Source organism: Scyliorhinus canicula, chromosome 14, assembly GCF_902713615.1.
Source record: "Scyliorhinus canicula chromosome 14, sScyCan1.1, whole genome shotgun sequence".
In the NCBI taxonomy this organism is placed as follows: Eukaryota; Metazoa; Chordata; class Chondrichthyes; order Carcharhiniformes; family Scyliorhinidae; genus Scyliorhinus; species Scyliorhinus canicula.
In genome coordinates this window covers 105,232,106-105,520,463 of record NC_052159.1, presented here as the reverse complement: position 1 = coordinate 105,520,463, position 288,358 = coordinate 105,232,106, and positions in this window count along the sequence as shown.

Sequence of the window (288,358 nt, the reverse complement as noted above, 5' to 3'; positions counted from 1 at the left end):
TTCTAGGCCGTTGCCTACAGCAGACAATCGGGGCTTTAAAACAGTGACTGAAAGATGGCTGCAGCTGGGTCAGGATTGGCAATTTAAAGTCTTTATATGAAAAGGACAGGTAAATCATAATACTGTTTTCACTTTTCGGTGGCATGGTGGCGCAGTGGTTAGCACTGCTGCATCACGCGCTGAGGACCTGGCCCAGGTTCAATGTCCATGTGGAATTTACACATTTTCCCCTGTCTGTGTGGATCTCACCTCCACAATCCAAAGATGTGCAGGGTAGGTGGATTGGCCACGCTAAATTGCCCCTTAATTGGAAAAATTGAATTGGGTACTCTAAATTTAGGAAAATACTGGGTGGGATTCTCCGTTGCCCAATGCTAATATCATAATAGGCGATCGGGCGAAGAATCCATTCTGATGACCAGCCACGGTCCATAATGCTCCAGCCCCGATGGGCCGAATTCCCGACGGTGCGGTTGCCGTTTTCTCTGAGTGGTCTAAAACCTGGCGTGGCGGCTACGGACTGTGTCCAGAGCTGCCACATTCAGCTGGGAGCCGTGCCGGGTGGGGGGTTGGGGGCTTCTGCGAGGGCTAGGGGGACTGGTGGAGGGGTGGCCAGGGGGTGGCCTGTGGGGTCGCGGATGGTGGGTCAGGTCCGCGTACTGACGGCACCATGTTGTACAGCACGACCACCATGTGCATGCGCAGCCAAAATTAAACAGTGAGTCAGGGAGAAGCAAAGACACGTGGATTTATTGTGGAGTGGTCACATTGATACGGAGACAATTAAAAAGTGATAATCAAGGGGCTGAGTTAAAAAACGAGCTTCTACGTGTGCAAAGAGCAATTACAGGAGTGAGTTAAGGATAGTCTAAGCCAATTTATACATAAATCAATTGCCCTGAGAGATTGAGGGAACAGTTCTGAAATTTGTTGAAGTCACTAAATTGATGATGTGAAATATTATTATAACTGTGAAACACTATGCAAAGACATGGCGAAGATCACAAGACAGGCTGAGAGGAAGCAAATGCATATCAATGTGGAAAAACGTGAACGAATCATTTTAAAACAAAGATTAGGGTGGAAATACACTTCCTAATGGTAAAACTTTCACGCTTTATGGGGCCCATAGGACCTTGCTTTATTGATGGATAGGTCATTAATTCTGATGGCACAAGTCGATAAAGCCATCAAATAGTCTTACTGAATCTTTGGTTTTATATCCAGTGGCATTAAATCCAGGAGAACAGAGGTCATGTTGGACAGCATTGTTCCATAAAAGCTCAGACAAAGAAGAAGCCATTTCGACCATTGCACTGATGCCGGGTGTTTGCAGGAGCTAATTAGTCCCATCGCCGTGACCCTTTCACATAGCCCGACAAATTGTTCATTTTCAATTATGTACACAATTCTCTTTTGAAAATTATTTACCTGCCAGCGGAAGCAGTTTTTTCCTGCTTGTTCTATGGGTGGAATTGTCCACTCTGGCACTAAGTCTGGTAATGAGAGCAGGAAGTCTGTGTGATTTTGGCTGGACAATGGGGCAGGTGAATATGTTGAATCTTTTGATGTTCAGCCAATTGATTATGTAGCCATGAGGTTCACCTTGAATCGCGTTGTGGGGCAGGCAGGAAATCACTTACCTTGCCGTCATGTCCGAGTGGGCACCATATTTAAAAGGTACCCCGGCAGCCATGCAATCACTGTGCAAGAACTCTCGAATTCTGGGAGAGAATGTCTATGAAAAGGCAGAAAACTGGCCCCACAGTGCCGTGATGTCTCCCTGGAAAATCTCCTTGAGATGGTCGAGGAAAGGAGGGTGGTCCTCCTTTCAAGTGAAGGGTGCAGGAGGCTCTCCTGTCTGAGCACAGTGGCCTACAAGGATGTCGCCAGGGTGGCACAGTTGTTAGCATTGCTGCCTCACAGCCCCAGGGTCCTGGGTTCGATTCCAGCCTTGGATGGCTGTGTGGAGTTTGCATGTTCCCACCGTGTCTGCGTGGGTTTCCTCCGGGTGTGCCAGTTTCTTCCTACAGTCCAAAGGGTTAGGTGGATTGGCTGTGCTAAATTACCCATTAGTGTTCAAAGGTTAAGTAGGGTTCCGGGAATAGGGTGGGGAGTGGACCTGAGTAATGGTGCTCTTTCAGAGGGTCAGTTTAGACCAAATGGGGCTGGTTTAGCACACTGGGCTAAATCGCTGGCTTTTAAAGCAGACCAAGGCAGGCCAGCAGCACGGTTCAATTCCCGTACCAGCCTCCCCGAACAGGTGCCAGAATGCGGCGACTAGGGGCTTTTCACAGTAACTTCATTGAACCCTACTCGTGACAATGAGCGATTTTCATTTTCATTTCATTTTCAAATGGGCACTGTAGGGATTCTATACTTCTATGGTCAGCACTCGTTGGGTCCAAAGGAGGACAGTCCTGCAGTGCTAGGATATGCAAACCTCAACAAACTGCCAACTCGCACTCTCATAACTCTAAGCGCTAGAGTCCATAAAGACATTGCATACTATTGGTCAGCAGATGGGATATTGGTGCGGTTTGTTTTGCATTTTTCCATGGGACATGGACATTGCTGGCGAGACCAATATTTTTGTTGCACATCCCTAATTTTTCTTTAAAAAGTGCTGGGAATCTGCCTTCTTGAACCCCTACAGTCCCTGTGGTATGCCCACAGTGTTGTTAGGGAGAGGCTTTTGGATTATCACTCAACAACAGTAGAGGGAAATCGTTGCAGTTCCAAGTCAGGATGGGGTATGGCTTGAAGGAGAACATTCAGGTGGTGGTATTACCATGCACCTTTTCTTTCTAGGTGGTAGAGTAGGTTTGGAAGGTGGCATTGAAAGAGGCTTGGTGTGTTTCTGTACAAACTGCTGCTACTGTGCATCCGTGGTAGAGGGAGTGAATGTTGAAGGTGGTGGATTGGTTGCCAAACACGCAGGCTGCCCGATCTTGGGATGGTGTTGAGCTTCTTAAGTGTGTTGGTGCTACACTCATCCCGGCCAATGGAGAGTATTCACACCACACTCCGAACTTCTGCTTTGTAGATAGTGGGTAGGCTTTGGGGATCAGATGATAAGTTACTCGCCACATAATTAATAGGCTCTGACCTGCTCTTTCATCCAAATTGCATCTCTCTTGCAGGAGAAGATGGCCCACAACAGAGGGAGAGGGGGAAGATGGGAAGTGGACTGCCGTAGCTAAGAAACTTGACACAATTTGAGCAGTAGGCTGTAGAGCTGGCAGGGAAGTCAAGGGTCATACCTGTGCTGAAGTGAAGTTGGCCTCTCCCAAGAACTCTGTGAGGAAGCATCCGTCATACAGCAAACTGCAGAAAATGAATATGAACGATGTGAGTGATGTTTGAACCAGCCTAGGCAGTTACACATTCTCTCCTTTCTCTATTTGAGGTGTCAACAGGAAGATATGGAGGTCAGCGTCCTCCTAAGAAAACCCCAACCCCAGACCACCTTGGAGGAGGAAGAAGAGGATTTGACACTTTCAGAACCATCACAGCATTCCTCTGCAGAGATACACACACATCAGTGGGTCATAGTTCTAGAGGAAGTTCAAGAACACACATTGGTGGTCACTTCATTGACATGTGTCCACAGCAGACAGAGGCAGCGACAGCTGAAATATCTGACACTCAGAGGACTGCTAAAGACCAGGCCCCTATTAAGCCTGAAACAGATGATCAACCTTTGCAGTTGGCCCTGGGACACATGCTGGAATTGCAGAGACACTGGAACATCAGGCAGAGATGCCAGGGGCCCTCAACAGCACGACACAGGGGACATTCATGTGATGTCTGGTGTCTTGGCCTCGGAGTGCAAGAGCATTGAAGTTTCTAAGGAAGGGTGGCAGCCACCTTAGAGACCCAGGTTCAGCAGTTTCTACTGGCATTGCACTCGGAGCTCCAGCCATACATGGTGTGTTTAAGTAGTGGCTAGGCGAGAGGCGGGGGGGGGGAAGGGAAACCTCAACCTCCCTCCAGGTGACCCTTCAGCTTGAGGAGTCAGGGAGGGCCCTCTGTATTATGCTCTAGTACAGAAAGAATGACTGAGTCAGCGTACCAAAGAACATCTAGTTCTAGAAGAGTCAAATTTATTTTTGTATAACAAACTGTGGGGTGAAAACTAATGCTAACAAACTGGGAGACTCACAAACACAACAAACCACGACAAATTCGCCTACAGACTCCCCCTAGACTACCATGTCACATGGCATTACTTGCCTGCCACCTAGTGGTCGGAGGTCAAACATATTTACATGTACAATTGCTTATGCATATCACTACACTAGGGCAGCACGGTAGCATAGTGGTTAACACACTTGCTTCACAGCTCCAGGGTCCCAGGTTCGATTCTGGGCTTGGGTCACTATCTGTGCGGAGTCTGCACATTCTCCCCATGTGTGTGTGGGTTTCCTCCGGGTGCTGCGGTTTCCTGCCACAGTCCAAAGATGTGCAGGTTAGATGGATTGGCCATGATAAATTGCTCTGAGTGTCCAAAATTGCCCTTAATGTTGGGTGGAGTCACTGGGTTATGGGGATGGGGTAGAGGTGTGGGCTTGGTTAGGGTGCTCTTTCCAAGAGCTGGTGCAAACTCGATGGGCTAAATGGCCTCTTTCTGCACTGTAAATTCTATGATTCTATGATACACCTGCGGCACCCGACGAGAGGATGAGCGTCAACTAGAAATCCTGGGACCATCCATCTAGGACACTCCGAAGGAGCCATGATACTCCAAATGCCCTCTCCCTCTGGCCAATTGACTTTGCTGGTCAGGCTGAGGAGGGCACACCACATTTGCCATTCACTAGCAAGCCCCTTTTAGCTATCCATCCCCCTCTCTCCTTGGACCCCGAACTCTGATTGCAACTGATGGCAAATGGTTCAGAACGAACAGCTGCTCAACACCTTGCTGCGATCTCGTTGTTATGAGAAGCCGCTAGCTGCTTTGTGGGTGCACCAGACAGCGAAAATTTCAAATGACCATACCCACCATCCAGTTTCCACATGTTTATTAGGGTGCCCCCTCCAGTTGTCCAGTTTTGCTGATCTTGTGCTCCACCCACCTGAGAAGACCCTGCTGCAAACCTCGATGTATCGCAGTTGGACATCGAGCAATGGTCAATGTTTCCTGCCAAACCCACTCCACCATCTTTTACCCTCCTCCTGTCACCCACCAACTTCCTTCCATCACCATTGGCCCATCCAATGTGACCTCTACTCTGCCCTTTGTAACCCTAAAACCGCTATCATCCTGGACCCTATAACGATCAAACTCCACATCCTTCCTGCCCATCAGAGCTCACACCAGTTACCATGCCCGTACCCACCTGACCCTGCCACTCCCATTATCTGTGTCACCTTGCCTGTCCCCCTCAGTAACCCTTCTGATGAACGACACTTGCCAAATATTCACTCTGACCCACCAACTTTACTGCATCCCACTTTTTCCCCTTCAATGTGGCCATTCCTTCATAACATCAGTACTATCCATTTTACCCTCACCATCAATTCTACAGACTCTGCCATATAATACATTTTGACCAGCTGCCCCCGCCTATCGGGACACTGCAACCCCTGACAACCTTCCACAGCCCTTTGAGCCTTTCACCCCTACTTCATGCCTTCCCATGTACATCATCTCATGTTGGCATCTCCTGACCCCCCCGGTCATTTTGAATGGAGACGGCAGTCGAGTGCCCGCTGAATCCTGGAATGCCCCCCGCTGGGTGCACGTCACACATGTTGAGCCATGAAACAGAATGGGCCAAATTCCCACTGGCAGGGCGGAAGATTTCATGGACAAATAAGATTTTGGTATGTTGGCCTGGTAATGAGCATTCGTGAGATGCAAAACAGATTCCCAGTGTTCATCAGCGGGAAAGTTGACCCGCCATTCACCCGCCGTGAAAGTCCAGGTTGTAAACTGTTTTTTTTTAACTCTTGCCCACCACCATTCCCTTGCTGATGGAAGGGGACGATTCTGCCCAGTGAAGCTCCTCATAATTTTCAACATCTCTTTGAAATTTCCCCTTAACCTTCTTTGCCTCAAGGAGGACAATACCGGCTTCTCTAGTCTCATCACATGACTGAAATTCCTCATTGCTGGTATAATTCTAGAAAATCACCAATGCACCTTATCAAAGCTCGACATCCTTTTTGAAGTGTGTTGCCGAGAATTGGACTGCCGCTCAAGTTGAGTCTGAGCCAGTGACTTATAAAGGATTAGCACTATTTGCTTGCTTTTCCACTCAGTACCTCAGTTTATAAAAGCTTAGATTCTGTAACAGCTTGTGCAGGATCTTAGATCTTAGTTCAGTAGCATACTGTGTGCTCTGCGAGATAATAACTTGCAGTTATGAAGAGAGCCGAGAGAAATTAGAGCCTTTTTTACACAGAGCTGGGAAGGTTCAGAGAAATAACTGAATGAATCACTGAAATTGCAGCTGGAATTCAGAAAGACTCAGAGTCAGAATTCCGTGGAGGAGTCAAGAAGGTTGAGTTGGGGAACACCCTGACCGGACGGACATACCCAGCTTAAAAGAAGGTGCAACAGAGGCCGTCAAGATAGAATGCCTGTCTCCATTTACTGGGATACAGGCCACTTCTTAAAAATTAACGTCAGGTGCTAAAACCGCATCCCTCAATCCCTCACCCACCCAGATGTCCTTCAATGGCCCCCCATGATGCACATAATGACCAGGCCCGTCTATGCTCCCTCATGAGTCCCTTGCCCCCTTGATGCTCCACCATATCACCATTCTCCCTCCATGCCCCTAATGCTTCCTCATACCCCCATTCATCTTCCATGCCCATTTCATATCCTCCCCCATTATGTCCCTATAGCCCTCCATGCTTCCACATAATTATTACGCCCCTCATGCTCACTAATCTCTCCTGGGCCCCTTCATGGTCTCCGTTATGCCCATACCCCCTCAAACCACTCTATGCCAATACTGCCCTGCCCTCTCCCCATGTACCCACTGTAGCCACTAACCCAGTATCCACTATGGGAAGATCTCAGCAGCCATGAACTTGAAATTTGTTTTATTCGTTCATGGGATGTGGGCAGGACCAACATTTATTGACCATCCTGAGGGCATTTAAGAGTAAACCACATTGCTGTCGACCTGGAGTCACGTAGCAATATAGAAACACAGAAACATAAAAAATAGAAGCCGGTGGAGGCCAATTGGCCCTTCGAGCTCTGCCATTCATTATAATCACGGCTGATCATCAAGTTCAATACCCTGATCCAGCCTTCCCCCATATCCCTTGATTCTTTTAGCCCCAAGAGCTATACCTAATTCCTTCTTGAAATTACATAACGTTTTGGCCTCAACTACTTTCTGTGGAAGCGAATTCCACAGATTCACCACTCTCTGGGGGAAGAAATTTCTCCTCACCTCAATTCTAAAAGATTTACCCCTTATCTTCAAACTATGACCCCTAGTTCTGGACTCCTCAAAATCAGGAACATTCTTTCTGAATCTACCTTGCCAATCCTGTTGGAATTTTGTAAGTTTCTAGGAGATCCCCTCTCACTGTTCTAAACTCCAATTAATATAATCCTAATCGACTTAGTCTCTCCTCATATGACAGTCCCGCCATCCCAGGAATCAGCCTGGTAAACCTTCGCTGCACTCACTCCATAGCAAGAACACCCTTCCTCAGAAAAGGACACCAAAATTGCACACACTACTCCAGTTGTGTCCACACCAATGCCCCATACAACTTCAGTGAACCATCTCTATTCCTATACTCAATCCTCTCACTATGAAGGCCAACAAATGATTTGCCCTTTTTTCCTGCCTGCTGTACCTGCACGCTTACTTTCAGCAAGAGGACACTAAGCTAAGGTCTCGCTGACTATCCACTTCTCTCAATTTACACCCATTCAAATAATAGCCTGCCTTCTTACTTTTGGTACCGAAGCAGATAACCTCAGATTTATCCACATTATACTGCATCTGCCATGCATGTGCCCACTCATCCAGCCTGTCCAAATCCCACTGCAGCATCTCTACAACCTTCTCACAGCTCACCCGACCAACCAACTTTGTATCATCTGCAAATTGGGAGATAATACATTTAGTTCCTGTGGTGATATGCATCACTGTAAATACACAAGGGGTTAATGTAAGTACACGTAGACCAGCTAGACACCAGAGGGAGCACCAGAGACATGACACACAGACACTCAACCAATAGGTCAGTTAGATAGGACATGACCAATGGGCATTCACGATACACACAGAGGTGACACTACCACAGGGGGGAATTACACCAACGCATATATAAAGGATCCAGCACACAGTGGAGACACTCAGTGAATACAGACACAGGGTTGATTCAATATCACACACACCACGTGGATTGTAGCAGACTGGTTAGTCAGTCTGAGTAGCTATAGAAGGATTAACAGTAGTGGTGAACCCGAGTAGGAGAATTGTAAATAGTTCAATAAAATGTGTTGAAGTTATCTCCACGTCTCAACCTTCCTTTGTCAGAGTGCACATCAAGGAAGCCGCATATGCTACGCCTAGAGCAAAACAAGACAGTTCCCTTGTCCAAATCATTAATATATAATGTAAACAGTTGGGGTCCGAGTACACATTCCTCGGTACCTCACCAATCACTGCCTGCCAAACAGCAAAATACCCATTTATTCCAACCTTTTGCTTCCTGTTTGCGAACTAGTTTTCCATCCATTTCAAGACACTACCCGTAACCCCATGCGCATTAACTTTACACATAGATTTGTCGAGCATGACTTTCCCTTTGTAAATCTATGCTGACTTTGTCTGATTATACCACTGATTTCCAAATGCGGTGCTATAAAATCCTTGATAATGGACTCCAGCAACGTCCCTAATACCGACGTTAGGTTCACTGGTCTATAGTTCCATGTTTTTGCTCTACCTCCCTTTTTGAATAACATTCGTTACCCTTCAATCTGTTGGAACCATTTCAGAGTTCAAAGAGTTTTGGAAAATGACCACCAATGGATCTATTATTTCTCGGGCCATTTCCTTAAATACGCTGGGATGAAGATTATCAGGCTCTGGGGATTTGTCTGCCTTCAACCCCATTAATTTCCCCAAAACAATTTCTTTACTCATACTAATTTTATTCAGTTCCTCATTATAACCTGTGCTTCTCAGAACTTCTGGTACATTATTCATGTCTTCCTTTGTGAAGACAGAAGCAAAGTACAAATTTAGTTCCTCAGCCATTTCTTTTTTCCCTATTATCAATTCCCCTAATTCTGACTGTAAGGGGCCGACATTAGTTTTTACCAATCTTTTTCTCTTTACATACCTATATAAATCTTTGCAGTCAGTTTTTATTTTCCCCTTCTTAACCAATCCCTTGGTTTGCCTTTGCTGAATTTTAAACTGTTCCCAATCCTCAGGTCTATTGCTTTTTCTTGCTAATTTGTATGCCTCTTCTTTGAATCTATTGCGATCTCTAGTTTCACTTGTAAGTTATGGTTTGGCCACAGTTACCTTTCTATTCTTGTATCAAATAGGAATAAACAACTTTTGGAGTTCACCTATTCGTTCCTTGAATGCCTACCATTACCCGTCCGCTGTTCTTCCTTTCAGTAATGTTTCCTATTCGGTAATAGCCAGCTCATGACTCATATCTTCATAGTTACCATTATTGAGGTTCAGGACCTTGGTCTCAGAATCAACTATCTCACTATTCACCTCGATAAAGATTTCTACCGTAATATAGTCATTCATCCCCAAGGATCCTCTCACAACTAGATTGCTAACTAATCATTTCTCAGCACCCAGTCTAAGATAGTCTATTTCCTTGTTGGTTCCCCAACATACAGGGTCAGAAAACCATCCCGTACACACTCCTGAAATTCCTCCTCCATTGCACTGTGACTAATTTGACGCACCCCATCTATATGCAGATTAAAGTCACCCATAATCACAGATGTTCCTTTATCACATGCATCTCTAATTTCCTGCCGGCCAGACCAGTAAGGATGATGGACTCAATTCCCTAAAGGACATTAGTGAACCAGAAGAGTTTTTACGATGATCATCAATGGTTTTGTGGTCACATGGTCATCATTAGACGTGTAGACTACCCAGGGACTATAATGGCATCCGAGCCCCATGGTGTGGCCATTATGCCTGGTCCCCATTTGTGGAGACCAGTACCAATCCCGCTTGTGTGAGGCCTCATTGGTGCGGTCGGTGACTCCCAGAAGTTGGAAAATACGGCCTCAAATGGGCCGTGCATATTTGGATGAGCCTAATGGCTCAATTAAATATGATTATTTGGATCACGCCCAGCGAGGGCATGATCCAGATCATGCTGGATGTAGCGAGTTGGGTGACCCGTGATCGGTTCGCCGGCCAGCATGACATCAGTTTTGGGCCTCTCCCACAATGCAAGCGGCACAATGGGGTCAGTGCCTGTTGTAATAAAGTGGGAAAATCACACCCTCAGACCTTTATATTTGAAAATATTGGGGATTTAAATCATTTCATTGACACTTAAAGTTTCCCAGCCGTGTTTTTTTCAGGTTTGAATATGTCATAGAACTTCTCCCAATGCATCTCAACGGGCACATAATGCTGGCGAATGTAATGGGTCAATTTATGTTTGCAGGAGGGAGCCCTGTAATCAATTGTGGTAAAAACATATCTAGCTTTCAATACAGTGGGTCAGATTCTCCATTTGGTGAGGAATAAGTGAGATTCCCAGTGGAATCCACTATTGGGCCACTATTTTGAGTGGGCGGCCTGATAGCAAATTCCCACAGCCTTCCACAACCCCCGCCACCCCTTCCTCCAAGTACAGGGGTGCCCAACCTGCCCACGACCCCCAGGGACTCTATAACTAGGGAGAACCCCCACAGGGACCCTTAGCAGACAACCCCCCCCCCCCCCACAGAGATCCCCTAACTAAAGCACAGAGACCCCCTAAATAAAGAAACCCCACACAGAGACCCCCTAACTAAAGGAACCCCCTAACTAGAGGAACCCCCCACAGGGACCCCCTAAAACGAGGCCCCTCATAGGGACCCCGCATAGACCACTTAACTAAAGGAAACTTCCATAGAGACCCCACCCCCCAACTAAAGGAACACCCCACAGGGACCCCCTAAAATGAGGGACCCTCATAGGGACCCCCACATAGACCACTTAACGAAAGGAAACTTCCAAAGAGACCACCCCCCCCCAACTAAAGGAATACCCACAGAGACCCCCTCACTAAAGGAACCCTGCTCTAGGACCCCCTAACTAGACTGACCCCCAGAGGAACCGCCAAACTGGAGGGAACCCCCCATGGACACGCTAAATAAAGGGACCTCCCACAGATCCCCAGAAAAAACCCTATCTGGGAGCTCGAGTAAGAAGTGTTACAACACTAGGTTAATGTCCCACAGGTTTGTTTTGAATCACTACCTTTCAGAGCACTGCTCCTTCCTCAGGTGAATCGCCTGCGGAAGAAGCTGCGCTTCGAAAGCTGGTGATTCGAAACAAACTTGTTGGACTTTAACCTGGTGTTGTAAGACTTTTACTGTGCCTACCCCAGTCCAACGCCGGCATCTTCACATCACGGGAGCTAGAGAGCAGGTCAGATAGGGGCAGTGACAGAAATTAAAGTTGTGACACCTACCTGGAGGCACCACGTGTCTGTTACTGGAAAGAGAACAACTGTGACTTGCATTTAAACCACTCTGATCCATTTGCTGCAAGCCAATCATTCATTTCTAGTAATGGGCTGTGATTGATAGCTCCCACAAAACAGCTGCAGCCTTGATTCATTCATCTCCCTTCATGGGTGTGTGACTCCAAGTGCTGAAACCCCAATGTTTACAAACATCAACCACATCAAAGAGAAGTAGGTGCATCCCAATCTTTCAAGCCTGTTATTATGGCACAGTAGCAGTGTGAAACAGGCAGTTTCACCTGTTACTTAAACTCCCTTAAAGAGCTACCCCCTTGGCCTACCATGAGGACTATCATTTGACAAAGCTTTGATGAGCTTTGACAAAGAGTCATCAGACTTGAAACATTAGCTTTTTTTCTCTCCCTACAGATGTTTCCAGACTGCTTTTGTTTCAGATTCCAGCATCCGCAGTAATTTGCTTTTATTTATGAGTACTAGCATGTCAGACACACGCTTGGTGAGACCTGTAGTGGTACCTGCTCATGTGATTTCCGGCCCAGGGGATCGGAGAATCACAGACAACCATTAAGACCCATATGCATTCATTCACAGCCCCCGCACTGGCGTAGGGGTGCAAACCGCGATCCTGCCGCCAGCAGGAGGTCAGAGCATCGTGATCAGACCGGCTCACAGTGACAATGCCAATTTTCCGATTCTCTGCCACATCGGGGACCCCGCTACCGACGGCAATCAGCGGAGAATCCAGGCCAGCACCTAACAATTGAGACTGAAAGAGATTTGATTTTGTATTTCAAAGCTTGTCAATGAAGGAGTTCAAGGAGCAGGTAGCTTTTTTTTTTCTTTTTAGATTCCCACTTAAGATTACGGTTCCCCTGACTCCTATGAACCATGTTTACTTTTAGAAGCGGCCCGGCTGCACATAAATTATACAGAGGTTTAAACTGCCCACCACTCAATGAAACCAGCAAGGGCGGGAGTGCTACGTGTGGGATGGCTGCCCACAACCTTATCCCACACCAGCAAAGATTGCCGGAAACAGGAATGTTGCGGGAATCCCAGGATTGATTTCTGCCCGCCATTTTTAAAAGGCTCTTGAGTAGGCCCAGCTTGGTGAAAATCTGGGCCTCAGCATTGAAAAGGATCCACAAGTGGACATTAAATGGTTAGATATAATTTGACCAGTGCACGGATAAGGAACTGAAAATATTCCACAATCAGTGTAATGATTTGTTATGTGAACAGGGCTCCATCAAGTGGGCCACAGAATGGCAGTAGTTAGTTCTTTGAGGGATAGGGCTCTGACAGAATTCAATATTGAACAAATAGTCAGTGTCAAATCCATAGCAAAAGGTTTTATTTACTGGCTTAGTCAGGACAGTGATCTAGAATTAATGGCATGTAAATGTACAATTTACTTAATTTATACATGTAAGTCACCAAAATCTCCTTTGCAACCATGATCATGTAAATATCTCCATTACAAGAAGATTTTGTAGACCTTCGTGAAGAGGTAAACAAAAGATTGCAACTGGAATTGAACCAAGGAGAGGAGGAAGATTTAAACGACATGAAAGCTAATTATGAAAAGTAATTAACCAGGAACTGTGCACTCAAAACACAGGCTGTTAATAAACTTGATGAGATTATGAACTGCACAGACATAAAAGTGGATCGAAAAAGAGCAATTACAGCAGATGTCCAAAAGAAAAGAAAGAGGATATTCTCTGAGTCCTGAGCTACAGCCAAACAGTCCAAAACGCGACTCTGCAGCAAAACCTGGAGGGAGATCAACAGCTCTTTGTAAACCTCATACTGCATTTGATTTTACAGATGTAAAGAAAAAAAGAATTGTAATCGCGCCAAGTGTGTATATTCGCAAAGATTTGGTTTTCAGTGTTGAACTTGCATTGATAGTGAAATTGGAAATGTTTTTTTTTTACGCAGAATGTAGTATAATGTATGCATCTGTTGAGAACATGCAGAGTGAGCAGTGACATAATTAAACATGTGAACTGACCACCTTCGTGCCTGTCTTTCTTTGTAAATGCCTCTCTATATGTACCACCATCTGTACAAAGGGGAGTAGAAATAAAGCAAAGTGGCCACCTTTCACTTCATACGGACATATTTTTCAGAGGCCTGATTATATCAGAAGTGTAAGTATTGGTGATAAAGGAGACATGCTGTTGAAGCTTTTCACCTTGCACTCATCCAGACCAGATTCACAAGAATATCAAGTCTCAAAGGGAGCAACAATTTATGCTGCATGAAAGAGGGTGCTGATTGGTTGGCCAGTAGATGTGTTACCATGGAGATAGAGATAGAGATAGAGAAATACAGCACAGAACAGGCCCTTCGGCCCACGATGTTGCGCCGAACTTTTGTCCTAGGTTAATCATAGAATTTTGGACAATTTGTCATGGCCAATCCACCCAACCTGCACATCTTTGGAGAATGCTGACCTCAGATTACTTTGGAAGGATCAAGTGTCTCAAAAATTTAATTAACAGGTGAAACTACCTGTTTCACACCGCGACTGTACAGTAATCACACAAGTGATATTCACCACTAATAGAATGTGGCCGTTCAGTCTGCCTACCATGCAAATGAATATTTGGCATCTAGTTTTCAGTGCCAGAGTGATGGCAAGTTTGAATGTTGCAATGACTGGTAAATCATACCAAGCAGCGCATCCCTTAGGCTTACAGCAGGGAAAATATTGACTCAACTAGTCTGTGTTTGCAAAACTCTTAACATAGTTACCAACATTAGCTGTGATTCCGAAATTAGACACTTGCTGAACAATCCAGATTATGCTAAGAATTGCACTGACAACCAATTTAAGATTTCCAGCCAAGTTCACAGTGTGGCTCACCTAAGCAGGCTATAAACTACATATATTTGCGAACAGAAAGGACATGTCCACCATTGGGCCTTTTTCAACTAAACAAAAAATTTGGGGACAGCCATTCCCAGGTTCATTCACCATGGCAATGCTTTGAGCAATCAAATCCGATCTGCCAGGTTTGCATTTAAACAAAAACTTGGCAGTGAACTATTCTTGGAGCATTCACCGTGGCAATGCCTCGGCCAATCAAAGTTTGCTTGCCAACAAATCAGCCCTTTCTTCCCATTGTTGTTCCCTTTGAGATTCCTGCGTATGGGTCTTGAGTGCAATCATGTCTCCTTTTTTTCGACAATACTCATATTCTGTTCTACTAAGTGGCTAGAAGTGTAAGTATTTGGACACTCACAACATAGCGACTGTACATTAATCTCCTGTGCAAGGGGTTTTACTGGAGTCCACTGGGGTCAATATTGATTTTGGGCAGTTGACAGATGAACTGTGTCACCATTAATGTCAAGTCCGATCTGTATCCCAATGTTTACACCGGTCTTGGTCCCATATCTCATAATATACATAGCTGGCAAAACTCCATCACTGGCAAAACTCTATCGATCTTAGACTTAAAATTATTAATTAGACGAGAACTTATTCCTTTTTGTGGAACAAAGATCCACACTTCTACCGCTCCTTGTGTAAGAAAATATTTCCCAACTTCTCTCCCAAATGACCTGGCTCTCATTTTAAGGCTATTTCCCTGGTCCCAAAATTCCACTGGCAGAAGGAAAATCCATCTAACCTTTTAAATCCTTTAAAAATTCTAAATGCCTCAATCAAATCGTCCCTTAACTTCCTAGATTTCGGAAAATACAAGCTTAGTTTATATAATTTCGATTGGTTTATATAAAATCTTGGAGGCCTTACATTCTGGTGAATTTGTGTCACATTCCTTTCAAGGCGAATGTATCCTTTCTTAAGAGCCATGTCCAGGTGTTGTGTTTGATCTTCTATACCTTGCAAAGGAATCCACCAAACACCTTGACTTGTCCAAACCAGGATCTTTATTTAATCACACGTGGTAAGATAGCGATCTGTTACAGAGCAAGTTATCATGGAGTTTCCTTGTACTCCTCTGGAACTACACCTAACGTGACTGTTCACCTGTATGTATTACTACCATCTCCTACAACCATCTGGTGATGGCCGGATGTGTCTCCACTTATATCGGAGTCCCCGGTCACATGCCCACAGTCTTGAGACTGCATGGTGTTTCTGCACCGCCACCTATTGGTTGGAAGTTGCGCAGCATCCATCTATTATATTGCTTACAGGCATATCACCACACCCAGTACTCCAGATTTGCTCTAAGCAGCACTTTTTATAACTGTAGCAAAACCTCTTTATCATATGTTCTGCCCTGTAATATTCCATTTGCCTTTTTGATTATTCTTGTACCTGACTACTCGATCTTAGTGATTTTATTAAAAGATCCTTAAATCCCTTTGGCTCTCAATCTTCCTAGCTTTTAACCAGTAAAAAAATCAATTGTTGATCAACATGGATAACCTTATACTTAGGCGTTTAAATATTTCTGCCATTGGCTTGCTCTATTGCTGTCTCTTTTTAATTTCATGGTTCCGTCACTACTCCTATTACACCACCGATTTTTATTTAATTGGCAGACACGGATGTATGGATCTCTATTGTGTTACCTGTATCTTAATAATTAGAGGGAGCAGTTGAGGCCCCAGCAGAGATCCTTATGGGACATCACTGATTGTATAATAGAGGTAATATGGTAAGGCTCCTGTACTACAGGTACGGAGGTAGACCTCTGCCTGCTGGCTCCGCCCAGTAGGTGGAGTATAGATGTGTGTGCACACCGAGCTACTCCCATTCTGGTGGCAGCTGCAGGAGGCCACACATCTCTGCTTAACCTCGATTACCCTCTACTCTCGTCTCATCGTATTTCTTGTGCATCACCCATTTTAGTAAACAATCTAATTCCTACTCTCTGTCATCCAAGGCCAAAGCAACCTGCTAACCAGGCCAACAACGTTCCTCCAACTCCATAAAATTTAATGATTGTTAACCATCTGGAACCTTATTGCGCGGCTCCTAGAATTCCATATAGATATATCCATATGTTACGAAAATGTCAGACTATTATGACCCACGCCATTGGTTATCATGCAAAGATACTATTTTAACATGGCTGAATGAATCCCGGGGGACTCTGTAACCAGTTTTTTGACATGTCTAAGGAAACTGGCTGAGTTTTGTGAGTATGGCCCTTCGCTATCCAAACTCCTATGGGACAGATTAGTCTGTGGGGTGAATAATAGGTTGACTCAATGGAGTTGCTCGCCGAGCCACTGCTGGACTTACAAAAGGCCGTGGAAATCTCTATGTCAGGAGAGATTGCAGAGAAGGGAGAACAACTGGTGGAGGGGGTGGAAGTCAATAGTGTGGGGCAAGCCCCTTCCCGGCTTCTGGCGTCCCTTAAAATGGAAACCCCAGGAACCCCACCCTGGACAGAACACGAGAACAAGATAAGGGCTGAAGGTCCAGTACCTAGTCAACCAGGCAGGACATGTCCCCCAAAACTAAGTTGAAGCCCCTAGGCGATTGGACATGCAGCTGGAGAAGCAGCAATGAGAGAAAACCACAGGGAAAACAGTCAGCCCGCCGCTCCACTAGACACTTCCCCAAGAGTGTCCAAAATGAAAATACTCACTTACAGCTATGTCTGATGGCCAAGCCTGGATGCGGAGACAGAGTGACTGGCTTAAAAATGTGATGTGTACCTGGAACTGCATCAGCTTCCACCCGCTGCACCTCTTTGTCCCCGGGAATGGACAGTATGACTTTGGATATGGCTTCATGCCGACCTTGTCGGCCTCTTTCAAGGCTCCAGGTTCCTGATCATAATCTATGTGTATTGAAAATGGCTGGAGGTCTGCAGGCTGTTGTCCATGGCTTTGAGGCCCACTATAGAGAAATTTCACCCCTCGTTTAGAACACACGGCATCCCAGAAGTGTTAGCCACTGATGATGGATCATCATTGTGTGGAGTGAGGAATTTGGGAGGGGGGGGGGGAGGGGTTCATGCAAACTAATGAGGCATGACACATTCGCACAGCCATGTGTCACTTGACTTCAAATGGGCTAGCCAAAAGAGCGATGCAAGCGTTCAAGGTAGGAATGAAAAAGCAGACCATAGGGTGCCTCGAAACACACCTCACAGATTTTTATTTTGTTATCGAACCACTCTACATGCCACAAATGGCATAGCACCGGAAGGTCTTCTGATGGACTACAGACTTCGCACCCGCCTCAGTCTTGCTTTTCCAGATATTGGCTGGAAAATACACGATAGTCAAGAGCAACAATAGCGTTGCGCAGACAAGTGTACACAGACCTGACAGTTCATACCAGGTGATGCAGTTTATGTTAGAAACTTGGGTGACGATGCCAAGTGGATGTAGGCACAGTAGTTCGACAAACAGGATATCGTACCAGGGTCCAGGTACAGGACCACAAAATGATGAGGCACCAGGAGACCAGCAATATGCAAATTAATCCAGAGGAATCAGCTTCGGCTCAGACAGTCTCGGCACCAGCAGCTTCGACAGTGTTGCTCCAAGGGGGACACGATGCAGAAACGAAGGAGGCTGAGGGTTCCAACTCTGACATGGAGACCTAGGCATTGGATGTTTCTGACGGTGAATAGACCAAAGAGCAATCATCAGAGGTTTTCTGACCATGGAAATCAGCAAGGAAATTATGCAAGGTAAGGTTTAAGAGTCTGGTGAAAAGTGATGAAGCGGTAGGAGGTGTAGCCACCTAAGATGGACACTGGGCTAACAAGATGGAGAACTGCTAAGACTGCAGGGAAAAAGCAGTTTAGCCAAGACAAGCAGTCTGCAAAGACTGATTAGCATTTTGCACGCAGCAAAACTAGTTTCTGGCCAGGTGGAAGATCTCAACCAAAGGTGTTAATAGCAAAACGCTTTGCATATTAATGAGGCAATCCAGATCTGGGCACACACAATGGCAACATTTGGGTTTGAATAGATACTTTAAGTGGATGTCCAGACAGAGCGGCACCAAAGGTATCCACCACAAAAGACCATAGAGACCGCCCCCTCCATCGAGGAGAGACCCTCACATTGGGGGATTCGAAAGATATCGATTGGGAGCTGATCCAATCGATACCTGAAGGTAAAAGCCCGCCCCAAAAAAGGCACGGACATTGGGGGCCCTATAAAAGATAGACCCCCACACATGGTCCGGTCTGTTTTTGTGCTCCGGCTTTGACTTCGACCCAGAACTTCGACTTGTATCCTGACTCCAGCCGTTGAGCACCAGCCGCCGAACCGTAAGTGACAATACGATGCTCGCTACGCGAACCAGCCCCACTAGACCCCCAGCGACCAGCACACTCTCTGAAGGTTACAGACCAAGATCGAAACGAAGGCCTCGCTCCCTGACATTGCCTGTTCCTGTTTAGTTAAGTATTCTGTTCGCTTAGTTTAGTTGTAGCTTAGTCCCTTAGCGTGTGCATGCGTATTTATTATATTTGTAATAATAAATACTAATCGTTTGGAACTTACTAATCGGTGTATAGTTTTATTACTTTGAACCTGACCTTGGAATATTTGTGAGGTGTTTATACGACACCTGGCGACTCCCGAGCTGAAAATACACATATAGAGCCTAGCAGTGTTAAGCACACGGCCTTTAAACGGAGGCGTGTTAATACACTCCAATAAACGCGAATTACACTCAAGTAAAACGTGCAACAGAGGAGTATTAGAAAAATTACCTTTTTCAGGAGTAGAACTCATCCGAGGTGATGATATAGCTGTATCACAGGTGGGAGTGCAGCCTACTATGGTTAAAAAGCAGAGGAAATTCAACCAGTTTAATGTTGCAAGAAGTATATCTGGGAGTGTTTCCTGACTGTGGTAACCAGATCACAAATCCACAAGCAGAACAGGAGGAAGAGAACTTGAGGAGTGCCAAAGGGAGGCTGAGGTCCAGTTGTCAGAAACTAAATTTGATCAGATGCTTGGTAAAGAACAAGAGCAGGTGGTGGGTGAAGTGGATATCTTTAGTTCAAGAAAGTTGGTGGAGTTCTAATGGAAGGATTCAGAGATAAAGCAGTTGTATCAGAAAGCATATACGGAAATAGAATCTGAGTGCATACCAGGCTAATCATGGGCGGGATTTTCCGGTTTCCCAGCTGCGTATTTCTCAGCAGTATAGCATTTGCTAGTGGAGGGATTCTCTCTTCCCACCGCTTGTCAATGGCATTTCCCATTGAAACCACCCCATGCTGCCGGAAAACTCACGGATTGGGGTGCGCTGCCAGCGGGAATAGAGACTCGAACAGCTGGAGAATTCTATCCCCAGATTCATAGAATTTACAGTGCAGAAGGAGCTAATTCAGCCCATTGAGTCTGCACTAGCCCTTGGAAAGAGCGCCCTAACTAAGCCCACACCTCCACCCTGATAGACGTTTAGCTGCTGTTGTATAAAGAGTCAAAGTTTCTGCTCCTTTTCACAAACACCTTTATTTCATTTCAACAGACTCTGAACAAAACTCTATCATCACATCACCTGACACAAAAGGTCACCTAAAGCTTCTTTACATATCAGTGTCAATTATTGGAAACGTAACATAAATGAGACAACTAATTGGAATGTCTCTGAACCCATTACTTAACAGTCTCCCCTTCCTTGGAGTAAAACAAATAATTACGTGAAAACAAAATTACAAGAAACTCAAAAACACACATGCAATTTCCCATCTTCTCATTTTTTCATTTTTGGAAAAAAAACAGTCACAGTAATAGGCAATTCACAATTAACAATACCCAAAAGTTTCTGTGATCTAGCCCCTCTTTTTGTAAAACAGTCTGACAATTGGTAGCTACTGTTGACCCATTTAATTTTTGCTATCACCCCTCTGTCCAACATCTGCTTCAAACTTGCGATGTCTATCCTTTTTTTTCTTATTGACACTTTTTGTAGAGTGCACATTTTCCCACAGTGATTTATTGTCAATGTGAGATTCAACAGGTATATAACCCAAATCCTCTAATCCCGAAATTTCTGTCAATATCTGAGATATATAAAAGGCCATATCCACCGCCTCTACAAGGCTTAACGTCTCAGAACCAAAGTGCTTTTGACCACTCTCCTTATTTTCTTTGTTTCCCACACAAGTGGGCAACATTTACCATTGTTCCCCAAAAGGTAAATTATAAAACCTCCTGCGCTTGAAACCCCATCACATAAATTTGCATAGCACGCATCACTAAAAACTATGAGTTTCAAGTGCCTAAGGTCACCTAAAACCGGGAACCTCAAAACACACTCCTGCATTTTTAGTTTGACCAACGCTTTATTTGCTTTTATTATGTCTTCCACTTTGGGATCATTCATTTTTGTACTCAACTCTAAGACACCAAAACTCACGTTCAGTCTAGTCTGTCCACCTAACCAATTAAGTTGCCAAAATAAACTTTGCAGTTGCTCTTTTTCCATCTTTGAAACCATTGTCTCTTTTTGTGAAACCCGGCCACGATTAATTGCTATTGGGCTGATGCATTCTAAATAAGATTGCTGACGTAAAGTTGCCCCTAACTTAGTCTGTCCGATTTACAGTCCAATATATTTAAATACAAGCAAATTACTGTGGATGCTGGAATCTGAAACGAAAGGGAAAATGCTGGAAAATCTCAGCAAGTCTGGCAGCATCTGTAGGGAGAGAAAAGAGCTAACGTTTCGAGTCCGATGACTCTTTGTCAAAGCTAACAGACAGAGAGAGAGGGAAATATTTATACTGTGGAGTGAGAATGAAAGATGAGTCATAGCCACAGAAACCCAGGGAAACCGGGTGCTAATGGCCACAGATACCAAGGTGAAAGAGTGTTAATGGCAGTTCCCAGAGAGGACAAAAGATGTGAAAGGTCAAACAGCAGGGAAACTAACATCAGAGGATGAACTGTAGGTGTGGGGGGAGGGGAAGGGGGAGCAAAGAGGAGAAAGGTGCAGGTAAAGTGCAGGAAAGAAAGAAATGGTAAAAGACAGTTAAAATGAAATGAAAACAAATGGGTCGACGTGGGGCTGATCATCTGAAGTTGTTGAATTCGATGTGCAGGCCGGAAGGCTGTAGTGTGCCTAACCGGAAGATGAGATGTTGTTCCTCCAGTTTGCGTTGCGCTTCACTGGAACATTGCAGCAGGCCAAGAACAGGCATGTGGGCATGGGAGCAGGGTCTATTGTTAAAATGGCAAGCAACAGGAAGGTCAGGATCCTGAATGCGCACAGACCGAAGATGCTCAGCAAAGCGATCACCCAGTCTGTGTTTGGTCTCTCCGATATAGAGGAGACCACATTGGGAGCAGCGAATGCAATAGACCAGATTGAAAGAGGTGCAAGTGAAACGCTGCTTAACCTGGAATGAGTGTTTTGGGCCTGGAATGTTAAGCATGGAAGAGGTAAAGGGGCAGGTGTTACACCTTCTGCGATTACATGGGAAGGTGCCATGGGTGATGGGAGAGGTACTGGGTATGGTGGAGGAGTAGACTAGATTGTCTCGGAGGGAACGGTCTCTGCGGAATGCTGACAGGGGGAGTGAAGGGAAGATGTGTTTGGTGGTGACATGGTGTTCATCCTCTGATGTTAGTTTCCCTGCTGTTTGACCTTTCACATCTTTTGTCCTCTCTGGGGACTGCCATTAGTACTCTTTCCTCTTGGTATCTGTGGCCATTAGCACCCAGTTTCCCTGGATTTCGCCGGGGGGCCCACCGACGAATCTCTAGTAGCGGAAAATTCGGGACACGGCGGGGGCGGGATTGACACCGGCCCCTGGCGATTCTCCGGCCCGGCGGGGGTCGGAGAATCCCGCCCCATGTCTATATCAGTTAACTGGTCCTCATAATTCAGTAACACATGCGTACCAGATGACCCTGGTTCCTCGTCATGTCTGTCTGCTCTGTCTAAATTTGAAAATTTGTAATTGTTACCCATTATCCTTGATTATCCATAATTTGATTGCCATGTTGCAAAATAATTGTTTTGCCACCTATGCCTATAATCTTGCCTGGGCCTTTCCATTCATTAAAATTATCTCTCTTATATAGTATACTATCTTGTATAATACGTCTCCTTGCTGAAAAACGGTATCTGATGGTCGTACATTGGGCAGGATTCTCCGACCTCCCGCAGGATCAGAGAACCGCCGCTCCGACGCCGGCTGCCGAATTCTGCGGCGCTGGTTTTCAGGCGGGGGCGAGGATCACTCCGCACCAGTCGGGGACCATTGGCAGCGCCCCCCCCCCCCCCCCCCCCCCCCCCCCGGCAATTCTCCGGGCCACAATCGGCCTAGCGGCCGCCCGTTAGTTCTGCCACCGTGAAATGGACATGGTCCATTACGGCGGGACCTGTCTTGTCGGCTGTCTACCGGAGTCGTCGGGGGGGGGGGGGGGGGGCGTGGGGATCGGGGGGCCCTCAAGGTGACCTGGCCCCTCAATCGGAGCCCACTGATCTGCAGGCGGGCCTGTGCCGTGGGGGCTCTCTTTCCCTCTGCGCCAGCCTCTGGAGGACTCCTCCATGGCTGGCGCGGAGAAGAAACCCCCTGAGCATGTTCTGCGCATGCGCCAACTTGCACCGGCCCACGGCGGCCCTTCAGCACCAGTTGGCGCAGCGCCAACCCCTCCACCGCCGGCCTAGCCCCCGGATGTGCGGAGGATTCCGCAACTTCCGAGTATCCCGCGCTGAGTCATTCACGCCACTCTTACCGCCGCCGTCGGGCTATCAAGAAAGTCCACATAACTACTGCATTTCTCCATTGGTCGTCTGATCCCCTTTCAGAAAATAACGCGGGGGGGGGGGGGGGGGGGGGGGGGGGGGGGGGGTAGACATATCCAGCCATCTTTATCCTAGGTTCAGCCATATATTTTTTTTTTCTTCTCACTCACTCCTTGGTTTGTTCTGGACAAGTTGTATCTTTCAACCCTTCACATTTGCACAGAAACCATCCTCTGCTCCCATCTTATAGACATTTAGCTGCTGTTGTGTAAAGAGTTAAAGGTTCTTCTCCTTTTCACAAACATCTTTATTTCACTTTAACAGGCTCTGCACAAAACTCTATCTTCACATCACCTGACACAAAGGCCACCTGAAGCCCCTTTACATATCAGTGTCAATTATTGGATTCTTAACATAAATGAGACAACTAATTTGAATGTCTCTTAACCCATTACTTAACACACCTGATCACCATACATCCACCCTATCCCTGAACCCCACCTAACCTATTTTGGATACTGAGGGCAATTTAGCATGGCCAATTCACCTAACTTGCACACCTTTGGATTGTGGGAGGAAACCGGAGCACCCTGAAAAAACTCACGCAGACACGGGGAGAACGTGCAGACTCCGCATAGACAGTGACCCAAGCCAGGAATCGAACCTGGGACCCTGAAGTTGTGAAGCAACTGTGCTAACCACTGTGCTACCATGCTGCCCTAATTTTGACCTTTCATTTCAGATACCTTCAACACATTTCAAGATGATAGAAACCAACAAGAGATGCGATTATTTTATCCTCCTCGTGGGCTTTTGTGTAATTGTTGAGTGTATCTTGTTCGTTAGCAGCTCCCATTATCTTAACAAAATTGCCATTGGTTCAGCACTCTGCATTTTAATGCCTTCCATTCAAGAATCCCTGTCTGAGGTGGACCTTGACATCCCAGCTCTGAAATGAATGCAATATGTCACGTCACACCTGCAGCGCAATCCATATAGGAACTTTACAGAGAAGCGGTCAACTTGCAATACCATACAACAGATGAATAGAGGTAAGCATCTTAGTCAGTGTCTTTTCTTGTATTTTTTGAAACAGTTCAATATGTTTTTGGTTAGCCAGTGAAGTTTGAGGTAGATCCTTTGCAGTCACTATTTCCTGTCCTCGTGACAATGCACAGAAAATAAGTCATGAATCTGACATGCTGACATCAGTGACTAATTGTCCAGTTTCACTCCTGTCAAGTAGAATTAGAACATAGAACATAGAACAGTACAGCACAGAACAGGCCCTTCGGCCTTCGATGTGGTGCCGAGCAATGATCAACCTACTCAAACCCACGTATCCAACCTATACCCGTAACCCAACAACTCCCCCCCCTTCACCTTACTATTAGGACACTACGGGCAATTTAGCATGGCCAATCCAACTAACCCGCACATCTTTGGACTGTGGGAGGAAACCGGAGCACCCGGAGAAAACCCACGCGCACACGGGGAGGACGTGCAGACTCTACACAGACAGTGACCCAGCCGGGAATCGAACCTGGGACCCTGGAGCTGTGAAGCATTTTTGCTAACCACCATGCTACCGTGCTGCCCCTAATTGTTTATGAAGAATGATGCATGGTGTATACTTGAAAGGAATGATGTTTCAGGCCAGGATATGGAAATGGTTGGTATTTTTCCTGCATGCTGGTGAGATTCATCCCAGTGGCAAGGAGCCTGATTTTACTTTTGACATTGGGAGTGACACCTCGTCTGTTTCCCGATCCTGATACTGCTTGGCATGGGGATTCGAGAGGATGGTTCTTCGTGAGGGAAGAAGTCACAAGCTCATTTTTTCACAGGTCTGGCCAGTTAATTGGTTGAAGGATGTATTGGAAAGCCAATTGGACAATTTCAGGAGCCAGGATAAAGGTGAAATCGAGCGAGTGCAGGCCTAATTTAAACAGGTTTTGGTAGCCATTATTGTGGTTGCCATTTTACTCATTAACTCACCTCTTGACCCCCCCCCCCCCCCCCCCCCAAAGCCTGTCCACTACACCCCATGAATGAATTTTAATTTTAAAAATGTAGTTGTAGAAGCAGACGTAAAGCAGGTTAGGCACAGGATTGCAACCAGAGACAGGGCTGCCCCTAACTTCAGAGATGTGGGTATGGAGGTCTTTTTTAAGCAGTCAGGGAGAATGGGGTGGTCCTCTTTGAAGACGGTGACAGGAGAAGGCTGCATACCCTCTCAACCCAAGCATGTCGGGATAGGGGTGACTGAGAATATGAGCAGATGGCATGTGGTGAGGAGCAACTGGGTACTGTGGAGGGGATGGTTTAATGTTGTGCACTCTGTGCACTCAGATCCTCAGGACAGGCCTCTGGGTATTCAACCTCCAACAGATACTTCAGCTGAGCAGCTGGTGGGTGCATGCTGCTCCTAAACATGGTAGGAATGTGTGGCACTTACTGACCCGACAACATGGCTCAGAGCTGCTGAGAACCTGCTTGTGAAGCTGAGACTCCAGTGGATTCAGAATCTGCTAAGAAAATTAGAAGATACAAAGTCCATATTCAACCCCACTGTAAAAGCAGAAAAGATTATCAACAGTGTCAGCAACATCACTAACCAGTCAGAGAACATCAACAGCATCATCAATAAACAATGCAACATCAAAATGGGGGGAGCACGGTAGCATGGTGGTTAGCATCAATGCTTCACAGCTCCAGGGTCCCAGGTTCGATTCCCGGCTGGATCACTGTCTGTGTGGAGTCTGCACGTCCTCCCCGTGTGTGCGTGGGTTTCCTCCGGGTGCTCCGGTTTCCTCCCACAGTCCAAAGATGTGCGGGTTAGGTGGATTGGCCATGCTAAATTGCCCGTAGTGTCCCAAAAAAAGTAAGGTTAAGGGGGGGTTGTTGGGTTACGGGTATAGGGTGGATACGTGGGTTTGAGTAGGGTGATCATTGCTCGGCACAACATTGAGGGCCGAAGGGCCTGTTCTGTGCTGTAAAAAAAAAAAAAAAATCACTCTCAGACGACACAACATTGGGAGCAGCAAGCATGATGTCTTCAACACCAGCAGCAACATGTCAAACATCAGTTTTGTGGCGTACCAACTCAGCACTGGGAGCGATGCATGCCAAGTCTACAAGATAGAGGCACAACGTCCAAATACCTAAGCAATATGCTGTGAATATTGACCCAGATCCTCCATGGCGCAGCAATCACAATCAAATTGCCACTCCATTCAAACATTGCCATGTCTGGACCATGCTCCACCACTCCTGCTGAGTCTTCCAAACTCCAGATATATATGAGGCACAGTATCCATCAAGGAGTTTCATTGCAGTGCTGTAGAGTTGGGGGGGGAAGATTGGATGTGTACCCTTTTCATGGCACTAACTTATCTATGGTAAGTTTGAAGGTCCAATTTAATGAATGGGTAGATGAATGAGTGAACGGATAGGGTGGTAGGTGGGTGAGGTAAGTGGGTAAGTGGATAGGTAGATAAGGTGACAGCCGGGTAGGGTGGCAGCTGGAGGAGGTGCTAAGTGCAGAGGGTGATACATGGGTAGATTGACAGGTGAGTAGGGTGGCAGCCAGGGTGGTTAGCAGACATACATTGTGGCACCAGGGTATGGTGACAGGTGGGTGAGGTGGATGTTGCGTAGGGTGACTGGCGCATGAGGTCAGTGAGATGTGCAGGTGGATGAGGTGAATGAGGTGGGTAGGTGAGCGAGTGGTTAAGTGGATCGGTGGGGTAGTCCGGTCAGGTCAGAATGGTGAGTCAAGTCTCGGATGAGTCAGGTCAGGTTGGGGTGGGGGGAGCAGCGGTGGTCAGGCGTTAGCGTGGTCAGGAAGGGTAAGGGGATATTAGGGGAGAGTCAGGGGTCAAGTGAGGAATTGGTGAGGGGGGGGATCAGTGTGAGTGATTGGAAAGTTAGTGCCGAAGTTACCCAGGATTTTGATTAGGATTTTTCTATCTACCATTTCCTGGGTAAGTGCGCTGGTAAATCTGATGCAACTGTTCAAAGCTACAAACACTAACTCAGAGTTGGAGACTTTAGCAGAGGGGGCTTGGGAGCAGCGGAATTACCAGTTGGAAGATCAGACTTCCAAAGCCTTTCCTACAGAGATCAGAACATCATGACTCCGCAAGGTCCCGATGCACATCTTGCGTAGCATATTCGGTCTCTGATGATTCTGAAACCGAGAGATCTGGGCCAAGATCTTCAGGCGACACGGTGGCATAGTAGTTAGCACTGCTGCCTCACAGTGCCAGGGTCCCGGGTTCAATTCTTATCTTGGGTGACTGTTTGTTTGGAGTTTGCACTTCCTCCCGTGTCTGCGTGGGTTTCCTCCTGCTGCTCCGGTTTCCGCCCACAGCCTAAATATGTGCAGGTTAGAAGCATTGGCCTTGCTAAATTTCCCCGGCATGTCCAAAAAGGTTAGGTGGGGTTACTGGGTTACGGGGATAGGGTGGAGGCTCTTTCCAAGGGCCGGTGCAGACTCGATGGGCCAAATGGCCTCCTTCTGCATTGTAAATTCTATGATTCTATGAACTATAAAAGACTTTAAAGTTGTTCAGTTTTTTAATGATAAATGTTGATTTTAGTGTGCTTTAATTTGTTTTTAAGAAGTACAGGATTGGAACAGTTATATTGATTTGGAGGCATTATTGGCTGGATAATTGCGAGAAGGCTAAAGTCGCGTTTTACGTCGGCATGAAAGATTGCCACCAATGTCCATTACCCCCATCAGTGTCAGGTTGTGTTTCCCTTTCTTCAACGTTGGAACCTTATTTGAATACATCTGCAACTCATTATTGGACCCATATGCTGGAATCATGCGCACCCCCTGCATCAAAAAATCCATCCATGGCAGTGTGATGTCAGAACGGTGCAAATCCCAGCTGGCTTCAAAAGGCGTACACCTGGCGAGCGCCCTTCCAATCAGAGCCCAGAGGTGAGCACAGCCCTCGGGGAGCAACCTTAAACAAGGGGGACCAGCCTTTGTCTCAAGGGGGAACTGGGTAACACTGGAGTGAGACCAGGGTAACAATGGAAGGGTACTGGAGACCTAGTCAAAGACTGGCGGTGGAGGAAGACTCCAAGGTGGGGAAAGGCTACAAGGTAGCAGGAAACTAGTTGGGGGAAGCTCAGGGTGGCAGACTTGGGAAGACCAGGGGATTAACTTGGGAGAGAGGTGCTGGGGCGAAGACAGTCACATGTGGAAAGCACCGTTCCAGATGTTGCCTTCTGCTGGTGTGCCAAGGGCTTCTTGGAAGGGCAGCACACAGAGAATAGAAGCCTCAAGCAGTGTGGTGGGTGGTTAGGAACATTGCATAAAGCATATGGAAGAACCCCTGGACGGAGGACTCTGCTATTTCTGGTGCAGGAATTTAGTTTTCAGGTCAGGACTACAAGAACGCAGTTCATCAGGACAAGGAGCCATAGAAAGGGTAAAATTAGTCAGAGTTTATTTACTGAGGTGCAACCAGAGTGTCTTGACCTTTCCAACTCTGCTATGTTTGTTGCGTCCTCAACATCACAGCACAGGTGGAGGCAGCCCGCCGTTTGCCACGCCCTGTTGTCTGTGATGACCTTGGCAGGGGTTCTCTGGAAAACCAAGATTTGGAGGGCTCCAACCTGATTTTGGGGTCCTGCTATGTGGCAGTGCCACCCTCTTCGTCCTGTGTAGCTGGTGCTGAAGCGGTCACAGGGAGAGGGGATTCAGATGGGTGGGATTCTCTCAAAGTTATTGGGTGGATGGCCCCAGGCTGTGCACCAGCTGACCCTCCTCCCTATAGGTGCCTGAGGGCCCCTGGCTTCTTCCTTGGGGTAGATGTGCTACTGGAGTGAGCTCAAAACCCTGCCACCCTCTGGCATTGGCACGCATGGAACTCAGTAAGTGCCTATACCATGGATTGCATGTCCTGCACCATGGATTGCATGTCCTGCAGCAGTGCAGGTCAAAGGTCTTGCACTATGCCTCCACGGTGGACACCATCCTAGCTATGACTACCTCATTCCTTTGCAGTGCCAGAACAATCACCTCTGACATAAAGTGGATGAACTCTGCCAAGCAGCTTTCAATCCAAGGAATGTACCAGACATCCATTCCATATTCCAAATTTTCCTTTGGTGCTCCAGCAACTAAGGAATGACTGAGCCCAGTGGCTTGCCATCTGACTGGGACTAAGCAGATTCCTGGCCTCCAGCAATCCTTTGAGTGCCGGCACCCTGGGATGTCCCTGCCTCTGCCTGCTCTGGTTCTGAGAGTGTGATGTGCTCACCAGATTGTCACCCCAAGGCTGCTCTAAAACTAGGTCTAAACGAGGTGTGTGTCTCTGAAAGTGTGGGCGAGCCCTGTGATGGGTCTTCAATATCGGACTCTGTAAATTCTTCTTCTGTACTGCTCTCTGGGCCGCAGTTGAGGAACTGGCTGGTGGTCTCCCTGAGCTGCTTCCCAGATGTGCCTGCGACAGAAAGGAGACATCATGAGTGCATGACAGGGGCCTTTAGAAACAAGAGACATGACTCACAGCATTGTTGTCTGATGCATGATGCAGTGCTGGATCCTCAGTTGGTTTATCACAGCCAACCTCACCATCAGCAAAGGAGTTGTCAACATCCATCTGTCCAGCTGGATGGCTCCATCTTCAAAATCCATGAGGACCTTCAGTTCTGGCATCCCTCCACCTGTCTTGGATCTCTCCATCTTGTGAGCCAACTTTTCACGCATGGAAACAGGTGGCGAGAGTACAAGCAGACATGTGCTGGGGTAGATGACGTGGATGCCTGGTATGTGTGCATGGCGAGTGGCACCAGTGAGGTGATGAGGGCTTGACCCACAGGGGAGATGAAGATGTGTGTGGGAGAGCGAGTGGTGGCGTTCCTTGAACTGGCAGTGAGTGAGATCCTTGTGAATGTGCAAACGGTGTGTGAGTTATAAGTAATTTGAACAGTGACTTGCCCTGGCAGAACAGAGAAGATCATTAATTCTCTTCCTGCACAGGATGGCTGCCTCCTGCTGCAGGGCATTATTTCTGACCACTGGTGCCACAGCCTACAATGCTGGGTTGGTGACCTTGCTGGTTGGTTATCTTCCTGTGCACGGGTAGAGGACGTCATGTCAGGTCTCTACTGCATCGAGCATTCTCTCCAAGGAGGTTTCCGAAAACATGTGTCCGGATTTCTTAGCGACTATCACTCTCCGGCGACCTACAATGTGTGGCTGATGTGCCCTGGGGTGGCCTGTCAGTGTGGCACCCAATGAGGTGATGGTGTTGAGGTGATGGTGGGGTGGGCAATTAAACATGGAACCTGTGCATGAAAATCTTTGCCACTAAGTGCCACACAATACATCAGGAAAAACCGCCATTGCTGTCAGCAGGCTCAACACCGCTTCTCCCACGTCAGCCTTTTCCGATTTCTGGGAAAAACTTGCCTATATATATTTTAAGGAAGAGAGATGTTACTTTTTGTTATTTATCTGTAAAAGAGCAAGGAACTAATTGTGTGGATATTCTTCCAGAGTGCCATATTTACTGGTGTACTACAATAAGGTGCCGAGCAACAATGCATCCGCCTCATCGAGAGCTGGGAGAAAAACACCCCACTGTAGTATTATCATAACTATCAGCTTTGCAAGGGTTAATCTAGTGTCGAGAATATCCACTGGAGGGAGCTACGGATACAACTATATAAGGCAGTGATGCTAGACCTTAGGGGAGGAGTGTATGCAGGAGACAGCTAGTGAAGGTCATAGAGCAAATTGTGTGAGCAAGGTTAGATTATAGTTTCTACAAGTAGTGAGATTAGCAGTAGATGAGTCTAATGAGATGTTATTGATCAGTTCCACATTCTTAAGGACTAAGTGTTGAATCCCAGTTTAATAGTGTAAATAACATCATAGCTTTGTTTCAGCAAAAGCTATACTGTGGTCTTTGTGAACACTACGCCAACCATCCTGAAATAAGCAGCACAAAGAACACCACACAATGAAGCTTCAGCTTTTTCAGTCTAAAAATGTGACTATTTTGAAACTCTGGGAACTGGAAGACACAACAGTTTCTATCCTTCAAACATAGGGCGTGATTCTCCGCTCCCCACGGTGGGTGGGAGAATCGCGGGAGGGCCGGGCAACTCATTTCACGCCCCCCTGGCGTCCCCCGTGATTCTCCCACCCCCCGCTCGGAAGAATTGCCGCTCGCCGTTTTTCACGGCGACCGGCGATTCTCCGACCCGGATGGGCCGAGCGGCCTGCCGTTCGCGACCGTTTAACGACAGCAGCAACCACACCTGGTCGCTGCCGTCGTGAACATGGGTGCCAAAGGCCCGTTTGAAGCTTGTGGGGGGCGGAGAGGGGAGTGAGCACCACGGCCGTGCTCGGGCGGGAACTGGCCCGCGATCGGTGCCCACCGATCGTCGGGCCGGCGTCTCAAAGCGACACACTCTTTCCCCTCCGCCGCCCCGCAAGATCAAGCTGCCACGTCTTCCGGGGCAGCAGAGGGGAAGACAGCCACCGAGCATGCGCACCTGTGCATGCACGGCTGACGTCACTTAGGCACGCCGGCCGCGTCATTCTTGGCGCAAGCGTCAAGGCCCGGCTGCCAAGAATAACGGAGCGCCGCTCCTAGCCCCCCGGGTGGAGGTGAATACGGTGAGAGGAGCGGCCTCCGAGGCCGTCATGAAACTCGGCCGAGTTCACGACGGCCTTCCCGATTTTTCCCGGGAGCGGAGAATTCCGCCCATACTCTTTCGTTAACTTTCAACCACGAGGTGCAGGTAACCTGTATCAACTATGCACAGATTTCAATTACTTTGCACAAAGGTTCATAATGCTGTTGCAAAACATATACACAAAGTATAGGGAAAGGAATAGTTCAGAACCACAGTGAGATCATTTAATTTTATCATTGATTGCCCAATGTGCTTGATTTGATGATGGCAGTGCGGCATCAATGACAGTGACCGTGTTCAAATTCAGGATTCAGTGACCTTGCAGTGGGTATACAAACTGAGATCTGCCTGCTTGCTTGAAGCAAAACTCAGAGCTAAAAGCTTTTAATATAATGTGCACCATGTAATAAATAAAATAAAACTTACTCCATAAGTTATGAAGTGATGTGACAGATTGGTGTTTCATAAGTTAATCACATGAAAAATCCTTCTGCATTTTTTACATCAATTATAAAGAGACTCAGTTTCTTTGGATATGGACACCCATTTGCTTGAATATATTTATCATCCGGATCTCACTCAATCTATGTGAGCCGGGAGGGCAGTCACCCTTCGTTCTTCAGAATGACATGGCTCATCTGCAGCATAAAGCAAATGGAGGCTTATGTAACACCTCCAGAGAGAAAATTGCTGTTAAGTGGTGCATCCCATTGTACTTAGAATCATTGATTTCTCTTTATAAAGTACACTTATCTTTCAAAGGGCTGACATTCCTCTCCAGGCTCCAGCTGGGCACTAGATAAGTGGTGTATGCATTCAAAATTAATTTTTAACATTAAAAAAAGACCACGGCTACCATAGCACCGTATCGGTGCAGGTGGACTCATGATCAGGTAAAGACAAAGCTGCAATAATCCCTGATGACTATAAACTACTTTCCCCTTTGAGGGGGAGAGCTGTCCGGTGGTCATTTAACCTGAGGATCATCACACCTCAAGCGAGGGGCAAGGTTGAGAAGGTGGACTTTCATGAATAACCTCATGATAGGGTTATGCACATAGGTTAGGAAATAGGGCAGTAGTGGGAACACCATCACATTTAAGTTCCCCTCCAAGTGAATCAGATCCAGACTTGGATATCTATCATTATTCCTTCATGGTGGCTGGGTCAAACTTCGAACTTCAATAGTTGTCAGACCAACTGTTCAAGAAGAAGATCCAGGACCACTTCTCAAAGGCAACACGAGATGGGTAATAGATACCTGCCCTTCCAGCACTGACCGCATGTCAAGGTGGAAATTTCTGCAGAGAAGCAGACAAGTAGATGTATGATATGCTCCTGAATCCAGTCTGTTGAGATCAAGTAGCCTGAAAATAATTCAAGTTAAGTTGCAGGGAGAGGTGGGGGCTGCATTAGTAACAGAAAAATCAAAGTATTTGGTGCAGAGCTGGTCAGGTAGAATTGAAGTTGAGGTTTGAGGGGCTGAATGGGCTGCTCCTGTTCTTATATTAAAGTGAAGATACCTTGATATTTCTTTCTTTGCAGAAATCTCAGGGAACTTCCTGAAACCACGGCAGATTCTCTATTTAACAGAGGTTCCAGGTATAAGCAAACAATGTAAAGGGGCTACAGGAGGATTTGGACAGACTTAGTGAATGGACAAGAACATGGCAGATGGAATATAATGTGGAAAAATGTGAGGTAATCCACTTTGGTGATCCGGATGTATGGAGTATTTCCTAAATGGTAAGAAACTAGAAAGTGTAGATGTACAAAGGGACCTGGGTGTCCTGTCCATAGTCACTGAAAGCTAGCATGCAGGTGCAGCAAGTATAAGGAAGGCTAATACCTAGTCCGAATCCAACACCCAATCCCCATAACCCCACTCAACCGTTGGACTTTGGTGCAATTTAGCATGGCCAATCCATCTAACCTGCACATTTTTGGACTTCGAACCAAGGTGAGGAGAAATTTCTTGACACAGAGGGTTGTAAACCTTTGAAATTCTCTACCCCAGAGGGCTGTGGAAGCTCAGTCATTGTGTATGTTTAAGGTGGAGGTTCATAAATTTCTGAAAGGTTATGGGGATAATGTGTGTAAAAGACATTGACATGTCTGACGAGCCATGATCATATTGAAGTCGGAGCAGGCTTGATGGGCCAAATGGCCTACTTCTGTTCCTATGTTTCTCATAATAAGGTGGGAATTAAGGAACGCTCCCTCTCCTCCGCTTCATTTGCATCCTGAAACTGACCTTGTGCTAAATGGAAGTGCAGGTCCAATTACATTGAGTTGGTGAATGTCTGGAAACTCTGTGAAATCTGCTTCAGCCCCAATCTCCTCTTTCCTTCACCCAGGAAGTGAAAGTTTTCCCAGGCACAAGAAAGTGGAAAATTTGTTTCATTTAACTGGCCGGGATTTTCTGAGCCCACGCCAGCTCGGAGAATCGGAGTTGACTCCGAGATGGCTCGCAGCGCCGGTCCAACGCCGAGACAAGATTATCCGGCGACCGGAGAATCGCCGCCAGCTGCGCGCGCGCGGTCGTCGGTGCGCCGGTCGGGGGCCATTGAAAGAGCATGACCGGCTGAGTTCCCGCCAGCGTGGTTCTAACATGGTTCCACCCAGCGTGCACTCGGATCGGCTGTGGCTGTCCTGTTGGGAGGGGGGGGGGGGGGATCAGCCTCCAGGGGGGGCTTGCAAGACAGACAGGCCTGTGGATCGGGGGCCACCGATTGGCAGGCGCGCACGATCCGGGGGGGGGGGGGGGGGGGGTGCCTGTGTGGCTCCGTCATGTTGGGCGGGCCCAGCGCAGAAGCAGCCGCTGCGCGCATGCACGGACCCACAGCCGGCATTGCAGGGCCGCGTATCGGTACCGGCGCTGCATGCAGCACTCCGGTGTCATGCTGGCCCCCTGTGGGCCATGGAATTGCTGGGCCAGGAGGCCTGTTGACACCGGCATGAGACACTCTGGTGTTTACGCCAGCGTCAACTCATAACCGCGATTTTAGAGAATCCCGGCCATTATTTTTTTCTTCCATGTTCACATACACTGCAATTTTTCAGAATAGACGTCAATGGCTTCTCTTCTCACTCCCCCCATTGTCTGTTTCTAATGTCCCCCAAGGACCTATCCTTGGAACCCTGTTATTTTCCATCTACATAACACCTCTTGATAATATCCTCCTTAATCACATCAATTTCCACATGCACACTGACAACACCCAGCTCTGCCTCATCACTGCCTCTCTCGACTCCTCCACTGTCTTTAGATCAGAAATGAGCTGCAATTTCCTCCAATTACATATTGGGAAGAATAAAGCCATTGGGTGTGATTCTCCGTTTCTGAGACTAAGTGCTGACGTCAACTCAGGATTTGAGGAATTCCACGACAGCAAACCGGCGCCGCACCTGGACCGATTCAGCTACTGTTAAGGGCTGGCACCGGCGCCATGTGGAACACAATCGATTCTTGTGAGAATTTGCTGGTTTCACGATTGGCACTCAGGAGGCTGACGAGCTGCAGCCACATATACACACTTCAGTCCCCACACACACCATCCCAGCCAACAAGATGGCAGTAGGAAGCGTGGCCCCACGTTTCACAAACGCAGAACTTGACACCCTCCTGGACGCCATGGAGGAGAGGTGGATGACCCTGTACCCCGACCCGGGAAGGAGGCTGCCAGCCGCCGCCAATCACCGTTCCTGAGCAGAGGCCATGAGCGCCATCGGCAACACCGTCAAGACCAACCAGCAGTGTCGCAAAAAACTGCACGACCTCCTCAGGTCGGCCAGGGTGAGTTGGCAGCGCAGTGCCCCTGGCACCAACCCCTGTCCCAGGGGCTGGTTTAGCACAGGGCTAAATAGCTGGCTTTTAAAGCAGACCAAGGCAGGCCAACAGTGCGGGTTCAATTCTCATACCAGCCTCCCTGAACAGGCGCCGAAATGTGGCGACTAGGGGCTTTTCACAGTAACTACATTTGAAGCCTACTTGTGACAATAAGCAATTTTCATTTCATTTCATTTCACATGCCCATAACCTCACCCCCCCACCAGGAGGGTGGCTGAACCCCCACCCTTCACCACATGCTGGCATTCTTACCGGTTGCCATGGCTGGCTGCCCTGGCCACTGAGGCCACCAGCTACCCACCCCCTGGGCTGCATGCGCCAGACTCTCTAACACTGTGTGTTTTCTGTTTCCCCCCCAGAAAATGGGCGAACCAGATGGCTGACCACAACCGCCGAGAGCGGGAGAAGGCAGCAGAGAGACTGCCAGATCTGCAGCCCCTGACCATGAAAGAGTAGAGGGCCCTGGACATGGTCAGCAGCCAAGAGGAAAGGGAGGTCACTGAGGTGGAGCTCAGCCACGGGTGAGGAAGTCAGACCCTGCTAAGCTGCAGTTCCCCGTGACATGTGTGTTAACCCCCCCCCCCACCCCCCACACCACCGTCACACCCACACCACCCTCACCCCTACACTACCTGACCCACACTCTCACCCCTACACTACCTCACCCATACCCTCACCCCCCAACAACTCTCACCCCTGCAGTGCCCTCACCCTCATCACCACCACCCACAAGCTCACCCCCACCATCCCCCACCACATGGTCTAATCATGCATCTGGTCTTGTGTCTTGAAGGACCTGCCGGAGATGGGGCGGGTCCATCTGGTGCCCCCAGCCAGTGCCACACTCGGACTCCCCTGTGTGCCTAGCACTGATGCTGAGAGCAACTCGGATAGCAGCCCTCTATCTGAGACTGAGGAGACCCCAGAGCTCGATTTGAAGGATGACATTATTTTCCGTCTGTCACAGGTGTCCCCAACATCCTCCACCATCCCAGAGACACTCACCTTGGTTGGTCACTTTAGTGAAGAGGCTCCTGGGACAATCTATGGTGCTCACCACACAGCTGATGCGGTGCAGCAGGTGGAGGTAGGAACTGCCGAGGGCCGAAAGGTCGGAGGGCAGGCCATCCCAGGGACTAGCTGCCGTCCAGATGGGTTTCGGGCTCCTGGAACGGACAGTCCCATCGATTGTAGAGACGCAGCAGAGCCAGGGACTACATGAGGGGTTGTCGGTGAGCAACCAGGACCTGCAGGTAAGTTGGAGGAGTCCAAACGCGCGCATGAGCAGGAGGTGGTGACGACCATGCGTGCCACCTAGGCCAAATACACACGGTGGTGTCTGCAGTGGAAGCATTGGGGGCGACGGTTTGGCTATGGATCAGCATGTCCAAGACCTGGGGCATTCTGTGTAGGCACTGAACAAGGACCAGGACAGGGCTACTGCCTCACAGGTAACCATGTGCCAGAACCACCTGCAAATCGCAGAAGTGCATCTGTTTGTGGCCCAGTCAAAGCAGGCCATGGCTGGGAACGTCGGCAGCATTGCCCAGGCACTGGATGCAGAGGGAGGTGGGACAGACGCAGATGGAGGTGGCCCAGCCCCAGAGGGAGATGCCACAGTCACTGGCCGATGTGACACAAACCCAAAAGGTGGTGGCACTGTCAATGGGTGATGTGGCACAGCCCCAGATGGAGATGGTCCACTCCCTGTGCTCCATGGCCGCAAGCATGCAGATCCTGGTCCAGGCCAGAGCGGGCCTCCAGGACAAGCAGCGACAAGTGGCAGGGTTGTCTCCACTCGCACCCCATCCCATGGAGCAGACGGGGGCCATCGGGAACCCCAAGGGAGGAGAAGGTGGTGGGGCCCATGCCGGTGACTCCCACAGAGGAGGTGCCAGAACATCGTAGCACATTGGACTCCCCACTCCCCCCTTCCTGTCCCTGCTGCATCGGATGGGCAGCGGGCAACACCACGGCAGCTGGGATGCCGTCACAGCAGCTGGGCCCATCCAGGCCCGGTTGCCCCAAAAGACGCCCGACAAAGGGGACCCAGGTCACAGGGCGGGAATCACAGTCGGTCACCTCCACTCCTGTTGTACTGCCTGGGGACCCACCTAGTTGTAGCATTAGGGCCTGTAAGTCCTGAAAGTTGAACACTAGTTAAGTTGGCACTGGTGCAGGGCACAGTTTAGTTATAGGGGCTAGGGCACAAAACTGAAAACATGTTGTCACTGTAAACATCTGTTACCACGATTACAACCTGTCTTGGTGCTCTGTCACATGAGTGTGATGGGTGGGCTGACCTGGATTGGCAAGAGAGCGGATGCGGGGAGGGAATGGGTGGATATTGTGGCTGGCCTGGGCTCCCTGTCCTCCCCCCACCTCCCGACTGTCCCCACCACCATCGCCTCAGGGGTTTTGATGGGAATGAGTGTAGTTAAACATGGACCCACAGCCTGCTACCAGAATCAACAAAGGGTTGGACCTTTGGCTGCCAATTTCTCAGCAATGGCCAACATACCAGTTTGTCAGCATGCTCCCACTTCCAGGCCATTTTAATTCCAAGAAAATTGGGGTGCAAGGTGATAATGACAGCTACCCACCGATAAGCAGTGGTTGTCTATTTGTTAAAGTCGTATTGAGGCCATTCCCTACATACTAAATGCCCTCTACTGAACCAAAAACATGGCTGAGATGTTGGGATGGACTCCTGGTGGCAGACAGAAGGGGAACAGTACTCCATCCACCTATGGGACACCCCTCGCACTCGTCTTAGCAGTTGATGCTGCAGCTGTGGCCTCTGGCGACCCTATGGCGGGTTGCCCCAGCTGATGGTTGTGGCATTTTCTAATGTTAAAAATGTTGATACTCTCTCCGGAGAACTTCCATCTTGAGGTGGCATCCCTCTCTCTCTCTCTCTTAACGGCATCATCATATTGGCCCTCCATCCTTATGAGCCTATCTAACTGAATGGCGAGTGTGCACCCTGCCCAATATTTGGCCTGCCAATCAAACGTTTTGTGGGGCATTAGGCACGGACATGGCATTGGGTCAGTTCCCAGAGATTTACATGACATTGGGATTCTAACCCCAAAACAAAAATTCAGTCTAAGGTTATCTTGTCAGATTCCTGGCTGACACACTGAAGGTCACTGTCATGATATTACAGTATGTGCTGAGTGTAGCATTTTATAGCACTAATCCAACATGATTGGAGTGCTTTAAGAGTCTTCTCTTTGTCCAAATGTATATCAATAAACAACTATTTATGGGCAGAAAGAAAAGCCTCAAACAATTTGCATCGCTATTGCCACGGTGATGTAATGCACAGGTTTTGTTCTGGATCATCTGATGCTGCAGTCAGTTTTCAACAGGTAATTGATGTGTTGGGTACGCTGGATCTGTGGAGACTGCATTTACCTCAGCAGTAACACATACAGACTGCCAACTCTTGAAATAGTACAATACTATTTTATTAAGCTAGGAACTGTTGAACATACTTTCACTGTGGGTCGACACTATGTTAGATTAAACTGAAGACCTATGCCTATCCTAACCAGTCTATACTATCAGCACATGGTAAAGATCTGTGCTACAAGCTGTGAGCTCTTTCCTTCTTAGGAGCTGCATCCCGAATGAGCGGGAAAACTAGTGCCCTCTGTCTTTATAGTGAGTGTGCTCTAACTGGTGATTGGCTGCTGTGTTGTATGTGTTGATTGGTCTTGCAGTGTGTCAGTCAGTGTGTGTCTGCACCATGATATACTGATATGTATATTATGACATCCCCCTTTTATAAAAAAAATGTGTGGTTGTGGCAATGAATAATGTGTGGTGAGAATGTTCCTAACTACGTGTCGAGTATGAAGGCATATTTACAAGAATATGTACATAAAAACTAAGCTATTTACATGGGAAGGTGTCCAGTGCAGATGAACAGTATGCAACAAAATAATAACGAGAGCAACATTATATACAAACCAGTGAATCGATTAAACAAAGCAACAAAATAATTCAGAGTCCATGAACTCAAAAAGTTCATAAATCTAGGGGGCGATTCTCCGCACTCACGACGGGGCAGAGAATAGCGGGCGGCGCAAATTTTTACGGCGATGCTGGTCCGACGCCCTCCCGCTATTCTCCCCCCACGCCCGCCCCCGACACAAATTGCTGCTCGCCGTTTTTTTACGGTGAGCAGCGATTCTCCCCTGGCCAACGGGCCGATTTCCAAGGCCTTTACGGCCATTTTCACAATTTTTAATACACCTGCTATACCAGTTCGTGAAAACGGCCGCAAAGTCCCGTTCTGCACAACCATGCCACCGATTGGCACGACCGCACCATGGTGCCCACCGATCGCGGGCAGCGGGTCCGATTCCCGCGCACTCTTTCTCCCTCTGCCGCCCCGCAGGGCGGCTGAGGGGCATTACGGACCGCGCATGCGCGGGTCTGATGCATATGCGCGGATGATGTCATCCGCGCATGCACGGGTTGGAGTCGTCCAATCCGCGCATGTGCGGCTGACGTCATCATATGTGTCAGCCGTCGCTAACTTTGGCGCGCAGGCTTAGCGAAATTCGTTAAGCCCGCGATGCCGTAGTTCACGGGGCCGCGATGCTAGCCTCGACCGGGGAGCAGAATCGGGTCCCGGGATGGGGTGCGGAGGCTGCCGTGAAACACGGCCGGTTTCGTGGCAGCCTTCACGACTCTCCGCCTTTGCGGAGAATCGCGCCCCTAGTCTCTGAGGTGGGTGACAAATTCTGGTTGACCGCCTCAAGGGTGGGTCAAGAGCCGCCGGTTCAGGAACGGGCTGGACTGTGACCGAGTCAGAGGGTGGCAGAGTGACAGGGAGCTCTGCAAAGTCCATGGCGGGGTCATCATGATGACGAGGCAGGAACTGAGGATCACGTGGCGAGCGCGGGATGAGACGAAGTGCACGCTGATTGCGTCGCAGAAGAGAGCTGTCCGGTAGACAAACCAGGAACGAACGGGGGGCCACTTGTCGGAGGACGACAGCGGTGGCAGACCAGCCACCATCTGGAAGATGGACGGGGACGTTGTCATCAGGAGCCAGAGCAGGGAGATCAGTTGCAATGGAGTCATAGGCCGCCTTGTGTTGGGCACGAGACAGCTGCATCCGGCGGAGGACCGGAACGTCCTCGAGGTCTGGGACATGGATGGACAGCACTGTCGTCCACAGCATGTGATTCATGAGTAGTTGATCTGGTGACAGGCCAGTGGACAAGCGGGCGGATGCGGTAGGCAAGCAAGGCAAGGTAAAAATCAGAACCAGCATCGGCTGCCTTGTATAGGAGCCGTTTGACGATATGTACTCCCTTCTCTGCTTTGCCGTTGGATTGGGGGTACAGGGGACTGGACATGACATGTGCAAAATTGTACCACCTGGCAAAGTTGGACCACTCTTGACTGGTGAAGCAGGGGCCATTGTCGGACATGACCATGAGTGGGATGCCGTGTCGAGCAAAGGTTTCTTTACATGCACAAATGACTGCAGCTGAGGTGAGGTCGTGCAACCGTACCACCTCCGAGTAATTCGAGAAGTAGTCCACGATGAGGATGTAGTCTCGGCCAAGCACATGGAACAGGTCGATGCCCACCTTGATTCAGGGCGACGTGACGAACTGATGGGGTTGCAGGGTTTCACGTGGTTGCGCAGGCTGGAATCGCTGACAAATTGGGCAGTTGAGCACGGTGTTAGCTATGTCCTTGTTAATCCCAGGCGGGTACACTGCCTCTCGGGCCCGTCGGCGGCACTTCTCCACTCCCAGGTGGCCCTCATGGAGCTGTTCGAGGACAAGCTGGTGCATGCTGTGCGGGATGACAATGCGGTCCAGTTTGAGAAGAATCCCGTCTACTACCGCCAGATCATCTCTGACATTATAGAATTGAGGGCATTGGCCCGTGAGCCACCCGTCCGTTAGGTGGCGCATGACACGCTGGAGCAAGGGGACGGCAGCCGTCTCGCGATGAATTTGGGCGAGGTGTTCATCCGTGGCAGGCAGATTGGAGGCAGCGAATGCCACATGGGCATCAACCTGGCAGACAAATCCCGCTGGGTCACATGGAGTGGTGACAGACCGGGAGAGAGCGTCAGCAACGATGAGCTCCTTGCCCAGGTGTATACAAGCTGGAAGTCGTAGCGCCTGAGCTTGAGAAGAATACGCTGGAGGTGAGGTGTCATGTCGTTAAGGTCTTTTTGTATGATATAGACCAGCGGTCTATGGTCTGTCTCGATGGTGAACTGAGGGAGTCTGTAGACATAATCATGGAATTTAACGACTGCAGTAAGAAGGCCCAGGCACTCCTTTTCGATCTGCACATAACGCTGTTTGGTGGGGGGCATCGCACGCGACGCGTATGCAATGGGAGCCCATGATGAGGCCTCATCACGTTGAAGGAGCACTGCTGCAATGCCGGATTGACTGGCATCTCGAGAAATTTTGGTCTCCTTGGCTGGGTCAAAAAATGCAAAGACCGGGGCCATGGTCAGCTTCGCCCTGAGTTCCCGCCCTTCGTGTTCGTGGGCAGGGAGCCATTGGAAGTCTGTCGTCTTCCTTTTTTAAAATAAATTTAGAGTACCCAATTATTTTTTCCAATTAAGGGGCAATTTAGCGTGGCCAATTCACCTAACATGCACATCTTTGGGTTGTGGGGGCGAAACCCACGCAGACACGGGGAGAATGTGCAAAGTCCACACGGACAGTGACCCAGGGCCGGGATTCGAACCCGGGTCCTCAGCGCCGTAGGCAGCAATGCTGCCCTGTCTGTCATCTTCCTGATCAGGTTCCTGAGAGCCATGGTGTGAAAGGCGAGGTTAGGGATGAATTTCCCTAAGAGTTGACCATGCCCAGGAAGCGGAGGACCGCCTTCTTGTCCTCCGGTGTCTTCATGGCCGTAATGACAGCTACCTTGTCCGCATCCGGCTGCACACCCAACTGGGAAATGTGGTCTCCAAGGAACTTAATTTCTGTTCAACCAAAGGAGCATTTGGCCATATTGAGGCGGAGGCCATGCTCATGTATCCGTCTGAAGACGCGCTGGAGGCGATTAACGTGCTCCTGCGGGGTGGTGGACCAGATGATTATGTCGTCCACATAGACGCGAATGCCTTCAATACCTTCCATCATCTGTTCCATAATCCTATGGAACACTTCTGATGCAGAGATAATCCCAAACGGCATCCAAAGGGGGTATTAAACATGCAGAGTTTCCTGCTGGATTCGTCGAGCTGGATCAGCCAGAACCCCTTTGATGCGTCTAGCTTGGTAAAGAACTTGGCGCGAGCCATCTCACAGGTGAGTTCTTCACGCTTTGGAATGGGATAGTGCCCTCTCATAATATTGCGGTTGAGGTCCTTGGGATCAATGCATATTCTCAATTCGCCGGTAGGTTTTTTCACGCATACCATGGAGCTGACCCAGACGGTCGGTTCCGTGGCTCTGGAGATCACTCCTTGGTCCTGGAGGTCCTGCAGCTGCTGCTTGAGGCGGTCCTTGAGGGGGGCTGGGAACCTGCGAGGTGCGTGCACCACAGGCATGGGATTCAGTTTCAATAAGATCTTGTAGGTGTACGGGAGCGTGCCCATGCCCTCAAAACGTTGTGGTATTGGTTAATAATGGCTTCGAGCTGAGCCCTAAAATCAGTGTCCTGAGAGGCAGATGCGTCAGCAGGAGACAGGGAGTGAACCCTCTGGACCAGGTTCAACAGCTTGCACGCCTGCGCACCAAGCAGGGAGGCTTTAGAGGATCTCACTATTTCAAAGGGAAGGATGGCTTTAAGTGACCTGTGAGCCACTTCAAGTTGGCATGACCAACTGGCAGCAATAGCATTGCCATTACAATCTAACAGCTGGCAGGCTGATGGCAGGATGGTTGGCTTGAGGCTGTCGAGGTCAAACCGCGCAATGAGATTGGCGGAGGCGCCGATGTCCAGGCAGAATCGGATTCGGGATCGGTTGACTGTGAGGGTGGCACACCACTCGTCGTCCGGATCAATGCTGTATACCGGTAGAGGCTGGACCTTTTGCTTCGGGGGCACCCTGTGTTTGGTAATGTTACCAACTCGAAATGGTGCCTTTGGGTCCTCGGTGTCAATGTCAGGCAGCAGGTCAGAATCACGTTCGCTGACTGTGGGTTGGATGGCACGGACATCCCTGCGTAGCTGGTTGGAGCGACGAGAGTTGGCAGGCTGAGCTCACCTGCATAAAGCAGCATAGTGGCCAAGTTTGCCACATTGTAGGGATTTTGCAGGACATTGCCGCTTTAAGTGGGTGGAGCCGCAGTTGCCTCACATTGTAGCGTCAGTACGCTCGTTGCGCCACCGCGCATGCGCGGTGCGGTCATACGTGGTGCGCGCCTGCACAGTGCGATCGTCGGCGTCGCCGTCCCCTCGTTCAGTGCGCGCATGCGCGGGAGGCCGTGAAAAGCGCACAAAATGGCCGCCCTCATCCAGGCTGAGGCCCTGGAGTTGCTTGATTGCTTGTACCCGTTCTGCCTCGTGGGGACCTTGCCACCCCATTTCAGCCGCTTGGATGTGTGAGTATCGATTAGTGGCGTGTTCATGCAGCAGGTAGGTCTCGATGGCAATTGCAAGGGTGAGCTGCTTAGGGGGTCCGACTGGCGTAGGGGGTCCGACTGTAAACCGAAAACGATCTGGTCGCGTATCATGGAGTTGGAGGTGGACCCGTAATTACAGGACTGCGCAAGGATGCAGAGGTGGGTGAGAAAGGATTGGAAAGGTTCATCCTTACCCTGCAAATGCTGTTGGAAGACATAGCGCTCGAAACTTTCATTTACCTCGATGTCGCAGTGACTGTCAAATTTGAGGAGGACCATCTTGAATTTTGATTTGTCTTCACCATCAGCAAAAGTGAGAGAGTTGAAGATGTGGATAGCATGGTCCCCGGCCGTGGAGAGGAAGAGAGCGATCTTCCTGGCATCTGAAGCAGCTTCCAGGTCTGTGGCTTCAAGGTAGAGCTGGAAGCGTGTTTGAATACTTTCCAGTTGACCCCGAGGTTACCAGTGATGCGAAGCAGCGGTGGCGGACGGACGCTGTCCATTTTGAAGGGTGGCTGTATGCTGGTCGAAGGCAGATCACCTGAAGGTAGGTATAATACGTTCTAACATCACGTACTGGTACCATGATGTGTTGGGTATTCTGGATCTGTGGAGACTGCGTTTACCTCAGCAGTAACACATACAGGCTACTAACACTTGAAATAGTACAATACTATTTTATTAAGCTAGGAACTGTTAAACATACTTTCACTGTGGGTCGACACTATGTTAGATTAAACTGAAGACCTATGCCTATCCTAACCAGTCTATACTATCAGCACATGGTAAAGATCTGTGCTACAAGTTGTGAGCTCTGTCCTTCTCAGAGGCTGCATCCCGAATGAGCAGGAAAACTAGTGCTCTCTGTCTTTATAGTGAGTGTGCTCTAACTGGTGATTGGCTGCTGTGTTGTGTGTGTTGATTGGTCTTGCAGTGTGTCAGTCAGTGTGTGTCTGCTCCATGATATACTGATGTGTATATTATGACAGTAATTACCCATCTAAAGATGATCATAAGGGTGCTCGGAATGCTTCCAAAATGTTATTGTGGTTTCACTGTTCCTCCCTGGAAGTTGGCTCAACAGAACTTTGGGTCCTGTCTCTTGTTAGCTGCCCAATGCATCAGCCTGAAACCATGACATTGAAGTATCAATTTAATATAAGCAAATGAGATTTCTGCAATTGTTTCAGAACCATTTTGAACAATGAGCCCACAAATAACAGATGTGAACAGTGCAACATTACCATTGGTATTTGAAGAGATTAGCCACTGTTCTCAGGCTAATTTTCTCATTTTGATGGCTTCTGTGCTGCTGTATGCCTGTATGTACAGCAAAAATAATGATCGAGCACAATGCAGCTAAAGACATTCGATAAAGATTGATCCAGCGCATCTAAGGGCTTTCCATAAATTCCATCCATACCTTTCTCAAAGTCCATGGAAGAAACAACAAAGGCAGGCTCCAAATGTCAGGCTATGTCGATCAAGCTTATACACCCATGAGCATTCTCAAAGTTTGTTGTCCTTTCACAAACAGTGCATCAATTTTCAAGCAGCTTTTTTCAGATGTAAGTGGATTTTTAATATTAGATACCAGGAAGCATTTCAGCAGCCATTAAAAGAAATACTGCAAAGTACTTCAACAAAAGGCTTCCAGTTAGAATCACTCATATAGATTCTGACATCGATTCATGTTGTACCAGCCATGCAAAGGCACGTTGGTATTTTAGTCTGAAGAGATCTGATCGAAGAACAAAAGGATTCACAAATATCTTATGTCCATAGTGGTGGCGTTAATTAAGATTAATGTGCATTATGTATATGTTCCAGGGTTTTCAGAAATTCATTATTGTCATACAATTTTCCTCGTGATGCCACTTAATCTTAGGGCTGTTTGGAACACATTTGAATATCTAACCTGAAGTTTAAATGTCAACAGCAGACACTTTTTAAATTCAATTATATTCTTATCTCTTGCATTATACAATGAAATGAGTGGGTTATAAACTACAATGGCAGTGACGGCAGAGTTGACAATTTGCAATTTCATCACGGAATATAAACTCTCGCAGTTCAATGGTGGTAAACTGCCAGTATCACTGGGTGGACTGATGAAATCCTTTTAGTCTTGCACGCTACTGCTGAGGCACTACTCTTACCACCGTGGCCAACCTATTCCGTAATGTGTTGATATGCCAACATGCTGTGATGTAAAGCTGGGAGGACAATACATTTCAACACACTGCAACTTCCTGATCATTATGGGGTGTTACTGAGCATTCCCCCTCAGAGATCTGGTCAATGATCTTATGAATTTGTATGTGACTTGTTACAAAGTGGAAAGGTATATAGTGCAGAAGATTTGAAGTTACATTTAAACTGGAGAAAAAACGTTTCTAAAATGACGAAGCAGTGGCGTAGTAGTATTGTCACTGGACGTTTGAATCCCACAAGGCAGATGGTGGAATTTGATCAATAAAAATCTGGAATTAAAAGTCTACTAATGACCATGAAACCATTGTTGATTGTTGTAAAAACCCATCTGGTTCACTCATGTCCTTTAGCGAATTAAATCTATCATCCTTACCTGGTCTGGTCGAAATGTGACTCCAGGCGCACAGCAGTGTGGTTGACTGTTAAATGCTCTGAGGGATTGGCAACAAATGCTGACCCAGCCAGCGATGCCCACATCCCACAAAACACATTTTTAAAAAATTAACAAGAGTGTTGCAAAGGTAGGAGATCTTGTGGTACAGTGATAGCATCGTTGATGGTCAGGAAAAGTATACATAACGTGGCCAAACAGGTTGAGTATACAACTTGTAAATCCTTCCAAAGGGCAGCATGGTAGCATAGTGGTTAGCACAAACGCTTCACAGCTCCAGGGTCCCAGGTTCGAATCCTGGCTTGGGTCACTGTCTGTGTGGAGTCTGCACCTTCTCCCCGTGTGTGCATGGGTTTCCTCCGGGTGCTCCGGTTTCCTCCCACAGTCCAAAGATGTGCAGGTTAGGTGAATTGGCCTGGCTAAATTGCCCTCATGGTCCAAATTGCCCTTAGTGTTAAGTGGGGTTATTGGGTTATGGGGATAGGGTGGAGGTATGGGCTTGAGTAGGGTGCTCATGACAAGAGCCGGTGCAGACTCGATGGGCCGAATGGCCTCCTTCTGCACTGTAAATTCTATGAAATCTACCAATGGTAGGTGGTAATCAAGCTGGTGACTCAACACAACTGAAATGCAATTGAACATCAAGGGGAAGTGGTTTGATTCCTTGTTGGAGTCATTGTCTGACTCTTGTGTGGAATGAATGTTGCTTGCCAGATTTCAGGCAAAGCTTGCATTAAGTCACAAATTGTTTCATTTCACATGCAATCGAGATTTGAAACATTTGCCATTACAACTTTCCTTTGATGGACAATAGATTAAAATGATAGCTACAATTTCTACTTTGATATTATTTGTTTTTATCCAGTGGCTAGTGGACATGAATTAATGGCCGTGCTGCTATGATGCCCCTCAATGTTAATGAGTAACCATTAATGTTTTGAATACTATCCTATACCAGAACAAAGTGTGCAAGATTCCTCGGTCTCTGTACTTGTGTTCTGTGATTCTAGATTTCTGTGATCTATCTCTGTAAGCCTCACCGTTCAACGTGTGTACCAGGAATGGAAAACCCTAACTAGGTTGTGTCAGGCTACATGACCTCTTAATAATCTGCCACCTACTTAGAAGTAATAGCTGTTGAATTCATTAGCACCAAAAACAGAGCATGCAAATAAGGTGTTTCAGAATGCACATGCCTAAGGACTATGCTCCCAGGTCTCATAATTATAACTGTGATGAGTTGTGGGTACCAATCAGTCCGTGCTCTTCGAATTTTAAGTTTATAATGTTGGCTGATTGGAATGCCGCCCTGCGGTGATTTAAAAAAAAAAAATTTTGAGTACCCAATTATTTTTATCCAATTGGCAATTTAGCATGGCCAATCCATCTACCCTGCACATCTTTTGGGTTGTGGGGGTGAGACCCACGTAGAAACGGGGAGACTGTGCAAACACCACACAGACAGTGACCCGGAGTCGGGATCGAACCTAGGTCCTCAGCGCCGTGAGGTAGCAGTGCTAACCACTGCGCCACCATGCCACCCTCACCCCTGCAGTGATGTTAACCAGCTTCACTCTCCAGTGGAGAGCGTTAAAGTCACCTCTTATATCATAGGCAGCTAACACCAAAGCACCATTTTTAATGGCCGGTTGCATAGCACAATAGAATTTGAAATATCTTGGGCTGGATTCTCTGGTCCTGAGGCTAAGTGTTGACGCCATCGTAAACACCGTCGCATTTCCCAGCGGCGTCAACATGGCCTCAAAATCAACACTTCTGGCCCCTACAGGGGGCCAGCACGGCACTGAAGCATGTGCGGTGCGCCCGGCGCGACTTCCGCGCATGCGCGGTGTCTTCCTTCTCCGTGCCGGCCCGAACGCAACATGGCGTAGGGCTATAGGGGTCGGCGCGGAACAAAGGTGGCCCCCAGCCCGAGACGCCGGCCCACCGATTGGTGGGCCCCGATCGTGGGCCAGGCCACAGCGGAGGCCCCCTGGGGGTCGGATCCCCCTCCCCTCCCACAGGCCGACCCCGATCCTACAACGCTGAGGTCCCGCCGGGTAAGGCCAGGTTAGAATGGCACCGGCGGGACTTGGGTTTTTTGGTACGGCCGCTCGCCCCATCCTGGGTGGAGATCGGGAGATCACTAGGTGAGAGCTCTGTAGAGCGGCGGCCAATGGCTCCGATTCTCATCGCGTCCCGGCATCGGGGCGGCGTGGCGTGATTCGCGCCAGTCATGGCAATTCTCCGGCCCGGCCCCTGGCTGAGGGAATCCCGCCCCATGGCAGAAGAAGTGCTAATCGCTGACTGAGACGAGTTGGATTTGCAGACATGCAGAATGATGCTCAGTTCCACGGACATCTCCCGCCCTAACTCGCTTCAGTCTTGTTTGTCTCCATTTGTCTTCCACTAACATTCAACATTCCGTAATCCACAACTGATTTGTTTCTTATTCTGCACTTCTGGCACCAGATAAATGGCAATTTGGTCAGTTATTGAATCAGAAGATAGCATTGTTACAAGGACTAACTGGCTGCTTAACAGTGTTACATACAACACCTTCAGTCCCACTGAAGGCAATTGTATATTCTGAATGTTTTAAGAAAATCTGAATAAATTAACCATCATTTATTTAACTTTTAATTAATGAATTAAAATGAATTCCTGATTCTTGACTTTACATGATCTGATACAATCTCTGTTCCTAGAGTTTTATAATCCTATTGAATGTCTAAACCAAAAGGGCCTCAGCCCCAAATTTTTCTCCCTATTGACACTGACAGCTCAACTGTTAATTCCAACATTTTGTGAATTTTGTCATGATTGCAACATTTATATGTTTTTCTTGCCTTGATGTTTATTGTACTGCCTGTACTTAGAACAATTTTCCCCTCACTAAGGCCCTGTTATTGACTGGCTGACTGCACTTATCCTGAATACAAATAATAGTTTGCACAGGCATGAGCTCTTGTATCCATGGCACAGCTTCAGAGTTAACATGCTGCATATAAATCAGAAACTAAAGCAACCTGGACATGGCATTTTCAATTAAAGCAGCCAATCTGTTTCTTTTTGCATGTGCACTGAACTGTACTAACTCCAGATAATGCAATTGAATTTTTCAGATCGTACAGTTGAGTTTACTATAAAGAATGACAAGCAAGCACCATTGTCTGCTATGTTACATTACATTACACCAACTTAGAGTTGCACAAATACTCTGTTGTGTTGTGTTACGGAGGTAACCTAATCAGGTCAAATAGATGGTCACATTTTTGTTGGAAACCCAGTTTTAACACAAGTCATGTTTTTTGAGTTTAATAGTATAATGCCTGTCGAAAAATCCATTGGTGCTTTGGGGTTGGTGATGTTCTTTCTGTGTAGTGTCAGGACCAATGTCCTTAAGGTTGGGTTTGGGATGGACAATATTTCATGCAACTGTACACCAGTTAAGTGAGACTTTATTGATCCTAGTAATAGGAGTTCACTGGTACTGTAAATATTGCTATTATACTTGTGTGCATTTAATATGGACTCCGTAATGTAGTTTTCCAGATTCAGATATTCAGGAAATATGTCAATTTTAACTGTTGCTTGTACCTTCATCACCAAAGTATCAATCCAGATCAGAGATCATAGAATTTCTCCAGGGCAGAAGAAGGCCATTCTGCCCATGGGTCTACGCTGGTCTTTGCTCCAACAGAGCACTTTATCGAGGCCCAAACCCCTGCTCCTAAACCCGTAATCCTACATAACGTTTTGGCCAATATTAGCATGGCCAATCCACCTAACCTGTATATCTTAAGACTATGGGAGGAAACCGGAGCACCTGGAGGAAACACATGCAGATACAGGGAGGAAGTGCAAACCCCACACAGATAGTCATCCAAGGTTGGAATCGAACCCGGATTCCTGCCGCTGTGAGGTAGAGTGCTAACCACTGTGCCAACATGCCGCCCATGCCATACCTCTTCTTACCTGTGTACATGTTACAAATTTTGAGCAACAAACCTGTTACAATTTACTTTGAGAGTAAAAGTCATTGCAAAAAAATCCAAGGTCGACCATAAGGCGGCAAAAACAAAGCAATACTCCACAGTTTGAATTAATTCTTTGGAAGAATCTCCTTCGAAGTGTGAAATCAGGAAGGAAGCACAAACTATGAATAAAGAAAAAAAAGCAGTTGGGCCTTGCGAAGCAAACTGAAAGTATGATCACCTTGGCAGCGAACACGAGATTCTCAGAAAATGGGGCTATGGCCCCACACTGGCAGGAAACCCGGCACCAACAACTCCGACGTCAATGGCCCCCCTCTGGTGAGGAATTCTCACCTTTCTAGGGGGCTAGGTTGCCACTGGAGTGATCATCCACAGCTCCAGCCGGTGCCGAAGGGCCGCCGCGAGTTTGCGCATGCGCGGAACAGCCGGCCTGATCTCGCGCATGCGCGGACCGGCCGGCATATTTTCGTGCATGCACGGGGGTTCTCTTCTCCATACAGGCCCCCGGGTAATATGGCAGAGCCCAACAGGGGCCCGGCACAGAAGGAAGAAGATCCACCACGGAACAAACCCACCTGCAGATCAGTGGGTCCCGATCGTGGACCAGGTCACCGTGGGCTTGTCCACAGGGGATGGCTTCTTTAATGTGTTTAGGGTAGAAGCTGGAGAAGTGGAGCATTGTGAGGTTATCCGTGGGCTTGCAGTAAAGCGAAGTGCTGAGATGACCGTCCTTAATGGAGATGAGTGTGTCCAAGAATGCAACCGATTCTGGAGACTAGTCCATGGTGAGTGGGATGGAACGTATTGACGTCATCATGTAGTCGTTTCAGTGATTCTTTGCCGAAGAATCTGTGCGGTGAATCTGAAGGTCCTGTGCGGTGAGGAGGTCTTGTTCAAACATGTGCATGACTTGTTCAACCGTCAACCGATGTTATACACCAGATACATTGATGATATTTTTTTCCTATGGACCCAAGGCGAAGAATCACTGAAACAACAACACGATGTCATCAATAAGTTCCAACCCACCATCAGACTACTTTCCAGAATCAGTTGCCATTTTGGACATACTCATCTCCATCAAGCACGGTCACCTCAGCACTTTGCTTTACCGCATGCCCATGGGTAACCTCACAATGGTTCTCCAGCTTCCACCCTAAACACAATAAAGAAGCCATCCCCTATGGACAAGCCCTCCATATACACAGGATCTGCTCAGACGAGGAGGAGCGTAACAGATATCTACAGACACTGAAAGATGCCCTCGTATGAACAGGATATGGCGCTCGACTCATCGATTGACAGTTCCAACGTGCCACAGCAAAAAACCGCACCGACCTCCTCAGAAGACAAGCATGGGACACAACCGACAGAATACCCTTCGTCGTCCAGTACTTCCCCGGAGCGGAGAAACTGAGATCTTCTTTGCAGCCTTCATCGATGAAGATGAGCATCTTGCCAAGGTCATCCCCACATCCTGACTACTTGCCTTCAAACAACCACGCAATCTCAAACAAACCATTGTTTGCAGCAAACTACCCAACCTTCAGAACAGCGACCACAACACCACACAACCCTGCCATAGAAATCTCTGCAAGACGTGCCAGATCATCGACATGGGTACCACCATTACACATGACAACACCACCGACCAGGTATGGGTACATACTCGTGTGACTCGACCAACGTTGCCATACGCTGCAGGAAAGGATGTCCCAAAGCACGGTAGCATTGTGGATAGCACAATCACTTCACAGCTCCAGGGTCCCTGGTTCGATTCCGGCTTGGGTCACTGTCTGTACGGAGTCTGCACATCCTCCCTGTGTGTGCGTGGGTTTCCTTCGGGTCCTCCGGTTTCCTCCCACAGTCCAAAGATGTGCAGGTTAGGTAGATTGGACATGATAAATTGCTCTTAGTGTCCAAAATTGCTCTTAGTGTTGGGTGGGGTTACTGGGTTATGGGGATAGGGTGGAGGTGTTAACCTTGGGTAGGGTGCTCTTTCCAGGAGCTGGTGCAGACTCGATGGGCTGAATGGCCTCCTTCTGCACTGTAAATTCTATGATTCTATGATACATTGGAGAGACCATGCAGGCGCTGCGATAACGGATGAACAAATATCGCGCTAAAATCGGCAGGCAGGAATGATCCCTTCCAGTCGAGGAACACTTCAGCAGTCAAAGGCATTCAGCCTCTGATCTTCGGGTATGCGTTCTCCCAGCGGCCTTCAGGACACGCGACAACACCAAATCGCCGAGGAGAAATTTATAGCCAAGTTCCGCACACATGAGTACGGCCTGAACCAGGACCTTGGATTCATGTCGCATTACATTCACCCCCCCACCATCTGGCCTGAGCTTGCGAAATCCTACCAACTGTTTTGGCTTGAGACAATTCACACTTCTTTAACGTGTGATTATCCCTCTCTCCAGTTGCTCTGTTTTGACCTGTAAAGACTTAATTACCTGCAAAGACTCGCATTCAAAGTATCGTCTTGCATCTTTGACTTTGTCTATATATATGTTTCCGGAAGCTACTTCTTCACTCGCCCGAGGAAGGAGTAGTGCTCCGAAAGCTAGTGATTCGAAACAAACCTGTTGGACTTTAACTTGGTGTTGTCAGACTTCTTATTGTTCTCAGCCAAAAACCCTTAAAACAGCAGTTGTTAAAAGCGCCAGAGGTTTCCTAGAAAGCCTGCAACAGTTGAAAAAGCTTCAAACCCCCTAACAGCCTTTGAAATACAAAACATCCATTAAATTTCACAGAACAATACCTCACTAGCCTGCGATTGACAGTTTAATTGTTCAGACACAGCTGCCAGGTTGATTGTTTATTTATTTTCCCTTCACGCTTGAATACATCTCAAATACCTTCTTTGATGCTAACCACAATGTTCATAAACACCCTTGTTATGATTGATACCCCTTTTATCACATTAAAAGAAGCAAAGTGCTTTCTGCTGTGAGAAAAGAGGAAGCAAAACCACTGAGCTCTTTTGATGTGGTGAAACAGCCAGTGTGGTTCTGACCACAATCTTCCCACACTCGGTCATTTTGCTTGAAACATACGGGACCCATAGACGCTGGTAAGGCCGGATTCTCAGTGATCAGTGCACCATTTTTGAAGGCCGTCCCAATCTCAGGATAACACATCAGAATCCTCCTCCCTTCTCACTGGCAAAACCCCCTCTCCAATCACCGGAAATGACCATTCGCCATTATCAGGCACCTCCCAATCAGCAGCATCAGGTTACCCCCTGCATTACTGGTACCAGCTGATGCCAGGATAGCATTGCCAGAGTGCCTGCACTGTCCTGGGATATCCCTGGACACACAGGAGCTACATTAGCCAACGAGCCCCCCCCCCCCCCCCCCCCCCAGTGTATTCATCGCATCTGCTCTCCGTTTATGGAGACCAGTAGTGATTCATGTCAGTTTCACATTGCGCCAATTCTGAATATTTAACTTGGAATTTTTAATATGCTAATCTGGTTCATGCCCAAGGAGGGTGTGAACAAGATTATGTCAGCTGGAAAAGCCTTGGGACATCACGCATTGCTTGACACCCTGCACAAATCGCGTTTCAGGGCTCTTGTGGTATTTTCCCAACATAATGGGATTTGTGCTGGGAATAACCCCTCCATTTGGCCAAAGAGGTTGATTTAAAGAAGTGCCTTAAAGGAGGAAGGTGAGAGGAGAAGTGGTGGAGCGAGGACATCTCAGAGCTTAGATCCGAAGTAACTGACGATTTGGCCAACAAAAGTGGAGCAATTATGATTGAGAATTAACAAGAGGCCTGAATTAGAGGAGTAGAAACATCTCGGAAGGTTGTATGTTGGAGCAGATTACAGAGATAGGGAGGGGTAAGGCTATGGAGGGTGTTCAAAATATGGATGAGAATTATGATATCACGTTTTTCCTTGACTGTAAGTCAATGAGCACAGTGGGGTGATTGGGGAACAGAGCTTTGTGTGAATTCAGACACGGTTAGAAGAGTTATGGATGACCTCAAGGTTATGGAGAGAAAAATATGGGAAACCAAGAGTACATTGCAATAGTTGAGTGTAATGGTATGAGGGCATGGATGAGGGTTTTGTCAGCAGGTGAGCTGTAACAGGGAGAAAGCCGAACAGTTTGGAGTGAAAACCAAAAGCAATGGCCGGAATTTTCCAACCCCTCCTGCTGGTGGCATCTTCTGGTCCCGTACAACTCAAGGAATGTTTGAATCCTAAGGGTATCCCATCGTGGCGGCCCTGGAAAATTCCGGCCACTGGTTATAGTCTTCCCAAAATCTAATTGGAGGAGAATGGTGTGGTCAGCTGTTGAAAAGCAAAAGACAGGTCAAGAAAAATGAGGAGGAAAAATGTACCTTTGTCCCAATTGCGTAGGAACTCATTATGACTTAGATTTGGATTTGTTTTATCGTCACATGTCCCAAGGTACAGTGAAAAATATTGCTCTACATACAGTCCAGGCAGATCATTCCATACATGAAAAAAAAAACATAGGACACACATAAATACACAACGTAAATACATTGGCACAGGTAACGATGAGCAGACAGAGTGCAGTACTATTCAGTCAGAAGATGTTTGGCGAGATCAGTTCAGTCCATAAGAGAGCCATTCAGCACTCTGGTAACAGTGGGAAGAAGCTGTTTTTGAATCTCAGACTTTTGTATCTCTTGCCATTTGGAAGAAGTTGGAAGAACGAATAACCTGGGTGAGAGGGGTCTTTGATTATGCTGCCCACTTTCCCAAGGCAGTGGGAGGTGCAGACAGAGTCAATGGATGGGAGGTGGGTTCGCGTAATGGACTGGGCTGTGTTAAAAGTCAATTCAGTACTGTGGGAAGGGCAGAAACCTGAAGGAAATGAAACGTGGAATTCTGGAAAGATGGGAAGAGATTTGGGAGGTGAAAGCAAATTCAAGAACTTTAGTGAGGAAATGGAGGTTGGAGATGGGATGATGGTTTTCAAGCATGGAGGGATAAAGGATTGGCTTTTTGAGGCGACAGGTGATGGCCACAGAATTACAGGAGAGAGGGTCAACACTGAGGAGAGAGAGCCATTAATCACATCTGTCAACATGGGAGCCAGGAAGGGAAGTTATATGGGGGAGGGGGGATACGGGGGTATATGGGGAGGGGGATATGGGGAGGGGGGATATGGGGTGGGGGGATATGTGAGGATATGGAGGAGGGGGGATATTGGGGAGGGGGATACGGGGGAATATGGGGGAGGGGCGGATATGGGGGGAATGGGGACAGACCGTGGGGGGTCACACCTTGGTGGCGCGTCCCCGACCTCTGCATCGGCAACCTCCCGGTCCTTTGATCCGTCTGCAGTTCCAGGGCCCTCTCATAAACAGTGAGTGGTCTCCCATCAGCTGTGCCCCCTCCGGTCCTCTCACGCTCCCTGTTGTTGTGTGCGCGCTTCTCCTGTGTGGGGGGAGGGGGCGGACGGGTGGGTGGCCGGGATAAAGAGCAACAGTGTTAGGCAGAGATATACATGCAGGCCAGCGGTTGTGCGTATATTGGCATAGGTATGCAGCATATTAGGGTGAGGGCTAGGGTTGGTTGCACCTGGGGGTGTGCTGCACATCGGGGGGGATGGGGGGGGTGGTACTCACCCTGGCTGCCCTGACGAGGTCGTTCACCTTCTTGTGGCATTGTGCGCCTGTCCTTGGTGTTACAGCCAGAGCGCTGACGGCCTCTGCAACCTCACTCTACAGGCGCCGGCTGAGGCATGGGGCAAACCTGCGGCCGTGTCCAGGGTACCGGGCCTCCCTCCTCTGCTCTACTGCATCCAGGAGTGCCTCGATATCGTGCTCTTGGAACCTCGGGGCTGTGTGGCGGGCGGCCACCTTGTCAGATTTCCAGTGAGTCTTTTGTGCTGTGACGCCGTCTGGCGTCAATGACGCGGCGCATCTGAGGCGGGTGGGCACTATCGCGAGTGGCGTCACGCCGTTACTAGCCCATTCCGGCCCGGAGAATTTGCGCCGTTTGCGGGCACCGAACGCCAGAGTGATCAGCACCATTTTTGACGCCGGGACCCGGCCATCGCGCCAATTATCGGAGAATCCCTCCCCATGTCTCTGGACACAGAAAAGGCCTTTGACAGAGTTGAGTGGAAGTATCTCATAGAGGTACTGGAATGGTTTGGGTTTGGGCCAGGGTTCACCTCACAGGCGAAACTACTGTACAGTGCTCCCAGGGTGAATGTGCGGACAAATACCACCATCTCTGAATACTTCCAGTTGCACGGAGGCAGGAGGCAGGGACGTCTGCTGTCCCTGCTGTTTGTTTTGCAATCCAGCAACTGCCAATCGCCCTCAGAAGGGGTGGGGAGGTATCCAGAGGGGCGGGGGGGGGGGGGGGGGGGGGGGGGACAGGGAACATAGAGTTTCACTCCACGCTGATGATCTGCTCCTCTACATCTTGAACGCCCAGGCCTGCATGGAAGGGATGAGGAAACTTCTAAAGGAGTTCAGAGCCTTCTCGGGCTGCAAACTAAACCTGAGCAAAAGTGAGACCTTCCCAGTGAACCGGCAGGGGAGACAGACAGAGCTAGCGAGCTAGCGAGACTACCATTCAAACAAGCCCAGACCAAAAACTGTTGGAAGAGGCTCTCCCCCCCGCCCCGGATGAGAAAAGGTAAAAATGGGAGTAAGAAGTAGAAGTAGAAAGAGGATTCCGGATTGAAGCACTACACACCACCACCTCCACATGCGCAGGGCTGAGCCTAACGCAGCTAAAGGTGGTGAGCACACCTAACCCAAACCCGAATAAACAGGTCTTTCTGGAGGTGAAGGGCAAATGCAGATGGCGCCAGGGAGGTCCGGCCAACCACACCCACTTGTTCTGGACTTTCCCCAGACTTGTTGGGCTCTGGACTACCTTCTTTGAAACAATGTCCAAGGTTGTGGGAGTGAGGGTGGAGCCACCCATAGTTGGTGGTCTTCAGGGTATTAGATCAGCCACAACTCTTAATGGGGAGGGGGGGGGGGTGACGCCCTAGCCTTTGGCTCCCTGATCGCCCACCAGAGGGTGGGGGAAGACACAAAAGAGCAACTGGACAAAGAGGAAAAGGAGAGAGAGAGAGATAGAGAGAGAGGGAGCGAAGGCATGCAAAAAGAACGAGGGAGACAATGGTCAAAGTCACAGGGGACTGGTCCAAGGGCAAGCTGAAGTCCAAATTAAACTGTAAATAGACACCTGTAAATAGGTGCTCTGGCCCCACTCGGGGTTATAACAGATATATGCCAACTAAAGGGGGGCCATTGCCACAACAGGAGGGAAGATAATTGCCTGTAAATATATGTGCTGATTTCTGATTGTCTTATTTATTTTACCCTTCAGCGCAGTTATGCAATATGTAACTTTTGAATTGTGAAAGTTAAGATCTGAAAATCCAATAAAAGCACTTAATTTTTAAAAAATAAATTATGCATTTTACCAGAAACATTTTCATTTTTTCCCTTTCCCACTGAGACTAGTGGTTGTATATATTGACCAATCAAATTGTGTATAGTGTATTGCAAGGCCTTGAAATGCAATAAACCAGGTTTTACTAGTTTCCATTGTCAGTTGTACCTGAATCTGAACCAAAAATGTTTCCCAATCTGCTGATTGTGACATTATGATAAATGTACAGAACTGTAAGGGTTAATGTTATGTCCAAATCAACCACTAGAGGGAGCTAGATGCAGAACTCTCCTTCTGGGAGAGAGGTTGAGGAGAAAACCGAATGTAGGAAAGAGAGTGAGTGAGGACAGAGAGTGAGTGAGGACAGATCATAGTTATTGTATTAGTGTAGAGATTAGTAGTAGTAGGGTGTAGATTGTATGTTTTCTAGCAATTGTTTATTATATAGGAGTTAGTGTTGAATCAAATTAAATAGTGTAATAAATCTTTCGCTTTGTTCAATATAAAAGCCAGTTGTGGTCTTTGTGAACACTACGTCAACCATCCTAGGATTAGTATCACAAAGAACACCACACTGATGTTTTCTGACAGCTGGAATTTTTATACATTTGCTTTGTTTGTGTCTTTGATTGAATTATCTAGAACAGGGAAATTGATAATATTTTAAATATTTTTTTTCTCCAAGGAATTACCTGGAGCATGTTCTGAAGTTGCTATATTTCAATATTAGACAGAATGATTCTGCTTTCAGACGAGAAGGTTGTTCTGCTTTTTTGAGCATGCCTGTCACTTGCAGAATTGCCATGGTTTGAAATTAAAATACAGAATGGAGTTGGACTGGCGATGAACTTCAATCCTCCTTGTGTCACAGGTCACATTCTTACAATACACCAGAGAGTGAAGCTGTCAACATTTACTCAGGAAAGGTGCAGTGTAGTACTAATCAATCAAGATAGCAGTTTGCAAATTGCAGTCAATTTGGGTCAGTCAGACACACCTGCGAGACAGAAGTTACCCTTTATCCTCACTGTAGCAAACTATGCAATTTACCTTTTTTAAGTGATTGCCATATGCAGTGAATTTTATATTCAGGACAAGATAATAAACCTCCGTGATCAGGCCAAAAGATTAATGTAGGCCATAAATGAAGATAATGTAAAATGTATCCTTGCAAATGATCCTAACCCTCCTCCGTCCATTGCGTTGTGAAGGATCGATTTATTTTTAATTGATTAACCCCTCTGTTCATAAAGCTCATAAGAGCATAACAAATAAGAGCAGGCGTAGGCTATTAGGCCCATCGTGCCCCTGCCATTCAATATCACCATGGCGAATGTAATTTTGACCTGAACTCCACTTTCCTGCCTGTCCCTCATAATGCGTCAGTCCCTTGTCAAACTAAAATCTGTCTAACTCAGCCTTGAATGTATTTAATGACGCCGCCTCCACTGCTTGCTGGCAGACAATTCCGAAGACCAACAAACCTCTGAGAGAAGAAATTTCTCCTCATCTCAGTTTTAAATGGGAGACTCCTTGGGCGGGATTTTTCGCCGGCGGGATTCTCCGTTCCGTCGGCAGCGCACCCACGTTTGCGGGTTTGTTGATGGTGTGGGGTGGCCATGTTGGGAAATTCCATTGGCAGGGTGTGGGAACGTAGAATCCCGCTGCCGTCGAGGGCGCGTCATCGATGAACATGCGGCTGGCGGACTGGAGCATCCCGTCCCTATTTTCAAACGGTGCACCTAGTTCTAGCTTCCACCGAGAGGAAAGGTTCTCTCAGCACCGACCTTCACAAGCTCGTCAGATCATCTCTCATTCGTCTAAGCCCCATTCATCCGACATACCGACCTCTTTTATTTTTGCTTCCAATGCATGCAAGGCATCACAATGGCTAGCACAGTTGCTTCACAGCTCCAGAGTCCCAGGTTCGATTCCGGCTTGGGTCACTGTCTGTGCGTTCTCCACGTGTCTGCGTGGGTTTCCTCCGGGTGCTCCGGTTTCCTCCCACAGTCCAAAGATGTGCAAGTTAGGTGGATTGGCCATGATAAATTGCCCTTAGTGTCCAAAAAGGTTAGGTGGGGTTACTGGGTTACGGGGATAGGATGGAGGCTTGGGCTTAAGTGGGGTGCTTTTTCCAATGGCTGGTGCAGAACCGGTGGGCTGAATGGCCTCCTTCTGCATTGTAAATTCTATGATTCTAAGCTTACCCTTCCTTAAGGAAAGAGGCCAAAACTTTACACAAAAATCCAGGTATGGTCTCAGCAATGTACTGTACAGTGTTACTTTTTTACTTCATTACCCTTGCATCAAAGGCCAACATTCCATTTTTCTTCCAAATGACATGCTTTACATGCACGCGGACCTTTTGCGATTCATGTATTAGGACACCCAATCTCTCTCTGATTGAAAAATATTCTGCTTTTCTATTCTTCTACTATAGTAGACAACCTCACAGTTTCTCACATTATACGCCATCTGCCAACTTTCTGCCCATTCATTTAACCTATCTATATCCCTTTGCAGATTACTTGTATCCTCTTCACATGTTTTTCTATGTATATTTGTATCATTTGCAAATTTGGCTCCTACAGTTGGTCCTTTCATCCAAGTCATTAATATAGATGGTAAATAGTTGGGGCCATGCACTGATCCCTGTGGCCCTCCACGCGTTACATCTTGCCAACCTGAAAATTACCCATTTATCTTGACTCTCTGCTCTCTGTATGTTTGCCAATTCTTTATCCATGTTAATATATCACCCTAACAACATGAGCTTCTGCAATAACCTTTTGCTGTATCACTTTATCAAATGCCTTTTGGAAATACAAATTCAATACATCCACTGGGTCCCCTTTATCAAGCGTTTGCTACATCCTCAAAGAACTCGACTAAATTTGTCAAACATTATTTCCCTTTCACAAAACCAAGTTGCTTCTGCCTGATTGTACCATGAATTTCTAAATGCCCTGCTAATACTGCCTGAATGGACCTGTGCATTTCCCATCGACAGAGGGGAGATTAACTGGCCTATAGTTACTTGCTTTCTATTTCCCCCTTTTCTTGAATAATGGTGTTATATTTGTAGCTTTCCAATCTACGGGGATCTTTCCAGAATCTAAGGAATTTTGGAAGACAACAGACAAGCCATCCATCATACCTGCAGCCACTTCCTTTAAGACCCAGCATGCAGACTATCAGACCCACTTTTTCTCTCTTGATCCTGATTTGTTTTATGTTCCTCTATGTCTTTTGACCCCTGTTTTTCTACTATTCTTGGGATGTTTTATGTGTCTTCTATTGTGATAACAGATGCAAAATATTTGTTGAAAATCTCTGCCATTTCCTGTTATTAACTCCCCAATCTGGGCACTGCACGGTGGCACAGTAGTTAGCGCTGTTGTCTCACAGCACCGGGTGCTGGGTTCAATCTGAGTCACTGTCCGTGTGGAGTTTGCACATTCTCTCTGTGTCTGCATGGGTATCACCCCCACATCCAAGAGGGTAGGTGGATTAGCTATGCTAAATTGCGGCTTAATTGGAAAAAAAAAATAATAATTCATCAATCTTATTTTCTGAGGGACCAATGCTCAAGTCACTGTCACTTTTTCTTCTCATTTTATATACTTGTTGAAGCGTTACTGCATGTTTTTATATTTCCTCAGGTTATCTCTCATGCACCAATTTGAACCTTTTTATTTGTTCTTGCCATCCTTTGCCGGTTTCTTCCATTTACCCATCTTCTGGCCCACCACTAATCTTCACAAGATTGATCATCTTTTTCTTTCAATTTGATTCCCTCCTTGACTGACTTGGTTAGCCATGCTTCCTTTTTGATGAGTTTTTTTCTCTAAATGGAATATACTTTTGTTCTTTTGCTGAAGATTATGAAATACCTTCTTGAATTTCTGCCACTGGTTCTCTCTGGGTGCAATCCAATGGCCATGCTGCACCCAAAAAGCAGCTCGCCGCGGCATAGCATGGCCGATAGAAGCCAGAAGACCACGGTCCTGGGATCTGCTTGCTCGCAATGCCTCATGAGATCAAACGCAATCTCACGAGACGTTGCGATGTAAATGGGCGGATCACCTTTTTAGCAAATCTCAATATTAAAGCAAGACAGTTAGACTCACTTTAATGTGCAGATTCCCAAGGTACCTGAGTCATGAGATCTATCTCCTTTGCCTTTGAGACCTCTGCCGAGCGCTATTCAGCACTCATCTTGACAAATGATGACCAGACGGAACGGCATTCGTGGGATTCTCCCAGGGGATCTGAGGACCTCAGCTGCATACCCTTTAGTGTCAGCTTGACACTGAAAAGGAGCTTCTGTGGTGATGCCAACTAGAAGTGTCACTCCCAGGGTGCCAGGTTGGCACGACAAATGTTCCAAGCTGGTATTTTCTGTGCGCTCGCGATCGGGGTAGATGTGTCCTGCGTGGTTGTTGGGGGGCTGGCGACCCTCCTATTGTGCGTTGGGGCTTGGGCGGGTCGGCGGTCACATTGAGGGCCTCGGAGAGCGGGACGGCATTTATAAATGGCATCCTGATCTCTCGCTGCACTGCGGTATTCCAATGAGCAGAGCTCCTCAGTGTACAAACGGGGCTAAATGCGATCTCGGCCGCACTTTCCCCACTGAGGTTGCATTATCTAATGCCGGTGGCGTTTTATAGCCATGTGTTTGTCGGCGCTGCGGGCACTGGGAAACATGTGGCTAAATGCCCTAGCAATGGGACTTTGCTTTAGTTCAAACATGCTCTATGTTTTTACCTTTTAATCTGTTTTCCCAGTCCATTATAGCTTACTTTGTCTTTATATCTTTGTAATTGTCTTTATTTTAAAACACTGGTTTCAGACAAAATTTCTCATTCTCAAACTAACCGTGATATATATTACGATCACACTTTCCAAGAGATTCTTTACTCTGCCATCGTTTCATAATCCCATCTCATTGCCAGGTTTAAATTAACTTGGTTCCATAACCTCCTGTACCAAGAAACTGCCCGACTACACTGTATGAACTCATCCTCCAGACTACTTTTGCCAATTTGACTAATTCAATCTTTATGTGTATTAAAATTGCCAACGACTACTATAGTATCTTTCTTACTAGCCCCATTATTTCTTGATTCATATGCGATCCTACAGTGGAGTTACTGTCAGGAGGCCCATCTCTTTTTCCTTTCTGTGATTCTTAGAATTGAAGCTGACATAACAGGTTTAATGTTCAGTTCCCCAACCAGCCCAAAGCCCTGCTGGACAATAATTGTAGCGCTGGGATCTAACCCTCAAACTTGGGTCAGAGCGCAATATTATTATATGCTCCATAATTTGGTCATGGTTTCCACAGTTGCAGCCAGGCGAGGTTTTGAGCTGCCTCTAATACAACAGATGGCCACATCGGCCATGTCCAGTTAGTATATTGTTGCAGTTTGTCCACACGCTCTGGGGGAGAATTAATCCTGGTTGTTGAAATGTCAGGTTGGAGACAATGGCCTGGATTTTCATCCTCAAAGTGGGTTATGGGACTCAGAAAAATCTCCGGCATGACTCAGCTGCCTTGGGAGAAAGTGTATAAAAAGGTGGGATCGACATTACCAGAGATGGCTTCAGGCTGCATTCAGGCTAGCCAACTGAGGAAAAGGTTTGGGAGCAACCATGGGGTGGCTGGTGCAGTGACAGGGGCTGGATTCTCCAAAAATGGGGCTATGTCCCCACGCTGGTGTAAAAACGCTGGTGTTTCACACCAGACTTTCCTTCAAAAAATTAAGAGCTATTCACCTCGCTGCAGGGGGCTGGCAGGGCCCTAAGTGCTTCTCGCAGCTTTCGCTGTGCGAACGGGCCTCCGCACTTCCGATTCTGAGTCTGCGCATGCGCACATTGGCGGCCTCCAGCAGCTGTGCTAAACGTGATGGCGGACTCAGCCGGCAGACCTAGACCAACAAAGAAGGTCCCAACGATCTTCCCCATGCCACTCCATCTAACCTGCCCAATCGCAGCCCCAGCCACCTATAAGGCCCCCCCAGTACTTGATCCCCTCCGCTCCCCATGAAGAAGAGTCGAGCGAGAATCCCGACCGGCCAGACGTGGTTAGGACCATGCCGTCAGGAATTTGGCCAATCGGCACTGGAGCATCGTTGGGAGGGCCTTCGGCAATGGCCCCCAGCTGCACCGCATGAACCGCGCGAGCCATTCTCCGGGAACCGGAGAATCATGGGAGCATTGCCAGGCCCGATTCAGGCGTAAAAGTGTATTCTCCGCCCCCACGCCAAAATTGATTTTGGCGCAGGGCTGCGGAGAATATAGCCTAGGCTGTTTAAAAAGCCCATCTCGGTGCCCTAGGACTTTGTCCAGTTCAAATATGAACACAAAGGCCCTTCAGCTCTCACTCTTCACACCCCTTCGCACTACAAATACTCACCATGCCCCAGTCACACTGCCTCATGCCCCACCCACACCCCATGGTCCCTCATGTCAAGTTCTGCCATTTGACACACCCCCATGACTCCTCATGTCATCTATGCCAAGCTATGACACTTCCATGACCAGTGACTCACTATACCAGAACCAGTGAATAGGGTTTAATGGAATGTGTAAAGAAAAAGCTTGAAAAAGTAAATCATTCATAACATTTCTCCAGTATTAAAAGTAAAGTCTTTCCATTACAAGCTAATAAAAGTGTTAATCGTCCAGATTCTTTAACGTGTCAAAAAAACCTGCAAACCCTTGAAACCACCTAACATGTATAAACAAACATTATGAAATGGCAACAGAGATCGGAGAACCTGCACTGTCAATAAAACACTCTTTTCTCACAGACACAGCTGTTTCACCAAGCTTAATTGAAGAAGGGCTGAGCTTGGTTGAGAGCCCAGACATCCATTAGAGTACTAAAACACCTGGGTGGGTAGAATGGCTGAGCTTGACTCAGGAGGCATGAGGAGGAACTTTTGAACTTGCCATTTCAGAGGTCACCACATGTACACACAGATTCATAACTTCTCTGAGGAGCTGTGAACCACAACCCTTTAAAAACCAGGCCCGACTCCATGAAAATTTCAGAGTATGACATGCCTATATCTGCAATGGAGCTGGCGAGTTGGTAGTGCCAGATGTGGGCTTTTGACAGGAACCAGTCAGTACCCTTTAAAGACACTCCCAAAAGTCAGACAGCCCATGAATGAGGGTCGGAATCCCAGAAAGAAGAACTGCCCGCCATTTCTCGAGGGCGCCTGAGTCATCCTGACTCATTGCAAATCCAGGCCAATGTGTTTTTGGGAGGATGTTTTCTGACAAACTTTCCTCAGGTTTTATCAGTGTCATAGAGTCAGAGATGTTCGATTTGTTTCCAGAGGGGATTGCACAGAGCCGGATGATGGCGTGGAGGGAGGACAATGAACCACTTCCACAGGTGACTTTATTTGCCCTTACTATTCTTTCTCACCAACCAAACTGATTCCACATAATGATCATTTGAACTAAGATAATTGCTCACGCCTGCATTGATTTCATCCTTTATTTGTGAATGAAGGAATTTAAATGAGCTGTTAAACATCTGTCTTGCAGTAACAGTATTGCCTCGTCTTCTTTCAGAAAATATTTCAAATGTTTAGGAGGTTGATGATCCTATCAATATTTGAATATGACCCTTCATCCAAACTCGGTTTCAGTGAAGTTTTGGTTTGATGGTAGTGACTTATCCCAATTCTACCAGCATATATTAAGAAGGATTTCAAAATGTACCGGGAGATTTATTGGAATGATTAGGAATGACAGTTATGTGGCGCACAATTTTCCCACCATGTTGCGCCTGGCCTTGATCTGGGTGTGCAGGAGAGGCCCATATCGAGATTTGCGCTGGGGGCAAACCTCTTTGCAATGAATCTGGCCCGCTCCCAATGGCGAGATCCGGTTCTTGCCCAAAAATGGTGAGAAGCTCTCGTAGCCTAATTTGCATTAATTTCAATTCCGTGAGCGAGATTGCCGTCGTATGCAGCGGCCTCCTGGGAGTATAGTGTTTCTTTCTTAAAAATGGGAACCTGGCACAATGGCGACCAGGGAAGTAAGAAGGTGAGTAGCCCTCTCCATTTACCGGCATGCAGCTCAAGGGCATCGGATGCTTCCAGGTCAGTGTTATAACTATCACTTTATTCACTGTCTCTGTCTGGACTGCTCTCTAGCTTCCGGACAGGCGTCTCTTTTCTTGGGGGAGGGGGGGTTCATTTCCTTTGGGGCATCCCATTAGCTAAGGGGACTCAGTGGGGTCTACCTATTTAGGGGGTCCCTGTGAGGGATTCCTTTCGTTCAGATTCCTGGGGGGCCTCCAGTTTTAAGGGATCTCCAGGGGGAGAGAGGATGCAGTGGGCAGGGGATCTGGTGTGTGTGTGTGGGGGGGGGGGGGGGGGGGGCTGGTAGTGAATTGTGGGGGATGGGAACTGGATCTCAGTTGGACTTTGGGGGAACTCCCTGAAGGTGTTATTCCCTTGGCTCACAGTGAGGTCTACCACGTCAGGTTCATGATTGGTGATACCTGTAGTGAATCCCTCCGGCCTGGAGGTCCGGAGAATCGTGAGGCCCCCAGAGACTTTGATGCTAAGTGGATGCAAATGGGACTGGAGAACCTCACTTTTGGCCGGACGCCCAATTCTGCGCCCGATCACGATCCGCATTGCTGACGTCACAGAGCAGAGAATCCAGGTCAACATTTCAAAGGTTTTAGGTTCAAATCCCACAACAACAATTGGGAAGTTGAATTCAGTAAGCGCTGTTAATTGAGGGCTGGCATAAAATAAAAACAACACAAAAACTGCTGTACTGTCATAAACATCACTTATGTCCGTCAGAGAAATTAACTTGCCACTGATCCAATCTTTCTGTGACAACAGTTCCATATGACATGCTTGAATTTTAATGTCCTGAGAGCAACTAGGGATGGGAAATTAATGCAAACTGGCCAGCAAGGCCCAAGTCCTGAGAAAAATATAATTGTGAGCCAATGTGCATGTAGAAGTCACTGTGTGTCGTGAAACAGTTTGGTTTAAAGGGAGTATCTTCCAATAGATTTATTGTACCATGCAAAGTTATACTGAAGTTCCTTTCCCTTTCATCTCTATAATATTTGCAACAAGTAAAATAAGTTTTGGCTTTGAAGCCAGAATTACAGTTAACTCCAAGATGACAGAAAATATACCATTAAATTGGAAAAATCGCAATTATCTGTCAGCATCCTAAGGTTTCTTACAAACTAATTCTCATCCACCGGCAACGCACCCCCACCCATGGGTTTCTTGACGGCATGGGGTGGATACAATGGGAAACCCCATCAGCCGGCTGCGGGAACGCAGAATCCCGCTGCTGGTGGGGGCGCGCTGCGCTGGAAAACACTTGTGACGGACAATCCCGCTCCATATCTTTGGTGTTGTTATCTTCTTCTGCTAAATTCAAAATCCATCACTGCTGCAAACTGAATTTATATTTTTAGATTTTATTCTCCAATAAAACAGTAGAATGTCGGGGTATGCTTGTAATTAAGGTTATGAAAATGCCAATCATCGGTCAAATTTTACTGGGATGGATCTGCATTCAGAGTGAAGGATTTTAGATGACACCAGCAGCCATGTGACCTGTTTGGAGTTCTTCCCCATCTCCTTCGTTTTAATCTCATTTCTGCCATTATCACTTTCGACAGTGCAGCCAAAATGTGTGACAACAGCAATTATTCAGCAGTTCTTCTTTGGTCTCTACTGTGATTGAACTTTTGTGAAATTCATTCATTGAAAATACTTCTTTTAAAGTTCCAAGTTTACACTTGAATTGAATATTTCATCGTGTTGTGCGTGTATTCGAGGTAAAAGATTAGCCCCCCCCTAATCATGTCAGCTTCAAGACCAGAACATTGATGGCCTGAAAAATGAGAAAATTACATTTAACATACAAACTCAAATATGTGCACATACATCATGAAGTTTATCCTTAGCAATTTATCATCCATTGGTAAAATCTCCAATGCCAGATTTCTATTCTGAAGCATTTTTCTCGGGGAATGATTAAATTGTGTCCGATGAAAGGAAAATGTTCTCTGGTTCTAAATGTATGCTCACACTCTGGAAATCTGCAAACATACATATAGCTAATCCCTCATAGAAAGCTGGGATAGGCTAGAGAAACATGCGCAGACTCTCCTTTGAAAAGGAAAGGCATAAAATAAAGAATTGTATTTATGTAGCACAGTAGTGGCCCGAGTTACACTGGAACCTTCCAGTAGAAAACAATAGGGTTTGTTGAAGAATGGCAAAGGCAGTTAGATGACAGGCACAGAACCAATATACCCACCAATGCTGTTGCAACAGAGCGCGCAACGCGATTATGCCATTTCTGAGTGGGCGGAGCATGGCTGACCAGCGTCAAAGCAGCGCCGGTCACAATTTGGGTCTCGGAGTCGATTCTCTGCCCGATCGCCGATTACAGTCGTCATTGGGCAACGGAGAATCCAGCCCAGGGTTTCTTTGGGTCCAACTGCGAATGTGCCCCACGAACACCAGCAGGGTGTCAAGGGTGTTCAGGGCTAGAATGATCTGTAATATGTGGGGGCCTCACGGTAGCATGGTGGTTAGCATCAATGCTTCACAGCTCCAGGGTCCCAGGTTCGATTCCCGGCTGGGTCACTGTCTGTGTGGAGTCTGCACGTCCTCCCCGTGTGTGCGTGGGTTTCCTCCGGGTGCTCCGGTTTCCTCCCACAGTCCAAAGATGTGCGGGTTAGGTGGATTGGCCATGCTAAATTGCCCGTAGTGTAAGGTTAATGGGGGGTTTGTTGGGTTACGGGTATACGGGTTACGTGGGTTTAAGTAGGGTGATCATTGCTCGGCACAACATCGAGGGCCGAAGGGCCTGTTCTGTGCTGTACTGTTCTATTCTATGTGGGAGTGGAATGATCTTGGTTCGGGACAGGCAACTTAATGCATCTGCACTTTACATACCAGGTCGGTGCTGAAAGCATAATTGTAGGCCACGAACTGCAGGGCCTAACGCCGAGGCTCTGGGTGGTATGGGCTTATCTCCCATTAACAGGTCCAGCAATAGATTGTGGCCAGTCACTATGTTGAACCATCGACCGTACACATTCTGGTGGAATTTCTTCACATCAAATATGACTGCTAAGTCCTCCTTCTCAATCTGGGTGTAGTTCCGTTCTGCTTTAGAAAGGGTCCCTGAGGCAAAGGTGACAGGGCATTCCGAGCCATCTTCCATTTTGTGTGAAAAAAAGCCCTTCTATTATAAAGGGGCATGTCACGTATCAGTGTGATTGTTTTCCACGCTCAAAATGCACCAAGTGGTATGAAGACTGTAATTCTTGCGTCACAACTCAAAAGGCTTCCATTTGAGGCTCCCTCCATTCCACTGCTGATTCTTCCTTGAGAGCTGGTATAATGGTGTCAAAGCTGTGACTAGATTCAGAATAAACCTTCCATAATAACTGACCAAAACAAGGAAAGACCTAAGCTTGCAGGCATTTTTGGATGCAGGGACGTCACTTACGGCCTTGATTTTTTCTTTCAATGAGTGCAACCCTGTCATGCCAACGCAAAATCCTACTTACGTCACTAATGAGGCCTGAAAAGTACATTTTCTGCATTTTGGGATGATCCCTGCATCACAAAGCCTCTTAAATACATCCTCTCGACTGGCCATGTGTTCTTCTGGTGTAGTGCCGGTGACTAGTACGTCAACAAGATAAACCACCACCTTGGGAATCCTCTGGAGATTTTCCATCATGCACTGGAAGATAGCACAGGCTGAAGCAATGCCTGGTATACTGGAAGAGGCCTTATGGGGATTGATTATAATAAACTACTGAGACTCCCTATCCAACTCTACATTTGGCTGATATCCAATTTTGAATCAGTGAGGACCCCCGTCAGCTTGAAGTAGAGGTCTTCAATTTAGAGGATCGGATTTAGAGGATCAGTTGACCTGGGTAGCTTGATTTATTGTCAGGTTATAGTCCCCATAAAGCCTTATCAACCGATCAGGTTTAAGGACAGAGACTTTTGACACCGCTCACTCTGAAAACTGAACTGGCTTGATTATGCCCAGATCTTTCGCTTTGCTGCAACCTTCTGATGCCATGTTTGAGACATTGGTTTGACTCTGAAGAACTTGGGTGTCGAATCCAGATTGACAGAAATCTTGGGCAGGATTCTCCCCAACCCGGCGAGTCGGGCCGTACCGGCTCCGAAGAGTGGCGTTAAACACTCTGGCGTCGGGTCGCCCAGAAGGTGCAGAATCCTTCGCGCCTTTAGGGGCTAAGCCGGCGCTGGCGGGGCTGGCACCACGGCAGCCGGCGCTGAAGGGCTTGGCACCGTGCCAACTGGTGCCGAAGGGCCAGCGCGAGTTGGCGTATGTGCAGGAGCACCAGCATGTGCTGGCGTCATCCCAGAGCACGGGCAGGGTGGTTCTTCTCCGCGCCAGCTATGGCAGACTGTTACACCGGCCGAAATGGAGGGAAAGAGTGCCCCCACGGCACAGTCCGGCCCACGGATCGGTGGGCCCCGATCACGGGCCAGGCCACCGGGGGGGCCCCCCTCGGGGCCAGATCCCCCCGCGCTGCCCAGAGGACTCCGCAGGCCGCCCGCAGAGCCAGGTCCCACCGGTACGGACCTGGTGTATTTTACGCTGGCAGGACCCGCCGAAAACGAGCGGTCACTCGGCCCATCGCTGGCCAGAGAATCGCCGGGGGGGCTGCTGCCAACGGCCCCCGATCGGAACGACACGATTACCGCCCTCGCCGAAAAACCGGCGGCGGAGAATCCGGCGGGATTCACGCTGCTCCCCAGCGATTCCCCGGCCCGGCGAGGGGTCAGAGAATCCCGCCCCATGTTTTTTAGGCCTTTAATCTGACCCAATTCTTTGTGGATGTCTTCGTACCTCCTGAAGACATCTTTGAGGACGCCGTCAGATATCGTAAACATTTACAGCCAGTTTAGCCTAATTTTCTGTAACCTGTTGCTTCCCAACAGATTGGATCTATGTCCTTCCATGCAACCAAAGACAGATTGATCGCATGCCCTCTGGAAGCCACTGGGGCCTTAGCTGTTCTGAAGATCTTCAAAATCTCCCCAGAAATGTCGAAAGCCTGGCTGTAATACTCTTTAAGCTTAAAGACTGTGTGCCTTCGCACAGATATACATGCTCTTCTTCAAAACTCTTCACCACTCCATTCAATGGTGCTGTGAACTGCTGTTACTGCTTCTGTTGTTTTTTCATTGGCATGCTCTTTTGACTCACAAGACAACATGCTTGAATGTGGCTCCTTTGGTTGCAACAGAAGCACACAAAATCCAAAACATGACATGTCTCCTGGGGTTGCCCTTCAGTAAGTGGTGGTGAGCAGCCTGTTGAGCCACCGTAGTCCATGAGGTGTAGGTACACCCACAGTGCTGTTAGGGAGGGAGTTCCAGGATTTTCATCCAGTAACAGTGAAGGAGCAGCAATATAATTCCAACTCAGGATGGCATGTGGCTTTGAGGGTAAGGTGCAGGTGGTGGTGCTCCATCAAAATGATATCGATGATCACAGCAGCTCGGAGCTGAGAAGTACCTGGGACAGAGAAGGCGTGTGTTCTATTCAACCTCACTGGCTCCGACAGGAGGTAATTCACTGGTATATGACACTCCAAATTTCATTTAATTCCTCGTGGAGGTTGCACGGTGTCTGCTAATTAACTTTAAACCTATACCAATACGTACCCTACCAGTCTAAAAATGTAACATTTGCCTACAAATCCTCAGGGAATAGTGTCCCACTTTTGTAAATTCTGTGTCATGCTAGACAGAAGCATTCAGTCATTTGGGGTTTTCCAGATACTTGTTGTGACAGCTGGAATTTAAATCCAGCACCATTGATTAAGACTGCTAAAAAAAAGTCCCTTTAATAATAGCACAGAAGACAAATTATTACAATATCTTAATTGATTCACGCTGTGTGTTCAACACACTACATATAATCTCAGCTGTCTCGGTACAGACGTAGAAGGAAAGTACACTTTATCTGTTGTTTTTCAGCAGATTCTGCAAAATACTGGTGCTTACAACTGACAGAAACTAATCTAAATGCTTTACACAACATGCAGCATTAGTATATAGTTCACCTAATTTTGCCGTATATCTGATTGTAAATCCTCTCCCTCTTCCAAATCTGTGTAACATCATCTCACCATATTTATGTAACTAACCTGAGAGAAGACAGCAGACATTATTATTTTTGTACTTTTGAGGTTTGCTGGAAACATGTCATAATGAGAATTCCGTGGTGTTTAACGCTAAACAGAGCTTGTTTGCAGACGGTACAGAGCGAGTATATTGATTCATGGAGGCTGAATCTGTGCACAGGTATTTGCACAGACTCTCCTTTGAAATCTGGGGATATGTTCTCGCCTTCAAGGGCTGGGCAGTAATGAAAGGAATGGAAATCAGTCTGATTTTCTAACCGGTGGGCAATCAGCCAACCAAACTTGAGGGGAAAGTGAAAATGTATCCATCAGAAAAAGGAGCTGTCAATCATACAATGTCACACACAATCCAAACATATATTTAAAGATATACACAGCCATGACGTTGACAGCAGGTTACTGACTATATTTCTTCAGCAGAATACAGAGAAATCACTGTGGGCCTTGGCATTCCTTTGTTCAGTAAATTGAATCAAGAACGGTACAAATGAGCAAAGGTCAGTGTACTTTTGATGTAAAATCATACCACTAAAGAATTTACTACTTTGAACAATGTTACTCGTCAAAACTAGATTGATAAATATTGAAGAAACATGTTGTCATAGACGATTTAAATTGTTAAGACCTTAAGGTCTAGTAGAACATAGAACATACAGTGCAGAAGGAGGCCATTCGGCCCATCAAGTCTGCATTGACCCACTTAAGCCCTCACTTCCACCCAAACCCCCTAACCCAATAACCCTTCCCAATCTTTTTTGGACACTAAGGGCAATTTTGCATGGTCAATGCACCTAACCTACATGTCTTTGGACTGTGGGAGGAAACCAGAGCACCCGGAGGAAACCCACGCAGACACAGGGAGAACGTGCAGACTCCACCCAGTCACCCCAGGCCAGAATCGAACCCAGGGTGGCTGACGCTGTGAGGTAGCAGTGATAGTCACTGTGCCACACCGTGTTAGACAGTGACCCAGCAGGGAATCGAACCTGTGACCCTGGCGCCGTGAAACCACAGTGCTAGCCACTGTGCTACCATGCTGCCCCAAAATTGTGCGACTCCCATGTAGAATTCTAAACAGAGGAAGATTGTTTGAGAAGTGAGCATTCAGCATCATAGCTGCCTGCAGTTAGTATCGCTAGCATAGCAGATGATTTCCCCACATCAGCACAGACATGATGGGCTGAATGGCCTTCTCCTTCTGCGCCAGATAAATTCTGCGATTCCGTGACAGGGTTAGGATGGAAATTTAACGGTTAAAATGTGGGATTGTTTGTTGGGATATGGAACTAGTGGTTAAAATGCTCAAGTCACGACCACAAGAGCTAAATTTAAGATGAGCACACAGCAGAAAAAGCAATAGAAGGAATTATGCCCACAAGGTTAGATGAAGAGGATGGGAGGACTTCCTCATGTGGAGCAGAAACACCAGTAAAGACCATCTGGGTCAAAGAACAAAGAACAATACAGCACAGGAATAGGCCTTGTGGCCCTCCAAACCTATACCAGTCATTAAAACAACCTTGGCCAAAACCCTAAAGAACAAAGAAAAATACAGCACAAGAACAGGCACTTTGGCCCTGCAAGCCTGTCCCGGTCACGATACCAAACTTGGTCAAAATCCTAAAGAATAAAGAACAATACAGCACAGGAAAAGGCTCTTCGGCCCTCCAAGCCTGTACCAGTCATGATACAAACTTTGGGCAAAACCCAAATGAACTGTGTTTGTGCTGTACTTTCCATCTTCATGTAAAGAGTTATTGCCCGGAGAGAATGGGAATAGTGGCTATTGGTATGTGGTGATGGTGATGGAGGACCCACTAAGTACTACACACTTGATTTCATATCCTTGAACTGTGACCTGCAGAAGCAATTTCTTCGAATAATTGATTTTGCTAAGGTCAAGGACAGCATCAATGTCATTAGCCATTTGTATGACCACTAATTCTTATATAGTTTACTTGAATGGGGTGGGATACAATTTTAATGATTGCACCAGAAAAGCATTCCGAGCCAACAACAAAATCTTGTATTTATGTAGCACTGTTAATGCAGTGAAACATAATGCTTCACGCAAGCATCAAGTGTTATCAAATAAAATTTGACATTGAAACGCAGCGTGATTTAGCTGGGCAAAAGCAGAGTACTGGTTTGGGGGCGTTTAGCAGTGTCAAGGAAGACATCGCTATTTAATGGGATTATGCCGGTCTTTTTGGCCTAAGCAAGGAATGCGCCGGCGAGGCCACAGTTAGCTCACTTCCTACACTGACAAGCTCAGCATGGAATCCCAAAAGCGCAGAAGGAGGCCATTCAGCCCATCGAGTCTGCACCGGCCCTTGCTCCGACAACGCACTCTACCTGACGGCAATCCCTTGCACCTATCCCCGTAACCCCACCCAACCTTTGGGCAATATTAGTATGGCCAGTTCAACCAACCTGCACATCTTTGAACTGTGGGAGGAAACCGGAGCACCCAGAGGCAATGCACACAGACACGGGGAGAACATTCCAGTGCAGGAAGAGTATTTGGGAATTGGGGCACTATTTTTAAATTTCGCCTTATTCTTTCAAATCCTCTCAGCCATCCCACTGAACCCAACATACCTCTTTGGCGTTCTACAAACCCTTCCTTACCCCACCTACTAAGGACAAGGCACCCTGGGGCCTGAGCCCTGGCTTGGCCAATCTGGCACCTGGGCACCTTGGCACTACCAGCCTAGCATCCTGGCAGTGCCCCTGCCAGCCTGGCAGTGCAGCCCGAGCTCCCGGGAAGCACCAGGCTGGTACGACCAGGGTACCTGTGTGGCAGTGCCAGGTTGCCAGGATGGCAGTTCCAAGTGGCCCAGGTGCCAATGGGAGTGCCATGGTGCCATCCTGGCCAGAGCCCGACCACCCAGGGGTCCCTAATGACTTGGGCGACTCCCCAACACACACCCAGGTGCCATTACCATTGGTCCATGTTTGTGTGGATCAGTGCTAAACAGCGCCATGGCGAATTCTCCCAGGTGAGGTCGTTAGTTCCCGGGCCCTGGGAGAATATGGCGCAGACAAATTTCTATGAACCCAATGGCTCCTTTAAATATGTTAATCTGGTTCTCGCCTAGCAAGGACAAGATCCAAATCGCGATGTCCCGTGAGATCTCATTAAATCTTACAATGATGTGGAGATGCCGGCGTTGGACTGGGGTGAGCACAGTAAGAAGTCTTACAACACCAGGTTAAAGTCCAACAGGCTTGTTTCAAACACGAGCTTTCGGAGCGCAGCTCCCTCCTCAGGTGAATGGCGAGGTATGTTCCAGAAACATTTATATAGACATCTCTGACTTTGTCTATATAAATGTTTCTGGAACATACCTCGCCATTCAACTGAGGAAGGAGCTGCGCTCCGAAAGCTCGTGTTTGAAAAAAACCTGTTGGACTTTAACCTGGTGTTGTAAGACTTCTTACTAAATCTTACGAGGCATTTTGATCGTTTTGAATCTCGTGAGAGGCCTCTCATGAGATTCAATGGCCTCATCATATCACCAAGTCGGGCGCGACGAGGCCAGTAAATCACATCCATAAGAAAATATTAGGCCAAGTGTCCAAATTGATCAAAGGTAAATTTAAAGGATCGCCTGAAAAGGGCAGGAGAGGTTATAAGGCAGAGATTTAGAGAAGGAATTTTAGACGTTTAGGCCTCGACAGCTAAAGGCATGGCTATCAGTTGCGCAGTGATAAAAACAGGGATACGCAGAAGGGCAGATTTGGAGGAATACAGATATCTCAGAGGTTTGGAGGCCTGGAGGAGATGGGGTGAGACTTTGGAGAGATTTGAAATCAAGGACAAGGATGTTAATATCGAACCATTGGTTAACTTTGAACCAATGTATGTTAGTGGGTATGAGGGCTATCAAATGAATTGGACATGATGCCAGTGGCGATAAGATCAGTAGAAAGTTTTTGATGAGCTTAAAATTCTGGGGGTCTGGAGATGGGAGGCTGGCTAGTAGTGCATTGGAATAGTCAAGACGAAAGGCTGCAAGTGGAGTTTTATATTAAGGATGAAATTACCTTGTCCAGTTAAAATGTAACCAGAAAAGATTTGAAAGGGAAAACCATGCTTGACCATGCCTAGTGTGGATGGACGTCAGATGAGCCTTTAATAAGGGACATATGGGGAATTGCCAAAGAAGATGAAAAGGTATGGCAAAGTGGGTCAAAAGATTAGAAAGAGGAAACAGTAGAAATTCAATACAGTTTGCTTGGAAATGGGTAGTGATGCCAAAGCAATTCTGTTCTGGGGTCACTTCTGTTTATGGTATGCACCAATAATTTGAATGTAGGTCTTGGGATCAGAGTTGTGGCAAAATTTTCAGATGATACTGAAATAGGAACTATAATCAAGTGTTTGGAAGGCTGAATGCAGCTGCAAAGAATTCTTAATGAGTTGGACAATTATATTCAAAAAGTGGGAGATAGGATTCAATGTCTGTAAGTGAGAAATCTTAGGTGGGATTCTCCATCCCTCTGTACCAGATTTGTGCGGTGCGCCCCTGGGAATCTCCGTCCCGCCAGCTGACCAATGGGGTTTCCCATTGTGGACAGCCACATGCCATCGGTTAATCCCCGGGTAGCTGCCACAACGGAGAATCCGATAGTGGAGAATGCAGCCTTGTGTTTTGGCTTGAAAATATAGGGGGAGGGATTCTCTGACCCTGGGCCGAGTGGGAGAATCACCGGTGGGGGTGGGGGGGGACGATTCACGCGCCCCCCCCCCTTCCTCCCCCCGGGAGATTCTCTGCACGGGAAGGGCCAAATGGCCGCCGAGATAGGCCGAGTCCCGCCGGCGCCGTTCACATGTGGTCCTACCCAGCGGGACCTCAGCGTCCATAATGCGGGGGGGGGGGGGGGGGAGTGGCCTAGTGGTGGGGAGGGGGGTCCGACCCCTGGCGGGGGCCAGCACCATGGCCTGGCCCACGATCGGGGCCTACCAATCGGCGGGCCGGCTTCTGCTGGTGGGGGCCTCTTTTACTCCACGCCGGGCCCCTGTAGCTCTATGCCATGTTGCATCGCGGCCGCCGCGGAGAAGGAAACTAGTGCGCATGCGCGGGTTCGTGCCGGTCGCAGCGCACATGCGCAGACCCGCGCCGCCCGTTTGATGCCGGTATCGGCAGCTGGAGCTGCATGAGTCGCTCCAGTGCCGTGTTGGCCCCCTGTAGGGCACAGGATGACTGATCCTGGGGGACTGTTGACACCGTTGTAAAACACAACGGCGTTTATGACGGCGTCAACACTTAGCCTCAGGATCAGAGAATCGCGTCCCAGGGCTGGATTCTCCGATCCTTTGGCTATGTTCACAGGATCCGTCTTAAGACCAGAAAGTCGGCACCGTCCCAGCACCAATCCTCCGTCTGATGGGGGGCTAGCAGCAGCGCAGTGTAACCCCCCTGACTTTATCTGCGGATACGGCTGGAGAATGGCTGGGCCCGTGGACCCACATACGCATGGCGGCGGCCTGTGGCGGCCGCGCCGTGCAACGTGGTGGCAGCCGTGCACAGACCTGGCCTGCCAAAAACTGCCCCCCCTGGAACCAGCCTCGCCACCCCCGCACCAGCCCCCACCGGTAACCCCAGCTCCTGCTGAAGCCCACCCTGCAGCGGCACAGCCCCTCCCACCTACCGTACCCCCCCCCCCCCCCCACCCCCGCCAATGACTGTGGCAGTGCTGGATATAGTCCGCAGCCACCATGAGAGGTCCCCGAACTGTGTGAGCACACGTGTCCCACGCCGATGAGGACTTGGCTGATTGGGGTGGGTGCATGGGGGGAGAGGTTCAGGTGATGTCCTAAAGCCGTCCATATGGCGTGCACCGTACTCCACGAGTACGTTGTTTTTGAGGGGGCAGAGCATCGCAAACACAGCGCCACCCCCATTTCAGGCATAAACGGGGATTCTCCGGCCGATTGCCGAAAGCGATATCGCCAGCTGGGATCAGAGAATCCTGCCCAGATACCCTGAGTCTACAGTGCCATGGAAGATAGAGATATTGGAGGGGACAGTTTTACAGGATATTAAGTAGAGCACCTCACATTGATAAAGCAGGAAAATAAGTGAATTAATTCTAGAGTTTATCCCATTGTATTGGAGGTGAAATTGGTCTTCACCAGTAACATAACCCACTCGTATAAATCTACAGGGTGTTTATCCCACTGCTAATTCTTATTTCAATGGGCAAACAGTTTCATCCACATGGAATATAAGAGGAAGAGGTAATGTTGACTCTGATAAAACCTTAATAAGCCTTCAGTTAGATTACTGGGTGCAGTATTGGGCTGCGTACTAAGGGAAGGTATTGAGTCTTTGCAAAGTATATTGCAAAGATTCATTAGGATTCTCTCTATGTGGAAATACACATGGAAGAAAGACTTGGAAAAATGACCATTTCTTTTAGAAGAACATGGATTATAAAGTGGTGTGATACAAGTGTTTAAAACTATAAAAGAAATATCAGTATATCCCATGTTTAAGGGATTTAGAATGAGGGGCCATAAGTAAGAGATTCAGAATACAAAGGAAGTGAAATAGCATGTTGAATTTTAGTATGATGGGGTGAAGGAGGCCTTGTTTCTAGTTGCGGGTGGAGGATTCAATCTGACAAAATTATTGGTATGCAGGAAGCAAGTCCAATAACCCACCGGCTCCCTCATTTGACTGGATTGCATTAAGATGTGTGAGATCAATTCCTTTGGGGCAGGCAGTTTGTCAATCTTCATATAGTAAGCACTCAATTAGAGTGACATTGACAGATGGTACAGAATGCTTTGTTGTTGCCTCCCGTTGGAAAGTCAGATAAGAGCCTGCTTCTGCAGGGCTGGGAGGCCAGAGAGGATTTTAGGGTCATCAAATTGTTCAGTGGCTCTGGTCATGGCATCCACCCCCATGTGGGAGGAGATAATCCCTACAATGCAGAAGGAGGCCATTCGGCCTATCGAATCTACACCGACCCTCTGGAAGAGCACCCTAACTAGGCCCAATCCTCCGCCCTATCCCTATAATCCCATCTAACCTTTGGACACGTAGGGACAATTTAGTATGGCCAATCATTGGACTGTGGGACGAAACCAGAGCACCCAGCGGAAACCCACGAAGACACGGGGAGAAGGTGCAAACTCCACATAGACCGTCTCCCGAGCTCAAATTGAACCCCTGGTTCTGCACGTTGTGTGGCAGTAGGGCTACCATGCCGCAGGATGTTCTGCCTTGAAGAGCTGCTGGACTATATGGGAAGGATAACTATCTGTTATGTTCCCTAAGTGCCGCAAGGAAAAACGGGATGGAGGTGCCACACACTTGGATTTCTTACAAACACAATGCAAGGTTTATGAGGAGATGCTGTTCATACAGACTAAGATAGAGAACTGAAGCCCACGCAAAACCCTCTGCTGGCATCACGACTGATCACGTGACCTTCCACCAGCAAGCATGTGCTCCTTTTACATTACACCCCTCCCCCTTTACTTATTCGGTAGATCAAAAACTTTCCTTAAGTTTAACAACAAACTCAACTATACATCAGATACATTACTTAACATTATTATCTTCTGACGTACATACAGCTTAACAACTCTGTCAGGAGGGCGACTATTCCTTTTGGGGTGTACTCGACATTCTGGAACATGGCTGCTCAAGACTTCTTTTTCTTCAGTAGGTGGCACTTCCTGTGAAGTTACTCCATAGGTATCAAAAACAGAATCTGAATTTGTCTCTGGCTTTGGGTCTGTTCAGAAGTGTCACTGCTTAGATTTTTCATTGAAAATGCTTCTTGAGACCTTTTAGTGATTTCACATTGTGAAGCCAGTAGTTGGTCAGTACAACGTTGACAAATACTTTCAACACCCGTCCACATGGTCTTTGATATTGGACCTATTTTTGCTAGAATAACAGCAGGTACCTATTTCTCACACAATCACGAGGAATCCCTCAATTGGCCATTCTCTGCCATGGTTTGTCGGCCATTCCCACGGACGCAAGGGTTGCAGCGGTGCAATGTTTCTTAGTTTTGCACAGGATTGTCATTGCCCCACTTTCTCTTCGATTTGACCAAATAATCCTGGCCACCAGTTACTTCATCCTCACCACACCATGATGTCCTTCATATACTTGAGCAAGTATTTTCTTACATAAGCGCGGAGGAATAATTACTTGGATTCCCCATAATAAAACTCCACTCGAACTATCATCTCAAGTCTTCTTATGATGTAGGATTTGAGGTCTGGATTTCTATGATGTACATCAGTCAACGTGCCTTTAAGACCATTTCCATAACTTTTTCCATCACTGGATCTTCTTGTATGTATATCTGTACTTCAGATGAAGTCACAGGTATATTATCCACGTGTGAGAAATATAGGATGTTGATGAAATTTTCTTAAGAATCTTCCTTGGTCTGTAATGGTAATCTTGATTCAGCATTTGTTGTTCCAATTTGTGATATTGTATATCATAAGTATGTGTCGATAATTTAAAAGACCATCTATATAATGTACTAGCTGCTGAAGAAGGAATACCAAAGATTGCCATCAAGGATCAATGTCCGTCAAGAGCGCAAAATGACATCCATAATGGTAGTGGTGAACCTTCTTATTCCAAATATGATGCTCAAAGCATCCTGGGTGGGATTCTCTCAGCCCACGCGGGGTTGGAGAATCACCGGGCCGGGCGTGAATTGCACGACGCTGCCCCGACGCCGGTCCGCTGATTCTCCGGAAAGCAGAGAATAGGCGCCATTGGCGCCGGTGCAGTCAGTGCGGTGCCGGTCGGGGGCCGCTCAATGTGGCACCCCCTGCCGGTTCTCCGCCCACGATGGGCCGAGTGGCCGCAAAAAAATCACGTCTGGTCTTACTCGGTGGGACCTCGATGTGCATCCTTCCGGCGGCAGCCTGGTGGGGGGGGTGGGAGGATCCGACCCTGGAGGGGTGGGGGGATCCTCCGTTATCGCCTGGCCCGCGATCGGGGCCTACCGATCGGCAGGCCAGCTTCTCGGGCTGGGGGCCTTGTTTGCTCCGCGCCGGCCCCATAACTCCACGCATGTTGCGAGAAGGAAGCCAACGCACATGCGCGCAATCGTGCCGGTCACAGTATTCGCACCAGTTGCAGCACGCATGTGCCGACCCACGGTGCACATTTGGGGCTGGTATAGGCAGCTGCAGTGCCGTGGGTCGCTCCAGTGCCGTGCTGGCCTTCTGAAAGGCTCGGAATCGCTGCTCTTGGGGGCCTGTTGATGCCGTCGTGAAATGTGATGGTGCTTACGACAGCGTCAACACTTAGCACCAGGATCAGAGTATCCCACCCCCATTCTAGCTGAGCATAATTTATTTCTGTGCCTGTAAAAGTTTGTGAATAAAATGCTGTTGGTCGCACCTGTGCTGAAGGCATTATTTGCAAGACAACTGCACCAACCCCATAGGGTGAGACATCACAAGCCAGTTGTAACTTCAGCTTGGGATTGAAGTGAACCAATAGCTCTGACTTCTTTAAGGCTTCTTTTACTTCTTTATACACATTTTCGCGTTCTTCAGTCCAGTGCTGTGCCTGTTTGGTACAGTGCTTCCTTGACTTTTGGCCTGATCGTATGGTTCTGGCTATGGGACATTTAGGTGTACTGTTTGGATTAATTTTGAGTTGGACTTCGACTCCTGTCATTGAGCCCAATGAATCTGCGAACACATTTTTATACTTTCCCAGGCATTATTGCAGGACAGCCTTTGAATTGATCAGAAAATTCACCACGCGACAGTTGAGTTTGATTTTTCCCAGACGTGCTCTACCAAAGCAGGAAAGTTTCCAATAACAACGTGGAGAGGGAACTCCATTCATTCTTTCACTTCTACTTTTATCATAATGTATCCTTTTAGTGGTACAATCTTTTCTGTGTAAATCTTTAGGATAACATTCCATGGTTTTTACAGCAGGTGCTTTATCTTTGGACTATAAATTGTCTCGGGCATCAATGATACAGCTGCACTCCTATCCACTTCCATTTTGACTTGGTTATCATCAAATTTAGGAATATCCAGAAACTGTATTGAGTGCCCTGTACCGACAAGATCCCTAGTTTCATCTCTTGAAGCTCTTGTCCAGGTATATCGTCTCATGAGGGATCTTGAGCTTCGACTTTTATCTGCCAGACTTGACTAGTATGCTTGGATGTGTTTTTTTCTCAAACATTGTGGTGTTTGTGAAGTTTTCTATGCCCAGCATGCTTCGGCAATATGGCTTCTTTTGCCACAGTTCTTGCACTTATTTTTTCTATTCCAGCATTCCACGGCTGAGGGTCCAACTTGTGTACAGTGATGAGATGGTTCTGCCATGCAGACCTGTTTCTGGCAGCCTACATCTTGTGGATCTTCGCTCCAGCTCCTACCTGTAAAGCCTCTTTCGTTGCTCACTCCATTGAAATGGCAATTTCTAAGCAGATTCAAGAGTGAAGTTGAATACAGTAAGCAGGTTCCCCTGAATAGCTTCATTATGGAGTCCACATAACAGCCTATCATGAAGGGTGTTGTCTACTGTTGCACCAAACCTGCAATACTTTGCCAACCTTCTTCAGGTTGAATTGTAAGATGCTTTAACCTTCTTCCTGATTATGGTGGTGGAACCGAAATCTTTCTGCAATTATAAGTAGTCTTGATGAGAATGCCCTTCTAGAATCTTCACCCATTCATTGTAGGTTTTAGCTCCCAGCTTTTTTGGATGGGCTAAGTTTTGCGTATCATAGAAGTATTCCACCCGACTGAGTTGAGAAATGTTACAACCTTTAGGTGTTTGATCCGCTGTGATTTAAAGATGAATCCCTGTTCATACTAGTGCACGTCTCATCAAATACGTCTGTGGCACCAGTTTTTCCACCATTCCAGATACCAGCTCCCAGGGTCTATACTTCAATCAACCTCCATCCCTTCCATTTCTTCATTATGTATGAAAACAAGAGGTCTCCTGATCCACAATGCAAAACAAATAGTTCTTCTTTTGCCTGGACTGTGGTTTATCTTATTTGGGTAGTAGCTTGCATAGAATTAGAAAGAATTTTGAATACCTGCAGTCCACTTCATTTCAACACATGCATGAGCCCTGCAGCCTGGAGTCTAGCCACTCCCAACACAAATGAATCTTCTTTAAACTACTGTTCTATTTTATCATGGTTGTGCTTCATTTATTTATTTTTAAACATTTGACATTGGCAGCTTTTCCTGCGTCAGCATTGTTTTCTTGCCTCAGTCCTCGTCACCAGTTTTCATTTTTGTTATATGCTCTAAGTGTCGCAAAGAGAAAAGGCTTGGAGGTGCCACACCCTTGGATTTCGTACAAACTCAATGTGAGGTTTATTGGGAGATGTTGCTCATGCAGACTAAGATAGAGAACAGAAGCCCGTGCAAACACCCTGCTGACGGCACTACAGATCACGTGACACCCCCCCCCCCCCCCCCCCCCCCCCCCCAGCAAGAATGCATTAGCTAATACATAACATGTACTCTCGGAGCATCAGCACATTGGCGGCAGCTGCCAACAATCAAACATTAAGGAGCAGAGTTTTACCACTGAGGATATTCTCGCGGCCATAGGGTAAGTGTGCGGATGAGTGGAAGGCAGCTGAGCACGGCCTCCCACATGTTCCCAGCAGAGGTCGGGGGTCTAGAGTCTCGGGTCTCCTGATGTGGCCAGGAGTGAGTGGGCCGACCAGCATCATTGACTCACTGGATGGCAGTCTGCGAGAAGGTGAGTCAGTCATAGTAAGCACAGTAAGAAGTCTCACAACACCAGGTTAAAGTCCAACACGTTTGTTTCAAATCACTAGCTTTCGGAGCACTGCTTGTTCCTCAGGTGAATGGAGAGGAATGTTCCAGAAACATATATATGGACAAAGTCAAAGATGCAAAACGATACTTCGAATGCGAGCGTTTGCAGTAATTAAGTATTTACCGATCCAGAGAGAGGGGGGTAATCCCAGGTTGAAGAGGTGTGAATTGTCTCAAGCCAGGACAGTTGGTAGGATTTCGCAAGCCCAGGCCAGATGGTGGGGGGGTGAATGTAATGCGATATGAATCCCAGGTCCCGGTTGAGGCCGCACTGATGTGTGCAGAACTTGGCTATAAGTTTCTGCTCGGCCACTCTGCATTGTCGAGCGTCCTGAAGGCTCACCCCAGTCCAACGCCGGCATCCCCATGTCATGGTAAGGGTGGAGGAGGCTTGGGGATTTTAAGGTCCCAGAATGGAAGCCCGAATGGATTATCAATCTCTTTCCTTCTCCAATTCCTCCCAGATAAAACTATGTTTACTGGTGTGGATCCCGCGGAGGATGCCCAGGCTGTGCTTGTGGCAGCCAAGGCGGGCAGGCGCCATAGAAGGCAACATCGACAGCGAAGGCTGGATGTGGAACCACATGTGCAGAGGCTTGCCGCACATCCTGAAGACTGAGCTGCCCATCAGGCTGAGGAGGGGGCCAGCAGGGGAGGCCAGTGATGGCCCAATGTACAGGCATTATTGGTCATTCAATGAGCTGATGGACATCATATGCCGCCGAAGACTCTGTCTTAGCAGATAGAGTTGCGGCACATGAGCCATATATTCCCAGACATGGCATTCCCTGCAGGAGGAGGACACCATTCGTGGTGACCGTGAAGGTCACCGCAGCCCTCAACCTCTATTCTACTGGGTCATTTCAGGGCTTGAGTGAAGGGAGACCTGTGTGGCACATCCCAATCTTCCTCCCAAAATGCCCAGGGTGCAGGATTTGATTCCATTGCCAGGATGCCCCAGGTCCAGAGGTCCATAGATGGTGCACATGTCGCCCTGTGAGCACCAGGCCATCTGGGAGTGTTCTACTCCCTGAATGTTCATATCATGTGTGATCATCACCTCAGGACCATGTGTGTGAATGCCGACTACCCTGGGAGAGTGCATAACAGTGGCGGCAAGGTTCCGGCATTCGAGGATGAACAGGGAGGCCCTCATCATCTCCCTATTCTCCTAGAACGAGGTTGTTCAACATCCGGCCTCCTCTCCCACTTTTCCTCTCCCCCCTAATCTCCTCCCCCCTTTCCACCAATCTCCTGCCCCTTCCCCTCAAAATTCCCTCCCCACTCCCCCATTTCCCTCTCCCCATCCACTCACTTTTACCCCACCATAAAAATGCCCCCTCCCCATCCACCCTGTTTCTCCCTCCAGGGTCCTGTGTTAGCGCTGTCAGTGGGTCATTATGAAAGGCAGGAGAGTGATAATCACTTGTGTAAGGAAAGCTCTGGTGCTCCTCAGTTTCTGTTAAAGTCTGACTCCTGTCTTTCTGCTGACAGCCCGCGCTCATCCAACCGCTGAATGGGCTTTGCATCAGTGGCTTTTGATCTATTTTTTATTCGTCATTGGGCGCCTCAGACTGTACCACCATTTATTGCCCATCCCTAATTGCCCTTGAGGGGGCCGTTAAGTGTCAATCACATTGCTGTGGGTCAGGAGTGGCATATAGGCCAGACCAGGTAAGGACGGCAGATTTCCTTCCCTAATTATTCATTAGAGAACTAGATGGGGTTTTGCTACAATCAACAATGGTTTCATGGTCATCATTAGATTTTTAATTTCAGATTTTTATTGAATTCAAATTTTACCATCTGCAGAGGCGGGATTTGAACCTGGGTCCCCAGAGCATTACTCTGGGTCTCTGGTAAATTAGTCCAGTGACAATACCACTATGCCACCGCCTCCACTCTGCCTAGAGGGAGCCGAGATAAACAAGGGGTGGGAGTGCGGGCTTGTCTGCTGTGAAGATTAACCTAATAGAGACTTAACATGCATGAGGTGTGACATGTTTGAATAGTGAACATTTTACAATGACAGATTTCTATTCCCTCTACCTACAGATAGTGACCTCACCAGTGCCTACTCAGTGCTCCTCATTCTTCTTGATCTTTTGTGGACTAGTGCTACTTCTGGGGTGCACATGAGAGGTGGAGGCAGCCTGCTGTTTTCTGCATCCTGTGTCACCCAAAGATGTCAATCAGAATGTACGAGTGCTTGGCTTTGCAGTTCTGATTGTTTTCTCTCAGATAAAGAGTGCGATCAACTGTGCACACCTCCAAAACAAACAGGAATATCTGAAAACTGCAAAGTCTTCCAGTCTATCAGTGTGCACTTGGCATGCGACCACCAACGTGTTTTTTTGCAGATGTGACTGAGAATCGTAGACAGCTCCAGGGGTGTTTACATCCTGTGACAGTCCAAGCTTCCTCATCACTTTAGACCTGCTGCTAGGTGACAAGGGATGCCCACAGCAATCCACCTTTGAAAAACGCAAGCAGTGAGGTCGAAAAGCACCACAATGAAAGTCATGCCACTTTCAAATGCGTGATTGAACAGGCCATTGGCAAATTAAAGATATCCATCAGCTTCCTTCACTGAATTCAGGAGCAGGAGTAGTGACAGCGCCTTCATGCTGACTCTCTGCTACCTACAAGCTAGCCTTCATGCTATCAGCTACTGGCTTCTTCCTTCTGTTAGTCGAGACAAGAACAATCAGCGGGATTCTCCCGTCTGGGGGACTAAGACCCCACGCTGGCGGGTGAACTGGTGCAAAGCACTCCGGCTTTAACAGCTGGCAAAAGTGTGAAATTCTCCGCAGTTTTGGGGGCTAGGTGGACGCCGGAGGGGTTGGCACCGCTCCAGCCGGTGGTGCAGGGGCTGCATGAGTTTGCGCATGCGGCGAAGGGCTGGCGTGATCTCGCGCATGCGTGGAATTACTGGTGCGGTTCCGTGCATGTGAAGACCAGCCGCCGTATTTTGGTGCATGCTCGGGGCTGTTCTCTTCTCTGCGCCAGCCATGACGGAGCCCTACAGGGGCCGACGCGGAAGGAAGGAGTGCCCCTGTGGCACAGGCCCGCCCGCAGATTGGGGGGCCCCGATCGTGGGCCAGGCCACTGTGGGGACCCACCCCAGGGTCGGGTCCCCCCGCTCCCCCCCCCCCCCCCCCCGAGGACCGTCCCCGCCGACTTACCTGCCAGGTCCCGTCGTGCGGGACCATGCGTAACCCAGGCCGGCCGGATGGGTCAAAAACGTACGCCCCCTCGGCCCATCACAGCCCTGAGAATTGCCGGGGGGGGGGGGGGGGTGCTGCCAATGGCTCCCGACCGACGTGGCGTGAATCCCACCTGAAAAACGACGCCGGAGAATATGACGGTGGGGCAGGATTCGCGCCGCCCTCCGGGGATTCTCCTACCCGCCGGGAGGTTGGAGAATCCTGCCCAATATATACCTGACTCCTTATAACCCAAGCAGCATACTTAGGGACAAGCTACTAAAACAATGTACAGCCTTTTTCAGAGTGGTCTCCAGCCTACCACAAGCTTCCCTTTTCTTCTCAGCTCCAAACTTCCTCAAATTACATATTTGGATTACAACTGTGTCCTGCAATTCTACAGCACGTCCATTGCTGCTGATTGGACAGAAAATCTGGAAATGAAATGATAAAGAGGCCAGCATTGTAGCACAGGGACCCAGGTTCAATATCGGCCTTGGGTCACTGTCTGTGTGGAGTTTGCAAGTTCTCCCCTTATTTGTGTGGGTTTCCTCCGGGTGCTCCCGTTTCCTCCCATAGTCCAAAGATGTGCGGGTTAGGCAGATTGACCATGCTAAAATTGCCCCTTGGTGTCCGAAGATGTACAGGTTGGGTGGGGTTCCAGGGATGGGGCGGGGGAGTGAGCCTGTGTGCGGTGCTCTTTTGGAGGTTGATGCAGATGCGATGGGCTGAATGGCCTCCTTCTGCACTGTATGGATTTTATGGCGGTGCCTGAGTTCCAAACTACACACTCCATTTACTTCCAGGTTTCCCATACCCAGTGCTTTGAGAAATTAAAGCAGGGACCAGCATTCAACATCTGAGATTAAATTGAAGGAGCGGATGAAGGAAAGGGGATAAAGAGATATGTGAAGTCACAGAAATGTAATTGGGATTCCGGAGAGTGATCACTGACTTGACCTGTCGGGGCTGAGTGGCACTTTGTGAGTTGTATATATTTCTATGGTCAAATGACATACATGCTCCAGAATGAAATATCCATTGAGTGCACTTAATGCCCTTATCTGAGGCTTTCAAAACACCGCTCCATGAGCTGAAAAGCAAAATACTGCTGTTGCAGGACTTACTCACCAGGTCTAGCAACATCTGTGGATAGAGAAACAGAGCTAATATTTCAGGATAACCTCTTTCGATCTTTCCCCTTCTCAGGTATGGGGGTTCTTTTAGCCCATAGGAATAGGTTGCTTTGGGGCTGTGGTGGTGATTTTTTGATTCCCATCTTAATCTAGTTCCACAAACCTACTTCCACCTTTAGCAGAGACATGTTTGAATACCTGCGAAAAACCTAGGGCTGGATTTTCCGTGTTGACGCCGGGTCAGGATTCATAAACTTTCACAACAGCAAAACTGGCACTGAACCTGGACCAATTCACCAACTGTGGAGGGGCTCGCACCAGCGCCACATGGAACACAATCGATTCCAATGAAAAATGGTCCGAGATTTGCCGGGTCCGTGATTGACACTCAGGAGGCTGACAAGCTGCAGCCGCATATACTTCACTGGACTTCACTCCCCACACACACTATCCCAGCCAACAAGATGGCACTGGTTGCGCTGAACTGTGCCCTTCCCACTGATGGGTCGGCTGGAGCCAGAGGGCACCCAGGGAAGCGGCCTGGGAAGACACCCATGCCGCCTGTGGCCCTATGTTCACAGTGGGTATTCAGCGGTGTGCACAGTAGCATGGCTGCCTGACAACCCACCTCCTGGCTACTCCCGCTACACCCCCGGTGCTGGCATAAGCCCCTGGCCATCGGCACAACTGTCAGCAAACTATGGCGATGTTGGACACTTTCCATATCCCCCCTCTCTCCCTCAGCAGCCACGATGCTGGTTTCACAATTTGTAAAAGCACAGCTGAAACTTGCCATCGGGAATTCGGCCCATCAGAGGCGGAGAATCGCAGAGGCCTCTGAGAATAATGGTCAGGCGCACTAATGGATGGGATTCTCCAGTAGGAGACGCCGAAATCGCATTTGGCGATCGGCCGGAGAATCAACGTTTCCGACCAAATCGGGGGGGGGGGGGGTGCCGCTATTGCGATGCTCCGCCCCCACAAACACTCAACGTATTGATCGCCTCAGGATGCTGCTTGAGGCCAGACCCACGATGCTGTGGTCCCAACTGGCCGAGTTCCCGAAGGCATGGGTCTCTCATGGTCTCATCCGTCAGGATCTCGGCATGGTGGCTACGGACTCAGGTGGTCCAGGGCGCGCGAGTTGGCCAAACGGGGGGGCACTATTTCACAGGCTGGGTCCGCGAGCGGCCGATGCCATGTTGCATGGCGCGGCCATTGCAGACCGCCGCCGTGCACATGCGCGACTACCGACTCGGCAATTCTCTGGGCTGTATCGGCAGCCACAGACGGGTGCTCTGTTCTCCCTTGATGCTAGCCCCCAGCCAAACGGAGGATTGGTGGCTGTTTTATGCAATTTCTTTCTGTCGTAAAATGCAACTATTCTCACACTGCGTAGGGACATAGCCTCAAAATCGGAGAATCCAGCCCATGATAAGTAAACAGTGTTTGCTAAACATGCATTCTGGAACAGGTTGACGCTGCTGTCGAGGCGACGGAAAATTGTGATTTTGCGTGAAATTGCCACCTGCCACGGTTTCGGCATCGGAACCTATTCTCTGCCCAATCACGTTTGGCAATTTCAGTGTCCGCCCCTAATCTTTGGAAATTTAGTTTCTACAGGCTGGTAATAATTACAAACAAAATTAATGTTTTTGGAGATGTAAATGTGATCTTTTTTCATTAAATTGATGTTTGGCATGCCCAGCTCAGGTTCAACGGGGCTCAAGAAACTGACTGCTGAGACAGACGAGAGATTAAGATACAGTTCAAGACAGTATTTGAATTTACGATTGTTGAAAGATATGCGTTGTGGTGAATGTAACATAGTAATTCACACTGTATTTACCAATACCATAGTAAGCGCAGTAGCGTTATCCGACCACTAGGGGGAGTAGCTCTGGGAATGCTCAGGAGTTTGTACAGGGCTCCACCCTTGGCTCCACCCACGACTCCTCCCCCTTGACTGCTGTATAAATAACCGTGTCCAGAGCCAGCCTGCAGTTCATCGAGAGTTCAACGGGTAACAGGCTGGCTCTGTAGTAAGTAGATTAAAACCACTGTTCATATCTTAAAGCACGTGTCTCGTGAATTGATGGTTCCATCATGCGTGTTCGGTGGATTAGCCAAGATAATTGCCCTGAGTGTCCAAAAGTTATGTAGGGTTACTAGGTTACAGGATAATGTGGGACGCGTGGGCTTAATTAGGGTGCACTTTCCAAGGGGTGTTACAGACTCAATGGACCCAATAGCCTCCTTTTGCACTGTAGGGATTATATCATTGTCCCTTTCTAAATAAATCCTCATATTCAACAGCAGTGTCGTCTGGCAAGCATTGAGCAGGAGGTTATGGAATGCATGCAGCATTTCCACAACTTTGAAGGTTCCCAAACTGACACGATTGAGGTGGATGTGCATTGGATTTTGTTTAACAACATATCAGAAGAGGAGACCATCCATAGCAATGACAACATATTATGGTGGGATCAGCACGTGTACAGGACAGAGATACACAGGAGCATCTGGAGTTGAGCCAGCCGAATAATAATGGTGTGCTGCATCCTGAACATCATTGAGCAGAAGTAAAGATTTCAGGTGAAGCACAAAGAGGTTCATTGTGCACATTCAAATGAGGAGAGCCTGCAGGAGGAGGAGGAGGAGGATGAAGATGGCGCACAATTTTACCTCTGTGTCAATGAATGGGTTTTGAGTGAATTGAAATCTGGCTCTGTTTTTGCAAAGAGATGCTTTGTTTCTGCTAGGTTTGTCTACGCAGTAATGGTGACTGTGTTTCAAGCTAATTTATTGGAAATGAAGTACATTTATTTGATAAGGTGTGATATGAATGCAATTGACACTTTATTTTGGAGAAAATACCAAGCAATAAATTATTTTAAAAAGGAAGTCAATTAATAGTTATACATTTTGAAAAAACTTTGAACTCCTATTTCTCTGTGTTGGAAAACATCACAAAACCTTAGTGTCAGTTTTCACATGTGCACTGACAATTCCCAGCTCTCTCTCTCCACCACATCTATTGATCTCCCTACTGCCTCTAAATTGTCAGGTTGCTTGTCCAACATTCAGTTCTGGATGAACAGAAATTTCCCCTAATTATATAGGCTGTGTCTTGTCTTCAGTCCCCATTAGAAACTTTGTTCCCTTGCTCCTGACTCCATCTCTCTTGCTGGCAACTGTCTGATACCGAATGAGGCTATTCACAATCTTGCTGTCATATTTGACCCTGAAATGAGGTTATTACCACATATGCGCCATCACTAAGAACACTTAGTTCCACCATGGCATCACCAAACTCTGCCCCTGCCTCAGTTCATTCACTGCCAAAATCCGCATCCATGTCTTTGTTAATTCTGGATCAGTGTTGATCAATCTTGATTAATAAAGGGATCAGGGGTTATAGAATTTAAAGTGCAGAAGGAGTCCATTCAGCCCATTGAGTATGCATCGGCTCTTGGAACGAGCACCCTACCCAAGCCCACACCTCCACCCTATCCCCATAACCCAGTAACCCCACCCAACACTAAGGGCAATTTTGGACACTGAGGGCAATTTAGCATGGTTAATCCACCTAACCTGCACATCTTTGGACTGTGGGAGGTAACCGGAGCACCCGGATGAAACCCACGCACACACGGAGAGAACGTGCAGACTCCGCACGGACAGTGACCCAAGCCGGGAATCGAACCTGGGAGCCTGGAGCTGTGAAGCAATTGTGCTAACCACTATGCTACTGTGCTGCCCAACGATGCCACCATGCTGCCCATGTTATGAGGTTATGGGGAGAAGGCAGGAGAATGGGGATGCGAAACATAACAACCATGATCGAATGGTGAAAAATGAAACGAAAATCGCTTATTGTCACAAGTAGGCTTCAAATGAAGTTACTGTGAAAAGCCCCTAGTCGCCACATTCCGGCACCTGTTCTGGGAGGCTAGTAAGGTAATTGAACCGTGCTGCTGGCCTGTCTTGGTCTGCTTTCAAAGCCAGCGATTTAGCCCTGTGCTAGACCAGCCCCTATCCTCGATGGACAGACTAGATGGGCCGAATGGCCTACTTCTGCTCCTATGTCTTATGGTCTTTATGTATCCTCTGACTTTTTTTTACATTTTTACATTTTGAATTGTTTAAGTGTGTGGTTTGTTAAGACATTTTGTGCAGCTGCGCACACAAGGTAATTTACAGGGACTGATTTAATGATAATATTTATTAGTGTCACAAATAGGCTTACATTAACACTGCAATGAAGTTATTGTGAAAATCGCCTAATCGCCACATTCCGACACCTGTTCGGGTACACTGAGGGAGAATTCAGAATATCCAATTCATCTAACAAGCACATCTTTCGGGGCTTGTGGGAGGAACCGGAGCACCCAGAGGAAACCCATGCATCTGTCTGACCGAACCAGACCAGCTCTCAGCCACATGCTGGAGGTGTTATGTTATATAGACACCCTGCCTCACTCTGTAGATGTCCCCAGTGGAAAGAGGCGGAGTATGAGTGCCTCGTGCCTTTTATATTGGGAAACCACCCCCCAAGTGTTCTGCCTGCCGATTGGTTATGTCCTGTTCTCTGTGTTCATGAGCTGCCTGTCTGTATCTCATTATGTGCATGTCTGCCTATCGTGATACCATGCAGACACGGGAAGAAAGTGCAGACTCCAGACAGACAGTGACCCAAGCCGGGATCAAACCCGGGTCCCTGGAGCTGTGAAGTAACTGTGCCAACTACTGTGCTACCGTGCCGCCCACACCATTTCGGTTTCAGATTGCTGCACAACGCAGAGGGAACATTTCTCCAGATTGATTATTCTGACACACTTGTGGTTAGCCACCTAAATTTTACTCTGTAACCTTGAGGTGATCCAAAACTCTGTTCCTCTTGTCCTTACTTACACCAAGTCTTTGTTACCCATCATCCCTGTATTCACTTCCCCTTCATCAGCTCCTGGTTAAACAACGTTTCCATTTTGATATTTTCATCCTTATTTTCAAATCCCTCCACACCCTCACCCTTGATTATCTCTGTAATCTGCTCTTCATAGAGTCAAAGAGGTTTATAGAATGGAATCAGGCCCTTTAACCCAACTTATTTGTGCCGCTCAGTTTTTACTACTAAGTTAGTCCAATTGCCCGCATTTGGCCCACAACCCTCTATGGTAGTCACCACTGATGTATATATTCTACATAGAGGATGTTGGTGTAGGTGTTTTGTGATAAGGCCCTGTACTACAGGCACGGGGGTAGTTCCCTGCCTGCTGGCTCCGCCCAGTAGGCGGAGTGTAAATATGTGTGCTCCCAGTACAGCAGACACATCGCAAGCTGCTGTAGGAGGCCACACATCTTAGTGTAATAAAGCCTCGATTGCATCCAACTCTCATCCATGTGTAATTGATCGTGCATCACCCTCTCTACCCAGCTTTCCCATATAACCGTGTAAATGCTTTTTAAAAGACAAAATTGTACCCGCTTCTACTACTGCCTCTGGCAACTTGTTCCAGACCCTCACCACCCTCTGTGTGAAAAAGTACCCCTCTGGACCCTTTTGTATTTCTCCCCTCTCACCTTAAACCTCTAGTTTTTGACTCCCTTTAGTACCCCGATTTAATTTGCTGCATCACTGGGGGCTGTGCCTTCTGTTGTCTTGGCCATAAACCCTAGTATTCCCTCCCTAAACCTTTCAGTTCCCCTTCTCTCTTTCCTCCATTAAGACATATATTAAAACCTACTTTTTTCACCAAGCATTTGGCTATCAGCCTTAATATTGCCTTGTGTGATTCTGCATCATATTTTGCTTTATAATGCTCCTGTGAAATGTTTTGGAGCAGTTTATTACATTTATGATACTACACACATACACATTGTTATTGTTGGTTTTCTCCCTCATTTTTAATCTTTAGGTGTGCATGTATCTAATGACTATCACAAGTACCCGAGGGAGATTGCGAGCAGCAATTGACAACCATCTACATGTAGCGTTGTGAGGCATTCAGAGAAGCCATTACATGTATCGGCAGTGAAGCTTGATGATCACAGCTAGGATTACTGCTGCTGTAATTACTGTGTGTTTATTCTTTCAGCTGTATTAGCTACGATCACTTTGTAAAAATGTGCTGATATGAAACTGCCACTGAAATGATTTTAACTGGCTGTGGTGGCTCATTCATTGCGTAGGAGGTTATCTCCTCATAATTTCCTGTACTCTCTGTCAGAATAAAAGAACGAGCACCTGAGGTTTTGGAATTACGCCTTCAGTGTTCCTCTCCAATTCACATGGACTGCAATGGTTCAAGAAAGTGGCTCACCACTACCTTCTCAAAAGCAATTAGGGATGAATGACAAATGCTGGCTTTGCTTCTGATGCCGACAATAAAAAATAAATTGGGGGGGGGGGGGGAGGCAGCATGGTGGCGCAGTGGTTAGCATGGCTCCCTCACAGTGCTGATGACCCAGATTCGATCCCGCCCCAGGTCATTGACTGTGTGCAGTTTCCACATTTTCCCTGTGTCTGTGTGGGTCTCACCTCCACAAACCCAAAGATGCTGTTTAGGTGGATTGGCCACGCTAAATTGCCCCTTAATTGGAAAAAAGAATCGGGTACTCTAAGTTACAAAAGAAATTGGGAGCAATTCTCCCAAAAAGTGATTGAGGACTGGTATTCACCGATTTTGAGGCGTTGTCCGGATCATGGCCAGAATTCTCCCTTTTGGGGACTAGTCCCACGCCCGCCGGAAAACGGGCGAGAATCACTCCGGACTTTTTCTCGAAAGTCCGGGGTGATTCTCCGTTTTCCAGGGGGCTAGCAGAAATCCAGGGTGTGTCCGTCAGCTCTGAATACCAGTGGGGCCCTGCTGTCCGGACCGCGCAGCCGTGCATGCGCACGGAGGCAGACAGCAGGTCCGTACATGCGCGCGGCAGCCCACCTCAGTCACACAGCGGGCCTGCGCGGAGTAAGGTAGGTCCTCTCCAGACCGCAATGGCCCACCGATCGGTGGCCCCCAATCATAAGCCTGGCCACCGCTGAGCCCCTCTCCCCCAGAGTTATATTCCTCCCGCCCTCCACCGGGACCGCCATCTCTGCGGCTCCCAGCTCCCGCCGGGTGATACCAGATGTAAAGGACGGCGGTGGGAGTTCGGCAGGTCGCCTGTGGAGAATCACCGCGGCGGCTGCGTAGGTCTGATTGGCTGTGATTGTCTGTGATTCTCTGGTCGCCGGAGAATCGGCCGCCCGGCGTTAGAGCGGCGTGGCGGAAATTTCCTGCGCCCCCGGCGATTCTCCGACCTGGTGCGGGCTCGGAGAATCCCGGCCCATGTGTCTAGTCTTACAATCAAAAAATGGGTGCCACCCCTGAACTGATGCTCCACCCTGTAGAGGGCTAGCAGCCGTCTAACATACGGTTTTACCTGCAGATGCGGACAGAGAATTGCCAGGTCCGTGGCCATGCATGCACACTGCGGTGACCTGCAGCAGTTGCGCTGTATAACATGGCAACGGCCGCGCGCGAAACCGGTTTGCCAGATAGTGCGCCCCGAAACCCCCTCGCCACTCCCAGACCATTCTGCACCAGTCCCCCCCCAGCCTCCACCAGAGCACCCCTGGCCAGAGGAATGGCTCCCCTTCCCAACTGTGGTGGCAACACAGTCCGCTGCCGCCACACGTGTTTGATGAAACCTCAGACCACAAGTGATCCATGCCATCGGGAAGTCGGCCCATCGGGGGCGGAACATCGGGGAAGAGCCTTCAGGTGACGTCCTGAGGCCATTCCAATGGCGTGCGACATACTCAGCAATGCCGCCGTTTTGGAGGAGCGGACCGTCTGGAAAACGCCGCCGCCCTGATTTCCATGTCAAATCCTGCCAATTGCCAAATGCGATTCCGGCGTCGGCAACCGGGGAATTCTGCCCAAAGTTCTCCCGCCAGAGTAGGATCGCTCCTGGTCTGCGCTGACACCCAGACCTTTGACCACATGAGATAACAACAGGGACTGCGACTTCCTGCCCGCTCCACCACGAGTTTTCCCACATTTCTCCTGGATGCATAGGCAATGAGCTGAACAGCACAAGATCACGTGTGGTCAGCTGTCCCGCCTCCAGTGGAAATCACTCCGACTTCCACTCCCACCATCGAAATTAAATTCCAGAACAGAAGATTCTGGCTGATATCAAGAAACAGCTCAGTGAAACCAAAAGAGAAAATGCTGGAAAATCTCAGCAGGTCTGGCAGCATCTGTGGAGAGAGCAAAGAACTAACGTTTTGAGTCCAGATGATCCTGGGGCACAAAGATGCTGCCAGACCTGCTGAGAGTTTCCAGCATTTTCTCTTTTGGTTCAGATTCCAGCATCTGCAGTACTTTGCTTTTAACAGCTGAGTGAATTGAATATAGAAAAGGCTGTGGAATCTGACAGTATGCCAGCTGAGGAATTGAAGACCACGGGGGGTTCTCTGATCCTGTGGCTAATTGTTGACGTCATAAACGGCGTCACGTTTTACGACGGTGTCAACAGGCCCCCAGGAGCAGCGATCCTGTGCCTCACAGGGGGACAGCATGGCACTGGAACGATCACGCAGCTCCAGCTGCTGATACCGGCATCAAACGGGCGTCGCGGGTCTGTGCATGCGCGCTGCAGCCGGTGCGAATTCGCTAGTTGCCTTCTCCGCGCCGGCCCTGACGCAACATGGCGGAGAGCTTCAGGGTCCTGACGCGGAGTAAAATAGGGCGCCACCAGGAGTAGCCAGCCCGCCGATTGGTGGGACCCGATCGCGGGCCAGGCCACGGTGGAGGCATCCCCCGGGGTCGGATTGCCTCTCCCCCCCACCAGGCTGCCCCCCCCCCCACAGGGTGAACACCGATGTCCCGGGTAGGACCACATGTGAACGGCGGCGGCGGGACGCGGCCCATCTCGGCGGCCACTCGACCCAACGTGCGTGGAGTATCGCCGGGGGTCCGCGTAGAGCGGCCCCCGACCGGCGATTCTCCGACCCGGCCTGGGGTCAGAGAATCCCGCCCCACAGCTCATGCCTCTAGCCAAGCTGCTTCAGTACAGCTGCAACACTGGTATCTTCCCCACAATGCGGAAAATTGCCCAGGTATGTCGACTCCACAAAGTGACAAATCCAATCCACCAATTAGTACCCCAGCAATCCATTCTCAATCAACAGCAAATTGATAGAAGTCATCGTCGACAGTATTATTAAGCAGCACTTACACAGCAATAACCTGCTCATTGATTCTCAGTTTGGGTTCTGTCAAGGTCACGCAACTCCACATCTCATTATATATAGGCTTGTGCCAGAGGAATGGGAGACAGTTAATATGATTACTATGTTTAAAAAAGGGAAAAGTGCAAGTCACAGTCACAATGGACATCTTAGTTTCACAAGAGTGGTTGGAGGCTGTTGGAATCTTTACTCAAGGATGTCATAAAAAACACATTCAAAAACCAAAGAAAAATAAAAGGTAGACAGCACAATTTTCAAAAAGGAAGGTAATGGTTGACTAAACTTTATTGAATTCTTTAAATAAGTAACATAAAGAATAGACAAGATTAATGTCGTCAATGTAATATATTTGGATTTTCAAATGGCCTTTGGTAAGGTACCATGTAGCAGAAAATACTCAGTTAATCAAGTCGATGTCTCAGAAACAGGCCATTTGACCCAACTGATCTATGCCAGTATTCAGTGGCGGACTGGCCAGGGTGTCAGCTTGCCCGATGGCAAGTGGGCCCCTGATGAAGTGGGCCCCCTATATCAAATAAAAATGCAATAAAGAAACAAACACAGACAACTGTTTTAGTAATAAAAAGGAAGAAGAAAAAAAAGAGAACAGGACACAAATAAGCAGTGCATGAAAAGGAACGAAGCAGGGGAGGTAGTGGAAGGATGTGGAATAGGGGGGCCCGGGTCGGGCATAATTAAGGAAATTCCATGTTTTCAGCAAGAGTGTGTGAATTTAAAGATAAAGTTACAATTCGTGATTTGAGATGGTCGGCAACTTCAAATGATATCAAGCAGTATTCTTGGTTCAGCCGGTATATCGGCCCGGAGCCCGGAGAGCCAAGAGGGGGCCCGTGAATCTCTGAAGGGCCCTTAAAAATTATAATTAATTAGATAAATAAATCTCCAACTTCTTTCCTGTGATTTGTATTCTAACTTAATAAAATATAATTGTTTTTAAAAAGAGCAATACCAAATACAAAATAAAAACAAACAAATAATCACTCAGTGTATGAAGGAACGCAGCAGTGTTAAACGGATGTGAAAAGGAGTGGGGGGAGGGGGGGGGCTGGTTCACCCGGGTCGGACATAGTTGGAAATCCACGTTTTCAGCAAGAGTGTGAATTTAAAGATAAAGTTACAATTCGTGATTTGAGATGGTCGGCAACTTGAAAGGATATCAAGCAGTACATAGGGTCGTGAGGTCACCGCAAAGGAGAAGCGGTACCTTTGACCGTGAATAATGAGGTCAAAGATATTGAAGTGATAAGCCATGATCGGTAAACTCAAAGGGTTGCGACTTGTAACACTACACTGGTATCAAACTTTGGTCGTGGGACCATTCTTGATGTCTTACTATAGTCGGACCAAACTTCTAAGTTTCAACAGTTGTCTCAGTTGCTTGCTGGTGTGAACACTGGACAGTGGATTGTCTCCTCTTCTGAAGCTGCATAGGCAGTAGTAGTATTGACTAATGAACATAGCCTATTGAAGTGTAAGTAAGTTATTTTATATTTTTTATCAAGTAGGGGTTTATCTGACGTTTCTTCAAGTTATTCTTGCAATCATCAATATTCATTTTTCCCAATGTGGGCTATTTTTAATTAAGTTTTTATTTCAGGAATATTACCCCTACCAGCATGGAAAAGAAAAAGCATAAATCTGGGCCACTAAAACGTAAAGAACAAAAAGAAGCAGACAGGAAGGAATCAGCCAAGCGATGCAGGCCTACTACAGAGTTTATAATACCACAAGCACAATCCACATCAATATCCAGTTCTGCAACAAATAATCAAGAAGCAAGAAACAATGCTCATGGTGATGATGCAATGACATGCGAGTTACAAGAACAGAGAAGAGCTACTTTGAATGTAGAGACAAATACAAGTGCATCCATTACTAATCAACCCAGGCCCAATATTTCTTCTGGCTTCCTTGTTCCGGTATCTGTACTGCCTGTAGTTGCAACATCTGAACACATAGCTTCAACTAGTGACAGGGAATCAGATATTCCTTCAAGCATAAATGACTTGGTTTCTGAAGCACATCCTGTAAATGAACCTACGCAAGAAAATGAAAGATCAATTATTGGAATCTTCCAATGTCCATCACGAGCAAAGCTAAAACAGTTTTTTGCTGAACATCCACTTCAGCCACTTGATGATCTGCCATTTGATGCTTGTTTGTATGAGAGAAAAATTATGAATGACTCAGTCCCAAGAAAATGGCTAACATATAATAAAGAAAATAGATGCTTATATTGTTCATACTGCTTAGCCTTTGAGTTTCCCAACACTTGTAATCCATCACCCTTTGTACGTGGCTTTAGTGACTACAGGCGTATTAGCCAGAGCTTGACTTTACATGAATCGACAACAACACATGTCAGAAATGCTCAGCAATATATCAGTGTGGTTAATGATGGCACCTTAGATAATTTTTTTGCAGCATCACTAATTAAAAGGAAAGAAGAAGTACTGAAGCAGAGAAGTATTGTCATGAGGATTATAGACATCATAAAGATGTTAGGCAAGCAAGCACTTCCTTTTCGAGGTCACAGAAATGAATCGGCCTACACTCTAGATAATGAGGTTCTGAATCATGGCAATTTTTTAGCTACAATGCAGTTGATGGCAAAATATGACCCCATTATGGCAGCTCACATTTCTGCAGTGCAAAACAAGTCTAAACAAAGAATCAAACGATTAGAGCAACAAGGAAAGGCTCAAAGTAAAGGCCGTGGTGGACTTGTTACATACCTGAGTAAAACAACTATAAACATGTTAATCAAAATTATGAAGAATATGATACAAGAAAGAATTAGTCATGAAGTTTCTCAAGCAAAATATTATTCTATTCAGGTTGATTCAACACAAGATAATTCATCCATCAATCAGTTTAGCATTATTATTCGGTATGTGCTTAAAGGTATTATTTGTGAGCGACTACTTTCAGTTGTGCCAAGTAATGATGGTACAAGACAGGGACTTTTTGATCTATTGATTGAAACATTACAGCATCTTAAAATTGACCCCCAAAAATGTTTATCTGATAGCACAGATGGCGCTGCAAGCTACCATGGCCAGTATAATGGTTTACAAAGTAAAATTGCTGATGTGGCTGATCAACATGTTCATATATGGTGCTATGCCCATGTCTTGAATGTGGTGATAACTGAAACAACAAAATGATGTGTGCCTGCAGTTTCTTTTTTCAATTTGCTCCAGAATATAGCAACTTTTGTGAAAGCATCATACAAGAGAATGGCTGTATGGATAGAAGTTGTTGGAAAACATCTCGGACAAGAAAAAATGAAACGATTAAAGCTAATTGGTGAGACCAGATGGTCAGGAAAATCCAATGCAGCAACAACTATATTTGGATGTTTTGATGATGCCGCTGCCAGTACTTTTGTAAATCTATTGACATGCTTATCAATGATACAAGATTCAGAAAAGTTTGATGCAAAAACAAAACATGAAGCAAATGTTTTACTTCAAAGTCTTCTAAAGTTTGAAACCATATTGACAGCATTTACTTACTTGTCTATATTTGAAACTACAACCCCGTTATAAGTTATCTATAGACAAGTGGTTTAGATATGTTTACTGCATGGAGTTTGGCAGATTCAGCTACAACAAAGTTGAAGGAACAGACAAGAGCATTTGATAACGTTCACAGCAAGGCTTTGGAATTTGTAAATAAATGTAATGACAGGATTTCACAGATGAATATGGATGAAAATCAAACATTGGAAATTGATGCGTTGGAAACAGCATTGCCAGATAAGAGGCAGAGGAAGGAGAAAAGAATGGCAGATGAGCTTATTGATGATGAAAGAAATTCCTCAGATTCTCTAGCTGATTTTCGAGTAAATGTGTTTAACCTAATAATGGATCGCATTGTCCAGTCACTAGAATCACGCTTTGTACAACACAAACAGTTGTATAAAGATTTGTCCTGCTTGGACCCAGCAACGTTTAAAACTATTGCAGAGAAGAGCCTTGACGATGAAGCATTGGAAGGTATTATTAAGCTGTTTCCACAAATCAGCAAAGATCAAGTAATATTGGAATTGTTTTCTTTTGCTTCAAACTTTGATGTATTAAAGCTATTGCTTAATGATGGTGAGAATATGGATTCCAGTTGCAACAATTGTAAAATTTGCAGCACTTGCCCATCGTGTGTACTAAAAATTCTGGCATCCAACAGATTTCATGACAAGGCATATGATAACCTTTATGAACTTTATAAAGTCATCTGTTACTCAAGTCCAATGTGAGAGGACATTTTGAAAGCTAAAGATCATAAAGACAAGGTTAAGAAATTCGCTGTCTGAGGAGAATTTGGAATCATACATGTTGCTATCCATTGAAAAGGAATTGTTAGATGAATTGGATGCAGAAGCAATTATTGGCAGATTCGCACAATCATCTTGCGAACACAAACGATTGCTCTTAATATAGTGGACTGCATGCAATGCTCTATTGTGCTTTTGAACTATCTGTTAATGTGTAAATTGTGCAGTAAACTATTTAAAAATATCAACCAATTAGTTAAAATAAAATTTTTAAAAAAAAAATTCAATTATAACATTCTGTATTTACATTTGGTATCTACTGCCAGTAATGTGTACAGTACATGTACACTGTAATTACTAAGAAATACACATTTTTTCCACAAAAATTTTAATTGTACCCTTTTTTCCATATGTATTTTTTGAAAATGTTATTTATTCGTTATGAAAATTAAATGATAGCATTGTAGTTGTGGGTGGGCCTCCTTTGTCTCCTGGCAACCAATATTTTTAGACCCAGTCCGCCACTGCCAGTATTTATGCTCCAGAAAAAGTTTCAACCCACCTCTCTTCATCTGTACAAAGATGAGGAATCTGCAGAAAATACTTTCACGGGTGTTTGGATAAAGATTTTATGCATTTCAATAAATGAGTCTGCTGGCATATTTATCCCACTGTGCAATGTCGAACATTTGCAGTAATTTTATTCCTACGTCCATTTGCACGAAGTTAATTGTTTTAATATTGCCATTATAAAAAACAACCATTAACAGCTTGCAGAAAAACAGATGCATCCCATCTCATGCACACCCACGGTTCTAATTTCAATATCTGATTCTCATTATTTCCGATAGATAAACACTGTAAGCAATAGCTGGTACAACCTGCTGAAGTGACCTCCATTAACACTTTGTGATATTGCAGAGATCTCAAACTTTAATTGTCAAAAAGATTATACATGAGTGAATAACTTTAAGTAACATTAAATGCCTGGGTGGTTAACTGAGTCATGTGGAAACTTGAATTATGCTACCTCTTCTCACCGTTTGTATGACCAACATTTTAAAAATGTGCAAATATGTTTAATAACAGAAACCCTGTGCAGTGTCTCTCAGCTGTTTCTCAAATTGCTCCAAAGGCATCATTAACAGGATCTTAATGATGGTGCAGTGCCAAGTATCGCTAGTCGAGATAGATGGGACTGAAGAAATATCTACATTGGAGACATTCTGACATTTCACAATAAAAACTCCTTCCTCGTTAAAAGGAAGAATTATCTGTCAGGGTATGGCCATGCTGCAGTCTCTTCAAAGAGAGAGAAAATGGATGGGTTTGAAGCTTTACTAGGAAATTTTGCTTTCCCATGAAGCTGTAGTTCAAATCTGCACAGATGGGATGGGATTCTGCCTGCTGTCTGATGAGCAAAAGGTGAATGATTACGTACAGTTTCGCACCACTCAAATAGATATGGGGTCATGGTACAAATAAAAATAAAAGAAATTGCATTCATATTATTCTTTCGCACATGTGCAGAAGGTGTCAAAGTATTTTATAAAAATTGGAATAGTTTACAAACGCCAGACTCAAAACATTAGCTCCCCTTTCTCTCTGCAGATGCTGTCAGATCTGCTGAGGTTGTCCAGCATTTTCTGGGTTTTTTTCAGATTCCAGCATCCGCAGTATCTGCTTTTACTTTACAAAAATGATTGGTTGGCCCAGCAAGCCTGCCCCACATTCATGATGTTAGGAGCATAATGACTATACAAACGAACCACCACGACACATCCCGCACCACTCACCTCCCTCCTCCTGCCATCCTGCCCCACATCTGGACATAACAAACTGAACAGAATAAAACCCAAAAACAATGTGGAGGATCAAAGCTTTGGGAATTTCTCTTCATCACTTTCAGCCAATCGAAATCAAATTGACCATCTGCCCATTGTTATATTTCTTTGTTGCCACAGCGAGAAAAGATATGGAGGTGTCCACACTCTGGATTCTTGTAAAAGCCAATGAGAGGTTTATTAAGGGTGTTGCTTATACAATCAAGATTGTGATCTGCTCAAAGGCCGCACAAACACTCTGCTGACGTCACTACACCTCACGTGGTGCAAAGCGAGCAAGAATGTATTCCCAGATACATAACACACATTAAGTGTTAAACTACTTACTTATGGGATATCATTTCTGCCCAAGTCAAGAACTGGTTCAGTTCCCCTTTGAAGGCATAAAGAGGCTGCCATCAAGTTCCAATAGGCTCACGACAGTTGGAAAAGAAAAATGACTGAACATCCTTAGAAGTACTGTCACTGTTTTATCAACTAAATCAATCAGGAAATCTGCAGATAGCAAATTTGTCAGCACACCGAGTCTACATCCTGCTCCTTTTTAGTAGCATTGTGACAGCTTCTGTCTTGAAATGAAGTTCACATTATCACTAAAATCCAGTGGTGGAATTCTCCCAAAGGGAGACAAAGTGCCGACGCTGGAGTGAAACCCAGAGTGTTTCACTCTGGCATCGGAGACCGCTCCTCGCCCCCTATTCTCTCCCCCCCACCCCCTCAGGGGCTAGGAGCGGTGGCGCGTCAATCTCGCGCGCTGGGCCTTGACGCTTGCGTCAAAGCGGCACGGCCTGAATGACGCGGCCGGCAGCACCTAAATTACGTCACCCGCGCATGCGCAGGTTGGCGTCTTCCCCTCCGCTGCCCCGCAAGACATGGAGGATTGATCTTACGGGGCGGCGGAGGGAAAGGAGTGCATCTTTTAGAGACGCCGGCCCGACGATCGGTGGGCACCGATCGCGGGCCAGACCCCTCCTGAGCCAGCCCTGGTGCTCGATCCTCCCTCTACAGGCCCCACATGCAGCGGTCGCGCGATGTTCACTCCGGCAGCGACCAGGTCTGGTTGGCGCCAGCGTGAACCGGTCGGGTTCGGCAGGCCGCTCGGCCCATCCGTGCCGGAGAATCGCCGCTTGACCGGAGCGGCGATTCTCCAAGCGGCCTGTCGCAAAGCGCGACACGCCATTTTGGGGGGGGGGAGGGTGGGAGAATCGCGTGGGGGTGCCAGGGCGGCGTGGCGTGATTCGTCCGGCACTCCGGCGATTCTCCCACCCGGCGTGGGGGTCGGAGAATCGCGCCCCAGATTCCTAATCTGAATTAAAGAATGTTAAATAAGGACCTGCTTCCTACTTACCCCTTTCACTTGAACAGGAGTGATCATTTTTAAAAGTATGTAATCCCAGTAATCCTGAGATACACTTTACCGTAACATTATTGTTCACTTATGATTTCTGGTATTCTTTGTGAAAATATAATTCAAATCCCACTCAGGCTAATGGAATGAAAGCCATAAATCAGGAAGTGCTGCAAATACTCAGCAGGTCTGGCAGCATCTGTGGAGAGAGAGAGAGTGTTAACCTTTGAGTCTAATAAGACTTTTCTTCAGAACTGAAGAGGGTAATGTATAAAAGTCATACCTCTTACGTTGTTTGCTTTAGGGAAGGGAATCTGCCATTCTTACCTGTTCTGGCCTACAAATGACTCCAGACCAGCAGCAATGTAGTTGATCTCAACTACCCTCTGAAATGGCCCAGCAAGTCACACAATCATTCCAATTTGCGGCAGAAGAGTCATAAGGGAATCAAACCGGAAAGACTCCTATCAGCTTCGGCACGAGAAACAACAGCAGTACACCTAACTCTGTCGACCCTATAAAGTCCTCCTCAGTAACATTTGGGGGTTTTTGCCAAAATTGAGAACACTGACCTGTAGATTTACCAATCAACAACCTAACATAGTCATACTCATGGAATCCTATTTTACAGCCAATGTCCCAGACACCACCATCACCATCCCTCGGTATGCCTTGTCCCATCAGCAGAGGCTGTGGCACAGTGGTATACAGCAGGGATGATGTTGCCCTGGGAGATCTCAACATTGACTCTGGATACCAGGTTTCATTGCATCAGGTCAAACATGGACAAGGAAACCTCCTACTGATTGCTATCTACTGCCCTCCCTCAGCTGATGAAATCGGTACTCCTGCATGTTGAACACCACACACATTGAGAAAACACAGAGGGTGGCAAGGATGCAGAATGTACTCTGGGTTGTGGGAGTGGTTGGGTGGTGGAATGCAATGACTGGCTTGGTAGCTACTACTGACTGAATGAACCGGCCAAATCTTCAAGGATATATCTGCCAGATTGGAGTAGTGAGAGATGGTGAGGGACCCAACAAGAGGGACATACCTACCAGACCTCAAGCTCACCAATCAACCTGTCACAGATGCATCCGTCTGTTGCAAATATAGGTAGGAGTGACCATGGCACAGTCCTTGTGAAGACAACATCCTGTCTTCATTGTGAGCATACCCTTCATTATTTTTCAAGGCACAACCACCCTGTAAAATGGGATACATTCAGACAAGATCTAGCAGCTCAAATCTGGGTATTCATAAGGCACTGTGGGTCATTAGGAGCAGCAGATTTGTACTCAACCACAACCTGCAACCTCATGGCCCTTCATGTCCCTCACTCTACCATTACCAGCAAGCCACGGGATCAAACATTAATTCAATGAATAGTGCAGGAGGGCATGCAGGAGCAGCACCAGGAATACCTAAAAAGGAGGTGTCAACATGGTGAAGCTGTAACGCCCAACAGCCTCCGAGCCAAGCAGTGAAAACAGCATGCGATAGATTGAGCTAAGCTATTTTACAACCAATGGATTAGACAAGATCTCTGGAGTCCTGCCACATCCAGTTGTTAATGGTGGTGGACAATTAAACAGCTAACAGTAGGAGGCAGTTCCACAAATATCCCCATCCTCAGTGGTGGGGGAGCTCAGCACATTAGTTCATCGGCTAAAACATTTGTAACCACCTTCAGTCACAAGTGTCGAGTGGCTGATTCATCTCTGCCTCCTCCAAAATATCACAGTTGCCAAACTTCAGTCAATTCTATCCACTCTACATGGTATCAAGAAATGGCTGTAGGCAATGGACACTGCAATGCCTATGGGCTCTGACAACATCCTGTTAATACTACCAAAAACCTGTGCTCCAGATCTAGCCATGCCCCTTAATAAGATATTCTGATACAGCTACAACATTGGTTGGTATTGTAATGTTCTTTGATTGGGCTGATGTGAACAAACAACATCAGACTTTGTTTTATAAGCAAAGCTATTTAGCACTAACACTGCATTGACAAATAACTAAGATATCTAAGATGAATACAGTCTATCATTAACTTACACTAATATACAACAGAGATACTTTAAACTGTGACTGCTATCGACTCCTAACAAACACCTTCTGATAGAGCACATGGTGCATACCCGGTCCTGGGACTCTGTGCTCGCCCCACCTGCTGGTTGGATGGTAGAACTACAACAATAAAACATATAACTTAGAATACACATGCAGATCATAGAATTTACAGCGATGATAAACTAATCATATTATATTCAGATGATAGTTTACCTATCATCACAAGTATCTAATAATATAATCATCTTTATTGTCACAAGTAGGCTTGCATTAACACTACAATGAAGAACTGTGAAAAGCCGCTAATCGCCACATTCCAGCTCCTGTTCAGGTACACAGAGGGAGAATTCCGAATGTCCAAATTACCTAATAGCTTGTCTTTCGAGACTTGTGGGAGGAAACCAGAGCACCCGGAGGAAACCCACGCAGACACGGGGAGAAAGTACAGACTCCGCACAGACAGTAACCCAAGCCGGGAATCGAATCTGGGACCCTGGCTCTCTGAAGTCATAGTGCAAAACACTATCTACTCAACAACGTGGAAAATTGCCAGGTATGGCCTGTCTGCAAAAAGCAGGATAAATCCAACCCAACCAATTACTGTCCTATCAATTTCCTCTCGATCATCAAAGTAATGGAAAAATTCTTTGTGTCATCAAGTGTCACTTACATAACAATAATGTGCTCATGTGTCACTCAATTTGGTTTTCACCAGTGTCACTCAGTTCCTACCCAAACATGGATGGAGGAGATGAGCTCAAGAGGTGAAGTGGGAGTGACTGCCCTTGATATCAAGGCAAATTTTGACTGAAGGTGGCATCAAGCAACCTTGGGAAAATTGACCTCAATGGGAATCAGGGGTAAAATCCTCTGCTTGTTGGAATCATACCTAGCACCAAGATGGGTGTGATTGTTAGCGGTTATTCATCTCATTCCTGAGATAGGGGTTCTATAGGGTGGTGTCCTCTTCCCAAGCATCTTCAGCTGTTTTATCACTGACCTTCTATCCATCATAGGGCCCAAAGTAGTGATGTTTGCTGATGTTGCACAATGTTCAGCAAATTCATCGCGCCTCAGATACTGAAATAGTCCGTATCCATGTACAGCATAACCCAGACAATATTCAGACCTGGGTTTGATAAGTGACAGATAACGGGCGAGATTCTCCATTGGCTGACACTGAAATTGGGAAATGCTATTGGGCGGAGAATAGGTTCCGATGCCAAAATCAGGGCGCCAAATCACAATTATCCATCACCTCGACTGCGGCATCAATGTGGTCTGGATCGCACATAAAGCAAACACCATTTGCATATCATTAGCGGGACTGACACGATATACTCTGGGGCCTCCGTGATTCTCCACCTCCGATGAGCGAATTCCCAATGGTTCGGTTCATATGTGCTTTTAAAAATTGTGAAACTGGCTGCTGAAGGAGAGAGGGGGGATACGGAAAGTGTCCAACATCGCCACAGTTTGCTGACAGTTGTGCCACTGACCGGGGGGTTTCTGCCAGGTCCGGGGAGGGGGGGGGAAGGGATAGCTGGGGGTGGCCAGGAGGTGGGCTATGAGGTCGGGGTGGATGGGCACGGACCACCATTCCGTGCCTCGGTTCCGTGCCAGTTTTGCTGTCGTGAAAGTCCATGAATCCTGCTCCATCATCAACACTTAGTCTCAGGAACGAAGAATCCAGCCCAACAAATTATCCATCTCCCCTTCACATTCAACGGCATTATCATCGCTGAACATCCCACTGTTGGAGAAACGCTATGCACCATTCAACCATATTACAGTTAACCCTTTGTATTGTATGTACACTTATGTCTATAATGGAAAACAGACTAAGTTACTAAAGCAGCATTTGTATTCATGAGACATGGGTCGGATTTTCAACCACTGATGGGGAAAAATGCGGAGGAGGAGTGGGCGAGAATGATCATTTCACTGATGAGCTTGTCAGTATGCATGCATCTTAGCCCCTCAGGCCATTTTGCTGGAGGGTGGATGGGGGTTGTCGTGGTTACCTGCCCGTAAGTAGCAGGTAGTCAATTAAAAAGGTTAAATGGCCACTCATGTTTACTGTCAGATGCCAATTGAATTTTTCCAGTCATCATTCAGGCCTGCTGAGGCATCAGAGTTTATGCCAGCTGTTTGGAGATGGCTTCCTGGTGGCAGAATGGGGAATTAGAAATCACGGCAGGCTTTGAGGCCCTCTCCATATGCCTAACCACAGTTTTGGCAACAAGCCTCACTGCAGAAAAGCTTCCTCTTTTATTGTAAAACTTTTAGAAGCTGAAGAGTGAGGATGCCTCTTTTACCTGAAAAGGCAACCATTAATCTTCAGATTTGCAGCGTCTCCCCGTGTGCACATGGAACATAGGGCGGAATTCTCCCACGGGAGACAAACAGCCGACGCCGGAGTGAAACCCGGAGTGTTTCACTCCGGCGTTGGAGGCCGCTCCTCGCCCCCTATTCTACTCCCCCCCGGGGGCGAGGAGCAGCGGCGCGTGAATTCCGCACTTGCGTCAAAGCGGCGCGCCGGGAATGACGCGGCCGGCGGTGCCAAAGTGACATCACCCGCGCATGCGCGGTTGCCGTCTTCCCCTCCGCTGCCCCACAAGACATGGCAGCTTGATCTTGCGGGGCGGCGGAGGGAAAAGAGTGCGTCTTTTAGAGACGTCGGCCCGACGATCAGTGGGCACCGATCGCGGGCCAGACATCTGCTGAGCATGCCCGTGGTGCACGATCCTCCCTCCGCCCCCCACAGGCCCCACACTCACCGACAAGGTGTGGTTGGCGCCGGCATGAACCGGTCTGGTTCGGTAGGCCGCTCGGCCCAACCGGGCCGGAGAATCGCCGGTCGCCGTGAGAAACGGCGAGCGGCGATTCTCCGAGCGGCCTGTCGCAAATCGCAACATGTCATTTTGGGGTGGGGTGGAAGAATCACGGGGGGGTGCCAGGGCGGCGTGGCGTGATTCACCTGGCCCTCCCGCGATTCTCCCACCCGGCGTGGGATGCGGAGAATCGCGCCCATAGTAGCAAATGTTGAACAGTTAATGTAATACCTTGGGCTGTGCTTTGCCAAGGTTTGGTTCAGTTTTATCTCAGGTGAGAAAAGCGAAAGGTATCCTGTGCTGTTGGATTTTCCAGACTTTTTTAAACACTTCTTCAATGAAAATTAAAGTGGCAGGTGCAACATTGTGTTTTTAAAATTTTTTTTTTAGAGTACCCAATTATTTTTTCCAATTAAGGGGCAATTTAGCGTGGCCAATCCACCTACCCTGCACATCTTTTGGGTTGTGGGGATGAAACCCACGCAGACACGGGGAGAATGTGCAAACTCCACACGGACAGTGACCCAGAGCCGGGATTCAAACCCGAGTCCTCAGCACCGTAGGCGACAATGCTAACCACTGTGCCACCGTGCTGCCCCTCGTGCAACATTGTCATGTTGGTGGGACGGGCTTGAATTGAGTCTGCGCAGCCAGTAACCTACACTGCACTACCTCATGTTCTCACTCCCTGCACATGCTCAGCTTTCACTTCCTCCTTTCACTGTTGTCTTATCTTATCTCAGTTGCTTCACCTGCACTTTCACTCAGCAAATCTCTGCAATTTGCACTGTAGCACCGATCTGTAATGGAACCATAGCCCCAATTATATGCCACCAGCCTGATTGGTCCTTTGACCTTATGGGCTATATCCAGAGTAAATACATAGTCACATGGATGATGAACAGGGTGATGAACTGCATTCTTGAACAGCACCGATACATGTGGTGCAGGTACAGTATTGACAGGTAGGAAAGTCCAGCATTTGACCCAGCGACAACGAAGGAGCGGCAATATTCCATCACCCTCCCCAAACGTTATCTTCGGTTGATACAGTCTGTTCATGGCCAGTCATACTGAAGCCTAGGTTAAGCTTCTGACTCCATATTATCATCATTAGAAAGGCCAACGACTGTTCACATCCATCTTGGCTTGGGCCCATTTCTTTCTTGAAAATGTCCCTTCAGAACACCCTGGAACACGCCTCAACAAGAAAGATGGTTTGCAAATTCAAGTGCTGCTGTTACATTCTCCTTACAGCTTGATCAGCCATTCCTCTTTGATGAGGAGCCTGGTTTTCATTCAGTAAATACTCCAGTTATGTCATTCACTTAATTCTCCCCTTGAGCAGCTGAGACACACAAGTAAACCTAATAGTGATAAGCTTTGAAGTTGACCTAATTCTTGCTCCACTTTGAGGTCCTGATGAACCAATAGCATGTTATCAGAATAAAATAAGGTCAATGCTCCCTATTCGCAGCATCTCATTTGAGGTCAGCTGCTAGATATATAAAGAACAAAGAAAAGAACAGCATAGGAAAAGGCCCTTCGGCCCTCCAAAACTGCGCCTACCATGCTACCCGTCTAACCTAAAACCTTTTGCACTGGGGCCCGTATGCCTCTATTCCCTTGCTTTTACATTTGTCAGGACACCCCTTAAACGTCACTATCATACATGCTTCCAATACCTCCTCTGGCAGCGAGTTCCAGGCACCCACTATCCTCTATAAAAAATATTCCCTCATGCATCTCTTCTAAACTTTGTCCCTTGCATATTAAACCTATACCCCCCAGTATTTGACTCTTGCACCCTGGGAAAAAGCTTCTGACTATCCACTCTGTTCCTATCCTGCATAATTTTGTAGACTTCTGTCAGGTTGCCCCTCAACCTCCGTCGTTCCAGTGAGAACAAACCAAGTTTATCCAACCTCTCCTCATAGCTAACGACCTTCACACCAGGCAACTTCCAGGTAAACATCTGCTGTACCCTCTCCAAAGCTTCCGCAGCCTTCTGGTAGTGTGGCGACCAGAATTGAACACTATATTCTAAGTGTGGCCTAACTAAGGTTCTATACAGCTGCAGCATGACTTGTCAATTTTTATATTCAATGCCCCGTCCGATGAAGGCACGCATGCCGTTTGCCTTCTTGACTACCTTCTCCACCTACGTTGCCACTTTCAGTGGTCCTGTACACCCAGTCGCTCTGCCTGTCAATACTCTTCAGGGTTCTGCCATTTGCTGGATATTTCTCACTTTTATTAGACCTTCTAAAATGCATTTCCTCACATTTGTCCAGATTAAGCATCCTCTGTCTTCTATGACCGAGCCAGTTCTGTATTCATCTTGCCAGCTCACCTCTGATCCCATGTGACTTCACCTTCTGAACCAGTCTGCAATGAGGGATCTTGTCTGAAGTCTTACTGCCTTACTGAAGTCCACGTAGACAACATCCACTGCCATATCTTCATTAATCATCTTCGTCACTTCCTCAAAAAACTTGATCAAGTTATTGAGACACGACCTCCCCTTCACAAATGCGTGCTGCTTCTCACAAATACATCCACGTGCTTCCAAATAGGAATAAATTGTGCCTCGAGGAATCCTTTCCAATAATTTCTTTACCACTGACGTAAGGTTTACCAGCCTGTAATATCTTGGCTTATTCTTGCTACCCTTCTGACACAAAGGAACAACATTAGCTATTCTCCAGTCCTCTGGGACCTCACTTGTAATCAATGAGGATACAAAGAAAGTACAGACCCTTGCCTCCCTCAGTATTCTGGGATAGATCCCATCAGGCCCTGGGGACTTATCTACCTTAATGTTTTTCAAGATGTCCAACACCTCTTCCTTTTTGATCTCAGTACGACCCAGACTATCTATGCATCCTTCCGCAGACTCATCATCCACCAAATCCTTCTCTTTGGCGAATATTGATGCAAGTACCTCACCTATTTCCTCTGGTTTCACGCATAGATTCCCTCCCCTGTCTTTGAGTGAGCCAACCTTCTCCTTGGCTACCTTCTTGCTCTTTATATATGTTGAAAGAACCTTGGGATTTTCCTCAATCCTGTTTTCCAAAGATTTTTCCTGACCCTTTTAACCCTCCTGACTCCTTGTTCAAGTTCCTTCCTACTTGCCTTACATTCCTCACAGGCTTCATCTGTTCCCAGTCTTCTTGCTCTTACAAATGCTTCTGTTTTCTTTTTGACTCCGTTTCATACAGCTTACAAGTCTTAGCTGCCCTGGACCACCATATGCACCCAGTCACACTTTGTGGACCATGACCTGTTGTTCTGCATATTTCTGCTGGTTCTAGGTTCATACAACTGGTGCTCCTGGCAGCAGATGATATGTCCACTCACTGGTTGGGCATATTGTTATGACAACCTGGGCTAGTACATGGTCAATTCCAATGCCACTTGATCCCGAATTGCTACAAAGGTGAAATTATATTTCATATTAATACTCACGGCTTCGGTTAAGTTAAATTGACTATAGTCACCAGGTTTGTAAAATTTAAACACAAGTAACATTTTATTTATTTATTTTTATTTTTTTATTTTTTTTTTAAATTTAGATTAGCCAATTATTTTTTCCAATTAAGGGGCAATTTAGCGTGGCCAATCACCTACTCTGCACATTTTTGGGTTTTGGGGGCGAAACCCACGCAGACACGGGGAGAATGTGCAAACTCCACACGGACAGTGACCCAGAGCCGGGATCGAACCTGGGACCTCAGCGCCGTGAGGCGGTTGTGCTAACCACTAGGCCACCGTGCTGCCCGTAACATTTTATTTATAATTATTAACAATAATTATAATTAAATAGGCAAAAAAAAACTTGCTATTCACCATCTAATTCCCAACCCCACCTCCTTTCTAACTCCCCCATATACCTACACACACATAGACAAACTATACAGAGGGAAAAGTGTGGTTGAGAAGTAAAGAAAATATAATCAAATAAAAGTATAAGGATCTTTGATTCAGAGGGCAGCACTATGGTGCACTGGTTAGCAAGGGTGGCACCACATTCACCCCCTGTTAAAAATTGAAGTCCAGGGGGGTGAAGTGGGCTCACAGATCGAGTCTTTCCGACGCCATGATCGTTCGCTGCAATCACCTGTGCTCTGGTTTCGCTGCGGGCACAGGCGTTGAGCTCGTTGACTCCGGGAGCACGTCTTCTGGAGATTCATCCCTGTCGATCGGCGATGGGGGCGTGGGGGGGGGGGGGGGGGGGGGGGGGGGGGGGGTTGTAGGACATGTAGGGGTGGGGGCGGTGTTCGGTGTAGGGTGGGTGGTGTAGGCGATGGTTGCAGGGGAACCGGTGGGTGCTAGGTCCCGGAGGGAGACTGTATCTTGTCGGCCATCGTGGTGCGCCACGTTGGCATACTGAGGGTTGGCGTGAAGGAACTGAACCATCTCGACCAGGGGGCCAGACTTATGGCTCCTCACGTGCTTTCGGAGGAAGACAGGCCCCGGAGTTATCAGCCAGGACCGAAGCGAGACCCCAGAGGTGGATTTCCTGGGGAAGACAAATAGGCGGTCATGAGAGATCTCGTTCATGGCTGTGCAAAGGAATGACCTAATGGAGTGGAGCGCCTCGGGGAGGACCTCCTGCCAGTGTGAAATTGGGAGACTCCTAGACCGTAGGGCCAGAAGGATGGCCTTCCATACCGTCACATTTTCCCTTGCCACCTGTCCGGTTCCCTGGGGGTTATAGCTGGTAGTCCTGCTCGAAGCAATGCCCTTACCTAGCAGGTACTGATGCAGCTCGTCACTCATAAATGAGGAGCCCCGGTCACTGTGGACGCAAGTGGGGAAACCGAACAGGGTGAAGATACTATGCAGAGCCTTAATGACAGTGGCCGCGGTCATGTCGGGGCATGGTATGGCAAAGGGGAAACAGGAATACTCGTCAACGACGTTAAGAAAATACGCGTTGCGGTCAGTGGAGGGGAGGGGCCCTTTGAAATTAATGCTGAGGCGCTCAAAGGGCTGGGATGCCTTCACCAGGTGGGCCTTATCCGGTCGATATAAGTGCGGCTTGCATTCCATGCAGACTTGGCAGTCCCTGGTCATGGCTCTGACCTCCTCGGTGGAGTAGGGCAGGTTGCGGGCCTTGATGAAGTGGAGAAGCCGGGTGACCCCCGGGTGAGAGAGGTCATTGTGGATGGCCCGGAGTCGGTCACCTTGCGCGCTGGCGCATGTGCCGCGGTACAGGGCATCAGGGGGCTCGTTGTGCTTCCCTAGACGATATACAATATCGTAGTTCTAGGTGGAGAGTTTGATTCTCCACCTCAAGATTTTATCATTCTTGATCTTGCCCCGCTGTGTATTGTTGAACATACAGGCTACCGACCGTTGGTCAGTGACGAAGGTGAACCTCCTACCAGCCAGGTAGTGCCTCCAATGCCGCAAAGCTTCCACGATGGCTTGAGCTTTCTTTTCGACAGAGGGGTGTCGAATCTCGGAGGCGTTGTAAAGGAAAAAAAAGCCATGGGCCTGCCTGCCTGGTTAAGGGTAGCAGCCAGGGCGACATCTGACGCGTCATTCTCCACCTGGAAGGGGATGGACTCGTCCACCACGTGCATTGCGGCCTTGGTAATGTCTGCCTTGATGCGGCTGAAGGCCAGGTGGGCCTCAGTCGTCAGGGGGAAGATGGTGGCTTTGATAAGTGGATGGGCTTTGTCCGCATAGTTGGGGACCCACTGGGCATAATATGAAAAGAACCCGAGGCATCTTTTCAGGGCCTTGGGGCAGTGGGGAAGTGGGAGTTGCAGGAGAGGGCACATGCGGTCGGGCTCTAGGGCTCCGTTTTCCATGACATAGCTGAGGATGGCCAGTCGAGTTGTGCAGAAAATGCATTTCTCCTTGTTATAGGTGAGTTTGAGGGCTTGGGCGGTTTGAAGCAACTTCTGAAGGTTGGCGGCGTGGTCCTGCTGATCATGGCTGCAGATGGTGACGTTGCCCAAGTACGGAAATGTGGCCCGCAGCCCGTACTCGTTCACCATTCGGTCCATCGTTCTTTGGAAGACCGAGACCCCATTGGTGATGCTGAAGGGGACCCAGAGGAAGTGGAAGTGGCGGCCGTCTGCCACAAAGGCCGTGTCGTGGCGATCCTCTGGCTGGATTGGAAGCTGGTTTTATGCGGACTACAGATCTACCGTGGAGAAAACTCGGTAGTGTGCAATATGATTCACCATATCCGCTATCCGGAGAAGGGAGTACGCATCGAGTTGTGATTTATGGTTTGGCTGTAGTCTACAACCACCCAGTTCTTTTCCCCGGTCCTGATGACCACCACTTGGGCTCTCCAGGGGCTATTACTGGCCTCGATGATCCCCTCCCTCAGGAGCCGCTGGACTTCTGACTTGATTAAAGTCCTGTCCTGGGCAATGTACTGCCCGCTCCTGGTGGCGACGGGTTTACAGTCGTCGGTAAGGTTTGCAAAGAGTGAGGGAGGGGTGACCTTAAGGGTCGCGAGGCTACATACGGTGAGAGGGGGTAGTGGCACGCTGAACTTCAGGGTCAGGCTCCTGAGGTTGCACTGGAAGTCCAGTCCTAACAGGAGAGGAGCGCAGAGATGGGGGAGGACATATAGTTTAAAATTGGCTTACTCAGCGCCCTGTATCGCGAGGTTTGCGACACAGTACCCCCGGATCTGCACTGAATGTGATCCGGAAGTGAGGGAGATTGTTTGGAATGCGGTGGGAAATTTGATGAGAACAGCGCCTAACTGTGTCTGGATGTATGAAGCTCTCCATGCTCCCACAGACAAAGAGGCAGGGCATTTCGTGCCCATTGACCCGGATGGCCATCATCGAGTTCCTGAGGTGCTTGGGCAGTGACTGGTCGAGGACGACAGCGCCGAGCTGCAGGTAGCCAACGTGGTCGGAGGTAGTGGGGTGGTACCAAGATGACGGCCCCCATGAGTCGCACGTGTCGGGTAGGGTTAAAGATGGCAGCCCCCATGAATAGCACGAGGCTGACAGCCACGCTGCGGGGTCTGCGGGCCTGTGAGTCTGTAAATCGGGCTTGCGATTTAGGAGCTTTGGATCTGGCCAGGCAGACTTTGGCAAAGTGTCCTTTCTTGCCGCAGTCGCTACAGGTCACGTTCCGAGCTGGGCAATGCCACCTGAGGTGCTGGTTCTGACTGCAGAAATAGCAGGGCAGCCCCCCTGGGATGGGCGGGCAGCCGCACAGCACAGGCCTGGGACACACTCTGGTCGGGTGTCCACGAGGGAACCGTGTCGTCAGAGGGGAAAGCATTGAGGCTCTGGAATGCTACTTCTAAAGAGGTGGATAGTTTTACCATCTCTTCTAGGTCGAGGGTGCCCTTTTCGAGCAGGCGCTGTCTAACATAGTTGGACTGGACTCCAGCCACATAGGTGTCCCGGATGGCGAGTTCTATGTGCTGCGAGGCCATGACGTCCTTGTAGATGCAGTTTCGAACGAGTATCCTCTGGTCGCTTAGGTACTCCTCCAGCGATTCCCTGGGGAGTTGGCGACGAGTGGTGAGGAGATGCCGCGCAAACATTTTGTTCACTAGCCTCACATAATGTATTTTTAGGATCGCGACCGCTTCTGCGTACGTGGTCGCTTCCTCGATCAGCGCAGAGATTCTGTGGCTCACCCGGGCGTGGAGGCGACTCAGTTTCTGTTCCTCGGTGACGGCGGGCGAGGAGGAGTCAGCGAGGTAGGCCTGAAAACAGAAGAGCCAGTGAAAAAAGATTCCTTTGGCTTCAGCTGCCTGTGGGTCAAGTTCCAGTCGATCAGGTTACAATACAATGTAATGCAATACAATGGTGAATGGTAGCAGTAATACATTCACCACAGATCCCAGGCCCACATCATTGTCCATGTGGAGTTTGCATCTCCCCCACCTGCCTGTGTGGGCTCACCCCCACAACCCAAAGACGTGCAGGGTAGGTGGATTGGCCATGCTAAAATTGCCCCTTGATTAAAATTTTAGAAAAGGATCTTTGATTCAGATGGATGTTTTCCAGTTAATTTCTTTCTCAAGCTTAAGCCTTCAGTTGGGGACTTTCTTATCCTTCAGTTTGTAATGATCTTCACTGCAAACTCACAAAGACAGCAGCCAACTGGCAGCAGAAACAGGGAGAAACACAGATCCTCTTCCTAGGAGGTTTCTGCCAGGTTGTCTAAAAAAAACACCTTGTAGAACAAATCGCTGACTGTTATCAGGCAAAACACTGATCCTGGCAAACCCACCAGTTGCCAGTTAGCCAATTAACCCATCTTCCTCCAAAACCACTTTCTAAGATTCACTCAGTGCTGACGAGTCTGGTTTATCCTCTCCAAAATACAAAACATGGGAACACACTGAGCTGGCAAGCACACTTCTGCATAAAGGCACATTCTGATTATGGGTCCATGGACCAAAATAGTAAAATAAAATAAAATAAATGTATTGTTAACCTCCTGTCAGTCAAACTCTTCAATAACTGAACAAATTGCTTGGTTACAACCTAAAACCAAGTTGTATACTCTTCTTTCCAAAGTAGGCAGGACGTTTCCTTGACAGCTCTATACAGTCCTACCAAAATCTACCTCAAACTACGATTGTCCAATAGGGCATCACATTCTTTGGCCAAATCGCAAAATTAGAGTCCGCTCTGATGTTGCACATCTGTTTTAAACTTCATTCAGTACTTCTGTCACTTTTGGATAAAGAGTTTGAGATTCCATAGAATTCCTATGGTGCAAAAGGAGACTTTTCAACACATTGAATCCGGACCAACCCTCTGAAAGAGCACCCTATCTAACCCACTCCCCTGCCCTAACTCTTTAACTCTGAAGGGCAACTCAGGATGGGCAATAAATACTGGCCTAACCAGCGACGTCCACATCTCACAAATTAACTTTTTAAAAAACCACCTAACCTGCACATCTTTGGACACTAAGGGGCAATTCAGCATGGCTAATCCACCTAACATGCACATCTTTGGACACTAAGGGGCAATTCAGCATGGCAAATCCACCTAACCTGCACATCTTTGGACACTAAGGGGCAATTCAGCATGGCCAATCCACCTAACCTGCACATCTTTGGACACCAAGGGGCAATTCAGCATGGCCAATCCACCTAACCTGCACATCTTTGGACTGTGGGAGGAAACCGGAGCACCCAGAGGAAACCTACGCAGACATGGGAAGCAAGTGCACACTCCACCCAGTCACCCCAGGCCAGAATCGAACCCGGGCTCACTGATGCTGTGAGGTAGCAGTTATAGTCACTGTGCCGCCCCGTGTTATCAGCATGCATAGCGACACCTTCCAAGATAATGGCCCGTAATCTTCAGCTGATGGGAAGCCACGGGCTGCTGATGGAGAAATCTGCTCACTTACCTGCGCTCGCATGATGAAATGAACCTTCCGTTCTCTTTGTCAGCCTTGGGCCCCCAGCACCCCGGTTTGCACAGGTTCCAGCACAATGCAGGAGGAATACAGACCTGCCCCCTTATGACAAGGTCATCTTGGGAACGTCCATTGAGGGCAGGCATTTAAACAATAAAATTAGATAGAATATAACAAGCAACATATTTTACAACTGTTTTGAAGGTACGTAGACTTTTTTTGAATAGTTTTGTTTTGTTCTTTCTTTTATTGTTGGTGATTTTTTAAAGTAATTTTTAAGTTTTTATGATTAAAGATGAATATTCATAAGTGATCATAGGTTTGGTAATTTGTTTTAAGCCTGTGAAACTATTTAAATCGGCACTGTATTATTAGATAACTTCACCTGTGGCATGCTTAAAAATATTTGTATCTTCTAATTTACATTGAGGTCAGAAGATTTTAAAAGAACCCCAGGACTTTATACAGTCTCTCACATCCCTCTGAAAGATGTCACCCTGTAACATCCTGTAACATCTGATTTTTTTGTTTTGTGTTTATAGATTCACTGCGGTTCAGAAGGAAGCCATTAAGCCCGTCGGGTATGCACTGATACTCTGAAAGAGCACCCTGTACAGGACCACAGCCCCTCTCGAACCCCATAACCCCACCTAACCTTTGAATACTAAGGGACAATTTAGCAAGGCCAGTCCACCTAACCTGCACATCTTTGGACTATGGAAGGAAACTGAAACACACAGAGGAAACAGCTGTGGTTCGGCAGCACATGGTCAACTATTTCCATTTTGGGCAGCACGGTGGCACAGTGGTTAGCACTGCTGTCTCACGGCGCCTAGTTCCCAGGTTCGATCCCGGCTCTGGGTCATTATCCGTGTGGAGTTTGCACATTCTTCCCATGTTTACATGGGTTTCCACCCCACAACCCAAAGATGTGGAGGGTAGGTGGATTGGCCATGCTAAATTTCCCCTTACTTGGATAAAATGAATTGGATACTCGAAATAAAAAAAAACTATTTGTATTTTAAACATATTTATATGCTAAACACTAATAGTATAAAACATTAACCTACCAAAAAAATGTCTCCAGATGTCTCCTGCCTCTGCGATACTGAAAGGTTTTCATGTCAATAAAAAGGTGTAAAAACCCACCTAAAATCGAGATACGCTCCAGCGCAGCGCAAGGCTTCAAGCTGTCAAAAACAAAACATCCGGAAGTTTGCACATGGCGCATTTTGCGTATGAGATAGATAGAGATAGAGAAATACAGCACAGAACAGGCCCTTCGGCCCACGATGTTGTGCTGAACTTTTGTCCTAGGTTAATCATAGAATTTTGGACACTAAGGGCAATTTTTCATGGCCAATCCACCCAACCTGCACATCTTTGCACTGTGGGAGGAAACCGGAGTAACCGGAGGAAACCCACGCACACACGGGGAGGATGTGCAGACTCCACACAGACAGTGACCCAAGTCGAAATCGAACTTAGGACCCTGGAGCTGTGAAGCAATTGTGCTATCCACAATGCTACCGTGCTGCCCTTAAGAAGAAGTTAATCTACACTCCATTATTCTACCCTAATCCATGTACCTATCCAATAGCCGCTTGAATGTCCCTAACTTTTCCGACTCAACTACTTCCACAGGCAGTGCATTCCATGCCCCCACTACTCTCTGGGTAAAGAACCTACCTCTGACATCCCCTCTATATCATCCACCATTTATCTTAAATTTATGTCCCCTTGTAATGGTGTGTTCTACCCAGGGAAAAAGTCTCTGACTGTCTACTCTATCTATTCCCCTGATCATCTTATAAACCTCTATCAAGTCGCCCCTCAGCCTTCTCCGTTCTAATGAGAAAAGGCCTAGCACCCTCAACCTTTCCTCGAATGACCAACTCTCCATTCCAGGCAACATGCTGGTAAATCTTCTTTGCACCTTTTCCAAAGCTTCCACATCCTTCCTAAAATGAGGCGACCAGAACTGCACACAGCACTCCAAATGTGGCCTGACCAAGGTTTTGTACAGCTGCATCATCACCTCACGGCTCTTAAATTCAATCCCTCTGCTAATGAATGCTAGCACACCATAGGCCTTCTTCACAGCTCTATCCACTTGAGTGGCAACTTTCAAAGATCTATGAACATAGACCCCAAGATCTCTCTGCTCCTCCACATTGCCAAGAACCCTACCGTTAACCCTGTATTCCGCATTCATATTTGTCCTTCCAAAATGGACAACCTCGCACTTGCCAGGGTTAAACTCCATCTGCCACTTCTCAGCCCAGCTCTGCATCCTATCTATGTCTCTTTGAAGCCGACAACAGCCCTCCTCACTATCCACAACTCCACCAATCTTCGTATCATCTGCAAATTTACTGACCCACCCTTCAACTCCCTCATCCAAGTCGTTAATGAAAATCACAAACAGCAGAGGACCCACAACTGATCTCTGCGGTACGCCACTGGTAACTGGGCTCCAGGCTGAATATTTGCCATCCACCACCACTCTCTGTCTTCTATCGGTTAGCCAGTTTGTTATCCAACTGGCCAAATTTCCCACTATCCCATGCCTCCTTACTTTCTGCACAAGCCTACTATAGGGAACCTTATCAAATGCCTTACTAAAATCCATGTCCACTACATCCACTGCTTTACCTTCATCCACATGCTTGGTCACCTCCTCAAAGAAGTCAATAAGACTTGTAAGGCAAGACCTACCCCTCACAAATCCGTGCTGACTATCCCTCATCAAGCAGTGTCTTTCCAGATGCTCAGAAATCCTATCCCTCAGTACCCTTTCCATTACTTTGCCTACCACCGAAGGAAGACTAACTGGCCTGTAATTCCCAGGGTTATCCCTATTCCCTTTTTTGAACAGGGGCACGACATTCACCACTCTCCAATCCTCTGGTACCACCCCTGTTGACAGCGAGGACGAAAAGATCATTGCCAACGGCTCTGCAATTTCATTTCTTGCTTGCCATAGAATCCTTGGATATATCCCGTCAGACCCGGGGGACTTGTCTATTCTCAAGTTTTTCAAAACGCGCAACACATCTTCCTTCCTGACAAGTATGTCCTCGAGCTTATCAGTCTGTTTCACACTGTCCTCTCCAACAATATGGCCCCTCTCGTTTGTAAATACTGAAGAAAAATACTTGTTCAAGACCTCTCCTATCCCTTCAGACTCAATACACAATCTCCCGCTACTGTCCTTGATCGGACCTACCCTCGCTCTAGTCATTCTCATATTTCTCACATATGTGTAAAAGGCCTTGGGGTTTTCCTTGATCCCACCTGCCAAAGATTTTCATGCCCTCTCTTAGCTCTCCTAATCCCTTTCTTCAGTTCCCTCCTGGCTATCTTGTATCCCTCCAGCGCCCTGTCTGAACCTTGTTTCTTCAGCCTTACATAAGTCTCCTTCTTCCTCTTAACAAGACATTCAACCTCTCTTGTCAACCATGGTTTCCTCACTCGACCATCTCTTCCCTGCCTGACAGGGACATACATATCAAAGACACGCAGTACCTGTTCCTTGAACAAGTTCCACATTTCACTTGTGTCCTTCCCTGACAGCCTATGTTCCCAACCTCTGCACTTCAATTCTTGTCTGACAGCATTGTATTTACCCTTCCCCCAATTGTAAACCTTGCCCTGTTGCACGCACCTATCCCTCTCCATAACTAAAGTGAAAGTCACAGAATTGTGGTCACTACCTCCAAAATGCTCCCCAAAACAAATCTATCACAGGTATGCATGCCTGTTTGTCTGTACTTCATGTCACGCATGTGTGGTACACCAACGACTTAAGTCTCTGGCCAGAGAGGAAGTTACAGGCCAATACAGGCCCAAACAGGCATCGGAATGTGGTGATGAGGGGCTTTTCACAGTAACTTCATTTGAAGCCCACTTGTTACAATAAACGATTTTCATTTTCATTTCCTTTCAATACAGCCCAGCAAAATGTCCAAGCGATTGAAAACAAGCTGAATGAGCTTAATGCTAGACTTACCTTTCAGAGGGATGTGAGAGGCTGCTGTGTGCTCTGTTTGACAGAGACATAGCTCACTAATGCCTCATCGGACTGTGTCATACAACCTGAGGGCTTCCCATTTCACCGGATGGGCCGCATGGCATTCTCGGGCAAGGCAAAGGGTGGAGGCCTCCTTAACTCCTCCTGGTGCTCAGACGTGGCGACCCTGGAGAACTACTGCTCCCTGGACCTGGAATACCTGACTGTGAAGTGCCGCCCATACTGCCTTCCGTAGGAGTTCACTTCTGCCATCATCCCAGGGGTCTACATCCCACCCCAGGTGGAAGTGACAAAAGCCCTTGATGAATTGTACACTGCTATAAACAACCTTGAAATGGAATACACAAAGCCTTACAATACTGGTCCAAGGCAATGGAAGAGCTCCTACATGACTGGTTCCAGCCAGTGGACTGGTCCAGATTCAGGAACTCAGTGGCCAACCTAGATGAGTATGCCACCACCATCACAGACTTCATCAGTAAGTGTGTCGAGGACTGCGTGCAAAAGAAGGTAGTACGACCGTTCCCCAACCGGAAACCATGGTTTAACCGGAACATCCACCGGAAGGCCAAGTCTGAGGCATTCAGGACGGGTAACCCTGAACCATGAAATCAATCTAGGTAGAACCTCCACAAAGACATCAGGGACGCCAAGAGTCAATGCCCGACTAAGCTGGAGTCACAGACTAATACCAAGGACTCTCTTCGGTTGTGGCAAGGCTTACACAATATAACTATTGCTACAAAGCAAAGCTGACTAAAATTCTCTGGCAGCAGCGCACTTCTTCCCGATGAACTCAATGCAGTCTATGCTCGTTTTGAGCAGGAAGCCAACGAACCAATGTCACCTGCCCCAACAGCTTCTGACACACCCATACCGACCATCACAGCCTCAGAAGTTACATCATCCTTCTCAAAAGTGAATCGACAGAAAGCAATGGGTCCTGACGGCGTCCCCTGTGTACTCAGATCCTCACTGACCAATTGGCGGGTGTGTTCACAGACATTTCTAACCCCTCCCTACTTCGTTCCGAGGTTCTCACCTGCTTCAAGAAGACCACTATCATACCGGTACCAAGAAGAACCAGGCAGCGTGCCTCAATGACCACCGACCAGTGGCATTGACATATATTATTATGAGGTGCTTTGAGAGGTTAGTCATGAGAGACATCAACTCCATCCTTCCAGATTGCCTGGACCCACTGCAATTCGTCTACCATCACAACGGTCTGCAGCAGATGCTATGTCCCTGGTCTGTCACTCATCCCTGGAGCATCTCGACAACAAGGACACCTACAGCAGACTCCTATTCATTGACGACAGCTCTGCCTTCAACCACCATAATCCCAGCCAAGCTCATATCCAAACTCCAAAACCGAGGACTCGCCATCTCCCTCTGCAACTGGATCCTAGAATTCCTGATCCAAATACCAGAATCAGCAAAGACACCTCCTCCATGATAGTTCTCAATACCAAGCCCCCACAAGGTTGGGTACTTAGCCCCCTACTATACTCCTGATACACACACGACTGTGGGCAAACATCGGCTCCAACTCCATTTACAAGTTTGCTGATGACATTACCGTAGTGGGTCGGATCTCAAACAACGGCAAGTCAGAATACAGGAGGGAGATAGAGAACTTAGAGGCATGGTGCAATGACAACAATTTCTCCCTTAATGTCAGCAAAACTAAGGAGCTGGTCATCGACTTCAGGAAGTGAAGTGTCATACACACCCCTGTCTGCATCAGTGATGCCGAGGTGGAGATGGTTGACAGTTTCAAATTCCTAGGTGTGCACATCATCAACAATCTGTCCTGGTCCACCCACGTCGCTGCTATGACCAAGAAAGCACAACAGTGCCTTTACTTCCTCAGGAAATTAAGGAAATTTGGCATGTCCACATTGACTCTTACTAATTTTTACAGATGCACCATAGAAAACATCTTGTCTGGCTGCATCACAGCCTAGAATGGCAACTGCTCAGGACAAGACCATAAGAAACTACAGAAAGTTGTGAACACAGCTCAGTCCATCACATGAACTCGTCTCCCACCCATTGACTCTGCCTACACCTCCCGCTGCCTTGGGAAAGCGAGCCACATAATGAAAAACCCCTCGCACCCAGGTTGTTCTCTCTCTCAACCTCTTCAATCGGGCAGAAGATACAAAACTTTGATAAAATGCACTGATAGATTCAAATACAGCTTCTTCCCTGCTGTTACCAGACTCCTGAATGGCCCTCTTATGGACTGAACTGATCTTTCTACGCATCTTCTCTCCAGATGTGGCACTATATTCCGTATATTGCACCTGAAGTCAATGTTTATGTATTTAAATTGTGTATTTATCATATGCTTATGTTTTTCATATATGAAGCAATCTGTCCGGACTCTACGCAGAACAATACTTTTCACTGTACCTCAGTACATGTGACAATAAATATGAATCTAAATCTGAATAAAACAATCAGAGCCCATCAAGTTAGTGACTTCTTTCAAGTTGCTTGGTGAACTTAAGACAGAGTTTATCTGAAAAAGCATATTAAAAAATGTTTTTTTAATCAGTTTTTATAATTCCATTGCATTTCAAAAGAAGATACACTTTGACATCAATCAATGTTAATTTGTGTCAATTTCTGAAGCTTTCAGGACGCTGCTGCATTTAAAGTAGCTGAATTAATATTTTAAAAACATGTTTTGCCATTATCTCGGCGATTGAATTTTACAGACCTTTAGAGCAGTTACTGATTTCCATGTTCTTTGTCTACTTGTCATCACATAGTTACAATAAGTAGACAAAGAACATTGTTGCCTTGGGAGGCCTCAACATTAAGACTGGATTTATGAAGTCTCATGACATTAAGTCAAACAAGGAAACCTCTCGCTGATTAGTGCACACTGAACACCCTCCGCTGATGAATCAGTTGCTATGGTCCCTGACCAGATCTCCAGGTTTTTGGTAAGATTCGGTTGGGAGCTATGATTTTTTTCTTTACAGTAGGCAGAGTTTGAGATACAAGACACTTGCTATGAGAGGTAAGCCACAAAACTTCACAGGGTTTGAACAAGCAAAGATAGATTTTCTAGACAAGGTCAAAAAGATCAAACAATTGGCAATATCTATCTTATACTCTGACATGAGATACATGAAATTAACACTAAAACTTTGGCAAGCACTCAGCACATAAATAGCAAATGCGACCAAAAATGTTCCCACAGATTTCAAGGCAACCCACCCAGATATCTATAACACTGTGAATCAACCAATCTTGTTAAAACTCCAACTCCCTCAGGAGGGACTCCAAATTTTTCACATTAAAAGATTAAATAAGCCTCTGAATTCTCTCCAAAGTCTATCCAACATAGTCTGCCACAATGAGTATATATGAGATTTCAGTCACATCTCCCAAGACTCCATTCCCCTGGATTTCCGTCTCTGAACAGCCCTTGTGCTTTAGCATGTTCCAGTCTCCCCAGCACCACCATGCTATAATTGACTCCCAGATCTTCTTCTGAGGCAAACCCTTTCCAGCATGGAGTCAGTGCACTCTGCTACCTTCCAATCTCTCAAGGACTTCTCCTGAGCCCCAACTCTAAAGAGCCAACTTGCAGCAACACATCAATCGCCTGTAGCCTTCTAACTTCAACACCTTTTTAATATCGCCCTTTACCCCTGCTGCAAAATACTCACTCCTTAGAAAAAACACAAATAAATTGAATTCCTAGAACTTTATTGAGCTCCACCATCTCCAGGATGACATAGCCTTCCAAGGTTCCCTGGATGCTTTTAAATTGATTGTGGTTTTAAGTCCCAAAAACAAAACAATTCCCTGGGCTGCATTTATTTGCAGGCCATATAGACACCTTGGGTGAGATCCTCTGGCTGTGCATGGGTGGAATACATGGGAACTCCCATTGCTAGCGAGGGGACCAGAAAACCCCACGGCCAGCCAACAGCGGGCCGCCTCCCTCTGCCAAGAAACATGCTGCTGAGAGGCCGGAGAACCACGCCTTCTGTCTCCAATTCCCCAGCTAAGTAAGCCCACCTGCTGTTTTACAATCTTACCTTTCTAGTGGTTAGCCCCTTAAGTAAACATGGCCCTAACTATTTAAGTGTAAGTACCCTCAAGCTGCTTTAGTTATTCCATTTTCTACAATTAATCTTCCCATAATTAAAAATGACCTCTAAACTATCACTGCAAACCATGATGTGGAGGTGCCGGCGTTGGACTGGGGTGAGCACAATAAGAAGTCTTACAACACCAGGTTAAAGTCTAACAGGTACTGCTCCGAAAGCTAGTGTTTGAAACAATCCTGCTGGACTTGAACCTGGTGTTGTTAGACTTCTTACTCTAAATCATGAAATAGGTACTCATAATACAGCACTCCTCCATGCTGAACACTGCTTGAAAGAAACAATGAGGGCTGCAAAGTCATAGATTGCTCTCGGTGGCGGTGTGTGTGTGTGTGTGTGGGGGGGGGGGGGGGGGGGGATGGATGCTGAGGGAGTTCAATGTCCATCACCAAGAGTTGCACCATTACTGTCCGAGCTGGCCAAGTCCTAAAGGAAATGACTGTTAGACTGGGTTCCATTCTAGGTGGTGAGGAAACCAACAAGAGAGAAAGACCTACCTCATCCTCACCAATCTACTTCTCACAGATGTATCTATCCCTGACAGCATTGGTGGGAGTGACCACTGCACAGTCCTTGTGGAGACAAAGTCCAATCTTCATATTCATTTCATTGTGTTGTGTGGCCCTACCAACATACTAAATGGATTCAATTTTGAACAGACCTAGCAACTCAAATCTTGGCACCTATGAGGCGCTGTTCATTGTCGGCAGTAGCTGAAGCGTGTTCAACCACATGGTTTAGCAAATCCCCCACTCTCCCATTACCAACATGCCAAAGGGTCAACCTTGATTAAATGAAGCATGCAGGATTGCATGCCAGGAGTAGAACCAAGGATACCTAAAAGGGAGGTGTCAATGTGGTGAAGCTACAGCACGGGCTTTATTGCATTACATACATCAAAAATATCAAGCAATAGACCAAGCTAAATGATTACACAACCAGATTAGAGCTCTGCAGTCCTGCCACACCCGGTTGTGAATGGTGGTGGACAAATAAATAGCTAATAGGAGGAAACAGGTCCACCAATATCGCCAGCCTGAATGAAGGGCTATCCAGCACATTAGTGCAAAAGCAAGGCTGAAGCATTTGCAGCCATCTTCAGCCAGAAGTAATCAGAGGATGATCCACCTCTGCCTCCTCCACAAGTCCCCAGCACAACGGATGCCAGTCTTCAGCCAATTTTATTCACCCCATGTGATATTAAAACATGACTGAAAACATGGGATACTGCAAAGGCTATGAGCCCTGACAAAATAGTGGCAATAGCATTGAATACTTGTCTTCCAGAACCATCTGCAATCCAAGCCAAGGTGTTCCGGTATAACTGCAACAATGGCATCTACCAGGAAATGTGTATAATTGCTCAGGTATTTCCTGCACACAAAAAGCAGGAAAATCCAACTCCCTTCAGTCTACTCTCGATCATTATTAAAATAATGGAAGGGGTCATCAATAGTGCTGTCAAACAGCACTTGCTTATCAATAACCTGCCACCTTTTGGGTTCTGCCTAGGCCACTCATCCCCTGACATCATTACAGCCTCGCACCAAACATGGACTAAAGAACTGAATGCCAGAGTTGAGGTGAGCCATTAACTTCAAGACACTCATCATTCAAAATCACCTTTCCTTCACTGTCACTGGGTCAAAATCCAGGAACACCCTTCCTAACAGCATTATGGGTGCAACTACACCAGATGGACTGCAGCGGCTCAAGAAGGCAGCTCAGCATCACCTTCTTAAAGGCAAATAGGGATGAGCAATTAATACTGTCTCAGCCTACCCCCATCCTATGCACAAATTTAAAAAAACATGAGTTTTCTAAAGTTATAACTTGACAAAAAACACAGCTTTGAAGAAAGACAGTTTGTTGCTTTCAACCCAACTTTATAACCTTTGTGCTTCTCGCTGAACACCATGACTTGAAAAAGTGTTGTTTTCCATCTCAGATCAATGACCACATTCGTCTGTTAAAAAATACCTGACAATTATCTGAACCAAAAAACACTTCACCTTTTATCTAAATCATCTTTGCTTACCTGGGTTAAATAGCTATCATGTCAACCACAAATTTCACTTAAAATACAGTGAAGTGAATGAATTATTTTACAGCTTCATACATCTCCAATAGAAACTTTAATATGTATTTTGGAAACATACTCTCTTCCTTATTTTCCCACTCTCTTAAGAGCCTGTAAGGGTTTTTCCTGTTGATTCCCTTTTCCCCCCCTTTCAATCCATGGCTGCTGAATGGACATATATCTTGAAGTCGAGCAGGGGAAATGTGGAACTCAAAAGTCACAAAGGAAAACACACTGCTAGCTTTGGACAGCAGAACTCAGACCCTTTGGCACACAAGAGATCGGTGGGACTCGGTTCGATTGGTTGGCTGATGGCCAATAAGTTGGCCAAAAGGCCGTATTCTGCCTGGTAACAGGTGGTGATTGGATTCCTTCCCGAGCAGGATGATTGTTTTCAGAGACCAAAGAAGGACAGTTAGAGTCCTAGATGCTGAGAGGAAAGAAGTTGCTCTCTCATGTTTTCTCCAGAAAAGCTTCAGGGAATCTGAATTAATCTACAGTGAAAACCATTGCAGACTGAAAGCTTCCAGTGAAAGCCTAAATTGAAAGAAAGTGTGCAATACGATCATCATTAGCAACAAAGACTTTTACCCCTTTTAATTATTATTTTTGACTCCTCTTTTTCCCCTCTGTACTTGTCTGTCGTGTACGTATGTAGAGGGTGGGGCATTTTTAAGTGGGAGAATTAAGAATTAGATAATAGTTAACTCACTGTGGCTGCTGCATATTTAATCATAGTTCTTGTTATTTATAAAATTAATTGTGTCTAAATTTTACAAACCTGGTGACTGTAGTTATTGGGCAGCCAAGATCCAAAGAATTTGGGTATTTGTCGATGACTTATTTATGCATTCCAGTTGTGTTCTGACTCTGGTTCAAATTAAAGTGCAGAGTTAACAAGCTTTGGGTGTAACTAAAATTTTGAAGCTCCAAGCTAATTTACTTCCCTGTGTGGGCCCAATATCATTATCATGGTCTATGGGTTACTGATAAAAAGACCATTCGATCAGTCTGGATGGGTGTCAAAATATTGCAGACAGGATATAAACTGACCATAATAACATAAGTGGAAGGGACAGAGTTAGGCCATTCAGTCCATCATGGCTGCTTCGCCATTCAATGAGATCTTGACTGTTTTGATACAATAATCCTCAACTCCATTTTCCCACCAAGTGGAAGGAAAAACAATGGTAGAGGATAGAAAGAAAAACACCAGGAAGAGGCAGGCATTCCTATTTTACCCAGAATAGTGGGTAATATTGTTTATTTGAGTCCTTGAATACTGTTGCAAACGTGACAGGATTTACTTTACTCACTCCGCCGAACAGAAAGTTGTAGCCAAGTTCTGCACACATGAGTGCGGCCTCAACCGGGACCTGGGATTCACGTTGCATTACATTCATCCCCCACCATCTGGCCTCGGCTTGCGAAATCCTACCAACTGTCCTGGCTTCAGCCACTTCACACCTCTTTAACCTGGGGTTACCCCTATCTCTGGATCTGTAAATACTTAATTACCTGCAAATGCTCGCATTCTAAGCATTGTCTTGCATCTGTGAATTTGTCTGTATATATGTTTCTGGAACATTCCTCTTCATTCACCTGAGGAAGGAGCAGTGCTCCGAAAGCTAGTGTTTGAAACAAACCTGTTGGACTTTAACCTGGTGTTGTAAGGCTTCTTACTGTGCCCACCCCAGTCCAATGATGGCATCTCCACATCATCACTCCAGATCAATAAGGTCAACACACAACTAATGTGGAGTCTCCTCAAATGTGTACACAATTCCACCACTTGTTCTTTGCAGCTGATGTTTCAAACTCACCATTACATTTTAAATGTATGCTTCCATGCTTCTGGCATCAGGTCAAAAGCAGCATAAGTTGCTAATTTAAAGCATCAAGGTCTGTACTGTGCATCTGGTGTGTTTGCAGAACCACACTAAGGGATTTAATTTTCATTAGGTTGATTCTGACCGTTTGCTCTAATTTAAAAGTAACATAATTGGAAATCCCAGAGCAACAGCATAACTTCAGCCTTTAAGTGCTTTACCGACCCATCTATTTCACGCCATTCAAACATATAACCTAGAAACATTCTCTATTTTACACAGATTGAAAACTCTGTTATTGCACCAAAACATAATACATGTGTGTACATCAGACAGATTTCTGACTGTTTTTGTACTTTGTTTGAGTAAACTGTAGGGGTTTAATTTTTCAACCAAGTTTGGGAAACCAATGCTCAGATCATTTCTGAGTCCTAACTTGACGAGTAATCTAAAGAGCCAGGATAGTGCTCTGGGGACACAGGTTTTGTTCAAATCCCACCACAGCAGTTGGTGGAATTTAAATTCAAATAATGCATCCGAACGCAATGCATTCTTCAAAAATAAATGCCCGAATTAGATCAGTGGTCAGTTTAGCACGCAGTTTGCAGTGCTGAACTCTGACAGTGGGAGCTGCCTGCAGAGGAACAAAGGTAGATGAAAGCCATGATCTGGCCTGCCTTTGCCTTGTAGAAAAGAGGAGACAAGAAATCAGAGGGCGAGCAGCATCACTGTATAGAGAAATGGTGAAAGGGACTAGGCGCAATCTCTCACAAAAATTCCGAGCGGCAAAAAGCTTTCTTCCTTTAAAAAAAATAATTAATTGAACCTGACAACTGTGCAGTTTTTAAAAAACAAAATGTTGATGGCACTTCCAGTCCATCATTTGTTACTCCTCCCTAATTTGTGTAATGGTACTATCACTAGACTGGTAATCTAGAGGCCCTTTGGGGACATAGATTCAAATTGCACAATAGCAGCTGGGATACAAATTAAATCAATAAATCTTGAATTGAAAGCTCGCCTCAGTGGTGGTAACCATGACAACTATCGTCAATTGTTCTAAAGATCCATCTGGTTCACTAATGCCCTCTTGGGGAAAGAAATCTGCTGTCCTTACCAAGCCTGGCATACATGTGATTCCACACCAGCAATATGGTTGACTGCCCCCTGCAATAGCCCAGCAAGACACTCTGTTCAATTAAGGATGGGCAGCATATGGTGGCCTTGCCAGTGATGTCCACATTCCAGGGAAGTGGTAGCAATACATTGTCTCAAATCACCACAGTCCATCTAATGTGTGTGCACACATTGTATTCCGCTACCGCCGCAATTACCTCTTCTTTTCGTATTTTGTCAGGTAATGTTAACTGCAATGTTTTTGCCAAATCTAAAAGCGTTTCTTTAGTCTCTGTTTGTAAGGAACTGCGTGTGACCTTCTCCACACCCAAAAACGTCTGAGCCTCTGAAAGAGCCATTGTCCACAACCCCCCCCCCCTCCTTAAACTGGAATACCATACCTGAAAAGCAAAGACAAATATGCTCACCCCTCACTGTTTCTAAGTTCACAAACCCAACCCAATCACGAAAGATAGACTTTTATCCTGGATGAGCCCCCAATTTGTTATGGATCAGGGTTCAGAAAAAATCCAAAGTATATCATGGAGTTCATCTGACCTACAACTGTTTATTGATTTTGGTTATGAGGAGCACAGGTGTTGTTCAACAGAGGCTTCAAGCACTTTTGATCAAAAACAAAATTTATTCTACGAATTTAGTTAACATTTTTATAAACACACACAGTAAGCATTTTATCAACTACAAACATAAATACCCCACACAGCTACTGTACTCTATATATAACCTTAATAACTTTCCCTTAACTGTTTCAATTTAATAACAACATCCCATAAACCAGAAAACCCTTTTACCAGACAGTAAGTTTAAATTCTGTCCAGAAAACAGTTATCTCTTTTACGTTATCTAGTTATGGAAACAGCTTTTAAAATGCAGAGAGAGAGAGAGAGAAGACAAGACTTCTCTGTCTGAATCCAGCATCCAAATGTGAAAACAAGAGCAAAAAAAAATCTGATACACAAAACAGCCCAAACCAAAACGAAGGTAAAACCCAGAGCCACAGCCCAGCTCCACCCACACAATGACGTCACTGAAGCCATTTGATAAGGCAAAACATTTCTTAAAGGGACACTCCCATGACACTATGGATATAGTTCCAAGTCAGGATGGTGCGTAGCTTGGAGGGGAACGTGCCAGCTGCCTTTGCTCTTCTGAGCAGTAGCGGTCACATGTTTGGAAGCTGCTGCCAAAGGAGACTTGGTAAGTTTCTGCAGTGCCCTCTTGTGTTGGGTACAAATTGATGTCATTCTGTGTATTGCTGGTGGAGGAAGTGAATGCTTAAGGTTTTGGTTTGGGTTCACAATCTCTGACACGACCGATCTATAAAGTCAAGCATGTCGCTTCTGTTTTCCAGGTACTAACCAGCCTATTAAATCCAAACATTGCTGACAAGAAGCTGGAAGTGGACCATGTGCAATATTGGTATTCAATCACTTACTAACGTATGTCAAGAACCTAACAACTGTTTGAGGCTACCACTGCTGGCCAATTTCTCTGAGTCAGTGGAGGCAGCCCAGCATCAGCTGCAGTGAGAAACCAGACCTGCTACCCTTCAGGATTATTCACTGAAATGTACTGACTTGAATGGAAAAATGGGAGCAGGAGGGCTCCCACTGATGACACTTTAAGAATGCAACTTCTGCTACCCCCACCTCCCAAATCATTTCTTTTCCCCCCGACACAACTTTCAGTTTCTGTCTCTGGTCCACAATGCCCAAGTTCCCAGCCTCTGAGTCTCTTTTCTGCCTTTAATTATATGTACCTTACCTCCCATTCCCCTCCCAACTTCCTAACACTTAAACTCGGTCCTCACTTAACTGAGGGCAGCAATTGGAGATGCAACGGCCCCAGCCTTGATTCCTTCTTCACAAGCTGACTTCTCATGACATACTAGCTCCATTGAGGTAAGGTCTAAATTTCAATATCAGGGCACTTTGGGATTCATCATTCAGGTGCAGGGAATCTATCAATGGATAGCACTCTCACATTTCTACCCTACCAAATTGGGGTGTTTTACAATCATGGGAGCCTGGACAAATCCAGTGTCCTTTTACTGCTAGACACATAAGAACACAAAGATTAGAAGCTGGAAAAAGCCATTCGGCCCCTTGAGCCTATTCCACCATGCAATGAGATCATGGCTAATGATTGTGGGCTCAACTCCACTTTCCTGTCTTCACCCATCACATCCCTTGACTCCTTTTTCATTCAATAATCTATCTAATTCAGTCTTGAATGTATTCAATGGCCCAACATCCACTGTTCTCTGAGAAAGACAACTGCCCAAACAAATGATCCTCAGAGAAAAAAAACTCTTCTCATCTCCATCCTAAATGGGAACTCCTTTATTTTTAAATGATGGTGCTTAGTTTCAGTCGATCCCACATTGTGGAAATATTCTCTCAGCGCCCACCCTCTCATTTCCCCTGAGGATCGTGTTTGTTCCAATGAGGTCACCTCTCATTTTTCTAAACTCCAATAGGCATAGACCCAAACTGCTCTGTAGAAGTGCTGCATTCCCGAAATACTGACAATAAGGACATGTAATAAACAGTACTTTATTCCCTGCCTGCACAGCAATGCCATGTTTGTGCTCTGCCTGTGCTCCAGCGGGAACTCCCATGCTCCCGTCAGGAGAGCCTCTTCTGTAGCCGTGTTCCTCATAAAATAACCCCTTCACCCAGGAATCAGACAGCTTGGGCGGGATTCTACATCCCACCGCACCAGGCGGCGTCTCCCTGGATTCTCCGTCTCTTCAGCCGGCCAATGGGGTTTCCCATTGTGACCTGCCCCACAGTGTCGGGAAATCACCGGGCTGCCGGCGCAACGGAGAATTCTGACAGCGGAAAATCCAGCCCGTAAACCTTCCCTGAACAGCTTCTAATGCAATGATATCCTTTTTAAGGAAGAAGATTAAAACTATACACAGTACTCGAGATGCAGTCTCACCACGGGCCTTTACAGCAACATCTTTACCATTCCTACTTTCTTGCTCAATTCTCTGTGGAGCGATTCCCCCTTGATCATAAGATCAGGGAAACCATAGGATGGTTCACGTGAAAACTTTGAAAATCCCACTGGTACAGTAAAGCGTCCTCTGCTGGAGTTGAGGTTGACCTGATTCTAAGGCTGTGTAGAGTGAACTTTTAACCCCTGGGCGAGCCAATACTATTCCTGAACTGGAACAGTGTATAATCAAGCATAAAGTCAAAAATTCATCAGTTTGCATGTACCTCATCTTGCTGACCACACATTTACCTAAACACTCACATCTAAAGAGTGGAATTTTAACATTTTATCAAGTTCCTAATCAGCCATGTTCTTTTTTGGTATCACAAACTAGTCGACTGGTTATCAAAGTGATCTCCTCTGAAGAACTGAGTGAGTGTGATAAGTTTGGTGTGAATGTGGTGTAAAATAAAACCTCATCTTTATTTGACATGTAATTGGCATGAAAAAAGACCACTCAATAATAGGAGTTAGACATTGAAGTTCTGTTATTAAATATGAATTGTGCTGCAGCCGAAGGTTTTCCTTTCATGCGTCAATTGTAGATGACAAGAGCATACCTGAAGTATACTTGATAAGTTGTGTTACTAATGCATCAAGGACATCTGAGGGTATATTGTACCATGAAGCGCTGTGTGTGATTAATTTACACTCAATTTGATCTAGCAGTAACCCAACTGAAATGCTAAATCTGCATTAGGAATGAGCTGCTCTCAAGTGCGATTATATGCTTTCAATTAGTTTCTAGAGAAAGCTGGATTGCTATGAAGGCAGCAACTCTTGCCACTGTGGTCGAAAGCAGGTGAGGAGGATGTGGAGGCAGAGTTTGAGTATGATATTATCAGGACTGGCAAACTCAGGAGGTGTTGAATGAAACTGGCACAGAAGGGGGCAAGGTTCTAATGTATAAGTTGCGAGCACCAAATTTGAAAATCAGGTAGAAATCCAGGATAATACAACAGGCCGAGAGAGTGTGATGAGATTGTCCTGGCAGCATTACAAATCGAACGCATGGCCAAAGTTCGATCAAGGGTGGTTCCATGATTCAATGATTCCTCCCTGGGGTTGCTCCTCCAGGATGATAGGGAGTGGAGGGAAATCCTGCTCATTCAGGATGGCAGGTGGGGGAAACTGGTGCAGCTGAACAGCCGGTTGGATGAAGATTATAGATGAAGTCAGAAGCCGTGGGGTGTCCCTCGCACTGGGCTGCAGTGCTGAAAGAGGGTCAATGACTTGATGCGGCATGGTAAGGGGATTGCAGTGCAAAATGTTCAGCTTAAATGTTACTGAAGGTGAACATGAGTTTGAAGAAGGGGGTAACTCCACCCAGTTAGTGGAGATGGCCAGAAATCAATATTGGCTGTCGGATGTTTGTTAGTCTATCTATGCTGGACACCGGTCAAGCAGAGCTGACTCCTGCATACAGTGCAGATTGACCACAGGCAAGAGGTATGGAAACAAGATTGGAAAATGGATAGGCACCATTGTAGGAGTCATGCCTCTCTTTGATGAGTAGCAAACAATGGAATATACCTACTTGCAGAAGAGAGCTCAGTACTCAGGAGGTGTCCAAAGGTGGTGAGTCCTATATGTACATCCTAACCTCACCATGGAGGATACACTGCTGGAGTTGATTGGAATGCAGACAGACCAAGCAGTTGCACAAAATAAGATGGACGTGGAGTCCCAAGAAACTGATTTGCTTAATGAATTTGCAATGGGCGGGATTCTCCAACCCGCTGCACCAGCTTTCTGGTCCACATACCCCAGGGATTCTCCGTCTCACCGGCCGGCCAATGGGGTTTCCCATTGTGGGCAGCCCCACGCCGTCGGGAAGTCCCTGGGCTACCGGCGCAATGGAGAATTCCGACAGCGGAGAATCAGCACAAAGCACAGTGTGCATGTATGCTCCACTGCGTTCATCGAGTTCCAGATGATAAGAATCAGAATTACATGTTGGAAAATGCTTGGCCTCCTATCATTTTTATTTCTCTTGCAGGTCTTGAAGTCTGAGGCAAAGCTCCCCTCCTCCCCCTACCCTTTACCCGCATCTGAGGACAAGAAAGCAGTCTGATAGGGTACACTAACACATCAGTCACCTGCATCATGCACCAGTGCAGATACACAGGCCAGTGAGTCGTCACGTGTGGTTAGTAAAGGGGTCATGCTCAGTTGAGCAGATTACAGATGTGCCATAACAGCTGACAGCTGATATTACTCCTACTCGGAGGAGTTAGCGATGCTCAGTCAGCGGAAAGGTCTGGGAGAGATTCCAGAGATTTTGCACGCACATGCACGGATGATGGAGTTTATCCAGGTCATGTGTTCTGCCATGACTCCAGAATAATAGCAATCATTTAGGGATTGGCAACTCTCATAGTGAGTCATATCCAGAAAGCCAGCTCATTGACGCTGGAAATGCACATCAACCTATATCTTGTCATCACCGCCATGAGGCCTGTGGAGAAATGCCTGGGCAAAAGGGTGATGAGGTGCCTGTGGTTATTGTCAGGTTCTCAGTCTCCTCCAGTGAACAAGGTGTGCCATTGAAAGGTGAAGGAGTGGCTGTCAGCAGTATCCGAGGACTCGTCGGTGAGAGTGGGGGATGGTGGGGTGCTATCATGCTGAAGTAGCGCTCTGCATGTGAAGAAGTTAGATCCTGATGTTAGAAGTCATCTTGCTGTGTATTTGTCTTCAATGAATTGTGATATTGTGCATCACTTAAAGAATCCTTCATGTATTTAAATACAGTTGGACCATTAACAGTTTACTGGCTGCCACAAAGGGTATGATGGGAAAAAGCACACTAAATTAGGTCACCACATTCACACACAGTTACTTCACATGACCATGGCTCCAAGAAGAAGGAAGGGAAATCAAGGACAGGACAGCAGATCCGCAGAAGAAGGAAGATTCATTAGATTGACTGGATATGTAAGAAAGGTTCACGTGAAACTTTCCTGTATTAATACTGCCATACCTTCCTCACTGTGCCTGACCTGTTGGTTGTTCGTCCTGTTCCACCAAGTAGCCCCTATCATCGAAAGGAGACATGAAAGGGGCATTAAAAGGTCAGGTACCTGCGACTGCCTTAATACATAGATGTCCTGGCATATCAGAATCTTCCACCGTTGCCCGATTCTCCATGACACCATCAGTAAAACAAGCTGGCCCAGAGCATGTCTGGAACAACATGGTGTGCAGAAGTCGGGTTTCACCTGAACAATGTCTGAGGCTGCTTCCGGAGTTCAGCATGGAGGCCACCAGCAACATTTGATGCTGGAATACCATAGCTGTGGGTGGCGGCAACACCTGTAGGTGAATCTCCCAGAATCAGTGTCAGTGAGGAGGTCCATCCTCCAGCCTCAGAATGTTCCTGGAGATCCACCTTCATTTTCAGAAGATCCATCTTCTTTCTTCACTGATGAATCAGTGATGTTGGAAGCCTTTTTAATATGGCACCCAGATATGATGGCAGGACATGTGTCATCATGCCAGGGAATGGGGTGCTAAATGCCTGGGTACATAATGAATGGTGTCAGGGCCTCAAAATATGGTGTGGTTTCCCGCCAGGCTCCTTCAGCAGGAAACACTCCTTCCCAACCCCGCTCTGGACTTAGTCCCAAATGGGAGAATTCCACCCTTTTTTTTTGTTGGGTCACTAAACTAACTAATGCCATAGAGCTTAGAAACCTGATCCAAAATGAGAAGGATTTGGGTAATTAATTGCATACAGAGGTTGTATTTCCTGAGGGGACACGTTACTTTAAGAGTAAAAAGGTAGACCTTGAGGTAATAAGCTGTTGGAAAGTGTGAAGTAAAATAGACGCATACCTTTGGGCTGATAATTTTATTTGATTGGCACCTTAGCAGGGCCAGATGTCACAGTTGGTTAAAGCTTGTGCTCAGTAATGAGGCAGCATTTATAAGGTTCATGGACTGGCTGAGTTGCTACTTTTTAAGGCCTGTTTCTTCTACTTGCCCCATTGTGATATCACCTAAGTCTGCCAGATACAGAGATGTGTGGAGAGCAATGATTAACACACTTTGGAAAACTGCAGGTGCTACATATAAAGAGTCTGACACCTTTATATTTGATATGCATATTTTTTAAAGTAATATTCAAGCCTCAGCACAGACACACAGGGCAAATATGTACCAGCCAAATGGAGACAATTAAGGAGGTGGGATGAGTGGTCCAATTGAGATGGAAGGCATCGAGGTGGAAGCCCAATGAATTGACATTATGACAGATTAAATGGCAGACAGACTGGCTGGTGAAAGAATGCTGCACTGGAATGAGGTGGAGAGGTAATTAAGCCAATGAAACAGGCAAGTAAAGTGATGATTAAACAATCTTTTTCCACTTTTTTCATGGGTCTGCAGGAACAATGGTATTTCAGATCCTCATCAGATATAACCAGGCAAAGGCTCAATGCAATGTCAGTGTTGGCTGCAACGGCAGGCATTGCAAATGGTGGTGTGGCTTGGCGGGCAGTGTGGTGCTGATTGGACAGAGGAAATAGCAATCTGGAGTTTTGGCAAGCTTGCCCAGAATGAGGATGGGGTGCATTCTGCTTGAGTGCCTCTCAGACCTGGCATCTGTATGGACAAAGCAAGATTTGGGTGGAAGATGCTGAGATTAGAGGGTGTCTATTTGACAGGGGTCTCATTCACTCAGGCTTCAAGACCTTGAGTAAGGAGGAGGTTCAAACAAGAATATAGAGAGCTACAGTCTCAGGCAATGAGGCAGCATCAACCAGAGAGACTCGTAGATCAGCAGCCAGGAAAGTGGAAGGGAGGAGGAGGAGGATACAGAGGAGGATCAGCAACCTGAGTACAGATGACAATCTCCCTCCTGAGAGGGTCTACCTTTGGAGGCTTAACTTGTGACAAAAGTCAGAGCAGCAGTGTGACCGAAGACTAAGGGCTGATTCTCTGGCCTCGCCATGGCGTGTTTCTCGGCAATGGGAGGTGGCCTGCTGTTGGTCGGCGGTGGGATCTTTCGGGCCCATATGGGGCTCATTGAATCCACCCCACGCCACCAGGAAACACGCACCAGAGGAGTGCCTTCGACGGGACCAGGGGATATGAAGGGTTTCGGATTACTGACCTGGATAATTAATGTTACTAATCTGTTTAGAACTAAGCCACCAAAAGAGGGACTGCTATCTTCCTCGACATAGAATAAGCGGCTCTCAGTATGGAGAGATAACTGTCTGGACCCTGAGCAGTCATTACTTCCTAATGGGGGGGTTTTCAGATGAGTTGCTCAAGCTAAATCGTTACTTTTTCAGTGTAGGTTCTTGTCTCTCAGACTTCCTAATGAGCTTCCAGGAACTTAGGCTGAATCAATATAACATCCACAGGTATATTTTTAGAAGGGTTTAATTACAAGCTCATAAAATGTAAGACAGATTTAAAACGTTTACAGAAAAAAAGTTCTGTTGTCATTACGAAAAGAGAAATGTAATAATCATGGATATCCCAAAGACTATCTTTACTACAACAACTTTCATCAAAGTAAGAAAGACATGCTTAGAAGTCTGAATGACTTGTTCGACGAACGAACAAGGAACAGAACCTTTGACTCCTCTCTTGTAAGGAGAGATGCAGAAGTGACATTCTGAATAAGCTTGTCTCTTTTTATACATTTTTTGGGATAGCCTGATACCTTTTAGCCCCAACGTTGCTGGCCTGAAATGGGCTGCTTTTGAGACTGCCGTTTACATTTGTAGGTTTATTATTTTTAAAGAAAGTCGACCTTCACCGTACAGTTTATTTAATGATGGTTCTGATGTCAAGATATCTTGAAATATAACCAAACTAATGATCATTTGTACAATTTGTACAAATATTGTCTCTATTATCTTGTGGGTCTTTCCATTTTGCTTTTACTATTGATAGTTCAGAACAATTTTATGTTTATCAACCCAAAATCCTGGAGTACAATTTATTCTTTTTGCATTACATTAGTTGCTTGGGGTATTTTAAACTGTTTAAGTCTTATCATAATTCTATTTGTTACATTTCTATCCCAATAGGTATTAGGGATGCTTGAATGATAATTACATGATATAGATTTCAGTGGTCCTGTTTTGCCATCCAGAAACTGGTGGGGCAACTGCCGAAGTACACAGATACATACCTTTGGGCTGTGGGTTTTGTTCCAATTGAAGTTTTTACTTCGTCTAATTTTGTGGTCAGTCTGATATTCATTACAGAGATCCCGCCAGCATGAAAAACCAGAAGATCTCGGCCTACATCTCTCCAGGGAAATCATTGACAAGCTGTGTGCAATAATGGTGATGAGCTGAGGCCAATGGGAGGTGTGGATATCCAACACCTGTGGCATTGTACATCACCATGGCCTGAATGTTTATGCCTCAAGATCATTCCAGAGATCTTCTGGAGACAGTCGTGATAGCTTCGAATATATAGCTCATCAAGAGGGTCCATTGTCATGTTCAAGGAGGCCAGTGCGTACATGTACTTCCATCGTGATCCGGACAGTTAAACTGAAAGAGCTCTCATCGACTGCACAAATGTGGCAACTGAGTCTCCAACATTACAGCAGCAGCTTCAATCGGCTGGAAACACATCCATGTGCTCAATGTGCAACTGCTCTGGATCCTCACTGCAAATGGGCCTTAGAACATAGAACATAGAACAGTACAGCACAGAACAGGCCCTTCGGCCCTCGATGTTGTGCCGAGCAATGATCACCCTACTCAAACCCATGTATCCACCCTATACCCATAACCCAACAACCCCCCCCTTAACCTTACTTTTAAGGACACTAAGGGCAATCCACCTAACCCGCACATCTTTGGACTGTGGGAGGAAACCGGAGCACCCGGAGAAAACCCACGCACACACAGGGAGGACGTGCAGACTCCGCACAGACAGTGACCCAGCCGGGAATCGAACCTGGGACCCTGGAGCTGTGAAGCATTTATGCTAACCACTATGCTACCATGCTGCCTTCTTGTGTATGTTCAGTTTCCTGGCCTCCTGATCTGCCATGGCGGGCATCAGCGGTAGATCCCGTGGGACATTTTCACCAGTGCCAAACTAATTTTTGGACTCCTGCCGAATGATGCCCACACACCATTGAATCCGCTGGCGGAGCCATGGGATAATTCAACCATTGGAGTGCATTATTTGTTTTGTAGCATGTTACAGCTTTCAGAACTTGGTAAGTGTGCAATGACTGTAGAAATGTTTTAAATTGGTGATAATGACATTAAAGTCTACATTTTTGCTTTTGTTCATTGAAACAGTGAAAAATTCTGGCATTCCTGAGGCACTGAAGATAAAATGGCAAAATGTGCAAGGTATCTGAGGTATTTCTTAATTGAAGTTATCAAACCCAAGAATGGCTTTGTTTTCTGCTACATCTGTGTGGAATCTATTTTCATTTCATTCCCAGCATCAAAACATTTGCTTATGGATTTTAAAAAAAACAACAAAACAGCAAAGAAGAAAGGGCAAACCTTTTTTTTTTATTGCTGGGTTGAATCCAACGGGCCTCTACCAATTTTTAAGTTCAGTTATATGAGCTTATTTTTTGACCTCTTAACGGAAATTAAAACTATATTGTAATATAATGACTCCGTCCATGTGAGGATGGCAAAAACATTTGCCCTTCCTCTGCTTCAGGCAGAAGCAAACAGATTATTATTACTGTAATTTCTCATGACGTCAGGAGACGTTTGTTGGCTTTTACTGTAAAAAATATATATTTATATTGCTCACACAGCTGCACAAAACCATAAAAATACACATCAAACATGATGATCTGAGAATAAGTGGCAGATTGTAAAAAGAAATAGGCATTCAAATGGTGTTTATATATTTGTACTCATTACAGTGATGAATGAGAGATGAAGCAAACTGATCATTTCTACATTTGCATCCACAGTGTTTTGAGATTCCACATTATGAATGAGGTGCATCATATTGTCATCTGTTGCAGCACTCGTATCGCTGAGTTAGGTCTTTGTGGGCAATGTTCCCTCTAAACGGCCTGGATGTGCGACCCAGCAAACAGGAACATACCATGCTGTGCAACAAATAGGCTGTACGAAGGCAGAAATCCCTTTCAGATGTGCACATTTGCAGCTGTTCCACAATCTTAAAGGCAATACGCAGTTCAACAAAGAGGAGGTGCACAACAAATACAAACTGGAGAGAACATTAGTTGTTGGTTCAAAAGCTCTCTCCAGAGATTTATGTGTATAATCCAGGCTGATACTCCAGTACAGTACTGAAGGAGTGCTGGCAGTGCCAAAGGTGCCATCTTTTCGATGAGAACTCAAACCTTTCTCCTTCTCAGGGAGACATGGAAGATGCCCCGGCACTGCTCTGAAGAAGAGCTCGTATATTTTCATTGATTTCCTTGCCAATACTGATCCATCAACCAACATCATTAAAAACAGATTATCAGGTCTTTAGCAAATTTCTGTTTGTGGAACATTGCTGTCTACAATTGACAACAATATTTTCTACTTCATGAAAATGATTATACTTCAAAAGTACATTGTTGTCTTTAAGGTGCTATAAGACACCCAGAGACCCTAAAATATGCAGCATGGTAGCATGGTGGTTAGCATAAATGCTTCACAGCTCCAGGGTCCCAGGTTCGATTCCCGGCTGGGTCACTGTCTGTGCGGAGTCTGCACGTCCTCCTCATGTGTGCGTGGGTTTCCTCCGGTTTCCTCCCACAGTCCAAAGATGTGCAGGTTAGGTGGATTGGCCATGCTAAATTGCCCGTAGTGTCCTAAAATGTAAGGTTAAGGGGGGGGTTGTTGAGTTACGGGTATAGGGTGGATATGTGGGTTTGAGTAGGGTGATCATTGCTCGGCACAACATCGAGGGCCGAAGGGCCTGTTCTGTGCTGTACTGTTCTATGTTCTATATTGTTCAAGGTTTCAAGCATCAGCAATAGGAAAATGAACCAGTTTGATAACTGGTTTTCTTTTCATTGTCTAATTTATTTATTTTTATTTTGAAATTCTAGTTGTTTAAGTTTACCAAGGGTTTAAGACATGGCAGGAGATCCCAGACCCGTGTCATGCTCCTCGTGTGCGATGTGGGAGCTCAGGGACACGTCCACTGTCCCTGGCTCCTTCACGTGCAAGAAGTGTGTTCAGTTGCAGCTCTTGTTAGACCGCTTGACGGCTCTGGAGCTGCGGATGGACTCACTTTGGAGCATCCGCGATGCTGAGGAGGTCGTGGATAGCACGTTTAGCGAGTTGGTCACACCGCAGGTGAAGGTTACTGAGGGAGATAGAAGATGGGTGACCAAAAGAAAGAGCAAGAGTAGGAAGGCAGTGCAGGTGTCCCCTGCGGTCATCTCCCTGCAAAACAGATATACCGCTTTGGATACTGTTGAGGGAGATGGCTCACCAGGGGAAGGCAGCAGCAGCCAGGTTCATGGCACCGTGGCTGGCTCTGCTGCACAGCAGGGCAGGAAGAAAAATGGCAGGGCTATAGTGATAGGGGACTCGATCGTAAGGGGAATAGACAGGCGGTTCTGTGGACGCAATCGAGACTCCAGGTTGCCTCCCTGGTGCAAGGGTCAAGGATGTCTCGGAGCGGCTGCAGGACATTCTTGGGGGGGAGGGTGAACAGCCAGCTGTCGTGGTGCACATAGGCACCAACGATATAGGTAAAAAACGGGATGAGGTCCTACAAGCGGAATTCAGGGAGTTAGGAGTTAAACTAAAAAGTAGGACCTCAAAGGTAGTAATCTCAGGATTGCTACCAGTGCCACGAGCTAGTCAGAGTAGGAATGTCAGGATAGATAGGATGAATGCGTGGCTCGAGAGATGGTGCAAGAGGGAGGGATTCAAATTCCTGGGGCATTGGGACCGGTTCTGGGGGAGGTGGGACCAGTACAAACCGGACGGTCTGCACTTGGGCAGGACTGGAACCGATGTCCTAGGGGGGGTGTTTTCTAGAGCTGTTGGGGAGGGTTTAAACTAATGTGGCAGGGGGATGGGAACCGATGCAGGAAGTTGGAAGGTAGTAAAACAGGGACAGGAACAAAAGGAAGTAAGGGGAAAAGTGCAAGGCAGAGAAGACATAGTCAGAAATCCATAAGGGCGACAGTACAAGGTACAGTGACTGAGGGGAGCACAGTGAATAGGCCCAGTAATAACAAAAGGAATAAAACTGGAGATGTTAAGATTCAAAACAGAGGTAAAAAAACCAATATAAGTGTACTTTACCTGAATGCTCGTAGTATTCGGAATAAAGTAAATGAGTTGGTGGCACAAATCATCGTAAATGACTATGATTTAGTGGCCATTACTGAAACATGGTTAAAGGATGGTCACGACTGGGAGTTAAATATCCGAGGGTATCAAACTATTCAGAAGGACAGAGTGGATGGTAAGGGAGGTGGTGTTGCTCTGTTATTTAAGGATGACATCCGGGCAATAGTAAGGGATGACATCGGTGCTATGGAGGATAAGGTTGAATCCATTTGGGTGGAAATCAGGAATAGTATGGCGAAAAAGTCACTGATAGGAGTAGTCTATCGGCCACCAAATAGTAACGAGATGGTGGGGCAGGCAATAAACAAAGAAATAACTGATGCATGTAGAAATGGTACAGCAGTTATCATGGGGGATTTTAATCTACATGTCGATTGGTTTAACCAGGTCGGTCAAGGCAACCGTGAGGAGGAGTTTATAGAATGTATCCGCGATAGTTTCCTCGAACAGTATGTAATGGAACCTACGAGGGAACAAGCGGTCCTAGATCTTGTCCTGTGTAATGAGACAGGATTGATTCATGATCTCATTGTTAGGGATCCTCTCGGAAGGAGCGATCACAATATGGTGGAATTTAAAATACAGATGGAGGGTGAGAAAGTAAAATCAAATACTAGTGTTTTGTGTTTAAACAAAGGAGATCACAAGGGGATGAGAGAAGAACTAGCTAAGGTAGACTGGGAGCTAAGACTTTATGGTGGAACAGTGGAGAACCTTCCAAGTGATTTTTCACAGTGCTCAGCAAAGGTTTATACCAACAAAAAGGAAGGACGGAAGAAAGAGGGAAAATCGACCGTGGATATCTAAGGAAATAAGGGAGAGTATCAAATTGAAGGAAAAAGCATATAAAGTGGCAAAGATTAGTGGGAGACTAGAGGACTGGGAAATCTTTAGGGGGCAACAGAAAGCTACTAAAAAAGCTATAAAGAAGAGTAAGATAGAGTATGAGAGTAAACTTGCTCAGAATATAAAAACAGACAGTAAAAGTTTTTACAAATATATAAGATAAAAAAGAGTGGCTAAGGTAAATATTGGTCCTTTAGAGGATGAGAAGGGAGTTTTAATAATGGGAAATGAGGAAATGGCTGAGGAACTGAACAGGTTTTTTGGGTCGGTCTTCACAGTGGAAGACACAAATAACATGCCAGCGACTGATAGAAATGAGGCTATGACAGGTGAGGACCTTGAGAGGATTGTTATCACTAAGGAGGGAATGATGGGCAAGCTAATGGGGCTAAAGGTAGACAAGTCTCCTGGCCCTGATGGAATGCATCCCAGAGTGCTAAAAGAGATGGCTAGGGAAATTGCAGATGCACTAGTGATAATTAACCGAAATTCACTAGACTCTGGGGTGGTCCCGGTGGATTGGAAATGAGCAAACGTGATGCCACTGTTTAAAAAAGGAGGTAGGCAGAAAGCAGGAAATTATAGGCCAGTGAGCTTAACTTCGGTAATAGGGAAGATGCTGGAATCTATCATCAAGGAAGAAATTGCGAGGCATCTGGATAGAAATTGTCCCATTGGGCAGACGCAGCATGGGTTCGTAAAAGGCAGGTCATGCCTAACTAATTTAGTGGAATTTTTTGAGGACATTACCAGTGCAGTAGATAACGGGGAGCCGATGGATGTGGTATATCTGGCTTTCCAGAAAGCCTTTGACAAGGTGCCATACAAAAGGTTGCTGCATAAGATAAAGATGCATGGCCTTAAGGGTAAAGTAGTAGCATGGATAGAGGATTGGTTAATTAATAGAAAGCAAAGAGTTGGGATAAATGGGTGTTTCTCCGGTTGGCAATCAGTAGCTAGTGGTGTCCCTCAGGGATCCGTGTTGGGCCCACAATTGTTCACAATTTACATAGATGATTTGGAGTTGGGGACCAAGGGCAATGTGTCCAAGTTTGCAGATGACACTAAGATGAGTGGTAAAGCGAAAAGTGCAGAGGATACTGGAAGTCTGCAGAGGGATTTGGATAGGTTAAGTGAATGGGCTCGGGTCTGGCAGATGGAATACAATGTTGACAAATGTGAGGTTATCCATTTTGGTAGGAATAACAGCAAACGGGATTATTATTTAAACGATAAAATGTTAAAGCATGCCGCAGTTCAGAGAGACTTGGGTGTGCTAGTGCATGAGTCACAGAAGGTTGGTTTACAAGTGCAACAGGTGATTAAGAAGGCAAATGGAATTTTGTCCTTCATTGCTAGAGGGATGGAGTTTAAGACTAGGGAGGTTATGTTGCAATTGTATAAGGTGTTAGTGCGGCCACACCTGGAGTATTGTGTTCAGTTTTGGTCTCCGTACTTGAGAAAGGACGTACTGGCGCTGGAGGGTGTGCAGAGGAGATTCACTAGGTTAATCCCAGAGCTGAAGGGGCTGGATTATGAGGAGAGGTTGAGTAGACTGGGACTGTACTCGGAATTTAGAAGGATGAGGGGGGATCTTATAGAAACATTTAAAATTATGAAGGGAATAGATAGGATAGATGCGGGCAGGTTGTTTCCACTGGCGGGTGACAGCAGAACTAGGGTACATAGCCTCAAAATAAGGGGAAGTAGATTTAGGACTGAGTTTAGGAGGAACTTCTTCACCCAAAGGGTTGTGAATCTATGGAATTCCTTGCCCAGTGAAGCAGTTGAGGCTCCTTCATTACATGTTTTTAAGGTAAAGATAGATAGTTTTTTGAAGAATAAAGGGATTAAGGGTTATGGCGTTCGGGCTGGAAAGTGGAGCTGAGTCCACAAAAGATCAGCCATGATCTAATTGAATGGCGGAGCAGGCTCGAGGGGCCAGATGGCCTACTCCTGCTCCTAGTTCTTATGTTCTTATGTTCTTATGTTCTTATAACAAATTTTCATTATTTGCACTCAACCTAGAACCTCTAAGGTCTGAGATTGTAAAATGGGTCACTAACTTGAGGCAGTTATATACAAAGAACAAAGAAAAGTACAGCACAGGAACAGGCCCTTCGGCCCTCCAAGCCTGCGCCAACCATGTCTAAACTAAAATCGTGTACACTTCCAGGGTCCGTATCCCTATATTCCCATCCTATTCATGTATTTGGCAAGATACCCCTTAAACGTCACTATCGTCCCTGCTTCCACCACCTTCTCTGGCAGTGAGTTCCAAGCACCCAATACCCTCTGTGTAAAAAACTTGCCCCGTACATCTCCTCTAAACCTTGAATCCCGCACTTTAAACCTATGCCCCCCAGTAATTGACCCCTCTACCCTGGGAAAAAATATTTGACTATCCATCCTGCCTATGCCCCTCATAATTTTGTAGACCTCCATCAGGTCGCCCCTCAACCTCCTTGGTTCCAGTGAGAACAAACCAAGTTTATTCAACCTGTCCTCCATACCAGCAACATGCTGGTAAATCTCTTCTGCACCCTCTCTAAAGCCTCCACATCCTTCTGGTAGTGTGGCAACCAGAATTGAACACTATACTCCAAGTGTGGCCTAACTAAGGTTCTGTACAGCTGCAACATGACTTGCCAATTTTTATACTCAATGCCATGGCCAATGAAAGCAAGCATGCCGTATGCCTTCTTGACTACCTTCTCCACTTGTGTTGCCCGTTTCATTGACCTGTGGGTCTGCACACCTAGATCTCTCTGACTGTCAATACTCTTTAGGGTTCTACCATTCACTGTATATTCCCTACCTATATTCGACCTTCCAAATGCATTATCCCACATTTGTCCGGATTAAACTCCATCTGCCATCTCTCCACCCAAGTCTCCAAACGATCTAAACCCTGCTGTATCCTCTGACAGTCCTCATCGCTATCCGCAATTCCACCAACCTTTGTGCCGTCCGCAAACTTACTAAACAAAGCAGTTACATTTTCCTCCAAATCATTTATATGTACTATGAACAGCAAAGGTCCTCGCACTGAACCCTGAGGAACACCACTAGTCACAGCCCTCCAATCAGAAAAGCACCCTTCCATTGCTATTCTCTGCCTTCTGTGACCTAGCCAGTTCTGTATCCAATTATAATAATCTTTATTGTTGTCACAAGTAGGCTTACATTAACACTGCAATGAAGTCACTGCGAAAATCTCCTAGTCGCCACATTCCGGCGCCTGTTCGGGTACACTGAGGGAGAATTCCAAATGCCCAATTTCCCTAATAAGCACATCTTTTGGGACTTGTGGTAGGAAACTGGAGCACCCAGAGGAAGCACATGCACACACGGGGAGAACGTGCAGACTCCGCACAGACAGTGACCCAAGCTGGGAAACAAACCCAGGTCCCTGGAGCTGTGAAGCAACAGTGCTAACCTCTGTGCTACCTTGCCGCTCGAACATATATGAAAAGATGGGGAGAAAACACACATTGCCATAAACACTGCCTGCTGACCTGAGATAACTCTCAGTGTAAATATTTGAAGGTGAACCAAGATTTTAGTGATGGATAGTGAGGTATTAGAGGAGAAAAACAAGTTTTTTGAATAATTTGAGTGATGCAGCAGACTGGAATTCCACTGTTCTGTTTAATTCTGTGGAAGCAATATGTTCACGTATTCAATTCTTCAGCTGGTAAGTTCCCAGTTTGTATCCACAAAGAAAATGCACCAATTGTAATGAATGTATCATTATAATCAGACATTCTCACAAATTACGGATTTAACAAACTACAGCCAATCATTATCAAAGTACTATCAAGTGGCACTCATTCATCTGTTCACCAATGCTTAGTTTAGGTTCTGCCAGGTCTATATGTTTCCAGGCTTTGTTATAGTCTTGATCCAAAAATGGATGCATTAAATGAATTCGAGAGGTGAGACAAGATGTACTGTCTTTGACATCAAAGTAATATTTCATTGTGTGTGACACCAAGAACCTTAGCAAATTGAACTCAATGAGATCAAGGGAAAAACACTTAAGTGATTACTGTGTTGACTGGCCAATTATCTCATCCCAAGATGATCGCTATAAGAGTTCAGTAGGGCTGTGTCCAAGGCCTATCTATCTTTAGCTGCTTCATCAATGAACTGCTATCCTGCATGAGGCCAGAAATGAGGCAGTCTGATGATTGCACAGAGTTTGGTTAAGTTCCCAATTTCCCAATTGATAAAACAGTCCATGTTCACATGGAGCAAAGCCAATGAGCAAGTTTGGGCTGACGAGGTACAAGTATCATTGCTGATATCCTATTACCATTTTCATAAGGGAAGCTGGGGAGGAGTAATAAATTATGACCTTCTCAGTGACACCCATTCCTGAAAATGACTTTAAAATACTGACATCCAAGCATGCCCTCAGCCACCTCCGAGCAGCATCATGGGAGTCCAGCAGCAGATCTTCTGATTGACACTCAGAATGTCTTCTATTGACTTCTATTCCTGCCCTAAATTGTTATCTCTGGAATCTGTTGTAGGTTTGTGAGAAGGGGAAACCAGAATTATTTTATTTTCTCACCATCTGTCCATAAATATTTTCATTTCTGAAATAGGCTACAGTGTGTTTCCCAAACTCGCTGTTTTGTGAGGTCAATTTTTAAAGTGAGTTACAGCAAACTCTCTTTGGAGTTAAATCAGAAGTATAGTTTATTCACACATTCAAACCTGGGAAATTATTGTAATTTCATGTACACACACAATAAGAATGTAGGAAAGAGGAATATTTGCAACTGGGAATAACCTGAAAGAAAAAATCACCACAGATATTGATATCAGTTCATCTCATTCTCAGCACCCAGAAAATCAGATACCAGTTGGGATTTGTTCACAGAGGAGCTGGAGTATAGGTGGGTTCAACTCATTGAAGAAGGAGTGCAGAATTTCTATAGAGTTGATGGTGACGCAGTGAGATGAGATTGGTACAGAGAGTCATGGCCTGTTCAGCAGGCGATGGCAGGAACCTTCCAGAGTAAACAGGTTTCAAGACTTGATACAATCTGCTGGGCAGCCTGAAAACCTGTTTTGATATTTGGAGACTAGAGTTTGAACAACAGACTAAGCTACAGGCCTATAAAGGGCATATTAAAACCTTCCAAAGGCCAGAAGTTTTCGACATGTAATATTGCCCATTAATGAGTCAGCTGCAGGTTAACTTACAGTTTCTAAGCCTCAGTGCCCACCTTAGGAGATAGATGGTGGCTATTAGTGGCTCTACAGGTATAATGGGTTGGATTCTCCGCCTCGCCGCGCCATATTTCTGTTGCACCCCGCCGGCAGGATGCTCCGTTACGCAGGATGGTCAATGGGTTTTCCATTGTGGGGAAGCCCTATGCCGTCAGAAACCATTGGGCAAAATGGAGTATCCTGCCGGCGGAGAATCCAACCCAATGTGTTTTGATGTCTCTCCCTATGGTGTATTTCCTCTGTTTTGTGAGGTTACATTTTCAAATGACTCGCAGCAAACTCTCTTTAGGGTTAAATCAGAAGTATAGTTTATTCACACAAACCTGAGAAGTGGTTGCAACTTCATGCACTCGCACACATACAATAAACATGTAGGAAAGAGGAATTTTCAAACTAGGAATAACCTGAAAGAAAAAAGCACCACAGATATGGATATCAGATCATGTGATTGCCAGCATCCACAAAGACAGAGGGATTGAGACTGATTATTTGCTGGTCCCCAGCTTCATTAATTGTAATGGATCCTCATAATTAGAAGTCTGTGATTACATGAGGATGAGGGTTGAGTTTTCATCCTGTAACTGCTGCTGGAAAGTTCCAGGAACTGTAGCCAACTTGTAAATCATGTGACATGTAGCAACCAGTTTTTGGTTCTGCAAAGTACACTTTTTAAATGAGCAAATGGTAAGGTTTGATTAAAACAGTTTTAGAGACAGTATTAGAGATATGATAAACCTTTCGTGAATTGATCCTTGATGCCCACGTTTTTCTCAGCAATACCATTTGAAGACAGGTCAAGAACTTTTCTATGCAGAAAGAACCCACATGTACCCTACAACCATTTCTCAACTGCCTCTGTTTGTTGAGCTACGTTTCAACATTCAGTCACAGACGAAAGTTTCAGCAGCTGTAAGTATACAACCAGTCCTTCTTCAACATATCTGCTGCCGAAACCTTCCTCCAAGCTGAACTACTTTGAGCTGTTCTGGCAGTCCTCCAAGATTACACTGCGATAAACTTTAGTTCATATAAAACATGGTGTCCATGTCCTCACACCATGTTCCGTTCATTGTGTTTATAATCTCCTTGACTCTTACAACATTCTGAGAAGAATGCCTTTCCTTCGCTCTGGCCTTCCTGACTTTCATCACCTCGTCATCGGTAGCTGTGACATTACCTGTCCAGTGTCGAAAACAAAGTTGCTTCCCTAATCTTCATCTATTTTAAGACTTTCCTTAAAAATGATCTCGAGCCAAGCTTTTAGTCACAGCTTCAAATAGCATAGCTCCTTTAATGTCTGAATGCCAACGTTTTCTCTGACAATGAACCTCTCAGGTGCCTTGTGATCTTTTCCGACATTAAAAATGTTACATAAATGGGAGCTGTTGTTGTAATTTCAAGGCTTTTTGCACATAAAGCTTACTTTTACATATTTTTATTCAGTGTGGTTTTTATTATTGGCTTACTTATTGTGCTGAACATAATTGTGCAGTTGACTATTTCTTTTCAGTTTCTTTCCAAGCAAAGAAAATCAAAACCCACAAACTCATACAGAGTAACTGTAAGGCCATGAAGCATTTAGCTGATCTTGAAAGACAATGCGCCATGCCAAAGAATTAGAGGTTCTTACAAGACATCACCATGTTTCGTGAGAATAGGAGATGGATACAGCAAACAGGGAGAGTGCTTTTGAAAGTACTGTGGAGGATTTTCCAAAGCTATCACGATGCATCTAGCACCTTGACACTGGAGCGAGCATTGTGTTAAATCACTTACGGCTTTTGTTCAGAAATAATGTACTTAACTCATAAAATATTAACTTAGGTATTCCCAAATCCAAGAGCTGTTGCCAAACTTGCAAACATTCTCAATATTGGAAACATAATAGACTGCAACAAAAACTTCTCCCGTGGCATGTTTTCTGGCGCCGAAGGTCTGGTGACAACATTCTGCATGACTCCCTCTTCCCGCCACCGAGCAACCCATTGCAGGAGGTCGCTTTTCATGGGACCGGAAGATCCCATTGGCGGAAGGGCCAGAAAATTCCACCCTTTGATTCCTTTATCATAATGTTTTCGAGATCATTCATCATCCAACGTTCTGAAGAATGAGAGAGCTGAGGTTCATGCTCGACTCTTTGGTTCTTGCCAGAAACAGAAATGTTTTCCCTACTCCTTCAAAATGAAATCTTTGTTTGAACAAAGAGTGAAGTTGGCTTTGGTTTTTCCAACTAGTGGGGCATCAGATGGGCCCATACAGTGGTGCACCGAGGACCTTGGTGTACATTCTGTTTCAGAGTTCATATGTATTCTAGACATGGTTTCCTTGGTTATCTGCCAAACTGAACCCAGAAAAGGTCTCAGTAGGAAACGACGAAATCAAAGACAGGGTCGGCACGGTGATGCAGTGGGTAGCACTGCTGCCTCATAGTGCCAGGGACCTGGGTTCAATTCCGGTCTTGGTGACTGTGTGTATGGAGTTTGCACTGTCCCCTTTGTCTGTTTGGGTTTCCTCCAGATTTTCCGGTTTCCTCCCAAGTCCAAAGATGTGCAAGTTAGGTGTATTGGCCATGCTAAATTGCCCCTTAGTGTCCAGGGATGCGCAGATTAGGTGGGGTCAGGGGGATGGGGCGGGGCAGTGGGTATAAGTAGGGTGCTCTTTCAGAAGGTTGGTGCAGACATGATGGGCTGAATAACTTCCTTCTGCTCTGTAAGGATTCTATGGTTCTCTGTAAGCTGACTAAATCTTCACCAAGAGTCCCAGCTCCTGAGGCTTGTACATGGCAACTTTCTGAGGGTGATATCCTTCGTCTTTTTTTGAGTAAATGGTTCCTTCCTCCTCTGCCAGCTTTTAAACACTGGACAGTAGCATCTAATACATGATGCTGACCTCTAGAAATCAAACAGGATAACTGATGAAGCACATGACATAGACTTTGCTTCTCTCATTATCAGGTGGATTGCACATCATACATATCTGTGCATAGGCAAGCATACTTCTACTACTGGCCTGTCTCCTGGAACACTGTCTCCTCAAACTCAGTTCTGGACAATTATCCCATATCGGCCATTACAACAAAAGGAGCTTTTATCTTTTTAGTGGCTTTAACATAGACATAACTTCTGATGTGCTTCAAAGAGATTTAATGGGAAAACAAGTGATGCTGATGCCTTCAAAGCATCACTTGGAAAACAATGAGTCAAAGAGGTGGGTATTGAGCGTGGTATTATGGGAACGGAAGGTGTAGGGGTGAAGAGAGAGAATTCAGATTATCGGACCTAGGTGCCTGCAGACATGACCACCAATGGTGGGGTGAGGAAATGGAAAATTCACAAGAGATAGGAATAAACAAAATAGAAGTTTGGTAATCGTTGAACAGCTGGTTGAAGTTACAAAGAGGAGGAAAAAAAACCCAGAAAGGGTGTAAGAGCAAAGATGGCAAATTTCAATTGCTTGAGTTGGGGAAGGGGGAGGTAAAAATTGCCTTAGACCCGAGGAATAAGCAGGCAGCTCCAGACTGGTAGACAGTGGTATAGTTCACCCAACTTTCATTTCCATTGAATTTGATATGTTGCCAATGCACTCTATCAGTTTTGCAATATATTCAAAATGAATTTCACCCTGGGCCTTCAGGAAACAATGGAGTTCATTGAGAATCGACGTGATGGGTGAACAGAATGTGGAGCAAGGTTACATTCAGGTCACAATATTTTGTATGAACTGATATTGATGGATAGGGAAGGAATGGGAGACAAGCCAGGAGAACATTTGTGTAATCAACCCTGGGGACTGAAGGAAACCGAGACAAGGGGAGCAGCAACAGATGGATTGAGGGAGTTGAAATGTTATGGAGGTGACAGAGAGCTTCGATTGTCATAGGATATCAAGGTTCCACGCAATTGTCTTTGTCTGAGTGACTATATGCAGATGGAGTCAGTGGCGAGTTTGAAGATTTTGTCGGGGGGGGGGGGGGGGGGGGGGGGGTGCTGTGGTTGGGGATCCCGAAAGTGATGGTTTTAGTCTTATCTAAGTTAAGTGGGAAGACATTGTGGCTCATCCACCAGGAAAGTTGGTGGGAATGGGCTAGAAAACCTTGGCGCCACCTCCTTCAACAAAGCTCAACGATATTGGGAATCCATGCACTCTAGGCACCTCTGTTTTCTTTTTTATTTAAATAAATTTTATTGAAAATGTTTTACAAATATATAACAGCAAACAGTAACAAGCAACAATAAAACAACATAATAAGCATAACACCCCCAAGACCGTAGCAACGCATATATCGAACCCCCGCCCCACCCCCTCAAACCCGGTAAACAACAAGAGAACTTGAAAATAAATTAAAATTAAATAAACATATTCTACCCCCCCCCCCGGGGTTGCTGCTTTTCTTAAGCATTTCAGACATATTTGATTGGGTTAGATCATCATTCTGTTGTGCTTCTGTGAAGCATAATAACTATTGTCAAGAATGATCATTTTAATAAGGTTCAATCAAGTATTCATTGTGTCAGCATTATTCCACAATGTTTTGTCACCTTAAATCAGTCAGCTGAAATTTTAAATCCCTTTCTACCTGGCATTGTGTAACTGAGGAGAAAAAACCTGTTCTGATGTAAGGTCATCAGATAGCACTGTTTATTTTCTCTCCACAAATACTGCCTGACCCGAAGGTTGTTTTTACCAATATTTTCTCATTTTGTTTTAATAATACTTTATTAATATAAGTGCAGCACCAAGCCCGCCACAATGAATCAGGTATATCTGCAAGGATTTAGAAATAGCTAACATTTTGCAGAGATGATTGTCCCAAAATCACCTAAAGAATCTTTCTTTGAATGCAGATTGTTAGCAGCATAAGCTGAGAAAGGAAATTTTGGCAATATTATGCTAATTTCCCCTTATTACTAATGCGACTGTGTGATTTCACTGCTAAATTCAAGTGTTTGAGTGACAGATTTACTGAAGGAACATTGTAATCTTAGTCGGTTGAGGTAAAGCTCAAAGGAGGACATCCAAAAACATTTCAAAGTCAGAAAAAAAGAAATAAGAGAGTAAAGAAGTTAGTGAGAATATTAACCCAAATTTTCCAGCCAGCTACGTGTGGATCAATATGGGAATTAACCAAATGCTTAAACTTCTGATAGGAAATTCCCTGTGGCCTCGGACCCTCTGCAAAAGACTCCAATACTGAGCAATAATCAGGGATTTGAGACAGGTCCAAGAAAATTACCTGGTTAGTTATAGTTAGTGAGGAAATTTTAATTTTAAATCTGATCTAACAGCTGGGTAACTTCACAGCCAGCCATCTCAAGCAGCGCCCTGACTATCTAAGCACCCATTCCACGAACCCACTTTCCTCCTGAATCTCCCGACAACCGCTTCAACCACCCGATAATCCCTCATGATTGATGTGTTGGGCAGGCTGGGTCGACGTGGACTGCACTTGATGCAGTGTAGTGAGAGACAGACCTCCAACACTTGATAAGATGCAACACAATTTTATTTAACGTCTTAACTACTAGACATGTTCAACTGTGGGTTGACACTATGCTAACTTGAATGGAAACCTGATACTAGCCTGACCAGACTTACTAGCTACCGCATGGTGTTTGCACTGGCTAGCTCATGAACTCTGACTGTCTCAGTGGCTGGATCCCGAGAGCATGGGAAACCTAGTGCCCTCTGGCTTTATAGTGGTAGTGTCCTGTTTGGTGATTGGCTGCTCTCTTCTGTGTGGTTACTGGTCATCCTGTGTGTCAATCACTGCCTGTCTGCACTCCATTCATAGATGTATATTATGACAATGATCACCTGACATCCCACACCCCTGCAAAGCTTCACAACCAGACCCAATAACATCCCTCGCCAAGCAGCTACACCGCTAACCAAACCTGACTACTCATTCGACTGGACCTAACTATGCTCCAAAAACCTGATTACCGCCCCTCACAACTACCCCTCCCAATATCCCCCCCTTCCCACTGACTATCTGACAATCCCCACCGAATGGACCTGACTAGCCCCCTTCCAGACCCAACTATACCCTGACCACCTGACTATCTCTCCACCTGACTACCCAATCAACTATCCACCTACCTCAGCCAATCCCCCACCTCATCCACCTACGTATTCATTTATCCACCCACCGACTCAACAACTGAAAAAGCCTCATCTGCATACCCACCTACTCACTCATCCACTCACGCACCTATCCCCCACACACTCACCTACCTATAGTCGCACTCACCTACCTACCCACCTAATCTACCTACCTGACAACTAATTTGCTCACCCACTCACTCACCCACCAACCCAGTCACCTAGCTTCACGCCAACATGCTCACCAAATAACCTACCTACCCATCCACAACCCACCTACTTCTTCACCTACTTACTCAGTCACTTATCTATAAATATCACCCACTTCATCACCTACCCACTAAGACATTCACCTATTTATGCTACTCACTGACTCAACCACCTACCCATTCACTCATCCATTCACTAACGCATATTCAAAGTCTGTACCTTTAACATTAACTGAATAAGGCAGCTAGTGCTGAACTAGAAGGCTTGGCTATCTTCCCTTGACTGTAATCCACTTTGATGAAGCTCCCCAGAGAATGCAGTGCTGCTGATTTCTTCTTCAGCCGGATTCGGAAGATTCTGGAAAAAATGCACTGTGGCATTGCGTCAGGAAAATTCTCGTGGGCAACAGCAATGTGCTGGCATACTACCACTGACCAGAGGATTCAGGACACTGAAACTCAGTACAAGGTCAAGTGTCAGGCTATAATTTCCTTGGTACCTTGGAGATGAATTCTGAGGCAGCACCATGGGGAAATTTAGATATTTGCATATTTAGTTGCCACGCCAACACATTCTCTCCTCTGGAGGTGGGCTACCAGCAGCATCAGCTGTCCCATCTGGCAGCAGTGGTAGCCAATTTCAATGGTTAAAAATGCCTCCCTGCTGCTTCATCTGTGTGGTGCTCAGTAGTGGTCCCATGGATCTCACAGTGGGGACTGCCAAACTCCATTAGTGTTGACTGAAATGTTATTTACTCCTGCCTCCAGAACATGGCCATTATCTTGAATTAGATGGTGAAAGTGGAACTATAGAATTCCTACAGTGCAGAAGAAGATCATTCAGCCCATCGAGTCTGCACCAAACCTCTGAAAGAGCATCCAACCTAGGCCCACTGCGCTGCACTATCCCCGTAACCCCACCTAACTTGCGCATCCATGGACACTAAAGGGCAATGTGTCATAGCTAATACACTTAACCTGCACATATTTGGACTGTGAGAGGAAACCGGAGTACCCGGAAGAAACCCACGCAGACACAGGGAGAAAGTGCAAACTCCCGTAGGTTCTTTACTCAACCCTACTGGTTAGGGTGTGGAATGGACTGCCTGCTGTGATAGCCGAGTCGGACACTTTAGGAACTTTCAAGCGGTTATTGGATAGGCACATGGAGCACACCAGAATGTCAGGGAGTGGGATAGCTTGATCTTGGTTCCGGACAATGCTCGGCACAACATCGAGGGCTGTACTGTTCCAAGTTCTATGTTCCACACAAAGAGTCGCCGAAGGCTGGAATTGAACCCGGATTCCTGGCACTGTGAGGCAGCAGTGCTAACCACGTGCCACCATACCGCCCCAAGGTGTCTTACTTGGCCAGAAGACATTGGCCCTAATTTCAGTTACAGAATAGTAGTGAAAATATGTGAAAGTTATTGCGAGGTTAGAAGAAGAAAAATTAGATGACTACAGGCAATCAGATGAAGTTGCTCAACAAAAGGTATTATGAAAGATTATAAAATTACTTCAATAAGTTCATTATTGAACTGATATTTGATCAGAAGTCAAACGTCTTTACGTTAACAGTGGTTAACATATAGTACTGTTGTGTAGTGGTTAGGCTTTCTTATTATGAATCAAGAGACATTGATTAAAAATCAAAAGAGCCTGCCAAGAAACCACGACCATTTGAGAATTTCTCTCAGCATTAAAATCTGAAAAGATGAGGGGTGGCATTCTCCATCAGCTAAATCCGAAATCACAAAATGCGAATGGGTGGAGAATCGGCTCCGACGGCAAAATCGTGGCAGGCGCTGATTTGATGCCAAATCGCAATTCTCCATCACCTCGCGAGTGCGTAAATGCCTAAAGGAACACATGTTTCATGAGCTGACTTGACCCGGTATTCTCCGGGACCTCTGCGATTCTCCTTGTCCGATGGGCCGAGTTCCCAATGGCGCGGTTCACTTGTGCTTTCCAAAATAGTAAAACCGGCATGGTGGCTGGTCAGGTACAGGTGGTAGGACACAGAGAGGAGCGGGCCGGATACTGGCTGGGCTGACTCTGGGGTGGGGGGCAGAGGGAGGGGGAGGTGATGAGGGGACAGGCTGAGTGGCCGGGGTGAAACCCCCCCCCCCCACACACACACACGGGTCTGGAGCGGTTTACAGGCACAGACCACCATTACCGAGGCCTTTAAGGCAGCCATCATGCTGCACACTCCACTAGTCACCCACCCTGGTTCTGCAGAGTGGCACCGCCCGTATGGGTACCCTCACACCCCACACCCCACGCTCCGCCACACTATCCCACACCCAGCTGCCACCCGCCGGCGGCCCACCCAGGGCAACACCCACAGTCGCCCCTACACAGTGCCAACCTCCGGCAAGGGTAGAGCCAACCAATGATGTCCCAGGCATCAGGGGCGGGCGCCAGGACCAGAAGCCACCATGGTCTTAGCCTCCGACAAGGCCAGGAATGTGGGGATGCTGAGCAGGGAGGGACATGCGGGGGCGTAACCTGCTTTGCCAAACGGGGCCACCATATAGCCTGGATAGGCACAGGGATATGCACCATGCTAACTAGTTGGCCTTTCACACCCTGCAGACACTGGATATTGGATTTCAACCAGCAGTGGTGGCCTTCCTGCTAGTCATCGCAGCCCTGAGGCTGGCCTGCGGCTGTACGAGCTGGAGCTACCCGAAGAGGAGGAAGTTGCAGCAGCGGAGTGGCAGCAGCAGATGGGCAAGCGGCAGCTGCCCAGGTTTGAGAACCGACATCCCAACAGGCTGAGCAGGAGGAGGTGCCAAGGAGGTGCCCCATGAAGCCTTGTGTGTACTGGGACCGTCATTCGAGGACCTGCCGGACCGGGCATGCAATCAAAGATCCTGGCTGAGCAGAGAGACAGTGCAACCTATCTACCAGATGATGGGGGAAGGACACCTGCTCCCGGTGGGCGTTGAGGTGACGGTTGCCTTGAACCTGATGGGATGGTTCCATCTGGCATCCACCGCCCCCAGCAAGTGCCAAAGCCGGGGGTCCCTGCTGAGCCGAGCACCAACGGGGAGAGCAGCCCGGACATCAGCCCTCCGCCTGAGACTCAGGAGACCCCGGAGTCAGGATGACACCGACTTTCCCATCACAGCTGTCACCAACACCCTCGGCCATCCCATCGGGCGGACGGTTGGAGGGCAGGTTGACCCCAGGGACTATCTGCCATTCAGATGGTTCTTGAGCTTCTGGAACAAACAGTCCCATTCATAATGGAGAAACAGTCGCAAAGCCAGGGACCACATGAAGGGTTGTCCGAAACCAAGATCAAGCGACCACTTGCAGGAGCAGGAGGTGGTGCTGACAATGCGTGCCACCCAGGCCAACACTGAACGAGTGGCGTCCGCAGTGGAGGCATTGGGGATGACGGTTTTGGCTATGGATCAGCACGTCCAAGGCCTGGGGCATTCTGTGCAGGCACTGGCCGAGGCCAAGCACAGGGTTTCCGCCTCAAAGGCGACCATGTCTCAGAGCCATCTGGAAGTCGCAGCGGCTGGCAGCCCAGTCACAGCAGGTCATGGCTGGGAACATTGGCGGTATTGCTCAGGTGCTGGCCAATGTGGTGCAGGCACAGAGGGAGGTGGCCCAGTCACTGGCTGATGCGACACAAATCCAGAAGGTGGTGGCACAGTCAATGGGTGATGTGGTGCAATCCCAGACTGAGATGATCCACTCCCTGAGCTCCACGGCTGCGAGCGTGCGGACCTTGGTCAAGACGAGAGACAGTCTCCAGGGCTGGCAGTTCCAGGTGGCAGGGGAACCTCAAGGGATGGCTCCCCTCGCACCCCCATTCCCTGGAATAGCCTATGGGCCATCCGGCACCCCAAGGGAGGAAGAGGTGATGGAGCCCGTGCCGGTGACTCCCGCAGAGGAGGTGCTGGAACACGGCAGCACCCTGGACTTCCACTCCTGTTCCTGGCTCATCTGGTGGACAGCGGTGACACCCGAGCAGCAACCGGGCTCATACAGGCCCAGTAGCCCCAGATGACGCATGCTAACAGGGATCCAGGTCGCAAGGAGGAAATCACAGCAGACCTCCCCCACTCCTGCTGTACAGAAGGGGCTGCTCTTCCCGTTAGTGCTCGGCTCACCAGGGACCCCTGGCTATGGCACTTGCTGGGGGTGGTGGACGGCAGATGGAACCACCCCAACACCAGCAGGCCCTGCAAGACACAAGACAAGGGTGGGCATGTGGGTGGGGGTTGGGGTGGGGGATAGTGGTGTTGGCGTGAGGGTGGTGTGGGGGTAAGGGTGGTGGGGTGGATTGGGGGGGGTTGGCACACGTGTCACAGGGAACCGCAACTAAGCGGGGTCTCACTTCCTCGCTGCGGCCGAGCTCCACCTCGGTGACCTCCCGTTCCTCTGAGCTGTCAATCACATCCAGGGCCCTCTGCACTGCCATGGTGTGATGGTCCCCCTCATGTCTTCTCCCACTCCCGGGGGTTGTGCATGGCCTTCTCCTGGGTGGAGGGGGGAGGAGGGATAACAGATAATTACAGTGTTAGACAGTCTCACGCATGCTGCCCAGGGGTTGGGTAGCTGGTGGCCTAAGTGGCCTGGGCATCTGGCCATGGCGGTCGGTATGGGTTACTGGCATGTGGGGCAAGGTGGGGGTTTGGCTGTCCTCCTGATGGGGGGGGGGGAATCAGGTTACGGATTTGTGGGACATGGGTTACTGCCAGAGGCACAATGCTGCCTACTCACCCTGACCACCCTGAGGAAGTCGTGCAGATTTTTCCAGCACTGCTGGCCCGTCCGAATTATGTTGCCCATGGCCTCTGCCACCTGTGCCCAGGCACAGTGAATGGCAGCAGCTGGCAGCCTCTTTCTCGGGCTGGGGTACAGGGTCATCCTCTGCTCCTCCACTATGTCCAAAAGGGTCTCCAGCTTGGCGTCTGTAAACCTCGGGGCTGCCCTCCTTGCTGCCATCTTGTTGGCTGGGATGGTGTGGGTGGGCAGTGAGGTGTGTACATGCGGCTGCAACTTGTCAGCCTCATAAGTGTGAATTGTGAAACCGGCGAATCTGACACCGTTTCTTTGCGGTAGCAGCATCGGTTCAGGTGGGGCGCCAGTTTTTCTGTCGTGAAAGTTCACAAATTCTGGTTGGTGTCAACACATAAGGAATGGCGAATCCAGCCCAAAAAATGGCATCAGTAATCATGAACCTGTTAGATTTCTGCAAAAGCTCAGCTAGTTTGTTCATGTCCTTCATGGAAGGAAATCTGTTGTCATTAAAGGTGTCTGGCCTATATGCAGCTCCAGTCTTTTGCTGACTTGGTTGACTCTGAAATTACCACTTGGTTTCATCAAACCATTAGCGCTACCAGAAACACCACCAAATCTTCTCAGGGCAACTGGGATGAGCATCAAATGCAGATCTTGCCAGTGATACACACACACACACTCACACACACACACACACACACACACTGTTGGAATTCCTCCAATTCCTTGTTCACTACTTTGAGCATTATGCAGCATTGCACCAAAAGGACTGTTCGCAGAAAACAGGAGTGGATACCCCAGCATAGCCAAAGAATTTAAAGCTGCGTATTTGACCAGCAAGCCTGGGGTCTTTTGGTTGTCAGTGGTGAACATCTGCCCTAAACATTGTAGGGCACAGGGAGAATGTAAAAGAAGTGCTTCATAAACAGAGTGTTAAAGTCAGGAACCTGGTGCAAGTGAAGTTACCGGGCAAGTATTTCTCAAGCTGAAATTTAGTTTAACTTTTCGAATTTAACACAACAATATGGAGGCCGCATTAGCTGTCAGTGAGAAACACAACACGTGCTGAAAATCCAGAGAAAATTGAAAAACCCGATTCTCTCTGCCGTGATTAGGATTTGTGATTTCACCAGTCCCCCTCAATCCTCAACCACCCCCCCCCCACCCCGTCCCCATTGGTGTAGTGAGAATTGCGCCATGGGAGCCCGGGAATCTCATTTTAATACATTAACATGTCATTAGCGGGCACTCACTCCGCAACATCTCCCCTCACAGAATGTTCACTGGGCACTAGAGTGACATCATACCAGTGTCATTTACAACAGATTTACATAAATGTGAACCTGGCCACCTCCCCTCCAAGGGGGATATCGGACATGAGCGCTCAAGCAGCCATGATTCTCCAAGGTTGTCAAGGCTCAGGGTGCATCGGAGAGGTTGTGGGGGAAACAGATAAGTTCAACTAGGGGTAAGGGCTGTCATTCAGTCCCTCGACCTCAGGGGAGGGGTTGCTCTCAGGCCTTCACTTCCATTCACTTCGGGTCACACTTTCCTTTAAGGGGATCTGAAGGCTGGCATGCAGGCATCACTTCCTGTGTCCTCCTTGATGAGCTTGTGCTCAAATAGCCACTGAGGGAATGCTGTCCTTAGTCGGACTGGAAAGTGGATGGTGGGGGGGTGGCAAACACAGAGGTCCAATACTAGGTTGGACTGTGAAGTTTTTGGGTCGCGTTCCATGAGAGGCCAGGCTGCAAGGGTAGAGTGGAGATTTAGGAATGGGTTGCATCCCTGCCTCACTGGGGGAAGCACGACTGCAGGGTGAGTAGATCTCCACACTCAGGCAGAACTGTGAGGAAAAGGGATTGATCTGTATGGAATTTCAATTCCACTTGTCTGGGAAGTTTGACTGCCAGGAATTAGTATGTTGGACTGAGGGTGCCCTCCAGGTATGTGTTTGTCATGCTGATTGCAGGCTTCAAATTAGCTGTGCCTGTCTGCCACAAGAGGCAGTCATTTCCCTGTTATGCCATCACAACCTTCATTAACAACCAATTGTGCCAATTAAATAAGAAGAGCTAAACAGCAGTGCCACTGATTAGAATTCCAAGCATTGAACTCCAATGTTTATACAAGAGTTAACCTGACACAGATTATACCTCAATGCAAGGCTTCATGGTTAAGTCTATCGTCGTTCACCTCATTCTCCGTCAGGGCTGGGGACATCTTTGAGGATACAGACACTGATTTTAAAAAAGATCCAAAGACAAGAAGGGCCAGAGCTCAAGAAACTGCAGCCGCTCCCACCCTCACATCACATGACCTCCCCAACATAATATTATACAAATCCCGTGATGGGGAATTAACAAGAGCAGATAAAGGAAAGAAATGTCAGGTAACACCTCGGCAATAGTGACCACATGCTTTAGCGTGATTATAGAGAAAGAAAAAGGGAAGAATTTTACAGCCCCACCATGGGGCCAGGGAGGGGGACGCGGTGGCGTAAAGGGTGGCGTATAATGCGGCAGGCTGTTCAAACGTCCATTGACTTCGACGGGATTGTGAAACCCACCTGCGTAAAAGGCCGCCCGTAAGTATGCTGAAAACTAAGCTGATAGTTTGGAGAAAACTTATTTTTGCAGGATTGAGAATAGAACTTGAAAAAGTAAAACAGACAGCAATATCTGCAAACAGCCATATCGAATACCAAAGGGAAACATTTAAAATGGTGTCGACAGAGTGCAGGAAACATATATTCTACCAGAAGGAAAAAATAAATTAAACACTAGTGAGATTCTATTGATGAATAAAAACATTCGGGAACAATTGAGTTAGGCAAGAGGCATACATTAAGTACATAGGCAGCAGAGGAGCGCATGATAAGAGAGAATACAAAGAGATTAGGAGAGAAATAAAAAAAATTGGGAAGGCATGAAGAACTAGGAAATTAAATTACCAAGGAACACAAAACAAAATAGTAATATATTTTACAGACACATCAATAAGAAAGAAAGGCTGTGATGGGAATAGGGCCATTAAGGAACAGACAGTATAATGCCACATATAATTTAAAAAATGGCTGAAATATTAAATAATTATTTTGCTCTGGTATTTACCAGGGAGATAGAATCAAGGAGGTGCCAGGTGGACCTGACATTGAACGATGAAATGAGCAATGAGAAAAGTGCATTTGAAAATGTAAATAATGAATAAACTAATCAAAATCAAAAATAAAACACCTCGTCCATATGGATTGTATCAACATATTTAAAAATATCTAACCAATGGATTACAGAAGCGTTATTACACATATTTAATAATTCATTAGAAAAATAGTGCTCAGCAGACTGGTGGGGAGCTAAGCAGGGGGACATAACGGGTGGGATTCTCCACCAGCGGGATTCTCCGTTGCTCCGGCAGCGCACCCATGCCTGCGGGTTTCCCGGTGGCGTGGAGTGGCCACAATGGGAAATCCCATTGGCCGGTGGCAGGAACGGAGATTCCAGCTGCTGGTGAGCGCGCCGCTGAGGAACACGCGGCTAGCTGACATGAATCCCGCCCAACATGTTCTACGAATTATAAGCCAGTCGCTCTACATTAATAGCCATAAAAATAATGAAGTTGCCATTAGAACATAGAACATAGAACAGTACAGCACAGAACAGGCCCTTCGGCCCTCAATGTTGTGCCGAGCCATTATCACCCTACTCAAACCCACGTATCCACCCTATACCCGTAACCCAACAACCCCCCCTTAACCTTACTTTTATTAGGACACTACAGGCAATTTAGCATGGCCAATCCACCTAACCCGCACATCTTTGGACTGTGGGAGGAAACCGGAGCACCCGGAGAAAACCCACGCACACACAGGGAGGACGTGCAGACTCCACACAGACAGTGACCCAGCCGGGAATCGAACCTGGGACCCTGGAGCTGTGAAGCATTTATGCTAACCACCATGCTACCCTGCTGCCATTAAAGGAGAGAATGGAGAATCTAGAAACGAAAAGTATAACGCTGAACAGCCAGCATGAGTTTCAAAAGGGAAAATCTTGCTTGACCAATTGTATTGAATTGTTTGAGGAGGTAACAGAGAGAATAGACAATGGTAATGCAGTATTTACAATTTATCTGGATTTTCAAAAGCCCTTTGATCTGGTTCCCCATAAAAGTTTAATGGGCAAGGTCTGAGAATGCGGAGTGAGAGGATAAGTGGCAGAATGGATTTTGATCTAACTTCAAGGCAAGAAGGAGAGAATGGGAGTTAAGGGGAGTTGTTTAGAGTGCTAGAGATAGGAAGTGGTTGCACAAGGATCAATGCTGGGACCACTGCAATTTGGATATTTGGACACATTTTGTAAATCTACAGATGTTAACAAAATGAAGGATAGTCTATACTGCAGAGGACTGCAACAAGTTAGTGAGGGACATAAGTAAACTCACAGAATGGGGAAATAGTTGGCAAATGAAGATGAATGGAAGGTAGTACGTCTTGGAGGTAAGCATCGGGATGTCACTTATTCCTAAGAAGGTGCAAGCCTGGGTGGGTTGGAGAAAGAAAAGAACCTCAGCGCACAAGTACATCAATCATTAAAGGTTGTGTGATAGGTTAGGAAGGCCATAAAATAAGCAAACCAAATAAAGGTTTTCATTTCTAGGGGGATAAAATTGAAAAGTAGAGAAGTTATGCTAAACCTGTATCGAACCTTGCATCGAACTTTACTTAGAACACACTGTGCTGTGTGCAGTTCTGATTGACATATTACAAAAAAGGATATTGAGGCATTGGAGAGGGTGCAGTGAAGATTTACAAGGATTACACCAGAAATACCAAGTATACATATCAGGAAAAGATTGATAGACTTGCCCTCTTCCTCTTGAATAAAGCAGGCTGAGGCCTGACACAACAGTGGTTTTTTGATGAAGTAGATACTGAAAAAATGTTTCCTCTTGTGGGGAGGAGCATAACTGGAGATCATCAACATAAGGTAGTCACTGTCCTGAGGATGGAAGCCAATACTGATTTATGTACAGACATACAAAACTTTTAAATCTGACCTTTGGTTTTTTTAAATGGACACACAAGCCAAGATGGCTGAGGATGTAAATTCAGACAGTGACTGAAATGATGGTGGGTGATATTAAAACAAAGACAATGGAATCACACCCTATTTCCAGACAAGGACATATCAAAAGCACAAAAGCCACACAGAAGTGTTATAACCCCCACAAGGACCACGGGGAAACCATTGTTGTTCGAGCTTCCCAGATAGGGGGCAGAGGCCACCCAGCTGGAGCTTGTTACAAACAAACAAACGTAAAAGCCAGCCCAAAGCAAGGCCTGGTGTGATTAGTTATGCCAGCAAGGACTGTACAGGGAGGGAGTAGCTGCCTTGAGTAGAATAGAACAGTCGAACATTAGAACATTACAGCGCAGTATAGGCCCTTTGGCCCTCGATGTTGCGCCGACCTGTGAAACCAATCTAAAGCCCATCTACACTATTCCATTGTCATCCATATGTTTATCCAATGACCATTTAAATGCCCTTAATATTGGAAAGTCCACTACTGTTGCAGGCAGGGCATTCCACGCCCTTACTACTCTCTGAGTAAAGAACCTACCTCTGACATCTGTCCTATATCTATCTCCCCTCAATTTAAAGCTATGTCCCCTCATGCGAGCCATCATGATCCGAGGAAAAAGGCTCTCACCGTCCACCCTATCTAATCCTCTGATCATCTTGTATGCCTCAATTAAGTCACCTCTTAACCTTCTTCTCTCTAACGAAAATAGCCTCAAGTCCCTCAGCCTTTCCTCATAAGATCCTCCCTCCATACCAGGCAACATCCTGGTAAATCTCCTATGTATTTATATAAAGCTCTGTTCTCTTACCGTTGGCTTCCTCAAGTTACTAAACTGGCGAAGAGGGGAAAAGGAAACTTTGGACTTGCAAATGAAACCACCTAGCCACCCGGCAATTTGCTGGCCCAGAACGAAGGGACATGACAGTGCAGGATTCCGTTATTCATAAAGTTGAAAACCTTTGATGCAGGCCTGGAAGATGGGAACCAGTATGTGGAGTGCATGAGGTACTTCTTCCAGGCCAGTGGGATTTTGGAGGAAGACCGTCAGAAAGTCTTCCTAATAACCAACTGCGGGCCCCAGACTTTTGGGATCATAAAAGTCTAACTTACCCGACTCCAAATCATTTGATGAGCTCGTTGCTACGGTTTCTGAACAATATGACCCCAAGCCTCCATAATTATGCAGAAGCATTGTTTTAATATGGTGGTGCAGTCTCCAGATGAATCACTGATTTCTTGACCCACCGAAGACGTCTAGCTGAGCATTGCGAGTTCGGTCTGGCCCTCTCCGAAATGTTGAGGAACAAGCTAGTTTGTGTTATAAACAACACGGCCATTCAGAGGAAACTGTTGGCAGAGCCAATCTTGGACTGGAAACATGCCATCGTGCTTTTGCAGTCCCGAGAGTACACAGAGAAAGGAGTGCAGGAGCTGCAGGGGCCCATGGCATCCATAGTTTGGCCCACCCTTCATTTCAAACTCCTGCTGCATCACAGGACAGTGCCAGAGTGAACACACCTCCTCCATTTCAATTGAAAACACGTTTTTTGGATGTGTACCGGGAATCTGTACAACGATCTGGGCAAACACCCCAAAGTGTTCCAGGAGGGTCTTAGCCGGATAAAGGGGGCCAAGGCTCATTATTTGTGGGCCCTGATGCTCAACCCCAGTATTTTAGGGCAAGGCCCATCCCTTATGCATTGTTTACCAAAGTTGTTGTGGAGCTTTGATGCCTGCAGGATCGAGGGATCATACGCCGGGTACAGTTTGTGGAATGGGCCGCATCCATGATGCCAATAAAGAAGCCCAACAAATCTGTCCGACTCTGCGGAGATTTTAAGCCCACAGTGAAAAGAGCCTCATGCCTGAACTGGTACACGATGCCTAGAGTGAAGGATTTGTGATCAAAACTGGCTGGAGGATGTTCCTTCCTGAGGCTTAAGATGAACCATGCTTATTTACAGGTGGAGCTACACCCAGATTCCAGGAAATTTGCAACCATAATCACCCATTGGGGGTCATTTGAATACATTTGCCTCCCATTTGGGGTTTAATCGGTGTTATAGATGTCTGGTCCGATCCTAATCGTGGCTAAGATACTGGACCAGAACCGTAACATTGTTTCATTTTTAAGACCGTGCAGATAGATCAATTCACTCCAGGAGTGATTGCATAAGCCATGATTGCACAGCTTGGTCACTTTTAAAGCAAAACTTTATTGAAACAAATGTAAAAACAATATTAAAAATTTTAAACCTCAAACCTAACAAGAACAACTTCCATGTATCTCTTGACCCTAACACACGATTTCCCATTGAACAGCACGTAAGGTGAACATAGACCTCTCAACTCCACTTATGCAGGCAGACAAAAACGATACTTCCATTTACAGAACGTATTCCTGCTGTTTAGTGCAGCTCCTTCAGAGCCCTTTTTGAAAGCCTGTCTCCATGGCAGCTTTTCATGACCCCTTCCAGTGGCCTTCCAAAATCTTCTGCCCTCACCTGTTCGAACAGGATTCTTTTTCTCTTTCTGAACCCTACCCAGTCCAGGCATGTCCAAACTTGAATTCATCACTGTTATCTAGGGTTTTGATGCCCACTACTGTTTTACACAAAATAACAGGGCCAAACTATGAATAGGCAACTAACCTCCAATTTACGGACAAAAGAGGCCATCAGATAATGGTTGGTCAGAACAGAGTGTCTCGAAGAACAATGGATCTTGAGTGAATCGCTCTGGCTGAACAGGAGTATCCTGTTCATTCACATTTATTAAGTCTGAATGGACAATGTAACTCAGACCCGGTGTGGGCGTATACATCTGAAGTTTTACTCTCAGTCTGTTAACCCTTAAATTCCCTACGACATCTTCGATTCAATTTCCTAACATCTCCCCAACGTAACAATCGGCCCCGGTGATTTTCTCGCAGGTAATGGAGAATCTATTGCAGGACCTGCCGAAGGTGGCCGTCTATCTGGACGACGTGTTCATCATGGGCACCAAGGAGAAGGAATATATGGACAACCTGCAAGAAATGCTCCAGCAGTTTTCTCAAGTTAACGCCCAGCTAAAGAGCAGCAAGTGTGTGTTCTGCACTAGGGTAGTGACCTATTTAGGTTACAGGGTAGACAGGGATGGTCCCCAAAGAATGCCATTGAGCTCCTGTCATTCCTAGGCCTGGTTAATTACTACGCAAAGATCATTGCAAACCTCGCCACTTCATTAGCTCCACTCCATGTACTATTGAGGAAGGATCAGGGGTGGTTCTGGGGTGCTGAACAGAAAAGCATTTGCCAGAGTAACAAAGCATCTGTCATCCACGCAGCTCCTCAAGCACTATGATCCAGCTTGACCAATAATCTTGACATGCAATGCCTCCCCCTCTGGTATTGTTGGAGTGGTATTGGCCCATAGCTGAGACAACAGCATGGGATATCCCATTGCATTCACTTCAAGGAGCTTGGCAGAGCAATGTTTCGCTCAAATTGGGAAGCAGGGCTTGGCGGTAATTTCTGTCAAGAAACTCCACCACTATGTTTATGGATGTATTTCACCATTTTGACAAACACAAGCCACTGCACAACTTTTTTTAGGCAGGATAAGGGAATCTCACCCATCGCATTGGCTAGAATTCAGCATTGGGCACTTCTGCCCGCCGCATTTGACTATTTGTTTCAGCACCGCCCGGGTAAGCAGATTTCCCGTGGCAACACCCTCAGACATCTACCATTGCCTGTGAGTGCCCCGTCCTCACCCGTGGTTGATGAAGTGTTTGCAACTCTTAACTTTATGGGCACCTTGCCAGTGACGGCTGCTGAGGTGTATACATGGACACAGCGGTATGTGGGACTGGTGAAACTTTGTCTCATGCTGTTGAGCAGTGGAGAAAAAGGGGCCGTTCCTGTAGCTATTGGGCCTTTTACCTAGAAGTTCTCAGCACTCAGCGCAGGCGATGGTGTCATATTGTGGGCAGTGCAGGGTCAGGAATGCCTGCAGCAGGACCTTCAAAGTGTGTACTCGGACAGCTCTAAGATGAAGATGTTGGCCTATAGTTATGTCTGGTGGTTGTGTGCAGCTGCCCGTCATGCCAAGGAGCATCAGAAGCTCCAGCCAGCAGCCTCCCTTCAATTCCTGGGAGTGACCAGGATACCCCTGGGTGCATCTACATGCAGATTTCGTGGGACCTCATCATCGTGGATGCCCACACAAAGTGGCTAGAGGTGTACAGGATGGCCTCAGCAATGTCCAGAGCCACAATGGAAAAGCTTCAGGGCTCGTTTATCACCCTGAGATCCTGGAAACCAATAATGGGATTCCGTTTGCTAGTAAGGAATTTGCTGCGTTAACAAAGCAAAAAGGCATTTGGCATATTTCGACCAGCCCATATCATCCCTATTCCAACAGCCTGGCAGAAAGGATGGTTCTTCAAAAGGATAATACAAAAACAATCCAGGGTACCGCAGAATACCACACGTGATGACGGAAATCACCCCTGTTGATTGGCCGGTGACTTTGAATGTGGTTGGGTCTTGCGCTTCATGGAGCCTAGCCAGCAGTATTGATGTCTCCTCTGTGCCACGAATCACCCCTCTGCCTGGGGACCCAGCAATCTGGATCACAGCGCCTGGTCCAGCAGGAGGAGAATAACTCAGAGATGGACATGAACTTACCCGGGACTGAGATCCCGGCAATCACTCTTCGGAGGTCAGCCAGGAAATGGTGATCGATAAACCGATACACTCTGCCCAACCCAACCCCAAAGGCGGAAATACAGCCACGGGCAAAGAGGTGCTTAAGGCCCACACCATTGGTAGCTGAAGGAGACTTTCAGACTTGGGGAGGAAGGCTGTTATAACCCCCACAAGGAACATGGGGAAACTACATGGGGAAACTACATGGGGAAACTATTGTTGATCTCCCAGCGGGACTCGTGGAGTAAAAGTTTCCCAGATAGAGGCAGAGGCTACCCAGCTGAAGCTCATCACAAACAAACAAACATAAAAGCCCGCCCAAAGCAGGGCCGGTGTGATTAGTTCTCCCAGCAAGGAGCAGCATGGTAGCATGGTGGTTAGCATAAATGCTTCACAGCTCCAGGGTCCCAGGTTCAGTTCCCGGCTGGGTCACTGTCTGTGTGGAGTCTGCACGTCCTCCCCATGTGTGCGTGGGTTTCCTCCGGGTGCTCTGGTTTCCTCCCACAGTCCAAAGATGTGCGGGTTAGGTAGATTGGCCATGCTAAATTGCCCGTAGTGTCCTAAAAAGGTTAAGGTTGGGTTACGGGTACAGGGTGGATACATGGGTTTGAGTAGGGTGATCATTGCTCGGCACAACATCGAGGGCCGAAGGGCCTGTTCTGTGCTGTACTGTTCTATGTTCTATGTTCTAAGGACTGAACTAGGGCCGAGTTACTGCCTTGTACACAATATTGTGTATCAGTATATAAACCTCTGCTCTCTTACAATTTAAGGCTTCTTCAATTTATGAAAATAATTTAACTGCCTTCTCCAGTGGAGATAATGGGAGCTGATGGTAATTTCAGCAGGAAGAATTTGCTGTAAACAAGGTCCCAGACCAATTTGTGGATTTTCACCTTCCAGGAAATGTACAAAGACTGGGGTAAATACAACACCTGGTCAGTGTTGATGAGTGCTGGGTGTGTCAGCATGTGAGGCAAGAGGAAAGACAGTAGCAGACCCTGCAAAGATTTTTTTGCAAGTAACTGACTCTGTCTGATTGCTGCGGCGAGCCAAATCAGCAAATCCGCCACTGAGAATGAAGCATGGCAGCTTCTGAATTAAAACTGCAGAACACTGGAATCTGGAAAACAGCTATTCTCCTGCTGAGGTCAGCCCGACGAGAAGCACAAATTGTAACCTCCTCGACGTTCCACCATCTACTCCTCATGGATAAGTCAACAGCTGATTTAGATTTTCTTCCTTCTCGTTCGCATTTCTAATCTGAGTGATTGTTTATGCATGCGCTTTATAATTTTTCTCATTTTATGGAGCCAATAAACCCACTTCTTCATTGAGAAAGCCTGGCTAAATTGGTTGCTCTTAATCCATGGACAGAATTTTCCGTCGGCTGACACTGAAATCAGGGAAGGCAATTGAGTGGAGAATGAGTTGCTGAAGTTGAGGTGGGTGGCCAGTGCCGCCAGCATGTTATGCTCCGGTGCCTTTGGCGTCAATGTAATTTACTCCGCATGTGCAGTAAACAGCATTTGCATATCATGAGTGGGCCTGACCCAATATTCTCCAGGGCCTCTGCCGGGGAAATTACCGATGGCGAGGTTCACTTGTGGTTTCAAAACTCGGGAAACAGGCGCCATGGCCGATGAGGGAGAGTGTGGAGCTTGGACAAGCAGAGGCACGACCATGGGCTGCCGGACCTGCCATTGGCAGGGCTGCTGGGGGGAAGAGGTCCTCTGCCTATCCCGGGGGAGGCAGCGAGGGGAGGCCGTGATGGGGTGGCCAGCGGATGGGTCGTGGGGGTCAAGGTGATCTACCCCCCGGGACCGTGGTGTCAGGTCATGGACCGCTATTGCCATGTCCTGCAAGGCAGCCATCTTGCTGGCACCCCGATGACCACGAACCATGGTCCTTGGTTGTGCAGAGTGCCACTGGCCATATGGGTGCACCCACCCACCACCCCTGCACCCAGCCTGCAACCCCCAGCCATCAATCTCACATGGTGCCGGGCACCAACGGGACCAGAGTGCAGAGGGCAGAGTGCCAGGGGAATAGTCGGAGGTGGAGGAGGGGGTGGGACATGCGGGGGCAGAGGCAGATGTGCAGGCATGGGCCGGGCCACTGCGTCGGCCATTGGACCTGGTTGGGCACGGGGGTATGCACCATGCTGACATGTCTGCCTTTCACCCCCCACGGACAACAGACTTCGGAATTAAACCAGGAATGATGGCCGTCATCCTAGAGGTTGTGCAGTTTCTTACGGCACTGCTGTTAAACCTTGATGGTGTTACCCACGGCGCTCAGGGCCTCTCCTACCTGTGCCCAGGCCCAGTGTATGGCAGCGGGTGGCAGCCTTCTTCCCACCTTTGCTACAGGATGGCCCGCCTCTCCCCCACTGCACCCAGCATGGTCTCCAGTTCAGCATCGATGAATCAGGGTGACACTCGTCTTGTTGCCATCTTGTTGGCTGGGATGGGTGTGTGTGGGGAGTGGACTCCAGTGAAGTAGACACCATTTTCCATTGGAATCGATCATGTCAGTGCTAGCCCATTAACAGTTGATGAATTACTCTGGTAACGGCGCCAAATTTGCTGTCATGGAAGTCCACCGATTCAGTCCCGCTGTGGAAACAATCTTTAAGGGAAGGAATCTTTTTCAAACTAATCTTGTTGCAATAAACCAATGGTTTGAATAAAGAAAGAAAGCCAGTTCACCCCTCTTCACAAGGAACATAACAATTTGGGGGATTCCCCTCCAGAATTTAACAAGTGAGGTATCTCGTCAGGGATAATAAATTTGGGGAACCGCATCTTCAGGCCAGTTGTAAAATAACAGAAAGATGTTTCCTCTTGTGGAGAAGAATATAAGATGGCCACCAATACATTAGGTATGGAATTCAGAAGAAATCTCTATACCCAAATGGTGGTGATAATGCGGAACTCACTACAAAGTGAATCATCTGGATATATTTGAGGGGAAACGAGGCAAGTAGGACGGCATGGTGGGAAAATGGTTTACACTGCTGCTTCACAGCGCCAGGGAATTGGGTTCAATTCCGGCCTTAGATGAAGTGCAGTAACCTGCACAGGACATACGGTGTGGGAGGATTGTTTTCTCCGTGCTCCTCGAGGAGTACAAGTTCCCCTGCTAAGGGCAGATAGAGTACCAGCACTTGAATAAAAGGTCGGCCAGTCTGGAACCGACTGACAGAAGAGATTACCTTGTGAATTTCTACCAGTACTCATGTAAAATAAACAAGTACTCAAGTATATAAATGTTATTTATTTTTTTGTTTACTTTGGACTCTGCGTACCTTATTAACCTAACGACAATGGTAAAACTGGTGCCGTTGACATGCTATCCAGCTGAGCTACATCCCCCTTTAATTTTATATTTCCTTTTGGACCACGCCGTGAAGTTGGGTAATTGACGATGCCTTTGTTTGGATATTTGGATGCTTGTGACCCCGATAAAGAAATCTTGAATCAGTATGCAGAGCAAATGTGGTACCTCTTCAGAGCCAATATTATCACAGCAAACAAACACCAGACCATAATATTGCTGTTGGCCTGTGGAGCACATACATTTGAAGTGATTTGGAGCCTCAGGTTTCCGGCGGCGCCAGACTCAATGAAATTGGGCCAGCTTGTCGTATTGGTGGGACAGCATTTCAACCCAACCCTGTTTATCATCGTTCAGCGATACAGGTTCAATATGGTGGAACGGCCCACTGGGGAGTCCGTTGCAGAATTTGTTTTGCGACTTTGGTTTAGTGGTTATGCTCCAGTTATGCTACACCCAGTCACGGATAAGATATAGGTGATCAAGATGGTCCCTGCTCCACGAGATGACATGGAGCGCCATTCTTATTTCAGTCTCATAAATTAAAATGGGTGTTTCATTCCTCACCTGGCTACCATCCTGACCCCTCTTCATTTTCTGTTGAGATGCGGCCCAGGCGACGGCCTTTAAGGAGATGAAGCGCCGCTTAATCTCTTCGAAACTGCTGACTCATTTCGACTTGTCCAAGCCACTGTATGTTACATGTGAGCAGTCCTGTCCCATTATATGGGTGACGGCCATGACCGTCCAATCACGTTTGCCTCCCGGATACTGACGGCTGCCAAGAAGAACTATGCGCACGTTGAGAAATAGTGCCTGGCTGTGATTTTTGGCATCAGACTTTTTCATCAATATGTCTACGGTCATCATTTTGTCGTCATAACTGACCATAAGCCACGAATCGGTATCTTACATCAGGACAAGGCGATCTCACCAGTAGTGTCCGCACGGATCCAGCGCTGGGCTCTGCTGTTAGCTTCACATGAGTATTCTTTTGAACACTGTCCAAGGACAAAAGTTGGGAATGCGGACACGTTGAATCGTATTCCCCTGCTGGTGTGGCTGCCAACCTGCCCACCACAGACAAAGTCATCGTGGCCCTCAACTTTGTGGACGCTTTGTCTGATCCTGCTTCTTGTGTCTGCGAGTGAACGCAGACCGACCCTGTGTTGGATAAGGTGTGTCAGCTGGTGTTGTGCGGTGAGCAGTGTCACTGCTTCCATGAGAGTTAAAGGTGTTTTCTGGCAAGTTCTCAGAACTAACCATGGAGGATGGGATCCTCTTATGCGGCACGAGGGTTGGCGTCCCTGCAAAAGGGCAGGCTTTGATTTTGAAGCATCTTATTGCGGGGTATCCTCGAGTATCCAAGATGAAAATGCTGGCCAGAAGCTACGTTTTATGGCCAGGGCTGGATGAGGCTTCTGAGGTGTCGCTCCAGAACTGTCTCGTTTGTTAGAAACATCAGAAGATCCCCGCGGTGGGACCCTTCTATCCCTGGGGATGGCTGGGTCGGCTTTGGGCTTGCACTCATCTGGATTTTGCTGTGGATTCTGGGCTTGATGTTTCTGATCATGGTGGCCCCCCACTCAAAGTGGCTGGTGGTCCACTAGATGATGTCCATCATGCCCCGAGTGACCATAGAACACCTGCGTACTTCCTTTTCGGTCCATGGCATACCCGAGGTACTCGTCACTGAAAATATAGCCTCGTTTACGAGCGAAGGGTTTGTCGCTTTTGCAAAGCACAACAGGATTCGCCATGTCCGCACCGCCCCTTTATCATCCGGCGTTGAATGGTTTAGCTGAGAGAACCATACAGACAATGAAGAGGGGGCTGAAGAAGTTGACTGTGGGCTCAATGGATACCCGGCCGGCAAGATTCCTGTTTTCGTACCGGTCCACTCCTCATGCTGCGGCTGGGGTGGCCCCTGCCAGCTGTTAATGGATCGATGGCTTCTGACCCGATTGTGTTTGCTGATATCGACCATTGGTGCTATGGTGCGTCATAGCCAAGAATCGCAAGGGCATGACACAGTAGCATAAGTGGCTAGCATTGTGGCTTCACAGCGCCAGGGTCCCAGGTTCGATTCCCCGCTGGGCCACTGTCTGTGAGGAGTCTGCACGTCCTCCCCGTGTCTGCGAGGGTTTCCTCCGGGTGCTCCGGTTTCCTCCCACAGTCCAAAGACTGCAAGTCATGCTAAATTTCCCTTAGTGTCCGAAAAGCTTTGGAGGGTTTATTGGGTTATGGGGATAGGGTGGAAGTGAGGGCTTAAGTGGGTCGGTGCTGACTCGATGGCCTCCTTCTGCACTTTATGTTCTATGACCAGCTTGACGTTGACCTCTTTGATGCTTCGGACCTCACAGCATGGTCTATGTTCATAATTTTGCCGAAGGCGCTCGCTGGCTCTCTGGGATTATCATTTGTCAATCAGGTCCTGTGCTCCACCAGGTGTAGATTTGTGGGCAGTCTACGTGGTGACACTTGGATCATTTCCGCTCTCGATGGTTTCCTCTTTGTCTGGTACTGTGAAAGAGCGCTTCCCTGGTCCCTCCGGTTCCAATGCCGGTGCATCCTGCTGCGCCTCCTTCACCTTCCCATGACGCAGACATGTCTGACATTATGTCCTCCGACTCCGACATGGAGACCTGAAGGGATGAGATTTCTGATGCCAGTGTCGTGGTTCCGCCCCCCTCGGTCGATGATCAGCTCAGACATTCTGACCTTAAATGGCGTCCACCGGCAAGGTACACGCCGGCCGATCCAACTCTTCTGTTCGATGGCGAGCTGCTGGAACCAAAATATCTTTGTCATCCAACTGCTGCAAGGGCTGCACTGGTTTCTTCTTCTTCCTCATCAACGGTTTTTGCAACTTTGTCGTCTACTCCACATCATCGTCCTTCGAAGGGGTCTTCGGACTTTGTTGGGGGGGGGGGGGCAGAGGAATGTAATCACCTGCCCGGGACATAGGGTATGAGGATGATTTGTTTTCCCTCTGCTTCTCGAGGAATAGGAAGACCCCCGCTAGGGGCAGGGTAGCTTACCCATACATATATTAAAGGTCAGCCAGTTTGGAACTGACCAATAAGAGAGAAAGTACCTGGTGAGGTTCCACTGGTACGCATATGTATAACAGTTGTAAAATAAATGTTATTTACTTTTCGCTTACTTTGGACTGCCCGTGCCTTGTTAAATGGAGTTTTCATATTCTCCCGGTACCTGCGTAGGTTTCCGCCGGGTACTCCAGTTTCCTCCCACAGCCCAAAGATGTGTAGGTTAGGAAATGGGGTTATTGGGATCGGGTGGCGAGTGGGCTTGGGTGGAATACTCTTTCAGAGGGTTGGCACAGACTCGATTGGTCGACAGGCCTCCTTCTGCCATTGCAGAGATTCTATGATTCAAAGTAGATGAGGATGAAAAGAAAAAAAGAGTTACAATGATAGATTTAGATGAGCAAAGATTGGAGGAGGCTTGAAAGATGTATAAACATCAGCATGGACCGATTGTGTTGAAAGGCACAACCTCCGCTGTATGTCTGATGTAATCTCTGCCGCCCTGTTTGCCTCCCTTCCCCTTGCTTAATGAGTGCTCTTCTGCTCATGTTGCTTCATGTGTATCTTTCCTCTGCAGGCTTCTCACAGGTGCCATCAGCCATGTCTAGAGAATAGCCTTTGTCTCGAAGGATCGACTTGTTGATTCTGCCTGGAGGCGGAAAGACCTGTGGGAAATATGACTCACACAGAATGAAGTCATCATACCAGCTTTCAAGATATCTCATACAGGCATATGTGTAAATTCTCCTGTGGTCCCATGTCAGCTGAACCTTAATGGCGAGGAACCCTTTTGATTGACTAAGTCTGCTGATAAAGGTTGGGGTGCCTTTATTGCCTCATAGTTTCTAACCCCCTGTACCTGTGAAAATCCAGCCACTATAGCAATTGTGAGATCCACCCTGATCCTGATGGCCTCATCAATGGCCAAGTGGACGCAAGTCGCAACCCCAGCAAACATGGTATCAGTCACTTGGGAGATGTGCTTGGGTGTAATAGACTGTGAAGTCCTGCAGATGGCACCAATAGATCCCTGGTAGGAGCCAGAGGTGGGGAAATGGAAGGCTGTGGTCACCTTGATGGTCAGTGGTGTTGCACATCCACTTGGACAACTGGGAAGGTAGTCTTGTTTTAAGAAACTGTAGATATGAGCAATGATCTGCTGCGAAAGCCCCAGCCTTCTGAAGCCCAGTCATTCAACCATGTATTAAAATAGCTGACCCTCCGTTGTACATCATACGCTGAGAGCATTGCATTCTTTGAGCTGGTGCTATGGTGCATGACTGAGAAGAAGGGTGCTACTGCAAATGTCGTCGGTGTGGTTACTGCTGCTGCAGATGTTTGTCATGTTGGTGTTGATACTCCTCTTCTTCCTCCTCAAGAGGCCCAAGGTAGTGTTTCGTAAACTGCTGTTGTAGTAAAGGCTGATGCAGAGAAGAGCATATCAAAGTGAGTATAATCCAAAGTGCAGAAAAGTGCGGCATGGTGGCGCAGTGGGTCGCACTGCTACCTCACGGCGCCGAGGACCCACGTTCGATACTGGCCCCAGGTCACTGCCCGTGTGGAGTTCGCACATTCTCCCTGTGTTTGCATGGGCCTCACCCCCACAACCCAAAGATGGGCAGGGTTAGGTGGATTGGCCCCGCTAAATTGCCTCATAAATGGAAAAATGAAAAAATGAAAAAAAACAAAGTGGCAGAAATTACTGCCAAAGTGTAGGACATCACCTGCAGAGCAGTGAAAGCACATGCTCAGATTAAATCTTGTGTACAAAGGATTTTTGTTTAAGGCAAGAAAAGACCTGTATTCCTTCAGTTTTAAACAGTGTCAATTTCAATCTCCGCCGTGCGCTCTTCTTTTTGATCCTGCCGAGTTTTAAAGTCTGCGGGAAATCTTTCCACACGCTGTTAAAGCCAGAATTTTGGCTTAAATTTCCAATTAATTACCTCCTAACATACTCTAATGATTGTCCCGATATCCCAGGGGTTTCCTGAACTCTTCTCAGTGCTTGTCAGTTAAACGCAGAAGTAAATGCAATCATGTTTGGTTTTCAATATCCCAGATTTTCTTTTGAAGGATTTCTCCCGCCTGCCACCTACAAAGGAACCCAATTTAAATTATCTGCATTGTTGTGTGCCTTTCAGTCTGTATCTTATTCGTTCTGTGTTGTCCATGAATTTTCAGCTTCAGTTTGACATAATAACCTTACAAAAAGCCTTTTGGATTTTGATGTGCATTACATCATGGAATTAACTTAACACATTCCAATTGGGTTGGTACTTCCTTAAATAGGGTGAGAGTATTGTCCTTCTGAATCTCTGCTGATTGTTATTATTGATAGGTCATTACTGTATGGACCATCCTCAGATTTACTTGCGACAATAAATTCCTTTATTTTGCATGGATTAGAAGTGAGAAACATGGGTTTGTAATTGCATAAAGGTGTTTATACTGCCTCTTTGAAAATGGGCTCCAACTTAGCCTGTTTCCAATCCAATGGCACCGCCCCAGCCCATTGGCTCTCTCATTATGTTTGCCAGAAGATCAAAATCACATTGACCGACACCCAACACTCGAACAGAAATGCCATCTATCCCAGAGGACGTATTTGTTTTGAGCTTATTTAACCTGTCTAGAACTTTCAGCTTGTTCCACAATTTTACTTTGGAATCTTTTTTGGGAGAGGGTGTGTTGTTCATATCTTCCATATACCTTGAGAAAGTATTTACCATTTTTGCTAATTCTCAGTTTCAAAACAACTTGTGTCTTTTATGGTTTTCACCTCTTCGCTGGCTGCTGTGCCCCAGAAATTTTTTTTTCCTGTCTTGCTTAGTCTCAGCTGCTGTCCCCTTTTCCCCTGGATCTCTCTTTACCCCTCTGATCATACCTTTGATGTCTTTCTGCATTTCCTGATGGCCGCCCTCAACAGCTCCATTTCATTCTGCAGTATTTGAACAGGGCATTTTTTACCTCTTTAATTATTGATACTTTTCCTATTCAGCCACTTAAGGTCATTGCTGATTCTTGCCGGAGGTAGTTTGGGAAAAGCTTTTATCCCGTGTTATCAACATCTTGGGCGAAATTCTCCGTCGTCCGACGTCGGAATCGGGAAACACAATTCGGAGGAGAATTGGTACCGACACCGAAATTGCTGCGGTCCGCTGATTTGACGCCAAATCATAATTCTCCATCGCTTTGACAGAATGCATGTACAGTAAACACCGTTGATCTATCATTCGAGGGCCTGACCCAGTATTCTCCGGGGCCCCGGCGATTCTCAAACTCCAATGGGCCGAATTCCCAATGGCAAGGTTCACGTTAAAATTCTGCTGAGCAGAAGAGAAGGTTACAGAAAGTGTCCAACATCGCCATAGTTTGCTGACAGTTGTGCCGGTGGGCTTCTGCCAGGGCCGGAGGGGGGGGGGGGAGTAACGGGGGTAGCCATGAGGTGGGCCGTGGGGTTGGGGTGGACAGGCACGGAGCATCATTGCCGCAGCCTGCAAGACAGCCATGCAGCTGCGCACGCCATTGACTGCCCATTGTGAACTTTGGGCCACAGGTCGTAGGGGCACCCCCCTAGGTGCCCTTTATCCCCAGCCGAACCATCAGCCATATGGGCATGCTCCAGGCGCAACCAGTGCCATCTTGTTGGCTGAGATGGTGTGTGTTGGGAGTGAAGTGCGTAGATACGGCTGCAGCTTTTCGGCCTCCTGAGTGCCAATCGCGAATCTGGCACCATTTCTCAGTGGAATCGATTGTGTTCCATGTGATGCCAGTGCTAGCCCCTCAATGGTCGCTGAATCGGTCCAGGCGCGGCACCAGTTTTGCTATCGTGGAAGTCCACGAATCCTGCCCCGGCATCACACCACTTACCTTTCGTGTTGTCTACTCCTGCAATTGTCTCCAATTTGGTACTGTTGTTCTCTTATTTTACCAAATGTATCCCTTTTGAAGTTGTGCACCTGCTTCCTGGCCTTGGCTATTTCTGGCTCAAAGATATAATTTATATTACTGTGGGCAACAAAGTCAGAAACTTATTAAAGATGCAATACCTTTTTGGTAAAGTTTGGATTACCAAAGCTTTCCAAATTTGCTGGTGTGAATGAGATTGTAACTTTTTTTAACTATTGCACTGCTGCACATTAAAAGTATGAAGTTTATGGACATTGAAGGTTAGAAGTTTCCACAATAAATTTGAAGTTGTGGTGAATGATTGCTCCCTGGGTGTTAATTAGTAGATCTTCACAAACCTGTGACTAAAGGACGGAGCCACATAAGACAGGACTGTACTTTTCACATATCAATAAAGACAGAGTTCACTGAGCAGAATGATGCAGTTCAAAATTTAAATTTAGCTTCCAACCTGGGTTTAGACTTGAGTTAATTAAATACAGCTAATTGTGATTGAGGAACAAGCAAAGTTGGCATTTTCTTTCCCCTTAATGTTCAGGAAGCTGCAAGCCAACTCTTCAACCTGAACACACCGACAGAGCAGTGGGCCCATAACTGGCAGCATTTAGGGACACTGAGAACTCTACAAATGTGTCATGTGATGCTCTTAAAATTTGGAGGTAAAAAACGAAGCAGTAAAAAAGTAAGCATTGCAATTTTTTGGAGGAGAAGTCCTCCCTACTAAAATAAAGTCATAGAAGTTTACATCATGAAAATAGGCCCTTCGGCCCAACTTGTCCATGCAGTCCAATTTAAAAAAAAAATAATAATAACTTCTTGTCACAAGTAGGCTTCAATTAAGATACTGTGAAAAGTCCCTAGTCGCCACATTCCAGCGCCTGTTTGGGGAGACTGGTACGGGAATTGAACCCGCGCTGCTCGGTGTGTTCTGCATTACAAGCCAGCGATTTAGCCCACTGTGCTAAACCAGCCCCTATCACTAAGCTAGTCCTAATTGCACACATTTGATCTGGGGATTTGCGCTATGATGGGGAGAGCTGTCTCACAGACTAGTCAAGCAACAGCCTGAAACTTTCCATCTTCTTTTGTAGCTGGGATTTACCAGTGTCGCTGAAAATGAATGGAGTTTTGGCTGGAATGCCTAATTTTTCGCTCCAGCCCACAACAGATCACGCCACGGACAAGGCTAAAGAAACCCTTCTTACACATGGAACCAAACATTACAGATAATATCCCAGACACCACCATCATTATTCCTGGGTATGCCCTGCCCCAGCAGAGGTGGTATACAGCTGGAAGGGAGTTGCTCTAGAGGTTGTCAACATCGACTCTGGACCCCATGAAGCCTCATGGCACCAGAAGTTAGGAACCAGAAAAGGCCATATCTACCCTATATCTGCGGTCATCTAGAAGTTAAGTTAGGTCGTTTAAGCATGGTAGTTACAGTCTTAGTGTGCATGAACGCATGATTACTTAAGCAAATAACCTTGTGTTTAATAAATGAACTCTGATTGAACTAAAATACTTGTGTGATTATTTGTCCACCATATGGGTTAAAGCACACACTGTTATGAAAGATCAACACAATTAAATATTCATTAATCCATTACTCTACACATCCAACCATGGAGCAACGTGACTTGTCCAAGGAATTGCTCATGATTTGGCCTTCAAGATCATTTTAGACAAGCCTTTGCAAAAGAAAATAATTTTAACATAACTTGCATTGGACTCCTGTTGTGGCCAAAATGGCCAAAGAATCTTGAACTAAATTATTTATAAAAACATTTGAAATACCACTTTCTCCCAGTCTCCATTATTTAAGCTAATTCTGTGGGGATCTACAGAATATAATAAGTTGTGTTCCACAATGCGATATGTCCCAGCAATTTACCCAGATGTTTCACCTCTCATCAAATGCCATACATGTGAAATGCAAAGGTGGAATTAAATTATAATGGAACGATATTTTCATTGTACTTCAAAATATTTTGATTCACGCCAAAGTGTTTGTAGTAGAAAAACTAGGGAGAAAGCAAGCTGTGTAATTACCATGCAAGTCTTGTATTGCATCAGCTTAAAGCAAAACATAGCTAGATGAAGGCCGAATTTGCAAAATGAATAATCAACAAGCTATTATTTGCCTTCAATGAGAGTTGCTGAAAAAGCACATCAGAAACATTTTAAAACAATAGCTCAGATTCAATGTATTGTTTGGAACAGCAGAAAATGTTGACAGCGAATAAAGGAAAAACTTGCATTTGTGTGATGTCTTTCATAAGCTCAGGATAACCCACTGCATTATTGTTATTCTTTCAAGGGACGTGGGTGCCATTGGCAAGCCAACATTTGTTGCCGATCCCTAACTTGTCTTTTGCAAAATTTATACTTTTTTCGTGAAATATCCGAAAGAGCATGACAAAAATGTCAAAGTGCAATAATATTCAGGTTTTCTATGTACAAAAGCATGCCCTCTGAGATGGTTCAATGCAGTCAAAGGAATGTCACAGACATTTCAAAATGACATTACAAATGGTGCAAAGGTATTTAAGTTACCTCCATATGTGACTTAAGGCTTACACTGGAGGATTCCAGTAGTTAACAAAGGGGTTTATTGATGAAAGACAAAGGCAGTTAAGTAACAGGCACAGAACACTTTACAACCGGTCTCAACACTGAGGCTTCCTGGACTACCCTGCCTGGAGTCTTGCTCCCAGAGCTCTGCACAGCTTGGATTTGATTTATTTATTGTCACGTCTTCCGAGGTACAGTGAAAATTATTTTTCTGTGAGCAGCTCAAACATATCATTAAGTACATGAAAATTAAAAATTTTTTTTAAAATACATAACAGGGCAACACAAGATACACAATGTAAATACATAGACACTGGCATTGGGTGAAGCATACAGGAGTGTAGGATTAATCATGTCAGTCCATAAGAGGGTCATTTAGGAGTCTAGTAAAAGTGGGGAAGAAGCTGTTTTTAAATCTGTTAGTGCGTGTTCTCAGACTTTTGTATTTCCTGCCCGATGGAAGAAGTTGGAAGAGTGAATCTTTGATTACTTCCCCATTGGCTGGGGTTCGCGAACTCCTGTGTGATTGGCCCTGAGCCAGTCATGTGGTCCATGAAGCTTGCCCCTTAAAGGGCCAAGGCTACCATATCCTTCCCTGAAGTCTCTTATTACAACTACCCCAAAAAACTATATCTAATTGTGGACTCCACCAGAAACGTCTTCGAGATATTGCAATTATGGATTCCACAAACCAGCCAATCACTCAACATATTACTGAACTTGATCCCAAACTCACAGTGTTCAGCAAGCTGCCGAAACCTGGCTGTGAAGGCTGAGACAGACTCTTCATGGTCCCTCAATGCCAAGTTAAACTTATAAGGCTGGAAGATAATTCAACCAATTTCACGATCTGGTCAAATGTTTTAAAGACGGGTGCCGCCAGGGATGTGAAGGTCCTAGTAAAATCATGCACTTGGACCCTTAAACTGTAAAAGTATCACTTTCTGCTTGTCAGAAATATCACCTTCTGAGATCTCCATCGCGGTAAAAAGAAGTAACACAATGTACTGAATCCAATCCTCAACCCCTTGGTTAAATGGCTCTTCTTTCCCAATGAGAGACATTTCCACTGTTGCTCATTCTGGGTGAGTGTGCTGAACACTCAATTTGGCTCTGTTTCATTACTTAGCTTTGGAGTCGCCAGGTGTCGTTAAGATACCGCCACAAGTTTCAAGGTCAACTTCAAAGCAATAAAACCATATACCAATTAGTAAGTTCAAACAAGACACGTTTATTATATTACAGTAATCTACTAATCATGCATTTAAACTATAAGACTAGGCTAATCCTACCACTAATAGGCCAAATACTTATCTGGACAAGGGGACTGCCGGATCAGGGAACAATGGCTTCTAGCTTTGTCCTGGGTCCGCAGGCTTCCAGTAGTTATGGACTACAGGGGTCAGGAGTGTCTATTCCAGTAGCGTGCATTGTGACACTTACTTGTTGGCGGCTTCTGTCCAGACCTCTCCTCCACAAGGCTCTTCTGCTGCAACGGTGTTCTGCTGGGAGGGCTGGCTGGTCAAGGAGAGGCTGGCAGAGAGAGCGAGCTGGGGTCGGGGTCTCTGTCTTATACTCCTCTCAGGGTCTTGCGCCCACCTGGGCGGACCCTCTATACTCTCGCAATCGATTGGGTCTCTTCCCAATCGATTGATTTGAATTTCCCAATAACGGGTCAGTATCTCGATCACTGGAGCGGTTCTTGGGACTCATTGTTTTGGGCTTCTTTGGCGCCGAAAAGTCTGGCCTTCCATTGAATGTATCGATTAGTGTTAACTTGTTTCTATTGTGCCTGGGGATCGCCCGGTATCGCCTCATTAATATGTTAACTTGTTTATTTTCATTGTGCTGTCTGGTTTCGGCAACAGCCAAACTGGTTTCTGCAGCAGTCCAAATATACAAGCGTTTTGCAAGCTGCTTGCTTTTTACAACATGTCCATTTTCCCTGCATTCCTTGCAATCTTCAATTTTGTGTTTGGGCAGTGGTCACCCCAGGTGGCTACACCACCCATGGTGGGAATGATTCCGAATTTTGCTGGAGCTTCTCTACTTTCTCAACTACTTCTTCCTTACCCGCTGTTGACTGGGATTGAAACTTTTAATGAGGAGGTTCATTTATGAAAGCCAAAGGCAGTTAAATAACAGGCACATAACACTTTGGACGGGGTCTTAACACATAGTCTTCCTAGTCCACACTGCCCGGGGTCCTGCTCCAGGGCCCTATGCAAATTCCCTATTGGCTGCTGATCACAAACTCCCACTAGATTGGCTCAGAGCCAGTGAAGTGGTCTGTGGAGCCTGCCCCCTTCCATCAAGTTGCACTCTATGGTGCTTCAATACAATTATGAAATACATACTATTCACTGTATACATTCAACGTGAGTCACTCGACCAAAGGGATCCCATACAGTTCCACTCCCCTCAGTTCGCTATGCCTGCCTTAGACAGCGACCTTCCCCCATTGTGCCTCGATGGTGGTTGCCCCAAGCTTAATGCATCCTTCACCACGTAGTCCTGAGGCTGGATTCTCCCAAAATGGGACAATGCCCCTACGCTGGCGTAAAAACGCTGAAGTTTTACTCTGGAGATTCCTGGGGAAAAGTGGAGCTGATTCAATGACCTGCTAGCAGGGATCCAGAGTAATTCATGCAGCTTTAGCTGCAGATACGGGCCCCCGCACATCAGGTTTTGAGTCCGCACATGCTCACGGCAGCGGCCTCCAGCAACTGCGTTGTGCGCCATGGCGGACTCGGAGCGCGGAGGCAGACATAGAAATTAGAGCTCCCCGATTGGCCGCACGCCTGAGAATCTGACCGCGCGGATATTAACCCCGGCCGCCTATAAGGCCCCCCACCCAATCCCCCTACCCCCCATCAGGGCGGCCACGGACTATGTCTGCAGCCGCCATGCAACCACCTCGACCGGCAATAGGAGGTTAGTTCTGTAGCATCAAAGATGGCCACCTGCAAAGGACTGTGGGAATTATGGCCAATCCAGGACTCAGACAGATGCAGAGGCTATCTATATCTGAAACACAGGTAATCAGACCTGGTCGAAACCCCCGCTTGTTTGCATTTTAATGGCCCATTTTCCCAGGACAATAGAACTCCAATCAAGCAACCGGTGCAGCCACACACTGATCAGCGCCACTCCCTTTATTCAGAAAGCCCAACTGCCAAGGTCAATGACCGCTAAGGACTCGCCCAGCCACCAAGGCACCAGCCCCTTTATTGGCCGAAATCGAAGACAGTGATCAGAGCCCTGTTGAACTATTGGGTCCAAGGTTAAAGACCACCCAAAAGAGCATAAAATCCCAGAGGGATAAAAGAGGACACAGCCATGTGTTCTGTCTCTTTTGGATCAGGCCTGTGGCAACCCAATTGCAGCAGGAACAGCCAGCTAAGTTCAAGACCAACGATTGCCAGCTGACGGATGAGCCCAGCAGAGACAGAGCTGTTTTCTTCGAACCAGCCAAGTGAAATCAGATAAAGGCCTTATCCATTTACATACTTCCGGTCACCCTGAAGTTAAGTATAGGCTTATTGTAGCTGATAGATGTTGTTTAACTCGTAGTAGATATTATGTTTGCATGTCGAGATAGTTCTTGTGTATGTAAATAAACCATCTTTTGGACTAACTAACTGATTGTGTGGTTGTTTGATTGATATAAGGGAAGGCTTGTGGTTCACCAACATTATTAATAGAGCAACATTATTGGCGAACTCTGACGGGACTCGATTAGAAGTGACTTTGTCACTCCGAGAGAACTCACAAACTTTTAATCCAATTGCGAGAAAGGGAAAGAACCACAAGTGCAAGTCCCATATCAATCAAATAACCGAATTTCGGAAGTGTGCACTAACCCGAATGTGTACCTCACAGAATTGTGTAGAACTATTGTGCGTGATTGTGAGCCTGAAAATAGCTCAAGCCATACCCGCTGTTCAAATCGCTGCCTTATTCCCCTGTCCCAAATTAAAAGTAGAGAAAGAGATAAGAGAAGTAATGGCTACTAAAGCAATGGAAAGATTGATGAATCCACAGGAACCCAAGGTCGCAGCGACCAACAGAGCAAAGCAATGCCCCATATGGGAGGAAGAGTTAAGGAAATACTTAAAGGGGAAAGGATGGCCCCTTTGGTCAAATTTTTGCGCTAATGATGAGTCAGGTCCAGGAAAGATAGAACAAACTTGGTGGGAGAACCTAAGCGAGGTCCACAAGAAAAATGTAGGGAAAGTCAGAAAGCCGATTGCAATAGTATCCTGTTTGGCACAGTTGCGAGGCACAGAGGAGGTCGTGAAGACGCTCCGTAGGCAGTTAATTGAGAAGGACGAAAAGAACGTGGGAAACATTAACAAAAGTGAGAAGATAATTGAGCAATTCCGGGAACAGTTAGCAGCTATGGATATAGAAATGGCCGATGTAAAACATGCAAATCAATCTTGTCTAGTTCACCTTATTAGCTTCCAGACCCAGTACAATGAAGCTACCAAGATACACAGCCCGCAGTCCCGGTAAGAGAAGAAACAGAACAATAGGTCACCCAGCTAACTAGCAAAAGTGCAGATTTAAAAGCAGTTTTGAGAATGTTCCACAGCTCCACTATGGAACAGAGACAGAGTACCATTGACCATGCTAAATACTGACAGAAGATAAAAAAGGTACAGTCGCTACTCTCAGCACAGAATGGCTTCAGGTCCACTTTCGGGCAGGATTTAAATGAGGAAGATGTCCCCGATTGGCAAAAATTAAACAAAAGCACCCAAGTGAGGGCGGTAGAGGACACGGGAAATCGAAATCGAGCCCCCCACGCCCCAAAATGAAAAGCGCCCGCACCACCGACTGCACAGGCAGTTCATACATTCACAATTCAATCCCCATGAATCCGGTTACCACACAACGCAAGTATCGGATCAGGATGAGCCTGATATCATTTACACCACCCCACTATCCATAACCCAATTAAGAGAGGCTTGCACAAAACTTAGTCCATTCCAGCCCACGGCAGATCCACACAGCTTCTTTGAAGAGGTGCACCAACAAAAAGTTATGTACGGCTCAGATGAGAGAGAGGAACTAAAGCTAATAGTTATCAGCCTCAGCCAGTCCATAAGATTAGCTTTGCCCAAACCCCAAAATGTAGCAGGAGGAACCCTACGGGACATGAAAACAGCCATATTAGATGCCATCGGGTATGTTTTGTTATACTCTTGACGTAGCAAAAGCTGCTTCCTTGATGTGCACCCTGACAAAGGAAGGTTCAGACTTGGAGATAGCTTTAACACATTTATTAAACTGTTAACAATTCTCCTACTTGGATTCGACTCTCCTGTTAATCCTGCTATAGCTACTCAGACTGACAAACCAGTCTACTACAATCCAGGTGGTGGGTGTGATGTGTTTCAAATCAACCCTGTGTACTCACTGAGAGTCTCCACTGGAAAGAGAAAGATCATATGTGCTGTGTCCTTTTATATGGTTTGGTGTAATGCCCTCCTGTGGTAGTGTCACCTCTGTGTGTATCTTGAATGCCCATTGGTTGTGTCCTATCTTACTGACCTATTGGTTGAATGTCTGTGTGTCATGTCTCTGGTGCTTCCTCTAGTGTCTAGCTAGGTGTAGTGTGTTCACATTAACCCCTTGTGTATTTGCAGTGATGCATATCCACACAGTGTATAACAAAGGAGAGCCAGTCGGGGGTTTAAATCACTGCAGGCCAAAGAAGGGAGAATATCCGAGCTCATTTGCTGGTCGCCTATGGATTCATTTCATGGCAGTCTACGGACAATTGAACCGCACACACCTAAATGAGGAAGACACCACTAAATAGTCCCGCACCTTATTCTCGCATGCCACAGATTCAGGTCAAAATGCAGGTGATGTCTAGCCCGAGGGTACATAGCTTTAAATTGAGGGGAGATAGATATGGGACAGATGTCAGAGGTAGGTTCTTTACTCAGAGAGTAGTAGGGGCGTGGAATGCCCTGCCTGCAACAGTAGTGGACTTGCCAACACTAAACGCATTCAAATGGTCATTGGATAGACATATGGACGATAAGGGAATAGTGTAGATGGGCTTTAGAGCGGTTTCACAGGTTGGCGCAACATCGAGGGCCGAAGGGCCTGTACTGCGCTGTAATGTTCTATGTTCTATGTTCTAAAAAGCTTGTGTAAACTACGACCCCGCAGACCACACACACAATGAAGTTTGGGTATTGAAACGACTTTTTAGAGCATGGGAACAAACCCTACACCGACAGACAGATCAGGATGAGATAGAAGCAAACATGCACCCAGTTAGGACTAGTCAGGGACCCGCATGGAGACACGAGGGTAGAGGAGAAGTGCAATATCCCAGGGAATCATACCCAAGGGAGCAATACACCAGAGAGCCTGTTGCACCTTACGTGCCCCGGGGGTCATGTTACAACTGTGGGCAGTCAGGACACTTTGCCCGAGATTGCAGGAGACCCCCACCACCAGCTAGACTCACCCCCAGATATGAAAGAGAACACCACCCACAGCAGCTGCAAGGTCCCAGCTGCCCCAAGCAAACTGTGAGCGCTTACGCGCCACTTCTCATGGCAAGGACACCTCAGCAATGCCACATCATTTTTGTTTCTCTCCTCCTACCTCTCCTCTTCGGTCACACTGCACCGACTCCATATGCTAGTTACACCCCAAGACAAATATGATTGCGGCTAACAAATATATAAAACTGGCTGCCCTGAAATTCGGCTGGTTAAGATAAGCCTCAACCACCACTGGTTGCAAGTAAAGAAAAGACTGGTCGAAGAAATTGTCCACCCACTCCCCGCATCGACCACAAGCTGCGAGAGTCTCTGTACTTTACAAATTTGCATTTCTTGTCTCTCAAAATGGTATTTTTTTTAAAAATGAGGGAGTCACAAATGGTGACAATCATAATGGGTAATTGGAGTAAGGAGAGAAAGACTAATGAAGCGAGATATTAACCAAAGATAATAACAGATACTGTGCTTGCACCCTCAGGATTACCCGGAAAACAGAAAACTCAGGATGAAGCAAGGACTGCTGACATGCGGTTGGATCATTGCTGGACTTCTGCAACTGCACGCGCAACAGACTGTTTCAACAAACCCCACACCAGCCCCGAACACTACCACACAACAGGCCACCACCAGCCCGGACACTACACCACACACAAAGACAGACATCAAAACCCCCGCCTTGTTCGAAAACATTGCCAAATGGAAGCCCCTTTCATACATAGTAGAGGCCCTTCTAGTAATTGCAATAACCTGCAGTGTCATTCAGACTCTCCGACTCCGTAAATGGCGAGCAAAAGCCTCCCTCTCCCCAATATATACAGTACGAGCCCCCTTATTTGGAATTCAACAAAATTAAACCATGTACCTCTTTAACTTTATTAGGATTAAGTAGAAATGTGATGCTGCTGTTTTAAATTTTGTACTGTATATCAGTTCTTTGATATCCACCAGCAGCATGAGTAGCTTAGATAGTGTTAGCTAGAGATCAAGAAACAATACTTTTCACTGTGTACTAATACATGTGACAATAATAAATCAAATCAAATCAAATCAATTGTGCGGATAAATTAAATGTTTGATAGTGACCTGAATTAGAGTGACCGTTAGAGATGAATTAATTTATGAATGTATTAGTGGAATATTAGGTAAATGTCCCAAACCATAAGATAGAGTAGAGTAGAACCTTGCCTTGATCAAGGGTGACCGGTCCACCAAGGATGGATAGGGATCAATAGTGTGATCCACCACAATTCGCATTCAGGATCAAGAGGACGGATTGTAGCCATCTAAGATGGCCATCTGCAAAGGAACATGGGAATTATGGCCAACCCAGGACTCAGCCAGATACAGAGCCTATGTATATCTGAAACACAGGTAATCAGACCTGATCGAAACCCCCACTCGTTTGCATTTTAATGGCCCATTTTCCCAGACAATAGAACTCCAATCAAGCAACCGGTGCAGCCACAGACTGATCGGCGCCACTCCCTTTACTCAGAAAGCCCAACTGCCAAGGTCAATGACCGCTAAGGACCCACCCAGCCACCAAGGCACCCGCCCCTTTATTGGCCGAAATCGAAGACAGTGATCAGAGCCCTGTCGAACTATTGGGTCCAAGGTTAAGAACCGCCCCAAAGAGCGCGAAATCCCAGATTGATAAAAGAAGGCACAGCCATGTATTCTGTCTCTTTTGGATCCGGCCTGTGCCAACTCAATTGCAGCAGGAACAGCCAGCTAAGTTCAAGACCAATGATCGCTACTTGACGGATGAGCCCAGCAGAGACAGAGCCGTTTTCTTTGAACCAGCCAAGTGAAATCCAGATAAAGGCCTTTATCCATTTGCACAGTGCCGGTCACCCTGAAGTTAAGCATAGGTTATTGTAGCTGATAGGTGTAGTTTAACTCGTCGTAGATATTGTGTTTGCATGTCGAGATAACTCTTGTGTATGTAAATAAACCATCTTTTGGACTAACTAACTGGTCGTGTGGTCATTTGATCGATATAAGGGAAGGCTTGTGATTCACCAACATTATTAATAGAGCAACAGTTCCACGCCGTCAGGAACTCCGCCGGTCGGGAGCGAAGGATCGTTGGCTGGCCTCTGCCAATGGGCCCCCAGCCGCACGGGGTACTTTGCGAACACGCCGATTCTCAGGTCCCAGAGAATTGCTGGTCTGCCTTAGTGTGTATCCCTGGTAATAGCCCATGGAGCACAGAGTCCTGCATCATTGAACTACTTGTGACAAAGCTCGACAAAAAGCCCATCAGCTATCTCCAGACATTCTTTGCAAAGGTACATCCAACAAGGGGGTGGACAATGGTCTCTTCTCCACCACAGTCGCCTCGAGGGTACTGTGTAGATGAGGTGAGACTCCAGGCATGTAGGAAAGATCCAACAGGGATGGGCTTTCTCACCACCAATGCTTGATGCTTGTTTGAAGATTGTGGTGATCATGCACCTGCCAAATGACTTTGACAGTCATCTCAAGGAACCATCCAACAGGATCCTCCATCCTCTTTTCCCACAGGGCCTCTTGAAAGTTATGTGCAGACCACTGCTCGATTGCCTTGTGGTCAAAGGTGGTTCTCTGTACATTTTTTAACAAGGGACAGGTGGCACAGCATGGTGCACCTAGTTGGAGCGTTCTGCAACAGCATGACCAGACCCACACTCCGCAAAGCCGGGGACAGGTAGAACCTCAGCACCTAGTGACTCATGGTGTTTGCATGCTGGGATCGACACACAGCTTGATGCACACAAAGGTGGCCATCAGGATTAGGGTGGTTGGATATGTTTTTCACCCATTTATCTGGAGGTTTGTACATCTTTCAAATGTGGTCCATTTTCGAACTCCAGATGAAGCAGAAAATGGTTTGGGTGATCGTTGCTGATCCCTAATGCCCTTCAACTGAGTGACTTGCTGGTCCATTTTAGTGGGCAGTTTAGAGTCAATTACATTTTCATGTTTCTGGAGTCATATACACACCCCTGTCTGCATCAACGGTGCTGAGATGGCGATGTTGACAACTTCAAATTCCTGGGTGTGCACATCACCAACAATCTGTCCTGGTCCACCACGTCGACGCTATAACCAAGAAAGCACAACAGCACCTATACTTTCTCACAAAACTAAGGAAATGCAGCATGTCCACATTGACTCTGACCAATTTTTGCAGATGCACCATAGAAATATCTGGTTGCATCATAAACTATTATTGCAACTGCTCCGCCCAAGATTGTAAGAAACTACAGAGAGTTGTGAACACAGCCCACTACATCACTCGAACCCTTATCTCATCCATTTACTCTGTCTACACCTTCCACTGCCTTGGGAAAGCGGGTAGCATAATCAAAGACCCCTCCCATCCGGGTTATTCACTCTTCCAACTTCTTCCCACGGGCAGGAGACACAAAAATCTGAGAACACGCACTAACAGTTTCAAAAACAGCTTCTTCCCTGCTGTTACCAAACTCCTAAATTACACTCTTATGGACTGAACTGATCTCTTCACACATCATTTCTACTGACCAGTACTACACTCCTGTATGCTTCACCCGATGCCTCTGTCTTACTATTTACATTGTGTATTTATGTATGCTCTGTGGGTTTTTTTCATGCATGGAATGATCTGTCTGGACTGTACGCACAACAACACCTTTCATTGCACCTCGGTACACGTGACAATAAAACAAATCCAATCCCATATGTGGGCATGACCGGATAAGGATTTCCTTGCCTAAGCTGAAGGACATTAGTGAACCAAATGGGTTTATGCAAAAATTGATAGTTGCCATGGTTGCCATTACTACCATTAGTACCATTCTACATGAATTAATTGAACTTACACTCTACGAGCTGCCTTGGTAGGTTTTGAACCCCTGTCCCCAGAACAAAAGCTTGGCCCTCTAGGTTATTAGTACAGTTTTGCTATTGCTTTGCCAACAACTCTCCAATTCGAAGCCAATTCGAAATGTCGGCCTAAATTTTCTATTCCCCCCCACCACGGGAGTTGCAATGGGCCAGACCGAAAGTTTGATGGACTAACGGATGGTCCATTGACTTCAAGCGGGAATTTCTGGTCCTGTGACGGATGGGACTGGAAAATGCCACCTGTAACGATTTCTGCAACATACGGAGATGCTACCACAAATTTGTGCACAGAAAGCTCACATAAAGTGTAACAAATGGCAATTCAAACAATTGGTTGAAGGACATATGTTGACTAAGACACTGGGAAAAATTCCCGTGCTCCTCTTTGAATAGGGCCATGAAATATTTTACAAAACCAGAGAGGGAAGAGGTTTAGAGGTTGGCATCTCCAGCGGTGCAGAGCTCCCTCAGTACTATATTCTAGTGTCAGCCAAGATTTCATGCCCATGTCTTGACTGAATCTTGAACCCACAATCTTCTAAAAGCTGAGAACACTGATCATTGACTAAATCACAGTGTATACCACCCACGTATATGTAAACACGTCTTAGGAAGAGCAGAGATATCCGAGGTTGGGGCGATATCGATCCGCCCTCAAATAACGAACGATTAGTTCTCAGAGGAGAGACCAGGTCTGAGGCTGAGGTGAGCTGATGTTGTGGACTGTTTAATTTGGCCTCAGAGAGGGAGTGGTCAGATCCCGGAAGAGAGGGCGAATGGGCCTGAGCAAAGAGTTGATAATGCCTTGGCAAGGAATGGTTGGGTGTCTGGGGAGGGAGGGGGATTGGGGGGGGTGGGGGGGGGGGGGGGGGACGGACGGGACGGGGGGGGGGGGGGGGGGGGGGGGGGGGGGGGGAGCTGATCAGGCCTCCGGGACAGCATGATCGGGATGGGGAGAAAGTTATCACGGGTCAGAGGTGCTGCACTTGATTTTCACTGGGGAGAGAAATTGGAGATCTCGGAAGGATGGAGTGGGGAGCTGTGAGGGTGAACAACACCAGGGATAGGAGCTAAAGCCGGGAGTTGAGAGTTTGGGGATCTTGACGGAGATAGCTGCAATGGTAGCACAATGGTTAGCACTGTTGCTTCACAACGCCAGTGACCCAGGCTTGACCCCCAGCTTGAGTCACTTTCTGTTCGGAGTCTGCACGTTCTCCCCGTGTCTGTGTGGATTTCCTCCGGGTGCTCCGGTTTTCTCCCACAAGTCCCGAAAGACGTGCTTGTTAGGTGAATTAGACATTCCGAATTCTCCCTCAGTGTACCCGAACAGGCGCCGGAGTATGGCGACTGGGGGATTTTCACAGTAACTTCATTGTAGTGTTAATGTAAGCCTACTTGTGACACTAATAAAGATTCTTATTATTATGATTATTATGTGGAATAACTTACTTTCCTAATGTTAGTGATCTTTAGAATCCCTACAGTGCAGAAGGAGGTAATTTTGCTTATTGATCCTGCTCCGACTCTCTGAAAGAGCACCCTACCTAGAATCACTCCCCTGACCTATTCCTATAAGCCCGTGAATGATTATGGCCAATCCATGTACCCTTCACATCTTGGACGGTAGAATTGGTTTCCCTAAGTGTAAAGTTTCTCTCAGGATAAATCTGTGTTGGATGGAGAACATGAAGCAGGTGAAAAGCTCTTTCATTTCATTTGCAAATGGCCTAATGCTTACTTCTGGCATGGATAAAGGATCTCTTGTTTTCTCACATCTAATATGGTGGGCAATATTTTCAGTGACAAGTCTGCATTCTCTGCCACTACCCGAGCCTCATTGTATGCAGCTAAGTTTTCATAGAATTTACAGTGCAGACGGAGGCCATTCGGCCCATCGAGTCTGCACCGGCTCTTGGAAAGAGCACCCTACCCAAGGTCAACACCTCCACCCTATCCCCATAACCCAGTAACCCCACCCAACACTAAGGGCAATTTTTGACACTAAGGGCAATTTAGCATGGCCAATCCACCTAACCTGCACATCTTTGGACTGTGGGAGAAAACCGGAGCACCCGGAGGAAACCCACGCACACACAGGGAGGATGTGCAGACTCCGCACAGACAGTGACCCAAGCCGGAATCAAACCTGGGATCCTGGAGCTGTGAAGCAATTGTGCTAACCACAATGCTACCGTACTGCTCCAAATACATGCACCAATAAGCTTGCTTTACCCAGCGATAGTTTATGCTACTATGTACAAGGAACATATTATAAGAAAACTATAGGGCAAAATATTCCACTGCATAGTGTGCTGGCTGAGGCAGGAAAACTGGCGTGTAGATCTCCAGCTGCACAGCTGAGTTTTCTCACCAGATATTATGGCATTTAGTGCACAGAATATCTGGAGGCATGGTTTTCGCTGTCACAGGAAAGGCTCTGGACAGAGCCAGTAACGTGGCTGCACAGAAATCGGGGCATCCTGTTTAAAGGGCACCCTGATCTGTGCCAAAAAAACCCCACCCACAGATATGTACATGTCCCACTCCCCCAGGGGTTACAGTTACCTTTACGTCATTTACGAGTTCCCCTCGATTATTTCATGGTTTTTAAAAACGTGTTGCAGAACTTGTCGACATGACGTCACTTCAGCAAGGGGGGAATTCTAAATGTGGGGTAAACACATAGTGGGGAAGCCCTCTAATTATATGAAAATGTATTAAAAGGGATTGAATAGAGGGTCCAGCCCACTACGTCACCAGAGAGGGGCGGGGTAAATCAGAAATCAAGATCTCATCGAGGAGAATCTTGTTTTCCGATTCTCGTGAGATTTTGCACCCACGTCGCCGTTTGCGCTCACGGATGATGCAGGTTCAAAATCATACCCTCAGTGTCTCTGAGGCAGTTTCATTTTCAGGAAGATGATTGGCTGCATTTTACCTGGACATTTAGGAAGAGATGTTGCTGCGGTCAACTCCTGAGGTGATTTTTATCTCTCTGCCACCTCTTCTTTTAATTGATACTTGGTGGAAACAAGTGAAAAATAAGAAAAGCTTATGACTGACTTACTGCCTGAGGTTTATCTGATGTGGTGTTTGAGTGGACCTCGAGTGAGCAGACCAAATCTCGCACTGTAAATGGGAAGAACCTTTGTGTGAAAATTGGCTGTATGGTCTCCCCATCACATCCGTGACTACATTTCAGAAGAATTTTGAATTTATAGTGTAATCCCGACATCGTTTTTTTAAATTCATATTATTTATTTTTATATAATTTATATTACAAGCTTGGCATTGAGCAGAAAATGTGCAAGGTGCTGTTTTAGATTTTCTTTCTATGAGCCGAGGCAAAAACAAATGCACTTTTAATGACAAATGAGTAGTGGACAAGCTGTGGGGGTTCCACCTCATGCGTCCAACATAGAAGGGCAAAATCATCCCACCTAATGTCAGAAACGTCGTGCCTTACCTTTAATTGAACGCCGCCAGCTCGGTTTTGCAGAGGATCCGACGGATTTTCTATTCCTCATCCCTCCGATTAGCACCTGCCTTTCACACTTAAAATATTCTGACAGTTAGCCACTCATTATTTATATCAGCCTGATTGTCACAAGGAATTGGGACCCTGCCAACATCGTTAGTGGGCAGATCAGAAAACCTTTGAGTTTCTGTTGTGGGAATGGAAATTTGGCTGATTTATCAACAACTTTACGGTGCTGAAGTCACAAGAGGATTGAAAGCCCAGTTGGAGCATTAGCATTTGGGGGAGGCGGTGGCGCAGTGACATTGTCACTGGACCAGTAATCCAGAAACCTAGGATAATGATCTGGAAACCCTGGTTCGAATCCCGCCATGGCAGCTGATGGAATTTAAAACTCAATAAAATATCTGGAATTAAAAAGTCTAATGATGACCATGAAACCCTTGTTGATTGAAAAACCCATCTGGTTCAGGAAATCTGCCATCCTCACCTGGTCTGGCCTACACATGACTCCAGGTCCACAGCAATGTTGTTGACTCTTAACTGCCCCTCAAAGGCAATTCGAAATGGGCAATAAATGCTGGCACAGCCAGCAACTCCCACGTCCCATGAACGAATAAAAAAAAAGGTAGGATATGACAGAGCAAAACCAATCCAGTTCTGTACATAATTTTTCATGGCACTGAATGGGTTTCTTCCCTATTTTTCCAAACACTGAAGCACCCTGATATCAGGGTAAATGTCTTGAAGACGCTACTATTTTAGCTAATGGGTGCACGATTCAAAGAATCTGAGTTGGAGGTTAATGCACCCAATTTGCAGCTCTCCTGACACTTCAGTCATTAATATAAATGACAGCTCATTCACAACTGCTATGAATAAAGGATTCATCCAAATCTCTGTTGCACAGTTCCGTTAAGGTAAGACTGCTTGCTGAGAACATATTGGCTGCATGGAACGTATAGATTTTCAGAGCCAAGAGCAGCCATCGCATTATTGGCTATTCTAGTCATTTGTTGACATGTTTTTGTGTCGGGGTAGGTCAGGTATGATTACCAAAATAAAGACCCAGATGCTTGTAACTAAATGGAGGTGTGTGCAAACAATAACCCTTTCTGTTCCGTTATTTGAATTTAACCGGAGGAAACAGAGTATAATAGCAACCTTGGAATATGCTTTTGCGCAAACACATTTACGTAAAGCACTAAATCACAGAATTGGTATGCTGCAGGAGGCCATTTGGTCATTGTATCTGTACCGGCTCTCCGAATGGTCAACTCACCTCGTTCCATTCTCCCACCTTCTGGAAGAATGGAACTAGGTGAGTTGCTCATTCAGAGCGCCAGAGCACACACGATGGGCCAAATGGCCTCCTTTTGCGCCGCACCAATTCTGTGATTCTGTCAAACCACCTAATGTAATTTCCTTCATAATTGGAAACTAAGCTGGAAAGCAATGAGAAGAATCTTGGATACAGGTGTGGAATCTTATCAGTATTGAAAATACAACCTGAAACAACCCACTGTGGATCAAATAGAAAGAAAGAAGATAAAGAACTAATGATGGGTTGGAGATGAAGTGAGAAGTATATTCATGAGACCTACAAGATTTTGAGCAGTTTTATTTTTTAACTCACCAAAGCTGCAAAGCAACAAGTCCCAGGCTAATTGTAGGAGGGAATTATCCCCCTCTTACAAGACTAAAAGCTGTGTGGAAAAAATCCCAGAACTGATTATCTTTCACAATGCAGGTCAAACGGGATTTCTGACAGACATCTGACTGGTTTTGAGAATTAAATTTATTTCCCACCAAACTGGTATCTCCAACAACACAAAACTTTCTACACCTCAAGAACGTTTCCCCACTGATTTATTTTGGCTCTGTACCAACTAAAATGCCTATGAAATCTAATGTATAACAAACACACATAAACTCCAACAGCTCCCAAGTGAAGGTTAGGGTTTTTCTTCCACGGATTAAAAAAAAAATATATGTTTGTTTAAAAAAAATTCATATTAATTAAAACAACCCAAAACAAACAAACAGAAATAAACAATAGAAGAAAAAAGACAAAAAAGCAAAAACACGCTCAACACCTAATTAATCTTAATACAAAGGCTAACCTGAATCCTTAACAGCTGACGGTGACTAACGTCTTAAAAAAGAAAATTAATGGTTGTCATCTGAGGTAGACCCTCTCCACTGATCTCCTGATCGTGTATTTGACCTCCACATGCAGAAATGACATGAGGACACCCAGCCAAGCCGAGGCACTGCGAGGAGTAGGGGACCTCTACTCAAGCAGGATTCACCTCTGGGCTATTCCCCGAGCCTGTGAATAATATTTTTGTGCCACTGCAGTCCTACAAGTCTTATTTAAATAATCTACTCATGACTTGTTCTCCCTTTGAGTAGGAGTTAAAGTGTTAAGACTGCAGCAAAGATCACTTCGGCAAAGCTGTTGCGATGGAGGTGCTAAATGATTCGGTTCACTTCTCACAATCGCCGGTGCCACCAGTTGCTGCGATATCAACAAGTGTTGAAGACCATGTCAACAAAAGCTATGCCAAATTCAGAGTGATCAGTCAGCCACATTGAAGCAAATGTTTAATTGCCTTGATCACTCAGGAGGTAAGTACTAACGAGATAAGATGTCCAAGATTGCAAGGGTGTGTTGTCTGCTCCATAGTATCAAGAACATAGAACATAGAACAGTACAGCACAGAACAGGCCCTTCGGCCCTCGATGTTGTGCCGAGCAATGATCACCCTACTCAAACCCACGTATCCACCCTATACCCGTAACCCAACAACCCCCCCCCCTCCCTTAACCTTGCTTTTAAGGACACTACGGGCAATTTAGCATGGCCAATCCACCTAACCCGCACATCTTTGGACTGTGGGAGGAAACCGGAGCGCCCGGAGGAAACCCACGCACACACGGGGAGGACGTGCAGACTCCGCACAGACAGTGACCCAGCCGGGAACCGAACCTGGGACCCTGGAGCTGTGAAGCATTTATGCTAACCACCATGCTACCGTGCTGCCCCAGAAGAAAGGCATCATCGGATAAGAGATTGAACAAAGATCACCAGGATGAGGATGAAACCAAAGTGGCATTGCTGAAATGTCTGGCTTGGGCAACGATGACTGTCAATTTGCAGGGCTGATGCTGTTCTGCAGAATAAAGTACAGGCTAGTCCTTTATTGCTGCTTGGTCTTTGAAAGCATTTGAAGCCAGTATTCACTGTGAAAGGTCAGTGCAATCATTGTCTGCTGCTTGCATGTAAGATGCCAACTATTTTGCTTGATGTGAGGGCAAATGTGCCAGCTTCTGTCTTCCAAACACAGAGATTTTTACTTCAAAACTGCCAAATACTGTTTTGTGAGCACCCTTATTATAACATGGACCTTGCTGACGTGGTCTTTAGTCCTTTTGGATATCATAACAGGAGACAAATTAGCTAAACACTGGAAATACCCAGCACTCACTTTTACATGTTGCAATCTCTGTGAAAGTTGAGCTATCGCAATGCCAGCAGCATGAACAAAGACAAACTCATGCCGTTTTTCATGTTTGTAAGGCAATGAGTCAGGTTTGGCCTCTCACTTAAGTAGTGTACTACTCAATAGCATCACAGAGGCTGTCGACACCACTGTCTGCTAAAGATGGGATACATTTCCAGTGGCTATCCCCCACTTCTACTTTGTAGCTTTAATTGCCTGAACAACCCAGAAATATTTTTTTGGGTACCCCCAGTCCTTCACCAAACCTATGCCGGGTGATTGTGGAAAGCCCATACAAACTCCACCCCCACCCCCCCCCCCCCCACCCCCCCCCCCCCCCCCCCCCCCCCACACACACACACACACACACTCCACCCACCAATAATTTGTAAGTAAAGGCTTTTTTTGTGCTCACTTGTTCTATTTGGTCTTAATGGGGCTTGATTCTCCGATTTGAAGGCTAAGTGCTGACGCCGGCGTGGGAACACTGGCGTTTTCCTCGAGAAAAATGGCGCAAAAGCTGCACTGATCCTCCGTCTGGTGGGTGGCTAGCAGCCACGCAGCGTAAAGTCCCCGGCTTTACCTGTGGATATGACCACAGGTTTACCAGATCCGTGGCCGCTCCATGCAACATGGCGCCGGCAGCACGTGGACCCAGCTTGCCACATACGGCCCCCCAGTAACCCCCTCGCCACCCCCAGACCATCCCCCACCAGTGCCCCCAGCCCCACTAAAGCGTCCCTGACCACGGAATGGGTCCCCCCCCCCCCCCCCCCCGACTCAGTCTGCAGCCGCCACGCCGGGTTCACGAAAAAAAAAACTCGGCCCATCGGAGACGAAGCATCGGGGGAGGACCTCAGGTGACGTCATGAAAATGAAATGAAATGAAAATCGCTTATTGTCACAAGTAGGCTTCAATGAAGTTACTGTGAAAAGCCCCTAGTCGCCACATTCCGGCACCTGTTCGGGGAGGCTGGTACGGGGATTGAACCGTGCTGCTGGCCTGCCTTGGTCTGCTTTAAAAGCCAGCGATTTAGCCCAGTGTGCTAAGCCAGACTCGTGCACTCGAAGAATATGGCGTTTTTGAGGGGGCGGAGAATCTCAAAATCAGCTTTGCCGCCAATTTTGGCGCAACGAGAATTGTCCGGCCGATCGCCGAACACGATTTTGGTGTCGGCGTCCGGAAAATCCCGCCATGGTGTATAATCCTACCAGGTATTTTCTGGGCTCTGACACAAGCCTTCCAGACCTATATGTTGACCCAATAAACCTAAAAATGTACTTTTTACAGGAATACAAGGCATCCCTGATATGAATGGTAAGTGTGCTCTGGTATTATTTAATACCTTGGCCTGCAACAAATCAGCTGACAGTAAAGTGAGTTTTACATATATGATGACACATGTTAAACCTGCCTTCTGTTCAACAATGAGTCTGCTGCTCAACCTTCATAAGATTCAATTTTCCAAATTATAAATTCTGCAAAAGGTTTACTGTTACTTAAACTTCAATTGTCCTTGTCCAGTTTAATAAAGAGAAGTCTAACCAGATACAGTGATAATTGACTTACAGGTTAACCAGATCATTACAGCTGACCTTGGAATAATTTCTTGGAACATTACGTGGCTCAAGGGTGGTTAGAGGTTCTATTCCATGTGGAGTAACATTTTGTCTGCAGTGGGTTACAAGACAGGAACATTTTGAAAATTTTAATTTTGTTACAAAACCTGTGGGCAATATTATCTCCATTCAACCCCAAAATATACTCCATTCTTGATACACACTGATCAATGCAATGCTCCACAATGCATATGGAGAGAATTCATACATTTTCCCCGCAGATAAGAGAATCAAGGAACATAGAACAAATGTGGGTACAATTTGAATATAATTTGATTGTAAGGCAGAATATGTTCAAGAAGCTGAATAACCAAATTCCTAGAAGCAAGAGGGAGCAATGGAGAGGGAATAGGCCATTTCGCCTTTGAGCCTGATCCACTATTAAGCGAGATCATGATTGATCCAGGAACTTACTTCTTTCCAAACATCACCCCATTTCCCTGAACACCTTTTCTATTCAACAAAATTCTATCAATTTCGAATTTGAAATTTAGTATCAATTCTGGCTTCTGGAAGGGAGTTTCAAATTTCTACTCGAGCCAATTAACAGACTGATGGCTGCAAATGTGCTGTGGGGCAGCCTAGCAAATCGAAGGTGACTTGCTCCTGTCTTTTCAAATGGTGGGTGGGCCACCACCTCCACTTAAAATTCCTGCCTTAGCTTCTGTAATCTTATAACTCAACTCATGGAAATATTCAAGTAAATCAATGATGCATTCACTCGAAGGCCAATATTTTCTTCCTGAAACAGGAACTGCCTGGAATGGCTCACACCAGTTTAAATATGGTCGAGGAACACAAGAAGCATGAAAGTATAAGAATAATTGCTGGAGTAAGCCAATTGGCCTTGCAAACCTGCCTGCCATTCAACAAGACCATGCTATCCATTGACCTCAACTCTAGCTTTCCTCACTATCTCCATATATATCTAGTCCATATATATCTGGGCAGCATGGTAGCACAGTGGTTAGCACTGTTTTTTCACAGCGCCAGAGACCCAGATTCGATTTGCAGCTTGGTTACTGTCTGTGCGGAGTCTGCACATTCTCCTCGTGTCTGCCTGGGTTTCCGCCAGGTAGCTCCGATTTCCTCCCACAAGTCCCGAAAGACGTGCTTGTTAGGTGAATTGGACATTCTGAATTCTCCTTCTGTGTACCCGAACAGGCGACGGAGTGTGGCGACTGGGGGATTTTCACAGTAACTTCATTGCAGTCTTAAGGTACGCCTTCTTGTGACACTAATAAGGATTATTATTATGATTAATTCCCTTAATGCCCAAGAAGCTATCAACCTCTTTCCTGAACATACTGAACAATTGAGCATCCAAAGCTTTCTGGGGTCAAGAATTCCAAAGACCCAGAATCCTTCGAGTGAAAGAATTTCACTTCATCTCAGATCTAAATGGCTAATCTCTTATCCTGATACTGTAATTCAATAATCGAGATCCACAGAAAGAAGGAACATTTTCTCAGCATCCACCCTGTCACACCCCTTCAGAAGTTTCAATTAGATTGCCCCTTGTTCTTTAAAACTCCAGGAATATAGGCCTTGAAATGAAATGAAAATCGCTTATTGTCACAAGTAGGCTTCAAATGAAGTTACTGTGAAAAGCCCCTAGTCTCCACATTCCGGCACCTGTTCGGGGAGGCTGGTACGGGAATTGAACCGTGCTGCTGGCCTGCCTTGGTCTGCTTTAAAAACCAGCTCTTTAGTCCTGTGCTAAACCAGCCCCAGGAGATTGTTTATTCAATCTCCCCTCATAGGACGATCTCCTCATCCCTGGAACCAGATTTGTGAACCTTTGTTGCACTCCCTCAAAGGTAAGTATGTCCTTCCGTGGTAAGAAGGTCAGAGGGTGAAATTTATGCCCACCCCCCCCCCCCCCCCCAACACTGCCAAGCTTGTTTTTGGTTAGAGGGTGGGCACATAACATGTGTTGGGTGACGAGTTCACTCCCTTCCTGCCCACCCCAACTCGTTCCTATAATATGGTTGGTGAGTAAGGTGGCCTTTGGCCTACTGGGGCCCTTGACTGTCTGATTAATTCTTCTTCTATATCCTTCTATTAATTAATTGGATAATTAAATATAATGGCTTGTATTCTGCTCACTTTTTTGATTATTCTCTATACTTTCCGTGACATTTTAATCATGTATTTTCCAATTTATTGGTGTCAGGAGGATTGAAATTCCTTGAGGACAGCTCGGAAATCAACAGGGTCACATATCAGGAGATAGGATAAGAAGAGGGGAGGTACGGTGGTCGTAGTGGTGGGGGGGAGGTTGGGGCATTTTGCGCCTCCATCAAAAGCCCCATTCACAATGAGTCACCCATTTCCCCTTCGTGCCCCCCAGATCTTCTCTACCCTCCCTGACCTGAGACCCCTTGAACTTATCTGTGCTTCCGGTGTTCCAATATCTTCCTGAAGTTTATCTTCTATCCACTCCAGCCATGTCGCTTCAGGGACTGGAGAGTTGCCAGCCAATTGGACTTTCTCATGAATGAGAGGTAGAGATCCTGCCTGCAGCCACTTAATGCTCATTCAGGAGTGAAATAGCTGAAAGCACTCAGAGTCAGTGCAGATGTGTTCTTCGCCGACTCTTTGGATGGTGGAAAGTGAGACCCCACTATGTGAACATTTTAAGGCCTATGTTTCTTTGGACCTCCATTAGCTTTTCCATTTAGGTAATGGAAAATTTCCAAAATAGATGAACCCACTTCTGTAAACATTGAACTCCATTTGCCATACTTTTGTCCAGTCACTCAATCTCTGAATCTCTCTTTTATAATTTTACGCTTCCACCTACAGTGCTGACATTTCAGTGAGTGCAGTTTAGTTGATGCCATGATAGTCTTCCATCTCAACTTTGGGCAGCACCTGAGTACTGTCTACATCTGCAGAGACAAGATGACAAGCAAAACAATGGCATGCATGTCACAACAAACCATAGCAATAACCTTGATACTTAATGCACTCCATACTTTTGAAGGCCATTTAAGTTCCATGTCCTTGTAACGTACATTAAGACATAAACATCTGTGTGCCAGTAACCCCCATCCCAACCCATCCCAATTCTGTGTGCTAACTATAGAGACATTGCAAATCTTTGAAATTCTCTACCCTGAAGAGTTGAGTCCCAGAAATGGGTTCCGCCTCTGACAAAGAATGCATTGACATTATATGACATCCTGCCTATAACAAGCAAACTGATGGTATTGCCGATGTCACACATGGATGATACCTTCTATATCTGCCTTTATTGTTTAATTAAAAGTCAGCTGTTGTACCTTTCACAGGGTTCAATTTTTCACCTTATAATTCTGCCAAATCATACCCGGATATATACCTCAGCTGTCCTTGCCAGGTTTGATGATAACTTTATTCATTACATCAGGCTTTTTGTTCCCAGCTGTGGCTGTACAATCTGACTCCATACTTGCTAAGAGCTGTTCAACAACTTTCAGTTCTGATGAAAGGTCTTGAAATGTTAACCCTGATTACCTCTTTGCAAATGCTGCTGACTTGCTTCTGGTATTTTCTGTTTATATTTTAATGCATAGTTGCAAGATTGCTAAATTAAGGTCATGTATGGGATCCCATTCTCTCTGATAATGGTTAACTTTCCTACTTACTCGTAGTGTGCATGGCCAGTGTTGGCTCCAGAAGTGAAGAACAAGACCCAGATCTGCACTGTTGGATAATTACCATGTTAACAAACATGTAAGTCATTTGGCACTTAATCTCACTCCGCATAAAGAACACAAGATGGGATTTGTAGTATAAAGCGTTAACAGATGGAATATGCTAATATATAATGTATATGATGATGTATATGATGATGTACCACTGACATCAGTCAGTCATGTGTTAGATTCGAGAGAGAGAGCGATTGGAATCATGCCTAGAAGCTATGTACCAACTCTGTAACCTGTTTAGGTGTAGTATTAATAAGCAAATGTTAGGAAGATACCACAGTATACCTATTCTACATACTGTCTACGAATGAAGTCCAATACCTAGAAGCCAAGACAAAAGGACCCAATCTCAGAAATATTCCATTCAAGCTTTCTGCATGCTTATAAATCAATTTACGAAAGTACTGTGCCTATTTCTGTTACTGAGCCGATCATTGTTAAAGTTGGAATATTACTCCCACTAAAGTCAACCAAGTTTCCAAAATAACACACATGACTGTTGCTCCACAACACGTTTATCATTTAATCTCTCCATCCTCTACTCTAACCCAGACCTTACCTTTGTTCTTCCTCCCCCTCCTCACCCCCTCAACAGCCTAAAACAGATTTCTACATTTCTTCAATACTGAAGAAGAATCATATTCAGCTCAAAATATTAACCCTGGGCAGGATTCTCCAGAAAGATTTTTAAGTGTGGTAGCGAGTAGGAACTGCTACGAGCTTCTCGGCGTGTAATAGGACACTGGAACCGGACAAAAAAAACCCCGTCTTGATCAGAGTTACAGGAGCTGTTAGTAGCATGGTTAGAAGCTCCACTGTTTGGTGAGCAATAGTTTATAATAATAATAATAATCTTTATTGTCACAAGTAGGCTTACATTAACACTGCAGTGAAGTTACTGTGAAAATCTCCTAGTCGCCACACTCAGGCGCCTGTTCGGGTACACTGAGGGAGAATTCAGAATGTCCAATTTACCTTAATTTGGAGTGAGATTGTGTCTAATAGCACATCTTTCAGGACTTGTGGGAGAAAACCGGAGCACCCGGAGGAAACCACGCAGGCAAGGGGAGAACGTGCAAACTCCACACAGACAGCGACCCAAGCCGGGAATCGAATCTGGGACACTGACGCTGTGAAGCCATAGTGCTAACCACTATGCTTAGTCTACCCACAGTTTATTCAACATTAAATAAACAGTCTTGATCTTGATGTTCTGTCGCACACTGATTCATTTATTATCATCATACACGAACATAACATGGCGCTCGGCCCAGCGAGGTGGGGAACACTATTCAACGTTAATTGGTCCACTTAACAAGGCCCCACAGGTGTCACGCCACAAATGAAGGCTTGCCAGCTGATTTCCGGGACCGCGCTCGCCAGCCTCCTGCTAACAAGGTTGAGCAGCACTTAAACAGCACTCACACAACCCACCCCACTCAGTTCACAGCCATGGCACCGAGAAGATCGGCCACAGTATTTGGAGACACTGAGCTGGGGAGGTTCCTCAATGTGGTGGAAACCAGCAGAGATGTCTTGTTCCCCCGAGGGTCTCGGAGGGTGGATTGGATTGGATTTGTTTATTGTCACGTGTACCGAGGAACAGTGAAAAGTATTTTTTTGCGAGCTGCTCAACAGATCATTAAGTACATGGGAAGAAAAGGGAACCAAAAAAAATACACACAATGTAACTACATAAGCACAGGCATCGGATGAAGCATACAGGGTGTAGTGTTAATGGGGTCAGTCCATAAGAGGGTCATTTAGGAATCGGGTAACAGCGGGGAAGAAGAAGGTGAGCCACAGGACAGCCAGTGCCGCCTGGGGCGAAGTGGTAGTAGCCGTCAGTTCGAGAAGTGTGACCAGGAGGACTGGCCTTCAGAGCTGCAAGAAGGTCAACGACATACACCGGGCAACATGGGTGAGTTGACACCAACACGCCATTCCCCCCCCCCACCCCCACCCCCGAGACCTTTCCGCTCCAAGCTCAGCATCCACCCCACCAACCCGCCATGAGGCCCCCAATCCTTTCTTCACCACCCACCCCAACTGTGAACCACATGTACGGCTAACGATGCCGCCTCTGTGTCTCCGCAGGTGAAACTCTCCCACAATCACTGCGAGAGGGCCCAGATTGGTGGAGGGGTGCCGGACATAAGCATCCATATGACCTTCGAGGAATGGGCCCTAGAGGTAACGGGTGGCCGAGGACAGAACAGTCACCAATGCGGAGGTTGGCACATGCCCCAGAGGTGAAGATCCACAGGCCCCACCCGGAGGACCTGTCACACATGAGTTGTTATTGCCATACAGACTGAACAGAAGTCAATTTTCCCACAGGTTTTCCAGCAAACAGCATCAGCCCATCCCGATTTGCCCCCTTCCCTGTCACCTATGAGACCACCTCAGAGGAGAGTTCCGAGGATGCCACGATCAATGCATCACAGCTGTCATCCACACACTCCACCAAGGCGGAGACACACACCTCGGTGAGCAACGTTAGTGGACAGGCTTCTGGGGCACAATCTGGTGAGCACCACACAGTTGCTGATGTACGTCAGGTAGAGGCAGTAACGCCCTGGTGAGACAGCAGTTGAAGGTCTGCTGGATCCCAGGAACCATCAGGAACCAGATGCTAAACCTATGGAACAAGCTATTCTGGAGCTGATGGAGATGTTCGAGAGCAGCCGGGTCATTCAGAGGGAGCTGTCAGTAGCACTCCAGCTTTGGCCTCTGTGCAATGCATTGCCGGTGACATCTCCTGCACCCGTAGCCTCCATAGCCGATTGGAGGAGTCCCAGAGAATACGGGCGCAGGAGATGTCGTCGGCAATGCGTCGCCCGGGGCCAACACAGCTAGGGTGGTCACCGCAGTGGAGAGCCTGATGAATGACGTTGACAGCATGAATGAAGGTACAGTCAGTGACGGCCATGGCTGAGGGTCTTGGTAGACTGTCCAGCTCGCTGGGCAATGTCACACAGTACCAGGTTGATCTGAATGAGCTTCTGTGGGACATGTCCCAGTCTCAGGTAGAAATAGCTGAAATGCTGCGGAACTTGTCCCAGCCGCAGCGGGCATTGCTGAGGCACAGCAGACAATGCCCCAGTCACTGAGGGCATCGGCGTGGGCATCGACACCATGGTGCAGACATTGTGAAGCCAGCAGGTCTGCCAGAGCAAGATGATGCAGGGGCAACGGAGGCTCGAACTAGCTGACCCCCAATCCCAAGGTGAACCCCAGAGCCCTCTAGGCACTGAGATGGGGAAGAAAGGAATGCAGGGTGCCAGCCAGGGTCAGTGGGGCATTGTTGGACACCTGTAACACATTAAAAACCCTACACCACAACCAGTATGACGCCTCAGTCACTTTCTTTTACAATGTGGGCTGACCTCTGAAACCTTAGCCCATCTTTCTAGCATCTCTCCTACTCAGGCACACCGTGTACAGGTGATGGTTGTGGGTGCGCTGTCCGCAGACAGGCATGGATCAGACTATGGCATAGGTTGAGGAGCACCAGTGCTCAGCTCTCCATAGGTTATCATCATCCCCCTGCTGTCGGACCCACTGACTTTGCTCACACAGCCCCAGAACCCTGGAGTGATGTTACACACACCTTGGAAGGGTGGGAAATTGCGGGGCGGGGGTGTGCGGCCAGGGGGAAGGTAGCGATGATGGACCAGCCCACGTCCTATGTGAAGCGGGTGAGTATGATGGCCTCCCTGGCCCTCCGGACTTGCTGGACCCTTGCTATTGCCGCCTGTCCTGCAGCCTCCACCTGGTCCTCTAGTTCACTCCCCGGCTCATCCTCCAGCTCCTGCTGATCCGGTGCCTCCTCATCACCTTCAAGTGTGGGAACGTGTTCCTCATCCCCATTGCCCCGCTGCTATGCTAGGTTGTGGAGGACACAGCAGACCACACAGACTGGGCGGCCCTCAGGGAAGTGTACCGCAGGAGCCCGTGGAGCAGTTGAGGCATCGAACCACATTTTGAGCAGTCTGATGCACTGGTCCCTGTAACTCCCTCCCCGGGACCCTCCATTCCCACATTGATCCTCCCCCTATCCACACCCGGAACGCCTATCCCACATACTAACGGCTTCTGCAGGCCCCCTTCAACGGACTCCAGACCCTGTATCGCAGTCAAATGCACATAACCTCACCTGGACGGGATGATGATCCCTCCCCTTTACACTCACCCATCCTCTGGCCATGGACATGTCCCCGGAGCAGTGTCCCATCCCTTGGGTGTTTGGATTTTGGCTGTTGCATCCATGCTGTGTTCAAGCAGTGTCCAGGCATCACGGTCTGATTGGGATGCTAGGCTATGACCCCCACATGCTGCATGGCCGACTCACCCACGGCAATTCACTTGGGGTGTGTGAACTTCTCATTTAACCGTGATTGCCAATTCCCTATTAGCAATGGCCTTCAGCCGCACAGCCAGGGGCCTTGACAATTGGTGGGGGTTATGGGTGCTCGGTGGGCAGACAGGCAGGGGTTGGGGTTGCCCCCGGAATGGGTACATACGATCCAGAAGTTGGCATGGTGGAGTCGTGCATTGTTGACTCCCCCAGTATTGACCCCCCCCCCCCCAGCGCCCTCCCCCTCGCCGTGGTGGCCCACCCCTGCGGAGGGTGCCCCAATCACCCACTGAGCACTGGAGCAGCAAGCCCAGCGCCCCCAGGCTCTTTCCCTGTGAGTAAAGATGGCTACTCACCTCCTCAGCTCCCTGCAGAAGCCCTTCCACCAGGTTCACGTTTTTAAAAAGGAGTCCTAACCGGCCCCAGCGTGCCCACTTGCTGATGAGGCCGCTGAATGGCAGGAGGCTGTTGGATATGTGGTGGCTCCCGTTATCTGTGTGGAAATAGGGCTTAAGTGGTGATAACTCCTTTCTCGCCACACTATGGCGGATTTCGAATTCACCTGCAGGAGCGGGCCAGTTACATCGTAAGCTGTTTGGCGCCTGCCGCGGTTCTCGTTTCCGGCCTTGCCCGCTATTTACCGGCCTCGTTTTGCTCGAGCGAGAGTGCAATGAGGCTGGAGAATCGCGCCCTCTGATTCTCTCTCCACAGATGCGGCCAAAACTGCTCAGTATTTCCAGCACTTTCAGTTTTTATTCTAAAAGAGCACATACGCCTTATGAGCATTGAAAGCTTATCAGTGCCAATCGATTACTCAACAAGAATAAATTATGTTGTCATGAAGTGATCCTGACGTGGCTCAGTCCACCCAGTAAAATGTGGATAGTGCACTTCCTGTCACTCTTTTATGTCTCACTTTGTTTCATTAAACCCATGTTCTAACAATCTATTCAAAGTTACTTAATTCAAATAATTATATAATTCATTTTTTAGTATAATAACTGCCTTCAAATTATTCGAAGCAGCCTGTGCTTCAGATTTGGCAGGATCAGCTATTTGTGTACAATAGAATACTATGTGTCTAAATCCTTCAAAACTAATTAAACGTTTTTCATCATTTGGCTTTTACATCAGCTCTCTCAGTCGGCATTGCAATGCTCAAAATGTTTGCATCGAATCTAGTGCTTCAATTCAAGCAGAATGTGTTGTCAACCAAGCAACCTGTTCCTTTGACTCCCACTAATGGATATTCCATATCAACATCCTCAAGGAGAGAAAAACAGAATGCGTTCAGGAAATTTGAAGAAAAGGTTCTGCCCTTGGAGTGATTGAAAAAGGCATGACAATTAAAGTCCACAGATATGCCACACTTGCTGAGTATTTCCAGCTTTGTTCTGCTTCTAGTTGATAAGACCCTCTTTTTTTATCAAGTTCTCCTCAAAGGAATAATACAACTAGGAAAGACATCACTAACATCACTAAACAGGACCATCAAAACAAGAATGTAAACTTGCTGTGTCGTTGTTGTCTTCAACATGGTCTCCAAGTACACAGGAGGCAAAAGTTGGCTCAAATGATGCCTCAATTATGTGCATCAAATTATGACAAAAGTAATAATACATGTGCAATATTGTGTCTCCCAGTTCTCACGCATCTATAATACTCAAATACCAGGTAAAAATGTCATCTTTCAGGTCTTGTGGTCAGTTCAAGGAAAATGTTCGTGCATCATCCAGTAACAGTGTATCTTATGAGAGTGACCCTGTGTAGATAAGGGCCAATGAAGGTTCTCATCATATTTTACAGATGGTTAGCGTCAGTCACGTCTCAGTGGTAGCACTCTCGCATGTTACTGAGACAGTTGAAGGCTCAAGCTCCCCTCCAGGGACTTCAGCACATAGTCCAGGTTGACAATTTAGTGCAGCTTGAGGGAGTTTTGTTCTGTAAGAGGTGCTATCTTTCAGGTCAGATGCTAAACTAAGACCATGCCTATTCCCTCAGGTGAAGGTGAAAGATCTCAAGGGCCGATTTTCAAAAGCAAGAGTTCTGTATGTAACCTGAAATAAAACCCACAAACCGCATCATTAAAACGTCAATTGATCATTATCCCATTGCTGTTTGTTTGACTTTGCTGTATTACTTTGGTCCCACAACATTACAACAGTGACTACTCTTCAAACGCAATTCAATGACAGAAATGTCCTCCATTTGTGAAAGGTCCAATGTAAACGCAACTTCTTTCTTTCTTGATATCAAACTTATAAGCATAAAAATAATACACATTTGATATCGCTCAGTAATCTCAAAATTAAATTTTTTGGGTGAGCAATTGAATCACATAGCAGCACTTCCAGAAGCACTACGAATGCTTTGCTAATACGACCCTTTAAGGCTTTACAGTGCACGTGACACTGGCACGTTGGCGATCAATGGCTCTGGACCAGTCTCCAAACTGGATGCAATGACTCGACTCCCCTTGCCAAAGAACTTGTCACCACTGCCAGTGTCCCAAGAAATAATCTTGCCGCTGAACTTCTTGGACACTTTGCCAGTGTCACCTGGACACAGATGAAATTGGACCCAGCAAGACTCAGTATTATCCAAGGTGAAACAAATGATACAAACGGCTTGGCACAACGAGAAGTCCGAATAGTTGATGCCCGACTTAACCCACAGGAACAAACATCCCCGACAAGGATGGATTAATAACTTGTGCCTCGAGTCATCATTCGAACCCCAGCGAGGGAACTCCTCTTACAGGAATGACACAGCGCCTTTCCAGGCCAAATAAAAATGAAGATGCTGGCTCACAGTTATATATGGTGGCCAGGAATCTCAATTAAGTTTGTTGGAGAAGTGGTACAGCAGTGCATTCCCTGCCACTCAACAATGGTTACCTCCTTCGGCCAACCTCCATTCCTGGGAGTGGCCAGATTACCCATGGACCAGAGCGCACCTCAACTATGCAGGCTCTTTCTTGTGCAGGATGTTCTTTGTCTTGGTAAATGCTCATTCCTAATGGCTATCCATACAAGAGATGGGAGCTCTGACCTCAGCGGCTACTATGGAAGCCATATACGTCCTCCCAGAAACCACTGCATCCGATAATGTCACCCTTTTTTTGGGGATGATTTCCTACACTTCGTTCAGACAAATGGGATCTAGCATACCAGAACAGTGCCATATCACCCAATGTCCAACAGGTTGGTGAAAGGTCCTTACATACTTTTACAAATGCTATGAGGAAGCATCAAACAGGCATTATGTTGTCCACGAAGGGATGGTTCAGCTCAGTGGGCTAGACATCTGGTTTGTGATGCAGAGCAAGACCAGCAGCTCGGGTTCAATTCCCGTACCAGCTGAGAATTCTGAATTCTCCCTCTGTGTACCCGAACAGGAGCCGGAATGTGGCGACTCGGAGCTTTTCAAAGTAACTTCATACATGTGACAATAAAAGGTTATTTTTATTAACTTCCTATTGTCCTAGAACATGACCCCTTCATGCCACCATGGTGGTCACGCCAGATGAATTGCTTATGTGCCATTGCCTCAGAATTCGTTTGGACTTGACGGGCGGGACTCACCCCTACCCGGCAGGGCGGGGGGTCTCGGCGGGACGGAGTGGCTTGAACCACTCCGGCGTCGGGCTGCCCCAAAGTTGCGGAATTCTCCGCACCTTCAGGGGCTAGGCCCGCCCCGGAGTGATTGGCGTCCCGCCGGCCGGCGGGAAAGGGGCTTGGCACCACGCCAACCGGTGCCGAAGGGCCTTCGCTGGCTAGCGCAAGTCGGCGCATGCGCGGGAGTGCCAGCACATGCTGGGGTCATCCCCGCGCATGGGCAGAGGGAATCAAAAATTCCGCACCGGGAATGGTGGAGGACCACGGCCTCCGATGCGGAACAATAGAGTGCCCCCACGGCACAGGTCCGCCCACGGATCGGGCCTGACCATGGTCCAGGCCAATCTGGGGGCACCTCCCGGGACCAGATCCCCCCGCGACCCCCCAAGAACCCCAGAGCCCGCCTGCACTGCCAGGTCCCACCGGTAAGGGACCTACTCTAATTTAGCCGGCGGGACTGGCAAAGAACGGGCGGGACTTTGTCCCATCGCGGGCCAGAGAATTTGGTCAGCCCCGGGGACCATTGAGTCGCGCCGGACCCTTCCATTCTCCGAGACGTGACTCACGCCAGGGCAATTTTTGGGGGGCGGGGAATCAGGAGGACGGCGGGGGCAGGATTTACGCCGTTCCCCGGCGATTCTCCCGTCCGATATTTCCAAATTTTGCATGGAGGGTGGAGGCACACCAAGCCTGCCAGAAAAATCAACAGACTTCACAAAAGGGTGAACGATCATTCCAGACGGGTGGCAGTATCCAATTTCGCCAAGGCCCACTCTGGCTAGTCGATCAGAACATGTCCCAATCTGGATCCATATCATAGAGAGAAACAACTAAGACCATATAGAAATCAAGAAGTAAAAGGTGAAAAAGAGAATTGGCGGGATTTCCGCCCACCGCCCCAACATGTTTTATAGTAGTTGACTTCAGTAGCTCTGTGTCAAGCTCTATGTGTGGAAATAGAGGTTGAGCTGTCTTCACTTTGAGAAGCGCTCTATGATTCCTCCATAGGATAGAACCTTCACTTGTCAGAACGACATATGAGTGTGGAGCTGCTTGGCAAATCACACGTGCCATGCAGGACCATCCTCCAGTTGGAATCTGTACCCGCACATTATCACCTGGTTCTAGCATTGCTAGATCCCTAGCTGTCCTGTTGCAGTAATGCTGTTGAGTGTGCTTGTTCTGCTTCATTTTCTTTACAGCATCATCATGATCAGGGTCTGTTATTGGTTAGTATGGTAACATTGTACATAGCTGTTGATTCATCGGCAGTTGAGCTGGTGAGAAACCTATAGCTAATGCTGTAGCTCTGTAGCTGAGTACCGCTAAGAATGGATCGCTTCCTGAATCCAACGATTTCTTTAACAGTTGCTTTGCTATGTGAACCATGGAGTCTTGACTAGTTGATGAATCATCAATGTTTTTTTTTGTTGCTGTGACTGGTTTCGTTGACATTCTGCTACAAGGTTAGTGATGTCTTCATGTATGCCTGGCCAATATACTGATAATCGAACTCTTCATTTGCACTTTTCAATCCACAGCTGGCATTAATGCACCTTACTGAGGATCATGTTCCTTAACGAAGTTGGAATTGCTATCTTGTCTTGCCTAAGCAGAAATCAGTTGATGCTGCTCAGATCCGCTTGAATGTTCCGACAACTGGAACAACTACCTTTAGGCCAACCATCTCTCATATAATTCATCACACGCTGCAATGTTTCATCCTTAGTTGTTTCTTCTTTTATTAATTTCATTTTTTTATCTGAGACAGGTAGATTTTCTTCTATTAAGTTAGTATAAGCTTCGATTGCAAGGACTATGTGATTAATTTAGTTGCACACAACAGTGCATCAGCTACCATGAGGTCTTTACCTGGTGTGTAGACAAGCTCGAAGTCATAACGTGGAAGTTTCATTATTGTATGTTGTAGTCTCGGGGACAATCATTCAAATTTTTCTCGATGATTGATACAGTGGGCGATGATCTGTTTCAACAGTAAAGGCAGGTAACCTGTATAGATAGCAGTGGAACTTCTCCACTCCTGTGAGAAGACCTATATATTCTATTTCTGTTTGCACATTGCAGAATGTTTGGCCGGAGTCTTCGCTCTTGATGCATAGGCTATCAGTTGCCATTGCCCGTCACATGTTTTCTGAAGTAGCACAGCTCCTATGCCATCCTTTCTTGCATCTGTTGATCTTTTTATTTCACTCATTGGATTGAAGAATGACAGAACTGATGCTGTTGTGAGTGCTGTCTTTAAGTCCTTTTCGTGTTCTTCTGTCCATGTGAATAGATCATTTTCTCGTATCAGCTGTCTGAGAGTTGATGGGCTGGATTCTCCGATTTTGAGGCTATGTCCGGAGGAAGTCTCTGGTTTTACGACAAAAACATTGGTGAGGCCCCAGCACCAGTCCTCCAACTGGCTAACAGCCGCACCACATAAAACGTACGGCCTTCCCGATACAAACACCTGGAGAATTGCTGGGTCCGTGGCCACATATGCATACGGCGATGACCTGCAGCCACATAGTGCTGGCTGTGCGCACGGACTCGACCTGCCAGATAATGCCCCCCCAGGCAGACCCTCGCCACCCCCGGGCCACCCCCCCCACCAGTCCTCCAGCCCTCGCCGAAGCCCTCCCAGCAGCACCGCTCCCCCCGACTGTGGCGGCGCTGGTCACAGTCAGCGGCCGCCACGCCGGGTTCACGTAAACTGAGAACACACGTGTCCCGCGCCGTCGAGCATCGGGGGAGGGCCTTCAGGTAACGTCCTGAGGCCGTCCCAATGGTGTGCGATGTACTCCTGAATGCCGCTGTTTTGGAGGAGGCGGAGCATCCGAAAACAGGTGCCGCCCATGATTCGGTCGTAAACAGGGATTATCCGCCTGATCACCGGTTACGATATCGGCATCAGGCAACGGAGAATCCCGCTCTTGATGATAAGTTCGGAATTAACTTACCAAGAAAGTTCATGACGCGAGCAGTCTGAGAACCGCTTTCTTATCTTTGGGTGAAAATATTTTGTTGATTGCTGCACCCTTCTTGGGGTCTGGCTGCACAACTTGAGCTGAAATCTGGTCACCCAAAAACCAGATTGGATATACCAGATTGACATTTGGTTCGATTGAGCTTTAAATCAAACTCGTCTATTCATTGCATTATTTTATAATTCTTATTTTGTATTCTTCTTGAGCTGCTGACCAAATAATGATATTGCCAACATATACTCTGACACCTTCAATACTTTCAGTACTTTCAATACGTTTGTTCCATCACTTGATGGAATATCTCTGAGGCTGATATTATACCAAAAGGTATTCTGTTAAAACAGTACCTTCCATATGGAGTGTTGAAAGCATATAACTTTCTGCTGGTTTCATCCAGTTTCAAATGCTAAAACCCTCCAGAGGCATGTAGTTTGGGAAATATTCTGGTGTGCGCCATTTCACTTGTGATCTCTTCATGCTTGGTAATAGGGTAATTTCCCCATTTTATATTCTGATTGAGATCTTTCAGGTCAATGCAGTTCTGAGATCTCCATTTGTTTTTTTTGACGCATACCATTGAACTAACCAAGTCAGTGGGTTCTATCACTTTTACGATGATCTCCAGCTCCTGCATGCGGTTAAGTTCCAGTTTCAGGTGTTCTCTCAAGGGAGCAGGTACCCTCCTTGGTGGGTGAATAACCAACTTGGCATTCTCCTTAAGCTGTATTTTGTACTAGAATGGTAATGTGCCCATTCCATGAAATATGTGTGGAAACTTGTCAACTACTTCATCAATCTGGTCTTTTGCATTTGCTTAGATTTTGTCTGTGCTGTGAATTCACTTCACAGTAGCTCGCATGCCTGTGCACCTAATAATGCCGAATGCTCAGTCCCACAATCTCAAACTTTATTGGCACCTTGATGTCATTCATTTGAACTGTGGGATAACATGTTCCCATCATACTAATGACGTTGCCACTATAGTCTCTTAACTGACAATCATTATGATCTATTTGAGGCTTTGTGTTCAATTTGGCTAAGTCCAGTTGACTGATCAAATTAGCACCAGCATCGGTATCCAATTTGAATGGAATTTCCGTTCCATTAATCTTCAATGAAATTGTCCAGTCACCTTTATTATTAACAATCGATGTTGGTTTTAAGTTGTCCGCTTCGGAAATTGCCTGTGGTATTTTATTTACTTTACAATGCCGACAAAGAAAATGTCTTCAAAGTCAGAATCATTGTGGACAATGTTGGGTTTATTTGCTTTAATTTCACATCTGTTTGAATTTACTTCTTGTACAGCTCTGTATTTAGTAACCATACTCCTCTTTTTATATTGATGCAAAGTAGTTCCCGTTCTATATTGTGAGGCAAAATGGTGAAGTCTGTCACACTTCACACAGGTGTTACTGAAGGCTGGACATTTTTCTACTGGGTGGGCATGGCCACAACATTTGTACGTCATGATGCTCATTGTGTCATGCGCAAAAGGGCCGCCGTCTGGAGTGCACTGTCTTTTCAAATGCAAACAACAGCATCAATGGCATCAGCCACGTTGTTCATTTTCGCGCCACTTTTACGGATCAACATTTCAGAATATTGATTTTTAGCAAGTTCGCTTGCATGACACATATTAATAACATCTTCTCATGTTAACTTCTGCTGCCTGAGCAACCTTAAACGCTGTTTTTCACTTTTTATTCCGAATACAATTCGATCACACAGAAGAGAGTCTAATAATATTGAAAAATTACAGGTCTGCGCTTTGGATTGGATTTGTTTTGGATTGGATTTGTTTATTGTCACGTGTACCAAGGTACAGTGAAAAGTATTTTTCTGCGAGCAGCTCAACAGATCATTAAGTACATGAAAAGAAAAGGAAATAAAAGAAAATACATAATAGGGCAACACAAGGTATGCAATGTAACTAGATAACACCAGTATCGGGTGAAGCGTACAGGGGTGTAGTGTTAATCAGTTCAGTCCATAAGAGGGTCGTTTCGGAGTCTAGTAACAGTGGGGAAGAAGCTATTTTGGAGTCTGTTCGTGCGTGTTCTCAGACTTTTGTATCTCCTGCCCCGATGGGAGAAGTTCGAAGAGTGAGTAGGCCGGGTGGGAGGGGTCTTTGATTATGTTTTTGAGCCTGGGATCTGTAATGAAACAGTTAAGTGTTTCACCTGCTTTTTGGACTCTTTTCTGGAACATATATTGTTCAAAGGTTTCATTGATTTGAAGCTCACAGTGCCTGTCGAACATTTCTATAACTTTGTTGTCTATTTTTTTGTCAACCTCATTTTCAAAATGGAATGTGTTGAATATTTCTAAAGCCTGCGGTCCAGCCATTGTTAGGAACAGCGCTTTCTTTCACTGATCACTGGCTGCTTCAAGGTCAAAGTCTGAGATATACAGTTCAAACTGTTTGAAATTTTTCCCGATGTCTGAATTGCTTTGGAGCTTGCAAACCCTCCATGAAGCTTCAACTGGACAGTTTTTACCAGGGTGGCTCTGTCAGGGTGCCCAGGTGGCACTGCGAGGGTGCCAAGGTACCAGACTGGCTGTGCCAATGTGCTAGAGTACCAGAGAGAGTGCCAGAGTGCCACCCTGCCCTGTCCCCGACCACCCGGGAATCCCTAATAGCCTGGGAGACCCCCTCAGGTGCGGTTACTACTGGTCCACATTTGTGGAATCCAGCGCTCTGGTGAAGTCTTCTATTTGGGGCCGTTAGTAACCAGACGCCGGTAGAATACTGCATATGCAAATGTAAATGAGCCAACTTTAAATATGTAGATCTGGATCACGTCCAGTGAGAGTGAGATCCAGACCCAACGTCTCGCGAGATTTCGTTAAATCTTGCGAGGCATTTTGAGCATCACAAATCCCACGAGAGGTCTCTTGCGAGATTCAACGGCCTCGTCCCGACACCAAGCCGGGCGCGATGAGGACATTAAATCGCTCCCAAGGTGCCACATCCTGTCACTTTCTAACCTGGTCAATAATTTGTCTTCAATTCCATGGGTTTTAATTTCAGCTAACGTGTCTTATGAAGAACGTCATCAAATGCATTTTGGAAGCCCACATAGATGACATCTAAAAACATTCCATTGTCCATTACTTTAGACACCTCTTCCAAAAATTCAATCGGCTTCTTCAGGCATGACCTAACGCTTTACAATTCTATTCTGACTCTCTGCTCAGCTGAAAAATTTAAAGGTGCTCAGTCACTTTATCTTTAATTATAGATCCTCGCAATTTCCTGACAAGAGATGTTCAACCAGCAGATTTATAATTCTCACCTTCCTAAAATAGCAAAGTGGAGTGCAAAATTCAGCCAGGCAGAGGATGATGGTGGTGAAGGAGATTTTCTGGGTCTCTGCTCAAAGTAGAACAGACGTCCCTCTGAGAGTCACCCTGGAGGGGATGGGTATGGAGAGGTTGGGTGTCCATGGTGAAAAAGGAAAAGTTAGAGTCAGGAAACTGGAAACTGTTAAAGTGACAGAGGGCATCGGAACAGTCACCAATGCAGATCGGTAAATTGGACAAGTGAGAATAAATAGAGTTGAGATTGAAAGATATCAGTTCAATGGAACAGGCTGAAACAATCAGTTTAACCAGGGACAGTCCTGTTGTTGAGAAGGAAAGGATGTAGAAGCAGGCTTCGTGATTGGGAGACAATTGAGAGTTGAAGGCCATCGGGAAAAGTGCCTGCACCCATTTTGTTTCCGTTTTCATTGCTCATTTTGGATTTTATGGACGCGATTCTCCGGAAAGATTTCTAAGTGTGGTAGCGAGAGGGAACTGCCCTGCGCTTCCCAGCGCTCGGCACAGTAAGGCCGACAACACTATTCAACATTAATTGGTCCATTAACGAGGCTCCACGGGCTTCTCGTTGCATTGACGGCTCGCCAGCCGATTCGCTGGGATCACGCTTGCCAGCCCCCCGCTAACAAGATTGAACAGCACTTAAACAGCTCTTGCAGAACCAACCCCAGTCAGCTCGCAATCATGGTGCCGAGAAGACCAGTTCCAAGATTCGGCGATGCGGACTTGGTCAGGAGGGATGTCCTGCTCCCCTGAGGTCCCAGAGCATGAGCCACAGGGCAGCCTGGGATGAGGTGGTGGTGGCTTTAAGCTCTGGGAGCATGACCAGGAGGATTGGCCTGCCGTGCCATAAAAATGTCAATGACCTACACCAGGCAGCACGGGTGAGTTGACACCAACGCACCCCACCCCGAGTGCCTTCCACATTCCCCCCCAACTCTCCATGCGGCCCACAACCCTTCATTCACCACCCCCTCTCCCTTAAACCCCCCCCCCCAACCCTTCCTTCACCCCCCACTCCCCACCACTGTGGACCACATGTGTGGCTAATGATGTCCTCTGTGCCCTGCGCTCACCGGGCCATCTGGAATTGCCCCCTATATTTTTTATTTCCTGATGGAGGCAGAGGAGAACCAGCTGGGGCACAGATTGCATCCCTTCCAAACAACATTGCACCATTAACACCACTGACAGGGCAAGGCATTATAGTGCGGCATGCACGCTGTGACTGGCATTCTGCACTTCCTGCATGCACTCTAAGTGCTGCTGCACATGACTCTCCATGAGGTTGGATGTTCTTTCAATGGAAGAACTTATCCATTTAAAGGCATGAGTCATATTTGTGCACATAAGGTGAATGGGCGCCCTCCATTCTCAGCAATGGCCCCTGCTACTGCCTCAAGGAATTTCTCTTTCCTGAGACTACTGAGGTACTACATCCATATCCAGCTGAGCATGGTTGTGTTTGCACTCCTTCCTCTCCTCCGAGGAAACTGGTCACAGCTGCCTCTGTCTCTGACACCTCCTCCTGCACACAATGGCGTACTCTTCACCCAGTGAGACTCCGTCCACGTGTACGTGAGGACCAAACAAGGGGAATGTGTCAGCTCCAGTGGAGGCTGCGCTTGCAGGATGTGACCATGCTCGCTCTGAGGTCTCATCTGGCGATCTATGTCCGGTGATGCTACAGGAATCAGCTTTGATGTTGGACTCTCTGGGGCACATGAAAAGAAGTCATGTGAACTCGCTTTGACAGGAGAAGCCTCTGAAGTGCTGAGGTTTCCCAATGCAGCTGAGTCTTGGGCATGCCGTCAGACACGTTTATGTGCCTTCTACCTCTTTGTATTTTCTATCCACCCTCTCCACCAGGGATGTCCATCTTACCACACATAGCTTTCTCGATTCTGCTGATCTCCATAGATCTATCTTTCATTCTAATGATAATGTCAAGGAAGAGAACACTTCCTCTTGGCTGAGCACTTTTGCGGGAACTGTGAGTCTATTTCTCCAGCAAGGACGGAAGAGACAGAGATAGTACACTGCTGGCCTCCGCGACCATGGCTATTGGTTCATTTTTCATTAGAAGTTGTGTGTTTCAATGCTAGGAAGTCCTCAGCAGTGCTACATATCCAAAAGTTAGTAAGTGCCCAGGAGTTACATTCCCCCATGTTGAGGAGCAACATATGCCTTCAGGCTCCTCAGCTGCAGTGTCCACTGGACAGACAGACCCAGAGACATGTCTTTAGGGTCAGGCATTGCACTCACCCTGCTAGAACAAATAAAGCCATTGAAGCACTTCCTTCACTGGACCCAGTTCTGCCTGACAACACTTCATCTGCTCACTGGCTCTGTCTTTATGAGGGTCATCTTATCCTGCAACTTCATGGAAAGTGGACTACCTTCCAGTCCCTCAGGAGGACCTCCAGGTTACCATCCACAAGGCAAATGCAGCCCTGATCCAGGTTCCAATCCTCTGTCTCTTCTACTCCATTAAAAAAAGCATAGGAAATCAAAAGCACAAAGGGACTTAGGAGTCCTAGTTCAAGATTGTCTTAAGGTTAACATGCAAGTTCAATCAGCAGTTAGGAAGGCAAATGCAATGTTAGCATTCATGTCAAGAGGGCAAGAATACAAGAGCAAGGATGCACTTTTGATGCTGTATAAGATTCTGGTCAGACCCCATATAGAGTAGTGTGAGCAGCTTTGGACTGTGTATATAAGGAAGGATATGCTGGCCTTGGAAAGGGTCCAGAGGTGATTCACAAGAATGGTGCTTGGAATAAAAAGCCTGTCAGATGAGGAGCAGTTGAGGACTGAGTCTGTACTCGCTGGAGTCTGGAAGGATGAGGAAGGATCTTATTGAAACTTACAGGATACTGCGAGGCCTAGATAGACTGAACATGGAGAGGATGTTTCCACTAGTAGGAGAAACTAGAACCCGAGGGCACAGCCTCAGACTGAAGGAACAATCCTATAAAACTGAAATGAGGAGGTATTTCTTCAGCTACGAGTGGTGAATCTGTGGAACTCATTGCCGCAGACGGCTGTGGAGGCCAATTCACTGAGTGTCTTCAAAATAGAGATAGATAGGCTCTTGATTAATACGGGCATGGGGAGAAGGCAGGAGAATGGGGATGAGAAACTTATCAGCCATGATTGAATGGCGGAGCAGACTCGATGGGCTAAATAGCCTAATTCTGCCCCAAGTCCTATGGTCTTAATATTATCAGTGCCAGAGCAAGTCATTCAGTGGTTGGTTTAAATCAGGCCAACTCTTTTTTTTGTTCTATGCTAATTGGTTGCCAAGCCTGCCCTGATTGGTCTGCCTATATGAAAAAAGACCATTTCCCCCACCCCAGGAGGTGGGGCTGTGATATTAGAACGCAGAAACAATTGTTTCTGCCCCAGAGGGGTAATCCTGCCCCTGTTCATGCATCAATTATTGAAAGACATCATACAAAGAGAGGTGGGCAGATTTATGGAAGCTGGTCAGCAAACAGTTCCAACATTTCATTTTTTTTACAGGTAATCCTTGACTTGTCCATTGTAAATATATGGCAGGCATCAAGTACTCTAGTTGTTCCAGCTCGCCTTCCTCTATTTAGAATAGGAATAAAAGTTCATTAAACCTTAGATTTACAGAAAGCCTTTGACAAGGTGCCACACAAAAGGTTGCTGCATAAGATAAAGATGCATGGCATTAAGGGTAAAGTAGTAGCATGGATAAAGGATTGGTTAATTAATAGAAAGCAAAGAGTGGGGATTAATGGGTGTTTCTCTGGTTGGCAATCAGTAGCTAGTGGTGTCCCTCAGGGATCCGTGTTGGGCCCACAACTGTTCACAATTTACATAGATGATTTGGAGTTGGGGACCAAGGGCAATGTGTCCAAGTTTGCAGATGACACTAAAATGAGTGGTAAAGCAAAAAGTGCAGAGGATACTGGAAGTCTGCAGAGGGATTTGGATAGGTTAAGTGAATGGGCTAGGGTCTGGCAGATGGAATACAATGTTGACAAATGGGAGGTTATCCATTTTGGTAGGAATAACAGCAAACAGGATTATTATTTAAACGATAAAATATTAAAGCATGCCACTGTGCAGAGAGACCTGGGTGTGCTAGTGCATGAGTCACAGAAAGTTGGTTTACCGGTGCAACAGGTGATTAAGAAGGCAAATGGAATTTTGTCCTTCATTGCTAGAGGGATGGAGTTTAAGACTAGGGAGGTTATGTTGCAATTGTATAAGGTGTTAATGAGGTCACACCTGGGGTATTGTGCTCAGTTTTGGTCTCCTTACTTGAGAAAGGACGTACTGGCACTGGAGGGTGTGCAGAGGAGATTCACTAGGTTAATCCCAAACTGAATGGGTTGGATTATGAGGAGAGGTTGTGTAGACTGGGACTGTACTCATTGGAATTTAGAAGGATGTGGGGGGATCTTATAGAAACATTTAAAATTATGAAGGGAATAGATAAGATAGATGCGGGCAGATTGTTTCCACTGGCGGGTGAAAGCAGAACTAGGGGACATAGCCTCAAAATAAGGGGAAGTAGATTTATGACTGAGTTTAGGCGGAACTTCTTCACCCAAAGGGTTGTGAATCTATGGAATTCCTTGCCCAGTGAAGCAGTTGAGGCTCCTTCATTAAATGTTTTTAAGGTAAAGAAGAATAAAGGGATTAAGGGTTATGGTGTTCGGGCCAGAAAGTGGAGCTGAGTCCACAAAAGATCAGCCATGATCTCATTGAATGGCGGAGCAGGCTCGAGGGGCCAGATGGCCTACTCCTGCTCCTAGTTCTTATGTTCTTATGTTCTTAGTCACGGCATGTACATTGAAGTGTTGGATAATGTAGACTTGCGAGATGAACATATATCACCAACACTGAGGAAGGTTCAACTCTATTTTATTAACTAACTATTAACTCCGGCCCTGGGTCACTGTCCGTGTGGAGTTTGCACATTCTCCCCGTGTCTGCGTGGGTTTCACCCCCACAACCCAAAGATGTGCAGGATAGGTAGATTGGCCATTCTAAATTGCCCCTTAATTGGAAAAAATAATTGGGTACTCTAAATTTATAAAAAAAAAACTAACTATTAACTAATCGACATACGAGAACTGCGGGTTTAAACGATGCTAGTTTAAATTAGAGACGTAGCCTGTCCGAACCAGTTGACTCTCTCAGCACGTGGTGTGAGTCTGTGCTGGGCTGGATGAGTTCTTGTTCTACTGAGAGGCAGCACCCAGAATGAGCGGGAACCATGGTGCCCTCTGCCTTTATAGTGTGTGTATTCTAACTGGTGATTGGCTGTAGTGTTTGTGCATGTTGATTGGTCCGAGTGTACGTCCATCAGTATGTGTCTGCATCATGATATACTGGTGTATATTATGACATCCCCCCCTTTTAAAAAAAACTGTTGATGTGGATATGTGATAATAAATAGTGTGGGTGTGTGAAGAATGTGCCAAAATAAGTGTGAGGTGCGAAGACATATGTACAAATCTATATACAGGAAACAAAGCTATGTACAAAGGAAGGTGCCTGGTGCAGATGATGAATATGCAGGAACTTGAACAAAAAAACAATGCTATTTACAAACCACTGGAGAACAAAGTTAACAAGGAAGGAAAAAATATCTCAGAAAGTCCACTTATTTGCAGAGTTCACAAGTTCAGTCTCTGAGATGGGCGACGAACTCTGGTTGACCACCTCAAGGGTGGGTCAATAGCCACCAGGTCAGGAGCTGGGTGGGCTGCAGCACAGTCAGGGGGAGGCAGAGTGACTGGAAGCTCCGCACAGTCCATGGCAGGATCAGCAGAGGAGCTGCTCGGAGGATCCCGTGACGACTGTGGAACAAGGCAAAGGGCACGCCGATTGTGGTGCCGAATGGATCCGTCCGGTAACCGGACCAGGAAGGAACGGGGGCCATCTGCCTGAGAACAACAGCAGGCGCAGACCAGCCACCATCTGGAAGATGGATGCGAACCGTGTCGTGTGGCTGGATGTCGGGGAGATCATGTGTAGCTTTCTGTTTCATCTGAGACATCTGCATCCGGTTGAGCACAGGGACATGATCGAGGTTGGGGGTGAGAATCGATGGCACCGTCGTCCTGAGGGTGCGGCTCATCAGTAACTGTGCAGGCGACAGCCCAGTGGAGAGCGGGGTGGAGCGATAGGCTAACAGAGCAAGATGGAAGTCAGAGCCAGCATCGGCAGCCTTGCAGAGCAGACTCTTGACTATATGAACCCCCTTTTCTGCCTTGCCATTGGACTGAGGGTACAGGGGACTGGACTTGATGTGTGCGAAGTTGTAATGTCGGGCGAAGCTTGCCCATTCCTGGCTGTGAAACAGGGGCCATTGTCTGACATTACTGTGAGCGGAATGCCATGCCGCGCCAACGTCTCCGAACAACCGAAGATGTGATATCGTGCAATCTGATGACCTCCGGGTAGTTGGAGAAGTAGTCAATGATAAGGACGTAGTCCCTGCCCAATGCGTGAAACAGGTCGATGCCCACCTTGGTCCAGGGCGATGTGAATAACTCATGGGGCATCAGGGTCTCCCTTGGTTGGGCGGGTTGAAAACGCTGGCAGGTGGGGCAGTTGAGTACCGCATTGGCACTGTCATCGTTAATGACCGGCCAGTAGACAGCTTCCCTGGCCCTGCGGCACCATTTTTCCACTCCTAGATGGCCTTCATGAAGTTGCTCCAAGTCCAGCTGGCGCATGCTGTGCGGGATCACGATGCGATCCAACTTCAGGAGCACCCCGTCAACAACCCCAGGTCGTCACGGACATTGTAAAACTGTGGACATTGGCCCTTGAGCCACCCATCTGTCAATTAGCGCATTACATGCTGCAGAAGTGATTGCTGATGGGAGATGTGATCACCCAGGAACTTGATGTTCGACTGGCCGAAGGAGCATTTGGCCCTATTGAGGCGGAGGCCATGTTCGTGAATGCGCTTGAAGACGCGCTTGAGGCGGCTGATGTGTTCCTGCGGGGTGGTTGACCAGATTATAATGTCGTCGACATATACCCGGACGCCGTCGATTCCCTTCATTATCTGCTCCATTATTCGATGGAAATCTTCAGACGCGGAGATGATGCCGAATGGCATTCGGTTGGACAGTATCTGCCAAAGGGTGTGTTGAATGTACACAGCTTTCTGCTCGATTCATCCAGCTGGATTTGCCAGAAACCCTTTGAGGCATCGGAGATGTGAAGGGTTTGGCGTGCGCCATCACAGGCGTGAGTTCCTCACGTTTCGGAATCGGGTAGTTCATGATGTTCCGATTAAGATCTTTAGGATCTATGCAGATTCTCAGCTCGCCGGATGATTTCTTAACGCAGACCATGGAGCTTACCCAGCCGGTCGGCTCCGTGACTCTGGAAATAACCTCTTGGTCCTGGAGATCTTGGAGCAGTTGCTTGAGGCGGTCCTTAAGGGGCGCTGGGACTCTGCGAGGTGCGTGTACCACAGGCGTGGCGTTGGGCGTGAGTAGAATCTTGTATGTATACGGGAGCATGCCCATGCCCTCAAAGACATCGTGGTATTGCTGGATGATGGAGTCGAGTTGTGCCCTGAAGTCTGTGTCAGAAGATGCAGACACGTCGCTGGGAGAGAGAGTGAACCCTCTGCACTAAATGGAGCAGCTTGCATGCCTGTGCACCAAGTAAGGAGGCTTTTGAGGCGGCAACGATTTCAAACGGGATAACAGCTGTGTGAGCACGATGTGTCACCTCAAGTTGGCAGGATCTGCTGGCAGCGACGGCATTGCCATTGTAGTCAAGCAGTTGACATGCAGATGGCAGGATGACAGGCTGGACACAGAGTTTGCGAAGGTCAGACGACGCAATGAGATTGGCGGAGGCGCCAGTGACCAGGCGGAACCTGACAGGGGACCCGTTGACCGTAAGGGTGGCACACGACTCATCATCTGGGTGGATGCTGTGAATGTGGATGGGTTTGGTGCCACGCTTGGGAGACATCCTGTTTGTGGTAATGATGCCAACTTGGAATGGGGCCTGTGGGTCATCGCAGGCAAAGTCGGAAGAGAGATCAGGAGCAGGTTCGTTGATGGCAGGCTGAATTGCCCTGACGTCTCTGCGGGACTGGGTGGACCTCCTAAAAGCAGCAGGCAGAGAGGACATGCACAGGGTAGAACAGTGGCCGAATTTGCCACATTGCAGGCAGCCTCGGGTCTTCGCGGGACATTGCCGCTTTAAGTGGGCGGAGCCACAGTTACCGCACGCCGGTGCGTCGGCACGTTCGTTGCGTCACCGTGCGAAATGGCCGCTATCGTCCAGATCCAGACCCTGGAGAGATTTTATTATTTGGACCCGTTCTGCTTCATAGGGAGCTTGCCGCGCCGTTTCAGCGGCCTGGATACGGGAGTAACACGTGGAGGCGTATTCATGGAGCACACAGGTCTCAATGGCCGTGGACAGGGTGAGCTGGTTCACTTTTAGTAGCTGCTGGCGCAGGGGCTCAGAGTGGACACCAAAAACTATCTGGTCACGGATCATGGAGTCAGAGGTGGACCTGTAGTTGCAGGACTGCGCAAGGACACGGAGGTGGGTGATTAAGGACTGGGAAGGCTCGTCCTTACCCTGAATTCGCTGCTGGAACATGTATCTCTCGAACCTCTCGTTTACCTCGACCTCACAGTGGCTGTCGAACTTTAAGAGGACTGTTTTGAACTTCGATTTGTCCTCCCCCTCAGCGAAGGTGAGCGAGTTGAAGATGCGGAGAGCATGGTCCCCGGCTGTGGAGAGGAAGAGAGCAAACTTCCGTGCGTCCGAGGCAGCTGCCAGGTCCGTGGCCTCGAGGTACAGCTCGAAGCGTTGTTTGAAATTTTTCCAATTTGAGCCCAGCTTCTCGGCAATGCGGAGGGGCGGCGGCGGGCGAACAGTGGCCATTCTGCAGGATGGCGTGAGACTGGTGGAAGGCCGATTACTGGTAGGTAGGTCTCAGAAGTACTAACATCCCTCAACTACTGGTACCATGAAGTGTTGGATAATGTAGACTTGCGAGGTGAACATATACCACCAACACTGAGGAAGGTTCAACTCTATTTTATTAACTAACTATTAACTAATCGACATACGAGAACTATGGGTTTAACCAATGCTAGTTTAAACTAGGGGCCTAAGCCTGTCCGAACCAGTTGACTCTCTCAGCACGTGGTGTGAGTCTGTGCTGGGCTGGATGAGTTCTTGTTCTACTGAGAGGCAGCACCCAGAATGAGCGGGAACCGTGGTGCCCTCTGTCTTTATAGTGTGTGTATTCTAACTGGTGATTGGCTGCGGTGTTTGTGCATGTTGATTGGTCCCAGTGTATGTCCATCAGTATGTGTCTGCACCATGATATACTGGTGTATATTATGACATACATAAGTTTTCTGAAACAACAGTGATTGAGACGAATACTATGCAATGCTGTTCATGTTAAGCACAGAATAAGGCTTTAGCATAAACACTAGATAATATGAAATCACCCATGACCAATGCCCAGCATGCTTCAATCTGCACCATGGACTTCAGAGGTTTAATTGGTGCTGGCATTATCGCCTATCTTTATTTATCCTTGAGAAGTTAATGCAGGGCCTTCTTCTTGAACTCCAGCTGTCCATGTGGTGAAGGTGCATGAATGCTTTCTGCATTATTTATGCCAAAGACCTTTTTTGATATGTATCTGTTATTCATGCCTATATTCCATCACAGTTTATACATAAATTGCAAATGAATCCATATTCAAAAGAACCTGTGAAGACATGAGGTGACATTTATATACAGCTAGCTGCTATGATTTGTAATGCACTGCCTGAAAGAACGGTAGAGGCAGGTTCAATAATAGCATTCAAAAGAGAGTTGGACAGGGAAAATTTATTACACTAGTGCAGGTGAATGGGACTAATTGAATAGTTCTTTCAGAGACCCAGTCAGTACACAATGGTTGAATGGTCATCTTCTGTGTTAATATATTGGTGATATGTTTGCATGGATTAAGCATTAGTTAGCAGGTAGGAAATAGAGAGTAGGAATAAATTATTTTTGGAGTGGTAGGTGGTGACTAGTGGAATCCCACAGGGATTAGTGCTTGGGCCCCAGATATTCACAAGATGCATCAATGATTTGGACGAGGGAACCAAATGTAACATTTCCAAGTTTGCTGATGACACAAAACTTGGCGCGAATGTAAGTGATGAGGAGGATGTTGATGGGCTTCAAGGTGGTTTAGACAAGTGGAGTAATTTGGCATATACATGACAGATGTAGTATAACGTGGATACATGTGTAATTATCCACTTCGATAGGAAAAACAGAATTCATAGAATTTACAGTGCAGAAGGAGGCCATTCGGCCCATCGAGTCTGCACCAGCCCTGACAAAGAGCACCCTACTCAAGCCCACATCTCTACCCTATCCCCGTAACCAAGTAACCCCCACTTAACCTTTTTGGACACTATAGGCAATTTAGCATGGCCAATCCACCTAACCCGCACAACTTTGGACTGTGGGAGTAAACCGGAGCACCCGGAGGAAACCCACACAGACACGGGGAGAACGTGCAGACTCCGCACAGACAGTGACCCAAGCCGGGAATTGAATCTGGGACCCTGGAGCAGAGTATTACTTAAATAATGATAGATTGAGTAAGATTAATGTACAAAGGGTCCTTGTGCACCACTCATTGAAAGCAAGCATGTGAACGCAGTCAGCAGTTTAGAAGACAAATCCTATAGTGGCCATCATTGCAAGAGGACTTGGATGTCTTGCTGCAAGTGTACTGGGCCTTGGTGAGATCACACCTGGAGAATTGTGTGCAGTTTTGGTCTCCTTACCAAAGAAAAGATATATTTGCAAAAGAGCAAGTGCAGCAAAGATTCACCAGGCTGATTCATGGGATAGTAAGATTCTTGTATGAGGAAATATTGGACCACTAGGCTTGTATTCACTGGAGTTTAGAAGTTCAGAAGAATGAGAGATTGCACTGAAGCATATAAAACTCTGACAGGGCTAGACAGACTGCTTGCAGGGGTAATGACTCCTCTGGCTGGAGAGGGGTGGGGGAGAGGGGGTGGTCGAGGGCAAGGGGTCACAGGCTGAGAATACAGGATAGGCCATTTGAAAATGAATGAAAATTGCTTATTGTCACAAGTAGGCGTCAATGAAGTTACTGTGAAAAGCCCCTAGTCACCACATTCCTGCGCCTGTTCGGGGAGGCTGGTATAGGAATGGAACCATGCTGCTGGCCTGCTTTGGTCTGTTTTAAAAGCCAGCAATTTAGCCCAGTGTGCTAAACCAGCCCCTTAGGACTGAGATGAGGCGAAACCTCTTCACTCAAAGTATGCTGAACCTGTGGAATTCTCTACCACAAATGATCCGGTCACCGAATAGATTTAAGAAGGTGATAGATGGATTTCCTGATCTTAAAGGTGTCAATGAGAATGGGGAGAGTGCTGGAGTATGATGTTGAGATAGAGGATCAACCATGATCATGTTGAATGGCAGAGCAAGCTTGAGGAGCTGAATGACCTACTCCCACTCTTATTTTCAATATTTTATTATTTACTTATTCATTTTTGCAGGATGTGGACTCTGCTGGCTTGGCCAGCATTTGGTGCCGATCTCTTGTTGCCCTTTTTCAGGTGATAGCGAGCTGCCTCTTGAACTGCTGCGTCCACGTGGTGTAGGTACACCCACTGTGCTATTCGGGAGGGAGTTCCAGGGTTTTGACCCAGCGACAGTGAAAGAACAGCAATATATTTCCAAGTCAGGGTGGTGAGTGACCTGGAAGGGAACTTCCAGGTGGTTGGGTTCTCATGCATTTACTGCCGTTGTCCTTCTAGATGGTAGTGGTCGTGGGTTTTGAAGGTGCTGCTTAAGGAGCCTTGGTGAGTTCCTGCAGTGCATCTTGTAGATGGTACACACTGCTGTTACTGTGCATCGGTGGTGGAGGAAACGATTATTTGTGGAAGGGGTGCCAATCAAATGGGCTTGTTTGTTTTGGGTGATGTCAAGCTTCATTAACCACACCATCAATTTTCATGTCATCAGCAAACTTACTGGTCTTTTCCCACACATTCATATCTACATCATTAATGTACGCTACGAACAGCAAGGGACCCAAGCATTGATTCCCGCACAACACCACTGGACATGGTCTTCGAGTCACAAAAACAACCTTTGACTGTCAAGATTGAGGTTTGCACCCCATGCCAGCAGGAGGATGCAAAGGAATCATTAAGACCCATTTGCATCCTATTAACAGGTCAGGCATCATACTTTCTTGGCCGGCGTGATTCTCTGGTCCTCTGGGCCGGGAATCATTTGGACGTGAATTGGTGCAGGTCTTGACAATCATAGCCCAGATATGGTGGACCTCGTGATGTGCCAAGTGGGTAACTCATTAAGGGAATTGCTCCCAAAGTGCATCGAAAGGCCACCCTCGCCCCACAATGCAAGACCTGCCCACCGCACCTTCACCACACACAGCCATCTGTCTTCATTGTTCCTTCACCCTTGAATGGCATTTAAGTAGTTGGCTGTGAAACTAACAGAAAGCACTTAACTCTCTTTGATGTGGTCCAGGAGCTGTCAATCATAGCATGATGTTACAATCATTACAGTTAGCTTCATACAGTAAATCCCAGGTGGGGGTGGGGGCTTAAATGCATTCTAGAGTGGGGTTGAATTGCATTGCTCAAAATGGTCGCCCAATAACGGGATTCCCTCGGAAATCCCTCGCAATCTTTGCCATGCATAAATTTGCATAGCTAAGGATTGGGAATCGCTTCCTGATTTGTGCTCCCAACATGAGCACAACTCAGGTGCAATTTAGCTCCGGCAGGAGAGCATAGTCTCCCAAACTGAAAATTTTGGCCATGATCTCTCCCTGACAAAGCTATGCTGACTATCTTGGATTAATCCTGGCCTCTCCAAGTGGAGATTCATTCCATCCCTTCGAATCCATTCCAATAATTTTTCTACGACTGATGTAAGAGTCGCTGGCCTGTAATTACCTGTTTTTTCCTTATTTCCTTCTTGAAAATTGGTACCACGTTAACTGTCCTCCAGTCCTCTGGCATCTCTCCTGTGGCCAGAGAGGATTGGAAAATTAACGTCAAAGCCCCTGCAATCCCCGACACAGTAGCCTAGGATACATCTCATCCAGGCCTCAGAATTTATCCATTTTTAAGCCTGCTAAAACCGCAAACACCTCCTCCCTCCCAATGCTAATCTGTTCAATTATATCACAGTCGCCTTCCCTGCTTTCGAATCTACATCATCCTTCTCCATAGTGAACACAGATGCAAAATATTAATTTAATACCTTACCCACATCTTTTGGCTCCACACACAAGTTACCAGTTTTGTCCCTATTGGGCCACACTATTTCCCTGGTTACCCTCTTTCCCTTAATCTATTTATAAAATACCTTGGGATTTTTCTTTATGTTGCCCGTCAGTGATTGTTCATGCCTGCTTTTCTCTCTCCTAATTTATTTTGAAGTACCCCTTGATGACATGGTTCAGTGTGAAGTGTTGCCCTTTGGAAGAAACAACAAGGTAGATGCTGAATGTAATTTTCCCAAAAATGCAGTGTTGGATCTGGCGAGGGAATTTGTGTGAAATGCATTGGCTTGACTGACACCTTTCCTTGCCTAATTTAACACTTAATTTCAAAGTGCTGGCGAGGATCACCCAGCCAGTTAAAGGGGCAGGGCCTAAACACACTGGCAACGCCAGGATTCTGAGATCAGAAAATGTAAATTAAAGTTCACCCCCCCCCCTCCCCCCCCCCCCCCCCCCCCCCCCACCGCCCCCCTCCCCAAACAGACATCAGGTCCTCCAACCAGAATCTCAGGACCTCCCCCCCATAGAAATCAGGACCACCGGCGGCAAGGTGATAACTCCCCCAACTCCGACATGCAGTAGGGGAACACCCCCCCACCATGAAGGAAAGTAAAGCGCCTGCCAGAGCTCCCTTTCTGTGCCCTCCTGCCCATCTACAGCATCCAGTGACTAACCTATGAGATCAGGGTCTCCATGAAAGTCCTTTTGATGGAGGAAGTCGTGTGTGCATAAGCTTGAAGCATGGCAACACTCAGGGCTTGCATGGACTCTATTATTCACACATTGCTTTGCTTGGTCCTGGCAGCTCTGCCAGATGTTCCTTTACATCTCACCACAAATTCATCAGTCACTGTGTGCCCAAACCCAAAGGCCCATAATCAGCCTGGGGTCTAGCATGGGACTGGCATCTCATAGTCCTTCAATTGGCAGCTGTCACAGCTTCCAACAGCTGCTAAGATGATTCTACGATGTGTGAGCCTGCCTTTAATCTTTGATCTAATTTCAAATGCCTACCCACTTGCATGAGAGTACCTTAGCTGGTGAAGGGTGTGGGGGCATTTTGAGATGCTGCATCTTTTTAGGATTCTTCCCCCTCGCCCTCAGAGGTGATAAGCAGCCTATTGGTCTCTGCGGCTGCCTGTCCTTCCCGAGTGCTGAGATTAATAATAATAATAATAATTGTTATTGTCACAAATAGGCATACATTAACACTGCAACAAAGTTACTGTGAAAAGTCCCTTGCCGCCACATTCCGGCGCCTGTTTGGGTGCACAGAGGGAGAGTTCAGAATGTCCAAATTACCTAATAGAACGTCTTTCAGGACTTGTGGGAGGAAACCGGGACACCTGGAGGAAACCCATGTAGACAAAGGGAGAACTTGCAGACTCTACACAGACAGTAACCTCAGCTGGGAATCAAACCTGGGACCCAGGTGCTGTGAAGCCATAGTGCTAACCACTATGCTACCATGCTGCCCATCTACAAGAAAGAACATAAGCAGTTAGGGGCTATGGGCTTCACATCTGCTTCTCATTTCCATGTTGACAATGGTGGATGCATGAGCTCAATGTCTCCTCACACTCGTGAGTTGTAACTCCAGCCTCACCATCGGAAATTCTCCAGCATGCCTGGGAGCCAGCCATACCCAAGGCCTCCACATCCTCTACTGGCATCGGTGATCTGTAATCAGGGACTCCGAACTATTCTTTGACCTTTTGTTGTGGGCCCATTTTTCCTGCAGGCAGACAGAGGTACACTGTGAGTCCCCAAACACACCTTTCCAGCTGGAATCCCTCAGGCCCATGATGGAGGCTCCCAAATGCTTCTTCCTTATATCCTCTCTTAAGAGAAGTGCTGGTGTGAACAAAAGTGGACGTCTGTTTGTTGTCAAGGAGCAGCAGTGCATCATATAGCAACTAGTGCAGCGAGGGTAGCACTGTAGCACAGTGGATAGAACTGTGGCTTCACAGCGCCAGGGTCCCAGGTTCGATTCCCCGCTGGGTCACTGTGCGGAGTTTGCACGTTCTCCCCTTGTCTGTGTGGGTTTCCTCTGGGTGCTCCGGTTTCCTCCCACAGTCCAAAGACGTGCAGGTTAGATGGATTGGCCATGCCAAAATGCCCGTAGTGTCTAAAAAAGGTTAGGAGGGGTTATTGGGTTACGGGGATAGAGTAGAAGTGAGGGCTTAATGTGGGTCGTTGCAGACTCGATGGGCTGAATGGCCTCCTTCTGCACTGTATGTTCTATGTAAAAATCTATATGTAGTGCTCAGGCTCCGCCTTAGTAGCGTGTGCTATGTCTATGTATGTACCATCTTGCATTGCAAGCCCCAACGGACAGTGTGGTAGGTCGGACTCACCCAGGTGGAGCAGAGAAGGTCATTGGTCTGATAGCAGTGCTCCATCCAGGGTTGTGGATAAGACCTATGACTGCTGACCTCCTCTGCCATGTCCTGAACAGTTTTCTTGGTCAGGCAGGCGGTGACATCTTGTTGTTCCTTAGCAAGAGAAGCTCCTGCCTTACCCTTGCAGCCTGGTGGAGAACCTGCAGGGATACATTGCTAAATTATGAAGAGACCCAAAGTCTTCCCACCAACGTGTTTCCTGCACCCTCCTGGTCACCTCAGTGAGTGCCCAGTTGACCCGCAAACCTTCCCCTGTATGTTACAGTGTACAGCCTTTGTGTTTCTTGGATTGCACTGTGTTTACTCTCCACTCTTGAGGATGTACTCTCTTTGGAGTTCTGCTACACAGTTTGAAGTGTGCCAAGCAGGACTGACTGCAGGTTTGGCAGGCCTTTCAAAATGGCACCAGCACCTGTCCCTGCAGTAGGCTACACTGAGATTGGTGCCTCATTGCTCTGCGTCAGCACTGGGCAGGTTCTGGTCGCCAACTACCATGTGATTGCGGTCGGCCAGCCAGATTTCTCCCATTTGGCAATGGGACTTGCTGACCGGACTGCCTGCCAGTGTCACGGCACAAGCACTATATTCAGCCCAATGGGCGAAGTGCATTCAGTGAGGGTGACTACCAGGGAAACGAATGATGAGTGGCACAGGCACACAATTGAGGCCATGCAGCCTATGCAATTTGAGGATGTGCCTTGAGAATTGGATGAGTTGACTGAGGTGGCATCAGGATTGGGGTGAGCGGCAGTGTTGGTTGGAGGAAGGAGAAACAAGGAGGTGCATTGAAATGGGACAATAGCTGCTCCTAAAACTTAAGTGTGAGTAATTATGAAACAGATTTGCTTGACAGGCAAGAATTGTTTCTCGGTCGCATTCATTATTAATAGAGACAGAAGTTGTTCTGTGGGAAAACTGGTTTAAATCATGTTTTCCAAAGCCCATCTCAATCTGCCACGGCGTGATTGTGGTAGTCACCACTGATGTATATACTGTATATATATGTGTTTTACAGTAAGACCCCTGTACTACAGGTATGGGGGTAGATCCCTGCCTGCTCGCTCCGCCCAGTAGGCGGAGTATAAATATGTGTGCTCCCCGTACAGCAGCCATTTTGTCAGCTGCCGTAGGATGCCACACATCTCAGTGTAATAAAGCCTCGATTACATTCTACTCTCGTCGTCTCACAATTGATGGTGCATCAGGGATGGAGAATTCAGCCGCCTATGTGCCCAGCTGGCTCAATACATCCATTTCAATGCGGACAGAGCCCACCAGACTACCCGGGCAGCAGGGTTCGCCGGCATCGCGATATTTCGAAGGTCCGGGGATGATCGACGGGATACATATCTCCGTCCGAGCACCTGCTAGACAGGCCGATCTTCACAAATCAAAAGTGGCTCCACTCGATGAACATGTAGCTGATATGTGACCATGAGCTGGGCCCTGTGCCTTGTACCTGGGCAGTGTGTACATCCGACGATTCCATACATGTTCGAGATGCCCCCTCGGCTATGGGTTTGGCTCTTGGGCAACAAGGATTATCCACTATGGTCATGGCTGATGACGCCTATCCAGAGGCCACAGGCCGATGTGGAGACCCACTACGATGCCCATGCAGTGATCAGGTGTGTGATTGAGCGGTGCTTCAGCCTCCTCAAAATGCGGTTCAGGTGCCTGGACCGCTCTTAAGAGGCCCTCCAGTATAATGTTGAGAGGGTGGCCTGCGTCGTGGGGGCCTGTTTCATAACATTGCGCAGCAGAGGGCTGATGTGCTGGAGGAGGAGGATGAACACCAGGCCTCCTCCGACGAGGTGGATACGGGGGAGGATGGGCAGGACATGGGGCCCGAGAAGGCATGGGAGAATGCACGACGTGTGCACCTGGGCCAACGCGGATGGAACAGTCTGATCGCCTCCTGGTTTGCTGGCTTGCGGTGGGGGATATGCTGGCCAGGGGCCCGGACACTGCATCCAACCCCACACTCACCTCCGACCCCCCCCCCCCCCCCCCCCCCACCTCCCCCACCACCACCTGCAACGCCCTCCATGATACATACCTTACACTCTACGGGGTGTGGGCCCTGGGTTGGCAGTAACATACAATCCAACAAGCAGCCTGTCCACCACTCACTCACTCATCCACCCCTGCCCCCACCTCAATTTTACCAGTAGCAAGGGTGGCGTTGTGTGGTTCACCCACCAGTGAGCCAATTGAGGTCCTTATGTGTGCAGTTAATGCTCACTTAAGGGGTACAGCCTGCACCCACCATTATTTAACCCGAAAGAAAGAAAGGCCCATACCAAGCTCCCAGCCCAGCAGTTTTTGTGTAGGTTGGTAACAGGCAGTGGTGGGTGAGGATTCACCCTTAACAGGTCCATTGGAGGGTTCATCCCATGGAGCCCAATCCAGTCCCCTTTCCCCTCTTGTTGGGGCCCGGGAACTTAGCACTGGGTGAGACCCTCAAACACTCACAAAGTTCTTATTCAGTTTTGAATGCCACCTCAAGCCCTAAGTTCGGAACTTGCAATGGCAGCGCTCCCAGTGACACTGTCGGTATAGGACAACTCCCAGTCATGAGCCATCAGTCCTCTGAGGAAAGATTTCCAATCTCTGAGAGGTGGAAATTTTGTCTCCAGTCTTTTTAATTGGGAGTCAGGAGAGGCGGTGCGGGAGCGATCACATTATGCTGTAAAATCCAGCCATAATGGATGTAGAACATAGAACATAGAAGATACAGTGCAGAAGGAGACCATTCGGCCCATCGAGTCTGCACCGACCCACGTTAAGCCCCCACTTCCACCTATCCCCGTAACCCAATAACCCCTCTGAACCTTTTTGGACACTAAGGGCAATTTAGCATGGCCAATCCACCTAACCTGCACGTCTTTCGACTGTGGGAGGAAGCCGGAGCACCCGGAGGAAACACACGCGCACACGGAGAGAACGTGCAGACTCCTCACAGACAGTGACCCAGTGGGGAACATAGAACATAGAATATTACAGCGCAGTACAGGCCCTTCGGCCCTCGATGTTGCGCCGACCTGTGAAACCCCTCTAAAGCCCATCTACACTATTCCCTTATCGTCCATATGCCTATCCAATGACCATTTGAATGCGTTTAGTGTTGGCGAGTCCACTACTGTTACAGGCAGGGCATTCCACACCCTTACTGCTCTCTGAGTAAAGATTCTACCTCTGACATCTGTCCTATATCTATCTCCCCTCAATTTAAAGCTATGTCCCCTCATGCTGGACGTCACCATCTGAGGAAAAAGGCTCTCAATGTCCACCCTATCTAATCCTCTGATCATCTTGTATGCCTCAATTAAGTCACCTCTTAACCTTCTTCTCGCTAACGAAAACAGCCTCAAGTCCTTCAGCCTTTCCTCGGAAGATTTTCCCTCCATACCAGGCAACATCCTTGTAAATCTCCTCTGTACCCTTTCCAATGCTTCCACATCCTTCCTATAATGTGGCGACCAGAACTGCTCGCAATACTCCAAGAATACACCAGAGTTTTGTACAACTGCAACATGACCTCATGGCTCCGAAGCTCAATTCCTCTCCCAATAAAAGCTAACACACCATACGCCTTCTTAACAACCCTATCAACCTGGGTGGCAACTTTCAGGGATCTATGGACATGGACACCGAGATCTCTCTGCTCGTCCACACTACCAAGAATCTTACCATTAGCCCTGTACTCTGTCTTCCTGTTATTCCTTCCAAAATGAATCACCTCACACTTTTCTGCATTAAACTCCATTTGCCACCTGTCAGCCCAGCTCTGCAGCTTACCTATGTCCCTCTGTAACTTGTAACATCCTTCTGCACTGTCCACAACTCCACCGACTTTAGTGTCATCTGCAAATTTACTCACCAATCCTTTTACACCCTCCTCCAGGTCATTTAGAAAAATGACAAACAGCAGCGGCCCCAAAACAGATCCTTATGGTACACCACTAGTAACTGGACACCAGTCTGAACATTTCCCATCAACCACCACCCTTTGTTTTCTATCAGCGAGCCAATTTCTGATCCAAACTGCTAAATCACTCTGAATCCCATGCCTCTGTATTTTCTGCAATAGCCTACCATGGGGAACCTTATCAGATGCTTTACTGAAATCCATATACACCACATCAACTGCTTTACCCTCATCCACCTGTTTGGTCACCTTCTCGAAGAACTCAATAAGGTTTGTGAGGCACGACCTACCCTTCACAAAACCATGTTGACTATCTCTAATCAAATGATTCCTTTCCAGATGATTATACATCCTATCTCTTATAAACCTTTCCAAGACTTTTCCCACAACAGAAGTAAGGCTCACTGGTCTATAGTTACCGGTGTTATATCTACTCCCCTTCTTGAACAAGGGGACAACATGTGCTATCCTCCAGTCTTCTGGCACTATTCCTGTAGACAATGATGACTTAAAGATCAAAGCCAAAGGCTCAGCAACCTCCTCCCTAGCTTCCCGAAGAATCCTAGGATAAATCCCATCCAGCCCAGGGGACTTATCTATTTTCACATTTTCTAGAACCGCTAACACCTCCTCCTTATGAACCTCAAGCCCTTCTAGTCTAGTAGCCTGTATCTCAGTATTCTCCTCGACAACATTGTCTTTTTCCTGAGTGAATACGGATGAAAAATATTAATTTAGCACCTCTCCTATCTCCTCGGACTCCACACCCAACTTCACACTACTGTCCTTGACTGGCCCTACTCTTACCCTAGTCATTCTTTTGTTCCTGACAAATGTATAGAAAGCTTTAGGACTATCCTTGATCCTACCTGCCAAAGACTTCTCATGTCCTCTCCTGGCTCTTCTTAGCTCCCTCTTTAGAGCCTTCCTAGCTAACTTGTAACTCTCAAGTGCCCTAACTGAACCATCACATCTCATCTTTACATAAGCCTCCTTCTTCCTCTTGACAAGTGTTTCAACTGCTTTAGTAAACCATGGTTCCCTCGCTCAACCACTTCCTCCCTGCCTAACAGGTACATACCTATCAAGGACACGCAGTAGCTGTTCCTTGAACATGCTCCACATTTCCATTGTGCCCATCCCCTGCAGTTTTCCTCTCCAGCCGATGCATCCTCAGTCTTGCCTCATCGCATCATAATTGCCTTTCCCCCAGATATGACTCTTGCCTTGTGGTATATACCTATCCCTTTCCATCACTAAAGTAAACGTAATCGAATTGTGGTCACTATCACCAAAGTGCTCACCTACCTCCAAATCTGACACCTGCCCTGACCAGTACCAAATCCAATACGGCCTCGCCTCTCGTTGGCCTATCTACATACTGCGTCAGGAAACCCTCCTGCACACATTGGACAGAAACGGGCCCATCTAAAGTACTCGAACTATAGTGTTTCCAGTCAATATTTGGAAAGTTGAAGTCTCCCATAACAACTACCCTGTTACTTTCACTCCTATCCAGAATCATCTTTGCAATCCTTCCTGGAATCGAATCAAGGACCCTGGTGCTTTGAAGCCACAGTGCTATCCACTTGTGCTACCGTGTTGCCAATCAACAATGTTTAGTTGATCGAAAATACAGTGAATTATCAAACTTATTACTGCCTCTGGTTTTTTCAACCTATTTTTAAAAATAAGGAAAGACGTATCCAAAAGGGACGTGCACAACAGAATTAAGGTGAACCTACAACGGTGGTCACATTGTTTGCACTGGTTAAGTCATTAAAACTTCTCCTGCATTGAGTCCACATGCTGAGCTCAACATTCCTGCTGCGTCACCTTTTCAGACACCAAAGCTATGTTTTAGAGGAACAGTTTTCTATTTCCAGCGCTAGGTAATAGTGCTCGTTCACACTTAGGCAAATTTGAAAATGAAAATAAAAATGCTGGAAATGATCAAGGAGCCACTGTGAAAACAGAAAGAGAGTTACTGTTTACATCCTGTGATTTCCATCTGTAATTTTCATCTGTGCACCGTCATTTAAATATTCAATGTGAAAGATGCAGGTTTGCATCTGCCCTCTCCTACACATTGGAGACAAGAAACATAGAAAGCAAATTGTCATGAGTCATCTTCAGAGTTTCTCCACCAGTAGGGCCCACATTATGCATTCAGAGTCTGGTTCATTTTTTTTACAGTTTCACACACAAGGATTTGGACCTTGACTATTTAAGATAATGTAAAAGATGTGCTGAGTTCTCCTCAGAATCAGGGGAGATGCAAAGTGGGCTGCTGACTCACAATCATTCTTTTTACCCTATTGTACAGTCAAGATCTACCCCCAAGAGGCAGAATGGGCCAAATGTTCTCCTTCCATGTTCTAAGATTCTATCACTCAGATCGAATCAATGCAATGTGACTGTTGAAGGCTTTCTATAAAATTGAGCCATAAAGTATAAATGAAAGACAGAAAAGTAGAAATCAAAGTGGAAGGCCAAGGAAACAAGGGCTAGCAACAAATAGAGCCATATTACAAAATAATTATGTGTAAAAATATTAAAAAGGCACGTCTAAAGACACTGTTTCTGAATGAATGGAGCATTTGCAATGAGGTAGATGAATTAACAATACTAATTGATAGAAATGGGCAGGATGCGATTGCGATTACGGAGACATGGCTACAGGATGACTGAAGTTGGAAACTGAATATCCAAGGGTACTCAATATTTTGGAAGGGCAGGCAGAAAGGAAAATGAGGTGGGGGTGAAAGCTGAAATCAGTGCAATGTCAAGAGAGGATATTGGCTCAGAAAATCTAGATGTCAAATCAGTTTGGCTGGAAATAAGAAGCAACAAAGGGGGGGAAATATCAGTCAGAGCTGTCTATATGCTTCCAAACAGTAGTGGTAAGGTTGGGGATGGCATTAAACAGGAAATTGGAGATGCATGTAACAAGGGTGCTACTGTAATCTTGGTGACTTTGATCTATGTATAATAAAAGCAGAATATTGCAGGTTCTGGATATCTGAAGAAGAGTCATACAGACTCAAAACATTTAATCTGTTTCTCTCTCCACAGATGCTGCCAGACCTGCTGGATTTTTCCAGAATTTTTACTTAATCTACATATATATTTGGCAAACCAAATTAGCAATAATACTGTGACAGATGAGTTCCTGGAATGTATGCAAGATTTTTTTTAGACCAGTATGTTGAGGAACCATGTCGGGAACATGCTATCCTAGATTTGGTATTATTACTTAATATTCTTGCTGTACAGGGTATTTTAGGTTAGGGAAGAGTGACCATAACATAATAGAATTCTTCATTACGATGGAAAGTGAAGAAGTGCGATCTGAAACCAGGGTCCTAAATCTAAACTAAGGAAACTATGAGCATATGTGGCATGAATTGGCTAAGATTAACTGGGGAACCTCATTAGAAGACATGCCGGTGGTTGGGAAATATTTAAGGAACAAAAGTATGTGTTGCAACAGTTACACACTCATTTCTGGTGCAGCACAGCCATGGCTAACAAAAGAAACAAATGATTGTCTTAAATCCGAAGAGGAATCATATAAAATCGCTTAAAAAAGATAGCAAGTCTGTGAATTGGGAGTAGTTCAGAATTCAGCAAGGAAGGATCAAGAGATTGATTAAGCGGGAAAAAATACTGTATCAGAGTAAACTTTCCAGGAACATTAATGCAAGCTATAAATGCATCTATAAGTATGCAAAAACAAAAAGATTGGTGAAGATAGGTCCCTTTCAGTACAAACAGGTGAATTCACAACAGAGAACAAGGTCATGGCAGAGTAATTAAACAACTATTTTAGTTCTGTCTTCACAGAGCAAAACACAACTAACTTTCCAGATATCCTCGGGAATCAAGTGTCTAGTGAGAAGGATAAATTAAAGGAAATTAGCATTACTTAAAAAAAATAGTGCTGGAAAATTTAGTGGGACTGAAGCCCGCTAAATGCACCAGGATCAGATACTCTACATCACAGGGTATTAAAGGAGGCGACTATGGAAATATTGGATGCATTGGTTGTCATTTTCCAATATTCTATAGATTCTAGAACATCCCCGGTAGATTGGATGGAAATTTAACCCCTGATATTCAAAAAATGAGCGAAGGAGAAAACAGAGAATTAGAGACTAGTTAGCTGAATGTCAGTCGTATGGAAAATGCTGGAGTCCATTATAAAGTATGTGATATAAGGACACTTAGGAAATATCAAAGGAATTAGACAAAGTCAACACAGATTTATGAAAGAAAAATCATGTTTGATAAAACTACTGAAGGTTTTTGAGGATGTAAGTAGAAGAATAGATAAGGGAGAACCAGTGGGTGTTGTCTATTTGGATTTTCAGTAAAGCTTTTGATAAACTTCCACATAAGAGGTTAATATGCAGCATTAAAGCTGGTTTGATGGTAATATATTGACATGGATTGGAATTGGTTAGCAGACAGGAAACAGAGAGTCAGAATAAATGGGTCTTTTTCAAGTGACAGGCACTGACTGGTCCCCAACTATTCACAATGTGTATATCAGTGATTTGGATGAGGTAATGAAAATCAATATTTCCAAGTTCGCTGACGACACAAAATTTGATGTGAATGTGGATGGTGAGAAGGATGTGAAGAAGCTTCGAGTGATTTAAATAAGTGGAGTGAGTGGGCAGAAACAGTACAACGTGGATTATTGTGAAGTTATCCACTTTGGCTGGAGAAACAGAATGGCACGCAGTGGCGGACTGGCCAGGGTGTCAGCTTGCCCGATGGCAAGTGGGCCCCTGATAAAGTGGGCCCCCTATATCAAATAAAAATGCAATAAAGAAACAAACACAGACAACTGTTTTAGTAATAAAAAGGAATAAGAAAAAAAAGAGAACAGGACACAAATAAGCAGTGCATGAAAAGGAACGAAGCAGGGGAGGTAGTGGAAGGATGTGGAATAGGGGGGCCCGGGTCGGGCATAATTAAGGAAATTCCATGTTTTCAGGAAGAATGTGTGAATTTAAAGATAAAGTTACAATTCGTGATTTGAGATGGTCGGCAACTTCAAAGGATATCAAGCAGTAGTCTTGGTTCAGCCGGTACATCGGTCCGGGGCCCGGAAAGCCAAGAAGGGGCCTGTGAATCTCTGAAGGACCCTTAAAATTATAATTAATTAGATAAATAAATCACCAACTTCTTTCCTGAGATTTGTATTCTAACTTAATAAAATATAATTGTTTTTAAAAAGAGCAATACCAAATAAAAATGCAATAAAGAAACAAATAATCACTCAGTGTTTGAAGGAATGAAGCAGTGTTAAACGGATGTGAAAAGGAGTGGGGGGGGGGGGGGGGGGGGGAGCTGGTTCACCCGGGTCAGACATAGTTGGAAATCCACGTTTTCAGCAAGAGTGTGTGAATTTAAAGATAAAGTTACAGTTCGTGATTTGAGATGGTCGGCAACTTGAAAGGATATCAAGCAGTACATAGGGTCGTGAGGTCACCGAAAAGGAGAAGCGGTACCTTTGACCGTGAATCATGAGGTCAAAGATATTGAAGTGATAAGCCATGATCAGTAAACTCAAAGGGTTGCGACTTGTAACACTACACTGGTATCAAACTGGACATGTTAACTTTGGTCGTGGGACCATTCTTAATGTCTTACTATAGTCGGACCAAACTTCTAAGTTTCAACAGTTGTCTCAGTTGCTTGCTGGTGTGAACACTGGACAGTGGATTGTCTCCTCTTCTGAAGCTGCATAGGCCACAGTAGTATTGACTAATGAACATAGCCTATTGAAGTGTAACTAAGTTATTTTATATTTTTTATCAAGTAGGGGTTTATCTGACGTTCCTTCAAGGTATTCTTGCAATCATCAATATTCATTTTTCCCAATGTGGGTTATTTTTAATTATGTTTTTATTTCAGGAATATTACCCCTACCAGCATGGAAAAGAAAAAGCATAAATCTGGGTTACTAAAACGCAAAGAACAAAAAGAAGCAGAAAGGAAGGAATCAGCCAAGCGATGCAGGCCTATTACAGAGTTTATAATACCACAAGCACAATCCACATCAATATCCAGTTCTGCAACAAATAATCAAGAAGCAAGAAACAATGCTCATGGTGATGATGCAATGACATGCGAGTTACAAGAACAGAGAAGAGCTACTTTGAATATAGAGACAAATACAAGTGCATCCATTACTAATCAACCCAGGCCCAATATTTCTTCTGGCTTCCTTGTTCCGGTATCTGTACTGCCTGTAGTTGCAACATCTGAACACATAGCTTCAACTAGTGACAGGGAATCAGATATTCCTTCAAGCATAAATGACTTGGTTTCTGAAGCACATCCTGTAAATGAACCTACGCAAGAAAATGAAAGATCAATTACTGGAATCTTCCAAAATCCATCATGAGCAAAGCTAAAACAGTTTTTTGCTGAACATCCACTTCAGCCACTTGATGATCTGCCATTTGATGCTCGTTTGTATGTGAGGAAAATTATGAATGACTCAGTCCCAAGAAAATGGCTAACATATAACAAAGAAAATAGATGCTTATGTTGTTCATACTGCTTAGCCTTTGAGTTTCCCAACACTTGCAATCTATCACCCTTTGTACGTGGCTTTAGTGACTACAGGCGTATTAGCCAGAGCTTGACTTTACATGAATCGACAACAACACATGTCAGAAATGCTCAGCAATATATCAGTGTGGTTAATGATGGCACCTTAGATAAATTTTTTGCAGCATCACTAATTAAAAGGAAAGAAGAAGTATTGAAGCAGTGAAGTATTGTCATGAGGATTATAGACATCATAAAGATGATAGGCAAGCAAGCACTTCCTTTTCGAGGTCACAGAAATGAATCGGCCTACACTCTAGATAATGAGGTTCTGAATCATGGCAATTTTTTAGCTACAGTGCAGTTGATGGAAAAATATGACCCCATTATGGCAGCTCACGTTTCTGCAGTGCAAAACAAGTCTAAACAAAGAATCAAATGATTAGAGCAACAAGGAAAGGCTCAAAGTAAAGGTTGTGGTGGACTTGTTACATACCTGAGTAAAACAACTATAAACATGTTAATCAAAATTATGAAGAATATGATACAAGAAAGAATTAGTCATGAAGTTTCTCAAGCAAAATATTATTCTATTCAGGTTGATTCAACGCAAGATAATTAATCCATCGATCAGTTTAGCATTATTATTCGGTATGTGCTTAAAGATATTGTCTGTGAGCGACTACTTTCAGTTGTGCCAAGTAATGATGGTACAGGACAGGAACTTTTTGATCTATTGATTGAAACATTACAGCATCTTAAAATTGACCCCCAAAAATGTTTATCTGATAGCACAGATGGCGCTGCAAGCTACCATGGCCAGTATAATGGTTTACAAAGTAAAATTGCTGATGTGGCTGATCAACATGTTCATATATGATGCTTTGCCCATTTCTTGAATTTGATGATAACTGAAACAACAAAATGCTGTGTGCCTGCAGTTTCTTTTTTCAATTTGCTCCAGAATCTCGCAACTTTTGTGAAAGTATCATACAAGAGAATGGCTGTATGGATAGAAGTTGTTGGAAAACATCCAGGACAAGAAAAAATGAAACGATTAAAGCTAATTGGTGAGACCAGATGGTCAGGAAAATCCAATGCAGCAACAACTATATTTGGATGTTTTGATGATGCCGCTGCCAGTACTTTTGTAAATCTATTGACATGCTTATCAATGAAACAAGATTCAGAAAAGTTTGATGCAAAAACAAAACATGAAGCAAATGTTTTACTTCAAAGTCTTCTAAAGTTTGAAACCATATTGACAGCATTTACTTACTTGTATATATTTGAAACTACAACCCCGTTATCAAGTTATCTACAGACAAGTGGTTTAGATATGTTTACTGCATGGAGTTTGGTAGATTCAGCTACAACAAAGTTGAAGGAACAGACAAGAACATTTGATAACGTTCACAGCAAGGCTTTGGAATTTGTAAATAAATGTAATGACAGGATTTCACAGATGAATATGGATGAAAATCAAACATTGGAAATTGATGCGTTGGAAACAGCATTGCCAGTTAAGAGACAGAGGAAGAAGAAAAGAATGGCAGATGAGCTTATTGATGATGAAAGAAATTCCTCAGATTCTCTAGCTGATTTTCGAGTAAATGTGTTTAACCTAATAATGGATCGCATTGTCCAGTCACTAGAATCACGCTTTGTACAACACAAACAGTTGTATAAAGATTTGTCCTGCTTGGACCCAGCAACGTTTAAAACTATTGCAGGGAAGGGCCTTGAAAATGAAGCATTGGAAGGTATTATTAAGCTGTTTCCACAAATCAGCAAAGATCAAGTAATATTGGAATTGTTTTCTTTTGCTTCAAACTTTGATGTATTAAAGCTATTGCTTAATGATGGTGAGAATATGGATTCCAGTTGCAACAATTGTAAAATTTGCAGCACTTGCCCATCGTGTGTACTAAAAATTCTGGCATCCAACAGACTTCATGACAAGGCATATGATAACCTTTATGAACTTTATAAAGTCATCTGCACACTATCAGTTACTCAAGTCCAATGTGAGAGGACATTTTCAAAGCTAAAGATCATAAAGACAAGGTTAAGAAATTCGCTGTCTGAGGAGAATTTGGAATCATACATGTTGCTATCCATTGAAAAGGAATTGTTAGATGAATTGGATGCAGAAGCAATTATTGGCAGATTCGCACAATCATCTAGCGAACACAAACGATTGCTCTTAATATAGTGGACTGCATGCAATGCTCTATTGTGCTTTTGAACTATCTGTTATTGTGTAAATTGTGCAGAATCCACAAAAAATTTAATGGTACCCTTTTTTCCATATGTATTTTTTGAAAATTTGATTTATTCATTATGAAAATTGAATGATAGCATTGTAGTTGTGGGTGGGCCCCCTTTGTCTCCTGGCAACCAATATTTTTAGACCCAGTCCGCCACTGATGGCAGGGTATAATTTAAAAGGATAGAGATTGGAAATGTTGACGTATACAGGGACTTGGGTGCCCTTGTACACCAATCGCTGGTGATGGAGAGGGTGCGTGCCGGGGAGGTGGGGGGGGGGGGGACAGTGAGGGTGGGTGATGGAGAGGATGAGCACTGGGGAAGAGAGGCGGGAATTTGGGGAGGGTGCATGCCGGGGAGGAGGGGGGGGTGGGTTGGGGGAGGGTGCGTGCCGGGGAGGAGGGGGGGTGGGGGTTGGGGAGGGTGCCTGCGGGGGAGGGGGGGTTGGGGAGGGTGTGTGCCATGGAGAAGGGGGGGGGGCGGGGAGGTAGGGTGATGGAGAAGGTGCGCGCGGGGGAGGAGAGGGGAGGGGTTGGGGAGAGCGAGTGATGGAGAGGGTGCGGGAGGGGGTGGCCGGGGGGGGGGGGGGGGGGGGGGAGTGATGGAAAGGGTGCGTGCTGGGGAGGAGGGAGGGGGGTTTGTGGATGGTGCGTGCCAGGCAGGGGTGGGGAGTGTGTACGCATGCCCATGTGCCAGCTGGCAACAGTCGCAACCATGCAGCCCATGGCACCTGGCTGCGGGGAAAGGGGGTATGGGCGATGCTGACATGTCATCTGTCCCCCCCACCCCCACCCTTGCAGGCCGTTATGTTTTGGCAGCACCCAGCGATGTTGGCCGTCGTGGCGGGAGCGCACTTCTACATGTTGCCCTGGGGGAGCTGGAGCAGGAGCGTGCCAGGGAGGCGGCGGAGGCTGCCGCAGCGGAGCGTACTGCAGGGAAGCAGGTGGCAGCCGCCCAGGCTGGAGGGCCGCCCGCATAACAGGACAAGGAGAAGGTGGTGGTGGTGCCACACCAACGGAGACGCCCAATGAGGCCCCGTGTGTACCGGCACCGCTCGTCGTACCAGAACCTCTCGGACCGGGCATGCAGGAGGAGACTCCGGATGAGCTGGAAAACCGTGGCACACATCTGCCACCTGATTGCACACCTGGCACCGCGTGGCACTGCGGGAGGGCACCCTCCCTCTGTGGCCGTCATGGTTACAGTGGCCCTGAACTTCCATACCACGGAGTCATTCCAGGCGCCGAGTGGGGGCCTGTTCGGCATCTCTCAGGCATCGGTGCACTGGTGCATTCGTGCAGTGACAGACGCCCTGTATGCCATTGCGGACCACTACATCCAGTTCCCTGTGCACCGGACCAGCCAGGATGCCCGGGCAGCGGGCTTTGCTGCTGTGGCTAGGATGCCCATAGTCCAAGGGGCGATCGATGGGATACACATCACCGTGTGGGCACCTACGGATAACAGGGCTGTGTTCATGAATAGGAAGGGGACCTATTCCATGAACATGCAGGTGGGCTGTGACCACCGCATGAGGATCCTGCACGTCTGTGCCCGGTTCCCAGGCAGTGTACATGATTCATTCATATTGCCACAATCTTTCATCCCCACCATGTTCGAGGGACGCCCCCCCCCCCCCCCCCCCCCCCCCCCCGGCTGAGGGGCTGGTTGCTGGGCAGCACTCTGCGGTCGTGGCTGATGACGCCTGTACGGAGGCCACAGACTGACGCGGAGAACCGCTACAACGATGCCCATGCAGCGACCAGGGGTGTGATCGTTTGCTCGGGGGATGGCGAGGGCAACTCAGGGGGAGGGGGGGGCACACTCACCTGAGGCCGACGTTCTATCACCCCTCACACACCCATTGGCGCTCAGCTCACAGGACACCCCCGCACGCATCGGACAGAGCACAAAGGCAGCTTCTGTCGGTGTGAAAGTGATTTTAATAACAAACAGTTCATGAACGTGCCCTAGCCCCAGAACTAATCTGTGCCCTGCACCCATGCCAACTTAGTGTGTAATGTCTTTGGCCTTATGGGCCCTATGACTACGTCTAGGTGGTTCCCCAGATGGTACAGCAGAACTGGAGGTGGACTCCTGTGATTCCTGCCCTGTGACTAGGGAGCCCTTTGCCGGCCGTTTCCTGGGGCGGCTCGGTCTAGATGGGCCAGGCTGCGGCTTGGGCGACTGGGATGGCGAGCTGCAAGCCTGTCCTACACATTGCCCATCAGATGCACCTGGGCGGAAGGGGGGGGAGTCCAAGATGTTGCGGTGTTCGGGGCCTCCCCTACAGGGGGACACGGAATGGGCCCGAGCACCTCCTCCTCCCCCCTCGGGATGCCCGTGGCCCCCGGGCCTCCACATGGGTCAGGGATGCGAACGGACCAAGCAATCGACGCCCCCCGGCACCTGGCGCTGCCAGACCTGGAGGCCCGCCCTGGTCTCAACAAGGGTCTGGAGATTTGCAGACATGGAGCTCAGGGAGTTGGCCATCCCTGCCTGTGTCTGGGCGATGCTGGCCAGCAATGATGCCGATGTCCTGAGCAATGGCCTGCGGAGACTGGGCCATTGCCTGCTGAGACTGGGCCATGGTGTTGAGCGCCTCTGTGATCTGCTGCTGGCTCTGGCTCATGGCTGCCTGTGAGAGGGCAGCCATGTCCTGGGCCACGGATGCCGCCTGCATGGAAAGCCCCACACCTTGCATACTGTGACCCATGTCTGACACCGTTGCACCCATTGCCTCCACCATGGACATCACCCATGCAGTGTTGGCCTGGGTTGCACGTATGACCAGCACCACTCCCTGCTCCTGCACGCGGGTGGACTCCTCCAACTGCCTCTGCAGCTGCCGCAAGCCGGCCGTCAGCCCCTTCGGTTGTCCCTTGGTCCGTGACAGCATCGGGTCTATGGGTGGGTGTGGTAACTCCTGGAACCCGGGACCTGTCTGGGCGGCAGATGTTTGCTTGCGCCGGGCTGCTCTCCGCCTGCCCAGCCCCTTGGCTGCTCCTGCCTCCACCTGCTGTACCGGGACGGCTGTGTTGTGTGCACCAGTTAGTGTCCCAGATGCCTCAGCGCTAAAGTGCCCAACCGAGGTGAGTGTCTCTGTGATGGTGGAGGGTGTAGGAGATAGCAGTGTCGTAATGTTGTGCTCCTCATCTGACCCGAATTCCGAGGTCCCCTGGAGTGGTGATTCCTGTCCATCCGTCCCCTGTGTGTGGGTGTCGTGTGCGTCAGTGTCCTGGGTGTTGGTGTCCTGTGTGTTAGGGTCCTGTGTGTTAGGGTCCTGTGCATCAGTGTCCTGGGCGTCAGCGTCCTGGGCGTCAGTGTCCTGGGCGTCAGCGTCCTGGGCGTCAGTGTCCTGGGTGTTGGTGTCCTGTGTGTTAGGGTCCTGTGTGTTAGGGTCCTGTGTGTTAGGGTCCTGTGCATCAGTGTCCTGGGCGTCAGTGTCCTGGGCGTCAGCGTCCTGGGCGTCAGCGTCCTGGGCATCAGTGTCCTGGGCGTCAGTGTCCTGGGCGTCAGCGTCCTGGGCGTCAGTGTCCTGGGCGTCAGCGTCCTGGGCGTCAGTGTCCTGGGCATCAGTGTCCTGGGTGTCGGTGCCCTTGGTGGGTGTGTCCTGTATGTGAGTCTCCTGGGTGCTTGTATCCCGTGCGTCAATGTCCTGTGTCGGCTGCGACAGGGGGCTGTTGCTGTGGCTGCCCTCCTCTTCTCTGGATGTGGCCCCCCGGCGTCGCCCCACTCGCACTATATGGTGTCAGCATTGTATGCCTGATGGGCCGGGTCTGTCCCTGGCTCGTGGCCGCCCTGGGACGTCCTGGGGGCGGTCGGCATCCGCGGGGATGGGTGGGTCAATGTTTGGTCTTGCAATGCACAATACAGCATGCATGGTTAGACACGCAGACAGGGATCGGGGGAAGGGGTGATATGGGGGAGGGGGGATAGGGGGCAAGGGGGGATATGGGGGAGGGGGGAAAGGCACTGGGAGGTCTCACTTGGTGGTGCGTTCCTGACCTCTGCATCCTTAAACTCCCAGTCTTCGGGTCCACCTGCAAGGTCCAGGGCCCTCTCCTCATGAATGGTGAGTGGTCGCAGTTTAGGTGGACCCCCTCCGGTCCTTTCACGCTCCCCGGTTGTTATGAGCGTTGTAACAGTGTTAGGCAGCCATATACATGCGGACCAGCGGTTGTGTGTACGTTGGCAGAGGTTCACAACCCATCCTGCCATGCGTGGGTGCAGCCATGTCAGTTGCACCCAGGGTTGTGACGCCCATCGGGGGGGGGGGGGGGGGGGGGGGGGGGCTACTCTCCCTGGCTGCCCTGATTAGGGAGATCAGCTTGCACAATAATTGGAGCGTTGGTTAGCTCAGTTGGTTGAACAGCTAGTCTGTCAAGTGGAGTGACGCCAAGAGCGCATGTTCAATTCCTATACTGGCTGGGGTTATTCATGAAGGCTCAACCTTGCCCTTGACCTGAGGTGTGGTGATGGTCAGGTTATATCTCCACCAGTCAGCTCTCTCTCAAAGGGGAGACGATGGCAACTCTAATTTATCGATATTTTTCATTTGCAATTTAATTTTTTTTAAGTTTGGTCCGAGTTGATGCAGATTCTGCCCATGGCAGTTATGATGGACAGTGCAACTGCTTCCTGGTTAGATTAGAACAGCACTAGTTTCAATTCCAAACTTAAATGCTATTCTGCTAAATTACACCAAGCATTAAACACTGTGTGATATTTAGCAAACTCTGCAAAGGAACAAAAATGAAGATCAGCTTAATTTAAAAACACAACTTGCCTTACCTGATTAGTAGTTCATATTATCTCACATTGCAAATTCCTCTTTCTCTGTCACAGAGTTAAAGTGTCAAAATGGCTAAAACAGAACCCTTGGTGTGTATTGACAGTTCCTGATGTGAGTGTATTATGCGAGAAACATATAACATGATGGTGTGCTCAAAATAGCATCTTTGTTCATGTAAGTAGTACATTTATTGATTGGAAGCTACTTAATTTTTGATTAATTTTGCTGTATAATTATAGCAGTTGTCACAATAAAAATGACTGCATAATTATACTCAAAATTAATTTCTAAGTTATTTGAGCCGCTTTTTCAGCGTCTGGGAACCAATTTATAATGAAATGCTCATTTAAGTAGATTCTAATGATTCACCAAAATTGACTGGAGTTGTATATGTGCTGGTTGAAAGTTCATTTTAATTGATTGCTTTAAGCCACATATCTGATTTCCTTCATCGTGAAAAACCTAGTTGTCGTAATCATTATTTCATTGTGTGAATATCATCAAGGACGTGCAGCTACACCATTAGTTGGTACTGCAAGCATAAAATATACCCAGAAGTAGAGTAAACATCACAGATGCATTTTACAATGTCATATCGTCAAGACAAGGCAAAGCATTAGGAAGACTTATTGCCATTTCCTACTCCAAATGAAAGGATAAACCAGGCAAGATTTGTACTCGAGGTTTAGGAAGTTTTTAATTAGATTCCTGTTTTATGACTGCTGTCAAAAATCCATTATTTAATTGCTCATATATATTAAAAATGTTAAAATTAATTGTGTAAATGCCAACACCAAACACTTCCACAATACTACATTCTGTCTCTGTGAGGGATACAAAATTGCAACAGATAAGTTGACCTTTGGAGCCTCCATAAATCCTTCCAACAATAGAGGTCAACCCAGTATAAAATGTAAAAGTGTGCTGTAAGTATGGTTGGTCACTATTTTGAAAAGTGAAAAAAAAAACATAACACTCATAATTAAGATTAATGTAGCACAGTTTATTGAATTAATTAATTGTACAAAGATACGGTTAACAATAATCAAAGTCTATTTTTTTTTATATATATAAATTTAGTGTACCCAATTCATTTTTTTTTCCAATTAAGGGGCAATTTAGCTTGGCCAATCCACCTACCTTGCACATCTTTGGGTTGTGGGGGCGAAACCCACGCAAACACGGGGAGAATATGCAAACTCCACACAGACAGTAACCCAGAGCCGGTATCAAACCTGGGACCTCGGCGCCGTGAGGCATCAGGTCTAACCCACTGCGCCACCATGCTGCCCGATCAAAGTCGATTAATACTGACAAATTCATTGCTCGGACTTCTCCAGCTGTTCAAGCGGTGCAATTCCCTTGTCCTGCCGGCAGCGTACCCCCTCCCGTGGGTTTCTCGGTGGCGTGGGAGAGCAGTGACCCGCCTTTTGTCTCTGGCATTGGACATAAAGAGTTCATGGAAATCATTCTGAATTCTCTTTCGCTATGGGCATCCTCATGAGGATCTCATTCTGGGTCAGTGGTGCTTTTGCTTTCAGGACCATCCCTCCACAACAAATAATCTTCTTCTCCGTCCATCAAATTGGATAGTCTGCATTTTTTGAAGGCTATGAGAACAGCATTCATAGAGTTATAGAGTATACAGTTCATAGGAGGCAATCTAGTCTGCACCGACAAAATGTCACTCTTTGTGAAGGTCTTTTTTTCAATCAACCATCCTACGTTGATGGTTGGTTCTAGTACTAGAGTGGAAGAAGGAATCCACTCTGAAGGAAATGCCCAAGATCAAATGCTCCCTGAATGGCTTATTGAAGCACATATCCAAAGATTGAACTATGTTCTCAGATCCCCTGGTATAATTGTAATGATACTTCTTTGCAGGCACTTCTTGATCTCATCTGAACATGCCCCATACTAGTAATCTTTAGGCCACCGGGATGCCTATTCCACACACACTGTTTAGCTCCATAAAGCACCTACATTAACTATTGTTTTGAAACGTTTACTAGACTCAGGGTTTGATTCAGCAACTTAGGTACACTTGCGTTGCATTGCAGGTAAAGATCAAACCATTCTGATGATTTTGAAAGTCCATTCTGATACATGCTTCTCAAGACAAGGACAGTGGACAGGCCCTGTTCTCATGGGGGGCATTTTCCCCCCCAATTATTCATTGGCTATGGGCATCGCCAGCTGCACCAACAATTATTGCCCATCCCTAATTGCTGGGCCATTCCAGAGAGCACTTAAGAGTCAACCACATTGCTGTGAATCTGGGGTCACATGTCGGCCAGATTGGGTAAGGGCCTCAGTGAACCAGAAGGGTTTTTACAGAAATCATTTCATGTTGATCATCAGACTTTTAATGCTGGATTAATTTTCTTGTTGAGTTCAAATTTCACCATCAGCCGTGGTGGAACTCAAACCCAGCCCCCAGAGCATTATCTTTGGTATCTGGATTACTAGTCCAGTGACAATATTACTACATCACTGCCTCATCATTTGATCTTGGCAATTTCCTTAAGAGTGGATTCCTTCTTTTTCCATTCTGGTACTAGTTTTTCCACTGACGCCAAATTCCTTTGCTGCAGCACAATTATTTGATGAGTTTGCAAATGATGTGACTTTTAGCTTGAAGCGCTTTGCGTTTCATTTGTTTTGCTGGAGGTCACATTTCGGTTTGTCACTCATGCCATGCATAGTCTGCTATGTGTGGGTTTGTCTTAAACTCCTTGAAAGTGAGGCTTGATAGGAAAAGGCCCTTAAGCATCTTCTTTGCAACACAGCCTGTACTGCCCGGTTGATCACATGCGCTGACTTATAGCGCAAAGAAAGTAATTATGCATATCTGGGACGAAAAACTGAGGCTGACTATGAATGTAAGTAGAGCATTTCATAGCTGAAAAGAAAAGTCAACTTATACATTTGTTACACCAATAGACTTGTGAGAAAAGCTGTAGCTGATGGAATAAAGCGGATCATAGAAACGTGGATACAAAATTGGCTGAGTAATATAAAATAGAGGACTGAAATTTCAGGATGGTGAGCATTTGGCATCTGTCATCCAGAGAGTCGGCAAAGGTGCCTTCGCCAGGTTTACTGCCACTTTACGCTCAAATAAGAATTGATTGGCAGCAGGCAGGACAAGCGCTCTCACGTGGACAGAGGTTACACCTTGAAGAGCTGCTGGCCAATCATGCTGCAGACAGCTCTTTGGCCCATCCAGGTACAGCGCTGCAGTGACCAGAAGAGGTACTTGAGTGCCTGCCTTCGATACCACAGTGCTGAGAAGCAGCATGGGTCAATGGGAGGGGGGAATAGGGATGCCCTGGGGAGTCACTAAGCGGATGATGTCACTGTTGGGGTTAGGCCAGGAGTGGGAGAAAGGGCCGGAGTGTCTGAAGGATTCCCACTCCCCACTCCACTTCCTGCCCGAGATTGAGAGTGAGAACTGATTCTGTTTCCCACCCTCAGTCATCGGGTGTCTGACAGCCTAGAAATTGAGGCTTGATAGAAAAAGGCCCTTAAGCAGGCATTAAGTGGCCACTTATGGACGTTAATTGGGACATGGCAGGCTTCTCACCTGGAACCCTGTAAAATCACATCCAGGTCAGGGTGGTACAATCCTTGAAGAAATCGTGCCCATGCTGTTTTACCGCCCCCTCACTCCACAGAACCAACTGGAGTTGAGGTTTGATGGGGGGGGGGGGGAGTTTGCATGGGGGGTCTGGGGGAAGGGTTGTGGGATGAGCGCAAAATTCTGGTCCGAGAGATCAGAGGGAAAATGGTCAATGGGCATTTTCCAGGTTCGAGGACAGTAGATGACAGTGTAGAAACTTCAAAAGGACATGGACAGGTTGGTAGAGAGGTCAGGTAGGTGGCAGATTAAGTTCAATGTGGTCAAGGGTGAGGTGAAGCAATTTGGTGCAATTTGGTGGATAGGCAATATAAAATAATGGGTGCTGAAGCAGAGGAGCCTGGGTGTATATGTACACAAATGATTGAAGGTGGCAAGATAGGTGGCAAGAGCAGCGAACAAAGCACATGGAGTTCTTAGAATTACCAATAGGGGCATGGAATACACGAGCAAGGAGGCTAAGCTGAATTTATACAAGACACGAGTTAGACCTCTGCTGGAATGCTGTTTACAACTCTGGGGACCACACCATAGGAAGGATGTGAACACTTAGAGAGAGTAGGGAGTAGAAAAGAGGTTTCAAGAATGGTTCCAGGGATGAGAAACTCCAGTTATGAGGCTGGATTGGAGAGGTTTGGGCTGTTCTCCTTGGAGAGAAGAAGGCTAAGAGAAGATTTAATAAAAGCATGAGTATGTCGGACAGTGCAGACAGGAGGAAACTTTTCCTGCTTGTAAAAAGATCAATAACAAGAGAACACAGATTTAAAGTGATCTGCAAAAGAAGCAAATGCGATACGAGGAAAATCTTTTTCGCACAACGAGTGGTTGGGGTATGGAATGCATTATCTGGAAGTGTAGTGGAGTCAGTTCAATTGAGGCACTCCAGACAGTATCAGACGATTATCTGAATCAAAACTCGAGGCAGGGGTATGGGGAAAAGACAGGGGAACATATGGAGAGCCGGTGCCAACATGATGGGCCAAATGGCCTTTTGCGCCAGAACACTTCACTGATTCTAAATGGTGAGTATATGAAAAAGCAAGTTTTTTGACTTCGAAAGAATGGGATAGATTCATATGCTACAATCTACAGTAAAAACATGAGAAATAAGAGAAGTAGAATCCATCATTGAGCCGAATTCACTGCTCTCCCACCCTCTACCCTCCTTTCGAAAATGGGCTTCAGCAACACCTTTCAGGAGCACAAATTTCAAAGCATAGTTCCACGCATTCTCACACCTACCGGCAAATAAAGCCCTAACCCCAAAACTGTACATGGTCTTTTGGCTGTGGTCTTTCTGAAGCCCTGTATAATTACAGCAAGAAGCAGACAGTCCAAAAATGTACTAATGTTCTACTACTATTGATTTTTCTTTGTACTGTAGTAGTATTGATTGTGAGCCTTTGCCTGTTAAACAGGGAGGTATAAGTCAGTTATACCAGTGACCACTAAGCTTTGAACCATGGCCTGCTTCAGGAGAAAGTAATAAGGGCTTTAATTAAAGATGTGCCATTTCATATAGGTTCTGAATGTTTCAGGGATCTTCGATCATTTGATGACGTACATAGAAAAACTGGTGGTTCTGCAAAATGAAGGCATCTGTTTATACATCATCCTTTTTTAATTGCCATTATGTAGAATTGGGTGACTGGTGAATGCTGAATAATAGATACCAAATCAAAGATGGCCTGATAATTAAAGGTTTCAGATGTTAGAATAGCAATTATATGTAACAAATGCAAACTATTGATAAGATTTTTAAAAAAGTAGAGGTGTTACACAGACCTCATTTGCCCAAAGCAAAAGTAGACTGTTGAAGATGAAAACATTTTTTGGAACATTATTGATAAGAGAAGAATTCAATTACATTTTTCCGTTATCGTTTCACATCTTAACTATTATAGAATCATTTAATGCAGAAACATATGGATCGTCACATGGAGAGGGTGAGAAAGATATATAAAAACGGACAGTTTGGATTTGAATTGATAAAGACTTTGGATATTGAATTCAGGACTGCAACACATTTGGAGTTTAGTATAATCTTTTAAGTATATGCTATGCGTGTATTGTTTGATTAATAAACCAAGACAATTGACCTCAATGCTCATGGCTCTTATCATTTGAGTAGATGGAACATCTAATCATAAATAAAACTATCCTGTAACATCATGTTAATCCTGTAATAGGAGCTTCTTAAACCAGACTATATTGATTCTGTTGAAGGGTCACAGTGAAAAGCTATCCATAAAAAGACATTAAAGCTATCTTCCCTTCTCAGATGTTGACTTACTTGGCATTTTTAGTATTTTCTGTTTTCATCTTGTACATTACTGTCAGAATGAGGCTGATGTCTCTATAACAAAGATGGTTCTCCAGAGAGGATGATTATATGGTACCATTGCATGGTGAGTACATGTTATATTTCAGTTCTAAAATATTTCTTGTCAAATGGTGATCGTAAAACCTAAGCATTTATGTCCGAGATTTAGCTTGCTATTGGCTTCATTAATGGTACATCAGGGGCTAAATACAATTCACAGAAATCAAGTCCCACCCTAACTTGTTATCTTGCTGCAATGATTAATTGGTTGCTATTGTGCAGTTACTTGAGGTCCGAACAAAACTAATTAATTCCAATACAAACATGTTTTGTTTGATTTCTATCAGATTTGTGGCTTACTGGAAGATTTTTGAATTTAACAAATGATTATTAAACTTCTCCTTGTCTCCAGTTACAATTTAGAGAAATAATCAGCCTGCGCTTTCTGAGTGAAAAATGTTTATGGGTGGATGGGTGGAATTTTCCCATCATTCTTCAGTGTCCAGGCTCTGACTGAAAACTGCTGCGTAGCTCTCTAGTTGCACAGCCCAGTGCTTAGGCCAGATTTACAGGCTCACTGAAAACAAATGAGTATGCGGGATTTATGTCATCACTCTGATGGGGTGGGGCATGAAATAATCAGCAAGGCCGGCTCTATAGAAATTGGGGTGCCATATTTAAACGGTGCCCTGATTAGCACAAAAAGTAAATGAGCCCCCCACCCCAGCCCCGCCAGTCCACCACACAGACACAGAATACCCCTCTCACAAGCATAAGCAAGCATCGGGGTTAACCCCGCACCCCTCTCCGCTGCCACAGCTCAAGCAACGGGGCTCTCACCCCAACCCCCACAACGGCAACATCATAAACCCCCCCCCCCCCACCCCCACCACCGCTTCGCAGACATTGGGGCGACCTTTCCTACCAACAATTGGAGTCTCAAGGGAACCTCTCCCCTCCCTTCCCCTAACCACCGTAGTCTTGGCAGCAATGTTTCCCCTCAAAGGCAACAGACCTCCCCAACACAAATAATGGGAATCCCTCCCATGGGGCTGTCTGGAGGGCCCAGCCCTGGCACTGGCTCCAGCACAGAGATGGCACTGCCATGTTATCACTGTCAGGTTGGCATTTCCATGTTGGCGGTGCCAATCTGTGGCAGCCTGTCAATGCCAGAGGGTAGTGTCAACCTGTGTCGGGGCCAGTACCAAGACACAGCTTGGGTATGTACTCCCCCCCCCCCCCCCCCCCCCCCCCCCCGGGTTAGTTTGACATCTCCAGCGGGGTCCCCTCAACTGTTTCCCGTCTTCACAAACATGTTACGAACCTCGTCAACGTGATATTATTGGCAAAATTTCAGTATTCTGTGAGGGGAGGATGTTGTGGAACGGCCGACCTTTAGATGCAAATGTATTAAAATGTATTTAAATGTTATTGTTTGGTCACCGACGATGGGTGGGGAAAATCGGGAAATCTAACGAGATTTTGCGTCCATGTCGCCGTTCTCATTGACAGCCAACGGCGGCATAAAATTCCCTCTAATGTGTACAATGTCTGAAGTGCGTATGCTAACCAAATGGCCAGAATGAACACAGAAAAACAAAGAAGTATGCTTGAAAATTAATTATAATAGCTCAGTTTAAATAAGCTCAACAAATACTGCAAAAATATGCCAAATTTTTGTAACTTCGTTCTTTTCCCCTTTAAATTACGTGTTTGACAGTTGAAGCCTTAAAGCATAGACTCGTATGGTAATATGCTGTCACCTTTTGAAGATAAGAAAGACTTCACGGAGACACAGGTTCTCTACTTGTTGTCAGCTGTGCAATAAAAGTCAAAGTGAGGATGTTGGAACCAGATCATTATTGCAGTTCTGTTTGTGAGCCCTTGCTGTGAGCAAATTAGCTGCCACATCTCATATGTAACGGTGGCTACACTTCAAAAGTATTTAATTGGCTATAAAGTGCTCTGAAACGTCCTGCGGCAATGAGAGGTGCTATATAAATGCACGTCTTTTTAAATGAATGTCTTTCTCGCCACAGATAGAGGATTACAAAAATACTGCAGTTTGCAAATCCAGCAAACTGAACTCATGAGATGAAGATAGAGATGGTGAGAGGTGCAAATCAATAGTAATATCCTACACATAGTTAACACGCTGACAGAGAGGGTGCTCTGGGCAATTAATAACAAACAAAGTTGTTAGTGTTAGTGGTGGAATTGCTATTTAGTTTACTGAAGTTGACAGGACTATAGAGTAACTGACTTCTGATCTCAAAAACCAATTGACAGCAATTGTATTTTTTATTCTTCATGGGATCCAATGTCACTGGGAAGGCGCACATTTATAGCTCTTTATTATTTTCCCTTGAAAAACCACTGGGGAGTCAACTTCTTGAACTACGGCAGTCCATGTAGTGTCTGTACACCCACAGTTTTATTAGGAACGAGTTGCAGGTTGTTGATCCAGACACAGGGGGCGCGATTCTCCCGACTTACGAAAAATCGGAGAATAGCGGGCGTCGCAAATTTTTACGGCGACGCTGGTCCGACGCCCTCCCGCTATTCTCCGAACCCCGCACAGACTCCAAGTCGCCATTCCCGCCAAACGCCTCTAACGCGCCCCCGACACGACCAGAATCGCTAGTTTTTGGCTCCCCCCGCTATTCTCCGACCCGGATGGGGCGAAGTCCTGACGTAATCGCGCACTGTTTACACGAGGTGAAACACACTGGGCGAGATTCTCCCAAAACGGGAGAAATCGTAAAGCTGCCGTAAAACCAGGGCGGGTTTTACGGCAGCGCGCCCCTTCCTGACGGGGGACCGATTCTGGTCCCGGTCGGGGCTAGCAGCCCGACGCCGTAGGCTCCGGCAAGACGGGCTTAACGAAAATCGTTAAGCCCGCTTGCCAGAGTTAGCGCCGGCTGACGCGTCATATGACGTCAGCCGCGCATGCGCAGTTTGGAAGACTCCAACCCGCGCATGCGCGGGTGACGTCATCGCGTTTTTGCGCGAAACCCGCGCATGCGCGGGCCGGGTTGCCCCTCAGCCGCCCCGCGAATGGATACTGCGGGGCGGCGGAAGGACAAGTAGTGCGCGGGCATCGGGCCCGCTGCCCGCGATCGGTGCCATGGTTATTAATAGCGAGTTTGTGACGCCGGTTTTACGAACGGCAAGACCAGGTGTGTTTGCCGTTCGTAAAAACGGCGGAAAGGGCTGGGACTTCGGCCCATCTAACAGCTGAGAATCGCTGCCGGCCGTAAAAAAACGGCGGCAGCGATTCGGGTCGGGACTTCGGCGGGGGGGGGGGGGGAGAATAGCGGGAGGGCGGCAAAAATGTCGGGAAGGCCCTCCCGCTATTCTCCCACCCGTCGTGGGGGGCGGAGAATTTCGCCCACTGCTTTTTAAGTTCGTCAACCAGTCGTGCTGGCTGACGACTGCTTCCAGGAGGTGAGCGCATCGCTCAGCGCACTGCTCGAGTCTGGCCACAACGGGGAAGGCATCCCTGAGAACGGGAGGGGGGTCCAGAGCGGGGGGAGTGGGGGAGACGGAGGGGGGGAGTGCGGGAGATGGAGGGGGGCAGTGGGGGAGACGGAGGGGGGGAGTGGGGAAGATGGAGAGGGGGAGTGGGGGAGATTGGAGAGGGGGAGTGGGGGAGATTGGAGGGGGGGAGTGGGGGAGATGGAGGGGGGCAGTGGGGGAGATGGAGGGGGGAGTGGGGGAGATGGAGGGGGGCAGTGGGGGAGACGGAGGGGGGAGTGGGGGAGACGGAGGGGGGGGAGTGGGAGTGGGGGGGGTGTTAGGGAGAGAGTGAGCGAGTGAGCCGTCCAACCCCGTAACAAAATGTCTGCCACCATGCCATGACGTGCCGGTCACGAGGACACGGCCACTGGTTCCCCTGTGGCTTTCGGCCACAGGCCACTGATGCACCGGCGAAGAGGACATAGTTTACTGGCCGTTGGATGCAGAAAGTGACCAGGGGTTAGGCTGCCCGCGTGTCAGCAGCGCGTCCAGGCCACCGGGACACACAGGTATCCCGTGGCTGGCGGCTGCCGAGTTGTCGACTAACCTCCGTCTAACATGTCCCGTTTCTCTGCCCCCCCACCACCCTTCTGTAGGTTAGCACAATGTCTGTGAACAGAACGGCTATGTTCTGCACAGTGGTTGGGGCCGCTGCACTGCATTTGGAGATGCAGCAGCATCCACAGCCACAACCCGCAGTGGATGCAGGGCCAGCTACAGCAGCAGAGGGACGGGCTGAGGAGTTGCCAGTCGTCGAGCAGCATGGGGAGGAGGAGGAGGAGGAGGAGATAGTGAGGGTGCAGCCACGGCGCCAGAGGCGAAGACCAAGGCCGAAGGTGTACCGTGTCCGGCATCTCTTTCCTAACAATGACGGACATCACCTGCAGGAGGAGACTCCGGCTGAGTAGGCAGACGGTGATACATATCTGTCACCTCGTGGCGCACCTCGCCCCACGTGGAACGGGGGGAGGACACGCGATCCCGGTTGCCATCAAGGTGACGGTCGCTCTTAACTTCTATGCTATCGGCTCCTTCCAGTCTCCGAGCGGGGACGTCTCCGGGATCTCCCAGTCATTGGTGCACAGGTGCATCCGGGATGTGACCGACGCCCTCTATGCCATCGCTAACATCTACATCACCTTTCCCGAGGACCAAGCAAGTCAAGACTTCAAGGGCCTCACGGTAGCATGGTGGTTAGCATCAATGCTTCACAGCTCCAGGGTCCCAGGTTCGATTCCCGGCTGGGTCACTGTCTGTGTGGAGTCTGCACGTCCTCCCCGTGTGTGTGTGGGTTTCCTCCGGGTGCTCCGGTTTCCTCCCACAGTCCAAAGATGTGCGGGTTAGGTGGATTGGCCATGCTAAATTGCCCGTAGTGTAAGGTTAATGGGGGGATTGTTGGGTTATGGGTATACGGGTTACATGGGTTTAAGTAGGGTGATCATTGTTCGGCACAACATCGAGGGCCGAAGGGCCTGTTCTGTGCTGTACTGTTCTATGTTCTATGTTCTAAGACTCACGAGCTCGTGGATTCGCCAGAGTGGCCGGGATACCGAGGGTGCAGGGGGCAATCGATTGTGTTCACGTCCCCATGCGCCCGCCTGCAGGGGACAGGGACGTGTTCACAAACAGAAGGGGGACATACTCCATGAATATCCAGGTGGTATGCGACCCCCACATGAGGATCATGAATGTCTGTGCAAGGTTCCCAGGGAGTGTGCATGACTCCTACATACTGGCGCAGTCGTTCATCCCTGCAATGTTTGAGGGACGTCCCCCCCGGCTGAGGGGCTGGTTGCTAGGCGACAGGGGTTATCCGCTGAGGTCTTGGCTGATGACGCCTATACGGAGCCCTCAGACCAATGCGGAAACACGATACAACGATGCCAATGCAGCAACCAGGGGTGTGGTGGAGCGCTGCCTTGGCCTCCTGAAGATGAGATTCAGGTGCCTGGACCGCTCTGGAGGGGCCCTGCAGTACCAGGCTGAAAGGGTCGCTCGCATTGTTGTGGTCTGCTGTGCGCTGCACAACATTGCGATGCAGAGGGGAGATGACCTGCTGCAGGAGGCGGAGGGAGAAACCAGTGGCAGTGGTGCCAGCACAGAGGAGGAGGAGGAGGAGGAGGAGGCTGGCAGAGTGGCGGGCGCAGCACGCAGACACGACCCAGGTGCTGGTGATGCCCAGGAGGCGGCACGACGGACCCGGCGAGGACGGCGGGCACGCGACGCCTTGGTGGCAGCACGGTTCACGCGTCGCATGTGACGTCCCCGCTGAACACCAAACCACCAGCTGCATCGCTAGTCGTGCAGAGGGTCAACACATAACTGCCACCACCACAGCCCCCCCCCCCCCCCCCCCCCCCCACCCCCCCCCCCCCCACTCCCTCTCAGTGTACAGTGCTCCACTTCGACATCACCCTTACCACTGGGTCCAGACGGTATGGCACAACATTGATGGCTGTGTCAGCGGGTGTGATCAGTGCCATGTTGAATGATGACAGCACGCTCTGCGAAGAGCTGTGAGCTCAGAATCGTTAGAGAGAGTCTGACCCACGGCAATAGCTGAACCATCCACCTTGGTGACCGCTGAGTTTGTCATGGACACTCCATCACGTGCCCGCGTGGGCTAGCTGTGGGAGGGGGTGGGGGGGAAGGGACTGCACACCCGGCACCAAAGTTTCACCGTTCGTCAACCCCAGCGACACTCGGTCACCATCACGATTCCTGTGGCTGTGGAACAATCACACGGTATTACAAGTAAGGTGGAACAAACAGTGCTTTCAATGTGAACAAACATTTACAGGTGCCCTAGCCCCTACAACTAAACTGTGCCCTTCACCCGTGCCAACTTACTCTGTGTCTCACTTTGTTGCCTTACGGGCCCCAACGCTACGTCTGCGTGAGTCCCCAGATGATACAGCAGGAGCGGAGGAGGACTGCTGCGAATCGCCCCCATCGACTTGTTTCTCCTTCAGCAAGCGTTTCCTGGGGCGACCCAGGCCTTGATGGGCCAGGCTGCTCTGCGGGCGTCTCGGGTGACATTGTGCCACCCTGCTCTGCCTGCTGCCCACCCGATGCACCAGGGATGGAATGGGGGGAGGCCGAGAATTCCGGGACGTCCCGTGATGGAGTTAATGGGACGGGCCCCGAAACCTCCTCCTCCCTCGGGGAGCCCGGTGGCCCCCGGGCCTCACTTTGGGACAGAAGTGCGAGCGGGGAGGTGCCCCGTTGTGCCACCGACACCTGGCGCTGCCAGTCCTGGAGGCCTGCGACAGTATCCACCAGGATCCGAACGTTTGCAGACACGGAGTCCAGGGAGTTAAACATTCCCACCAGGGACTGTGCGACCTCAACCTGTGAGTGCACGACGCCATCCAGCATATGTGTCAGGCGGTTGATGCTCTCGGTGACTGACTGCTGCGACCGGCCAATGACCTGGTGAGACTGGGCCAAGGCCTGCAGGGCGCCGGCAATGTCGCTTTGGCTCTGGCACATTGCTGCCTGTGAGAGGGCAACCCTGTCCAGGGCCGAGGATGACGCGTGCACATTAACCCCAACGCCTTGCATAACCTGACCCATTGCCTCCACAGCGGATGCCATCCGTGCGGTGTCGGACTGGGTTGCTGCCATGAGCGGCACCACTCCCTGCTCGTGGACACGGTTCGACTCCTCTAACAGCGTCTGCAGAGTCTGGAAAACAGCCCTCATCCCGTCATTGTTACCCTGGGTTTCTTGAGGCATCGGCTGTGCGGGTGGGTTGAGAAACTCCAGGAACTCAGAAAACGTCTGGGAGCCAGCTGCATGCTGGGCCTGGTCTGGCCTCCGCGAGTCCGGGCCCTCGGCTGCTCCGACCTCCACCTGTTGTACCTGCTCAGCTGTGATGTGCGAACCAGACTGTGACCCAGGAGACTCATCACTAAATAGGCCCGCCGGGGTGAGTGTCTCTGGGATGGTGGATGGTGTGGGAGATAGCAGTGCCGCAAGCACGATGTCGTCTGTATTTAACGCCTCCTCTATGGTATGGGGCCGCTGAGAGTCCGCAGGGTGTTCGCTGGCCATTTCTGTGGCTTGTGGTATCGCCACCCTCTGGGCGTCCTGCTCCGCAGATTGGGTTGGGGAGGATGGGACTCCCCGCTGATTAAGCACACTCTGTCGTTCGGCCCCAGGTGAGGTGGGGGCAGATGCCTGTGTCCGTCTGCAGCCAGACGGCCCTGGTCGTTCGGCATCACGTCCTAGGGAAGAGAATGAAATGGGTTATTTAGATTCGCTCGGCCGGCCGCTGGACGGTCCCAGTGGGCAGGGTGTGTGAAGGGACAGAGGATGGGGGAGATATCCCAGTGGGCAGGGTGTGTGAAGGGACAGAGGATGGGGGAGGTATCCCAGTGGGCAGGGTGTGTGAAAGGACAGAGGATGGGGGAGGTGTCCAAGTGAAATGAAATGAAAATGAAAATCGCTTATTGTCACGAGTAGGCTTCAATGAAGTTACTGTGAAAAGCCCCTAGTCGCCACATTCCGGCGCCTGTCCGGGGAGGCTGGTACGGGAATCGAACCGTGCTGCTGGCCTACTTGGTCTGCTTTAAAAGCCAGCGATTTTGCCCCGTGAGCTAAACCAGCCCCTCGAGCTAAACCAGCCCCTGGGCTGGGTGTGTGGGCAGGGTGTGTGAAGGGACAGAGGATGGGGGAGGGGTGGGTGTTTGTCAAGGAAGGTTGTCTCACTTGCTGCAGATCCGCCAACCTCGCATAGCGCGACTTCCCGGGTGCCAGACCCCTCAACAAGGTCCAGTGCCCTCAGCTCAAAGGTGGTGAGGGGGTGCAGGTTGGGCGAACCCCCTCCTGTCTTGTGCCGCTCACGGGTGTTGTGAGCGGACTTGGCCTGTTGGGTGAGGGGGCATAGGTAGATCATTACAATACGGCAGGTATCAGCAGTCCATTCAGATACTGGCACAGTTTGGGGGTGAAGTTGTCATAAGATCATTGCATCTCTCCACGGAGGCCAGAGCGCTGGGTCTGTGACAACTTTGTGAACCATCCTCAAATAACTCTGCCCCAGTCCCCCTCCACCCCCCCCCCCCCCCCCGAGCCAGGGGGGCAGGTGGGTGATTAAGTTAAGGGGGGAGGGATGGTTGTGACCAGGGGGCACCCTCTTGGCACTTACCCTGGCAGCCCTGGTGAGGTCGTGCAGCTTTTTCCTGCATTGCTCTGCAGAGCGAGGGGTCTGCCCCACAGCACTAACGGCAGCAGCCACCTCACGCCAGGCCTGGCGTACCACGCCGGAAGGTTGGCGATGCCCTCTAGGCGGGCAAATGATGCCCCTCCTCTGCTCGACGGCATCGAGCAGCGCCTCCACATCAGCCTCAACAAACCGAGGGGCAGCTCTCCTGGGGTCCGACATCATGGCCGACAGATTCTGTGCTCGCCCGCGCCTTTTTACGGCGTCGGGCGGCGTCACGTGGGCGTGTTCGTGTCGTCGCCGCGTTCCGTCGTAATGGCGCACGTAATTGACACGGCCGCGTTACTAGCCCATTTCCCGGAAGTGAATACGTCGGGAAATGGACCCTTCCCGACCGTCGTCAAACGCGCCCGTTTTTCCCGCCGATTTCCCGATTTTTCGGAAGTCGGGAGAATCGCGCCCAGGAACAATGGCATCGTTCCAAGTTAGGATGCTGTGCGGTTTGGAAGGGAATTTGCAGATGGTGGTGTTCCCATGAGTCTGTTGCCTTTGTTCATTTTGGAAGAAGAATTTTCATCCTTTACGAATTGCAACCTTGAGGTGGTGGAGAGACTTGTGCATTCTGATGATCCCTTGAGCAATGCAGTCAGGAATGCTTTGCTCCTGGTAGGACCACCCAATTTGGGGGGATGATGCTACACAAAGTGAAGTCTGAAGACCCTTTAGTGAACCTCACTGAGAGAATAGATGAAGTAAAACTATGCATCTCACCGGTTGTGAAGGAGGAAGAAGGTTGCAGAGACAAGGATGGTTTCAGTCATCATGGGTCAGCATGTCATTGAAAGCTGACCAATTAAAAAGTTAATCTGTCGGATTTGGGCATCGCTGGCTCGGCCAGCATTCATTGCCCATCCCGAAATGTCCTTGACAGGGTAGTGATGAGCTGCCTTCTTGAACTACTGCAGTTCATGTGGTGGAGATACACCCACAGGGCTATTAGGGAGGGAGTTCCAGGATTTTGACCCAGTGACAGTGAAGGTTTCCAGGTCAGGATGGTGAATGGCTTGGAGGCGAACTTCCAGGTGGTGGTGTCCTCATGTATCAGCTGCCCTTGTCCTCCTATGTGGTAGTGGTTGTGGGTTTGGGAGGTGCTGCTAAGGAGCACTGGTGAGTTCCTGCAATGGATCAACCCACAAAGACCCTGTGGACAATAACAGTGTCTCAATATCCCTACTTTAAACAGACTTATGCAAAGGGTCCGTTTTCCCAATCTTATGGTCATGGACAATTGGCGATGGGGGCAGGGCTGTGAACCTGGGAGTGCCTAGTCAAGAATCTGTACCAGGTGATAGATGCACAAGGATAGATACATTGGACATCTGTGTCGGGACAGTCTTTGCCCTTAACAGTAGCATTCTGTGACTGCAATCCTCTTCAGGATAACTTCAATTCACCCAGATGTGGAGGGTGGGACTGGAAAAAGTGCCCTGCAAAGGAATGTCCCACCGTCTCCTGGCTTGGCAACTGTAGCCTGTGGGATCATTATTTTTGTGGTCAAAACAGAAAACTTTAAGTTGTACAACTTGGAATGTTAGAACACTCCAGGATAATGTCCAGAAAGAAAAACTGTAATTGGGTCACATCAGCTTTCAAGACTCCAAACTAACATCACTGCCCTCAGCGAGACCCGTCTTCCTGGGGAGGGACAACTGAAAGAACAAACACGTTTCACTGGAAAGGAAAAGCTGATAGCATGTCCATGGAGTTGGCTTTGCCATTGGAACAGGACCTTAGATGCTCTGCCAGAACTCCCCAGTTGTATAAATGAAAGGCTCGTGACACTTTACCCACAGATCAGAGATAATTAACATATTACCGTCATCGCCACTTGCGCTCTGACCCTTAACTCTGGTGAAGGTGTTTAGGAAAGGTCCTATTCAGACCTTGGTGAATTCCTCACAGTCACCCTAAAACTAGGAAAGATTTAAGGGGATTAAAGCAAAATACTGCAGGTGCTGGGGATCTGAAATAATGCTGCTGCTGCTCCTGGCATGTTCTCCTGCACTACTGATTGGATCATGGTTGATCCATTGACTTGAAGATTGTAGTACAGTGAGGGACAAGACAGGATATCAGGCTTCAGTTTTTGTTTAAATACCATTCTAATGCTGCTGATGACGCACAATTCCAATTGAATTAACTGTTTTTTTTCCTGCTAGAACTGTTCTGATTGAATACATCTAATTTAGCACAATAGTCATACTCACAACCAGGTGGGCAGTAGCCTCAGTGTGAAGATGGGATTTCAACTCCACTCGAACTGTGTAGTAGTTACTCCTAAAATACCTTCATGGACCGGTGCATCTATAACAGGTAAATGGGTGGAGTTGAGATCAAATTGGTTTCCCCTTCTTGTTAATGTTACTGACGATCAATTCAGTGCACAACAGAAAGGTGGTGACGAGGCTGGGAGTTTTTTTTTGCATTTTATTTGAGAAATTATGGAATGATGAACATCGTATCACATTTTTTGGGACTCCGAGGGTCAATTTTGTGGGATTTTGAGCTGTTTGAAATATTACTCCACGTGCACATGTTTTGCTGATGACCAACTGAGTGAGTCAGCACAACATATAATTGAATTAATAAAAAAAGACACAGAAGGAGAAAATGTGGGAATTCAACTCTAACAAAGTGGACTGGTGTAATTATGAACAAAAGTTTCACATTTAGTTGAAAGCCAATTGTAATATCCCACATGGGACTTGCGGGATGGTTCTCGAGGAGTGCGAGCTCCCCTGTTGAGAGGGCGAGGGAACTCCATTTAGCATTGTAGAAAAGAACTGGCTGCAAGGCACCAACAAGATAGAGACCCGATCGAGATCAGCCAGGAAGTGTACACACCATTATTGTAAATAAATCAAACATTATCTATTTTACACGGTGTGAACTCCTCGTGTCCGTTATTAAACAAGTAAAAGAGGAGAAAGTAAATGTTGTTATCATCGTGAAGGGGTCGATGCTTTGGGTGTAGCCTGTGTGGCCCCCCTACTATGGAATGTGCTGAAATGAATGAGATTCTGGACTCATATTATGGCACAGCTGACAATAAAATTGCACTGAGAATTGAATCCTGTCAAAGGAAACAGTTCCCAAGTGAGATTGTAGCAGATTACATTCCTGAGTTAAAGAAGCTCTCACCGCTGTGGGTATGGTGTAAATTTAGAAGCCCTTCTTCGAGACACTTTCGTAGAAGTCTTAAAGAAAAATAACATCTGGGCCAAACTTTTGAGTAAAGGCAATAAGCTGGCATTGAAGAATGCATGTGATGAAACCATAGTCAGGGAATGGCTTACAATGAGTTCAAAGCCAAGGAAATAGCAGAGATATCTATAAATTTCAAGAGTGCACTTTCCCTGATGGTGAAGATCCATTGAGATCCAGGCCATGACCACTAAGTTCACAGTCTCAGAATCGGGAATTTAGATGTTAACATTACCATGGTAGCCACTAACCATTTAAATCCCCCCCATTTCCAGTCAAAGTGCAATGCCTGTGGGTAAGTCAGTCATATCCAGATGGCATGAGCTGGTGGAGGAAACAACAAAATTCTAGGTTGCAGCCATGCACCAAGTCAAAGTCATGGTTAATCCAAAGCTAGGACAGGAGCCTGGAGGTCCTTCGTTATACATATAATAGATATGAAAACAGAAGTTGATGTTATTGAGCACCAAGATCAAGACCTATACTTCATCAAAGAAAAAAACAACACATGAAAGAAAGAGATTCCCAACTTACTTTCATCAATACAGCTGAGGCAGTATCTGTTATCTTAGAAGGAGAGATTAATGTTATGATCCCCATAGAGACCATTAACTCTGAAAAATATATTTGAGCTTCCTGCGAATAGCCGAAAGGATGACACAACAAGATTTCATGTTACAAGACTAATTGTTACAAACAAACTAAAAGCAATATTGACTGAACACTATTTCAGCAGGCAACTTATATTTTAGCTACAGAACGGGGTGGGATTCTCTCAGCCCAGGCTGGGCCGGAGAATTGCCAGGATGGGCGTGAATCACATGACGCCGCCCCGACGCTGCTCCGCCGATTGGTGCCACCGCGGTTGGCGCAGCGCAGGTCGGGGCCACTCTACGGGGGGATCCAATCCCGGGGAGGGGGGGGGGTGGCCTCCGCTATGACCTGGCCCGTGATCAGGGCCTACCCATCGGCGGGCCGGCCTCTCGGGCTGGGGGCCTCTTTTGTTCTGCGCTGGCCCCTGTAGCCCTACGCCATGTTGCGCCGGGGCCGGCGCAGAGAAGGGAGCCACCGTGCATTGGCGCCGGTCCCACTGAGCATGCGCAGACCAGCGGTGCCCATCTGATGCCGGTATTGGCAGCTGGAGCGGCGTGGGTCGCTCCAGTGCTGTGCTGGCCCCCTGTAGGGGTCAGAATTGCTGCTCCTGATGCCATGTTGACGCTGTCGAGAAACGCAACGGCGTTTACGACAGCGTTAACACTTATCCTCAGGATCAGAGAATCCCTCCCCAGAATGTTACACTTTTATTTAAATTATTTTATAAATTTAAAGTACCCAATTCTTTTTTTTTCAATTAAGGGGAAATTTAGCGTGACCAATCCATATCTTTGGGTTGTGGGGGTGAGACCCACGCAGATGGGGGAGAATGTGTAAACTCCACATGGACAGTGAACCGGGGAGAACTTTATCCTTTAACACAAACAAATATCCCGATTTGTCACCACACCCACGAGAATCATGGGGAAACCTTCATTGATCTCCTCGTGGAACTCATGGAGTACGGGCTCCCCAGGTAGGGGGCGGCGGCCTACTACCCGGGGCTCTTTATGAGCAAAGGTGAAACCAGGCCCAGATCAGCGCCTGGTGAGACATGTCCTCCCAGCTAGAATTGCACTGGGCGTGAGATGCTGCGTTATATAGACCATTGTAAATAAATCTATCTTACAGTTACCATCAGCCACATCTGTATCATTATAAGGGGCTGGTTTAGCTCACAAGGCTAAATCGCTGGCTTTTAAAGCAGACCAAGCAGGCCAGCAGCGCGGTTTGATTCCCGTACCAGCCTCCCCGGACAGGCGCTGAAATGTGGCGACTAGGGGCTTTTCACAGTAACTTCATTGAAGCCTACTCGTGACAATAGGCGATTTTCATTTTCCTTTCATTTTTCATTATACGCCTCATGGTTATGCAAAGAAAAACAAAGTATCGTGCAGCCAATAGGCCCTCCATGCCTGCGCAAACCATGCTGCCCATCAAACCTAAAACCTTCTACACTTCTGGAATCCGTATCCCTCGATTCCCACCCTATCCATGAATTTGACAAGATGCCCCTTAAACGTCACTGTAATGAACTCCAATTGGCTTTATTGGTTGGCCAATTGGAGTATGAGCTCCCTCAATGATAGCTCATTGAGGGGGCCCAGATAATCACCTGTGTAGGCTTTGTGAGACAGTCTTAAGTTGACTGGACTGCTAGCAGCACTGTTTGCAGCTACTCCTGTAATATCTTTATTGTAAATAAATATTGGTGTGGTGACGGAGCTCCTGCCTCCCGTGGATTACTACAGTGGCGACGAGTTAAACTACGAATTTTGCGGAGACCAGCTGCCGCACTCGGAGGGTAACCCTTGCCATTTTAAAAATGCCGTTTTTTTGGGAGGTTAGAGGCATTTGACCCGGCTATTGAGGACTGGTCCCAGTATGTGGAGAGAATGTGTTACTTCTTCCGGGCAAATGATATACTGATGGACGAAAGGAGACGGCTTATCCTGCTGTCGGCGTGCGGACCCTCCGCTTTCGCCATTATACGTAGTCTGACTTATCCCGATGCGCCGGACATGAATGAAATGCTTCGGGACTGGTTAGTGTGTGGTATAAACGACCTCACAATACAGAAACGCCTGTTGGCGGAAACGGAGCTAGACTGCAGGCAGGCGTTACAGGTCACACTGTCCCTAGAAAAGGCAGCAAGTGGGGCGCAGGAACTACAGGGCATGCCAATGGAGGTAGATACCTGTGAGAGGGACTACCACAACGGGGCTGCTACCAGATAGCCGCTCTCAGGAAAAACCTGAGGAATAGAGGGAAAAAGGAAAACCCCAGAACTTCCCCCAAGTCTGCCAGGACTAACTGGAGACAGAGGGAAGTACCGGCTGAGGCTGCCGCAACAGAGAAGGACCGTTTCTGGCACCAGACAGAGTGGAGTAACAACGACAGAAACCCTAGAAGGAGGTGGCAAAAGAGGAATAGCAGGTGGGGACGCAGAGAAGTACACAACCTAGACGCCCCATCCTCCTCCGAAGGGGAACAATTATATAATATTACAACGAAGAAAGCAGAACCCATTAGGATTACCCCACGGGTGAACGGGCGGCCGACAATAATGGAAATAGACACGGGTGCGGCCGTATCAGTAATGGGAGTGGCAGCATTTAGAAAAATCAAAGATGGACTCCAGCCACTAACCCTAACAAAAACATTGACGAAACTTAAAACCTACACGGGGGAACCCCTGGAAGTTCTAGGCACAACTCATGTACCTGTGGAATATGAGAAACAATTGCTCAGATTACCGTTGACGATAGTAGAGGGCTCCGGACCGAGCTTAATTGGACAGAACTGGCTGAAAGACCTAAAATTAGATTGGATGAAAATTTTCCAGAGTGGAAGCGGGCAGTTGAGTGGAGTACTCCAAAAATACCCGGAGGTCTTCCAGGAAGGTTTGGGGGAAATCATAGGCGCCAAAGCAACTTTGCACGTGGACCCAGAAGCCCTTCCAAAATTTTGTACGGCCAGGTCGGTACCTTTTGCATTAAGGAAGAAAGTAGATGACGAAATAGAAAGGTTACGGCGCGACGGCATTATCAGACCAGTACAATTCTCGGAATGGGCAGCGCCGGTGGTACCAATTTTGAAGCCAGATGGCTCGAAACGTCTCTGTGGAGATTTCAAACAGACAGTAAACAAATATGCACTGCTGGACAAATACCTAATCCCGAAAATAGACGACCTATATGCCAAATTGGCAGGTAGCTTTTGTTCACGAAACTAGACATGAGCCATGCCTACCTGTAGTTAAAACTGGACAAGGGCTCCCAGACGTTCGCTACGATCAACACCCTGAAGGGCCTTTTTCGTTATACTAGGCTACCTTTTGGAGTGTCTTCAGCCTGCGCTATATTCCAGCGTACGATGGAAAATATTCTGCAGGGACTACCGCAGGTGGCGATTTATTTGGACGATGTTTTAATCACGGGTAGGACAAATAGGGAACACTTCAGGAACCTGGAGGAAGTGCTCAGGCATTTCAGAAAGGCAGGCGTACAGCTAAAAAGGGAAAAATGTATTTTTCTGGCCCCACAAGTGACGTACCTGGGATATAAAGTAGACGAGTCAGGCTTACATCCATTAGAAGACAGAGTAAGGGCAATAAAAGAAGCCCCAGCTCCCACCACGGTCCTGGAGTTACGATCATTTCTAGGGTTGGTAACCTATTATGGAAAATTTATTGAAAATAGGGCGTCCATCCTAGAACCCCTCCACCAGCTACTAAAAAAGGGGCAAGAATGGAAATAGTCCACCCGCCAAAACCAAGCATTTAGGGACATTAAGGAACAGCTGTCATCCGAAAATGTCCTAGAGCATTATGACCCAAGGAAGGAGTTGGTGGTCACTTGTGATGCATCCCCCTACGGGGTAGGAGCCGTCTTAGCCCATAGAGGAAGGAATGGGGAAGAACGGCCAATAGCCTATGCTTCGAGGACCCTGGGCGATGGCTGAGAGGAAGTACGCCCAAATCGAGAAGGAAGGACTGGCGGTGATATTCGCAGTAAAAAAATTTCACCAGTATCTGTACGGGCGTAAATTCACCATAGTGACGGACCATAAGCCGTTATTAGGGTTATTAAAAGAAGACAAGTCAATACCCCCGATTGCATCAGCTAGAATCCAATGCCGGGCAATGCTACTGGCGGCATATAGATACGTTCTGGAGCACAGACCGGGAACGCGAGTAGCAAATGCAGATGCTTTGAGCAGACTTCCCCTCCCGGACACTCCGCCGCAAATACCAAAAGTAGAGGAGACAGTAATGACTCTAAATTTTTTGGACACCCTACCAGTAGACGCACAACATATTCAGTTGTGGACACAAAAAGACCCAGTTTTAGCCAAGGTGAAGCATTTACTGCTAACAGGGGAACTGGAGAGACCAATGGAGCCCCAGATGCACCCATACTGGAGCAGAAGGGACCAAATAACCGTAGAAGACGGTATCCTATTATGGGGAGCCCGGGTAATCGTCCCAGCGCAGGGCCGTCAGGCAATCTTAACTGAGTTACATCACGGACACCCAGGGGTGTCTAAACTGAAGATGGCTTCAACTTAAGACTGGCTCACAAAGCCTACACAGGTGATTATATGGGCCCCCTCAATGAGCTATCATTGAGGGAGCTCATACTCCAATTGGCTTTATTGGTTGGCCAATTGGAGTATAAGCTCCCTCAATGATAGCTCATTGTAAGCCAGTCTTAAGTGGCCTGCTAGCAGCACTGTTTGTAGCTGCTCCTGTAATATCTTTATTGTAAATAAATAGTGATGTGGTGACGGAACCCCTGCCTCCCGTGGATTACTACAGTCACTATACTTCATACTGTTGCTTAATTAGGCACTCAACTCTCCTGGTACCAGTTCAGAGTGATTCTTAGCTCCAGAACTTTTCCCAGCCTGGTAGCTTTTGAACCTCAGAATTGTCTTTGATGGTGCGGCTTTTTCCTGGAGATCATCTTTCTAGCCCAAGCTAAATACTCACAAATTAGTTATTTTCAATCTGCGTGTGAGCTCTCACCTCTGTTCCTGTTTGACGAATCATCAAGAATAGCTACTTATAACTGCTCTCTCTCCCTCTCGATTGCTCCCAAATCAGACTAACATTGTCTATGAGTTTCAGGGATATCGTTTGGAAAACCTGTGATCCGGCCCCACAAACGGCTTGCTCTGGGCACTTCCTCTCTCAACGCTTATCATGATGGCAGCATGAATAACATGAGCCTTATATCCAGGTAGAAATGATGGTTAACTAGCCTTTAGGTTCTAACTCCATTCTATCTTGGAATCAAATAGCCAGTTTAAAGTATAAACATTTACAACCTAACATTCTCAACACCAACATGGCCCGGCAGCAGGATAGCACACGTGGCTAGCACTGTGGCTTCACAGTTCGATTCCCCGCTGGGTCACTGTCTGTGCGGAGTCTGCACGTTCTCCCCGTGTCTGCGTGGGTTTGCTCCGGATGCTCCGATTTCCTCCCACAGTCCAACGACGTGAAGGTTAGGTAGATTGGCCATGCTAAATTTCCCTTAGTGTCCAAAAAGGTTAGGAGGGGTTATTGGGTTACGGGGATAGGGTGGAAGTGAGGGCTTAAGTGGGTCGGTGCAGACTCAATGGGCCCAATGACCTCCTTCTGCACTGTATGTTCCATGTATCTATGTATCTCTTGGAGATTAACAGTCTTTCAGGCTTTTAAGACTAACAGTTTTAAAGGGCAGCACAGTGGCGCAGTGTTTAGCACTGTAGTCTCACGGCGCCGAGATACCAGGTTCGATCCCAGCTCTGGGTCACTGCCCGTGTGGAGTTGGCACATTCTCCCCATCGTTGCATGGCTGTTTAGCACAGGGCTAAATCGCTGGCTTTAAAAGCAGACCAAGCAGGCCAGCAGCGCGGTTCGATTCCCGTAACAGCCTTCCCGAACAGGCGCCGGAATGTGACGACTAGGGGCTTTTCACAGTAACTTCGTTTGAAGCCTACTCGTGACAATAAGCGATTTTCATTTTTCATTTCATGGGTTTCGCCCCCACAACACAAAGATGTGCAGGCTAGGTGGATTGAACACACTAAATTGCCCCTTAATTGGAAAAATGAATTGGGTACTCTAAAATTTTTTTAAAGGCTAACAGTTTTAACTGTTAGCACAGATGTTTCTGTCATTGTTCACAAGTATGAACATCTTGCACCATATTTCCAGTGAGACAACCTATAGCCACCTTTATTCTTTAAAAATCAAAGGTTTAGGGGGCGATTCTCCCAGATTGGGCCCAAGTTTAAGGGGCAGCACGGTAGCATTGTGGATAGCACAACCGCTTCACAGCTCCAGGGTCCCAGGTTCAATTCCGGCTTGGGTCACTGTCTGTGCGGAGTCTGCATATCCTCCCCGTGTGTGCGTGGGTTTCCTCCGGGTGCTCCGGTTTCCTCCCACAGTCCAAAATGTGCAGGTTAGGTGGATTGGCCATGATAAACTGCCCTTAGTGTCCAAAGTTGCCCTTAGTGTTGGGTGGGGTTACTGAGTTATGGGGATAGGGTGGAGGTGTTGACTTGGGTGGGGTGCTCTTTCCAAGAGCCGGTGCGGGCTCGATGGGCCGAATGGCCTCCTTCTACACTGTAAATTATGTAAACTATGTAAAGTGTTCGCGCCGTCATGAACGCTGTCGTCAAATGGGCACCACGCCAACCCACGCATGCGCAGTTGGGGGCCACGCCAACCTGCGCATGCGCGGGGGACTTCTTACGCGTGCCGGCCCCGACCCAACATGGGGTTGGTGTCCAGGGGCCGGCCGCGCCAGAAAACAGGCCCGGAGGGGGGAGAGGCCAGCCCGCTGATCGGTGGGCTCTGATCGCGGGCCAGACACCATCGGAAACCCCAACCCCACAGGCGAGGGGTGAATGGCGCCGGCAGGGCTCTGTCGTATCAGAGCGGCCGCTCGGCCCATCTGAGCCGGAGAATTGACAGCCCCGCTGATTCCAGTGGCCCACGACTGGCGGCGCACAAAATGCACTGGCGCAAATGGCACCAATTCTCCGCACCTCGGATAAACGCGCACCGGCGTCGGGGCGTCGTTGCGCGGTTGCTCCGATTATCCGGCCCGGCACGGGGCTCAAAGAATCGCCCCCTTACTATCAGCTGAATTCGTCACATGTCACATTCCGCATTTTACCCTAAATTAACAACATAATCATCTTCTAAAACCTGAATATTGCAACAATAAGTAATCCCTAAGGTATCCCCTTATCAAAAACGTGTGCGAAACGATTAGTTATCCCAAGAACAGTGGTCTTGATTCTCTGACGCTGGGGCCGGGTCTGAGAATCGCCGGGCCGGGCCCGATTCCTGCGACATCGCCCCGACGCCGGGCCTGGCTCGATTCCTGCGACATCGCCCCGACGCCGGGCCGGGCTCGATTCCTGCGACATCGCCCCGACGCCGGGCCGAGCACGATTCCTGCGACATCGCCCCGACGCCGGGCCAGGCACGATTCCTGCGACATCGCCCCGACGCCGGGCCAGGCTCGATTCCTGCGACATCGCTCCGACGCCGGGCCAGGCACGATTCCTGCGACATCGCCCGTAGCCGGGCCGGGCACGATTCCTGCGACATCGCCCCGACGCCGGGCCGGGCACGATTCCTGCGACATCGCCCCGACGCCGGGCTGGGCACGATTCCTGCGACATCGCCCCGACGCCGGGCCGGGCTCGATTCCTACGACATCGCCCCGACGCCGGGCCGGCACGATTCCTGCGACATCGCCCCGACGCCGGGCCGGGCTCGATTCCTGCGACATCGCCCCGACGCCGGGCTGGGCACGATTCCTGCGACATCGCCCCGACGCCGGGCCGGGCTCGATTCCTGCGACATCGCCCCGACGCCGGGCCGGGCACGATTCCTGCGACATCGCCCCGACGCCGGACCGGGCTCGATTCCTGCGACATCGCCCCGACGCCGGGCCGGGCACGATTCCTGCGACATCGCCCCGACGCCGGGCCGGGCTCGATTCCTGCGACATCGCCCCGACGCCGGGCCGGGCTCGATTCCTGCGACATCGCCCCGACGCCGGGCCGGGCACGATTCCTGCGACATCGCCCCGACGCCGGGCCAGGCTCGATTCCTGCGACATCGCCCCGACGCCGGGCCGGGCACGATTCCTGCGACATCGCCCCGACGCCGGGCCGGGCTCGATTCCTGCGACATCGCCCCGACGCCGGGCCGGGCACGATTCCTGCGACATCGCCCCGACGCCGGGCCAGGCACGATTCCTGCGACATCGCCCCGTAGCCGGGCTGGGCTCGATTCCTGCGACATCGCCCCGACGCCGGGCCGGGCACGATTCCTGCGACATCGCCCCGGCGCCGGGCCGGGCTCGATTCCTGCGACATCGCCCCGACGCCGGGCCGGGCACGATTCCTGCGACATCGCCCCGACGCCGGGCCGGGCTCGATTCCTGCGACATCGCCCCGACGCCGGGCCTGGCACGATTCCTGCGACATCGCCCCGACGCCGGGCCAGGCACGATTCCTGCGACATCGCCCCGACGCCGGGCCGGGCACGATTCCTGCGACATCGCCCCGACGCCGGGCCGGGCTCGATTCCTGCGACATCGCCCCGACGCCGGGCCGGGCACGATTCCTGCGACATCGCCCCGACGCCGGGCCGGGCACGATTCCTGCGACATCGCCCCGACGCCGGGCCAGGCACGATTCCTGCGACATCGCCCCGTCGCCGGGCTGGGCACGATTCCTGCGACATCGCCCCGACGCCGGGCCAGGCACGATTCCTGCGACATCGCCCGAAGCCGGGCCAGGCACGATTCCTGCGACATCGCCCCGACGCCGGGCCTGGGCTCGATTCCTGCGACATCGCCCCGACGCCGGGCCGGGCACGATTCCTGCGACATCGCCCCGACGCCGGGCCAGGCACGATTCCTGCGACATCGCCCCGACGCCGGGCCGGGCACGATTCCTGCGACATCGTCCCGACGCCGGGCCGGGCTCGATTCCTGCGACATCGTCCCCGACGCCGGGCCGGGCACGATTCCTGCGACATCGCCCCGACGCCGGGCCAGGCACGATTCCTGCGACATCGCCCCGACGCCGGGCCGGGCTCGATTCCTGCGACATCGCCCCGACGCCGGGCCAGGGCACGATTCCTGCGACATCGCCCCGACGCCGGGCCGGGCACGATTCCTGCGACATCGCCCCGACGCCGGGCCGGGCACGATTCCTGCGACATCGCCCCGACGCCGGGCCGGGCACGATTCCTGCGACATCGCCCCGACGCCGGGCCAGGCACGATTCCTGCGACATCGCCCCGACGCCGGGCCAGGCACGATTCCTGCGACATCGCCCGTAGCCGGGCTGGGCACGATTCCTGCGACATCGCCCCGACGCCGGGCCAGGCACGATTCCTGCGACATCGCCCGTAGCCGGGCCAGGCACGATTCCTGCGACATCGCCCCGACGCCGGGCTGGGCTCGATTCCTGCGACATCGCCCCGACGCCGGGCCGGGCACGATTCCTGCGACATCGCCCCGACGCCGGGCCAGGGCACGATTCCTGCGACATCGCCCCGACGCCGGGCCGGGCACGATTCCTGCGACATCGCCCCGACGCCGGGCCGGGCTCGATTCCTGCGACATCGCCCCGACGCCGGGCCGGGCTCGATTCCTGCGACATCGCCCCGACGCCGGGCCGGGCTCGATTCCTGCGACATCGCCCCGACGCCGGGCCGGGCACGATTCCTGCGACATCGCCCCGACGCCGGGCCGGGCACGATTCCTGCGACATCGCCCCGACGCCGGGCCTGGGCTCGATTCCTGCGACATCGCCCCGACGCCGGGCTAGGGCACGATTCCTGCGACATCGCCCCGACGCCGGGCCGGGCTCGATTCCTGCGACATCGCCCCGACGCCGGGCCGGGCTCGATTCCTGCGACATCGCCCCGACGCCGGGCCGGGCTCGATTCCTGCGACATCGCCCCGACGCCGGGCCGGGCACGATTCCTGCGACATCGCCCCGACGCCGGGCCAGGCACGATTCCTGCGACATCGCCCCGACGCCGGGCCGGGCTCGATTCCTGCGACATCGCCCCTGACGCCGGGCCGGGCTCGATTCCTGCGACATCGCCCCGACGCCGGGCCGGGCTCGATTCCTGCGACATCGCCCCGACGCCGGGCCGGGCACGATTCCTGCGACATCGCCTCGACGCCGGGCCGGGCACGATTCCTGCGACATCGTCCCGACGCCGGGCTGGGCACGATTCCTGCGACATCGCCCGTAGCCGGGCCGGGCACGATTCCTGCGACATCGTCCCGACGCCGGGCTGGGCACGATTCCTGCGACATCGCCCGTAGCCGGGCCGGGCACGATTCCTGCGACATCGCCCCGACGCCGGGCCGGGCACGATTCCTGCGACATCGCCCCGACGCCGGGCCGGGCACGATTCCTGCGACATCGCCCCGACGCCGGGCCGGGCACGATTCCTGCGACATCGCCCCGACGCCGGGCCGGGCACGATTCCTGCGACATCGCCCCGACGCCGGGCCGGGCTCGATTCCTGCGACATCGCCCCGACGCCGGGCCGGGCTCGATTCCTGCGACATCGCCCCGACGCCGGGCCGGGCTCGATTCCTGCGACATCGCCCCGACGCCGGGCCGGGCTCGATTCCTGCGACATCGCCCCGACGCCGGGCCGGGCTCGATTCCTGCGACATCGCCCCGACGCCGGGCCGGGCACGATTCCTGCGACATCGCCCCGACGCCGGGCCGAGCACGATTCCTGCGACATCGCCCCGACGCCGGGCCGGGCACGATTCCTGCGACATCGCCCCGACGCCGGGCCAGGCTCGATTCCTGCGACATCGCCCCGACGCCGGGCCGGGCACGATTCCTGCGACATCGCCCCGACGCCGGGCCAGGCACGATTCCTGCGACATCGCCCCGACGCCGGGCCGGGCTCGATTCCTGCGACATCGCCCCGACGCCGGGCCGGGCTCGATTCCTGCGACATCGCCCCGACGCCGGGCCGGGCACGATTCCTGCGACATCGCCACGACGCCGGGCCGGGCACGATTCCTGCGACATCGCCCCGACGCCGGGCCAGGCTCGATTCCTGCGACATCGCCCCGACGCCGGGCTCGATTCCTGCGACATCGCCCCGACGCCGGGCCGGGCTCGATTCCTGCGACATCGCCCCGACGCCGGGCCGGGCACGATTCCTGCGACATCGCCCCGACGCCGGGCCGGGCTCGATTCCTGCGACATCGCCCCGACGCCGGGCCAGGCACGATTCCTGCGACATCGCCCCGACGCCGGGCCAGGCACGATTCCTGCGACATCGCCCCGACGCCGGGCCGGGCTCGATTCCTGCGACATCGCCCCGACGCCGGGCCGGGCACGATTCCTGCGACATCGCCCCGACGCCGGGCCGGGCTCGATTCCTGCGACATCGCCCCGACGCCGGGCCAGGCACGATTCCTGCGACATCGCCCCGACGCCGGGCCAGGCTCGATTCCTGCGACATCGCCCCGACGCCGGGCCAGGCACGATTCCTGCGACATCGCCCCGACGCCGGGCTGGGCTCGATTCCTGCGACATCGCCCGACGCCGGGCCGGGCACGATTCCTGCGACCATCGCCCCGACGCCGGGCCGGGCTCGATTCCTGCGACATCGCCCCGACGCCGGGCTAGGCCGATTCCTGCGACATCGCCCCGTAGCCGGCCGGGCACGATTCCTGCGACATCGCCCCGACGCCGGGCCGGGCATCGATTCCTGCGACATCGCCCCGACGCCGGGCCAGGGCTCGATTCCTGCGACATCGCCCCGACGCCGGGCCGGCTCCGATTCTGCGACATCGCCCCGACGCCGGGCCGGGCACGATTCTGCGACATCGCCCCGACGCCGGGCCGGCTACGATTCCTGCGACATCGCCCGTACGCCGGCCGGGCTCGATTCCTGCGACATCGCCCCGACGCCGGGCTCGGGCACGATTCCTGCGACATCGCCCGACGCCGGGCCGGGCTCGATTCCTGCGACATCGCCCCGACGCCGGGCCAGGGCACGATTCCTGCGACATCGCCCCGACGCCGGGCCGGGCACGATTCCTGCGACATCGCCCCGACGCCGGGCCGGGCTACGATTCCTGCGACATCGCCCCGACGCCGGGCCGGGCACGATTCCTGCGACATCGCCCCGACGCCGGGCCGGGCACGATTCCTGCGACATCGCCCCGACGCCGGGCCGGGCACGATTCCTGCGACATCGCCCCGACGCCGGGCCGGGCTCGATTCCTGCGACATCGCCCCGACGCCGGGCCGGGCACGATTCCTGCGACATCGCCCCGACGCCGGGCCGGGCTCGATTCCTGCGACATCGCCCCGACGCCGGGCCGGGCACGATTCCTGCGACATCGCCCCGACGCCGGGCCGGGCTCGATTCCTGCGACATCGCCCCGACGCCGGGCCGGGCTCGATTCCTGCGACATCGCCCCGACGCCGGGCCGGGCACGATTCCTGCGACATCGCCCCGACGCCGGGCCGGGCTCGATTCCTGCGACATCGCCCCGACGCCGGGCCGGGCTACGATTCCTGCGACATCGCCCCGACGCCGGGCCGGGCTCGATTCCTGCGACATCGCCCCGACGCCGGGCCGGGCACGATTCCTGCGACATCGCCCCGACGCCGGGCCGGGCACGATTCCTGCGACATCGCCCCGACGCCGGGCCGGGCTCGATTCCTGCGACATCGCCCCGACGCCGGGCCGGGCTCGATTCCTGCGACATCGCCCCGACGCCGGGCCGGGCACGATTCCTGCGACATCGCCCCGACGCCGGGCCGGGCATCGATTCCTGCGACATCGCCCCGACGCCGGGCCGGGCTCGATTCCTGCGACATCGCCCCGACGCCGGGCCGGGCTCGATTCCTGCGACATCGCCCCGACGCCGGGCCGGGCTCGATTCCTGCGACATCGCCCCGACGCCGGGCCGGGCTCGATTCCTGCGACATCGCCCCGACGCCGGGCCAGGCACGATTCCTGCGACATCGCCCCGACGCCGGGCCGGGCACGATTCCTGCGACATCGCCCCGACGCCGGGCCGGGCACGATTCCTGCGACATCGCCCCGACGCCGGGCCGGGCTCGATTCCTGCGACATCGCCCGTAGCCGGGCCGGGCTCGATTCCTGCGACATCGCCCCGACGCAGGGCCGGGCTCGATTCCTGCGACACGCACGACGACGGGCCGGGCACGATTCCTGCGACATCGCCCGACGCCGGGCCGGGCACGATTCCTGCGACATCGCCCCGACGCCGGGCCAGG